This window comes from Triturus cristatus, chromosome 11 (assembly GCF_964204655.1).
Source record: "Triturus cristatus chromosome 11, aTriCri1.1, whole genome shotgun sequence".
NCBI lineage: Eukaryota > Metazoa > Chordata > Amphibia > Caudata > Salamandridae > Triturus > Triturus cristatus.
This window is the reverse complement of record NC_140594.1, coordinates 299451416-299739773: the sequence shown is the minus strand read 5'-3', so window position 1 is coordinate 299739773 and position 288358 is coordinate 299451416.

Here is a 288358-nt window from a genome sequence, read left to right as displayed (position 1 = left end):
GGTGACGGTGAACGGAGGTAGGTTGTCCATATTCAAACTATATAGAGGCACGAGGCAGGGATGCCCCCGTTCCCGGTGCTATTTGCACCGGTGCTGGAACCCCTGGCCGTGTGGATACGGGGAGATCCTCTCATCAGAGGTCTTAGATGGACGGGAGACTGGGAGGATAGAATCTCCCTCTATGCAGATGATATTCTCCTTTATTTGGCCAAACCCTACTCATCACTGCATAGAGTGCTACATATTTTCACCCTGTATCAAAAATACTCGGGTTACACTATAAACTGGGATAAGTCAGTCATATATATCCTGTGGGGCGCGACTCTGAGACTTCTCAGGGAATGTGTGGCCCGAGTGGTGACAGAGGGCTTCGACTACTTGGGAATTTATGTGACCAGAGAACAGGCAGTTTTCCATTTCCAGTTTTCCAGGAACCTGATCCCCTCGGTACGTCGCCTTCAGGAAGACGTGCGTCATTGGAGGTCACTGCCCCTGTTACTGTTAGGTAGGGCAGCCCTCTACAAAATGATGGCGCGCTCCCACGTTATATACGTTTACAAAATACCCCGTATGTAGTGCCCCCAGGGTATTTCAAACTGGTAGAGTCGTAACTGAGAACACTGGTGGCATGCCGCGGATCGCACTACATAAACTGACTAAGAGCTGGTACGATGGGGGAGTTGCGCTCCTGGCGCTGCAGGCCTATTACTGGGCAATACAACTTATAGTAGTTAATACGATCCAACCTATAACATGGACAGGTACAATATGAAGCAAGAGGGATATCTCAGAGCCCTTTATAGTGGAAAACAGGCTAAACCACCCTACCCCCCAACATGATCGACGACCAATATATGGCACACCGCATCAAGGGCGTTGGGCTGGAAAGACAAGATAACTTTAGCTACACAACTATGGGAATCTGGTGACTTGGGATTGCTGGGGAATCAACCGGGTTTTGATAAATGGGATACCATTGGCCTCTCCAAGGTGGGCGACCTTTGGACGAAGGGGACAATTAGACTCTTTGCTGACCTTCAAAAAGACTATGAGTTAGCTCCCACAGAGGTCTTCCGATACCTCCAGGTTAGGCACGCATTAACCCAGACTATTCCAAGGGGTGCAGAGCTTTCGGCCTCCTCCCCTTTGGAAGACAGGCTCCTAGATGACTATCTTAATAAAAAAGCAATTTCACTAACCTACCGGGAGATATTAAATAACTCCCCGGATATGCTGGCAAAATTGAGGTCCAAATGGGAGGAGGATGTGGGCAGACTGGACGACGAGGATTGGCTGGAGGCACTGGCGTCGCCCAAATAAGTGGCGATCCGGTCCTGATTTACACTGATTCAATTGAGACTACTCCATAGGGCATACTATACATGTGCTACATTAGTTAAAATAAATTGGCGCAACTCCACACTCTGTCCTAAACAATGCAATCAAGACGGTACCTTTCTACACTCATGCTGGGGCTGTCCTATAATAGGTGAATACTGGAATAAGATCGCCACACACATGCAATGACTGTGTGGCAAGGATCTCAAATATCACAGCAAAAGTGCCTATTGAACGTCTGGAGTAAAACAGACCTAACAATGGGGGAAAAACTATGGGCCACACTGGGCTTTATGATAGCTAAGCGCAACATAGCACGCAAATGGGGGGCAGAGACCAGTCTGATTTTCAAAGACTAGGCAAAAGACATGGATTGGTGTATGAGAGAGTGGTTTACAAGAGTAGGGGGTGCCCACACAAATGGACAAAGATCTGAGGGAAGCTCTGTCTGCCAGTACGATCTGCTGCCTCATCTGAAGATATTGAGGGGTGACCGAGCAGGAGCCGGGGTTAATTCTTGTGACGAGAAACAGGGACCTGTAGCCAAACTAGAAACTCGAATTTACTGGCATATCATATGGCGTGAGACTCTTGTACTACATTGTATGTATCATTGTATCATTACATTGGAAGATATATGTTGACTGTGCTGTTTGTAATCTTCTTATTGATGTATTGTTATATAATAAAAACAATTTAAAACAAAAAAGGTTCAAGGCAGTCTCCCTTGTCTATAGGTCACTTGTGAATAACCTACCAGATTCCTTAGAGGCCTTGCAGGAGTTGTAGGAGCAGGTCCATGGGGAGCTCTTTGATGAAGAATGGACAGATGTGTTCCTGGGACCTAGGAAGGTAGCGATCAGAGCGGGATTCTGCATCATTCAGCTGAATATCCTTCACAGAGTGTATTATGCCATGGTGCTAATGCAGAATATTGGTAGAGCTGGCTGTTGTTTGTCTCTGGGGAAGTGGCCAGAGAGGCACATTCCTGCATACCCTGTGGAAATGTCCTTTACTACAACCGTACTGGTGGGGGGGTGATGTGGGTTCTTGGAGAGGTTGTGGGACTTATCCTGCCCACGGGTAAGAAACTCTGGGGCAGATTTACAAGCCCCTTGCGCCACTTTTGCGTCACTTTTAACATGGGAAAAGTGACGCAAAAGTGGCGCAAGAGCTTGTAAATCGGCCCCTCTGTATTTTTGGAATATGGGAAGACCAGACAGGCTCCAGATACCAACGCCTATTTTATACCTTAGGCATGGTAGTAGCTCAACGAAATATCACACACATATGAGGGTTGCTAGTATTCCTGAAGGAGCAGTGGTGTAAGGATATGGGCTGGTGTATGAGGGCTGAGCGGCTCATCTATGAACAGAGAAGCTATCCACGTAAATATGAGAAGTATTGGTCCCATGCAAGAACTCTAGGGGGCTACTGTGAATGTTTCCTTGTGACCTGATGAGGCCACGCCGAAATCTTGCTATGGTTGCTACATTTAGAGCTTTCAGCTCTTCAACTGTATACTACGGATTGATCTTGAGTCGCTCTGAGATGTTGCCCACTTGCCAAATGGACTTCGTAATACGTCAGGTACTTGTTCGCTTTCTCAGTAAAAAGAACAAAAAAAGGTATGATAATAGTAGTGGCTTACTGGAGACTATCCAAAATCCTTGTGTCAGCAACAGGAGAAGTCAAACCCTTATATCCATGTCCAGAAAAGAGGCTTGCAAATGATTGCCCATTTGTTTGTAGTGGTCCTAAGTAGAGTTCTGAAGAAAAACAAGTTAATTCTGCTATCATCTGTTTTCGCAAATGGAGTCTCCATACAGAACACCCTTTTGCTTATTTAATGAGCCATTGGTAAGACACTAATCCATCAGGAGCGGCCGGTATGCTGGAGGAGCGGGATGGGGTGAGGCGGGTGGGACTGGGAGAAGGGGCACTGGGGGTCGCGGGGAGGAATAAAAAAACTAAAAAATAAACTTACCTGCAGCCATCCCCGTCGTGCTGTTCTGCCCCTCTTCACCTCGTCAGGAAGGTGCAGGCTCACAGAATGCCCTCCAACCAATCCTGAGGCAGCTTCAGGATTGGCCTGAGCACCCCCGATTTACGCTCCAGGACAGACTGTGAGTCTGTGCCTGCTCTGTCCAACCCTGCTGCCTTGCTGGGTTGGAGAAAGCTTTCGCTGCCCATGATGGTTTGGCAGATGGTGCACTACCACTCCCCTCAGTGTGTGTTACTACCAGGCCCCGCCCCCAAGACTCGGCAGAAAACAAAAAATAAAAGGAGTGTTGTTTTAATTTACCTTTCCTGCGGGTTTTTTTGGAGGGGGTTGCGGGGGTGGAGGGCGACGCTCCTCCGCTATAGCGGAGGAGCAGCCGCTGAATCCATGGTCCCCAATTTACATTTTCATGCAACATGTATTAATTATATTGTGGTTGCTTGTACTGAGCGTACCATCCACCTGAGAGACGCCAAAGCATGAGTGGACGGGCAGCACAGGACACTCTAGGGGAGTGCTTGAACTGCCGTGCGGCCTATGTGCGAAGCATTTTGGTGTTGAGCGTGAACAGGCGGGCAACTAGAGCCAAATTTCAGGGGGGGCTGAAAAAGATTTCGGGGGGCTAAGTCTTCCAGCCATAGGCAGAGTGGGCGAAGGGGCGAAAACGCAACAAAAGCCTCATTAACGAGTAAATCGTCTTTTAAAGAGCTGTGAAGTACTTGGGTCCGGCTGCAATTAGACGGACGCCAGCAGCGAGGCTGTCTCAGCCGGGCTGACACACATGACGGGGGGGCTGAAGTCCGGTGAGCCCAATGGGTGTTGCGCCCCTGTGCGCAAATGACCCAAGAGGGCCTAAGTGAGAAGCACTTTGGTGGTGTGCATGAAGGACCCAGGAGGGCCTAAGTTTGAAGCATGTTGGTGTTGTGCGTGAATGGACGCTTATTTTGGAGTTGGACACGGCCCCTACGCCTGGTGTCTGGCGTACGTCAAAGTAGGCCCCTTCTCCGCCGCATCCTGTCTCATTCCCTATCTACATCGTTTGTGTCAGCTTTGGAACCTAGCAGCGTCGCAGAGAGGGCTGGACTGGGTACCTAAGTCGGCCCTGGCTAAGTGCTCGGCCGGCCCTCCGGGGTGTTGGGGTTGCGGCTGAGCTGTTTGCCAGGGCCGGTTTCGGACGATTTTGTTACAGGGGCCGATATTGCAGCTATGCTGCAAAAACAACCCTGTAACAAAAATGGCCCCCAGGGGCCCAAAGCCGGCCCACAGGGGAAATGCCCGGTGCCGCTACAGCCGGTCCAGCCCTGGTCACAGATACGTAGCACACAGAGTCTCAAGGGGCGGTTTATTTTAACGTGCTTTTTGCTTTCTGTGTCTTAACAGAGGAGCCTCGGGCGGAGGGTATGAATACAGCCGTCGCTGTATGTATTCGCCGCCGTCTCTCCTCCTGCCGGGGCGGTGTAATTCTTAATAGGAGATGGCAGTTGTTAAACACTATCGATTCTCGCCAGCTCCACCGCGTCCTGCAGCCGCCAAAGATTCCCTTCTCCCTCTCACGAGCAAGCCGCTGAAAAGCAGGGCCGCCGCTAAGTCCCAGTGTGTGCACAAGGAGCGGAGAGCTAATATTTAAAATGCAAAATCACCCAGGAGTTGTTCATGGCTTGCAATAGAAAGATATGAACAGAATAAATTTCCTCCCCCCGGAGGATTAAGCGAGAAGCCCCGCCGCCTGCCCGGCATCTTAAGTCCCAGCTCGCGCGTGCGTCTCATGCTCTGCTGATTTATGAAAACCCAGCCGGCTGCCCCTGCATATTTTCTCTGCTCATCCAAGTGAGCCTTTATCCTCCTCCTACCATTAAAGACATTAACGCCTGGGTTACCTTGCATTCCCAATGAGTCCGCCGCCTGGCCGCCAACCTCGAGCCCTGTGCCTGGCAGGCCTGCTCTCCGATGATGCCAGTCTATCACCCTCTGGTCTGCCAGCAGGTGTGCCGTGCAAGGCGGGGAGGGGGGTGCATGCTTGGGATTTAAGGTGTGAACATCGACAGCACAACTGAGCACGTTTTACAAACGCCACACACACGTCTGGACCGATTTGGGCTTCAAAATTAGGGTGACTACGGAGAACGATGGCTGAGTTATTAGGTCAGCAAAATACCATTGGTTATTAAAGGGGAAGTTTCACTCAGCATCTTTTTTGGGGCCACTGAAAGTCCCGCAGTACAAAATACCAAAATCATTCATTTGACTTACATTTTCCACTTTCATTCTAAAGAATTATTTTCCAGGTTTAAGAGCTGAAAATTAACACTTAGGAATAATCATCTCTCGCCCTCCTTGCTGTTCTCTAACACATTTCAACTGGAAGAGAAGCGAGAGAGAGAATGCTCCCCATAGTCACTTTTATCTATCGATAAAGGGGCATATTTGCAAGCCCTCACCGCCACCAGAGCCACTGTTTTGAAGCACCATTTTCCATATTTAGAAGGTGGCGCTAAGGTACTTTGCATGGCTTAACGCCACCTAGTAAATAAGCCCCTTTCTGCCGCAGTCCTCTGCGGCAAAGGGGCGTGCAATGGATGTTGGTGTGGGCGTTCCACCGCAACACCCATTGCTTTTTGACGCTGCCCCAGATTTACAAGGGTGAGGCAGCACTAAAAATGAACGCTGTGGAATACCAGGTAACAGAATGGTGCAAGGAGGAGAAATTATTGCAAGGTACAAATCGCCATCATTGATTGTTTATGTGCAGGAAGGTGTCCCTTCCTGAACATAAACAGTCGTCCCAGAAGCGCAGGCACCCTTGCAAAATGGCAGCAGGGTACCAGGCAGCGCTAGGAGAAACACCGAGGTGCGCTGTGTTCTTGGCAATACGACGCATCCCTGAATTTTGAAAATGTCAGAGCGACTCGTTGCCATTTTCTTGTAAATATTCCACATTTTAAGCTTCATGTTTTAAGACCTCTCCCACAGTCAAATTAGCTTTTTAAAATATTATCAAGTGTTCTGTATTTGCCTTCATTGTTCATATATAAAGTGCTCTGCCTTCAGACCCCGCCACCCACTGGGTCTACCTGCCGGATGCTCTTAGTGCCAGGTGCAGTCACAACAGCTCTCAGGGTCTGCAGGAGGTGCGGTGTATCAAGCTAGGCTTTGTGTAGGACGTGACACTGGTCACTGGATTGGCAGTGCATCATGGCAAGTATAGGCAGGTAAGGTCTTTCTGGTAACCTTTCATTTTGATGAAGTACTTCTGGGTCATGGGGAGTAGGAACTGAGGTAGTTGTGCTTCCCTTAATTTGACCCTGCCCCCATGATCTTGATTGAGGGCCCGGTACTGTAAGCATTTGTGGCTGTCATCCTCAGTTTGACCTTCAGGAATAATGATGGATTCTGGTTTGTATCAGCCATCCTACTGCTTGTATGGTGAGTAATAATCTGGTGTGTTGTGTTATTATAAGACTTTGGATTTTTTTTCTTTAAATATCGGTTTGGGTATATGGAAAACATATAAAGTGGTGCACTTGAAGAAAAGTAACAATGTTCGACCTCCATGAACTTTGTTTAGCCTGGATTCTAGACCCAAAGAGTAGAGAGACCTCATGAGCCACTTGTATACCTTCGGTACCAGACCAGTATAGTCCTTGCTAGATAACATAAATGCATGATCTGTATTCAAAAGGGGTGCTATCTCACTCTATAGATTTTCACAAGAACCTGTGTCGACTATTACCTTCCCTGATATTTTAACCTATCTTTGGCACACAGCTATAGCATTAACTGAATTGGTGCGCCAAATATACATATTTTAATTAATAAATAGTTGGAAAAGTGTTTCTTCCTCAACTGCAAATCCTTTACTCACAATAGCATAAATCTTGTAATGATTTTAAAAAGTAAGCTTATGATCCTCAATAGAATTGCATCCTCCAGCCAGGCAGCGTACAATGGTGCAACTGTCGAGCGAAGCAAACATCAATGTCCTTGGACACAATCAACCAAAAACATATTACATGGCAACTATCCCTAACACGATCAAGTACATTTGAATGCTCTATTTCATCAATACAAAGCACTACTACTAGACAGTAAATTGCACACCCTCACCTAGGAGACCATGTACACTGAGACCAAGCCATCTTAACTTTGGTCAAGAAGAAGCCCGGGACACTACAGAAAGGGATCTCAGAACTCAAAAGCACCATGGTGCAATAAGAGAGGTGGAAATGGGCTGTAGTAATGCTACCATAACATAGCATAATATAACATGGGGATTACTGACATGCTACCAGGTTAATACCTCCTGGTCTCAGTCCTTATCAAATCCCTTAACTTCTAAGGAAGTACTGAACGCATGTGCACTTAACTCGATCATGAGACCAAAATTCATGAAATGCTAAATCAAACTCAGATAAATGTACAACATCTAATTAGATTGCCAAACAATGCCTCTAACTGGTAACAAAGGGCCAATTCTTCGGAACTAAGATTGCGAAAAAAGAAGGAAGAATAATTTCCTACCTCTGATATAATAAGAGGACTACTGTTTTAGATAGAAACGCAGGGTCAACGTGCGGCACCCGATCGTCAGAGCATCAGATGGCTGAAACACGCAGGTACGAGGCGCACGCCGTCAAAGAATCCAACTCACGAGTAACCTGACCAGTTAATCCCCACTAAAAAGAAAAACGTTATAATCAGAAATTTAGATGAGACTTTTAAGATGGATACAAAATAGACACTTTCATGATTTGAAATGTAAATAACAAGAGAAATGGTCAAGTATAAAAAGTACACCAAAAATGAAAAAGGTTTAATTGAGGGAAACAAAGGCACACAACTTGTTATCACTTCATAAGGTACTTAAGAGAAACTATGATTTTGAAGCAGGTTTTTGACTTTATTCAGCCCTTATCTGTAAGACATATGCACACTCTGTAAGAATGTCAGGTGTATCTGTCAGTATGAGAATTTAATGATTTAAAATCATGATTTAAATAGCACTTACTAATTTATGTTTTATTCGTATTAATTTAGAGAGCTATTCATCCCAATGTAGGGTGTTAGAGCACTTTACATCACACACATTATACAGAGAAATGAAATCATTTAGTTTGTAAATCAATGTACAGGAAATGTTACATAAGATAATGACGGTAACAAGATGTAGGAGTCCCACATTGTCCATACTGGTTGGCTCTATGTGTTAAGAGTGCATGGTCAGAAGAGACAGAATTTAAAACGTAACACAGTGGTTTGGATTGTTGTAATAAGACATTATTACTACCCCAAGGAGCTCTTTTTAACAAACTCAGAACAACAATCGAATGAGAAAAAAGCAACAAGGATCTAAACCCATGCCTTGCAGTTCGCATGGAGGTATTGATGCAAGTTCATAGTTCACTGTGCTATTTTAGAAGGAATTTATAAACTGCAAGTAAGAAAAGGATCTCTGTGACAAAAACAGTGAACCACTTACCTATCCACAAAAATACAAATCTTTGAGCTGCATGTTACACAGTGTACTTTTATAGCAGGCACAACCTCCTATGCTACTTTAGCAAAACTGTGACTGTACAAAACACAGATCTGTCCAGCTGCCTCAACCAACGAGCTATCTTTCAATTATTATTGTTCCATGAAAACTGCTGGGGACACAAATGTCTCTGCAACAGGTGCCTTAGCCCCATAAGATATTTTAAAATGCAACCTCTTTGTGACCAATTAAGTTAAAACAGAGTCAATTTACTGTAATGTTTGTTCTGGTTGCCAATTTATTTGCAGCAGAGTTAAAAAAATAAAAATTCTTAACTGAACTGTCAGACTCTGCTTTCATGACTCTGCTACTTGTGACTCCACCTACTTTCAGCTGGCACACCGTGGCCCACAATTTATGGGTTCTCTGAATAAATATTTTCAATTTCCAGCACTGGTTTTATATTATTACGACTGTAGCTGGTAATGGAAGGATTAAAAGAAACACAGCCCATCTGAAAACAGATCTGGGTGCCTCAGTCCCTATGGCTGGTTCTTCCTTATTTTCTCTGCAAGTTAAATTCCTCATTTTGGCTTGTATTTTCCTTTTTGCTTGTAAGGGAGCGCGGCCTGCTGCATGCCAGTCAAAATACTACATAACAAGGGAGTCAGTCCTGTCATGTTATTTCATATTGGAAAAACTGTTAATGCATTACACCTCCCTGTGTCAGTCTAGTGTCTTAACATTTTGTCAGGCTTGACTGAATTCCTAGAGGGATGTATGCAAAAAATAACATCTTTCAGAAAGTTTGTTGTGTTTGTGGGGTGGTTAGCATTGCTCAGGGCCCAGCATGGGTCAAACTACAAAGTCTAGCAGACTAAAGAAGGGGTATATCATCAAGGGGCGACGATAATATTATCGCCGCTTTAGAGCCCGTTTTCAGGGAAAAGCGGCGATAATATTATCGCATTATCATCAAGGGCACGCTAGCGCGTGATTCCTTGACGTATCACCTCTTTTTCACACGCCTCACCTCGCATCAATAATGAGATGCAAAGGAAGCGTGGCTGTGAAAACAACATGGGATAATATCGCGAAGGCAGCTACGTGATATTATCAAGGAGGGTTAGCGATATATAAAATCGCGTTAAGTATGCCTTAATGCAGGAATTTAACATCTGTTAAATTCCTGACTAAGGCATACCTAACATGGGGGGTGGATTGTGTGGCTAAGACCACAGGCCCTATCATCTAGGATATCGCCGTTTTCCACCATGGAAAACGGCGATATCCCAACTATCTCTGGAATTTTTATCGCCTCGGCGATGCGCGTTGTTGATAACGCGCTAACCGGGCGATAAATTCCAGAGATAGCCGGCGATAAACATGCAAGCGCTAAGCGCGCTTTGCGATATTTATCGCCGGCCCTTGATAATATGCCCCGAACATTTTACCAGAGTAGATGGAATCAAAACAGCCAAACCCTAATCAAAACCATCTGCAGGGTTGATAAGACTAAGAAGCCCTCACAATTCCACAAATCCCACATCTTTTCATAAACAAGCCCTCAACGAAATACCAGTGGCGGCCATACCGCTTCCTAGTAGAATCGTGTCTCTAAGCCTGTATGGTGAAAGTTATGTTACTTGATAGGCCTAGACATGCAAGCCTAATCTATAAAAATTCACAGTGCCAGAAGTAACCTTTCAATCAATATTGCTCTACAGAGAAGATTCAAGGAGATACAAAAAAGGACCATTTATGGCTCCATAACCATCTGACAGAGGATAATTTACCTCCCATAGCCCTGCTGGACCAGAAAGAAGCCTCAGATTCACTGTTGTGTCTTCCCTTTTAATCTCGACAGACAGACACTGGGAGTGAGAGGGAAGGGTAGAAATGCATGCAATGTGAGAAGAAACCAATGGTCTATCACAGGATGCACTGCCCAAGAACCATCCACCTGGAAACTCGACAGTAAGAATGGGAGTATAGTATTTGTTTCACTCTCAACAAAATCCACTCTGCACAACCTCAAGATCTCCGAATATTTGACGGGAACTAAATAGACATTCTGGGAAGAAGGGAACACCCATTTCATTCCGTCTGCTTCTACATTATTGACATTGTATATGCATTCACGGGCGTTGTTCTGTTACACAACCGATTTGTTAATCCATAATAAAGTGGGGCTTGCACCTTGTTCCTCTCCGCCATTTGGTTTAGGATTTCATGGTGGTGTTTTTGGTTCATACAAATATGACTTTGTTTCCAGAAAGAGAGTGAAGTTCAGAGAACTGTGAACAATTGCCACCAACTTCTTAAGGTTCATTGAGCGGCAATGCACATTGAGCTACTTTGGGTGGCACTGTGTCTTAGAGTGACTCATTAGCTCAGACCTCTGACCTCGATTGTGACAGGAGAAGTGTGGTGCAGCGGTCAGAGCAGCTGGCTCCGGAGCGCAGGGCTCATGGTTCAATCATAGCAGCTCAGCTCAGAATCATGTGACTGTGCAATAGCTCACTTAATCTCCCCGAGGGCCCCAGCGCCATGAAACCTTAAGGGGTGATATGTTTGCGCTTTACAAATTTGGATTATTTATTTGTAGTGATCAGGGTTGGTAGAGAGAGACACTCCTGTTGCAAGGCTTTTTTTGGAGAAGCCACCACTTGGTGGCCCTCCAGCTGCTCTTTGATGCAGGGGCTGTCTTCTCCAAATCAAATGCCATTGGGTCCACTGTTGAAACAGGTGAGGCCCAAGTTGGTCCAGATGTACACGTGCACAGATTGTCATGCAACCCCAGAAAACTTGTGGGAAGATAGAACACAAAAGGCCAGCATAACACATGAATGTGAGTGAGGGACAATCCCTTGCTGGAGCTCACATTTACAATGCCACTGAAGCCACTCCCCAAGAGAATCTTGCCACCTGAACAATAGCAGGTAAGTCATCTTGCAGTATGGGGATCTCAATACAAGAAGGGAGAGAACGCCCACCAGCACTCTGAAATGCCTTGTAGTGAAAATCAAATGTTCTGTTGGGATGAGGGCAGACAACTTTTCCGAGCGCGAGGAGAAAACCATACGACCACAAGGTCCGAAATGTGACTCTGTGAAGAAAGGAGAACATATGGGCCAGACATTCATTAGATGTTCAGGAGAAACCCCACAAAGTGTAGTATTGTGGCCAGAGGATCCAATACCCTATAAAACAATTAGGTATAGGTCTTGCGGCCCTAGAGAATGGCTTGACTGTCGTTGAAGGAAACGCAGTGTTTAAGTATGCATCCAGTTGGTCATTGGAGGAAAGAAAGTTCCTCTGCTGGACTGTTTCCTTCAAACTTTCTAGTAGAGATATTCACTCCCTTCAAATCTTGCAAGCCATTATCCTTCCTGCAAAATGCATTAAAGTAAAAACTTTGCCCAGACCCCTGACAGTGCAATTCAAATCAACATGCACAGCAGGAAAATCTGTGTGCTGCGCCTGCCTGCAGCATCCTCCTGGCTGGCAGGTGTCATAATGAAGTTCTTTGAAAATCACGGTGATTGTAATTAAGTTAATGTAATTACTATTAAGTGAGTTACAATGCGTGTCCCCTGACAGAGCCTGTGGCACAATAATTCCTTGTTTCTTGCATTCCTCAATGCTCAGAATGGGGAATTTTAGTTTTGAGGGTCATTCTAAGCATATTCCCTTTTTCCACCCCGAGGCAAGCAGAAATGGGGAAAACTGAACATATTTTTACATCTGCCTACCGTGGATGGAATAAAAAGGGTGTCATCCACAACTTACAGTTCTAGTAAGATATAAAAGTGAGATAGGCCCAGAGGCCACAGAGCTCTAAACTGCCAGGGCTTTAAATTACCTCAGGTACTCACAAATTGTTGGGAAATGACCATGGCAGTTTGAACTGAACTATTCCTATTGGAGCAGTGTCCAGACAGATATTCATTTGACTGTGTCTAAACTGAGTTGGCATGGTGGGCAAAAGAACAATGGGTTGCAATGCTACGTCAACCAATTGCCAGTGGTTAGACCTATTTTAAGCATTTCTCCCGTCGCTTTTTGTTTGTTTGATGTACGGCCCTAAGTGGCAAGGATATGCCCAGACATGGGTTTTGTGCGTACTGTGCCACAGGATTCAAGCTACACCCGATTGACGAGCCTCAAACAGGGCAAGGACCTGACCTGGCAGTTTTGACTGGGCTGTTCCTATTGGAGCAGGGTCAAGACTGATTTGCATTTTGGCAGGGCCACATTGAGGTGTCATGGTGGGCAAAAGAAAGAGGGATTGAAATGGTACCCAGAGTGATTGCCAGCGGTTAGACTTATTGCAAGCATTCCAGGATCTTCTCTAGTGTGACAGTAAGAGTGCAGGTGAACATGTCTGTACGTGAGTGTGAGCGCAGCTGTAAACTGAGTATGTTATAAAGTTCTTATTCATAGAAAGTTGATATGTCATGCTGTGTTATGTTATGAATATCTCGTAAAGTACTTCAATATCTGTAGACTTTTCAGCGCCTTCGATAGGAAGCATAAGACATGTATGTGTGTATGTGTGTAAAAAACAGTGGAGGTACTGTGAAAGTGGGTGGAACATTTATTGAGGCCACCTGGAACAGGTGTCAATTGCAGCCCATCACTATAAAAGTGTCTGAAATCTGAAGAGAAGTCCCTCCAACATGGGCACTGTTACAGTCCACAATGTTGCCTTTTCCTGGCCCTTAAAAGGTAGCAGGAATTCGATGAGAAGCAACAACTGCTAAATACCAGCAGGGACAGGGAACGGCAAAGGCAGTGACTAAATACTGCACAATAAACAATCCACAGTGCATGAGTGAAGTGCACACCTTCTTAGTACACACATAATTAAGATTGACAGCACCATGTCCATACTGGCCCTTATGGAATAGGACCTCGCACCAAATACAGAAATAACCACACTTAAGTTACTAGCAGTCCTACATTTTTGTGTTATTGGTGCTGCATACTGTCCTCCTGGTAGACGGTATTTTATAGCAAGCCTGCTGCGGCAGGTTATGATGGCAACAGGACATCATAACAGTTTTACTAAAGACATGCATACTGCCAATGCCTTAACACTCGGTTTGTATGCCATTGGTAACCTTACACATGCTGTTGGTGACATTGACTACAGTTATATCCATTTGTTACCACCCAAGGACATGGAGGAGGTTTACTGAAAGACAAATACTAGTCAATGTCCGGGTGATCAGCAATTCTGATCTAACATTCACCCATGTGTGTGCTAGATTCCCTGGAGCCACACACGACACAGCTGTACTGTACACCAGAAAGATCCTTCACATAATAACATTGGCCATGGGCAGAGGATGTGGCTACTCCAAACATATATTTGGTGTTTAATATGCACACATGTCCTAAACACATTACCTACACTTTAGGCCAAATGTGACAAATGCACATGGTATACCCAAACGCACATGGCAATGACACATGCCAACAATGTTTGAATATCAACCATACACCTATCACTGGAATTGTCAATGACTGAAAATGTCAACATACTTATGTGTTTGCTGTGTGTAGCACTGTCGCACACACGGCAATAACTAAGTCAATATGACTAACCTCCATATCCATTTTTGTGATGACCCCATCCAACCTCCGCCCCTGCCACCGCGACAGCAGAAAAGAAGCAACAGTGCGAACACATACGAACTAGGAACATAGGACGTGCCTTTTGTGTCTTGAAGTGTACATTCCACTGTTTGCACATCACATGGAGATCCTCTGTTGCATAACCCCTCCCTATTCCCTACCCATTCTCCTAGCTCTTGCCCAACCCGACTACCATACATATCTCGTCTAGAAATAATTTTTTCAAAATGGGTGATGTTACGGGCAATCGAGTAGTCCAGACAGGCATGTAGATATGCATATAGAATGTCGAACTAGCTGAGGGGAAGATTTCTGTCACCCTGAATGTGTTTAAGGTGAAGATGTTCCATTTCTTGTCAAGGTGCTAGACCATCTGTCCCACTGGTCCCTTTTTTCATTCCAGCTGTGTTGGGTTTTACTGGGAATGGACATATTCCTGAAGTCTTCTGGTGGCTAATGGTGAATTTGGACCCGGCATATGTGTCATAGCATGTCTCAAGGTCTGTCTTTGGTGCCTGTCCTCGGCCCAGCTGCCCAGGTGCAGGTGGCTCTCTTCTTTGTGATGTCTATCCAGGGGATCAGGGCATGGTGAACATGGGGCCCACATCTGGGCATACCCTTCCCACTTAGGACGACAAATGCAAAAAGAGCAATTGATGGACAGAATGCTTAAACAATATCAAGCATTCACCCCAGTATAGATATATGGGCCTAAATCCATCGTTTTCTTGCTCCCCATGCCATTCCAGTTTAGACCCAGTCATACACAAATCAGTCTTGACTCTGCTCCCCATGGGAACATTCCAGTGCGAACTGCCAGGTCAGGTCCTCCCTGGACTGGAAGCAAGCATGTTGGGACCGGTTTCAGGGTATCACCCTTCATCAGCCAGGCTAGCCTGACTCCTGTGTCATAGTGAGCATGGGACCCATGTGTGGGCATTCCTTTCCCACTCAGGGTGACAAATGCAAAAAGAACAATTGAAGGACAGAATGCTGAAACAATGTCAAACATTCACCCCCAGTACAGAGATCTGGACCTAAATCCATAGTTTTTTTCGCACACTATGCCATTCCAATTTAGACCGAGCCATATGCAAACCAGTCTTCACCCTGCTCCCCATGGGAACAGTCCAGCCCGGACTGCCAGTCCAGGTCCTCCCTGGACCGGAAAAAAGCATCCTGGGATCGGTTTCAGGGTATCACCCCTCATCAGCCAGACTAGCTTGACTCCAGTGGCATGGTGAACACAGGACCCACGTCTGTGCAGTCTGGGCATACCCTTCCCACTTAGGACGAGAAACGCAAAAAGTTCAATTGATGGATGGATTGCTGAAACAATATTAAACAATCGCACCCAGTACAGAGCTCTGTGCCTAAATCCATTGTTTTTTTGAACACCATGCCATTTCAATTTGGACCCAGCCATATGCAAACCAGTCTTAACCCTGCTCCCCATGAGAACCATCCAGTCCAAACTGCCAGGCCATGTCCTTCCTGGACCTGAAAAAGCATCCTTGGACCGATTTCAGGGTATCACCCCCTCATCAGCCAGGCTAGCTTGACTCCATTGGCATGGTAAACACAGGACCCACGTCCTGGCCATATGCAAATGAGGCTTGACCCTGCTCTCTGTGCCACTGGATTCAAGCTAGCCTGGTTGATGAGAGGTAATACCCGAAACCGGTACCAGGATGCCAGCGGCATAGCTAGCCACTTTGCCACCCGTGGCGGTCCCTGCCTTTGCCGTCTCGTGGCGGCCGCATGGATGAGTGGGGGGGAGTCTGCCACCCCCAAAACTTGTGCCGCCCAGGGAGGACTGCCCCCTCCTCCTTGCTATGCCACTGCAGGATGCTTGCTTCCAGTCCAGGGAGGACCCTGCTTGGGAGTTTGGGCTGGACTGGTCCCATAAGGAGCAGGGGTGTAGTGAGCAAAAGAACAATGGATTTAACCCAGATCTCTTGACTGGGGGTGAATGTTCGATTTATTCAGCATTCCGTTCATCATTTGTTGCCGCAGTAAATTAAAGGTTATCAAATTACTAACAATCAAATTCTGGTTTTAGATAATCCTTCAAAGACATTTTAGAAAAACTGAAAATGTAACTACCAGACAGAACATCTGTCTGTGGAAAGGGAGCTCAAGGGGATGACTGCTCACTTTTGATTTTGGATAAACCCTCAATTACCCAAAAACATGCCTTTTTAATGAGCAATACAATTTGAGTTGTAATTTTTCAGTAAACAAGGGTTATGTTTTCCAAACATCAGTTTATCTCTTGTGGAGAGAGACCTCCCTGCATGCCTATGTATCATTATCACACAAAAGAAATGCCTTTTATATGCCACGTAAATCAAACATCTTTATGTCAGAGGTCGGGCACTGTCATGCCATAGAATCCAATTTGACAACAGTTACCACCAGCATATGCAAGGGATGCCTACGGTATGCCAAGAATGACCACTGTTATGCCAAAACCAGTTTATATCAGAGGTGGGCACCAAGTGTATTGGTTGCCCGCAATATGTCAATAATTACCACTCTGGGGGCACCACCCCCTAAGCCAGTAGTGGTCCTAGTATGCTGGCATCTAACGCAAATGGCTGGAGTAACTGTGCCTGGTTGGTAGAGAGTGCATTTGTAGTACGGACTATAGAAAGAGGGTTTGTTGCTGCAGGGATCTGTTTGCTGTGCTTAAGCATGGAGTGAAACGGAAATATGAGAGAGACACGGGTGCATTTGCATGTGCCTACAATTATTTTGGCACATGCAGACATAGCAAAATCTTAACAGTTTAGAGTAGAAACATCAAAACAGAACTACAAATAATAAATGGCGGCAAAGGCGATGTCTTATTTCTCCATCAGCAAAAACTGGGCATGGGGGCGGGCCAACCTGAGAGCATTAGACGATATTCAGAAACTGAACACCTCTCCTACAGCACCCCGAGCTCACACCTTTCCTTCCGGGAGCTCTGCTTGAATTTGAATTCCAAGCAGCACATGAGACGAGAAGAATATTCAAATTGCTTCAGAAGGAATGTATTCTGGACATCTGCCTGCCATACCCAAGTTTCACTCATCCCACTGGAGTTTCAAGTAATTGTTGGCCAACTTCCTCTCAACAGCAAGCCTCAGAGAAGCTACAGGAAAACGCAGATTTAATTTGGATGTTTCAGATTTACCGTACACACAACAATGTTATCATGGACTCTCACTTTCATTGGTTTCCTGGGGCGAAACTTGTGTCCCATCAGGCAAACTCCGAGTGTATGTTCGTATCGTTTCATTAATCCTACAAAGGCAGACTTCCACCAAACAAGGATTTGTTTGTATCCCCGGGCTGGTCAAGGTGCAACCATGCAACCCAGTGAAAAAAGCAAATGGAAAAGGCCTCATCATTTCAATTTTGCCCTGGTTCAGAAAAGGGGAAATCTATTTGAATGATGTCTGCATGCCAAATTCGGTTGGAGAAAATCGTTGCTAGCAAAAACCAATGGCTGACAGTCACACCTGAGACCATATTATACATTTTACAATGGTTTTGGTGCTTGTGTAATACGGCTCTTATCACAAAATCTTGTGTGCACCAGGAGAAGAGTAATTGTGAAACCAAGTGCAATACATGGACTGCTTAGTAATTTTGTGTATGCAATTTGAAGATCCTAGCAAAGACTGTTCTTGCCACCCATATAATAAATAGAATCTGAACAAGCACTGGCAACGCATTGTCACCTATGCAAGAGCTATTGGCTTTGCCAATATGTTTTAGTCATGTACACAAACATGGCTGTTGTTCAGCATGACTAATAGTGTCATAAAGGAGAGTTGAGTGGCATGAAGTGGCGTGGATTGCCATAGAATGTTGTGGAGTGTTGTGGAAGGAGTAAAGTGTTGTAGAGTTGAAGGGTGTTCAGTGGAGTAGAGTGTTGTAGATTTGAATGACGTACAGTGGAGTAGAGTGTCGTAAAGAAGAGTGTCAGAGTGAGTAAAATATTGTACAGTGGAGTGGCATAGAGTGTTGTAGAGTGGAGTGGCGTAGAGCAGAGTGGAGTGGCATAGAGTGTGTCACGTTGAGTGGAGTAGAGTTTTGTAAAGTAGAGTGGCGTAGAGCAGAGTAGATTGTCATAGAGTGGAGTGTCAAGGAGTGAAGCAGTATAGTAGAGTGGACTAGCATGAAGTGGAATAGAGTGTTGCAGAGTGTCGTAGAGTGGAGTGGAGTATAATTAAGTCGAATGGAGTGGCATAGAGTGTCATAGAATGGAGTAGGGTAGAGTGGAGTGGAATAGTGTGTCATAGAACAGAGTGGAGTAAAAGGGAGTGGCGCAGAGGGAGTTGCGTAGACCGTCATTGTTAGAAATTGAGTTTTCTGACATATACCCTATCAAAGCAGGAGCCACAATCCGAGTCAAAGTAAATCAGATACTCAACCTAAATGAACCTGTGCTTACCCTCTGGTAGATTGGAACAGAGCAGTCAGGCTTAACAAGAGACAACGGGTAAAGTATTTGTGCAACACTTAAATTATATTAACACAATGAAAATACCACAAAAAGACTCCATATCATATTAGAAAAATATTTATCTGAGTAAAACAAGACCAAAATGACAAAAATCCAATAAGTGGTAGTTGCGATATGAATTTTTAAGGATTATATCCCAAAACATTGCTTAGAAGTCAATAGCGCTAAAAGATTACTTGAGGTTGCGCTAAACAGGGGAGAATCCAAAGTTCATTCCGACCGTGATGGAGGACAGGCTGGCCAACGGGCTTGCTGAAAAAGTGCCTTTGTATGGAGTAAGTGTCGACGTTGAAGATTCGATGCTTCGGTTCTGATTCATGTAGTCTGTTCAAAGTGTCGGAGTCGAGACTTGCAGCCGTGTCTCCAGATCGGCACTGAATCGTCATCAAACCACGCAGTCAAGGCCTGTGTCATCGTCAAAGCAGCACTCCATCAGAGTTGGAGGGCACTGCGTTGGTTCCGATCAGAACAAAGGGGGGTCATTCTGTCGATTTGTGCAGAAAACAGCTGCACAACCCACTTCTGAGGCTGAGAACTGGAGCGGCACCTCAGGCAAGGGTAGGACTCACATATGGCAGAGTCCAGCAGCACCAGCAGAGTTGCAAGAAGTCTTTGTGACCCTGAGACTTCAGAGAACAGGATTCAAGCCAACAAGCCCTTGGAGAAACTTGGGTTCAAGGATGTAGAGAACAGGTCCAGTGTTTTCCCTCCCAGGTAAGAAGCTTAAGGCCAACACACCAGAGCAGGTAGGAAAGTGACAGGGCCTCATACAGCACAGCAATCAACAGGCAGCAGGCCAACACAGTAATGCAGGTGGCAAAGTGACAGTCCCTCGTACAGCACAGCTGGTCTTCTTCGAGGCAGAATGTCTTTAGTTCCAGCAAAGTTCTGATTTGGTGGTGTCAGGGGTCCAGTACTTCTACCCAAATGTACCTTTAAAAAGGGGCGACTTCAAAGAGGCCTTTGAAAAACACAAAGTCCCTGCTTTTCCTGCCAGACTCACTACAGAGGGGTATGCAGCTGTTTTTGTGGGACGACAGGTAAAGCCCTATTCAGGTACAAGTTTCTCCCTCCCAGTCTACCTCAGGAAGGCCAGTCAGCCTGGTGACAGGCCAGCAAGATGCAAATATTACACCCCAGCTCCTTTTATGTGATTGTCTAGAGAGAATGCCCAAAGCACAGCTGCTACCCAACCCAGACATGTATTCAGAGACAGGCAGAAACACAGAATGGTTACAGTAAGAAAATGCCAGCTTTAAAAAATTGACATTTTCAGACTTACGATTTAAATCCGACTTCACCATAAGTTTTAATTTTAAATTTTGAGCCCATTGACACCAAACTAAAAATGTCCCCCTTTTCTCAATTAGAAATTACACTGAAAATATGTTTTATGGTAATCTCAATGCCTATGGGAAAGATAGGTCTTTCAGTAGTGAAAAACGAATTTAGCAGTTTTTCAATACCAGGACATGTAAAACTCAAAAGTACATGTCCTACCTTTTAAATACACTGCACCCTGCCCATATAGCTGTTGGTGCCAACCTTAGGGGTGACTGATTTGTAATAAAAGGGAATGTTTGGGTCTGGCAAGTAGGTTGACTTGTAAATTCACAAAACCTGATTAATTACAAACAATACTTTATTGCAGGATACCAGGACCAGTTAAGACATTATCTCTGCTCGTTGGATGTTATGAATGCCAGTCACCTCCCGGTCCGAGTGTTCAATTATTACTATTTGTCAATACACCACGTGTCATTTCATCTTGTAAACAGCAAGAAGAAAAAATGTGTGAAAGGTCAGAAAGTACTTCACGTAAGCATCACCAAGGGAGCTGCTGGTTGTACTCACCACTTTGCCCACGCTATTATCATTGGTAACTTTCATAATCATAAAGGAAGCAAAAGTGTCCAAATTTTAAGAGGTGAAGAAAAGACACGAAAGAAAAAAGCAGTGATGTGTATACACTATACAGATGCACTATAAGTGCTTGTGTCATCCTATACCCACTGGGCCCCATCGTGAAAAGAGAGAGATAGAATAGCTTCTCCAAGCTAAAATGAGGTGTACCTCACTTGCAAAAACGCATACTTTATTGTGTGCTGTAAGTACCCTCAGATTAAAAGAATGGCTTGTGTTTGACCATTTCAAATACGAAAGGCCGACATGTTTCGTTACCAATCTATTTGCGGAAACTTCATCAGGGCTCGGGGGACCAGTCTTCACCTCACTGGTACTTCAAGCTTAACCTGTGGTTATTGACAAAATAAAAGAAAGACAGTGCCAACCATAAATAACACATAAAAAGCAACAGCTTTCAGATGCGCCCGACATTCAGTATTTACCATCTCCTCAAAGTAGCATATTCTCTATGGTAAACACATAACATAAAGCATACAGAGTGTTTTGTATAAGGGTAGTAAATATTCAAAACCTTGTTTTGTATAAGAGTAGTAAACATTCAAGATCTTTGTTTACAAATAGTTATGTTTTGTTGAATTTTATAGTGCCCTTTGACTCATGAGGGTATCCTGGTGCAATGCAAGTCTGTGGGGCTTGCGTGGAGGGCTTTATTGTAAGTGCCAGATCTTCAGCTTCTTTTAGAATTTAACAAGTGACAATGAGGCTCTGGTGTGGTGTGGGAGATCTTTTCATGCTGAAGGTTCGGCCTCCGGATCTGCTTTTTCATATGCATGGCACATGTGCTTCTGAGAGTCCGGTTGAGCGGAGGTGCTTAGAGGGTTGGTGGAACTGCACACAGTCATTTAGGTAGGCCGAACCTGTATAGTGAAGTGCTTTGCATGTTTGGGTGAAGAGCTTGAACTGTGCATACAGATGTATCGGAATCTAATGTAGTTCTCTTAGGTGTGGTGTGCGTTTTGGACATCCTGAAGTCTTTTTATGAGATGTTTGATGATTCCTGCATAGAGGATGTTCTCCTAGTCCATTTTGCTGGTGATGAGGGCTTGGGAGCCAGTTTTCCTGGTGATGCTTGGTAGCCACTTGAATATCTTTTTCATTATCCTCAGAGTATGGAAGAAGGCTGCAGAGAGGGCTTTAGCCTGAGAGGCCATGTTAAGCTTGCTGTGGATAATGATCCTAAGGTTTCTTGCTTGTGTGCTTAGGGTGGGGTGCATAGTAGGTCCATAGGGCACCAGGTGAAGTCCCTCTGTGAAGCATTCATTTTAAATTTTACCACTTTGGTCTTGTCTGTTTTAAGTTTGAGGCAGTTGGACTTCATCCAGGTGGCCACTTAGGTCAGGCACAAGTTGAAGTTGTTCCTGGTGCTGAGTGTTCTGTCTGAGAGGAATAGAGTACATTGTCTGTAGGTTAGTATGTTGATTTTGTGTGCAGCTGTAATAGGAATCCATGTTGTCAAGGTGACACTTATGTCCGAATCCAAAGCATTATTGCAAGGTTGATGGGATCCAGTTGTGTGTTGAAGTTGGTGTAGTTTGATGTGCTTTTGTTAAAGAAGAAACCTGAGAGGTCATTTCACAAATCTTGGTTTGTGGAGATGTTAGCTGGTGGTTTCTACTAGTGTGAACAAGTCCTTGATGATAGCAAAAATGTATTTGCTGTTGTTGGAGCTTTTGTCGATGTGCTCCTGTAGAGCCTTCTCTTTGGTTTCCCAGATTTGCTGGTGGTAGCATCTCTGGGAGGATTTCGATGCTTCCTTGTTTGAATCACTTTCTATCTCTCTTCCAGGTGTTTGTAGTGATGTTTGAGCGTTCTTCTGTGTACCAGTTGGCCTGCATTCATGTTTTTTCTATTTTTATTCTTTTCTGAGGGTGTCGACGCAGGTGATCCTCCAGTTGTTAGAGTTGTTGATTTCTTTTGGTAGGTGGCCTGTGTGCTCTGGTTGGCTTTTTTGGCTGGTAGAAGCCCAATCCTCCTTCGATAGTAGTGTTGGTGGTTAGTCAGGGTGGTTCTTCTGTGGTGGGGAATGTTGATTCAGAAGCCGACTATGGCGTGGTCATTTCAGGTGAATGGAGTTGGTGCGTTGTTAGTGATACAGAGAAGAGGTGTGGCGCCACGGCCAGGGCGACTGACTCTGGAATCTGGGGATCACGGTTCGATCCCCGGCGCCGGTGGCAGATTAGCCAAGCACCATGTGACTCTGGGCAATAGCTTGCTTAATCTTCCCGACGGCCCCCAGCGCCTAGAGACCCTTACGGGTTATTGTTCGCGCTTTACAAATGTGGATTATTATTATTATTAACATAACGTAAAATCAGGGTCCAGAATGTGTACGGCAGTGTGGGTGAGGGCTGATATGTGTTGGGTGAGCCTGAGGTTTCCAAGGCTTTTAAGGAGTGCAGCTTAGTTGGGGTTAGTTAGGTCTTCAAGATGGAAGTTAAGGTCTCCTAGAAGGATGTAGATGCATCACTTGATCGCTTGTAGGGCGAAGAAGTCAGAGATGTTGCTGGTGAAGTTAGCTTGGGGGTCATGAGGGTCAATCGACCTGAGTTCAGCTTAGGCTGAAGTTGGATGTGATTTGTAGTTTGAAGGTGAGGTATTCCATGTTGTCAGTTACGGTTTCTGAGCTGGTGCTGCAGTTGATGGTGTCATTGAAAATGTCAGTGATTCCTACTCCAGATATGTATTGGTGAGCCTGTAGCTGGGGAAGAGGGATGGGAATTGCTGAGGCAAGGTCTGGTGTTAATACTGCAGTAGGACATGTTTCACTGAGAAACAGGAGAGCTCCGAGTAGGCGACACCCAGTATGTCCCAAATCTGAGGGCATGTTTGCTTAGTGAGTCGATATTGAGGAGTATGCATGATATTGAGGAGGGAAGAGAGGGTAGGTATTGTTTCGCGGGTGGGGTGTTGGCTTCTTTTTATGTGGTTGCAGTGGGTGATAGGGTGGTGGGTGTGGTGGTGCAGGTGAAGCAGCAGGAGGTTCAGGCTTCTTTTGTACTGTGGGGTTTGTTCCAGCAGCAACGCAGAGAGCAGCGGCTGGCATTGAGGGTGTGAAGGTGCACACAGAGCTAGCGGTGAGTCAAGGAAGGAGCAGGGTTTCTGATGCTGGCAGCGGTCCAGGCAGGGACAGGCAGAGACAGGCTTGCCTTTGGTGTGTCGGGGTGGGCCCACTGCATGTCCACGCTGCAGTGTCCATTGAGGGAGGGAGGAGTGCAGGGGATGTGGGCGGGGTTGAGAGAGGCGTGGGAGGAAGAAGAGAGAGGGGGAAAAGCATCAGGTGAGGAGTGGTGGGGAGTAAAGGAGGTGGCTGTAGAAAGAGCAGGAGCAATGATAACAGAGGCACAATGCAATGCAAAGGCAAAACAAGGGTATAATAAGAGAGGAAAAGTAAGAGAAAAATGGAAGGAATACAATGAAAAACACTTACCAGAGAGAAAGAGTAAGGCCAAAAACGAGGCCACTGTAAGAAAGGCTAAAAACAAGGTCACAGTAACAAAATAAAGGCTAAAAGAGCAAAGTAAGAGACAAAAGGCAGAGAAAGATGGGTGAAATGCAGTGAAAACAATGGCAAGGGTGAGAAAACCGGCAACATGGTAGAAAACGGGAGAAAGCAGCGGAGAACAAGAGAGAGGGAAAGGGAGAGAGAGAGAGAGATGGAGAAAGAGAGTAGCGCAGGGAGTAGAAAGGTGGGAAGTTCGAGGCACTTGAACTGGGTCCAAAAAGGTCTTGACTGGTCGGAGGACTGGTCACAGGTAAAGTACTAGGGGTCTAGAGACCCAAGCTGGATTAGAAACCCTTAACATTGATCTTAAAGAAGCATGAGTAATCACCCCAAAATATTTCCTGAATATGTTCTCAGCCAAGTTTTTGTACGATTTTTTACGAAGCCTTTGTGTTGGTTTGTTGGCGTGCTCAACATTAACTCACGCTTTCAAAAATTAATGATCAAAAAATCAAAGAAGCAATGACATTCAAGTATTTGAGTCCCAATAAAGGCTTTACTAATCCTTGTTTGCTCTGATTTAGATGACTGTCATAGAGCCTGTCCTGAACAGAAAGCACACGCTTTTGGAAGGGCACGTCTTAAAATAGTGCATTATCCATCCTAAGATGGCTCTCTATTGTAACATGAGATCGGCGTAGTGGTTCTGGCCTTGCGAGGTTTAATTTGAACCCTTCAGAAGCCTTTTCTGAAGTTGCATTCTCATGTTATTTTCCTGTGATTTAAGAAAACTATCAGATCATTATTTAGATACAGAGGCAATGCATTGTAAACCTTTTGAAACTAAGGGGGTCTACCTTTTCTTTGTAGCACTTTCAGTCTTCTTCCTGCACATGCATAGTTTCTGAAGAGTAAGAGTGTGGAGCAGTTGGTGCATGCTCCTTGGCATGTGGGCTTTTTGGGGGAATGGGTCTGAAATTATCAGCATGTTGGTATATGTGCTCTACATCCTAAATCACGAGGAAACCTTTTGGGGACAGGTGTTGCAGAACTTACTTATACTTTACATCCAGAATAATTAGGAAACCTCTGGGGACAGGTGTTGCAGAGCTTACTTTTACTCTACATCCTAAATCACAAAGAAACCTTCTGGCTACAGGTGCTGCACAACTTTCTTTTAATCTACATCCAAAATAATGAGGAAACATCTGGGGACAGGTGTTGTAGAACTTACTTTTACTCTACATCCTAAATCACAGGGAAACCTTCTGGGGACAGGTGCTGCAGAACTTACTTTTACTCTGCATCCAAAATAATGAGGAAACATCTGGGGACAGGTGTTGTAGAACTTAATTTTACTCTACATCCTAAATCACAGGGAAACCTTCTGGGTACAGGTGCTGCAGAACTTACTTTTACTCTATATCCAAAATCACGACGAAACCTTCTCGGTACAGGTGCTGCAGAACCTACTTATACTCTACATCCTAAATCACAAAGAAACCTTGTGGGTACAGGTGCTGCACAACTTTCTTTTAATCTACATCCCACATCACGGGGAAACCCTCTGGGGACAGGTGCTGCAGAACTTACTTTTACTCTGCATCCAAAATAATGAGGAAACATCTGGGGACAGGTGTTGTAGAACTTACTTTTACTCTATATCCAAAATCACGACGAAACCTTCTCGGTACAGGTGCTTCAAAACTTACTTTTACTCTACATCCAAAATAATGAGGAAACCTCTGGGGACAGGTGTTGTAGAACTTACTTTTACTCTACATCCTAAATCACAGGGAAACCTTCTGGGTACAGGTGCTGCAGACCTACTTACTTTTACTCTATATCCAAATTCACGATGAAACCTTCTCGGTACAGGTGCTGCAGAACTTACTTTTACTCTACATCCAAAATCACGCGGAAACCATCTGGGGACAGGTGCTGCAGAACTTACTTTTGCTCTACATCCAAAATAATGAGGAAACCTCTGGGGACAGGTGTTATAGAACTTACTTTTACTCTACATCCTAAATCACGAGGAAACCTTCTCGGTACAAGTGCTGCAGAACTTACTTTTACTCTACATCCTAAATCACGAGGAAACCTTCTCGGTACAAGTGCTGCAGAACTTACTTTTACTCTACATCCAAAATAATGAGGAAACCTCTGGGGTCAGATGTTGTAGAGCTTATTTTTACTCTACATCCTAAATCACGAGGAAACCTTCTCGGTACAAGTGCTGCAGAACTTAGTTTTACTGTACATCCAAAATAATTAGGAAACCTCTGGGGACAGGTGTTGCAGAGCTTACTTTTACTCTACATCCTAAATCACAAGGAAACCTTCTGGCTACAGGTGCTGCACAACTTTCTTTTAATCTACATCCAAAATAATGAGGAAACATCTGGGGACAGGTGTTGTAGAACTTACTTTTACTCTACATCCTAAATCACAGGGAAACCTTCTGGGGACAGGTGCTGCAGAACTTACTTTTACTCTGCATCCAAAATAATGAGGAAACATCTGGGGACAGGTGTTGTAGAACTTAATTTTACTCTACATCCTAAATCACAGGGAAACCTTCTGGGTACAGGTGCTGCAGAACTTACTTTTACTCTATATCCAAAATCACGACGAAACCTTCTCGGTACAGGTGCTGCAGAACCTACTTATACTCTACATCCTAAATCACAAAGAAACCTTGTGGGTACAGGTGCTGCACAACTTTCTTTTAATCTACATCCCACATCACGGGGAAACCCTCTGGGGACAGGTGCTGCAGAACTTACTTTTACTCTGCATCCAAAATAATGAGGAAACATCTGGGGACAGGTGTTGTAGAACTTACTTTTACTCTATATCCAAAATCACGACGAAACCTTCTCGGTACAGGTGCTTCAAAACTTACTTTTACTCTACATCCAAAATAATGAGGAAACCTCTGGGGACAGGTGTTGTAGAACTTACTTTTACTCTACATCCTAAATCACAGGGAAACCTTCTGGGTACAGGTGCTGCAGACCTACTTACTTTTACTCTATATCCAAATTCACGATGAAACCTTCTCGGTACAGGTGCTGCAGAACTTACTTTTACTCTACATCCAAAATAATGAGGAAACCTCTGGGGTCGGATGTTGTAGAACTTATTTTTACTCTACATCCTAAATCACGAGGGAACCTTCTCGGTACAAGTGCTGCAGAACTTACTTTTACTGTACATCCAAAATAATGAGGAAACTTCTGGGGACAGGTGTTATAGAACTTACTTTTACTCTACATCCTAAATCATGAGGAAACCTTCTGGATACAAGTGCTGCAGAACTTACTTTTACTCTACATCCAAAATAATGAGGAAAGCTATCTGATCATTCTTTAGATACAGAGGCAATACATTGTAAACCTTTTGAAACTAAGGGGTCTACCTTATTTTTGTGGCACTTCCAGTCTTCTTCCCGCACATGCATAGTTTTTGAAGAGTGTGGAGCAGTTGGTGCATGTTCCTTGGCATGTGGGCTTTCGGGGGAATGGGTCTGAAATTATCAACATGTTGGTATATGTGCTCTACTTCCTAAATCACAAGGAAACCTTCTGGGTACAGGTGCTGTAGAACTTACTTTCACTCTACATCCAAAATCACGACAAAACCTTCTGGGTACAGGTGTGGCGAAACTTACTTTTACTCTACATCCTAAATCACGAGGAAACCTTCTGGGGAAAGGTGTTGCAGAACTAACTTTTACTCTACATCCAAACTCACGAGGAAACCTTCTGGGTACAGGTGTTGCAGAACTTACTTTTACGCTACACCTAAATCACGAGGAAACCTTCTAGGTACAAATGTTGCAGAACTTACTTTTACTCTACATCCTAAATCAGGAGGATACCTTCTGGGGACAAGTGTTGCAGAACTTACTTTTAATCTACATCCAACATAATGACGAAACCTCTGGGGACAGGTGTTGTAGAACTTACTTTTACTCTACATCCTAAATCAGGAGGATACCTTCTGGGGACAAGTGTTGCAGAACTTACTTTTAATCTACATCCAACATAATGACGAAACCTTCTGGGGAAAGGTGTTGCAGAACTAACTTTTACTCTACATCCAAACTCACGAGGAAACCTTCTGGGTACAGGTGTTGCAGAACTTACTTTTACGCTACACCTAAATCACGAGGAAACCTTCTAGGTACAAATGTTGCAGAACTTACTTTTACTCTACATCCTAAATCAGGAGGATACCTTCTGGGGACAAGTGTTGCAGAACTTACTTTTAATCTACATCCAACATAATGACGAAACCTCTGGGGACAGGTGTTGTAGAACTTACTTTTACTCGACATCCAAAATCACGAGGAAGCCTTCTGGGTACAGGTGTTGCAGAACTTACTTTTACTATACATCCTAAATCACGAGGAAACCTTCTGGGTACATGTGCTGCAGAACTTACTTTTACTCTACATCTAAAATCATGAAGAAACCTTCTGGATACAGGTGTTGGAGAACTTACTTTTATTGGTCTTCCAATAAAGCCTGCTTCTAGCTGATTGCTTCTATCTATTTGACTGTCACACAGTTTCAGACTTCTCTAACTCTTTTAGATGACTTATACAGATCCTCATGTTTGTGGAATGGCTGTGGTAGTTGTGTCTATTTCATATGTCATTGTGTTGCTGTATCTCTTCACAGATCCGTGGTGGCTGTGATGGCTCTATCTCTTCCTTATGACTGGGTGAATGTTGGTAGACCAATGCCTACGGTCTCACTTTACATCTTACAACAGAGTTTGGGGCTGCATTTTCGATGATGAGTTTCTTGGCTTTTAATGGATATGTGTAACGTAAGGAAACTCGGTAAAGTTGAAAGGAAGTTCTTTATTTCAAGAAAAGGCGCACCACAGGTCCACAAGATAGTTATCCTTCCTCTCACTCCAACCGCTCCAGCTGCACTGCCCCAGAGCTCCAGAACGTGCAGACGAAGATATGGAATGAAAGAAAGGTTACACAAATAACGATGCACGTGAAGTCGCGTGCTAAAATAAAGTACAAGGAATAACAATAACAAAAGAACACAACACATCTTCCCCTTGAGGAAATGTAAATAAACAACGAAATTATTCAGTATGACAAATAAAATCATTCAACCACATAGGTTTGTTTCGTATTCTGGAATGTCTATCTAAACTCTTTAAGTTGACAGAATTACCTTCACTCCCACAAAACTCAGAAACTTCTACATTTTCCTGATTAGGAATTTTGTTAACATCATCACAAGGTTCAACATTTCCAGAACCTTTCCTGATCTCCATCGTGGAAGAATCAGGATAGTTACCAGTAACCAAGTTACTTGCGTCTTCATTCTCTGATTTATCTGTAGGATTAACATTTTCTTCATTCTCTGAGTTATCTGTGGAATTGACATTTTCAAGCTGATTATGAAACTTCTCCCCAGAATTCCTAGAGAGAGGACCGGGAAAACATTCTTCTGAAAGTGTAGAAGTGGAAACAGAAGGTCCGGTATATACACCCTGTTCCCCTCTTAGAATGGCAATTCTTTTCAAATTCCATATTTTACCATCATTGAGATGGACAGAATCTCATAACACTTCAATGACTTGAAAAGGGCCAGACAACTGGCTTTCTCCTTTCCTTACCTTCCAGGGAAGTTTCACTTTCACCCCAGTACCCACTTTCATATCTTTAACAACAGATCCTCTAACAGATCCTCTACTTTCATCTAAATCGTTCTTGTTTTTTAAATGTTTGTCAACAATTCTATTCCTTACCTCTTTCACAGAAAAACTAGAACAAATATTCTGAATTAGCCATTCAGGGTTACATTTCATCCTTCCATTAATACCATACATCACTTCCAAAGGAGTAACTCCCAAAGTATACTACTGTAATTCTGTAAATCCAAACGGATTTATAAAGTTGAAACTCCCAGTCTAAACCATTTTTGATAGCCATCTGAATACTACCTTTCAGCACTCTATTAAATCTCTCGATCATTCCATTACCACTAGGATTATAGAGTGAGGTAGTCTTGTGTCTGATACCTAATTTGTCAAAATAATTCTTGGCTAAATTGGATTTAAATTGCACACAATTGATGCTAATGATTTGTACGGGTAAGACTTCATTAATGAAAACGTTGTCCATAAATTTTAGTACTTCTGTGGAATTAATATTATCCACTACTTTAATGATGGGCCACCTTGAAAAACATTGATCATGGCCATAACATACTTGGAAGGTAATCCAATCAGTCCCATAATATCTATAGCTACTGTATGCCAAGGTTTTTTCGGAATTATGGGTTCGCACATGGTAGGTTTTAAAGTTTTCAGAGATTTGTCTGAATTGGCACAACTCATGCAATTTCTCACCAACCTCTCCACATCAACATCAATAACCGGCCACCAATACCACTTCTTGACTCTTTGTTTGGTTTTAACCACCCCGAAATGACCATCGTGACAGAGAGCCAAAACTTCATTTCTGAGAGAAAAAGGAGGAACAGCCCTATCACCTCTGAAAATAGTGTCATTGTTAATTGATAACTCTTCCTTAACTTCCCAAAAACTTCTCATCTGGTTTTTCAAACTAGATTTGTTAGGCCAACCTTGTCTAATCCAGGTCATGATTTGTTGCACCTCTTTATCATGAGAAATTTATTTTCTCCAAATTTCTTCAGACACTCTGGGAACACCTTGGTCATGAGCCAATGCTATACTCAAATCATCCCATTAACTGTCCTCACATTCTTGCAAATCAACAGACATACGAGAAAGAAAATCAGCGAATTCATTGCTTTTCCCAGGGACATACACCATGCTGTAAATGAAATCTCAGAGACGCATAGACATCCTTGCAAATGAAATATTAAAGAGTCCTTCAGTGGTTAACAATCTCACCAAGTTTTTATGATCAGTACGGACAGTGCAGTGTCTGCCCCAGACAAAAGTACGGAAATGCTCTAAACCCCATACACAAGCCAGGGTTTCTTTTTCTATTACTGAAAACTTTTTTTCTGTAGGGGATAAAGCACGTGATGCATAGGTAATAATATATTCTTTACCCTTATGGTCAATCTGAGATAAAACACTGCCCAAGCCTTTGTTACTTGCATCCACAGTGATGATATTTTCGAGGTCAGGATCATACCCTGAAAGTACAGGGGCTTCAGCAATGGCTTTTTTTTAACATCAATGAATTCATCTTTGCATTTATCACACCACACAAATTTGATCTTATTCTTTAACAGTTGTCTAATTTCGAACACTCTACTTGAAAACCCCTTCCCAAATTTGTTGTATAATTCTACAAGACCTAAAAATGATCTGAGCTCATCCTTATTGGAGGGATGAGGTGTATTAAGAATTGCTTCAACAAGTTTAGGTTTGGTAGCTACACCTTCACTGCACAAAACATGTCCTAAATAGGTTACTGATTTGACAGCAAATTTGCATTTAGAATGTTCTACTGTAAGACCATTCTCTTGTAAAACTTCTAAAACGTCTTATAAAGCTTGATCATATTCAGATTTGTTTTTTCCAAAGACCAAAATATCGTCCTGAAAACAACGTACCTTAGATTGTTTACCAAAAAGTTGATACATAACTCTTTGAAAAATTGCCGCAGCTGAAGCTAACCCAAAAGGTAAATGTTTATATTGGAAACAACCGATGGGTGTTCTGAAGGCGGTGATGTATTTACTTTCCTCTTTAACGCGAATCTGGTGGTACACAGCTGATATATCAATTGTAGAAAACCAGTTGGCACCTTTAACTAAAGTAAGCATTTCTGAAATCTTTGGTAACGGAAATTTATCAACAACAATGTTGTTGTTGACATGGCGCAAATCAATGCAGATCCTGATTTTGCCATTGCTGCGTCTCGCTATGACTACCGGAGAAATCCACTCCAAAGACTCTATTGGCTCAATTATATCAGCCTCAACTAACTTTCCTAATTCTTTCTCCACCTCTCCTCTGAGGAGTATAGGGATATTCCTTACCTTATGGGTTTTTGGAGAAAACGCTTTTTTCAAAATTATTTTGTGCTCAAAATGTTTTAACATTCTAATTTTCCCATTGAAAACCTCAGGAAATTTATTAAGCGTCTTTGTACCTGTATCATATCCCTCATCAATAACTAGAACAGGATCAGGGCTGTTTGGATTAAGAATAATGTGTAAGTCTCGTTGGTCCTTTCAGCCTAAAACAGAAGGACCTTTTTTGCAATGAAAAGCTTTCCAATTGATTCTCTGTTCTTAAATTTAAACACTAAGGTTCTAAAACCAAGGGAGCATGGCTTAGCCGGCTGCAAAATGGCCGCACCCTGAGTGGGTTCTGCCGGCCAAGCCCAAAATCCGCGGAATATCCTGCTGATACAATACCCAGAGTCGCTCAGAACCTGACCATCGTCGCTCACCTGACCCTGGGGCGCAGTTTGATCCAGCTCCCGCCGCCCTACGACATCCCTGAGCGGAGGTTTGCCCCCGTGTGTGCCCCAGGCCTGGGCCCCGCGGCCTGCGCACCTGGCACGGCTACCCCGGAGTGGATCGCTGGTGACCTTCCGGAGCTGAGCTCCCATCCTGCGCTTCACTTTGGCTGCCCCGTCGTCGGAGCCGGTAGGTGCTGTGGCTACGGGGGCACTTCGTGGCGGGGCTGGAAGCGCACAAATTGCACCACTCGGCCCGGCCTATTCACACACGGGTGCCACGTATCGGATTCCGGCACCCACTGCTCCGGCCTTCCTCCATCGGGCCGGGTGACGTGGACGGCGCGTTCCCCGCGACTCCTCTCTGCGGGCTGCCCCCCTCCCGCTGCGGCTTCCCAGCTCCCTGAATTGCCCTCCTTTGGCCGCCGAGCCATCCTTCCGGCGCATTGCTTGCTGCGGGGGACAGCTTGCCGGAGGCCCCGTGCTCGTCGGAAGTCCTGCCCTGAATCGCCCACCCTGCCACTCACCGCTGTTGCCTGTGTGTGCTGCCTGCCGCCTTCTACACCTGCTGGCTTCTCTCACCGGCCACCATCCACTGGCCACCTACTACACGCCCTGTGCTGACTGGAGCAGGATCGCCTCCGGGAGGGGCTGCAACGGCTGGTCGAGGACGTGCGTGCCATACTACGGGACCGTGCTCCTCACTGCCGGCACTGCCTACACTTCCCCGCCCCTCTGCAGTCCTGGCCCTGTATGGTGTGCCGTGTGCCCTCCCTGCATCCCAGGCATACGGAGTCTCTCTACCAACAGCACCCTGCTCTGCTCTTTCTACACCTAGGCTTTCACAGCCCTGGAAACTGCTGCTTCACTGCCCGGTTGAGTCATCTTCCCTCACCCTTCACAGCCGGTGCCTGACATGGGTAAGGCTGATCCTAAACAGCCCAGGCTGCAATTTGACCAGCGCCGCCTGACGTGCCAAGACGGTGTGGTCGCCGACGGTGGCGAATCGGCTGCCCCCATAGAGATGGTTGCCTCTCGGGAAGATGACCTTAAATCCATCATGCTGGAGGTTAGATCAATGGTCTCGGGCATTGCTACCCAGTTGGAACAGCTGTCCTCTCGCCTGGACGTGGTCAAATTCCGGGTGGACTCAAAGGTCGAATCAAGGGTCTTGGACATCGAAGACGCCTCCACTCAGGATCGTCAAAAACTTCTCCACATGGACAAAATCCTTGACCTGATACGCACTAAGAACGAGGATTTGGAGGCGCGCTACCGTAGGAGCAATCTCTGCATCACGGGGGTGCCGGAGTCCACAAACATCTCGCGGAGGGAGGACTTTGTTGACCAACTGGTGCGGGAACTGTTTGGTGATGTGCTATCCCCAGTCTTCATCGTAGAGAGAGCACATCGCTCCCTCGGCCCTCGCCCAGGCCCCAGATTGCCAGCTCGCCTGATCATCGCAAAAATCTTAAACTTCCGGGACCGCGACGCAGTCCTCCGTGCGGTCAGAGAGAAAGGTGAGATCCGACACCAGAGCAACATACTGTCTTTGTACCCCGACTATACCCTGGAGGTACAGGCTGCCTCCCGAGAGTTCCTACCTGTGAAGCGCATTCTCCAAAAACACGAGGTCTCATACTCTCTGGCATATCTGGCCAAGTTGCGTGTCAGGAAGGGCTCCAAGACTCTCATCTTCCCAGATCCTAAAGACGCCATTGTCTTCGCCAAGAAACTAGATCGCACTCATCGCTCCACCCCAGCCAGTACTCAGGACTCTGCGACCACCAATCTGAGTGACAATGACTGATTCCATCTTCTCCCGTGACCCTGATTGTTTGCTCTTCTCCCCGAGGAAGCCTTTACTACTGCCGAACTTAGACTAAATTGCTCTCCCTGGCTTCATGAAGGCTTGCCCCTGACTGTAATACTTTGTGTTCTGGCATGCCTGTTCCTTTTTTGGTTACTCTCTACTTTGGTATCTGCCTCTACTTTTGGCGTGGCCACCCTGCCATTTCGGCAGGGGTGGATGCCGAGCGTTGCCATACATCCGCGGGATGATTTCCACTTTGGCTAGAGACTGTCTCCTTCCAAGTTGTTGTCCCCTGGGGTGGTTATGGGTGGTTTCTCAACCTGTTTGGGGGGTTGGTGTGGGCGGCGGGAGGGGGGATTTGGGTGTTTACGTCCTCCTTTGGAGGCACTCTTGCTATTGTTTGTTCACATTCTGTTGTTTTTTAATGTGTCTAACGATATCGCACTTTAAAATGTTTGGGGGGTTGGTGTGGTCGGCGGGTGGGGGTCTATGCAGCGTGTTTGATATCACCATTAGGTAATTTGCTATCCTATCACTTGTCTTATTCTGCCGCTCCACATCTGCTATGCTACGTCATGCCTCGTTGCTTTACGCACGTTCCTACACTCTCGTTCCTGGGGACGGCCCCTAAAGACAACTCCCATTCCACGTTTGGGGCTAGTTGCTCCCCCTTGCAGCCCGGCTCTCTGTCCTGGCAGGCTTTCGGCTGTCCTCCTACACCTCCTATTCATCTTTTCCTCATTTGGTTTTCACCACCATATGCACCTGCACGTGGGCCCAGGCCACTCTCACTGCACTCCACACTGAGACAGTATGACAGGCACTAACGTTTGGACGTGGAATATCCGCGGCCTCAACGACTATCGCAAGGCTCGATTAGTACACGCACATCTCATTCGACACAAAGTGGACATCTGTCTGCTACAGGAAACCCATCTGCTCCCAGCATCTGCTGCCAGACTTTGCTCTCAACACTGGGGAGAATCACACTCCTCTTTCTACTCCAACTACTCCCGGGGGTATCTATCCTTATCCGCAGGGGACTCCCATGGCAAACTTCCCAGGTAATCACGGACCCCGCCGGGCATTTTGTTATCCTCCACGGCTCCCTCCAGGCCCAACCCCTGACGATTGCTGCATTATACGGTTCCAACACTGACGACCCAGACTTCTTCACTCAGGCATGGCACCACATCTCATCCCTTGGCCCTGCTGCTCTCCTCTAGGGGGGTACTTCAATGTTACACTGTCCGCGGTGTTGGATTGCTCCGGCCCCCATGCATCCCACCCCCGTGCCGCGGCGCTCCTCGGCTCCATTCTTACCGAGAATTCTCTTTATGATGCTTGGCGTCACGTGCGCCCGGCAGTCCGCGAGGGCACTTGTGTCACTGGCACCCACGGTTGTTGGTCCCGTCTGGATCTCTGGATCACCTCTCCAGATATTCTCTCCTGGCTCACTTCCGTCGACCACATGGCGCGCACCCTCTCAGACCACGTGCCAGTCCAGCTTAGCCTCAGGCTACCTCAATCCCCCCGGCGTGCATTTTCTTGGCAGCTCCTATCTAACGCACTACGAGACACTGTCTTCTGTGACGAGATCCAGACCGCGATCACTAACTATTTTGAGCTAAATTAGGGTTCTGTGGACTCTCCCTCCACACTTTGGGAAGGATTCAAAGTTGTCATCCGCGGTGAATGTATCTCTAAACAGTCCGGGGTCTTACACTCCATTTGTGGCGCTCTTAGTAAACTGGAAACAGAAATTAAATCCCTGGACTCTTGATCCTAGCCCCGACACACTCGCTCGCCTTCGCGAGAAACACACTGAATTCGCTGAGGAGGCCAATAGAGAGCTCTCCTTTCTGGGTAGGGAGGCCCGGGCACGCCGCTTCGGCGAGGGCGATCAGCCCGGTAAAACCTTGGCCAACCTCCTCTGTTTACCTCTTGCTGCATCTTATATAACGGCACTTCAGGATGGCGGCCCAGCTCGGACCACCTCCTCTGAAGAAATTAAGACGCGATTCACTGATTTTTACACGTAACTGTACACTTCGGGGTCCACCCCCGCGCGAGGTCAGTGATCAGTATTTTGACACCCTCGAGCTGCTATGGCTCGAGAACTATCACCGAGAATTCCTCACCGAGCCTTTTTCCAAAGAAGAAATACTCGCTGCTATAAATGGTATGCATGGTGACAAGGCCCCGGGTCTGGACGGCCTGCCCGCTTCTTTCTACAAGACTTTCTCCCCGCTACTTGTGCCGCATCTGGCCGCCATGTATAATTAATCTTTCAAGAGCGGTCAATTCCCACCTTCGCTCCGCGAGGCTATGCTGACTCTCCTTCTCAAACCGGACAAGCCCCCCGATTTACGTGATTCCTATCGGCCTCTGTCCCTAATTAATACGGACAATAAAATCTTTTCCAAACTGCTTGCTTCGCATCTCCTCCCTCTCATGCCACACATTGCCCGCCCAGATCAGTCCAGATTTGCGGCCCGTGCCATCTTGGTCTCCATGTATGCGGATGACGTCACTCTACATGTCCGCAAACCCCAGGAAAATCTTAGTCCTTTGGTGCATGAGATCATACGGTTCGGTGGCTATTCAGGTGTTCAGGTGAACTGGAACAAATCAGTCCTCTTCCCTCTCACTGACCCCCCCACGCCCTTTACCCCAGACTACCCTTTCATGTGGGCAACTGGCCCAACTTGCTATTTGGGTGTGTGGCTGAGCAGGGACGTTGACGAACTCTGGAGAGCTATCTTCGGTCGCACGGTGGACTGGCTCGAGTCGAAGATTCCCCTATGGAGCCGACTACCTTTGTCACTGGCCGGTCGAATAGCTATTGTCACGATGGTAGTCCTTCCGAAATTTTTATACATATTCCTGAATGTACCTCTTTCTCACACTGCCCACTTTTTCCGCAGGGTCCGCTCATTAATCATCTCTCTAATCTGGGCTGATAGACAGCCTAGGATCACTTATGACACTCTTACACTCCTGATGGCGTGTGGCGGCCTCAGCGCCCCTAACATCCAACTTGTATTTTTGGCTTCACCCCACTCCTTTCCAACCACACGTGGCGGTTGAGGCCGATCTCGCCGCCCCGTGGCCACTCACGACGGCCCTGTTCGCCCCGGCCAAACTCCCATGTACTGAGATAGACAGGGTTGAGACCTTACGCTGGGCCTGGGAGGGCCTCCGCCGCCTTTCCAATGCTCACATGCTCTCAGCAACTATGATGCCGATCGTTCAGCACCCGGCTTTCCCACTCTACAGCCCTCCGGTATGGTTAAACACGCCACTCGTTTAGGGTTGACCACAGTTACAGATCTCTACCCGGGGAACACTTTTTAGTCTCTCGCGGATGATTCTGGTCCATTGGACACTTTACTTTTCTATCAGCTACGCTCATCTGCAGGGAGTTACATCCCACGTTCCCCCAGCCTCCTCCCTTGATGAGCTGTATTTCCTGTACTCGTCTCCTTCACCTCGGAAGTTGGAGACCAAACTTTACGCCCTCACGCTGGCAGGCACATCCGTCTCCACTGATCGTGCTCGAGCGGCATGGTGTGAGGACCTTGGTATCGACATCCCCCAGGCTGATTGGCTTTATTGTTGCAAACAGACTAAGCTTTGTCCCCAAATTACCGCCTGCGCCTTATTCATTTTAAATATTTGCATAGGCTATACCGCACTCCCGTTCAGCTGCACAAGCTGGGACTCATCCCAAGTGATAGATGCATGCGCTGTTCTGCACCTGCGGCGGACTTCTCACACCTCGCCTGGCTATGGCCCAGGGTCTCCGCTTATTGGCGTGAGGTCTGCACTGCCATTTCAGAGATCACCTCCTCGTTGGTTCAGCCTACTCCCTCGCTCTGCCTCTTAGGCATTGTTAAATTCTGCCCAGACGTCTCACGCTGCCTGATTGCCATGCTGCTTGTCCTCGTGCGGCGTAGGGTTTCTATGTGATGGGGTTGCAAACCTGCACCCAAGTGGCTCTAGGATGCATCGCGTTGCCAAACCATATTGTCTGAATTCTGGGACCTCATGCCAGATAGATCTCGCCCACTCAATATTTGGGGCCCCCTAGTGTCATACCTCCTGACCCGCACTCCCCCCAGACCCGGCTGCCTCTCCCGATCTCCCCACCGGCTCTCCGCCCGCGGCGGCTGCCGGTGAAGGTCAGTACTCGGCCTTTCCCCCGCCCCTTCCTCTTTTCAGTTGGACCCGTCCTCTCTCCTACAGATTGTGAGCCTCCTGTCAATTGCCGTCACCATCCAGTCGAGCCTTAAGAAATACCTGCCATGCTGCTGCCCTCTGTTATTATGTGCTATTAATACACACTGTTACCCTCAATTGTGCCTGTATATATGGTGCTCTGATTCAATGCAAGAATGTAATCTGTCTATTCAATTTTGTCAATAAAGGTTTTTGAAAAAAAATATTTTTTTAAAGGTTCTAAAACCAATAAGATCAATTTATTTCACCAGAAAATCCTTCTGGAGTAACATCTGGTTCAAAAACATTACTGCCAATTTTATTTGACAAACTTAGAATTCCAAACATTTTTATCTACAATAGTGAACAGTGAACCAGAATCAGCATACATCTGCACATTCACGCCACCAATATTCATGGTGCACACAGGTTTCTTTTTCTCCTCAACTATTTTATCATTGAAGTTCAAAATGTAAGAGTTATGTTCAGATGTGTTGTTTATATCACAATGCATAATTTTCTTGACCATATCATCTTCGTCACTGGAACTGCCTTCTTCAACACATTTAACTTTGAAATATTTTCTTTTCCTGCAAACCTTAGAAAAATGTCCAACCATCTTACATATTGAACATCGTTGTTTGGGGGCAGGGCAGAATTTAAAAGAAGCTACATGTGCAGGACTATCACAACGAAAACACCGAAAACCTTTCTTTTTGACATCAATAATATTACCTTGAACTTTGTTCAAATCTTCAGTTTTAAATCCTTCTTTTTTATAATTCTCGTGACTTTTGTTTTTTACTTTGCAAATGACTTCGTCACTTAAAATTTTGCTTTCAGCTTTTAAAACTTTTGCGCTGCAACAAGAAAGTTTTGCTTTTCTTACAGTTGCTAATACATCATCTAAACAAGCATCCACAATAATCCACAGTATATCCTGAATAGCAGTATCACGAGAAAGCATGACAATTTGATCACGCATGAATTGCTCTTGCAAATCGTCAAACTTACAATCAACAGCTAATTTTCTGAGTGCCGCAACATAGTCATCAATATTCTCATTAGGTTCTTGTTTTCTCTGAAAAAAATTAAATCTGACAATACCAATAGACACTTTTGGAGAAACGTGATTGTCAAAGTCACGTAGAATATCTTGAAAAACATTAGAATATCCTGTTCTTACAGATTTTTTTATTTGTTCATAAATTTTTAATCCTTGTTGTCTAACAGAATGTAGGAAAAGCTTTCTTTTTCTTTCTGGTTTCATTTTCCCATCTTCATCGATGGTGTCAATGAAATTAAGAAATATGAATACCATTTGCTCCACTTCATACAAGGATTTGCACCTGCAGGCCAAAAAGAACGTGCAGACGAAGAGATGGAATGAAACAAAGGTTACACAAAGTAATGATGCACGTGAAGTCGCATGCTAAAATAAAGTATTTATTTTATTTAAGCAATTTGTAAAGCGCACAAATATCCATAGGTGTCTCGGCGCTATATGCTGAAAGGGTATGCAAAAGCTGGTGAGAAGCCTATTGCTTGAAGAGCCACATTTTTATTTGTTTTCTAAAAGATAGCAGCGTGGGACTAGCCTTAATCATCAAGGGAAGAGAATTCCACAGTTTGACTGTGGAAACTACGAAGCATCTGTCACCCCAATTGGCTTTCTTGGTTCTAGGGACAACAATAAGTTTAGCGCCTGCTGAGCGGACAGATCTCATGGGTGCGTAAACCAGAAAGGCTTTCTTCAAATATTCCGGTCCTGCATTATGAATTGCTTTGTAGGCAATACAGAGAGCTTTAAATTTCGTTCTGCTTCTTATGGGCAGCCAATGGAGTTGTCGCACCACCTTAGTAAAGGAATTAAACTTGGGGGTACCTGACAGTATCCTAGCAGCTGCGTTCTGAACCAACTGCAACTTACTCAGAACCCTTTCCTGACCAGAGCACCAATTAACTTTTTTCTGGTACTGGCCGGGACAAAAGGTAGCAATTTCTTTATCATCCTTAAAACATAGAAGGATGAAGAGACCACTGCGTTAGAATGATGTGCAAAAGATAATCTATCGTCAAAAATGCCACCCAAGTTCCTGGCTTTTTTGACGGGAATTGGGGGAGATCCCAGAGTGCCTGGCCACCAGGCTGTAGACCATCCTGGGGAGCAATTTCCAAAAACTATGACTTCTGTCTTAGCAGAGTTTAATTTAAGACAGTGATTTGACATCCAGGTACTGATGGCCAACATACTCCCATGAAAGCTGGCCGAAATCTCATCTCCGTTTTTATGCAAGGCGAGCACCAATTGAGTGTCATCTGTATATGACGTGAGACCCATCCCAAAAGATTTAATTACTCGTGCTAAGTCTGCGACGTAGGTATTAAACAAAGTCAGACTTAGCGACGATCCTTGCGGAACTCCGCATGGGAGTGAAAAAACAGTCAGTTGAAGTTGCCCAAACTAACTAGCTGAGTGCGATTGGATAGAAATGAGGACAAAAGGGCTTTAGCCTTATGCCCAATGCCTAAGGCTGAGACACAATTGATCTGTGTGGCATGATCAACGTACAAGGAATAACAATAACAAAAGAACACAACAATATGTGTCAACCTTCAAACTTAATAGTGGCCTTCTTGAAAATTTCTAGCTTTGTGGCTGCAATGAAGTTGGTTGCATATGACTTTTTTCAGGGTGTTTGGCCAAGTTTAATTCTCAGCTGACATGGCACTTTCCTCATCTCCTTGTGGTCTACCTCCAGGTGTACCGTTTGGCGCCGGACTCCTGGATTTTGCTCTAGACCCTCCTCATCTTCCTCCATTCCTTGTGTGTCACCTGTATTGCCAAATAAGATTTATTAACAACTACTGATTGGGTGATACAATGTGTCTTGGCACGTGTTTTGCCATTTGGGGGGGTTGCCAACTAGCTTGATAAAGGCAAAACTTGTTAAATAGTCAAAGCGAGCAAGGTGCCAGACAGCAGTCATGCATAGGAATGCAATTCTCTGTTTACTGAGAATGTTTTGCTAATAATTTGAAATTCAAGAAGCAATAATAATACACAAACCTTTCTTCTGATTAATTGAGTTTATGGTACATGCGAGTCTATAATCCCTAATTAAAAGCCAATCTCTAATTTCCTCTTTACAGACAGGTTGTGCTGTCTCTTGTCACCTATAAAAAATAAGTTATGCATCTGCTCAACTGTAATAACTTATTACAATTGAGTAATGACATCAAAATGTCTGCTGCCAAATCCAGCAGCCAAGGTGAAAGGCATGTGACAGAGCATAATTACAAATACAGTTTAAACAAGAAAAATTCCAACTGAATTTTCATTCTTTCGATATTTTTTCTAAGAAGAAAATGTTTTCAGGAAAAACGAGATATTTATGGCAAAACATGTATTTTTTCCAAGCCATAGGTCAGTACAGGATAGATTCTTTGCATGTTTGCAGACAATCTGAACATCATCAGTTTTAATCTGATTAACATAAAAGAGATTCTAATATTCGTTTGTAAAAATTACTAACTGCTTTTTGATGTGTTTCATTTCGCAGTACAGATTTCTCTTTTATTCTTCATGTTTGCAATGATCATGAAAGAGCAAGAAACCAAGGTTTTGAGTGGTGTAAGAGAGGGGTAATGCTGTGACAATGTATAATAAGGAATACAATACTTCTGCTGTACATTTAAAGTATATTGCAAGTCACCCTGGAGTTCCAAGAGCTTATAAAGGAACAAAGCTGTCAGCCTCTATACTCTATATGATCACAGAACTTCTTGGTGACTTGCAGTATCCTTATAATGTTTGACAGAGTATACTTTATCCCACATATTATGATTGTTGATGGCGGCTACCAATTTAGTCCATGTGGTCAGGGTTCAATATTTTTTGTCTTACACTAGTAAGGCAAAAACATTGAACCGTAAACTTCAACAGGGAACTTTGGGGCATGTTATCAAGCACGGTGTTAAAATTATCTCCGCTTTAGCGACAGAAAACTGACAAAGTTGACACCCGAACATGGGCTTCTATGGGAATTCTCTGCGGCATATTGTCAAGCCCATTATCGCCGCTTTAGCGGCAGTTTTCTGCCGCTAAAGCAGCGATAATTTTAACCCCGTTTCTTGATAATATGCCCCCAAGTTCTTTCGCTATGCAGGTGTGATAATCCATTCTCTGCGGTACCCTGAATCAATTTGCCAAACAAGATCTCTACTTAAAATTAGCCAACCATCTTCTACTCAGTAGCGGTCCGTGGAGGGAGTTCGGTGGGGCAGTGAGGCGGGACGGGGGAGGGGCAGGGTGGGGAAATGTAAACACCGTGGTCAGTACCCAAAGCCACAAGCTACTTCATCAGCCGAAAAGGTTATTTTCAAGAACCACTCCATCTTCCCTCCTTTAAATGAGGCCACTGTGTCATCACCCAGAAAAGAGTGTTCAACGACTCTGCGTTCCTTCCCTGATCATCCTAAGTCTGTTCTTTCCCTTGACGTGTGATATAATGTGTTTCACTGCAGGTCTTTTAATTGGGTCTGGGACATTTGCTAGTTTTAGGATGGTTCTCCTATAGTTTATTAACCTTGCCTGGGAGATTTTGATTTGTGATGCGGCCAGAGGAGCAGATTCTGTTTTGATTTCCAGCACTTTTTTCAGATTCATGGTGAACTACAAACCTGAGAAAATGTTTCCAAAGTATTTAACTGGGTTTCAAGAATGTGTGTGTTCCTCAGTGGAGGGGAAGCCCACATCTTGCAGGCCGTTCACCTCTGATGATGTGCTTTCGAGCCCATACACTTACTAATTACACCTGATGCGTGGCCGTATTTGTCACCTTTCCAATGATGCTTCTGCCCCAGTTGATACAGTTCTCTTTCCCGCTGCTTGGAACCATAAAAGGGGATGGATCGGTGATGTATCTCCCTGGGTTACGCAACGCGGTTTAGAGGTTTTTGTGAAATTTACGTTTCATCCAAAAAGTTAAGAAACTTCACATTAAAATAAAAACTGAAGCTAAAATAAAGTCTACGTTTTCTGAGAGAAAACTCTCAGTTCAAATTTGGTTTTGGCCAGCAATTCTTCACCAAGCAGCAACTACAGCGAGAATGTTCCCCTGCAATTTAACTTGGCAACATTCACGAAAGTTGTGAAGTTATACAAAAGGAACAAACTTTGCATAGTGAAATCTTTGCAATTTCGCATTCCCCTGATGTACTATCTTGTCTTGCCCTACAGGCCTACAGGCACCCGATGCCTGTGGGACACTGGAATTCCACCATTATCCAGACAGTTCACAAGTGTGAACCCTTTGTGACAATGGCGTAAGGTGAGGGGGCACCCATTCCCTGACTGCCTTTCTGCTCCTGAGTGTTTTATTTGTTTGCAGCTGGCCAGCCCCAGGGGGTTTCCTTTGAGGTGAATTGCATGGGGAGCTGAGGCGCCTCCATTACGCCCCTGCTCTGTGCAGACAATATGAGCTCAAAGCGTTCTTCAATTTATGAGTGCTTCAGTGGAACTCAAAGCATGTTTACCTTTGACCAAGCACTTTCCTACGTTCCTTATACATATGAGTGGCTTTAATGTATGTGTAGGAACTCCCCTCTTCTGCTATGGTGTTGACAGACAATATTGTCATTCTTGCCTTGTTGTGTCCAATATCACTGGTCTTCGGGAGAGTGGGAAATATTTTGTGTGCACCTTGTAACCTTCCAAGTAGCAGTAACATCGATTTTGCGCACTTGAGCCGTCGTGCAGATAGCATATAGACACACAACCAGACATGTTTCTTTGAAAACCAGAACCAATAAAATAAAAGGCAGCAGAAAGTTGGAGAAAGTTATGTTGCAGATTTATTTAGACCTGGTAATGGCTAAAATTAGAGGCAATCTTAAGGGAAGTGTTAGAAATGGGATTTCTGGTTGGCTAAGGTTTGCACCCAAGCCAGACAGAAACCACCACTCTAGTCAGGACAAGGGAGTTACACTCCTAAAATAACCCCTGCTCACCCCCTTGTTAGCTTGGCATGAGCATTCAGGCTTATCTTAGAGGCAGTGAGTAAAGCATTTGCACAAAACCAACAGTAATACAATGTAAGCACTACAAACAGACACCACACCAGTTTTAGAAAAATATCCAATATTTTTATATAAACAAGACCAAATACGATAAATATCCACAATACAGTACTTCAGAAATAGTTACTTCTCAAAATGTCTTTAAGTTGCAAAATACGTTGAAAAACAGTTTCAACGTACCGACTCGTACACAGTTCGTACGAGTCGGTAGCTCGGTCCGAGCCTACCGCGATGATGAAAACAACAGTCTCGCAGTTCCTGCTGACTGCGTCGGTACGGGCCAGCAACAGCGGGACAGATTCGTTCACAGTACCTTTTTTTGCGCGGCTCACACGGGTATGCGAGTCGGTCTTGGCATCCGTCGCGGTTGCGATGCAAAATGGAAGCGGTGCAAGGTGCAGTGTCCCTCGATGCGGTGCGAGCAGCGGCTCGATGACGATCGTGCAGACTGCATCGGTGAGACCAAGGCTTGCGGTGCAGGGCGAGTCGGTGCTCGATGCGGTGCTGGCAGGTTGCAGTGCAGGTGACAGAGCCGATCGTGGCGTCCGTCGCCGTTACTGTGCAAAGTGGCGGCGGTGCACAGTGCAGTGCATCTCGATGCGGTGTGAGCAGCGGCTCGGTGACGATCATCCAGACGGCGTCGGTGAGACCAAGGCGGGCGGTGCAGGGCAAGGCAGTGCTCGATGCGGTGCTGGCAAGTTGCGATGCGAGCGACAGAGCCGGTTGGCGGGAAGTGACACTGGCCGAGTCGGACAGCTGTGCGTGATGAGTCGGTCAAGGGTGTCGAGCCAGCAGCGATCGTGTCGGTGAGCCCAGGCCAGCGAAGTGAAGCGAGGAGATGCAGGTTGCAGTGTCTCTCGATGCGGTGCAGGCAGCGGCTCAGTGACGGAGTCGGTGAGACCAAGGCTTGCGGTGCAGGGCGAGTCAGTGCGGCCTGCGGTGCCTTCAGGACACAAGGCCAGTGACGGAGTCGGTGACCGAGTTGATCGCGGTGCCCTCTTCTCTGTGGCAACTGAAACAGTGGTTCCAGGAGTGGTACCCAGAGGTTGGTGAAGTCTTTGCAGTCCCTGAGACTTCTTAACAGGAGGCCAGCTCAGTTCAGGCCCTTGGAGATACTCAGCACAAGTAGAGAAAGTTCAGTCCAGTCCTTTCACTGCCCCAGGCAGAAGCAGCAGCTGTAGGCCAACCCAACAAAGCAACAACACAGCAAAGGGGCAGTACTCCTCCTGGCAGCTCTTCCAGCTCTTCGTCTTGGCAGGTTCCTTGATTCCAGCGAGATCTAAATTCTTGGGATCAGGGTCCCACTACTTATACCCCAAAATCCTTTGTCCTCTGAGGGCAGAGGGGCCTTTGCCTAGTCCAAACCAGTTCTGGTCAGTCCTGGAGCACTTTGCTTACATGACTCCTTCTTTCCTTTCAGAGTGCAGGGCAGAGACATCAGACGCCCCACAGGAGGTGGAGCCAGCACTGTGGAGGGCAGGCACAGTCCTATTCAGGTCCCAGGTGCAACTCTGCCCTCCCATCTAGATGCAGATCTCTCTATTTACCACTGGGCGGACTCACCCTGTCTCCTGGAATTCCCCAGCCCTGTCACTCAAACTCCAGACAGGGAATAGACAACCTAGCAGAGGCAGGCTTTGGATAGTTAGACAAGAAAATACCAATTTTCTAAAAGTGGTATTTTCAAAAACAGAATGTTAAAACCACCTTTACTAAAATATGTATTTTATCATTCTGAGTTCAGGCATACTAAATTCGAATTTCTACCATGTTCCCTGAGTCAGTTAGGATTATAAGATGTAATAATCAAACTGCTCATTCAGGCCTATGAGAACAGGTAGCCTTGCAATAGTGAAAAACGAAAATGGCTCTAATTCACTATTAGGACATGCCACACACACCAGGGCATGTCCTACCTTTCACATACAATGCACCCTGCCCACAGGGGTACCTTGGGCCTACATTAGGGGTGACTAAAATGTAGAAAAGGGAAGGTTTAGGGACTTGCAAGTGTGTGCACTTGCCAAGTCGACATGGCAGCCCCAGGCTGCACACAGGCTTTGCAATGGCAGGCCTTAGACACACTTTACAGGCTGTTTGCGTGGGTGGTACAATGCAGTGCTGCAGCCCACCAACAGCATTTGATTTATAGACCCTGGCACTCGCTGTGCACTTTACTAGGGACTGACACATAAATCAAATAGCCAATCATGGAAACACCAATCAAAACACAGTTTACACAGAGAGCATATGCACTTTAGCACTGATCAGCAGTGGTGAAGTGCCCAGAGTCCTAAAACCAACACACACAGGTCAGGAAAAAATAGGAGGAAAAAGCAAAAAGTTTAGGGATAACCCTGCAAAAAGGGCCATTTCCAACAGGAAGCTAGTGATAAAAAAAAGTTACCTTCACTGGTTGCCTGCCTCAGCTGAGAAAGAAAAAAACTGAAATAGCTTATTAAGGGTTACTCTGGCTCTGGAGATCCGGCTGCTCTGGTGTGCATCTGTCCTTGAGAATACAGAGACACCATCTCTTTTAACTGGGGCCACAGCCAAAATGTTTCAGAGGTATCATGACCATACCCTTGCATTTTGGCCTAGTGGGCTATTGCTGCTCGTGTCATTATCCAAGCATGGCACTTTCCCTACTCCTTGGTCCATAAAGCAAAGTCTTGAAATGCAGCCTCGAAAGGATCTGGGCTCTGTAGTCCTTGGCTGATGAAAACCTGATGCATGTATCAAAACACTTTCTGTAGCGACACTGCGTGCCCAGGACAAGTGATAGCTCGCCTAGTGACCCGAGTGATGTGTCCACTGCAAGAGGTGCCAAAGTTCCACCAGTAAGGGTGACGATGGCAAGCCAGCCTCAGACCACGCAACCTGGGAGCGCTGCCACCAAAAACGAGAGAGCTCATCAGCGGTGTAATCCTTGGCTCCTATAAAGATGAACTCTTCCCAGCTCTCTCAACAGAATCAGTACCAGGGGGCAATTAACAGTCTGCAAGTTGATTGCGTGTATACCACTGTCATAATGTCTAACCAAAAGAGTAACTACCTATTAGACATAAATGAAAAGCAGCATCCTGATGTGCCAATGAACAGGAAGCTAACAAGATAATGAGTCTTGGACCCATAAGGGTGCGACTCAGATAGTGCACACTGCAGGAGATGCTAAACTTCTTGAAATAAGCACAGGAGACCAAACAGCCGATTGGCATACATTTATGGAAGTAAAACTTCCCACCCATTTAAATAGGAGATAGAAACTACCTGGATGTACTGGTTATAGTCAAAAGTCAGAAGGCATATTCTATGTCTGCCTTAGCAGGAGGGTCCCTTACAGGCTCGCCGGACCATATCTATAGTCTCCTTTAAAACTGCGTCTGAGCAAGCCTCCTCGTCCAGCCGGTCACTGACAGAATTGCCCTTCGGGTAAAATATATAGTAGATTGGCCGACATTTTCCCACCTCCTTTTTTGCCGTGGCTGTAAATCAAACAGCCCAATGAAAGCTTCTCCTCAGCCACCTAAAGCAGCTCCCTGGCAGACGTAATGTTATTAGCATTCTTTGAGATAAGGGCTCCAGCATCAGGAATGGTGAATCCTTTGGTAAAACCTGAGTGAGTAGATCTGCTTCCTTCATGTTAGGGAAGTTATTTAGCTGCTGCTATGTCAGAACCACTGCAATCTAATGGGTGAGGGGCCTTTGGAAAAGGTGAACCCTCTGTGAGTGGGGCAGCCAATAGCATAAACACAGGGTTTATTGCTTTATTTCTCTTTCTCATCTTCATCCTATGTTGCTCTTTGTGATCTCAAAGCACCCTGCAGACACACCTTTCTTTGTGGTTTCAAGAAAGCGACTTCATGGTCTCTGTGTTTTTTGTGTGGAAGGTAAATCGGTTTTTCAGAGTTCGCATGTGAGGTGTTGGCCACGCGAACTCTATACAAAGATTTCTATATTCCACTGGGTAAGGTTGTCTTTTGAGTCAGAAGGTAGGAAAGTCAATCGTCCGTATGTTTAACAAAGTGTGAAAAAGACCCTCGCCCTTATGTATATATCTTTATTCTTTAATACTTCAGAGGTTAGAGATACATTTTGCTGTTCGCAAAATACTCCCTGCACCTGGTAACAAAGTTGCAAACATATTTGTGGATGTTGGTGTGGCTATTCAGTTCTGCCAATAGCAATGATATAAAAACTAGGATTTTTCGGTCAATCTAATTTACCTACTAATGTATTGTTTTTAATCAAATCTCAGGTCTGCCAACAGCAATGATATAAAAACAAGGATTTTTCGGTCAATCTAACTTACCTACTAATGTATTGTTTTTAATCAAATCTTTAAAGAGTAATTCGAAAAAAGATGTCCATCATAATTCAGACTCCCTGTTATCCGTTTTTACAGATTTTTACAGCTAAATACAGACAGAAAAACATTTTTTTTTTTAATGTAAATACAACAGAAATTAGGTTGCTTTTTGAGTGATTCTAAATACTCTTTGCCATGACTGCTAGGCCAATAGCTGTTGTGGGTGATAGGTAAGGGGGTTCAAAAAGAACAGAATTTTAGTATAGAGGATTAAACAGCAGTAGATATGCACAAGGTTGATACTGATATTTGCATATTTTTATTCAAGTGCATTGATTTATTTTCTATGAGTGTTCAGATCACTAAAACCTGGCAACTATTCAAACAGGAGTTCAGATTTATTGGTTAAATTAATGTGAAAATATACCAGTTTCAGTTTAATTTTTGCACAAAACCCCAAATAAGTATAGATAAATACAAACAAAATTAGCAACCAAAAAAATATGGATAAATACAGACAGAAATTTCAAAATAATAAATACCATAAAACCGGGAGCACTTATCATAATCACAAGATATGCAATTGTCCAACATAACATAGTAAGCCATCATTTACTACAGACACCACTTCAAGAAGAGTAAAAATGAAATAGGCTAACAAGAAAAAGAAAGCAAGAGAGAAAGCATTAAGAGCGTAGATTGTACTCATACACTCCCCTGACTAACATGGCGTACCACTTCACAAGGCAGAAAACAAAGCCAAAGATCTTAAGAATTAGAATGTCCCTGGCATCTTGCCCAGACTCCTCTGATCCCTGAAGGTCTCAGATAAGAGTATGTAAAGTATAATGCTTGTTTTTTATCATGGATTTTCATGAAACTTACAATATTGAATGCATGCACAACCCTCATGTTCACAAATCACCCGAGAGAGCAACAAGCGACTGCTTTGAGGAGAAAACGTCTCACACTCTGATTTCAGTTTTCCCACAAGATATTTTCTGATCAAACCAGTGGACTGCAGGAGGAAGATACATGAAATTTTGTGCCAACAAAATATTATGAAATTAATGTAAACTTTAAATAATCTAATTTTGCAAGGTTTTGCCAGTGGAACAAGAATTTCCTCCAGGCCTAGCCTCTGGTGAACCTGGGCTGCGTAAAATAAAAAGTAATACCCAAAAAGACCATTTTAAGTTATGGTGGGAAAGCAAAGGGATGCCTTTAGATTACAAGTGAGAATTACAATTCTTAGATTGAGTCATACATTTAAAAAAAAAAAAAGATTGTGCTAATAATCCACCACTTGCAAAAAAAGCACAGAATCATAAAGTCCACTGTTCTAGAAATGGAAATGAAAAACAAAAATAGTTGACCCTTTTACAATTTTCTTTTTCATCCCACAAGTTTAACAAAGTTCAAAAGAGTTTATCTGCAATTTTCTTCGCTGAGACCTTTCATAATTTTTCCAACAGTATGTTGGATATACTTATTTGGGGAAATGTTATGATGATGTGCATCAACTATTAAAAAAGAATCACCATCCATCATAAATCTGTTGATGCTTTTTGGCAGTAAGAATCGTAAAATGTCTTCATCAGGACCTACCATATATTACTGGAATAGGGACCAACCATTGAGGACAGTGTCACAATAATGCACACAAATCTCACCTAATGAAAGGAAATGCTGCTGTATGTCAGAGTGCAAACGGAGGTTCCAAACCCCTCCATACTGGGTTTGGAACTAATTATCTGACATGTATTCTGCCAGCAGTATGCCACTCAGTTTATTATCATTTTGTTGAGACTTCCTAGATTTAACTTGACCTCTAAGGTATGATACCAGCCATACCATTTTATATAGAGCTTCATGTTTCGTAAGTCACTTTAAACTCACAAAAAAGGGCCCGATTACTAAATTCAGCAGACCGCAATCGACTGACCATCAGTTGTGGTCCGCACGACATCTGCCCGTGCGGTCTGCCTGAAAAATTACGATGTGGCGGGCGGAGGCATCGGGTGGAGGGACAGTCTGCTGTGCTCCTTGAGTCCGTAGGAGCATCGGAAACACACATAATCCCATAATGACTGCGGAGCCAACCTCGGCTCCGCTGTCAGGATTATGATGTCACTTGCCGTCAGCCTTTCCATGTCGGCCTTTCCGACATGGAAAGGCTGTCGGAAAGTGGCTTTCGGGCTGCCTAGCAGGGCCCTCTTCCCCCCTGGCCCTCAGCTATGGGGCCTGAGGGGCAACATCACTGCACCGTGTGGCAGGCACAGCATGGTGCCTGCCACACGGTGCAGGTATGTTTTAAAACATCAATTTTTCAATGGCAGCTTGTGCTGCAGGCTTTTTTCCGCCCGCCACACAAGCTTCCATTAAAGAATGTATGTATCCAAATTGTTTGGTTGGAACCGCTGACCTATGGTCGGGCAGTTCCAATCCACAACATGTCCGCCCTACATAGTAATCAGGTCCTAAGTTCTAAAATGGACGTAAACAAGGTTTGCACTTATTTCATCACATGCTCTCATTAGGAGCAAATTCTGCTTGTTCCAGGTTATGTATACAGATTTGCCACTGACTTGTAGGTAACTATCCATGCAAGATATGAAAAATAGAGTAACAATGTTGGCAACATTTTTGCAATTACTAGTCAGGCAGAGGTTATAAATCAAATGGGCGTGCCATTGATGGAGCAAGGACTCGTATAAAAGAGACTTGCTCGGAAGCAATCTTCTCAAATAACTTGTAAAACCGTAATAATTGAATTCGTAAATTCTAATAATGCATAAGAAAATTTGTACACTTTAGCTTAGGGGAAGCTTGCCTATGTGTCGTACTAACAAGTAACCCAAGTGTGATTAAAATGGCTGCTAACGCAGGAATTTTCACTATGCATGCGTCAGCAACATCTACGTAGTAATGACGTACCTATGCTTTGGAGGGAAATCTTTGCAGCTGTGCAATCGCTTTCAAAATGGCTGCTTGAAACTCACATGTTAATACGCATGCTTATGCTGAAACTAAACCCTGCAAATTTACTAAAATGCTAATGCGAAAGATTTATGTAAGTAAATGAGGTTAGAGTAGAGATAGGTGGTATACAGTCAAATCATTTATTTTTGATTTTAATTATTCTTTTTCTTGACCTCTCTATTAGTTCGTATTTGGGCCTCCGAATGGAACTGAAGTTTGTGCACCATGTGACAATTTCAGATGCGCAGTTATAACAACCCAGGAGCCGCGATGCAAAGCCTTGACTGTCATCCAAAAGAAAAAAGCAACATACCCTGGGAACCAGCATGATGTCCTGTGAACGGAAAGGATTTTACACAAAATTGCATACATTGTATTGATTAACTTGAGAATATGGGTGGGAAATAAAGCATGGGAAAGTAAATTAAGGGGCGGGAACATAGAACAATGAACTTAAAGAAAAATATTAAACTTCGCAAGGTGTGATGATCATCTCCCCTTTCGCTGTCCAATCAGAATTAGGAGTTTCATAAATTCGAAACATTTAGGGGTGGTACGTGTCATTAGAAAGGTATAATAGAAGTAGTTTAGCTAGATTAGTTAACACAGAGAGATGGAGAATGATGAGAGACCGAGATACTGTCCGAGAATTGAGAAAATATTGAAGAAGATCCAATTCCAGACTTAGAACTTTTGAGCCAATTAATTAGAAGAACATCGCGGAAGAATCGAGGAGGCACATATTAAAAGAAGATTGCGGAAGAATCGAGGAGGAAGATAGTGTCAGAGACGGGTGCGACGCAGGCGTCATATCTAGAAGAGATCATCTATCCTGTCCTGAATCTTGTCCTGAGCTTTTGTCGCCTGACCTGTCACAGGGGACCCTTTCCAATTCCTTGGCCAAGGGGTTGGTTTACACACCATTCTAGGTAACTATAATTCTGTGTAGTTTGTCATTGTACTGCTCTCTCTTTTTCCTCCCTATTCAGGTTCTGTCTTCGTAATAACTTTGTTTAACGATTATTCTAATTGAATTACTTCCTCTTCCTCTCCTTGTCGAAGACGGTGTTCTAACTGTATTTTGGTACTTGGCTCACATGAATTTTCTAGATAAACATTTAAACTCTCCAGAGTCTGTGGTTATTTTATAAAGGTTTATTATATGTAATTTTTCATCTATTTAGTTAACTAAAAGGTCCATTGACCAGAGGAAAATACATTGGATCAAGAGGTTTGGTAAGAAATAATTAGGTAAATTCATCTTACAGGTATTAGCACAATAAATTGACCCCAGCTGTATCTACTAGCCTATATGAATGAGTGAGTGTTTATGGGCCCAAGTGAATATATGGTAGCTGAGTACCTGAGGTTGGTAACCCGCTGGATCACTATACACCCCAGTGAAAACTCTTTGTTTAGTTTCCCCTCCACCACCTAAGATAGCTCTCTGGCAGACTTAAGATATTAGCATTTTTTGAGATAAGGAGCCCATCATAAAGTATGGTGAATAGACCTGACTGGATGGCTGAAGTGAAGTTCATTGTATAACTTCTGGTAAAAGTATGAGTTAGAAACAACATCTTAATTAAACACTTTAAGATTTAGATGTCTCTTGTGCAAATACATATATCTTCGTATTTAGTTGCCTATAGTTGTTGCAACCAGAGGCATAAGAAAATAGGAATAGAATGTGATTCTGAGTGCATGAAATTCGGGTGGCCATCTGAGACATGGCAACGGGTAAGACTCCAGGTCCGGATGGTCTACCGGCAGAGTTTTATAAACAGTTCGCCACTAGTCTAGCGCCTCAGCTAGAAGTTCTTTACGCTGATTCACTTGATAGGAGTGAATTACCCGGTACAACACGGGATGCACTTGTGATGTCACTCCCGAAAACTAAGGAGGCAGCTGCCAAAGTTACAGATTTTAGGCCCCTTTCAATGTTAAAACTAGATTTCAAAATTCTTAGCAAAGTCTTGACAAATAGGCTCCTCCCCCATATGTCCACTCTGGTCCACTCGGACCAGAATGGATTTATTCCCTCCCACTGCACCTCCTATAATCTCCAGAAGCTCTACTCCGTGGTGTATCAGGAGGAGCCTTCTTGAGACCAGCGAGCAGCAGTATTGTCAATAGACCTGGAAAAAGCATATAACATGATTAATTGGGAATACCTTTTCGAAGTCATGTTGCGTATGGGCCTTGGGAGTAACTGGGTTAAATAGGTGCAGCTCCTTTATGCATCCCCATTTGCAAGGGTTAAAAGGGGCAAGACGATCTCTACTCAATACACAATCTTCCGCGGCACACGACAGGGGTGCCCTCTTTCTCCCATCCTGTTTGTTTTAGCAATAGAGCCACTCGCGGTAAAGCACAACTGGGGGGTGCTAGACTGTGCCTTGAGATAGGCACCCAGATAAACTCTATTTCACTTTACGCGGATGACTTGTTGATCTATCTGGAGGATGCAGTAACTGGTACCGCATCAGCAATGCAGATTTTAGATGGCTTTGGCCTTATAGAAGGCCTTTGGGTTAATACGGCAAAAGACGTGTTTGTTTCCTATTGCGGGACCGCTGCCCTGACCGGAGGCCTTGCAGCTGGACATACAGTGGGCCTCCCACTCTTTTAAATACTTGGGTATCCAGGTGTTCCACTCCCTGGAAGATCTGAGGGAGGGAAACTTGGGTAGAGCAGTGAGATCACTTAAATCCTGTGTTCAGTTCTGGCGTACATTGCACCTCCCCCTTATGGCAAGGATATCTCTATCTATAATGGTCATGTTACCTAGGGTTTTATATTATTTTGTCAACCTCCCAGTCTTAATGTCGCTGGGATGGTTTCGCCCATTAAATACGTTATTGAGAGAATTAGTATAGGACGGTGGACGCCCGAGAGTCTCTTTGAAGACACTGCAACGTCCCATGACAGAAGGTGGGCTAGGAGTGCCGAACTTTGAGTTCTATATGCTGGCTGCCAAGCTGCAGTGGATGGCGTAGTGGCTGGGAGAGGCGAATGAAGAGAGCACTTGTTTGTTGGAGCCAGATGGTCATCCCCGCTTGCTAAATTGTTGGTTCTGTCTACACACACCACATACCGCTCAGTGTTGCAGTGTACTGCACTACAGGCCTGGAAGAGATCCCTGGATAGAATTTAAAAAGCCCCGAGATACACCCCTATACTTCCCCTTGTGGATTTACCACATGGTACTCCCATGTCCTTATTCACTGAAGATCAGCTGGCGATATGGACACAGGAGACTGTTATTTGAAGAAAAACCTTCTGCCCTTTGAGGAACTAGTGGAGGGTAATGGTCTTCCTCCGGGACAGTTCTTATGCTATGAAGCCTTAGTACACACTTTTAGGCAATTGTGGGGATAGGGACGGGGAAAACCTGAGACACACCCAATCTTGCATGCGCTGGTGACCCTGGTTACGGCTGGGCATCAGGTGAAGTGGTTTTATGCCATCTTGCTTACTGTGTCCTTAAACCCTTTGGGAGACTTCCAAGAGAGATGGGAAAAGATACTAAGAGGTGTACTAACTGATGCGGAATGGAGTAAAATCCTGCAATTCCCAAAGATTTCCCGCAACATGTGCCTTAAATACATACAATTTAATATCATCCATATGACCTATATGACCCGTCACTGACTTAACATCACTTAAGGAGGTAGACACGCAACTGCCCGAGATGTGCCCACCCTGATGCCGATTTCATAAATATGCTTTGGGACTGTCAAATGCTACTCCCTTTTTGGGACACTATTATTCTCAAACTCAAGGATGTTTTGGAGAGGGAGTTGCCCTCTTCGGCCCTGGTATGTTTGCTGGGACTCTTTCCTCGTCCACTAAAAGACAAAGTTGGGAAGAGACTAATGGACTTAGCCCTGGGTCTTGCTAAGCGTAGAATAGCATTAGTTTGGAAATCTGCACAGGGACCTAAGGTCGAATATTGGCATCGGGATGTAATAAATTGGGCTGGTCCTGAGGGTAGGGCACTAAGTTGGAAAGAGGCTAAAGGAGTGCGATAACGCCCCATAGCGGATCTGTAGAAAGAAATGTTGATGTCCTGAGAGCAACCAGTACACACTAGTGAAGGGGAGTAGGAGGAGCGGGATACTCCAAATGAGGACGTTAAGCCGTGATGGTCTGTAACTATCCCTGCTTGGAGTGGGGTGTACATGTTACTTTCCTTGAACTAATTATTGAGGTGCCAAGCGATTAGGCCCCTATCGGGCTATGCTGGAAGGGGAAGCTATTTACCTTGCGCTTGTTATACGCCGGTGGGTTAATTCCCCCCTAAGCTCTGACACCCCAGATAAGAATAGTTGATCTTTTAACAATGGCCGCTCCACTGCACAGACTTCAGTTTGTTATAAAGTTCCTTTGGCTTTCCTTTTTATTTCTCCTCTTTAAAAACAAATGTAAACTTTTTATATTGTGATATTCTGTCATACCATAATGTGAAACTACTGACCACTAATGTGAAAGACTCAAACAAAATCCATATTTAGTAATAGAATGTACCACTGTACATTCAGATCCTGAAGATATTACCTATTTGATTATTGGATTGCAATACGGCGACAAATATGCAAACCACTGAGCAGAGTCCTCATGAAGGGATATATCATGTAAAACCGTGTTGACCCAGGGGAGGGCGCTGCACGCAGATTTATGTACTGTCTATGTGTTGAAATGTTGTATAAGAAATGCCAATAAAAAGAAGTTATTAAAAAAAAACAGAATATTATTCTAAGTTTATTAGGCACACTGCCCTGTAGGCCTATGTGTCCCACATGATGGCAGCTCCCATTAAACTGCCACAATGTGGTACATGGAAAGAACATTACATTTCTTTTAAAATCCCATATGAAAGTAGTAAAGCATTGTGCAGGGAATTCCACATAAATATTGTCTCAAAAATATTGTGTTCCTATAATATTGTGGTCAAAATAGTGTGACTGCAAAAATATTGTTGACCAAATTATCGCAGGTAAGTATATCTTTTTAACTACTTTAGTTAATACTATTTACTTTAATGTAATTTTTTATATGGTATTTTGTTGTATTATATTATGTTTTATATTATTATTTATCTTAGTTTCATATATGGTATTTATGTTACTGCAACATTTAATTTTTTTAACATAATTTTAAATTTATATTTTTCCTTTTTCAGTTCATTCAGGGATTTGGTGTGTAATGTTTGTATGTTTGTATTTTTATATTATTTAATGTTAAATGCTTAATTTGGTAATTATGACATATCTTTCAATTATTAATTGTTTGTTTTATATATTTTAAACCTTGTATTAAAAATGAATTTCATGTTGGTGTTGGGTTTATTGGGTATTGAGTGGGTAGTTTTTTTAAAGTATAGAATTATTATTGTTAATTGGTTTCTGTGTTATTTTATTAAATCCGAATTATTAATTTTCAATTGTTTAATTATTTTTTCAATATTTATGCATTTATATTAATCAATTTGTATATTAATTTTGAGAGTTATCAAATTGGCAATTAATCATTTGTATTTACCATTTAGATTTTACAATATTTCTTTATGCAGTTTTTTAACAGTATTGTATTAATGTTGAATTGGTTGTGGGTTATATTGTTGTTAGTTTTAATGTAAGTTGTATTTAACTAAACATTTATATGCGTTGCATTTTAAAGACTTTTTCATTTTATAAATAATTATTCTATGTTGCATAGATTTTTGTGGTTTGTGTTTTAAAAATGCTTTTGTTAATGTTGGAGGGCAGAGTCTTCATACACAAGTCAGGAGCCATTCAGGCAGGAAGTAAGCTCTTTATTTCATGCTAGGCCTTTGGCTACAGCAACGGCAGGTAGTTCCTGTCAGGTCTCTATCCTTCCTCCAACTGTCACTATCTCCTAGGTTCCACTCCTCTATTTACTTCACTGTACTTCACACCAACATTCTAATACATCATTCTAATACATCATTCACTTTCATAAATCCAGACATCAATTGAGACATATAGAGAAATGGGACATACAGGATATTATAGTGTTCTTTACTAGTTTATTTGTTAACATTTCTAGCAAATTATGACCTTTTCATAGATATTTGTTATTAAAAGTTCTAAGAAATTGGTAGGATCCCTCTTTTTGCTAATGGTTTAGATATTTTTAAATGGGTAGCTATCTTATTGGGTTGTAGTGAATATGACTCCACAAATATATGCATTGTTTGCAAAATTGGTGCTAGAATAGGGAATCTGGGGTGCCCCCACGTGTGCATTTTCTTCAGTGTTTGTTGAACTGGTGTTAGAATAGTAAATAAGACACCCATGACACCCCTCCCCCTCTCCACCCAGGCATGCATTTTTTCCCATTGTTTATTAGACTGTAGGTAGAATAATTGGGTTTAGAGAAGTCAATCAGACCACCTCCCAATATATGCACTTTCCCCAATACTTTTGAAACTGGAGTTAGCACAGTAAATTTCACCACATGTACTCATGTATTCACTTTCTCCAATGTTTGTTAGTCTGGATTTTAGAATGGTAAAAGAGACACCCCCTCAATGCATGCACTTTCCCCAATGTTTATTGGACAAGAGTTAGAATAGTAAATCTGACTCCCTTCCAATATATGTACTTTCCCCAACGTTTGTTAGACTAGAATTAGAACAGCAAATGTAACCCCCCCCCTCTAATGTATGTACTTTTCCAGATTGTTGTTGAGTTAAAATTAGAGTAGTGTATTTGCCTCCACTAGTATGCAAATTAATGGTTTGTAAGGCTGGAATTAGAATAGTAAATTTAACTCGCCCCCCAATGATGTTGTATTTTTGTCATTATTTATAGGATTTTAGTTACAGAAGTGAATTTGAAATATTCTTATTTTTTCGATGTTATGTTTTGAATGTTTTGGATTGAGTTAGGTTACTATTGTTTTATTCATTACATATTTTTTAAAACTATTTAGAAGGTATTTACTTTAAAGTTATAAATGTTTAAAATATTTACATTTCTTTTGTTTTTTGAGGTTTTTAATTGTTTTATATTTTTGTAATGTGTTTAATATTTGAAAAATAGTAGTTAAAAATATGTATATATAATGATTTTATAATATGCTTTGAGCTTTTTAAAAATATTATCATATGCGTTTATACACTGCTTTATTATTTAATATAAATGAACAATACATTTAATTTCATGATTATATTTATTTGTATAATAATTTCATTTTCATTTATAATTTGATGTTAAGAATATTTAATATTATTTAAGTTATTTTGAAGTTGCAAGTATTTGTATGATTTAAATTTTTATATATTTTGAAATTAAAGATAACGTTTTTATGTTATATAATTTTTTAAAAATATATATATATTTTTTTAAATGACTATACAATGTCAATATTTTTGGTCCATGATATTTCTGCAGTCTGTAGTCTTGTTCTTTACTTTAAATGCATGTAAAGTCGATGTTTCAGCTCTCATTGTTTTTCAGCACTATTTTCAAATTGCAGTATTTTATTGGTTGATAATCTGTCATACAAACTTTTACAGGACTGCAGCTGCAAGAATAGGAACAAATTCAAAGGGGCACTTTCAACAAAAATTATATCTTCAGGTGCAGATCAACATGCCTAACTAAAGGTAGTACCATTAGTTGGGAGAGTAATTCCTTTGGAACAGAAAGACACCAGTCCCGGGAATTAAAATAGAGGCCTCAGCTGGCAAAGAAAGTTCAAATTCAGAGTTACATAATTGACTTCATGTTCACTAAATGGAGCCTGTCCGGTGATTTGACTTCTGCTCAGCATGCACTGAGAAAACACAAGGAGAAGATGGACGGAGCGCAGAAACTTTTCAGACACTCACCCCCAGTCACAGAGCTGGGTTGAATCCATCATCATTCTTTAGCTCACTTTGCCACCTCAGTTCAGACCCAGCTATATGCAAATCAGTCTTGACCCTGTGCCTCATGGGAACAGGCCAGCCCGAACTACCAAGCCAGGTCTTCCCTGAACTGGAAACTAGCATCCTGGGACCAGTTTCTGGGTAACACCCTTCATCAGCCAGGCTAGCTTGAATCCAGTGGCAAAGTGAGCAAGGGAACCACGTCTGGGCATACCCTGCCAACTTAGGGCGAAAAAAGCAAACACAAGGAGATGATGGACGGAGGGCTAAAACCTTTCAGACAGTTACACCCAATCACAGATCTGTGTTGAATCCATCATCATTCTCTAGCTCACTTCGCCACCTCAGTTCAGACCCAGCTATATGCAAATCAGTCTTGACCGTGCGCCTCAGACTGCGCAGACTGCGGCCGTGGCTATCTGCATACTTTGCTCTCCTTGTACTTGGCCTGGACTTCTACTCGGTCTTCGCCTGAAACAAACCTCCTCCAAGTCACTCTGACCTGGATCTAGGTATTACTTTAACTATCTTTCGATCGCTGCCCTCCAGCACTCTACCCACTGGCACTGTTTTCACACGCGTTTCACCAGTGAATGCGTTTGCCACTTTTTAAATTATTCCTTGTTTCTCTTACTCAATCCCACGCCCATTTTGCTTTCAACACCGGTGCTTTACTGACACTGTGCTAGTTTTGCAGGTTTTTCACCACTCACCAAGCTCTCTACTGTATTGCGCGTTCTATCACTGCACATGTATGACTATGATTTTTAGCAAACATTGCTCGTTATTGCGTACTTCTTTTACTCTTGCTTAGCAATTTTATACGTTCTACTCACTTCTCCGGTATCATTGTACTCACGTGCGATCCTCTTACGTTGGTCTGACATACACTGCGCTCACCAGCACCCAAGAAGTTTTCAAATTGTTTTCTGCCCGAGCTAACTTTCATATGTCTCTTTTTCTTTTTTCATCCTTTATTCCCTCCCATGGTTTTATTTATTACAGGCAAAATGTATACAGTCATACTATTGTTAATGTCCTGATGATGATCCTATATCCTTTGTAAGGATCGAAACGCCGTTGACTTGTACGCCATTGTTAGATTTGGGGGTCTCTAGTTGGCAGAGGTAGGTACCTTTGTCAAATAGGGACCCTTGCGTCTAGTCAGGGTAAGGGGGTACACTCCTAAAATAACCCCTGCTCACCCCTTCGTAGCTTGGCACGAGCAGACAGGCTTATCTCAGAGGCAGTGTGTAAAGCATTTGTGAACACATACAGTAATCAAGTGACAACACTACAGATGGACACCTCACAAGTTTTATAAAAAAAATAAGTATTCTTTATATAGATTTAACACAAGACCACAAACGACAAAAATCCACAATACTGTACTTAAAATGGTAGAAATAGCTTAGTTCTCTTTAGATGTTAAAATGTGACACTTTGAGTTCAATGTACCTTTGGATGCGTAACGCTATACAGCGAAAGTGTTGCAGGTAAGGTGATGCGTCGGTTCCTTACACGCAGGAACGGTGATGCATCGGTTTCTTACGGCGCTTCCGTGGCGATGCGGCCCGCCACGCCGTGATGCGATGAAGATCCGGTGCAATGAAACAAAGATGGCGTCTTCTTCTTGATGCGACACGAAGCGTGCACACCCGACGGCGACTCAACGATTCTTCTGAGCCGCGACAGGCCCTGCAACACGTTTCTCCGGTGATGCGAGATAATTCGGCAATGCGATGGGACAGCTGCAGCAGTGACACCCTTCTTCAGTGATGCAACGACAGCGGCTGCGGCAGCAACACGCTTCTCCGGTGATGCGGGACGCTTCGGCGATGCGACAGCTGCAGCGGCGACACCCTTCTTCAGTGATGCGACGACAGTGGCTGCGGTGGCGACATGCTTCTCTGGTGATGCAGGACGCTTCGGCGATGCGATGTGACAGCTGCAGCGGCGACACCCTTATTCAGTGATGCAACAACAACGACTGCAGCTGCGACGCGCTTCTTCGGTGTTGCGAGACGCTTCTGCGATGCGATGTGACAGCTACAGCAGCGACACCCTTGTTCAGTGATGCGACAACAGCGGCTGCGGCGGTGACATGCTTCTTCTTCGTGAGTCACGCTTCCAGCTCCTTGCGACACGTAGTCCCTCAGAAAGCTGAAACAGCTTGACACTCCTCATCTGCATGTCATCTTAAACGCCCTGAACTCTTCCTTACTTGAGTCAACACTCCCCTCACACTGGAAACATGCTATGGTGACCCCTCTCCTAAAAAAGCCCACCGCGGACCCGGACACTCTCTCTAATTATCGACCAATGTCCCTTCTGCCAGCCTTCTCTAAAATTCTCGAGAGACACCCACCTCTCACAGCTCTCTGAATCAAATAACATCCTTCACCCCTCTCAATCCGGTTTCCGAACCGGTTTCTCCACTGAGACTACATTTCTGGGAGTCACTGAGAGGCTGCGACATAATATTGATGCTGGAGAGACAGTGGCGCTTATATTGTTGGACCTCAGCGCGGTGTTCAACACCGTCTCCCATCCCATATTAATTAATACACTGAGGTCCCTTGGCATCCATGGCTCTGCCCTAGATTGGATCATCTCCTTTCTGGACAACCGCACTTTTCAAATTTTTTCTGCCACAGCCAGCTTCAACACCCACTCATCACCCTATGGGGTACCCCAGGGCTCTATCCTTAGCCCGTTGCTCTTTAACTTATACATCAGGCCTTTAGCTGAAACAGCGGAACAAGCTGGTCTGACGCTCTTTACCTATGCCGACGACTCCCAGATAATTGTTTATCTTTCAAACACCGACCCCTGTACACCATCTCTCCTTCAACAGGGTCTTGGTGAAATTGCGAAATGGATGAATAACAACTACCTCGAGCTGAATAGTGAGAAAACTGAGGTCCTGATCCTGGGAAAGAGGAAAGATCTCTGGGGTCCACTACACTGGACAGCCGAGATGGGTGCTCTCCCGCAACCCTCCAGCCATGTTCGTAACTTGGGCGTAACCATTGACGACTCCCTGACCATGCACCATCAAGCAGTCAAGGTTACAGCAGTGTGTTTTACCATCCTAAACTGGCTCAGGAAGATCATCTGGATGCTGCCAATCCCCACCCAATAAACAGTGGTCCATGCCCTTATCACCTCACGGCTTGACTACGGAAACATCCTGTACTTGGGCTCCAACAAGGCAGTGATCCGTAGACTGCAGCTGGTACAGAACTCTGCAGCAAGACTTCTTTGTATAGTTCCCAGAGCTTCTCCCATCTCTGGGTACCTCAGTGACTTACATTGGCTCAGGGTGGAGAACCGTATCAAGTTCAAAGCCCTGAGCTACATGTTCAAAATCAAAACAGGCATGGCACCTCAGTACCTGTAATCCCTTGTACGCCCCTAGGTTCCGACTCGTCATTTGCGATCTGCAGCTATTGGCAACTTCACGGTACCCAGGTTTAAACTCGCCAGGATGGGGGGAAGATCTTTTTCCTATCTTGTACCGTCCCTCTGGAATGCTCTTCCCCTTGTTATCCGCAATGAAACTATCTACACCCGCTTCCGCAGAGCTCTTAAGACCTGGCTATTTAACCAATAACTCCATCTCACCGCAGCTTTGTTTCTGCACCTAGTCTGTCATGGCGCCGGGAAACCCTTTTTGCGTAGCTGTAGCGCCTTATAAATGCAAATAATAAAATAATAAAATAATAAAGCCCAACACAACTGTAGGCACTTCCAGAGAACTCTTGGGGAGCGGGTGGTTGAAGTCTGTTGTCCCTGAGACTTCAGCAGGAGGCAAGCTCTTTCTCAAGCCCTTGGAGATCCTTCACAAGTTGATGAAAGTACACACAAAGTTCCTCTCTCCTATCTTTGGCAGTTAGGCAACCACTGCAGGCCAATCACTCAAGCTTAGGGATAGCGTCTCCTCAGTCTCTCTGGTTCCTATCCTCAGCAAAGGTTTCTTCTTGTTTCCCAAAAGTGAGCTAAAGTTCTGGGATCTGGGTTCCCCTTTGTATACACAGTTTATCTTTGTTCTCTGAAGGCAGAGTGAGCCTTTGTCTAGTCCCAACCAGTTCTGGTCAGTCCTGGAGCACTTTGTTGAAAAGACTCCTTCTTTCCTTTCACTGTGCAGGGCAGAGACATCAGACTCACCACAGGAGGGGGAGCCAGCATTGTAGAGGGAAGGCACAGCCCTATTCAGGTCCCAGGTGCAACTCCTCCCACCCATCTACATGCAGATCTCTCTATTCAGCCCTGTGCTGACTCACCCTGTCTCCTGGAATCCCCCAGCCTCTGTCACTCAAACTCCAGACAAGGAATACACAACCTAGCAGAGGCAGGCTTGGATGGTTGGACAAGAAAATGCCTACTTTCTAAAAGTGGTATTTTCAAACACAGAATGTTAAAACCAACTTCACTAAAAGATGTATTTTATCATTCTGAGTCCAGGCATACTAAACTTGAGTTTCTACCTAGTTCCCTGAGTCAGTTAGGATTATAAGATGTAATAATCAAACTGCCCATTCTGGCCTATGGGGAACAGGTAGCCTTGCAATAGTGAAAAACAAAAATGGCTGTAATTCACTATTAGGACATGCCACACACACAAGGGCATGTCCTACCTTATACTTACAATGCACCCTGCCCTTGGGCCTACCATAGGGGTGTCTGATATGAATAAAAGGGAAGGTTTGGGGACTGGCAAGTGGGTGCACTTGCCCAGTCAGCATGGCAGTACCAGACTGCACCCAGGCTCTGCAATGGCAAGCCTTAGACACACTTTACAGGCTGCTTCTGTGGGTGGCCATTTGGATCACCAGCCCTGGGCACTCCTGGTGCACTGTACTAGGGTCTGACAAGTAAACCAAATCAGCCAATCATGGACTCACTAATCCATACATCAATTTACAATAGGGAGCACTTGCACTGTGGCACTGGATAGCAGTGGCACAGTGCTCAAAGCATCTAACACCAGCAAAAACACATTAGACAACAGCAAAAAATGGAAGGGAGACCTACGCCAAAGTGCCCGGTCTAACAGCCATATACACCTCTTTATTTAGTACTTATTATGTGTAATGGTGTCTCCACTATAATTTGTTTGTCCTACCAAAATGTGTCTCATACAAACAATTTACTCTGCCTGAGCCTTTTTGTTTCGTGTTGTACGTCCTTCCCACTAAGTTGGATACAGGCTTGTGTCCCACTTTATTTGTTTCTTGCTGAATTTTGTGTATATTTAAGCAAATAAATATTAAAAACACCTGTCCGGCTAGACAGCTGTAAAATATAGTACTGGTTGGGTCTATATTTATTGTTTGCTCTCATTAATCCTTGTCTAGGGACCACTGTCTTTAGAAATAATCACTCACTGTTGAAGGCACATCTTTCCGTACCAGCATTGGTTCTCCATTAACTCTGACGGCACAGTCAGCCTATCCAGCATCATTGTATCACTCCATACAGAAGGCACAGCCTTCCATGGGATTACTGTTATCTAGCTCACTGTTAATGGAATCTCTCTCCAGGCCAGAATTGTGGCTCGCTCACCATTCAATGGCACAGCATCATTATCTCACTCACCCTAGATGGCACAGCCTCAGACATTATTGTGTCCAATTACTGTAGGTGGCATAGCCTGCAGCTAGGATTGGTTGTAACTAACTAGCGATGGCACGGCTTGCAGCCATTATTATGTCACTCTAACTAGAGATGACACTGCTTCACTTTCCATAGCAGCATTGTGTCTCCCTTATCATTGATGGCTAAGCCAGCCAATCCAGCATCATTATCTCTTTCAATACAGAAGGCACAGCCTGCAACCTTTATTCTGTTTTACTCAGCATGGTGGCATAGCCTTTCACGCCAGTATTGTGTCTCAGTCACTGTTGATAGCACAGCTCTCAATGCCAGTATTGTGTCTCACTCAGAATTGATGGTACAGCCTCAGTCTTTATTGTGTCTCACTTACTATAGATAGCACAGGCGGCAGCCACCATAGTGTCTCACTCACTGTTGTGTAACAGAACCGCGCATGCCATTACCTTGCATGCTGGTTTAACACGGTCTTAACCACACACGTCTTAACCACACATATGCCTTTACCAAGCATGCCTTTACAGTGAAATATGCGTTGTTACAGCATGTATGGCAAAGCCATATGTGTGGTTAAAACATACCTACATACCCCGACCCCTGACCTCCTCCCTGAACCCTAAAATGCCCCCAGGGCAAAAATCGACTCCAACCCCAGCCCCTACCCACCCCTCACCCAGACCCCCTGCCCTGAGCCCTAAATGCCCTTGTGCAAAAATTTACCCCAGCCCTATCCCCTCCCCACTCTGATCCTAAAACGGCCCCTCAAGCCCAAAAAACGAACCTGATCCCTGGCCTCCGCCCTGAGCACTAAAACGGCTCCCTGGTTAAAAAACTACCCCTTCCTCCCCGCCCTGAGACCTAGAACTACCCCCCCACCCTTCTGAAAACCAACCCCCTTCCCCAGCACCAGAAAGTTCCCGACCCTGCCCTAAAAACTTTTATGCCCCTCCTAAGCCCTAAAAACTACCCCATACCCCCCTGAGCTCTATAAACTACCCCACCCAAGCCCTAAAACTATCCCGACCGCCTTGAGCCCTAAAATCTTCCCTGCCCTCCCTGAGCCCTAAAAACTTCTCCTGACCCACCAGCCCTGAAAACTACCCCTAACCCTTAAAAACTACCCCCATTCCCCCCAAAACCCAGCCCCAATCGAACTTACCTCAACGCGTCCTCTCCCAATCCTAACACTTCCTGGGTCTGCCCATTCCGGACATCTAGAACTACGCATATACCTTAACCACACAAATGCGTTTTACTGCATTTTACCCACTGTTGATTGCACAGACGACCATACCAGTACTGTGTCTCACTTGATATGGGTGCTACAGGCGGCCAATCCAGCATCATTAACTCACTATCCATGGCACAGTCTGTCTCGATTATTTTACGTGTAACTCATTATAGATGGTACCGCCTGCCATACTAGCATTGGGTAGCACATTTCAACGATGACACAGCCTGGCAGCACAGACCTACAGCTGACTGGGAGGCGCAGCTAACGCTAGAGGGAAGGAGGCTAACCCCCCTCCCACCACCCCCTGGTGGGAGGCAGACAAAGGGCACAGCAGCAACAGGACACGGGATTGGGACAAGGAAAGGCTGGTGAGTGGGACGTGAAGTTCGGATTTAAAATGCCCAATCAAGAAGGAGAAGCTGGTCACAACCACGGCCTAAAAGGCGACCGGGACCAGCAGTCAAAAGCTTTTTGGCCAGAGGAATTACGGCAGGGACTCTTGAGATAAGTGCCCGGAAAAGATCCTTCCCATGCCGTATGGAGGGATACTTGAGGGTGGACAAAAGGCTACGAAATGGTCAGCGCTGGGCGGACACGGCACAAGGCTTTCCATCACACCTCCGGGCGCTGCAAAAGTTTTTTTCTGCTTTTGTTCATGGTCGTGAGCCCAGTCTGTGACCTTGTTCCATTCTGCTGCATTAGATCCGCATACAGCACTATTTCTATGTCATTCCAACACGGCTGCCGTTTCCATCCACTCTGCCTATTCTTTGTCGCTCCAGACTTTCGCCTCACACGTGTGCGTCGTTTAGTCATTATATCGTGATCGACGACCAAATAAAAGGACCGGCTCTCCACACCTTCGAAACAGGTACGATTTCGGAGGAGTAGGGACACGGACCACGCATCGTGAATACCATGTAGTACACTTGGCCCTGGGAATAAAGGAGGAAAGAGAGAGTTTTCCATGTAACAGGCTAACCTCATATATTCTCTTTTGTACCCCAAACTTTGTTATCTGCAGACTTTGGAGATTATTTTCTGACCATATATTCTTCCCACCAATATCCGGGCCGAGCAGGACAGATCCAGGTTGATCACGGGAGTGTGCGAGCATGGAAATACCATAGCTCACTACCCCCCTCTCGGACCCATGACGTTAGTAGTACCAAGTACATGAACGTTATTAGCCCCGGAATAGTAGGATGGCTTTTCGGTAGAACTGTAAGTTTTACCATCTGATCTCCACAGGTTAGGGTGCGCCTTAGCGTGCGCATACCGCCGTGGAGGTCCTTGTGGTCCTGATGAAAGCTTAGCCAACTGGGCATGATAAGCAGAAACATGTCGACCTTATTGTAAATTGGTTGAGCTCTGGTTAACCTAACCAACCGGCTCTTGTCCAACTCACTTGTTTTTATTGGTCTTTGGTTTGCCATGATTAAATTGGTTGTTGGTTAAAATCATTTACCTTTTAATTTCACTTCCTTTCTCATTCAAAAACCAGCTCCGCTGTAATTCAGGCGTCGCAGCACACCAGAGAGGCACTCGGCCTCTCTGGTGGGAACCCGATGATGAAGCATGTCACCAACTAGGTTGGTGAGTGAGGGTTCTTTTAACAAATCCTTTTGGTTTTTGCCCGCGCTGTTGCTGCTCTCTCTTTTGCTCCTTTTCCCTTGTCACTCTTTTGTTGTTTAACTTAATTAACCAGGGAGAACAAGAGTGATTTTCCCTCACCCTCTCTTTGTTTTTGTCATATATTCTTCCCGTCATGACCGCGGGAACTTAATAGTCTACAAAACACTAGTGAGTAGTCTGTTGTTTCGGGACACGCCAGGGGCTTTAAAGGCTTTTTTTCTACATTGCAGTCCATGTCTTATTTTAGATATATTCTTTCTATCTGTAGATCTATATACTTTCTGGAAGTGTGGGCTTTTCGACCCTGGGCTGGCGTATTATAGCACCAGAAGTCTAAAAGCACTATCTACAAATCTTACATTCTTTTGATAAATAAGTACGTCTGCTCACATTATCGATCTTGCTTGGCTACTGGCGTAGCACTTGGGAAGGTTAATTTATACGAATTCCATCCATTCTCTTTCAGCATTGCCTGCCCTGCTGTGATTATTTTTTATTCTCGATACATTTATCGCACCACCTTTAGAACTGGGTTGAGGTCTGTTTCCCCTCTTCCGAACCCCAGGTGCACCATCTTCATGTATGTACCTCATTTTTTGCGATCTAAGAAGATCCATTTATAGATAGGAACCCCCACAGAGATGTAATGCCTTTACTATTATGTTTTCAGGATTTAGAACCACCAGAACATTAGTCATTACATAAAATTAACTGTGGAATGGTCCCTTCATGTGACGCCCCATTACCATCTCCAGAAACTTGGTTCTTCTTGAATCAGGAACTGCTTTGACAGTATGTGAACATTGGTTTCTCCTCTCTTCATCCTAGATTGATTCCTTGTTGATACACTTTGTTCTCTGGTTTCTTCTTTGGTATTATGTTTCTATATTGTGAGAAGTTGGCCTGGTATATGATGCTCACTAGTTAAAGTGATCACCTTGTACCATGCCAAGCAACCCTTATGGTGTGGTTGTAAGTCAACCTTTTCGGACTAGCTGCCCTAGTGGTAGCGTAGGCTAAGCAGTCTTTGAGGCTAAACTCGTGAAGCGTGTTAAGCCAGCTGTTTTACCAAATGCAACCCCCTTTTATACCAATGAAAGGACACCACACAGATATATATTCAAAATATATATGTATTTATTTCTCAAAGTAACCCCTAGTCTCTTTATGAGCACAGGAGCACAAATCGTCAAACAAGATTACAGTAGAATACACAGAAGTTGCACTTTATATGGATAGGCCCTGGTGGCCGCTCAAACCATATACTAAAATAGTGGTATAAGTACCACGAACAGAAAAGGGAAAAGGCCTAGGGCCTCTAGAATCGCTGGGCCTACAAGGAGCTAACTTCAGTTAGTGACCAGGAGGTCCACGGGTGGCGTGTGCAGAGCAAATAGTCACACGCGTGCTCCCATAGGTTTCAATGGGTGCGTAAAAAGTACAAAGTTACTGCAAAGAGGATCTTCCGGATGGACTAGGAACTCAAGATTTGGAACACAGGCACTAGAGATGTAATACTACACTTGGGCACAGGAGTGCCAGCTTTATCTCACCCACAGGAAGCGGGTGCATAGGCCTCGAAGTGCGTCGGGTTTCTTCTATCTGTTCCGTGGAGCCTGAAGACAAAGATGCTGCAGGCGGTCGGTCCGGGAGAGATGCAGTGGATCCAAGAGTGGATCGGAGATGTTGAAGACCTGTAAGCAGAGGGGACAGTGTTCACAGTCACTAGCCAGTGACCAGCGTGGCACCAGGTGGGTACCAGGCAATGTCGGGTGCAAACAGGAAGAAAGGTGTAGCTTGTCTCTGCAGCCACGTGGTCCCTGGAGGTTGACGACGTCCAGGAGTCGGTTCACGAGCTGTCCCACGCAGGCTCTCGCTGTCGGCGGTGTCGGCGACTTGATCGAAGCAAACAAGCCTTGGCAAAAGCAATTGTTGTAGGAGATGAAATAAGCTGATGGTTCTGACCAGCAAGGTCAGAAGGACTGCTCCTTTGGAGGGGGGCAAGGGCCAGTCTGGAGCAACCAGACCAGCGGTGTATTTTGTAAAGTTCGTCGCCAAGATGGCTACTAGCCAGCGGGCCAGCAACCGGTTAGGCGCGTCGAGTGGCAAAATGCAGAAGGGCCCCACGCAGATCGTGGAGATGCTGGAGGGCTCACCTTTGGTGCAGATGCTGCTCGAGGGTTGGGCTTCTCAGATCCCAAAGCACAACTTGGAGGGAGCCTCGGTTGTTGCACTTGTCAGCTTGTCGTGGTCGTTTCAAGATGGCTGGCTCCACGTGTCTCGGTGCCTCCACGGGTCTCCTCTTTTCAGGGACTGTGGATCGGGCGGTGAGAGGTCTGTAGGTCCAGGTCTTGTCAGTCTCTGGGCTCGGGCTCCGGCGGGAGGCGGCGGCAAAGCAGACGTTGATTCGCTGGATGGTGCTTGCGTTAGCAAGGTGGTCACTCCCTGACCACAGGGGAGATTTCCTTCAGTCTTCTGTGCAGCAGAATGTCGAAGTTCCCGTCTTCTTCTTAGTTTCAAGTTGATTCCAGGATGTCTGAAGTCTTAGGACACAGCTCCTACCTTTAAGCGGATTCTAGGGGCCGGACTACCTGCTAGGTCCCTCCCTATGGGTGGGACCAGGAAGGGGGGTGGTTACACCCCCAATCCTTTGTCCAGCTCGCCCCAGGCCCGGGACTGGTGTGCCCCAGGACCGGTTTGAACTGGCATATGCACCGAGGCTCCTTGTGAGCCACAGGCATGTCTGGTTTCTTTCAAGCCCTACCTGACCAATACAAAAAATCCTGTCTGGGGTGGTGCATGCACCTCCCCTGGCAGGAAACCCTTTGTCCACACCTCCCAAGCTGGAAGGACTCCCAGCAGCAGGAGGGCAGACTTGTGTCTGTGGTGGCAGCATCCATTTTGTGGAGCTGAGGCTATGTCTGATTTTACCCGGGTTTCAGGTACTGTACATGTCGTGTCCCTCTAGAAGGGTGGAATGCTAACCCCGTCGCCAGAATTGGCGAGGGGTTAGTATTCCAATTCGTATGACACCTTACTCGACATGTTTTGATAAAGCCAAACCAAAGATAGCATTTAACCGCGAGGTTCATAATGCACTTAAGAGTATATGGTATGACGATATCTGGAAACAGTAGAAGGAAGTTGTTCCGACCACTGCAGACAGGCTCAGCTCATGCCCGAGCACCATCTCACATGGAACCAAGCACTCTGCCTTCAGGATTGTTAAGGCCTGCCATAGGAGTGACTTATAGGTTACCAGGTGTCCCATTTAAGGTTAGGTATAGGTATACTACACCTAAGTAAGAGGTGGTTACACCAACTTACCCCAGCTGAGTGATCAGCCAGTTGTGTCAAATTGTTAGGCCAAGCCTGGGGTGGCATAATACATGCTTCAGCCCCTGGCAGGCCTTGGGTACACCAATGCCCTAGGTACCTAGTGTACACTGGTACAGGGGCTGACAGGGTGATCCAACCAATTGGGTATGTACCTAGGGTACATGGAGTCCATTTTAAAGAGAGAACAGCCAGGCTGAGATCCTGAATAGCAGGATCTCAGGCCAACTAAGTCGAAAAACCAGCTAGACACTAGGCAAAAATTTGGGGGTAACCATAGTCAGATATCCACCTTCCTACATATATATTTCACACTATTAGGTTTACTGACATCACTATTTTTCATATTCCAGGTGGTGGTCTTCTGTCTCTATACTGCACAATTCTCAGACATCGCTATCTGGGCTAGTGATCTTGCTCCATATTAATTAGCATCTTTTAATGTACATAAAGTATATGAATATTCATTGCTTGTTTGCCCCCACAGACTTGTGCTTCACATTGTTCAGAGCCCTGCTGCATTACAATAATTGGATATAGTGCTATAATCACAGATGGCCTTTCTGACCACGACCCATAATTGTGAATCCTGCGCCCTGATGAAGGATTTTAAAGTACATGGTACTTCCAAAACGTGCATTGGCGCACTTCTTTTGTCATTTTCTGTACTTATTTTGGGATGTTTTGTGTCTTCTTTACACATTGTATGTAACGTTGTGTATATGTTTAATGTAGTTGTGTATTTTATTGTATTGCTTTTCTCTTTTTTTCACATGATCTTTGTGTGTTTGTTACTTTGGCGACATGTACAGCTATTGAATGTTATTTTAGAATAGATTTAGGGCTCTTCTTCTATTTATATGCATTACTGTGGATTGCTTATTATGTGTACAATGTATAAATGTGTCTTTTAGAACAAACTTTGATAAAACAAACGAAAAACAAAAAGATATGTATGTGTTTAATAATAAATGATTGAAAATTAAAAGTGATGTGGGGCATATATTTGTTTGGATATACTACCTATCTTTATAAATATTAAGTGGGGGATACTGTTTACGTTGATTAATGGCCATGGGGCCAAAAGTGCCAACTATTCGGTAGCAAGTTGAAGCCTCCAAGCAGGGACCCGCTGTACCAAATAAGTGACAGACGTAGAGCAGTTACGACAGTTGGAGAGTGATTTATGACAACCTTGCCAAGACATCATGACAAGGATAATGATGCATGGTATGATTAGGCAAGTTATGGCTATTAATATGCAATAAATTTTAGGATGTACTTCCGGGTTAGCCAGGAACCGTGGAATGGCGTGGCCAGCATACTCGCTTCCTCTAATATCCGTACTCGGCATCTGATGATCACCTTATTCATCGATAGAGCTATATTTCCAAGAGTGCTCTACCTAATTAGATATCAGCACATGGTATCGGATGTTTTGCTTATATGTGGATTGAACTTTACTTACAAGAATATTAACCTAATCAGTCAGGGCTTAACGGTCCGTTTGAAGCTATGGTTTTTCTTTCCAATTGACATCTGTCACCAGGACAATAGATCAGAAGGATCTACTCACACGTCAGCAGCTGGTACGGAAGTACAACCAGCAGAGAGACATTCAGTCTAGCAAGTTTGCCAGAAGCCCTGAAGAAATCGTGGGGTACTTCCAGGGCTCGAGTCGGGGTACCACGCGGGTGGACGGCGTCCCCCCACTTATTTTACCGGGTTTTAGCGGGTGGACGCTGTCCACCCTGCCCAAAAGATGGAGCCGGTACCCGAGCCTGCGCGCGTGCTCAGCACTCACCAAACCTAACCTTCTATTGTCGAGAGAGGGCGAACAGAGCTCTTTAAGTTGTTTCACGTTGATGGAGCCGTTCAGTATGACAGACGGGCGCTCGTGGCCGTATATTAGAAAAGGTCAGTATGTGTTTATGCATTTCAGACGGAGACCGGCAAATTTACTGTGGGCAATAAATACGCACCGAACAAGCGCATGTTTAATTTCCCCGCTCCTTTGAGTGTCAATACGGTGACTAATTCCAACGTAAACATTCTCCTTTTCCCTTTGAACCTGCCCCATGCCTTCTAACCTTTGTTAATTAGTGGGGACTCCATCTCGTGACGTCACTTCCGGCTGTGAGGTCACTTCCGGTGACACCACCTAACTTGGAGCGTCCCCCCACTTCTTTTTTTAGGACTTGTGCCCTGGGTACTTCCCCAGACGAAACACTTGTTGGCTGGGCAACCGTTCAGGATTAAAGAAGATATTATAATCACGACCACTCTGTTCTGATGTTATTGAATTGATAAGTTTTCCTGATTTCTACTAACAACTGTACACCATATTGAAAGAAGTACTGAATTTTTGTAACGTGTGCATGGGCTTGCTACAATTATATATTTGACCTTTGATCTTTCTCTAGGAGGGTTTAGGGGTTCTCCCTCACCTGTTGCATCGTCTCACTCTGCATTTGACATACTATACGCATACTGTTTTGGCACCATTTCCTACCACATCTAAGTAACCCCCGTCTTTTGTGTCTGTTTCATTATAGGATATACACTGTATATATAGCCTGTTATGAAAATGCCTGATGTTGTGATCCAAGATAAGCCAGATATTAGCATGTTGATGACCAGTGCCATCATGACAAGGGTGTACCAACCTAAGATGTGAATAAACTGCGGACGTTCTAACACCTCAAAAAGGTCTTGGTGTACTCGGCCATCTCGAAAGCGGTTCCACAGAAATGCGGCAATAAACCAAACTTTAAAAATCCGCACCTTGGTTTTCAGGCGCTCTTTGGCTCCAAAAACAGGAATGTAGAAAACTGGAAAGGATTTGGAGATTAAACTACAATCCCGCCGATAAACTAATATATAAACACTCCCTGACCAACTATAAAACAGCCATCATCAGAGAAAAGTCATCCTTTTTTATACAGCAAATAGAAGCATCCAAGAACTCTGCCAGAGAACTCTGTCAGGTCATAAATAAACTAACTAAACTCCCAGAGACGAAAAGTAATAACATTAGTCAATCTTTTTGTGAGGAAATAGCTTCTCATTTTCGTAACAAAATAGAACAAATCTACAATCAATTCTCTGTCTCCTGTGACATCAATACTAGCGCTAGTTCCATGACTGTCCAAGCTGCAGCCAGTACAAGTCCTCCCTCCAACCTCAACCAATTCACATCTATTACCCCTGTAGATGTCCTTCACTTACTTAAATCCACAAAGTCAGGATCACCTTTTGACCCATGCCCCCCCCCTCCATATTAAAACACATTCCGGGTCCGATTGCTACACTTGTAGCTAGCATCTTCAATGGGATGTTTAGCACCAGTATCTTTCCTGATCTTTGGAAAAGTGCCTCTATTTTGCCACCCCTAAAGAAACCCAACCTAGATCCTGACAACCCAGCCAACTACCGCCCGATCTCTAGGCTACCATTTCCAGCCAAACTCGTGGAAAAACTGATAAAACATACAATGGGCACAGTTCATTCAGGGTAATCATCTGTTGGATCCCTCTCAGTTCGGCTTTAGGGCCAAACATAGTACCAAGATGGCATTAATAAAAAAAAACACAGATGAATTAAGAACTATCCTGGACAAAGGAGGCTCTGCGGCACTCATTCTCCGGGACTTGTCGGCAGCCTTCGATACGGTTCATCATGTCACTCTTGTCAACCGTCTTAAAAAATTGGGCATTGCTGATAAAGCCCTGGCCCTACTTCAATCATTTCTAAACAACAGAAGTCACCCAGTCATGATGGAGATATTTTCATCTAACTCCTTCTCACTTCCATGCGGGGTACCCCAGGGATCCTCTTTAAGCCCGCTGCTCTTCAATGTCTATGATTCAGAATTGGCCTCCTTGATTAGATCTTTTGGATTTTCCCCTACATCTTATGCAGACGATACCCAAATTGTGGTGTCGGCCTCTAACAATACAGATGTAACCATCTCTCAGTTTCACAACTGTATGAGAGCTGTTAGTGACTGGATAGGAAGGCATTGTCTCAAATTGAACTCAGACAAAAATGAGGTGATACGTTTTGGTAACAAACCTCAATTTTGGAGCCCAGCATGCTGGCCAAGAGAGTTGGGAACCCTCCCAACCCCAGTCCAAAAAGCAAAAAACTTAGGTACAACAATAGATGACAAACTGAACTTTAATAAACATATTAGCTCAGTTGTCTCCACCAGTTTTAACACTTTGAGAATCATCAGAAAGATTATTCCTCTAACCACCATAAAAACCGTTGTTTCCTTACTAATTCTAGCAAAGCTAGGTTACTGTAATGGCCTCTTTATTAAGCTTCAAAAACAACATATGAAGAAACTTCAAACCGTACAGAATGCGGCAGCCCGGCTGATTTTTTACCTGACCAAGTTCCACCCAGTTACAGCCTCCATCAAGGAACTCCACTGGCTCACGGTAAATAATCGCATTAAATTCAAGGCATTATGCCTTACCTATATTAAGTCTTGCACGATCTAGGTCATAGCTACCTTAAAAAATCCCTCTCATGGTACATACCAAACAGAGATCTATGCTCTGAAAATTCCCTGACGGTGTTGCGCCCCAGTTTTCAGAGACTTAAATGGGGAGGCAGTTGTTTTGCCTCTGAAGCACCGGTTCTATGGAACAGCCTACCTATGAACATGAAAGCTGCCCCCACACTATTGATTTTTAGGGGAAACTAACAAAAATCTCCCTTTTTAACCTCTAGTCGCCCAATACTTTAACCCTACTGCCATCCAAACCAGCGCCAAAACACCCATGGGTATTCGAGCGCTTTAGAAACATTTCAACATAACATAACATACATAATGGATGGGGAAGAAGGAACAGCGATAGGGCCCATGATTTGCTCAACAGCTGGGGGGGGGGGGGTTGTCTCGTTAGTCTTTGTAAATGTAAAGCCACCCAGTCCTCCGATGCACCCATGATGCCACTGCATGACACCCTTTCAGATGCTGCCCGGAGGGCATCCAGTCCCAGACCCCCTCCTCATCATATTTCAACAGCCACTGTACACCGCAGGGTGAAAATGGCCCCGATGAACCCTGAATGCAGCAATAACGGGCAGTGGGCGCCATTCGGAGAAAGCGAAACCAAAGCTATCCTGTGTGTGCGACCCGAGGCCGGGCCGCCTTTGTGCGCCTTCGGCGGCATAAAACTCCACAAAGAGTCCCTGCGGCTTTATTAAGAAGCCGAAGCGGGGTTTGTGCAGAGGGCTTGCTTGGACCACGGGAGAGAGAACATTGGTATTGTCAGCCGGCTAATGATTGGGAGACAATATCTCTGATTTCGAATAATCAGATATAGCTTTTCTCCTCCGCTGAGAGGCCTGAAGGACGTGCGAAAATAAAGTTGCTTTTCAGTCGCCATTATCAGCACAATTTTCCAAAAGACACTTTGAGGGGAGTCAGCTTTTATATTACACTGATATTATCTTGTTCTCTGGGGGAGGGAGGGAAAAAAAAGAATCTGCTAACAACTCAGCATATTTTTTTCCAGCTAGCTGTAAAATTGCCGGGAGGGCACCTGCCTGTCGAGCTCGTCGGCATCCATGCCTTGGAGGAGCGGCGGCGTTCACGTCTCGGCCGTGCAGCTCTTTTTAAGGCAGCCATTTTCTTAGGATGTCGCTGAAGACGGACCCTTCACTTGAAGGAATCCTGTTCAGCCAAGGCGCGGGTGACAGTGGGAAGAGCTGTGCACTGCAATGTCATCTTTCTCTGAGTGGGGTCTTTCAGGGCATACCCCCTGTGTGGGGCCCATCAGGGCACGCAGAGTTGGCATTGAGAACTCCAGTGCATGCCATCCTGCCAGTGGTGTGCAAGAAAACTTATTTCCCAATCTTTTATTAGCCATTTAAAACAGCAAAATTACTTTGGACAACATCCTATTCATTGACTGAAGTGTGCATTTTATGTGTCTGAATGTCACTCGCTGACATCAGCTGGTGGTAAATACACCAGTCGAATGAGATGCTGGCCCAATAAGATGGAAATACAGGAGGCGCATAAGAGACTGCAGAATACAATGTGCTAAGATGAGCATAGAGTTAACCTGATTACCAAATACGAGGCTAACATCTGGTGAATAAGATGCTCGCCGAACATGATGTGAACTCCTGCCGGTGTAAACATTATGCCCAAGAAATATTATTTTTAGCTATCAAATAGGATGCTGAATGGAACGCGTGAATAGGATGCTGGGATAGTGAGAGGATATTAACCTCAGCTGGCAAGCATGGTGATTGCCAAATAAGATTCGAACATCTGCAGTGACTAAGATGCTAGGCTCTTAGCATAGGACGCCCCCATGAGTCAACAGCACTAGGGGTCCATATGTAAAAGTAAATGTCGCGGCAAGGTTTCTGGTTAGCATTATTCAGTATATTAGTTATCACTATCTTGAAACACATGGATGTGTGATATATTATTTAAAATAATCCTCATGGTCTATTTTTGTCTAAGCAATAAAGAAGTGTGACCACCATCATGCTCCTACAAGTTAACTTGCGTTTTAATTTCTTTGACAGGAGCAAGTATGACATTGACGTGTCAGTACAGTTAATAGGGATCAACAGCACAATGCAAACGGGGTTGTTAAAATGTTTTGTTGATCAGGGATTTAAGTGATATGCCCAATAAGGCATCTGGGAACACAATCAGTTTATAATATACACAGACTCTCCAAAAGTGTGCTAAGCAGTTGATGACATAGTTTATCCACCCAAGTATTATGCTTGGCACTGGGTTCTTCTTCAGGACTGGTGCCTTAAATGCACGATCATTTTTTGGACAGTATAAATATAGAAGCATTGGCAAAGGCAAGTCTTCCTTGCATTGTGAGACCAAATAAAACATTAAAAAAGCTTGCAGCAGTGAGAAAAAACACACACAAAAAATAGCTTTCTATATGCAATGCATTAATGGGATAAATATTTAAACGTGTGATTCTCCAGAGTGCTTTTGAGATGTAAAATAGTCCCTTAAACAATGTAATGAAAGCACTTCATACAAGATGGTATTACACACCAAATGGCCAGTGCTGAATTTGAGCTGGTGGTTGCAGGTGGGGCCCATAGACACTTATTTTTGAGGGCTGGCATTTATTTTATCTCATCAGACTTTCACCGAGAGCAAGAGAGAGGTAAACACACAAGGGAGAAAGAAGGAGAAAGAGAAAGATAGAAAACAGTGATAAAGAGAGAAAGCAAGGATGGAAATGAACCTGAAAGAGTTCAAAGAGGCAGGGAGTGTCTGATGGTGGTTGAAAGAGGTATGAGGCGGCATCAAGACAATGCAGCCCTGGTAATAGGCAATAGGTACCTTGATAGCATCGGCCTTGGAGTACTGAGCACAATTTTAGGCACTGGCCCTTATTATTTCACAATGTAAGCACTGAAAATAGCTAATAGCCTGACGGAGAGAGTGATATTGCTCTGGGTGAAGCTAATACAAAAAGAACTATTGATGGACAGAATGCAGAACAATGTCATACATTCACCCAGTACAGAGATCTGGGCCTAAATCCATCGTTTTTTTGCTCACCATGCCATTCCAGTTTGGACCCAGCCATATGCAAATCAGTCTTTACCTATCAGTCTTTAAAAAACGATGGATTTAGTCCCAGATCTCTGTATTGGGGTGAATGTATGACATTGTTCTGCATTCTGTCCATCAATAGTTTTTTGCATTTGTCACCCCAAGTGGGACGGGTATGCTCAGACGTGAGTCTCCTGCTCTCCATGCCACTGGAATCAAGCTATCCTGGATGAAGAGCGGTGAAACTGGTCCTAGGATGCTTGTTTCAATCGTGTGTCTTTTGCTTTCTCGCCCTAAGTGCACCAGGTATGCGCAGACGTGGGTCCTGGGCTCACTGTGCCACTGGAATCAAGCTATCCTGGCTGAAGAGGGGTGAAACCCCGAATAAGGTCCTAGGATGCTTGTTTCCGGTCCAGGGAGGACCTGGTTTGGCAGTTCGGGCTGGACTGTTCCCATGAGGCACAGGGTCAAGACTGATTTGCATATGGTCTGGTCTAAACTGGGGTGGCATTGTGATCAAAAGAATGATGGATTTTACCCAGATCTCTTGACTGGGGGTGAATGTTTTGATTTGTTCTGCATTCCGTCCATCAATTGTGTGTCTTTGCCTTTCTCAATCTAAGTGCGCCAGGTATGCCTAGACGTGGGTCCTGGGCCCACTGTGCCACTGGAATCAAGCTATCCAGGCTGAAGAGGGGTGGAAATCGTGAAACCGGTCCTAGGATGCTTGTTTCTGGTCCAGGGAGGACCTGACTTGGCAGTTGGGGTTGGACTGGTCCCACGAGCCACAGGGTCAAGACTGATTTGCATATGGCCAGGTCTAAACTTGGGTGCATGGTGAGCAAAAGAATGATGGATTTTACCCAGATCTCTTGACTGGGGGTGAATGTTTTGATTTGTTCTGCATTCCGTCCATCAATTGTGTGTCTTTTGCTTTCTCACCCTAAGTGTGCCAGGTATGCCCAGACGTGGGTCCTGGCCTCACTGTGCCACTGGAATCAAGCTATCCTGGCTGAAGAGGGGTGAACCCCCGAACCCAGTTCTAGGATGCTTGTTTCAGGTCCAGGGAGGACCTGGCTTGGCAGTTCGGGCTGGACTGTTCCCATGAGGCACAGGGTCAAGACTGATTTGCATATGGCCAGGTCTAAACTGGGGTGGCATTGTGAGCAAAAGAATGATGGATTTTACCCAGATCGCTTGACTGAGGGTGAATGTTTTGATTTGTTCTGCATTCCGCCCATCAATTGTGTGTCTTTTGCTTCCTCACCCTAAGGGCTCCAGGTATGCCCAGACGTGGGTCCTGGGCTCACTGTGCCACTGGAATCAAGCTATCCTGGCTGAAGAGGGGTGAAACCCCGAAACCGGTCCTAGGATGCTTGTTTCCGGTCTATGGAGGACCTGGCTTGGCAGTTCGGGCTGGACTGTTCCCATGAGGCACAGGGTCAAGACTGATTAGCATATGGCCAGGTCTAAACTGGGGTGGCAGGGTGAGCAAAAGAATGATGGGCTTAACCCAGATCTCTTGACTGGGGGTGAATGTTTTGATTTGTTCTACATTCCGTCCATCAATTGTGTGTCTTTTGCTGTGCGATGAAAGTGCAGTCCACAGACCTTCTAGTGGACTGCTCCTTTCACTGCATAGCTCCGCCTAGTAGCTGCTGCTCCTGCCCCCGTTGCTGCTCCTGATCCTCTGTTCAGGAGTTCGTGTCCCCTGGTGGTCCAGTGGTAGAGCGTCACTGCTCTGCTGCTCGACTGCCCTTCTGTCTCTATTTTTCTCTGCTTTTCTCTGCCTCTTTTGCCTTCTTCTGTTTCTGCCTCTTTCTGCTTTTGTTTTTTTCTTGTTTTTGCTCTTTTTCTCTTATTTTCACTTTTTCACCGCACTTGCCCCTGCGTTTCCCCGCGGCCCCGCCTCCTCCAATGACCATTCTCACTACCCGCATTTCCCACCTCCCAGCTGTCCAGCGCCCCCTGCAGCACTATTTAAAGGCGGCCGCTGCGCGATGAAAGCAAAAGACACACAACTTAAGCCGGTCCTAGGATTCTTGTTTCCGGTCCAGGGAGGACCTGGCTTGGCAGTTCGAGCTGGACCGTTCCCATGAGGCACAGGGTCAAGACTGATTTGCATATGCCGAGATCTAAACTGAGGTGGCATGGTGAGCAAAAGAATTATGGATTTAACCCAGATCTCTTGACTGGGGGTGAATGTTTTGATTTGTTCTGCATTCCGTCCATCAATTGTGTGTATTTCAATAAATAAATGGTGCAGAAAAATAAGTGCAGGTCCACAAAAAAAAGTGCTGTGGCCCCCACCGGCAACCATCACCTGAACTTAAGCACTGAATAGGCCCATCCACCCTTCTCTCTGTTACCTCGAACATCCTTCTAAATGGGCCTCTCCCCTTTTAGGTTCATATCCCCAATATATTTCCAATAAAAGTTCAATCCATGATTTCTTAAATCTTCTCCTGTGCTTTTTTCAGTCAAGTGCATTGCAAAATTGACCAAGTCCTATCATCGAGCCGCATACCTTTCCTAGTGGTGTCCCTTCTCCATGGTCTATTTCTCCAAATTGCAACCAAGTCTGCCAATAAGTCATTCTTGTTGAGAGCACCAAAGTGCCCTCTGCCAGTCTAAAGAATCTCACAATCCAAGAACCCACATGCCATCCAAAATTGGGATCCACCTCCTGCACCAACCCCCAGAATCTTGACCAATGAGAACAAGACAGGGTGTCAAACACTGTGCAGTCCAACCCTTAAATGTGTCATGTTCTAAATATGATGCCCCCTCTAGATAGGGCAGGACCAATTCTCGCAAAAGACGCAGCACCCACCCATCATTTACCGATATTCTATTAATTGCCTTTGGTACTGTCTTATTTTTAATCATAAAAGCTGCTTTCGTGTTTTCAAGCATGTGTCCAGAGAGCCTCAATACCAATCATCACCACCATAAAGAAATCTAGAAATGCAATACTGTGCCACTTCTGTTTCCATGCCCTCGGCCACCTCTTTACACACCGACAATCCCTCTATTATAATCCAAAAACTCCAGATTCTGTAGAATTAGAAATTAGCCTGGTTTGGCAGATTGAATGGTGATTTGCTCACTCTATGTGTGCTGCAGAATGCAACACACATAGAAAGAGCAAAAAATCAAGGAGAAATAACACTTTTTTTGTCCTCGTTGTGCCACTCTAACGCCACCCTTTCAACGACGTTAGTTGTTGGTGCTGACTCAGATTTACGATTTCTTATAAATCTGGGGCTGTGTCAAAAGTCATTGGGTGTTGTGTGGGAAACTGCATCAAAGGGTACGATATTTACAAGGCAGTGTTATGCCACGCAAAGTGACTTAGCGCCACCTTGTAAATATGAGACAGGGCATTGCGCCACCAGAGCGTCATTAAAAGTGACGCTCTGGTGGCGCAATGCCCCTGTAACTAAGCCCCATAGTCCCCGTGGGGTTTCACAGGAATGAAGAGGAGTTAGGGGTAGAGTCCAGGGATAGGTCTTCAGATGTGGTCTATCTGTCCTCGATTTCTCCAGATGGCCCTTGCCCTTTGAGGTCAAGGCCAGACTCAAGTGTCGCTATAATGGTCAAAACTCATGCAGGTACAATTTGTACATCTTATCTCCTTGGTCAGATATGTCTCTCTGTTGGTATTCCTAATTTTTTCCCAGCATCACCCTCATGGCAGCTAATTACTAAAAGCATTTCAACCCTTTTTGACAATATAAGGGTAATTTATAATGTTGCCAACAAAACTCCAGGAATGAAGTGAGAATAGTAAATAACCGTCCTGGACATGTTGGGAAAGTTGCTCCTTCCCCAAATACGCTAGGACTGGAGTAAGAATATAAAATAAGCCTCCCGGACTATTTTAAGAAAAGTTGCACTTTCCTACAATATTCTAGTATTGGTATTAGCATAGTTAATTAGCCATTCCAGTCTGTGTTACTGTCCAACTTGCAACTTCAAGAGAAGAAGCTGGAGTATCTAATGCAGATAGATGCGTACCCTCACACATGATTACGTGTAAATCCACAGACTTGACAGGATAAACTCTTGGTTAAGGGGAAAGTTGTTAGAACGTGAATGCTCCCTGCATGATGTACAGTTGTGACCCCTATCCTGTGTGCCTAAACTGCACATAACTGTGATGTTGGTCTTTTTATTTCTTTGGTCATGCTACACACTAATCCTGTGTTCTTGCATTGACCTAGGCCTGTTCTTTGACAAGGACTGGTTCTGGACCTTGCACACCAAGCGCATCTTCATAGTGAGAACTAGCATCCATGTCACAGGTTTTATGCATGGAGCGGGTGGTGGCATCATGCCACGTGTAATGGGTTATAGTAACAGGCTTTTCACCTGTGAGACATGAATGCTGCTCACAGGTCTGAAGTTCAGCTGCTAGAAATGAACCTAGAATCCTGAGCACCGGCATCCAATGCGTGGTACATGTGCTTGTGTGCTAGGTTTGATAGTGTGCCACGCACAAGTGACACAGGCTTACAGGCTGAAATTTGAGAGCCCACAGCCTGGGCCAGAGCATGAGATGGAGGAGAGGCTGCTTTACCCAAACAGTACATGGGTACTGCTAGCATCTCCTTAATGTGAGGGGGAACACCAGACGCTATAATGCAGAAAGAGGAAACAGACCCTCTTTGAAACGCCAGGATCCTTCCTAATACCTGGGCTGTAAATGATTCTGTCTGCAGCTGCCATTAGGTAGATGGCAGGGGGTGTAGGGTGAGGCCTGCAGTATCTTTTAGGGAAAGAAGTCTTGAAAGGGCACAGATTCTGGTCTCTTTTACTGAACTGTGAGAAAGGGTCGGAAATAGCTGGGCGAAGCCTGTTGACACCTCTTTCTACTTCTGTAGTGGGCACTACACCTGTAGACTGCCCTGCTGGGCAGAGCATCATTGTAGACAAAAGCCAGGTCTGGAAGGTGGCCTGGTCAGGATAAATAAAAGGGGAACCTACCCACATTGGTTCCAATGAAGAAGGCCTGGAATACACAACTTCTGTCCACAAAATGTGCTATAAAGATGGTAGCCCAAGGCCCAACAGTGTTCATTATTGTGGTCTCTTCTGCTGAGGAGGGGGTATTCAGCAGAATACTCAGCAACTACTTAGAAACTAAGGGTTGGTATTGCACTGACAGCCAGCTCCCCAGAGGCGAGGGGACATCTCCTGCGGTCCAATCTAAAGGAGGAATTACTGGACTACCCTGGATGCCAAGACATCCTGCCAGTGGACAAGGGAAGGAGGCACCAACCCTTCAGGAGAAGCTGATCTTTGAAGGTACTGACGTAATTGACCCTTGCATAGGGTTCATCCAGCAGAAACTCATTACACATTGCTGATGATGAGGGGAGGTGAGATATCCATCACTTTTTCCTGTCCTAGCTACCAAGGTACCTGGAGCTGTGTGCTTGAGTGGTAGGTCTGACCAAAGCTGGGATAAGTGCCTGCTGGTGGCCCGTGTGCCCCACAAGCCGGCCTTGTAACCGCAGCACTGCTTAAGTGTGCCATTGGGTCAGGACAAGTCCTGAAGCTCAAGTGACTAGAGAGGTGCCCCTAGGGTATCTTGTTAAGAATCAAGGTCACCGCCTAAAGGCACTGTGTGCCGAAAATTGCGTCTGGCATCCGCAACACTGAAGAATCATTACTTGCGGGCGTGTCGCCATTGCCTCTCTACCACTGAGAGTTAAGTGCGGAACAGATTGTACTTGGCCTAGCTTGCAGAGTCATAGTAAGACAGACCCCGTGACAGGAGTTGAAAAAGGCCTCAACCACCACGGCTGTGGCCCCGTAGCTCCTGCCTGCCTTGTGGCCTCCTGAACAGGTTCTTAGAGAAGAGAGATGAGATTTGTTCTCATTGTCACTTATCTTGCATGAAGGCAAGAAAGCACCGGCGCAATAGAAGAAAACTTGCATGGGCCCCTAGGAGATTCCAGTGGAATGGGGTTGTAGTCACATCACCAGCTCTCCTCAGATGCACCATACAGTGCTGGTCAAATTGAGAATCCCCCCCCCCATTCATGCACTACTTGGGTCACAAGATAGTACATACAGAGCTGCCAAGTGATTCCATGCCATGTGTGACACCTTGAACCAGTCATGATTTTAGCCAACAGCCAATTGCATACTGAGATTTGTATGTCCCTATGTATAATGGGAAAAGTAAAACTACAAGTCCCAAAATGCAAAGAATTATTGGCTGAAATGACAGTGCTGGCTCCTAGTGTCACACTTGGACTGTATGCATAGACAGGCACAGAAAAAGGTTAGACTATTTAAGTTTGGGATAAATGGGGGTTGTAGCTGAGACAAAAATATCAGGTAAATTTCCAGTGGCAATCTATGTTGCACTGACAGGCCCAATTTGAACATAGGGTGGCAGCAACGATACTGTTTCTAGTTCAGGACTTTCGCAGTGCTTAATTTGTAAAAATAGAAACATGATGCTTGAGTGTGCCAACGTTTTCTCAGGAACACCTGAGCTACTAAATGTCAGATATCAGGACTGCCTCGTCTCGATTCCACCCTAGGACTCATTATTTCCCCACCCAACACTTCCTGTCTCTTTATCTCACAATTGCAGGTGTCTTTTTATCCCTCCTTTCTTCCTTTGTCATTGTTTTCCTACGTTTCTCTTCCTCCTTGTTTCTCCCGTTTCTGCATTTCACTCTCTGGGTCAAAGTAAGATGATGAAAATAAGTTACCGGACCCAAAAATTCGTACCGTCTCAACTACCTGCCCACAAATTAGGCACTACTTTCATGTGACAGCCTAAAGCATTCTGGGTGTTGTAGTGCAGATTTGCTTCAGTTGAACTAATTAGGCTAACACACCTGAAAGTAATGATTTGTAGGTTAGAAGCCCAGGGACGAAAACAATGTTAGTGATGACACTGGGGAAGGTGCACCCTTAGACAGGAGGGAATCTCTGTTTCACCTCTTTTATAGGCTTGACAGGTGGGGGATATACAGCAGGATATTTACCCCTATTGGTTTGATTCTTAGGTTGCAGCGCCTTGCTGCAGATCCCAAAACTGCACAATGCATCCGGAAGTTGAGATGTGTGTGTGGAGGGGGCTGGGCTCGGGTGGTATGATGGAGGTGGGCTGCGCGGAGGGGAGCAAAGGATGTGGGGAAGGGGGTCAGGGAGAGGTGTGGTAGGGGATGGCGAGGCACAGAATGACGGATGGGGAGGGAGCAGGGATCAGTGTTCAGACCCATGATAAAAAATTGCTGGCATAGCTTTAGTTGACTTCCTATAATTAATGGTGCGTCTGTGTAATAGGATTTTCCAGCCCCGGTAACGCCTTTTTCAGAAGATATTACCCACAGTGGAAGAGCAGTGGTTTGATTTATGGGAGTCCTTTCTATGGAAAGACTCTCCTGGGGTTGCCTGGCCAACAGCATTTATCAGAGGGAAGAAAGAGCTGTGACATGAAAGCGGGCTGTAAACCCACAGCAAAACAGCACCGTTGCAGGATAAAGGCCTGCACGGGAGATACCACTGCAGGAGCGAGGGGTGCGTGGGAGATACCACTGTAGGAGAGAGAGAGGCGCGTTGGAGATAACCCTGAGGGGAGAGGGGAGCATGTGAGGTTCCTGTGCAGTGAATGAGGAGGGCATGCAGCTATCACTGCAGGAGAGGGGACAGGGGAATCATCAGCGGGGAGAGCCGGATTATCGAGACAGTTTAGTACAAGACACGGAAGAAAAGAGAATGTAAATACCGATACAGGATAAGAGGGGGATTCAAAGTGATATATAAAATACAACGGCAGGAGGAGAGCAAAAGCATCTGAGCTCACACTGTTGAAGGGGGTGAGGGTGCATGACGTCACTGCAGGATAGAGGGGGCAATGATACGGATCACTGCAGGAGGGAGGAGCATGGATGTATCACTGCAGGAGAGAGGGGGCATGGTGGACATTACTCCAAGAGGAAAGGAGACATCCGAGATGTTAGTTTCACACCTGCCACTGCTGCGTGTGTGCACATACATTCATATAACCCTTTCTTTATCCCAAATTAAACACACGGGGTCATTTTGTGGAGCAGCTGCGAACAAGTCCCCCCGTGTACCTGATACGCCCCTATAATACGGTCCATGACTAAGATGGTGGATTTGGGGTAAAACCGGGTGGAATTTGGGGTAAAGCCGGGTGGAAAGTCTCAGATGATGCCTGTTGTCTTTACCTGAGCACATAAATAGCTGGCTCCCAAGGCTAGAATGTGCCACCAGTGCTTAATTTGTGTAAGGAAGAGTGCAGGTGCTCGAAGTGGACGATGAAAAATGAAATGGTAATGAATGACCATCTTATTTTTCATCTCTGGGACTTTGGGGGGCACTTAAGTGGGGCGACGCTCCTCCGCTCCAATAGAGGAGCTGCCCCTGGTCTCCTGGAGAATAAGGGAAATGCCAAGGCTGCCCGGGGGGCTGCGCAGCGGCCCCTCAATAGGGCGGCCGCCTTAGTGCCACAGGAAGGCACTGGAGTCGGCCTTCTAGTTTCCCTGGGCCAGGGTCCAGGGAAGACTTCCGGCCGACCCCTCTTCCGGGGAGGGGGGGGGGGGACAGGGGTACATATACTGTCCCCCTCCCAACGTGCAGCCTCTTGGTTCCTGCCGTCTCGCCTTGCCCGCCCCACCACGTACCCGGCGGACGGCCAATATAGAGGAGTTATAGGGCGATCCAGAGTCTGCAGATACCAAGGGGTACTTCATGCAGTAGCACAGCATGGTGCTAAGCCAGGATACCCAGGGATGTCTTAGCGTTGTCCCCTGGAAGAACTACGGCGCCCCGTTAGTCCTACGGGCGGTTGTGGGTCTGAGCAACCGGGGGCTGCCAGGAACGCTCCGCCCACCTCTTCCGGGGGGGGCGTGAGTAAGCGAGTGGACTGGTGGTCCACGGATGGGAGGGGTGGCCCCTCCCAAGATTTGGTGTGCACCAATTGGCGACAACCACGGTGTAATTTGGCTTATCAGATGGGCAGGCGGCATAGGGGTTGGGCTGCCCTGGGATCGCCCGTAAGATAACCCACCATGTTGGCATATTGGTTATGCTAATAAACCTGCAGCAAATTTCTCCACTAACAAGGTGTTGTGTGGTTTATTGATGTATTGTGCTGCATGATAAGTGACTACAGTTGCCGATATTGGCACTAAGGCCCTGTGATGTCTTGACTACAGACACTCTATATATCTGGAGGCCGGTGGGGTGTGTTACACACGTTACCTGCGTCTAACATGTTTTAAGAAAGAGAGAAGTCCTTTTACAGTGGCACTACTGTGATATTATGCTGTTTTAGTATGGGTGCTGAACCTTAATAGGGATTGACCCTTCTATCCAGGTCAGGAGGTCAGGACACCAGTTTCATATTGATCAATGCTGCATCCATACATGTTTCTAGCAATCTCCCACAGGCCATAAAGGATTATTTAGCAGCTATTCACCTTAGAATTTAACAATCTCTCAAGTCTTTGAGTTGTTGTGTTAGTCTATTTAATAATTTCCCAGTTGTTGGATGGATGGATAATGTTTTAGAATGGGGTGTGTTTTGGGCTTCTTCGTGGCCTAAGACCCGTGATTGGTTTTTTTCCCCCCAAAGTGCGTCAAACCATAGTCCAGGCCCTAATTTTGTCCAGGCTAGACTATGGTAACGTACTTTATCTGGGCGCTAATAGAACTAGCATTAAGCGTCTGCAGCGGGTCCAGAACGCCGCTGCGCGATTGTTGGTAGGGCTTCCTAGGTCAAGCTCAGTGACTGCCTTGCTTCCTAAATTGCACTGGCTCCCTGTGGAAAAACGCGTCCAGTTTAAGGCTCTTTGTGTGGCACATCAAATCCTATCGGGTCAGGCCCTTTTGGGCCTGGCCAATTTACTTATGCCTTATACCCCACGACGCCCCCTAAGATCGGCGGGCTGCGCCCTGGTCTGTGCCCTGGTCTGTGCCCCCCGTGTCCTCAAAGCTAGAGCAGGCGGCCGCTCCTTTCGGAACTTAGCCGCCAAACTCTGGAATTCTCTACCGGTTCCTATTAGAACTGTTCAGCAGCATTTGCCCTTCCGTAAAGCTATTAAAACCTGGCTGTTCTCGGGTCCTGCTAAATCTTTATAGTTTGAGCGACCTTTCTGTGTCTGCCTCCTGGTTGTTGGTCTCGGTCAGGGCCGCGCTGGGACGCCCCGTTGCTGGGGCAGCCATGCGCGCTAATCGGACTAATAATAATGCCTCCAGAATGTAAAATATATGTAGCATTTGCATACATTCCTTCTGTCGTAACTTAATGTATGGTGTAATGGTGTACTCAGCACTAGGTTGCAGTAATCCAACACGCCTTTTTCAAGACAGGTCTCATGGCCTTGCTGTATGTTTTCATTAGATTACAACGGAGCCGAAAGAAGTCAATGCAGAAATGTCGAATTTTTTCATAGTAATATCAAAAGTCCGGTCTTCCATACAAGGTCTGGATACCATTAACAGTAGGTGGAAAATGTTTGCAACTGCTGGTAATCAAATGAAAATGCCCTGAAACAAACTAAGACCTGCTTTTGGAATCCTGTAAATATAACCTACAGTAAAACACCTGTCAGCCATAAGGTGGTCTTCCCCCAACCCTTTTGCCTTACTCCTCCATTTTTTTGCTGGTCTTGTTTTTGTTGGTCTTCGGACTCTGTGTGCTTTACCACTGATAACCGGTGCTGAAGTGTGTATGCTCATTCCTTCTAACATGGTAACATTGGCTTGCACCCAATTTCCACATTTAATTTACTTATAAGTCCCTAGCAAAGTGGTACTTCATGTGCCCAGGGCCTGTAAATTAAATACTACTATTCGACATGCTCAAGTTTGTTTGAGGATTCAAGTTTATTTATTATTGCACTGTTAATTAAAACCATTGCAAAAGATTAAAACATTGAATGACATAATCAAAAATTCAATATCAGATAACACCTTACCACATTTTGCAATATCAGCTGCAACAGAACATCCTTATTACATATCAATCAAAGCTCAGACAAACAAACACATAACAAAAAACGACTGGGACAGATCTTCCAAGCTTGCATACTCCATACAGAACAATTCATGAGCCAAAATATGAGTTGAGAAAGTGTTTAAGGTCTCAAGATAAAATATAGCTGCCAATCGAGTAGGTAAAATACTTACAAAAAAAATAAAGTGCATGCTAAAACAGGTCTACAGTTCTTGGCTGCCCTCTACAACAATGGATTAATTGACCAAAATGTGCAAAACCGCTAGAAAATCGGAAAAAGGGATGTGCAAAAATGAAACATAAAATACAGCTTCCCATGCCAGCAAGTAAGATGAGTATAAGACTCTAGCCCATAGTCTTTGTTCAGAAAAGGGGAAAATGCAAGGTCTCAAGTACAATCAAGCAAAACGTGTAAAGCAAGTTTAATCACCTGAGAGATATCCAGGCGCTGTGCTGTGGATGCTCCATCGAACAGCCAGGTCTTGATTCCTTTCCTGAATTCCAGCATCGAGGCTGAGTTCTGGAGGTGAAGAGGAAGGTTGTTTGTTCCTGGCCATGAGGTAGGAGAAGAATTGCCTCTGCTGTGGCTCTGGCTTATGCGTGGGTAATGAGCTCGTTGGAGGGAGGCAGAGCGCGGTTCTCTGGAAGGTTGGTGGAAATTCAGGCAGTGGTTGGTGTATACCAGTACTTGATTGTGTAGGGCTTTGTAGGCATGGGTCAGCATCTTCAAGTGGTATCTCTTCTGGATGGAGAGTCAGTGGAGATTCCTGAGGGGAGGAGTGCTATGGGTCCGCTTGGGGAGGTCAAGTATGAGCGTGGCTGCGGAGTTCTGTATGGTCTGCAGTCTCTTCTTGAGTAGAGTGCGTTGCCGTAGTCTAGCCGGCTAGTGACTAGGGCTTGAGTGATGGTACATCTGATGTTGACTAGGAGCCATCTGAAGATTTTGCAGAGACTAAATGCCTCAAAATGTTGATTATATCACTTCCCGTATTTCGGAGATAAAATATAGCTGCCGATCGAGTAGGTAAATTGCTTGTAAAAACAAATAAAGTGCATGCTAAAACAGATCTTCAATACTTGACTGGCCTCTTCAACAATGAATTCATTGACAAAACGTGCACAACCATAAGGCAAATCAGGAAAAGAGATGTGCAAGAACTCAAGATAAAATACAGCTTCCCAAGCAAGCAATTAAGGTACCTATAAAGATCTAGCCTACCGGTCTTTGCAAGCACTCTTAATAATCAAGGATTTCCTTCTAGTCTAGAAACAAATTGGTTTAAAAATAGCTGCCGTGGTATGTGAATGGTAAATGCTCAAGCAGATAGTGCAATAGATCATCCATATGCATACAGACAGAGAAATAAACAATAATGATAAAAGATTAAATTAGCTGCAAACATAACAGGCCTATATCCACTTAAAATAATCCTCAATACTAGCAGGCCCAGTAAATAACACATAGCCTCTAAGTTAAGACTGATTGTTTCCGTACCAACCTACCACAGTGTTAAGCACAGGTTAATTTGGGGTTTGATGTGACTTTACTGTGGCAGGAATTGTGGTTGCTGCTTGAGTAGGGGTTCACCTCCCGCCCCAACCAGTAACCCAAGTTCCTACAAACAGTATTTCCTTTCCAACCATTTAATCACAAATAAAGGTCTCCATGCCTAACATGCAAAATCATAAGGAACATTTCTCTCATTTTAACATGATAAACCCCCCAGAACATCAGCAACAAACAATTGGTATACTAAAATACTGAGCCTTACATATTTGCTGCAGAAATTCAGTGAAGGTAAATATATATATACATAAGTGTAGGTTTACTATTTAACTTTATATATATATATATATATATATATATATATATATATATATATATGTATATATATACGTATATATATATTCATCCTTTTTCCCACACAGGGCTTCTTCGCGCACTCACGAGTCAGGAGGCGGTTATGCGGTGATGCAATTCAATTTTTATTCCATTTCATTTCAGCATGCCAGTTCTACAACTCTACGCGTTTCGGTCTCCACTGAGACCTTGTTCAAGAGACTGACAACAGCAACTACCATTTTTTTCAAAATATAGGCCACACATATTACTCATTGCGTCATTTCCTGCTACAGGCAGCTAAGCATCATGGTTTTTGTAGTTTTTTTTTTTTTTTTTGGTTATTTATACTTTAAAACATCGACTTATCAACACGTTGTAAAAGGTATATAAATTCGATCATACCATTATGGTCTCAAAGTATTAGACATGTCTTTAATTATGCCTAATATTGAATTATGTTCTGCGCATATATAATCAGTAACCGCGCTTTCATCCACCAACGCTTGGTTCATTAATGTTAGAAAGTTTACAAACGACAAATAAGGCCCTCCAGTGGGCAATTGAATCTATCTCTCATTTGTTATAACCTTTATACACTCTGGCCCCCTAGTGGGCCTTACTTCAAGCTGGGATTAAATACTCTCCTTGTATTTTTATACTACTGTTGCTCAATCTATGTCTAATGATATATGATTATTGTGATTTTACCAAAGTGATTATTCATTAAGAAGAAGAGAAATTTATGAACAATTCTTTGGACTATTCCTCATCTACAGTATTCCTTCTTTTTTCTTCTACCACTCAAATAATATTCCTAAAAACATCTACAAAAAAATATTTTTTGAAAAAATGTATATACATGAGACGCATTATAGTTTAAGCTCTGCTACAATTTCACATTATCAGCATTGGTTCAGAAGCAGGAAACACAACAGCATAAGTTGGGAAACATTATATACTCTATCAAGTCCTGCCCTATATGGGCGTGTGCAACCTTGCATCATGGTACTTGTGGTTCCACAACCTTACAGTCCCAAGTGGGTGCTCATTGCGTCCTCAATTTTCAAAATAACTACCCATGTCGGTTGGTGCCGCTAGGGAAACATTCAAAACTGCCCAAGTACCATGATGCAAGGTTGCACACGCCCATATAGGGCAGGACTTGATAGAGTATATAATGTTTCCCAACTTATGCTGTTGTGTTTCCTGCTTCTGCCAGTGATCAAGGAATGTGAATTCCGAAACGCGTTTGGCTTGTATGAGGTAGCCGAGATGGAACTTTTATCCTGCTGTGGTCTGCATTAAAGAGGTGATTATACTCTTCATGTTGGTGTCTTCAACGAGGGAACTCTTGCTGATGGATATATATATATATATATATATATATATATATATATATATATATATATATATATATATATATATATATTCCAAAGAAGCACAAGGCGTTCCCCTGTTACCGGAGCTCCTGGCCCTTCAGGGCGGCCTCACAGATGGGCACGGGGCAGCCCATTGAATTCTCTCTGCAAGACACACAAGGTGAGGCCCAATACAGATGGGAATGGTTTTAATCACAATTTTCAAGCGCCTGTTTCCATTAGTCCAACGTTTCGGCGTGTTGCCTTGTTCACGGACTGGATTACAAGCGCCCAGGTGCGCTTGAGCCTGCTTTTAAATTGGTGCAACACGTGACTGTTGTTTTAAAGACTACCAATCCCATAGTGCTTTGTGCGTGTTGTTGTTCTGCACGGTGAAAATCACGCAAGTAATTATCCATGGTGGTATAATCAGTCTCTTCGCACAAACACACTGTTATAGTGGAATTATTTTGCCAAACAGTCTGGTGAATATAACTTTACCGCTGCTCACATGTAATTATTTACAATTAGGAAAAAGTCATCCTCATACTGCACGATCTTGACAGCATGTAACTCTGCCAGAATCCCTTCCACGCACCGACCTTTTTTGCTCAGTGGCGATCCTGTTGTAGGCTGGGAGGTGCGAGTGGACCGAGCTCCTCATTAAACATTCCAAAGAAGCACAAGGCGTTCCCCTGTTACCGGAGCTCCTGGCCCTTCAGGGCGGCCTCACAGATGGGCACGGGGCAGCCCATTGAATTCTCTCTGCAAGACACACAAGGTGAGGCCCAATACAGATGGGAATGGTTTTAATCACAATTTTCAAGCGCCTGTTTCCATTAGTCCAACGTTTCGGCGTGTTGCCTTGTTCACGGACTGGATTACAAGCGCCCAGGTGCGCTTGAGCCTGCTTTTAAATTGGTGCAACACGTGACTGTTGTTTTAAAGACTACCAATCCCATAGTGCTTTGTGCGTGTTGTTGTTCTGCACGGTGAAAATCACGCAAGTACTTATCCATGGTGGTATAATCAGTCTCTTCGCACAAACACACTGTTATAGTGGAATTATTTTGCCAAACAGTCTGGTGAATATAACTTTACCGCTGCTCACATGTAATTATTTACAATTAGGAAAAAGTCATCCTCATACTGCACGATCTTGACAGCATGTAACTCTGCCAGAATCCCTTCCACGCACCGACCTTTTTTGCTCAGTGGCGATCCTGTTGTAGGCTGGGAGGTGCGAGTGGACCGAGCTCCTCATTAAACATTCCAAAGAAGCACAAGGCGTTCCCCTGTTACCGGAGCTCCTGGCCCTTCAGGGCGGCCTCACAGATGGGCACGGGGCAGCCCATTGAATTCTCTCTGCAAGACACACAAGGTGAGGCCCAATACAGATGGGAATGGTTTTAATCACAATTTTCAAGCGCCTGTTTCCATTAGTCCAACGTTTCGGCGTGTTGCCTTGTTCACGGACTGGATTACAAGCGCCCAGGTGCGCTTGAGCCTGCTTTTAAATTGGTGCAACACGTGACTGTTGTTTTAAAGACTACCAATCCCATAGTGCTTTGTGCGTGTTGTTGTTCTGCACGGTGAAAATCACGCAAGTACTTATCCATGGTGGTATAATCAGTCTCTTCGCACAAACACACTGTTATAGTGGAATTATTTTGCCAAACAGTCTGGTGAATATAACTTTACCGCTGCTCACATGTAATTATTTACAATTAGGAAAAAGTCATCCTCATACTGCACGATCTTGACAGCATGTAACTCTGCCAGAATCCCTTCCACGCACCGACCTTTTTTGCTCAGTGGCGATCCTGTTGTAGGCTGGGAGGTGCGAGTGGACCGAGCTCCTCATTAAACATTCCAAAGAAGCACAAGGCGTTCCCCTGTTACCGGAGCTCCTGGCCCTTCAGGGCGGCCTCACAGATGGGCACGGGGCAGCCCATTGAATTCTCTCTGCAAGACACACAAGGTGAGGCCCAATACAGATGGGAATGGTTTTAATCACAATTTTCAAGCGCCTGTTTCCATTAGTCCAACGTTTCGGCGTGTTGCCTTGTTCACGGACTGGATTACAAGCGCCCAGGTGCGCTTGAGCCTGCTTTTAAATTGGTGCAACACGTGACTGTTGTTTTAAAGACTACCAATCCCATAGTGCTTTGTGCGTGTTGTTGTTCTGCACGGTGAAAATCACGCAAGTACTTATCCATGGTGGTATAATCAGTCTCTTCGCACAAACACACTGTTATAGTGGAATTATTTTGCCAAACAGTCTGGTGAATATAACTTTACCGCTGCTCACATGTAATTATTTACAATTAGGAAAAAGTCATCCTCATACTGCACGATCTTGACAGCATGTAACTCTGCCAGAATCCCTTCCACGCACCGACCTTTTTTGCTCAGTGGCGATCCTGTTGTAGGCTGGGAGGTGCGAGTGGACCGAGCTCCTCATTAAACATTCCAAAGAAGCACAAGGCGTTCCCCTGTTACCGGAGCTCCTGGCCCTTCAGGGCGGCCTCACAGATGGGCACGGGGCAGCCCATTGAATTCTCTCTGCAAGACACACAAGGTGAGGCCCAATACAGATGGGAATGGTTTTAATCACAATTTTCAAGCGCCTGTTTCCATTAGTCCAACGTTTCGGCGTGTTGCCTTGTTCACGGACTGGATTACAAGCGCCCAGGTGCGCTTGAGCCTGCTTTTAAATTGGTGCAACACGTGACTGTTGTTTTAAAGACTACCAATCCCATAGTGCTTTGTGCGTGTTGTTGTTCTGCACGGTGAAAATCACGCAAGTACTTATCCATGGTGGTATAATCAGTCTCTTCGCACAAACACACTGTTATAGTGGAATTATTTTGCCAAACAGTCTGGTGAATATAACTTTACCGCTGCTCACATGTAATTATTTACAATTAGGAAAAAGTCATCCTCATACTGCACGATCTTGACAGCATGTAACTCTGCCAGAATCCCTTCCACGCACCGACCTTTTTTGCTCAGTGGCGATCCTGTTGTAGGCTGGGAGGTGCGAGTGGACCTAGCTCCTCATTAAACATTCCAAAGAAGCACAAGGCGTTCCCCTGTTACCGGAGCTCCTGGCCCTTCAGGGCGGCCTCACAGATGGGCACGGGGCAGCCCATTGAATTCTCTCTGCAAGACACACAAGGTGAGGCCCAATACAGATGGGAATGGTTTTAATCACAATTTTCAAGCGCCTGTTTCCATTAGTCCAACGTTTCGGCGTGTTGCCTTGTTCACGGACTGGATTACAAGCGCCCAGGTGCGCTTGAGCCTGCTTTTAAATTGGTGCAACACGTGACTGTTGTTTTAAAGACTACCAATCCCATAGTGCTTTGTGCGTGTTGTTGTTCTGCACGGTGAAAATCACGCAAGTACTTATCCATGGTGGTATAATCAGTCTCTTCGCACAAACACACTGTTATAGTGGAATTATTTTGCCAAACAGTCTGGTGAATATAACTTTACCGCTGCTCACATGTAATTATTTACAATTAGGAAAAAGTCATCCTCATACTGCACGATCTTGACAGCATGTAACTCTGCCAGAATCCCTTCCACGCACCGACCTTTTTTGCTCAGTGGCGATCCTGTTGTAGGCTGGGAGGTGCGAGTGGACCGAGCTCCTCATTAAACATTCCAAAGAAGCACAAGGCGTTCCCCTGTTACCGGAGCTCCTGGCCCTTCAGGGCGGCCTCACAGATGGGCACGGGGCAGCCCATTGAATTCTCTCTGCAAGACACACAAGGTGAGGCCCAATACAGATGGGAATGGTTTTAATCACAATTTTCAAGCGCCTGTTTCCATTAGTCCAACGTTTCGGCGTGTTGCCTTGTTCACGGACTGGATTACAAGCGCCCAGGTGCGCTTGAGCCTGCTTTTAAATTGGTGCAACACGTGACTGTTGTTTTAAAGACTACCAATCCCATAGTGCTTTGTGCGTGTTGTTGTTCTGCACGGTGAAAATCACGCAAGTACTTATCCATGGTGGTATAATCAGTCTCTTCGCACAAACACACTGTTATAGTGGAATTATTTTGCCAAACAGTCTGGTGAATATAACTTTACCGCTGCTCACATGTAATTATTTACAATTAGGAAAAAGTCATCCTCATACTGCACGATCTTGACAGCATGTAACTCTGCCAGAATCCCTTCCACGCACCGACCTTTTTTGCTCAGTGGCGATCCTGTTGTAGGCTGGGAGGTGCGAGTGGACCGAGCTCCTCATTAAACATTCCAAAGAAGCACAAGGCGTTCCCCTGTTACCGGAGCTCCTGGCCCTTCAGGGCGGCCTCACAGATGGGCACGGGGCAGCCCATTGAATTCTCTCTGCAAGACACACAAGGTGAGGCCCAATACAGATGGGAATGGTTTTAATCACAATTTTCAAGCGCCTGTTTCCATTAGTCCAACGTTTCGGCGTGTTGCCTTGTTCACGGACTGGATTACAAGCGCCCAGGTGCGCTTGAGCCTGCTTTTAAATTGGTGCAACACGTGACTGTTGTTTTAAAGACTACCAATCCCATAGTGCTTTGTGCGTGTTGTTGTTCTGCACGGTGAAAATCACGCAAGTACTTATCCATGGTGGTATAATCAGTCTCTTCGCACAAACACACTGTTATAGTGGAATTATTTTGCCAAACAGTCTGGTGAATATAACTTTACCGCTGCTCACATGTAATTATTTACAATTAGGAAAAAGTCATCCTCATACTGCACGATCTTGACAGCATGTAACTCTGCCAGAATCCCTTCCACGCACCGACCTTTTTTGCTCAGTGGCGATCCTGTTGTAGGCTGGGAGGTGCGAGTGGACCGAGCTCCTCATTAAACATTCCAAAGAAGCACAAGGCGTTCCCCTGTTACCGGAGCTCCTGGCCCTTCAGGGCGGCCTCACAGATGGGCACGGGGCAGCCCATTGAATTCTCTCTGCAAGACACACAAGGTGAGGCCCAATACAGATGGGAATGGTTTTAATCACAATTTTCAAGCGCCTGTTTCCATTAGTCCAACGTTTCGGCGTGTTGCCTTGTTCACGGACTGGATTACAAGCGCCCAGGTGCGCTTGAGCCTGCTTTTAAATTGGTGCAACACGTGACTGTTGTTTTAAAGACTACCAATCCCATAGTGCTTTGTGCGTGTTGTTGTTCTGCACGGTGAAAATCACGCAAGTACTTATCCATGGTGGTATAATCAGTCTCTTCGCACAAACACACTGTTATAGTGGAATTATTTTGCCAAACAGTCTGGTGAATATAACTTTACCGCTGCTCACATGTAATTATTTACAATTAGGAAAAAGTCATCCTCATACTGCACGATCTTGACAGCATGTAACTCTGCCAGAATCCCTTCCACGCACCGACCTTTTTTGCTCAGTGGCGATCCTGTTGTAGGCTGGGAGGTGCGAGTGGACCGAGCTCCTCATTAAACATTCCAAAGAAGCACAAGGCGTTCCCCTGTTACCGGAGCTCCTGGCCCTTCAGGGCGGCCTCACAGATGGGCACGGGGCAGCCCATTGAATTCTCTCTGCAAGACACACAAGGTGAGGCCCAATACAGATGGGAATGGTTTTAATCACAATTTTCAAGCGCCTGTTTCCATTAGTCCAACGTTTCGGCGTGTTGCCTTGTTCACGGACTGGATTACAAGCGCCCAGGTGCGCTTGAGCCTGCTTTTAAATTGGTGCAACACGTGACTGTTGTTTTAAAGACTACCAATCCCATAGTGCTTTGTGCGTGTTGTTGTTCTGCACAGTGAAAATCACGCAAGTACTTATCCATGGTGGTATAATCAGTCTCTTCGCACAAACACACTGTTATAGTGGAATTATTTTGCCAAACAGTCTGGTGAATATAACTTTACCGCTGCTCACATGTAATTATTTACAATTAGGAAAAAGTCATCCTCATACTGCACGATCTTGACAGCATGTAACTCTGCCAGAATCCCTTCCACGCACCGACCTTTTTTGCTCAGTGGCGATCCTGTTGTAGGCTGGGAGGTGCGAGTGGACCGAGCTCCTCATTAAACATTCCAAAGAAGCACAAGGCGTTCCCCTGTTACCGGAGCTCCTGGCCCTTCAGGGCGGCCTCACAGATGGGCACGGGGCAGCCCATTGAATTCTCTCTGCAAGACACACAAGGTGAGGCCCAATACAGATGGGAATGGTTTTAATCACAATTTTCAAGCGCCTGTTTCCATTAGTCCAACGTTTCGGCGTGTTGCCTTGTTCACGGACTGGATTACAAGCGCCCAGGTGCGCTTGAGCCTGCTTTTAAATTGGTGCAACACGTGACTGTTGTTTTAAAGACTACCAATCCCATAGTGCTTTGTGCGTGTTGTTGTTCTGCACGGTGAAAATCACGCAAGTACTTATCCATGGTGGTATAATCAGTCTCTTCGCACAAACACACTGTTATAGTGGAATTATTTTGCCAAACAGTCTGGTGAATATAACTTTACCGCTGCTCACATGTAATTATTTACAATTAGGAAAAAGTCATCCTCATACTGCACGATCTTGACAGCATGTAACTCTGCCAGAATCCCTTCCACGCACCGACCTTTTTTGCTCAGTGGCGATCCTGTTGTAGGCTGGGAGGTGCGAGTGGACCGAGCTCCTCATTAAACATTCCAAAGAAGCACAAGGCGTTCCCCTGTTACCGGAGCTCCTGGCCCTTCAGGGCGGCCTCACAGATGGGCACGGGGCAGCCCATTGAATTCTCTCTGCAAGACACACAAGGTGAGGCCCAATACAGATGGGAATGGTTTTAATCACAATTTTCAAGCGCCTGTTTCCATTAGTCCAACGTTTCGGCGTGTTGCCTTGTTCACGGACTGGATTACAAGCGCCCAGGTGCGCTTGAGCCTGCTTTTAAATTGGTGCAACACGTGACTGTTGTTTTAAAGACTACCAATCCCATAGTGCTTTGTGCGTGTTGTTGTTCTGCACGGTGAAAATCACGCAAGTACTTATCCATGGTGGTATAATCAGTCTCTTCGCACAAACACACTGTTATAGTGGAATTATTTTGCCAAACAGTCTGGTGAATATAACTTTACCGCTGCTCACATGTAATTATTTACAATTAGGAAAAAGTCATCCTCATACTGCACGATCTTGACAGCATGTAACTCTGCCAGAATCCCTTCCACGCACCGACCTTTTTTGCTCAGTGGCGATCCTGTTGTAGGCTGGGAGGTGCGAGTGGACCGAGCTCCTCATTAAACATTCCAAAGAAGCACAAGGCGTTCCCCTGTTACCGGAGCTCCTGGCCCTTCAGGGCGGCCTCACAGATGGGCACGGGGCAGCCCATTGAATTCTCTCTGCAAGACACACAAGGTGAGGCCCAATACAGATGGGAATGGTTTTAATCACAATTTTCAAGCGCCTGTTTCCATTAGTCCAACGTTTCGGCGTGTTGCCTTGTTCACGGACTGGATTACAAGCGCCCAGGTGCGCTTGAGCCTGCTTTTAAATTGGTGCAACACGTGACTGTTGTTTTAAAGACTACCAATCCCATAGTGCTTTGTGCGTGTTGTTGTTCTGCACGGTGAAAATCACGCAAGTACTTATCCATGGTGGTATAATCAGTCTCTTCGCACAAACACACTGTTATAGTGGAATTATTTTGCCAAACAGTCTGGTGAATATAACTTTACCGCTGCTCACATGTAATTATTTACAATTAGGAAAAAGTCATCCTCATACTGCACGATCTTGACAGCATGTAACTCTGCCAGAATCCCTTCCACGCACCGACCTTTTTTGCTCAGTGGCGATCCTGTTGTAGGCTGGGAGGTGCGAGTGGACTGAGCTCCTCATTAAACATTCCAAAGAAGCACAAGGCGTTCCCCTGTTACCGGAGCTCCTGGCCCTTCAGGGCGGCCTCACAGATGGGCACGGGGCAGCCCATTGAATTCTCTCTGCAAGACACACAAGGTGAGGCCCAATACAGATGGGAATGGTTTTAATCACAATTTTCAAGCGCCTGTTTCCATTAGTCCAACGTTTCGGCGTGTTGCCTTGTTCACGGACTGGATTACAAGCGCCCAGGTGCGCTTGAGCCTGCTTTTAAATTGGTGCAACACGTGACTGTTGTTTTAAAGACTACCAATCCCATAGTGCTTTGTGCGTGTTGTTGTTCTGCACGGTGAAAATCACGCAAGTACTTATCCATGGTGGTATAATCAGTCTCTTCGCACAAACACACTGTTATAGTGGAATTATTTTGCCAAACAGTCTGGTGAATATAACTTTACCGCTGCTCACATGTAATTATTTGCAATTAGGAAAAAGTCATCCTCATACTGCACGATCTTGACAGCATGTAACTCTGCCAGAATCCCTTCCACGCACCGACCTTTTTTGCTCAGTGGCGATCCTGTTGTAGGCTGGGAGGTGCGAGTGGACCGAGCTCCTCATTAAACATTCCAAAGAAGCACAAGGCGTTCCCCTGTTACCGGAGCTCCTGGCCCTTCAGGGCGGCCTCACAGATGGGCACGGGGCAGCCCATTGAATTCTCTCTGCAAGACACACAAGGTGAGGCCCAATACAGATGGGAATGGTTTTAATCACAATTTTCAAGCGCCTGTTTCCAATATATATATATATTCACTGAAAAAACCATAGGTTTCACACACGTTATAGTTAGGAATTAGCATTTAAAAAACCTTGCAAATTCACTGAAAAAACCATAGGTTTCACACATGTTATAGTTAGCTGTACATTTCACTCGTAAAAAACCAATGAAATTCCCCCGTTATAGTTAGTGCAGGCAACTATAACTCACGCGACCGCAATCCTCTGCTGATGCTAATACTGTATTTAGACACTTATTTGCCCATGTCTTCTTCCATTAAATTTTAGCTATACATATATTACAAATATTTTTTTTTCATAAAGACACATATGTCATCAGCAGAAGATTGCGGTCGCGTGAGTTATAGTTGCCTGCACTAACTATAACGGGGGAATTTCATTGGTTTTTTACGAGTGAAATGTACAGCTAACTATAACATGTGTGAAACCTATGGTTTTTTCAGTGAATTTGCAAGGTTTTTTAAATGCTAATTCCTAACTATAACGTGTGTGAAACCTATGGTTTTTTCAGTGAATTTGTACGGTTTTTTAAATGCTAAGTTACTTTACGCCATTCGTGGCGTGCGCGCCCAGTTAACGCAGTTCGCACCGTGCGCGCATGGTGAGCACGCGGTGCGCTTCGCGCACCGCGCGCCCACTTTACGCAGTTAGTGCCGTGCACGCACGGTGGTCACGCGGTGCGCTGTGCGCACCGCGTGCCCACGTTATGCGGGATGGGCCATGTACGCACGATGCGCTTCGCGCACCGTGCGCACATGGGGGACATATTATGCGCATCTTTGTGAAATTTATTCTTTGTTTATTTCTTACCTGTAATAAGCCATGCACAAATGGTGCCCTTCGGACACCATTTGCACTCGGGGTGGGGAGGGTGTGGATAATTTTTTTTAAAAAAAAATTTTAACGTACGCGTACGGTAAGCGTAATTGCCGATTTTCCGAAAAAAAAATTTATTTTTATTTGGGCTTGGGGGTTGTTTGGGGACCCCTATATCAATGCTGGGTGGTTAGGATCTCAAGAAACTGCCTCTTTAGACATTTTTTGGCATCGTTTTTGCTGCCCAACTCAGAGAGCGAGAGAGAAAATGGCGGCCGCCGCTTCCTGGTTTCGACCGATTCGAATGTTTACTAAGATCTAACAGCCAATCAAAATCGCGCTCGCGCACGCCACCGTACGCGTACGGTAAGCGCACCGTAAGCGCACCGTAAGCTGGCTCAGATATATATATTGATTTAAAGGCTATTTCCTCTGAATCTACTGAACAGATTTACACCAAACCTACAAAAGGCACTTCCTTGACCTGAGGACTACCTCTCTGCCAAATTTCAAGTAATTCTGTTCAGCCGTTCGGGCTGTAGCTGTGTCTAAAGGTCCTATGGAAAAATGCATGGGACCCCCCTTTTATCTCAGCCCCCGCTTGACGAATCCCCCCGAGACTTTTAGGGTAGGAGCGGAGCGTAGCGCCCCACCTATTTTGAAAAATTCGCGAGGATTCGTTGACCGGCGCCAAAGTTATTCAAAATAGAATGCTGCGGATTTCCTATGGAAACGTGGTCCTAACTATAACTACCTAGTAGGTAATATATATATATATATTCAGTGAAAAAACCATAGGTTTCACACACGTTATAGTTAGGAATTAGCATTTAAAAAACCTTAGAAATTCAGTGAAAAAACCATAGGTTTCACACATGTTATAGTTAGCTGGACATTTTACTCGTAAAAAACCAATGAAATTTCCCCGTTATAGTTAGTTCAGCTAACTATAACTCGCGCGCCCGCAATGCACTGCTGATGACGTCACATATTACATCACTCATGACATGGTCAGTGACATCACTCATGACATCACTGATGACATCTCAAATGACATCACTGATGACATCACTGATGACATCATCCAGTGATTGTGTGTTTTTGTGAAAATTATATATTTTTTTTATTTATGTATAACTCAAGGTTGATGGAAGAATAAATGGGTATATAAGTGTCTAAATGGATGATTTGTTTTTGAAAAATTGATTGTGTAACTGACTGATTAAGTGTATCTTAGTGAATACATGGCTTTGTGAGTAATGTTTAAATGTGTATATATCTGTATCAGTCTCTCACTTTGTGTATAAGTGGCTGCATGGGTTGGTGAGTAGCTACATGGGTGCCTATTTAGGTTATTAGTTGTTTTTTTGAGTATCAGTCTGAGTGTCTGCATGGTTCGGTGGGGGGTATTACGTAGTGCATCGGTGCATGAATGAGTGACTCACTGTTTGTATGTGTTGAACACAGCATGTGTGCAGGACTGTATGGGTGGATGAGTGTGTGTATGGGTGTGTTAGTGAGTGAATGACTGTCTCAATAGTGTCTTTATGAGTAACTACATATGTTTTAAACTAGTATATGTGACTATTGGTGTATATATGTGAGTATATGTGAGAGTGAGAGATTGAAAGAGTTCCTGTATGAATAAGTATGTGTTTCTATAAGTGATTGTTTAAAAGACTAAGTATGTGTAAGTTTCCGTAGAAGTAAGTATGGTGGTGTGTGTATAACTATATATGCAAGTAAATGTATGTTTGATTCTTTATTAGCATGAGTGACTATGTGTGTGAGTAACTCTATGGATGTGTGGCATTGTGTAACAGGATGTATAGGTGTATGAGTACATATGATGAGTGAGTATATGTATGAGTGACTGTATTGGTCTATTGGTGAATGAGTGGATGTGTATGTGGATCTTAGAATTCCTGAAGAGGTTGTTGTAACTGGTATTGGTATGTCCATTGTTTTGAAAATTTTAGTCTCTATTTTTGAATGTGTGTATCAAAGGTTATATTAGGGTGAGAGGAGGTCTGCCACTCTATCACAAGGATGATGTCATCAGTGATGTCATCAGTGATGTCATTTGAGATGTCATCAGTGATGTCATGAGTGATGTCACTGACCATGTCATGAGTGATGTAATATGTGACGTCATCAGCAGTGCATTGCGGGCGCGCGAGTTATAGTTAGCTGAACTAACTATAACGGGGAAATTTCATTGGTTTTTTACGAGTAAAATGTCCAGCTAACTATAACATGTGTGAAACCTATGGTTTTTTCACTGAATTTCTAAGGTTTTTTAAATGCTAATTCCTAACTATAACGTGTGTGAAACCTATGGTTTTTTCACTGAATTTCTAAGGTTTTTTAAATGCTAATTCCTAACTATAACGTGTGTGAAACCTATGGTTTTTTCAGTGAATTTCTAAGGTTTTTTAAATGCTAATTCCTAACTATAACGTGTGTGAAACCCATGGTTTTTTCAGTGAATTTGCAAGGTTTTTTAAATGCTAATTCCTAACTATAACGTGTTTGAAACCCATGGTTTTTTCAGTGAATTTGCAAGGTTTTTTAAATGCTTTTTTTTTTTTTATTCTTCATTTTTTTCAAACATATTTTTAATTTAATTTATTTATCTTTTATAAAGACTATGCTTTTTTTAAAAAATTTATTAATATTTTTTTTATATATAATTTTTAAAATAAACAAGTAAAATGTAATTCTATTTTTTTTTTTTTTTTTTTTTTTTATTACGCGTACCGTAAGCTTACGGTAAGCGTACGGTTTACGCAACGTCCGTAATCTATCCACGCTGGTTGCGTAGAGTAACGCACTTTGCGTAGCCGCGCGTGGGACGCGTGCGCGCTTACGCAACACGCGCACGTTACGCGGTAGTGCCGGGGAGTGACTGTTATGCGCATGTGCGGAAGCGTGTGTCTTTTTTACGCGCACGCGTACTTTTTGCCGTAAGCGCACCGTAAGCGTACCGTAAGCGTACGGTAGGTCATGTGATCATGAAACACAACTTTTGATTGGTTGAAACTACTTTCAGTTCTAGAACTCTCCTACACCACACCCATTCCCCTCATTTCTGCTTGTGATCCCTTAGGAGAAGGAGCTGGTTTGTCTTTGGGATACGATGGCAGAACAGCAGAGCCCTTCTGAGAGTGAGGCTAGCACCAGCAGCACTGTCTTGAGGCAGAGAGCGAGGAAAGTAAAGCCTTCTTATGTTTGGGATTATTTTACTTTTCCAGAAGGCCAGCAAAAGGTGAATGCACCCTTAGTTACTTGCATTCTGTGTAAGCGTGTACTTTCTAGAGGTAATCCTGACAGGAAGTATTCCTTTGGGAATCACACCATGATGAGGCACCTCAAAGAAGTACACAGAAGGACACATGGTCATCTTTTTGGAGGTAACTCTTCAGAAAGACGAGCCAGTACATCCACAGCAGCTCAGCCTGGACCATCATCTGCAGGGCTGACTCCTTCTTCTGCAGGTCAGGTGAGCCCTTCATCTGTGGGGGGAGAATCTCCTTTTGCTGGCCCTCTGGAAATTAATCCTCGGTTTGCGAGGGTTGAAGTACGGTGCGCCACTTGTCACGATCTAATTACTTATAGGGAGACTAGTGTTTCCCTGGTGAACAGTAAAATAGATCAGCACACTTGTCGTACTGTCTAATATTCCCAATCTTTCTTTCCTCTGTCCCTGCATGAACACAACGGTTCTTTTAAGAGCCAACCTTATCTTTCATCTTTTTTTTACATGTTTTTAAAAACTTTTTTTATTTTTTTTTTTTACCGTACGCGTACGGTACGCGTAATTTTTTTTTTTTTTTTTAAAAAAACACTAAAAATAATTTATCACATTACAAGGTCTTTGAGAGACTACAATTATTACTATTGACTTACCATACTCACTCAAAGAAAAATTTATTCATTTGTTTTTTTAAAAAATAGTTTTTAAAATGGTTGTAGTTTACGAAAATTTTCTATATCGATCTGGAAAAAAAGAAAAAAGTATTAATATTTTTATAACAATTTATAATACAGTACACATATTTACATTTTTTACCCAAAAATAATTTTTGCCTTATTTTTGCTGTTTTCAGAATATATTGCATTTCACTATAAATTGTGAAAGCAATTGCATTCATCATTTTACAGCGGGCAAAAAAAATTAACAATCTCAAAGATTGTATTAAAAAAGCCCAGAATCTCTTCTCATTTAAACTTATCATTACAGAAATGCATATTATTCTAAAAAAATGTCATCTAAAAACAATACTTTTTTCTTTAAAATACCGTCTGATATTTTTGTTTCAGAAGTACATTCACAATAATATATCTCAAATAACTCCAAAATACATCTGATTTTATTTCCTTTAGGCCAAATAGTATTTTTTATTCTTTCCCTGGAATAAATTTCCAAGGGAAAACCATTAAAATTCTAAAGTTTAATCTGTCCAGATCTCACCGATTCTCTGTAACATTTTGGTTCACGAAAATTTTTTGAATAATTTATTTAGTCCACAATAGAATTGCTTACTTTTCCACATGGCCAAATAGTAATTTTTTAAATCATTTTTGAAAAAATTTCCAATGGCAGTCCAATAACATTCCAAAATTTAAAATGTGCAGAAGTTACCGATAATCTCTAAATTATTGGTTTTTCAAAATTGCATTAAAAATTTAAAAAGTCCACATTACAGTTGGTTATCTTTCCTTTAGGCCAAATGATAATTTTAAAAATATTTTTTCTACAAAATTGCAATGGTAATCCAGTAAAATGGTAAAATTATTTTGTCCAGATCTTGCCAAGTCTCTCTAAAATTTAGGTTTCAGGAAGATTAGATAGGAATTTGCTAAATCAAAAGGCAAACGTTGTTTGAAAATCAATTGGGAATCATTACACAGTGTCCATCCTTTTTCACATTTTAGATAAACTGTGTAATGTCCAGAAGTAACAGTAGGTCCATCATGGAAAATTATTGCAACAGTTACAAAAGTTTTTCCTGAAATTGATAATTGCTGTCCTGTAAACTTCTTTATTAAAGTATCCAATTTTGATCCATCAGCTCTACATCGTTGCATCATTAAAATTACATACTGTCCGTATTCCCTTAAAATTAATGTTGATAACATGTCAGAATTACACTCACCACATTTCATGCTATGATTAGCATCTTTAACTAAGTTTGCAAAAGTGACTGTTTTACTCTCTGGCAATGTCAAATAAATAAACCTTTCATTATCAACAATAGAACCACTTATATTATAACAATTATCACAACTATGTTCCCATTTATAAGAGAGACCAAAAAAAATGTCAATGGGAACTCCTTCTTCTTCCACTACCTGAAGAAAATACATCAAAAATTCGTGAGCATCTTGCTGTTCATTTTGAGAAAACTGTGTTCGTCCTGAACATACATCTAAAAGTTTTCTAATATCAGTAGCACTTTCTATTTGAGTTTTATCTTTACTCAGCTTTTGAAAAAGGAGACTGAGCTCTGAACAGAATCTTTTTCCCTGATTTATTATTATCTGCTCTTGCAAACTTTCCAGATAAAAAGCAACATTCAGCACTACATTTGCGTAGCAGTTGACACCAGAGCTATTTTCAAAATGACATCCTACAACCTGTTCTTCATTTTCCTTATTCTTTCTGCTTGCAATTACATCACTCCTCTTTTTTTTCCTCCTCTCTACATCTTCATTACAGATATTCTCATTTCTCCTTTTACGAGAAACTACACGTTTCTCCAACACAGGATACTGACCTAAATGAGGAGCATAGCTTCTTCTTAATCTATTATACTCCTTTACACAGTTTGTATCAGCACTAACTTTTGAGTCATCGAAGTCTATCATGAATAAACCTGATAATGTTTTGACTCGTGACAAAGCAACATATGCCATACCTTCTTTGAACACAGTTGAACCAATGTTCACAAATGCACAATCTACAGTCAATCCTTGAGACTTGTGAATAGTTACAGCATATGCTAGCGAAAACGGAAACTGCTTCCTACGTACATATAAGTCTTTCACAAGCATGAAACGAACTGAACAACGACAAATGTCTTTAACTTCCTCTATCTGATCAAATTTTATTTTTAACCATTCAATTCCATCTTTTTTCTGATAATTAATAAAACCCACAACTCTTCCCATCGCTCCATTTACTAAGCCTTTTTCAACATCCAAATTTCTCCTTAAAAACACTCTACAGTTCATGCAAACATATAGATTTTTTTCTAATCCTGCTGTTTTGGAGATGTTCTTCTCTAGTGAGTCCAATTTATTTTTCAGTTTGCCTGTTACTGTGACAGTAATTCTTCCATCCTCAATTTTGTCCACTGCTTCCAATTTCCTGATCTCTTCCTTTTCCAATTTCAAAAGCTCCTCATTAAATATTGAGCATTCACGTAGAGTTGGCATTAAGCAGATGACACTTTTGTTTTCTGCAATATTCTTGTATATTTTCTCTGCAACTATTTCTTCCTTTGGAAATAAGTTATGTAACAGCCGACTCTGTAATGCTTTTTTCCCAACTTCCGTGAGTAGTCCAATCCTGATATCTTTCAGAATACTTCCATATTCTTCATCGTTTGCTTGCCTCATATTAGTTGTAAGTTCCTTGTACTCAAAGAAGGACCAAATATTTGTATTTCCAATGCTTCCCAATGACTTCTTCGTGTCTTCATGTGTCACAGTATTAAACACTGGTTGTCCTTTAACCGGAGTAAGTTGCAAAAGATCCCCAAAAACTATGACGTGTTTTCCACCAAATAACACGTCATAGTCTGTCTTCAAAATTTGCTGCATTCTTAAATGCACAAAGGCAAGCATTAAGTTTGATACCATGCTCACCTCATCAATAATGAGAACTTGCATCTTCTTCAATACTCTTGAAACTTCCAAGCATGCTTCTCCAGTTAGCTTGTTGAATTGTATTTTGTTCTCATGCTCCACTGGTAACATTAGCAAACGATGTAAGGTGATTCCTTTTATGTTATATGCTGCTAACCCAGTTGGAGCAGTAACCACACAAGACAAAGTAGAATCTGTTTTTTGCTTTAGGTAGCTTCTGATGACTTTAATTAGGAAACTTTTTCCAGTGCCAGCTTGTCCGCTTACATACATCCTGATTGGATGAAATGATGTGCATGAGCACTCTTTTTTTTCATGTAGAAATCCGTGATCAATTTTGTTTTTGATCTCTTCATAAATTTGTTGCTGCTCTTGATTCAGTTGTCTTTCCAAATTTTCTAAGTCTATAAATTCTTCTTGAGCTTGATTCATAGCCGTTTCCACTTCATTCATGGCTATTGATGCTTCATTTTCAACGATTGGTTGTCCTAGGGGATCTTGACTGTATGTTCCTGAACTTTGGCTGTCCTGAGAACTGTCTCTAGCTATTTCTGCTGCAATTGTAGTTTCCTGTTCAATTTCTTCATTTAACATTTGCAGATAAGTTGAGAATGTACTGCATTGTATGCTGTCTTTGCAAGCATTAAAAGAATCTTCATAGCTCTGGAATTCTCCCAGTAGTTCATCCTCTGAACGCCATGGTTTAAACAACTGTAAAAGAGCCAAGTAGTAAAATTCTTTCTTGTCGGTAGTGTCGCAACTCAGCTTCCGGTGATTTATCAAACTTCCTTTGGTTTGCTTCACCAAACATCCTTCTTCACCAACGACTTTATATTTTCCATTATTGATGTCTTCTGCAGCTTTCCGTGAATAAATGTAGTTCTGCAGCACTTCATAGAGACACATGTTCTCCAGATGATGACTTCTCTTGGGATAATATGTGTCCAACATGTTTGTTTTCAATATATCTGTACTTTCAGGTTCGAACTGTGCCAAATATTCAATTTCTCCAACAGATTTCAGTACCCGATTTCTCATTGCTGCAAGGCCTAAACTTGCCCAAATTATTCTTCTTGACTTCGAGTAGAGACTTGCAGAAGATAATCTATCTGAACATTCGTAGGATCCAATTTCTCGATGCGATAACATCTTCAAACTGAAACTGTACAGCTTCTTACTGACAGTCTTCTCGTGAGAAATCTCTTCCCACATTTCCTTCAATTCTGTTTTTTCTGATTTCGTAATGTAAGACGTTACATATCGAGCAACAGCAATGGAATTGTCAGCAACATACTGTATATCCATGTTAGCGTTCCACATGGATAAAATGACTGGGTTGTAGTCATTTATATTTTTTGATTCTTCTTTTCTTTTAAGGTTGTAGGTATTCTTAGGTGATTTTCTTGTGATAGTATGTCTCACAGCTGACATAAAACTGTTGACTCTTCCATTTGTAAGAACAGGTCTAGGAAATCCAAATCGACATTTAGTGTAGTATTTTTCTTTGCTCTTGTATTTCCGTCGACAGTATTTTCCACACCGATGACTTTGGAAACGTAGAACTTGCTCCTTTAACTTGTACTCTTCTGTGCTTTTAGGTATAGCACATGTTGCATATTCTTCAATGTAAGATAACACTGCTTCATCAGTATCTGTTCCAAACTTTGGGGCATCCTTGATCCACAGCAGCATATGAATATGAGGAGCACCTCTTGCCTGGTACTCTTTTCTCCAAAAGAAATCCACTACTTCTCCAAGGGGTGGATTTTTTTTATTGCAGATGAAGGACATCATAGCCTCAAATCTATGATTGAAATATCTGCAAACATTAACCGGATCCAATGAGCACAGTTCTCCTGCTGTCTTGTATTCGATGTTTTCAATGTTTGAATTGGCCTCTCGTAGAAAATCCAGTAAATCATCCCAAGCGTACTCGGCGCAGCTTAGGGTAAGGAACCATGTTGGTGTTCCTAAATTGCGTAACATGCATTTTAGTTCACCATGGCGTCGGTACCAATATTCATTTGTCCCACGCTGACAAGCCATCAGATTGATCAGTTGTGTTTCCAAATGATCATCTCGGTGCTGCACTTTCTCCATAAAATCCTTAGCAGACACATTTTGTAAATGTACTCCACTTTTTAAAATGTGATTTACTGCATAAGACAGTGCAGACAAGTCGCTTTCAAATAAAAGATGGAACAAATAAGGGATACTTTGTCGAAATCTGGGATCTTCAGCATATAGTCTTGTAGTCCGATACTCAGAAGCTGGAATCTGTTCCGGACGTTCATCGTATCGTCCTCCTTTTCCTTTAGGAAACAGCTGGGGAAAACATCGAGCTTCCAAGCTCTCCTCCCATACACTCACGGGATTTCCTTTTGCTTTCTTCATCTGAAAGAGATCAATATTGTCTCCCATAACTTCTTTCGAATGGAGAGGATGTATGCTAAAATGTTCATAAATTTCTTCTTCCTTTGACTTGTCCACTTTTTCAATTTGTCCACTTGGTGTTTCTGTATCTCCTTGTAAATCTTCTTCTTCTTCTTCTTCTACTATATAAATTGATTCATACCATTTGTTATTTTTTTTCAAATACAAATTTGCTCTTTGTACTTTCCGCACATCTACCAGCTCCTGCCAAATCTTCTTATTCTTTGTAGGTACACCATTAACCAGAATAATTAATGGTTCAGTTTCCAAAGTATCCGCATCAATAGTTTCCATATTTTTTTTCAAATCCAAGGGCAAATACACCACTCTACCTTTTAAACCTCTCAGTAAATCTGAAGGAGGTAATTTACCAGTTTTGGGCTCCATACGTACTATGGTCTGGAACGGATGAACACATTGAATGAGTATAGACTCATATGTATTTAATTCAGAAAGTTCAGCAGGAATAGCATCCAATTCTAAATTATTATGTACAGCTCTGGTCGTCATTCTATTTTCCTCTAACTTGTTGTAGCAGTATTTACAAATACGCTGATCTTCACCCAATTCAAAACAATTTTCAAGAAATATATATGTTGCAAAATCCATCCACTTATAATTATCTTCATTTTCACTCTTTCTGTAGAGATCAACATTCCTAGTTTGTTTTCTATAATGAGTTCTGCGGCAACAAATACAAGTAACATTTGGTCTTTCATTAGAGACTATTGCAAATTTTGTTATGTGATCATTAAATGTCTTACTTACACAAGGTTCTACATTCTCTTCCACTTCTGCCTCATTTACTGTGTCCTTCTCTGCACTGTTTTGTTCAGGACCAAAGTAACAAAACTGAATTTCATCAACAACCTTCTCTACATCTGATACCGTTCCTCGGAACAGAGCCCTATTCAATTCATTTAACTTTATTGCTGGACTTTTGGCAAAATACAACCGTCTCACAAACTTTCTCATTTCAGTATGATGAACAGCCAGCATCCTAAAATGATGGAAAACACTATTGCACACTTTTCTAGATAGACAAGCAAGAGAATGACCCTGCAAACCAGTATTCTCTCTCACTCTGCATGGATCCAGACTTTGAAGCACCTTAATCTTTTGTTTTACACTTTTTTTACTATATTCTCTTAGAAACTCTCGAAATCTGTCAATAGATTCCTGACGCACAGTGCAAATACTACTACAATTCCAAGTGTACACTGGGGCTTTAGGACGTCTCCCCATTGCCTCATCTGCCATCACTTGTACCTCATCTCTTGGAACCATTATCTCCTTCTCCATTATGCAACCATTTTTTACTTCGTATGAACGACCTCTGGTGTCAACTGCATGCAGCAAACTATTACTTTGAAAATAGCTCTCTTCATTAAAAAAAGGTTCACTACTTGAGCTATGCATCCACTTTCCTAAAAACACTTTACAAAAATTTGTTCTGTTCACTACTCTTTTGCTTTTGCTTTGTGATTTCAGTACATTAACCATTTTATCTAATGTACGCATCCTATTCAAAATTAATATGAATAGTTTCCTTTTTAATTCTAATGCTTTTGCTGCAATGGCTTCAATTTCTTTTTTTCTCTTGTAAAATTTAGCCTTTTGCTTATATTTCTTTATATCCTTTATCAAATTGGACATAACTCTTCTCTGAAACATTTTTCTACGTATCTCTTTAAATGCTGTTTTTCTGTTTATGTTAAACTTTTCAATTGCAGAAGGTATATTTGCATTAACTAAATCCTCAATTTTTTGCTGTTCTGTAGGTTTTTTTACATTTTTCCGACAACAGACATTTTGTACATTTTTCTTTGTTTTGAATAATTTGTTTATAAATTGTTTTTTTTGCTTACCAGAAGATTTTTTCTTTTTCCCTACATCAGCATCTTCTACTAACTTTGGTCCTCCAGTTGTCTTCAAATATAGTTTTTTTTTTAGCGTTTTTTGAACTCGAGATTTTGTAGGCATCTTAAATTTTGTTCACTGTTCTTCAGCAATACCTGCAAAAAAACTAAAAAAAAAATCCTTTATTGTATTTAAATATATTACTACATTTCTTTTCACAATAGTCACAAAACGAAATTTCTTTGCCAATTTGAATGCACACAAACTCCTCATTTTTTTTGGGCAAGTGAAAATCTGTATAACAAACTGTCACATTATGAAACCAAGCTGTTTTTTTTTCAGACCACCACCGTGTGTATTCTCTGTGACTGCCTACACTCCAGCAGGGGCAACCAGCCTTAGTGATGCTGAATGTATTTGCATTACAGACTTAAACCTGAAAACCCCACTCGCTTCTAATTACTGTGCATGACTATACATGGCAAGCACATGGGTGTGTGCTAAACCTCTGCTTCTTCCCCCAAAAATTCGCTCCTCTTTTCCATCTACTGCAACTGTGAAATCACCAGAGCAAGACGCAATACATTTCTGCCTATAATTCTTCTATGCACACAGAGTCATGTTTTCACATTAGTGCCAAAACGAAATTTCTTTGCCAATTTGAAAGCACACTTACTGCTCTTTTTTTTTCGGGCCAAGTGAAAATCTCTTTTTACACTTTGAAATCACTTTTACAGACTGACACATTCTGAAACCTTTTTTTTTAAATTTATTTAAATGCACATGTCCAAGCTGTTTTTTTTTCAGACCACCACCGTGTGTATTCTCTGTGACTGCCTACACTCCAGCAGGGGCAACCAGCCTTAGTGATGCTGAATGTATTTGCATTACAGACTTAAACCTGAAAACCCCACTCGCTTCTAATTACTGTGCATGACTATACATGGCAAGCACATGGGTGTGTGCTAAACCTCTGCTTCTTCCCCCAAAAATTCGCTCCTCTTTTCCATCTACTGCAACTGTGAAATCACCAGAGCAAGACGCAATACATTTCTGCCTATAATTCTTCTATGCACACAGAGTCATGTTTTCACATTAGTGCCAAAACGAAATTTCTTTGCCAATTTGAAAGCACACTTACTGCTCTTTTTTTTTCGGGGGCAAGTGTATATCTCTTTTTTCAATTTGAAATCACTTTTACAGACTGACACATTCTGAAACCTTTTTTTTAAATTTATTTAAATGCACATGTCCAAGCAGTTTTTTTTTCAGACCACCACCGTGTGTATTCTCTGTGACTGCCTACACTCCAGCAGGGGCAAACAGCCTTAGTGATGCTGAATGTATTTGCATTACAGACTTAAACCTGAAAACCCCACTCGCTTCTAATTACTGTGCATGACTATACATGGCAAGCACATGGGTGTGTGCTAAACCTCTGCTTCTTCCCCCAAAAATTCGCTCCTCTTTTCCATCTACTGCAACTGTGAAATCACCAGAGCAAGACGCAATACATTTCTGCCTATAATTCTTCTATGCACACAGAGTCATGTTTTCACATTAGTGCCAAAACGAAATTTCTTTGCCAATTTGAAAGCACACTTACTGCTCTTTTTTTTTTCGGGCCAAGTGAAAATCTCTTTTTACACTTTGAAATCACTTTTACAGACTGACACATTCTGAAACCTTTTTTTTTAAATTTATTTAAATGCACATGTCCAAGCTGTTTTTTTTTCAGACCACCACCGTGTGTATTCTCTGTGACTGCCTACACTCCAGCAGGGGCAACCAGCCTTAGTGATGCTGAATGTATTTGCATTACAGACTTAAACCTGAAAACCCCACTCGCTTCTAATTACTGTGCATGACTATACATGGCAAGCACATGGGTGTGTGCTAAACCTCTGCTTCTTCCCCCAAAAATTCGCTCCTCTTTTCCATCTACTGCAACTGTGAAATCACCAGAGCAAGACGCAATACATTTCTGCCTATAATTCTTCTATGCACACAGAGTCATGTTTTCACATTAGTGCCAAAACGAAATTTCTTTGCCAATTTGAAAGCACACTTACTGCTCTTTTTTTTTCGGGCCAAGTGAAAATCTCTTTTTACACTTTGAAATCACTTTTACAGACTGACACATTCTGAAACCTTTTTTTTTAAATTTATTTAAATGCACATGTCCAAGCTGTTTTTTTTTCAGACCACCACCGTGTGTATTCTCTGTGACTGCCTACACTCCAGCAGGGGCAACCAGCCTTAGTGATGCTGAATGTATTTGCATTACAGACTTAAACCTGAAAACCCCACTCGCTTCTAATTACTGTGCATGACTATACATGGCAAGCACATGGGTGTGTGCTAAACCTCTGCTTCTTCCCCCAAAAATTCGCTCCTCTTTTCCATCTACTGCAACTGTGAAATCACCAGAGCAAGACGCAATACATTTCTGCCTATAATTCTTCTATGCACACAGAGTCATGTTTTCACATTAGTGCCAAAACGAAATTTCTTTGCCAATTTGAAAGCACACTTACTGCTCTTTTTTTTTCGGGGGCAAGTGTATATCTCTTTTTTCAATTTGAAATCACTTTTACAGACTGACACATTCTGAAACCTTTTTTTTAAATTTATTTAAATGCACATGTCCAAGCAGTTTTTTTTTCAGACCACCACCGTGTGTATTCTCTGTGACTGCCTACACTCCAGCAGGGGCAAACAGCCTTAGTGATGCTGAATGTATTTGCATTACAGACTTAAACCTGAAAACCCCACTCGCTTCTAATTACTGTGCATGACTATACATGGCAAGCACATGGGTGTGTGCTAAACCTCTGCTTCTTCCCCCCAAAATTCGCACCTCTTTTCCATCTACTGCAACTGTGAAATCACCAGAGCAAGACGCAATACATTTCTGCCTATAATTCCTCTATGCACACAGAGTCATGTTTTCACATTAGTGCCAAAACGAAATTTCTTTGCCAATTTGAAAGCACACTTACTGCTCTTTTTTTTTCGGGCCAAGTGAAAATCTCTTTTTACACTTTGAAATCACTTTTACAGACTGACACATTCTGAAACCTTTTTTTTTAAATTTATTTAAATGCACATGTCCAAGCTGTTTTTTTTTCAGACCACCACCGTGTGTATTCTCTGTGACTGCCTACACTCCAGCAGGGGCAACCAGCCTTAGTGATGCTGAATGTATTTGCATTACAGACTTAAACCTGAAAACCCCACTCGCTTCTAATTACTGTGCATGACTATACATGGCAAGCACATGGGTGTGTGCTAAACCTCTGCTTCTTCCCCCAAAAATTCGCTCCTCTTTTCCATCTACTGCAACTGTGAAATCACCAGAGCAAGACGCAATACATTTCTGCCTATAATTCTTCTATGCACACAGAGTCATGTTTTCACATTAGTGCCAAAACGAAATTTCTTTGCCAATTTGAAAGCACACTTACTGCTCTTTTTTTTTCGGGCCAAGTGAAAATCTCTTTTTACACTTTGAAATCACTTTTACAGACTGACACATTCTGAAACCTTTTTTTTTAAATTTATTTAAATGCACATGTCCAAGCTGTTTTTTTTTCAGACCACCACCGTGTGTATTCTCTGTGACTGCCTACACTCCAGCAGGGGCAACCAGCCTTAGTGATGCTGAATGTATTTGCATTACAGACTTAAACCTGAAAACCCCACTCGCTTCTAATTACTGTGCATGACTATACATGGCAAGCACATGGGTGTGTGCTAAACCTCTGCTTCTTCCCCCAAAAATTCGCTCCTCTTTTCCATCTACTGCAACTGTGAAATCACCAGAGCAAGACGCAATACATTTCTGCCTATAATTCTTCTATGCACACAGAGTCATGTTTTCACATTAGTGCCAAAACGAAATTTCTTTGCCAATTTGAAAGCACACTTACTGCTCTTTTTTTTTCGGGCCAAGTGAAAATCTCTTTTTACACTTTGAAATCACTTTTACAGACTGACACATTCTGAAACCTTTTTTTTAAATTTATTTAAATGCACATGTCCAAGCTGTTTTTTTTTCAGACCACCACCGTGTGTATTCTCTGTGACTGCCTACACTCCAGCAGGGGCAACCAGCCTTAGTGATGCTGAATGTATTTGCATTACAGACTTAAACCTGAAAACCCCACTCGCTTCTAATTACTGTGCATGACTATACATGGCAAGCACATGGGTGTGTGCTAAACCTCTGCTTCTTCCCCCAAAAATTCGCTCCTCTTTTCCATCTACTGCAACTGTGAAATCACCAGAGCAAGACGCAATACATTTCTGCCTATAATTCTTCTATGCACACAGAGTCATGTTTTCACATTAGTGCCAAAACGAAATTTCTTAGCCAATTTGAAAGCACACTTACTGCTCTTTTTTTTTCGGGCCAAGTGAAAATCTCTTTTTACACTTTGAAATCACTTTTACAGACTGACACATTCTGAAACCTTTTTTTTAAATTTATTTAAATGCACATGTCCAAGCTGTTTTTTTTTCAGACCACCACCGTGTGTATTCTCTGTGACTGCCTACACTCCAGCAGGGGCAACCAGCCTTAGTGATGCTGAATGTATTTGCATTACAGACTTAAACCTGAAAACCCCACTCGCTTCTAATTACTGTGCATGACTATACATGGCAAGCACATGGGTGTGTGCTAAACCTCTGCTTCTTCCCCCAAAAATTCGCTCCTCTTTTCCATCTACTGCAACTGTGAAATCACCAGAGCAAGACGCAATACATTTCTGCCTATAATTCTTCTATGCACACAGAGTCATGTTTTCACATTAGTGCCAAAACGAAATTTCTTTGCCAATTTGAAAGCACACTTACTGCTCTTTTTTTTTCGGGGGCAAGTGTATATCTCTTTTTTCAATTTGAAATCACTTTTACAGACTGACACATTATGTAACTACAACAAAAACAATTCCCATTTCTATTATTCATTTCTTAAGTTACCACATACATCCCCTCTCAAACTGTAAACTCACCTTTTAATTTAGTTAGTTGTGAAAGAAATGTGGCACTCAAACAGCAGATTATCAGAGCCAGGATCTCTGTTGTGTTCACCTCTCTCCTCTCAGCAGAACCAGATAATGGCAAACTTTCCCTCTATTTTTCCACACATATACATGTAAGTTTCAAATCTCAGTGCTTCCCCCTTTTTTTCAAATGTAATGACACATTTCTATTGGTTGAAAACGAACCCTTTTCCAAAAGTACCCTTCCCCCAACTTGACTTCTGCCTAGTACCCTTCCCCCAACTTGACTTCTGCCTGCTACCATAGCAACAGCTCATGGAACACTGCTGTGTGCAGTTAGGTCAGAAGTTCGACACACAATGTTTCAATTCCACAGAGCAAGAGTGCTTGACTTTTCAAACCTAACAGCAAATCCATAGTACTGTTCTTTGGTTACACATTTTTTTGTACCAATACAAAACATGCTTCTATTAATTTTCACATACAGCCTAGTTTTTATTCTAGAATGGTATGAAACAGCCAATCAGTTCTTTTTGTTTTGAAAAAAATATGTATGCCTCCATTTCCAAACTGTCTTTCTTTTCATATTGCCATTCTACTGAAAGACACCTCCTGAGTGCATCCAGTTCTCCTTTGAAGATGTTCACAGTGTGGATTGTAGGGCACAGCTATGTCTTCTGGAGTGAAAAGTTTGCAGAGAAAACAGATATGGTGAGAGACCTTGCTTTGCCAAATGTAGACATTAAATGGATTGGTCAGAGAGGGTTAAAGTGGCACCAATTGATGCCATTGGTGAAATCCTTCATGCAAAACCAACACCCTGACCTCATAATAGTGCACTGTGGTGGAAATGACCTAGGCACTTTGACTGGGGTAGGTCTGGAAATGCTTATGAAGGACACCTTTGCACAACTGTTTTCACTTTTCCCTAAAACTGCCTTTGTGTTTTCCAACATATGCCAAAGGCAAAAATGGAACTGGTCCAATCATTTCTGTCCGCAGATTGACAAAGCAAGAAAGCACGTCAACAAATCTGTTTCTGCTTTCCTCCGTGACTATGGTATGGGTGCCATTTACCACAACAACTTGCGTTACAACATGCAAGACATTTATAGAGGAGATGGTGTGCACTTCAATGATGAAGGGAACAGAGTCTTCCTCTTGAACCTTAGACTCTGCATCGGTACTTACTTGTAGGTACCACTAAAAAAATGACTCCATAAACACAACAGCTCTTTTTAGAGCTCCCTAATTTCTAAACTCTTAAATCTGATTTTCATTTATTTTTTTTTTTTTTTTTTTTACCGTACGCTTACCGTAAGCGTACCCCGTGATTTTTTTTAAAATCAATTAATGTTTTTTTTGTACTTTTCTGTCCTTCTTTGACCCCCTTACAAATGTTAGGGGGTCTGTAACTCTCCTCATTGCCCCCTTTTCTTCTTTTCACTCTTTTTTTTTTCAGAGTGAAACAGAAAATGGCGGCCGCCGCTTCCTGGTTTCGGCCGATTCGAATGTTTACTAAGATCTAAGAGCCAATCAGAATCGCGCTCGCGCACGCCACCGTACGCTTACCGTAAGCGTACGGTAAGCGTACCGTAAGCGGGCTCAGATATATATATTGATTTAAAGGCTATTTTCTCAGAATCTACTGAACAGATTTACACCAAACCTACAAAAGGCACTTCCTTGACCTAGGGACTACCTCTCTGCCAAATTTTGAGTAATTCTGTTCAGCCGTTCGGGCTGTAGCTCGTTCTAAAGGTCCTATGGAAAAATGCATGGGAAAAACGCGTTTTGGGACCCCCCTTTTATCTCAGCCCCCGCTTGACGGATCCCCCCGAGACTTTCAGGGTAGGAGCGGAGCGTAGCGCCCCACCTATTTTGAGAAATTCGCGAGGATTCGTCGACCGGCGCCAAAGTTATTCAAAATAGAATCTTGAGCTTTTCCTATGGAAACGTGGTCCTAACTATAACTACCTACTGGCGACCGCCAGTAGGTAATATATATATATGTATGTATGTATATTACCTACTGGCGGTCGCCCATGCATTTTTCCATAGGACCTTTAGACAGGGCTACAGCCCGAACGGCTGAACAGAATTACTAGAAATTTGGCAGAGAGGTAGTCCTCAGGTCAAGGAAGTGCCTTTTGTAGTTTTGGTGTAAATCTGTTCAGTAGATTCTGAGAAAATAGCCTTTAAATCAATATATATATCTGAGCCAGCTTACGGTGCGCTTACGGTACGCTTACCGTACGCGTACGGTGGCGTGCGCGAGCGCGATTCTGATTGGCTCTTAGATCTTAGTAAACATTCGAATCGGTCGAAACCAGGAAGCGGCGGCCGCCATTTCGTGTGTTTCACTCAGAAAAAAAAGAGTGATAACAAGAAAAGGGGGCAAGGAGGAGAGTTACAGACCCCCTAACATTTGTAAGGGGGTCAAAGAAGGACAGAAAAGTACAAAGAAAACATTTATTGATTTTAAAAAAAATCGCGGGGTACGCATACGGTAAGCGTACGGTAAAAAATAAAAATAAAAAAAGAAATGAAATGCAGATTTAAGTGTTTAGATATTAGGGGGCTCTAAAAAGAGCCGTTGTGTTTATGAAGTGATTTTTTAGTGGTACCTACAAGTAAGTACCGATGCAGAGTCTAAGGTTCAAGAGGAAGACTCTGTTCCCTTCATCATTGAAGTGCACACCATCTCCTCTATAAATGTCTTGCATGTCGTAACGCAAGTTGTTGTGGTAAATGGAACCCATACCATAGTCACGGAGGAAAGCAGAAACAGATTTGTTGACGTGCTTTCTTGCTTTGTCAATCTGCGGACAGAAATGATTGGACCAGTTCCATTTTTGCCTTTGGCATATGTTAGAAAACACAAAGGCAGTTTTAGGGAAAAGTGAAAACAGTTGTGCAAAGGTGTCCTTCATTAGCATTTCCAGACCTACCCCAGTCAAAGTGCCTAGGTCATTGCCACCACAGTGCACTATTATGAGGTCAGGGTGTTGGATGTGCATGAAGGATTTCACCAATGGCATCAATTGGTGCCACTTTAACCCTCTCTGACCAATCCATTTAATGTCTACATTTGGCAAAGCTAGGTCTCTCACCATATCTGTTTTCTCTGCATACTTTTCACTCCAGAAGACATAGCTGTGCCCTACAATCCACACTGTGAACATCTTCAAAGGAGAACTGGATGCACTCAGGAGGTGTCTTTCAGTAGAATGGCAATATGAAAAGAAAGACAGTTTGGAAATGGAGGCATACATATTTTTTTTTTAAAAAAAAGAACTGATTGGCTGTTTCATACCATTCTAGAATAAAAACTAGGCTGTATGTGTAAATTAATAGAAGCATGTTTTGTATTGGTACAGAAAAATGTGTTACCAAAGAACAGTACTATGGATTTGCTCTTAGGTTAGAAAAGTCAAGCACTCTTGCTCTGTGGAATTGAAACATTGTTTGGCGAACTTCTGACCTAACTCCACACAGCAGTGTTCCATGAGCTGTTGCTATGGTAGCAGGCAGAAGTCAAGTTGGGGGAAGGGTACTAGGCAGAAGTCAAGTTGGGGGAAGGGTACTTTTGGAAAAGGGTTGGTTTTCAACCAATAGAAATGTGTGATTACATTTGAAAAAAAGGGGCAAGCACTGAGATTTGAAACTAACATGTATATGTGTGGAAAAAGAGAGGGAAAGTTTGCCATTATCTGGTTCTGCTGAGAGGAGAGAGGTGTAAAGAACAGAGATCCTGGCTCTGATAATCTGCTGTTTGAGTGCCACATTTCTTTCACAACTAACTAATTTTAAAGGTGAGTTTAGAGTTTGAGAGGGGATGTATATGGTAAATTAAGAAATGAATAATAGAAATGGGATTCCTTTTGTTGAAGTTGTGTTTATTATTTTCTGTTTTGGGAGAAATTTAAATGTGAGGAACATGTAAAATAATATGGACTATGTTTTCACAATAAATTAAGGTGTACTGGTATAAAAAAGAATAGTTTAAGGGTTTGAGGTTGGACTCAGTAATGCAAATACATTCAGCATCACTAAGGCTGGTTGCCCTTGCTGGAGTGTAGGCAGTCACCCAGGTTACAAATGGTGCTGGTCTGAAAAAGCAGTTTGGACATGTGCTTTTTTAAGAATCTGAAAAGTGGATTCATAATGTGTCAGTCTGTAAAAGTGTTTATCACTTGCCAAAAAAAAGAGTAGTAAGTGTGCTTTCAAATTGGCAAAGAAATTTCGTTTTGTGACTAATGTGAAAACATGACTGTGTGTAAATAGGAATTACAGGCAGAGATTTATTGCGTATTGCTCTGGTGATTTCACAGTTGCATTAGATGGAAAGGGGGAGCCATTTTTTGGTGCAGAAGCAGACTCTTAGCACACACCCAGCTGTTTACCATGTGGAATCATGCACAGTATTCACAAGCGAGTGGGGTTTGAGGTTTCAGTCAGTAATGCAAATACATTCAGCATCACTAAGGCTGGTTGCCCTTGCTGGAGTGTAGGCAGTCACCCAGGTTACAAATGGTGCTGGTCTGAAAAAGCAGTTTGGACATGTGCTTTTTTAAGAATCTGAAAAGTGGATTCATAATGTGTCAGTCTGTAAAAGTGATTATCACTTGCCAAAAAAAAGAGTAGTAAGTGTGCTTTCAAATTGGCAAAGAAATTTCGTTTTGTGACTAATGTGAAAACATGACTCTGTGTGCAAATAGGAATTGCAGGCAGAGATTTATTGCGTATTGCTCTGGTGATTTCACAGTTGCATTAGATGGAAAGGGGGAGCCATTTTTTGGTGCAGAAGCAGACTCTTAGCACACACCCAGCTGCTTACCATGTGGAATCATGCACAGTATTCAGAAGCGAGTGGGGTTTGAGGTTTCAGTCAGTAATTCAAATACATTCAGCATCACTGAGGCTGGTTGCCCTTGCTGGAGTGTAGGCAGTCACCCAGGTTACAAATGGTGCTGGTCTGAAAAAGCAGTTTGGACATGTGCTTTTTTAAGAATCTGAAAAGTGGATTCATAATGTGTCAGTCTGTAAAAGTGATTATCACTTGCCAAAAAAAAGAGTAGTAAGTGTGCTTTCAAATTGGCAAAGAAATTTCGTTTTGTGACTAATGTGAAAACATGACTCTGTGTGCAAATAGGAATTACAGGCAGAGATTTATTGCGTATTGCTCTGGTGATTTCACAGTTGCATTAGATGGAAAGGGGGAGCCATTTTTTGGTGCAGAAGCAGACTCTTAGCACACACCCAGCTGCTTACCATGTGGAATCATGCACAGTATTCAGAAGCGAGTGGGGTTTGAGGTTTCAGTCAGTAATTCAAATACATTCAGCATCACTAAGGCTGGTTGCCCTTGCTGGAGTGTAGGCAGTCACCCAGGTTACAAATGGTGCTGGTCTGAAAAAGCAGTTTGGACATGTGCTTTTTTAAGAATCTGAAAAGTGGTTTCATAATGTGTCAGTCTGTAAAAGTGATTATCACTTGCCAAAAAAAAGAGTAGTAAGTGTGCTTTCAAATTGGCAAAGAAATTTCGTTTTGTGACTAATGTGAAAACATGACTCTGTGTGCAAATAGGAATTACAGGCAGAGATTTATTGCGTATTGCTCTGGTGATTTCACAGTTGCATTAGATGGAAAGGGGGAGCCATTTTTTGGTGCAGAAGCAGACTCTTAGCACACACCCAGCTGCTTACCCTGTGGAATCATGCACAGTATTCACAAGCGAGTGGGGTTTGAGGTTTCAGTCAGTAATGCAAATACATACAGCATCACTAAGGCTGGTTGCCCTTGCTGGAGTGTAGGCAGTCACCCAGGTTACACATGGTGCTGGTCTGAAAAAGCAGTTTTCTGCCTAATTTCAAAGCATGACTTTGTGTGCACACAGGAATTATTTTTAGAAATTTAATTTGTGAAGGTGTTATTGTGATTTTCATTTATAGGAAAGGGGTTTATAGTATTTTAAGATTTCTAAAGAACATAAAAAATGTAGTAATATATTTAAATAAAATAAAGGAATTTTTTTTTAGTTTTTTTCAGGTATTGCTGAAGAGCAGTGAACAAAATTTAAGATGCCTACAAAATCCAGAGTAAAGAAAGACCACAAAAAAACCTATATTTGAAGACAACTGGAGGACCTAAGTTAGTTGGAGATGCTCATGTTGGGAAAAAGAAAAAATCTTCTGGTAAGCAAACAAAAGATTTTTTAAAGAACATATTCAAAAAAAGGAAAAATGTACAAAATATCTGTACTGGAAAAAATGTTTTCAATAGAAAAGGAGAGGAAAAAATTGAGCATTTAGTTAATGCAAATATACCTTCTGCAACTAAAAAGATAGACTTAAACAGAAAAACAGCGTTTAAAGAGATACGTAGAAAAATGTTTCAGAGAAGAGTTATGTCCAATTTGATAAAGGATGTGAAGAAATATAAGCAAAAGGCTAAGTTTTATAAGAGAAAAAAAGAAATTGAAGCCATTGCAGCAAAGGCATTAGAATTAAAAAGGAAACTATTCATTTTAATTTTGAATAGGATGCGTACATTAGATAAAATGGTTAATGTACTGAAATCACAAAGCAAAAGGAAAAGAGTAGTGAACAGAACAAACTTTTGTAAAGTGTTTTTAGGAAAATGGATGCATAGTTCAAGTAGTGAACCTTTTTTTAATGAAGAGAGCTATTTTCAAAGTAATAGTTTGCTGCATGCAGTTGACACCAGAGGTTGTGCTTACGAAGTGAAAAATGGTTGCATAATGGAGAAGGAGATAATGGTTCCAAGAGATGAGGTACAAGTGATGGCGGATGAGGCTATGGGGAGACGTCCTAAAGCCCCAGTGTACACTTGGAATTGTAGTAGTATTTGCACTGTGCGTCAGGAATCTATTGATAAATTTCGTGAGTTTCTAAGAGAATATAGTAAAAAAAGTGTAAAACAGAAGATTAAGGTGCTTCAAAGTCTGGATCCATGCAGAGTGAGAGAGAATACTGGTTTGCAGGGTCATTCTCTGGCTTGTCTATCTAGAAAAGTGTGTAATAGTGTTTTCCATCATTTTAGGATGCTGGCTGTTCATCATACTGAAATGAGAAAGTTTGTGAGACGGTTGTATTTTGCTAAAAGTCCAGCAATAAAGTTAGATGAATTGAATAGGGCTCTGTTCCGTGGAACGGTATCAGATGTAGAGAAGGTTGTTGATGAAATTCAGTTTTGTTACTTTGGTCCTGAACAAAACAGTGCAGAAAAGGACACAGTAAATGAGGAAGAAGTGGAAGAGAATGTAGAACCCTCTGTAAGTAAGACATTTAATGATCACATAACAAAATTTGCAATAATCTCTAATGAAAGACCAAATATTACTTGTATTTGTTGCCGCAGAACTCATTATAGAAAACAAACTAGGAATGTTGATCTCTACAGAAAAAGTGAAAATGAAGATAATTATAAGTGGAAGGATTTTGCCACATATATATTTCTTGAAAATTGTTTTGAATTGGGTGAAGATCAGCGTATTTGTAAATACTGTTACAACAAGTTAGAGGAAAATAGAATGCCGACCAGAGCTGTACATAATAATTTAGAATTGGATGCTATTCCTGCTGAACTTTCTGAATTAAATACATATGAGTCTATACTCATTCAATGTGTTCATCCGTTCCAGACCATAGTACGTATGGAGCCCAAAACTGGTAAACTACCTCCTTCAGATTTACTGAGAGGTTTAAAAGGTAGAGTGGTGTATTTGCCCTTGGATTTGAAAAAGAATATGGAAACTATTGATGCGGATACCTTGGAAACTGAACCATTAATTATTCTGGTTAATGGTGTACCTACAAAGAATAAGAAGATTTGGCAGGAGCTGGTAGATGTACGGAAAGTACAAAGAGCAAATTTGTATTTGAAAAGGAATAACAAATGGTATGAATCAATTTATATAGAAGAAGAAGAAGAAGAAGATTTACAAGAAGACACAGAAACACCAACTGGACAAATTGAAAAAGTGGACAAGTCAAAGGAAGAAGAAATTTATGAACATTTTAGCATACATCCTCTTCATTCAAAAGAAGCTATGGGAGACAATATTGATCTATTTCAGATGAAGAAAGCAAAAGGAACTCCCGTGAGTGTATGGGAGGAGAGCTTGGAAGCTCGATGTTTTCCCCAGCTGTTTCCTAAAGGAAAAGGAGGACGATACGATGAACGTCCGGAACAGATTCCAGCTTCTGAGTATCGGACTACAAGACTATATGCTGAAGATCCCAGATTTCGACAAAGTATTCCTTATTTGTTCCATCTTTTATTTGAAAGCGACTTGTCTGCATTGTCTTATGCAGTAAATCACATTTTAAAAAGTGGAGTACATTTACAAAATGTGTCTGCTAAGGATTTTATGGAGAAAGTGCAGCACCGAGATGATCATTTGGAAACACAACTGATCAATCTGATGGCTTGTCAGCGTGGGACAAATGAATATTGGTACCGTCGCCATGGTGAATTAAAATGCATGTTACGGAATTTAGGAACACCAACATGGTTCGTTACCCTAAGCTGTGCGGAGTACGCTTGGGATGATTTACTGGATTTTCTACGAGAGGCAAATTCAAACATTAAAAACATCGAATACAAGACAGCAGGAGAACTGTGCTCATTGGATCCGGTTAATGTTTGCAGATATTTCAATCATAGATTTGAGGCTATGATGTCGTTCATCTGCAATAAAAAAAATCCACCTCTAGGAGAAGTAGTGGATTTCTTTTGGAGAAAAGAGTACCAGGCAAGAGGTGCTCCTCATATTCATATGCTGTTGTGGATCAAGGATGCCCCAAAGTTTGGAACAGATGCTGATGAAGCAGTGTTATCTTACATTGAAGAATATGCAACATGTGCTATACCAAAAAGCACAGAAGAGAAAAAGTTAAAGGAGCAAGTTTTACGTTTCCAAAGTCATCGGTGTGGAAAATACAGTCGACGGAAATACAAGAGCAAAGATAAATACTACACTAAATGTCGATTTGGATTTCCTAGACCTGTTCTTTCAAATGGAAGAGTAAACAGTTTTATGTCATCTGTGAGACATACTATCACAAGAAAATCACCTAAGAATACCTACAACCTTAAAGAAAAGAAGAATCAAAAAATATAAATGACTACAACCCAGTCATTTTATCCATGTGGAACGCTAACATGGATATACAGTATGTAGCTGACAATTCCATTGCTGTTGCTCGATATGTAACGTCTTACATTACGAAATCAGAAAAAACAGAATTGAAGGAAATGTGGGAAGAGATTTCTCACGAGAAAACTGTCAGTAAGAAGCTGTACAGTTTCAGTTTGAAGATGTTATCGCATCGAGAAATTGGATCCTACGAATGTTCAGATAGGTTATCTTCTGCAAGTCTCTACTCGAAATCAAGAAGAATAATTTGGGCAAGTTTAGGCCTTGCAGCAATGAGAAATCGGGTACTGAAATCTGTTGGAGAAATTGAATATTTGGCCGAAAATGACCCAGAAAGTACAGATATTTTGAAATCAAACATGTTGGACACATATTATCCCAAGAGAAGTCATCATCTGGAGAACATGTGTCTCTATGAAGTGCTGCAGAACTACATTTATTCACGGAAAGCCACAGAAGACATCAACAATGGAAAATATAAAGTCATTGGTGAGGAAGGATGTTTGGTGAAGCAAACAAAAGGAAGTTTGATAAATCACAGGAAGCTGAGTTGCGACACTACTGACAAAAAGGAATTTTACTACTTGGCTCTTTTACAGCTGTTTAAACCATGGCGTACAGAGGATGAACTACTGGGAGAATTTCAAAGCTATGAAGATTCTTTTAATGCTTGCAAAGACAGCATACAATGCAGTACATTCTCAACTTATCTGCAAATGTTAAATGAAGAAATTGAACAGGAAACTACAATTGCAGCAGAAATAGCTAGAGACAGTTCTCAGGACAGCCAAAGTTCAGGAACACTCAGTCAAGATCCCCTAGGACAACCAATCGTTGAAAATGAAGCATCAATAGCCATGAATGAAGTGGAAACGGCTATGAATCAAGCTCAAGAAGAATTTATAGACTTACAAAATTTGGAAAGACAACTGAACGAAGAGCAGCAACAAATTTATGAAGAGATCAGAAACAAAATTGATCACGGATTTCTACATGAAAAAAAAGAGTGCTCATGCACATCATTTCATCCAATCAGGATGTATGTAAGCGGACAAGCTGGAACTGGAAAAAGTTTCCTTATAAAAGTCATCAGAAGCTACCTACAGCAAAAAACGGATTCTACTTTGTCTTGTGTGGTTACTGCTCCAACTGGGTTAGCAGCATATAACATAAAAGGAATCACTTTACATCGTTTGCCAATGTTACCAGTGGAGCATGAGAACAAAATACAATACAACAAGCTAACTGGAGAAGCATGCTTGGAAGTTTCAAGAGTATTAAGGAAGATGCAAGTTCTCATTATTGATGAGGTGAGCATGGTATCAAACTTAATGCTTGCCTTTGTGCATTTAAGAATGCAGCAAATTCTGAAGACAGACTATGACGTGTTATTTGGAGGAAAACACGTCATAGTTTTTGGAGATCTTTTGCAACTTACTCCAGTTAAAGGACAACCAGTGTTTAATACTGTGACACATGAAGACACGAAGAAGTCATTGGGAAGCATCGGTAATACAAATATTTGGTCCTTCTTTGAGTACAAGGAACTTACTACTAATATGAGGCAAGCAAACGATGAAGAATATGGAAGTATTCTGAAAGATATCAGGATTGGACTACTCACAGAAGCTGGCAAAAAAGCATTACAGAGTCGGCTGCTACATAATTTATTTCCAAAGGAAGAAATAGTTGCAGAGAAGATATACAAGAACATTGCAGAAAAGAAAAGTGTCATCTGCTTAATGCCAACTCTACGTGAATGCTCAATATTCAATGAGGAGCTTTTGAAATTGGAAAAGGAAGATATCAGGAAATTGGAAGCAGTGGACAAAATTGAGGATGGAAGAATTACTGTCACATTAACAGGCACACTGAAAAATAAATTGGATTCACTAGAGAAGAACATTTCCAAAACAGCTGGATTAGAAAAAAATCTATATGTTTGCATGAACTGTAGAGTATTTTTAAGGAGAAATTTGGATGTTGAAAAAGGTTTAGTTAATGGAGCTATGGGAAGAGTTGTGGGTTTTATTAATTATCAGAAAAAAGATGGAATTGAATGTTTAAAAATAAAATTTGATCAGATAGAAGAAGTTAAAGACATTTGTCGTTGTTCAGTTCGTTTCATGCTTGTGAAAGATTTATATGTACGTAGGAAGCAGTTTCCGTTTTCTCTAGCATATGCTGTAACTATTCACAAGTCTCAAGGATTGACTGTAGATTGTGCATTTGTGAACATTGGTTCAACTGTGTTCAAAGAAGGTATGGCATATGTTGCTTTGTCACGAGTGAAAACATTATCAGGTTTATTCATGATAGACTTTGATGATTCAAAAGTTAGTGCTGATACAAATTGTGTAAAGGAGTATAATAGATTAAGAAGAAGCTATGCTCCTCATTTAGGTCAGTATCCTGTGTTGGAGAAACGTGTAGTTTCTCGTAAAAGGAGAAATGAGAATATCTGTAATGAAGATGTAGAGAGGAGGAAAAAAAAGAGGAGTGATGTAATTGCAAGCAAAAAGAATAAGGAAAATGAAGAACAGGTTGTAGGATGTCATTTTGAAAATAGCTCTGGTGTCAACTGCTACGCAAATGTAGTGCTGAATGTTGCATTTTATCTGGAAAGTTTGCAAGAGCAGATAATAGTAAATCAGGGAAAAAGATTCTGTTCTGTGCTGAGTCTCCTTTTTGAAAAGCTGAGTAATGATAAAACTCAAATAGAAAGTGCTACTGAAATTAGAAAACTTTTAGATGTATGTTCAGGACGAACACAGTTTTCTCAAAATGTACAGCAAGACGCACAGGAATTCTTGATGTATTTTCTTCAGGTACTGGAAGAAGAAGGGGTTCCCATTGAAAATTTATTTGGTCTCTCTTATAAATGGGAACATAGTTGTGAAAACTGTTATAATATATGTGGCTCTAATGTTGATAATGAAAGGTTTATTTATTTAACATTGCCAGAGAGTAAAACAGTCACTTTTGCTAAATTAGTTAAAGATGCTAATCATAGCATGCAATGCTGTGAGTGTAAATCTGACATGTTTTCAACGTTAATTTTAAAGGAATACGGACAGTATGTAATTTTAATGATGCAACGATGTAGAGCTGATGGTTCAAAATTGGATACTTTAATAAAGAAGTTTACAGGACAGCAATTATCAATTTCAGGAAAAACTTTTGTAACAGTTGCAATAATTTTCCATGATGGACCTACTGTAACTTCTGGTCATTACACAGTTTATCTTAAATGTGAAAAAGGTTGGACACTGTGTAATGATTCCCAATTGATTTTTAAGCAACGTTTGCCTTTTGATTTAGCAAATTCCTATCTAATCTTCCTGAAACCTAAATTTTAGAGAGATTTGGCAACATCTGGACAAAACAATTTTACCATTTTATTGGATTACCATTGGAATTTACAAATAAAAAGATTTTACAAATTATCATTTGGCCTAATGGAAAGGTAACCAATTGTAATGTGGAATTTTTCCATTTTTTAATGAAACTTTGGAAAACCAAAAATTTAGAAAAAATCGGTAACATCTGCACAATTTAAATTTTGGAATGTTATTGGATTGCCATTGGAAATTTTTTCAAAAAAGATTTTTAAAATTACTATTTGGCCATGCGGAAAGGTAAACAATTCTATTGTGGACTTATTTAATTATTAGTAAATCTTTCGGAAACCAAAATGTTACAGAGAATCGGTGAGATCTGTACAATTTTAACTTTAGTTTTTTATTGGATTACCATTGGAAATTTAATCAAAATAGAATTTTAAAATTACTATTTGGCCTAAAGGAAATGGAACCAGATGTATTGTGGAGTTATTTGAGATATATTATTGTGATTATACTTCTGAAACAAAAATATCAGACGGTATTTTAAAGAAATAAGTATTGATATTAGATGATATTTTTTAAGAATATTATGCATTTCTATAAAGTTATGTTTATGCAAAAAGAGATTGTGGGCTTTTTTAAAACAATCTTTGAGATTGTAAATTTTTTTTTGCCCGCTGTTAAATGATGAATGCAATTGCTTTCACAATTTATAGTGAAATGCAATATATTCTGAAAACAGCAAAAATAAGGCAAAAATATTTTTTGAAAAATATGTAAATATGTGTACTGTATTATAAAATGTTTTATTAAATATTAATACTTTTTTCTTTTTTTTCAGATTGAGATAGAAAATTTTCGAAAACTAGAACCATTTTTAAAGCAATTTAAAAAAAATGTAAATGAATAAATATTTTTTTGAGTGGGTATGGTAAGTCAATAATATCATGGTCCCTTTTTTCCACTTCTCTACAATCACATTTTCAGTTTTTCATTGTAGTCTCTCAAGGACCTTGTAATGTGATAATTGATTTTTAGTGTTTTTAAAAAAAAAAAAAAAAATTACGCGTACCGTACGCGTACGGTAAAAAAAAAATTAAAAAAAGTTTTTAAAAACATATATAAAAAATAGATGAAAGGTAAGGTTGGCTCTTAAAAGAGCTGTTGTGTTCATGCAGGGACAGAGGAAAGAAAGAATGGGAATATTAGACGGTACGACAAGTGTGCTGATCTATTTTATTGTTCACTAGGGAAATACTGGTCTCCCTATAACAAATTAGATCATGACAAGTGGCGCACCGTATTTCAACCCTCAGAAACCGAGGGTTAGTTTCCAGAGGACCAGAAAAAGGAGATGCTCCCCCCACAGATGAAGGGCTCACCTGACCTGCAGAAGAAGGACTCGGCACTGCAGATGATGGTCCAGGCTGAGCTGCTGTGGATGTGCTTGGTTGATTTACTGAAGGGTTACCTTCAGTAAGTCGAGCATGTGTCCTTCTGTGTACATCCTTAAGGTGTCTCATCATGGTGTGATTCCCGAAGGAATACTTCCTGTTGGGATTCCCTCTTGAAAGTACACGGCCACACAGCTTACAAGTCACTAAGGGTGCATTTACCTTTTGCTGGCCTTCTGGAAAAGAAAAATACTCCTATATGTAAGAGGTCTTTTGTTTCCTCGCTCTCTGCCTCAAGGTAGTGCTGCTAGCCTCACTCTCAGAAGGGCTCTGCTGTTCTGCCATCGTATCACAAAGACAACCCAGCTCCTTCTCCTAAGGGATCACAAGCAGAAATGAGGGGAATGGGTGTGGTGTAGGAGAGTTCTAGAACTGAAAGTAGTTTCAACCAATCAAAAGTTTTGTTTCATGATCACATGACCTACCGTACGCTTACGGTACGCTAACGGTGCGCTTACGGCAAAAGTACGCATGCGCGTAAAAAAGACACGCGCTCGCGCGCATGCGCAAAACAGGCACGCCCCTTCACTTCCGCGTAACGTGCGCGTGCAGCGTACGCGTTACGCGCTATGCGCGCGTGACGTGCGTCTACGCAAATTGCGTAAATGAACGCAAACAGCGTAGAAATCTAACGTAATTACAGCAAGACGTGCGCTTACCGTACGCGCACGGTAAAAAAAAAAAAAAAAAAAAAATGTATTGCTAATAAATTTTACCTGTTTATTTTAAAAAAATTGTAAAATAAAAACATATTGTAGAATTTTTAAAATTTAACCATAGTCTTTAAAAAAGGATAGACAATTAAAATAAAAAGAAGAAAAAAAAAAAAATTAGCATTTAAAAAACCTTGCAAATTCACTAAAAAAAACATGGGTTTCACTCACGTTATAGTTAGGAATTAGCATTTAAAAAACCTTGCAAATTCACTGAAAAAACCATGGGTTTCACACACGTTATAGTTAGGAATTAGCATTTAAAAAACCTTGCAAATTCAGTGAAAAAACCATAGGTTTCACACATGTTATAGTTAGCTGGACATTTCACTCGTAAAAAACCAATGAAATTCCCCCGTTATAGTTAGTTCAGCTAACTATAACTCGCGCGCCCGCAATGCACTACTGATGACGTCACATATTACATCACATGGTCAGTGACATCACTCATGACATCACTGATGACATCTCAAATGACATCACTGATGACATTATCCTTGTGACAGAGTGGTAGACCTCCTCTCACCCTAATATAACCTTTGATACAAACATTCAAAAATAGAGACTGACAATTTTCAAAAAAATGGACATACCAATAACAGTTACAACAACCTATTCAGTAATTCTAAGATCCACATACACATCCACTCATCCACCAACAATCCTATACAGTCACTCATACATGTACTCACACATCATATGTACTCATACACCTAAACATCCTGTAACACAATGCCACTCATCCATAGAGTTACTCACACACATAGTCACTCATGCTAATAAAGAATCAAACATCCATTTACTTGCATATACAGTTATACACACACCACCACACTTACTTTTACAGAAACTTACACATACTTAGTCTTTTAAACAATCACTTATAGAAACACATACTTATTCATACAGAAAGTCTACCAATCTCTCACTCTCACATATACTCACTTATAAACACCAATAGTCACATATACTAGTTTAAAACATATGTAGTTACTTATGAAGACACTATTGAGACAGTCATTCACTCACTAACACACCCATGCACACACTCATCCACCCATACAGTCCTGCACACATGCTGTCTTCAACACATACAAACAGTGAGTCACTCATTCATGCATCTATGCACTACGTAATACCCCCCACCGCACCATGAAGACACTCAGACACTCATACTGATACTCAAAAAACCAACTAATAACCTATATAGACACTCATGTAGCTACTCACCAACCCATGCAGCCACTTATATACAAAGTGAGAGACTGATACAGGTATTTACACATTTAAACATTACTCACTTAGCCATGTATTCAAAAAGATACACTTAATCAGTCAGTAATACAATCAATTTTTCAAAAACAAATCATCAATTTAGACACTTATATACTCATTTATTCTTCCATCGACCTTGAGATATACATATATTAAACATATTTAATTTTCAGAAAAACACACATTCACTGGATGATGTCATCAGTGATGTCATTTGAGATGTCATCAGTGATGTCATGAGTGATGTCACTGACCATGTCATGAGTGATGTAATATGTGACGTCATCAGTAGTGCATTGCGGGTGCGCGAGTTATAGTTAGCTGAACTAACTATAACGGGGGAATTTCATTGGTTTTTTACGAGTGAAATGTCCAGCTAACTATAACATGTGTGAAACCTATGGTTTTTTCACTGAATATATATATGTATATGAACAATATATCTCCGGCCTCAATGTAAACAACTTGAACCTCAAGTTTACTAGTGATATAAGCCCAAGGGAAGTAAACGGTTTGGATTTAAGCGTTTTTGTGAATGAAGGTGTCATTCAAACGGCTTTACATCGTAAAAGCACAGCAGGGAATTCAGTTCTACATGGACGTAGTAGTCACCCAATGCCTCTCATAAAGAGTATTCCCTATGGGGAGCTACTCCGGATCAAAAGAAACAGCTCCCAAAAGATAGACTATGAAAAAGCTGCTAGTGACAGTATTAACCGATTTAAATCAAGAGGTTATTCACAAAAAACATTGCAATTGGCAAAAGAGAAGGTTGAAATTAAAGAAAGACAAATCTTATTAAATGAAACAAATATAAAGAAACCAGGAGAAGACACATGGAATTTTAGACTGATTACCAGTTACTCATCAGCAGCAAATAAACTAAGAATAATTTTAAATAGGAACTGGAAAATCCTAAAATCTGATAATGTGGTGGGGAGAGAACTTATGGATCATCCACAAATAACATTCAGGAAGGCACGGTCTATTAAAGATCGCCTAGTACAAAGTCATCTCCCTAAACAGATAGCTGGTGGCAGCCTACAGAACCTTCATGGCTCATTTCCATGTGGAAAATGTAAAGCTTGCAGCTCCAGTAAAAGAGTTCTCATGTATCAAACCCCTGGGTATCAACACATGAAGAAGATTTCTAAATTCATGACGTGTACCACGACATATGTGGTATACTGTTTGGAATGCCCATGTGGCTATCGCTACGTGGGCAGTACTGTCAATGCAGTAAAAATGCGGGTACTTGAACATCAAAGGGAAATTGCTAACAAGGATGAGAATTATCCAGTTGCCCGTCATTTTGCCATTCATCATAATAGTAATAGATCACTGTTGTAATTTCCCCCTCTTGGAATGTTCCATGCACCCCTTCCCCTGGCACGCATATGGTACAGGCGATAGAACCCTGACATGAAGTCTACCTTAGAATGTTGATGAGGCTGACTTCGAGGCGATGTACAGTTTGACAACCAAGCTGAGGATGCAGTACCTTTGTTAAGGAATAAAGAAGTTAAATCTACTAACCAGCGTCACTCATTACTTCATTTTGGCGACGAGTGAAGAGGGATGCCGTGACAGGGACGGCACTGCATTCTCCCCTGCTGAAATTTAACTTGGTGTCGGAGTAGAAGTGGACCGGTCATCGTCGATAAGGCATCGGTGGAGGCAGTATTATAACTACGTTATTGGCGGTGAGGCGCTATATTTTGGGGGCCGGATCACCGTTAAATGTGTTGCCTTAGGATGCGGATTTGTGACTGTGACTGACGGAGGGTCCAACTTCTAAGTAACTAGTATTAAAACTAAAGCAAGAGTAATGAACATATGATTAAGTAGATGTTCAGTTTGGCGCTTGCACTGAGGTTGTGCGTATAAGCTTAGAAGCGTCGCCCCGTAAGAGAGAACATTTGGGGGCATTTGCGAACCTGCAGCTCGGAGTGCATGACTTCGTATTCCATATTGAGGCACAGCGGATCAATGTTTAAGAGGAGACGGAATTGAGCTGATAGCCTACTCTGCGCGGACTGTCAGTGGAGCTTTGCAAGCGGCGTGTGGCTGTTTGAAATTTCGATGTAAGGACAGTTGTAGGGAAGTTGACGCTGCGATATCCTCTGAATATGAAGCCGTTCTACACATGCAGACAGTAACGGAGGAGTTTCTTTGCGGCGCACGGGGGGGCAAGAACTATCGATGCAGGGACGGTTGTGAGGAAATTTAAAAAAAAAGGTTTAGGAAGTTAACCTGTCTCGACGCGGCGTTTAGTCATTCATCAGCAGTCGGCGGCGTGTGGATGGGAGTGTCTTCGCTGGAGGAATTTCCTGTCAGCGGTTCAGCCAGCGCCTCCCCCTCAACACCGGCAAATCGGAGGAAAGCAAAGGAATGTCATAGAAACAGGACTAAACAAGTTTAGGAATTTCAGTGACTTTAAAGGATTCCTTATGGTGGTTGTGGGGGGTTAATCATTCTTTGATATGCCAAGGAAAGTTTGAGGGGGATAACTAGTGGTACAAATCTTAGGACCCCTGAAATTTTCTTCAGTTCGTTTGCCAGCAATCCTTTTCCTAGGGTGACATGTGTTTATTTATTAATTAATTTTCAAACATAAATTCATGTGATCTGTGCATTGAAGGGTAGCGAATAGTGGCACTTTGGTGAGTGAAGTTTTTAGCCTGTAATAACATGGCAGGTGCAGGAATGAGTCAGCCACCCCCATTTTTGAATGAATTAGGGGAGCCAGACATTCCTTGGAGGAGATGGGTTGGAATATTCAAGTCATATTTGATTGCCATAAGAGGTGGAAATTTTTCGAACATAAGAAAGCAGCACATTTTGTTACATAACCTAGGAATACAAGGAAGAAAGGTGTACGAGGATGTAACAGGGAGATTGGTGGAAGATGACCCCCTTGAGGAGGATGAAGGAATGGATGTGTATGAATATACGTTGAGGAAATTGGAAGCGCACTTCAAAGTTAAGATAAATGTGGTGTTAGAGAGACACAAATTTTTCAAAAGAAGTCAAAAGAAGGATGAAAAGGTCTCCTCCTATGTTGCGGTGTTGCGAGGCATGTCAGCCACGTGTGAGTTTGGTGCACTCACAGATTCCCTTATAAGGGACCAATTGGTGAGATGCACGAATGATGTGAAAGTACAAGAGGAACTACTCACGAGAAACCCTGATCTAGAGGAGGCCATTAGTATAGCTAAAGGCCTAGAACACACGGCACAGTTATTAGAGAAATGAAAATAGGGGAAGCAGTTAAGGAGAAGTCAGAGGTAAAGGAAGGGGCAAACACTGAGGCAGTGTGTATGGTGGATCATAAACAAAAGGAGGTGGCTAGTAAGAAAACGGGGAATTGGCAATGCTTCAGATGTGGTAGCCATAATCATTTAGCGAATAATTGGAAATGTCCAGCCAGGAATATTGTGTGTAGGAAATGCAATAAAAAGGGGCATTTTTCTAAAGTATGTAATGTGTTTACCCCTAGAGTACATATGGTTGATCTAAATGAAGCAGGGGAAGAAACAGAAAAACATTTTATTTTTCAAATTGAGGAGGAGAGCACAGAAAATAAGACTGTGTACCCCACTTGTGAGATAAGGCTGGATGATGAATGTTTTCGAGTATACGCAGATTCATGTTCTCCCTTTACTCTGGTTGAGAAGAAAACATTTGATGAGAAATTTTCAAAGCATGGTATAACATTGGAAAAAGCAGACATATCTCCTGCTGGGTATAACAGAGTTCCTATACCATTAGAAGGCATGGTGAGGATGCGTATTTCATTCAAGGATAGACACACTGTGGGGAAGGTGTATATTACTAGAGAGGGTTCGAGTTTGTTGGGCTGGAAACATCAGAAGGAGCTGGGCATTAACCTTGATCCCAATAACGATGAACAAGTTTTGCTTATTGAACCCACAGGGGATTGTGCCACACTCATAAAGAGCTACCCTGAAGTTTTTAATGAAGAGTTGGGGTGCTAAAGAACTACATGCACAAAATTGTATTGAAGGAAGGGGCATTACCAGTGGTTCACAGGACACGATCTGTGCCCTTATTAATGAGAGAACCATTAAGGTTAGAGTTGGAAAAATTAGTGAGACAAGGGGTTATACAGGAGATTGAGAGTTCAGCGTGGTTGGCACCTATTGTCATCACGACCAAGGATGGTGGAAAGAGCATTAGGCTCTGTGTGGATTTGAGAGCTCTTAATGGTAATATAGTAGTGGACAGACACCCACTGCCCAGAATACATGAAATGCTGAGCACATTGCAGGGGGCGAAAGTATTTAGTGTCTTGGATCTTTCATCCGCATATTACCAAGTTAAGCTCCACCCTGAATCTCAACCATTAACGGCGTTTACCACTCCATTTGTCAATTTTAAATTTTTGAGAATGCCATTTGGTTTGGCTTCAGCAGCTTCAGCTTTCCAAAGAGCCATGCAGCATGTGCTCAAAGACTGCCCAATGTCAATTTGCTTCCAAGACGACATACTTATTTATGGAACAAATGAAGTGGAGCATAAGGTGAATGCAGAGAGAGTCTTGGAAAGGTTGAAAGAGGTGGGATTCACCACGAAGGAAAGCAAATGCAAGGTGGGTATCACGTCTGTGGAATACTTGGGACACATAATTTCGGAGGAAGGTATCAAACCCAAATATAGCCTGGTGGAAGCTGTGAGGAAGGCTCCCACACCTAAGTGCAAAGAGGAGGTGCTTTCATTTCTGGGCCTAGCAGAGTATATGGCAAAGTTCATTAGGAATTTTGCAATGATGGCTCAACCCTTGAGAGAAATGCTAAAAAAAAACTGTGAGTTTACTTGGGGTAAAGAACAGGAAGAGGCGATGGAAAATATAAAAGAAGCGATTGCTACTGCCCCTTACATAGGCAATTTTGATGTGGAAAAGGATACCATCATTTCCACGGATGCTAGTTGTAAAGGGATAGGGGCAATGTTATCGCAGAGAACAGAAGAGGGTACCAAAGTGGTGGCTTTTGCTTCAAGAACACTGTCAGCAGCAGAGTCAAACTATTCTACCATCGAGAAAGAGGCAATCAAACACTTCAATTTCTATGTGTGGGGTATGCCTTTCGAAGTGTACACTGACCACAAACCTTTAGTAGGGTTGTTTGGCAACAAAGACTTGGAAAATTTGACACCTAGGATTGCTAAATGGATCCTAGGCTTACAAGGTTTCAACTTTCGAGTGGGTTTTGTTCCTGGTCAACAAAACAAAGTGGCTGATTTTCTATCTAGAGCACCTCTTGGGAAGCATTTTGAAATAGATACTGACAAGAAGAGCGTGTTGGAAGTTAAAATACCAGCAGTAACGAAAGAATTATGGGACTTGCATTCAGACCAGGATAACAATATAGGTGAGGTGAAGAGGTACGTGACCAAAGGGTGGCCAAACAAGTGCAAAGATCTTGCAGAGAACATTCAACCTTTTTGGAATGTACGTAATGAATTGTCTATTGAGGGGAGATTACTACTAAAGTCAGGGAAAATTGTACCTCCGGAAGGTTTAAGATAAAAAATTATCGATCTTACCCATGAGGGACATATGGGCAGGAGTATGTGTAAGGCACGCATGAGAGCGGTTTACTGGTTCCCTGGAATGGACCAGTTAATGGAAGAAAAGGTGAAGGAATGTTATTCTTGTTGTATCAGTGACAAAACTAGAAGCATACGACAAAAATGGAGTATGGACAGAGTGGCGTTGGATGGGGTGGTTGGATCCCATAGAGAGGACTACATGGCTCAGGGACAGGAAACTGGGTCGGAGAAGGCACTTACGAGGAGAGTGTGCCGGCAAAAGTACGCCCCGATCTGGCATAAGGATTTTAGTATGGGTGGCCCTTGTTAGTTTGGAGCTCCTACCCCGTGGTGTCAGCTTTGCATGGGATTTTCAGGGAGACTTTATTGTTTTATTCTTCTCCTCTATTTGTTGGGGTCCTCACCCCGTTGCTCTTTTAGGGGAGGAAGATGTGTTGTAATTTCCCCCTCTTGGAATGTTCCATGCACCCCTTCCCCTGACACGCATATGGTACAGGCGATAGAACCCTGTCATGAAGTCTACCTTAGAATGTTGATGAGGCTGACTTCGAGGCGATGTACAGTTTGACAACCAAGCTGAGGATGCAGTACCTTTGTTAAGGAATAAAGAAGTTAAATCTACTAACCAGCGTCACTCATTACTTCATTCACTATTAAATTTTTCTGTCTAGACTGTATTCCCAAGGATGTAAGAGGGGGAGACAGAGAGAAAAGGTTACGACGTCTGGAGTCAAGATATATTATTGAACTCCAGACTAACTACCCGAATGGGCTTAATGCTGGAGAAGAACTAATAACCCATCTTTGAGATAAATCTATCAATTAATACAGCATTCTCTAAAATCTTGGCACAAAAAGTGAAAATAAAAAATAATGACACCAAAACAACCGAAGCCCATTCAGGGCAGTATAACGAATTACAACAACGTTATTTACGTATGAATTATCAATTTAAATATAATATACAGCATTACAATGTGCGATTCTATATTTAAAATCATATTATACGACAATAATTTATTGTGTACTTAATGATTGCTAATAATAATGAATTTGAAATATGTTGGTTTGCACATTCAAATATGGCGTCCATGAATTTTGGTGTCGTCCTTCATTTGTTTTGATGTATTATGTCTTTATTTACTTCCGCTTCAGAGACGGTAGCCGACACTGACGAAGGCTACGGCTGAAACGCGTCTGATTTGTTACAGTTTTTGCACCGAATAAATCCCCTATTGGATTATTACCAACGAGAGTGCTGGTCCTTTTTGTGCGTGAAAGCAACAGTAGAGCGTGAATATATATATATATATATATATATATATATATATATATATATATATATATGTGTGCCTGTGTCTTTCTGCATGTGTGTGTGGCTGTGCGCGTGCCTGTGTGTGTCTGTGCTTGTGTTTATGTGTCTGTGCCTGTGTGTGTCTGTGCCTGTCTGTATGTGTGTGTGTGTGTCTGTGCCTGTGCGTGTGTGTCTATGCATGTGTCTGTCTGTATGTGTGTGTGCCTGTGTGTGTGATTGTGCCTCTCTGTATGTGTGTGTGTGTCTGTGTGTGTGTGTGTGTGTGTGCCTGTGTGTGTGTGTATGTGTATGTGTCTGTCTGTTTGTATGTGTGTGCGTGCCTGTGTGTGTGCCTGTGCGTGTGTCTGCCTGTACGTGTGCTGCCCCTGTTGACAGTATTCCGAGCCACCTTTCGTTTCACGTGAGAGCTGATCCGTCATGGAAGTCTCTGGGCATGTTTTCTTTGGACTTACTCCCATCCTGTGCTTATGCCACAAAATCCAAAACAATGTGACCGTGGGAGTGGTTGTATTACAAGCACATACCTCAATTTAGGGCCTTGGCATTAAAACAACCACAATACTGTTCTTATGGATTCGAGGCTCGCAGTCGCAGCTTGAGGTAGGCACACACATTTTTTTCAAATTGTAAGGAAGAGGCTGTTTTTAAAGCGACATGAAGAAGGTGTTGCATACGGTTATACATTTCCCCACAGAGAGCAGTGAGTCCTGTTTACCTCACGGTCAACAATGCTTAGAGTTGAAAGATATTCCTCTTAGTTCCTATTAGTTACATTTTCAACCTTTTTGTGCTATGGCTGGACGGTAGTGTTGGCAATGTTTTCCAACTTGCAATCGGGTGGTATAGCTGTGCAGCTGCTGAAAACCTCAATTATTTTCAATGGTTAGTGAAATTTTGAAGACACCTCAAATTGAAATCGAATTAAGATATTAGGCCGGCAGGAAGTGGGATAAGGGAGGAGGTAGGGCACGTCGCGCGCACTAAGGCAGAGAGAGGCACGCAGGCTGGCAAATGGTGTGCACTTTCGCGGCCGCTTTGATGTTCTCAGTGGCCGCGCGGCTCACTGAGAACATCAAAGCGGCCGCAAAAGTGATCATGCAGGCTGATAAATGGTGCGCGCGCCCGGCGCACATGCACTGTAGCTGGAGGCCTGAAAAGCCACTAGTTTGCACTTCCAAAACCCGGCTTACTAAAACTCTCGCCAGAGCAGCGCTAAAGCGCTGGCTCAGGCGAGACCTAAAAAGGGGATATCATGAAGCAGCATTCCAGTCATTGTGCTCGTTTGTAAAGATAAACAAGCATTGGCCGCGCGGCCGTGAAAGTAATGCCGCGCGGCCATGAAAGAGAAAGTGAGCCACACGGGGTAACATGGAAGCAGGGGGGGGGGGGGGGCGGTGAGTGCTGAAGCAACACAGGGAAGGGTGAGGGGGTGGATGTGAGAAGCAACATGGGGGAGCAAAAAAGAACCAGCACGCTCCTCGCGCTGAAAGTAAAAAAAAAACAAGCAAAAACCAGTGGCTGCGCACGCAGGCTGGCAAATGGTGTGCACTTTCGCGGCCGCTTTGATGTTCTCAGTGGCCGCGCGGCTCACTGAGAACATCAAAGCGGCCGCAAAAGTGATCACGCAGGGTGACAAATGGTGCACGTGCCCGGCGCACATGCACTGTAGCTGGAGGCCTGAAAAGCCACTAGTTTGCACTTCCAAAACCCGCCTACTAAAACTCTCGCCAGACAGCGCTAAAGCGCTGGCTCAGGCGAGACCTAAAAACTATTCCTGCAGGCTGCGGGGCCATTTATGACATTTTCAAATAAAATCTGGAACTACTTGTGAAATTTCAGTCTGCCAATGTGTTATAAGAAGAAATGGGAACAGATTCTAGGGTGCAACCGCATGCAGAGAGGATGGGGTTGTGTGCTAATTATAATTATTGCTCTACCCTTCAAAGTGTAGTCTAATATTTGCTCCTATCAAACCCTCCTTGTCTGCTCTCTCTCTCATATTCCGCCAGGGTGGGCTTGTCATATACAGAAATCATATTTTCTTACAGAAGGTTAAACCTGATCAACCAGAAAACATCCCTAAAGGTGGTTAATAATATGTGGGTATGTGGGATAGGAAAAGGGGGTAAAGAGAGCTATATCGGGGCAATGCCTCTTTTTGTTACAGGCCGCATACTTGCAGAAACTGATGACACACCAAACAGTCCAAAGTATTTCCCTTTGCCAACCACACTGTTGGCTAGAGGCAGGGCTTTAAGTGGAATGAAAAAGGTGGGTGGTCTCTAAAAGGGGCGTAGCCAAAGAAACATAACTATGAATCCTTTCCCAGAGGGATGGACCATAAAATGAATGGCTTGGCTTAAAACATGTGAACCAGAATCCTGTGTTTCACAAAGAGTTCCACCCGACTAGTATTTTGATGCCTTTCTGAGCTTGCTTTTCATGCATCCAGGCACATCATACAATAACGGAAATGCATCTAAAACAATCTAGAAGTGTTGCCTTTGCCAGTGCTTGTTGGCAGTGTCAAATAAATGAGTAAACAAAATATTTTGGGGAAGTATTAGAACTGAAAAGGAATCAGTTCTGAAAATATGACACTGAATAAACATCCCCTTCATTTAACCACTCCATACATACACTCACTGCACCCAACTCACCTATGCATACTGCACTTTCCTTGTTGTGAATGAGTGTGTGTATGCATGTGATTTGTGAATGGTGAGTGAGAGTATGTGTGGGCTTGTTAGAGTGTGAGTGTGCGCTTGTGTGCCCACCCCACTATTGTTAATAATTATGAGCGGCTACTGCTTTCCCCCATGGGAATCTCTGAGTTTGTCGCTCACTTCAGCTGAGTTTTAGGGTGATACATCAAGCAGGGGCCAAGAAAAAGGGGGGGTCCCAAAATGCGTTTTCCCCATGATAATTTCCATAGGGAATTTTAAACAAGGGTACAGCCTGAACTGCTGAACAGAATTGCACCACATTTGGTGGAAAGGTAGCTGTTGGTCCAGAAAGTGACCTTTTTATTAAATGGTGTAAATCCATTCAGTAGTTTCGAAGTTATTTAAATACATTTTCAGTTGTATATATAAGGACGCAGTGGATCCGCGACCCTGTCCAATCTCGTGCTGAGATCTGATTGGCTGCCAACACTTCAAACCAGGAAGTGTTGGCAGCCATCTTGTGGCTTGCTTGAACCGAGTCACAGGAAAAAACATTTTCTAAAAAAAGAAAAGGGGGCAGGGTAGAGAAACACCCTGACCCCTAGGCCTCTTGGGGGTCCCACAAGGACCCCGCAAGTCCAAAAAAGCATTTAAAAAACAAAACAAATTAGGTGGGAGTCGTGCTGGATCGGCGACTCCTTCCAAAACATTCTTTAAAAATGAAGCGTGGGCTCCCGTGCTTTGTTTCAAATCGGCACCCCAGGTGGGCCAGGTCCCAGGGGCATGTCTACAATATGTATTAGGGGGATGCATGGGACCCACCTCCTGGATGCCTTAAAGCCCCGGGACCACCACCTCCCCGGGCCATATTGATTCGTTTATGTGGGAATTGCCCTTGACAAGCCCCCGTGCCCTGGGGACTGCTACCTCCCCAGGGCAAATGTTATATTGATGTGGAGAGTGCTCACGCACCCCGCAGCCCTAGGGACTGCCACCTCCCTGGGGCTAAATAGGACAAATGCGGGGCCATGCAGCACCCCCGCAGCCGTGGGGACTGCCACCACCCCGGGACTAAATGAAAAAATAATACGGGGGCACCGGCGCCCCGCCGCAGCCTCGGGGACAGCCACCTTCCCAGGGCAAATGATTATAATTAAAGTGGAGGGCCGTTCGGCTGGCCACAGCTCCAGGGACCACCACCTCCCCGGGGTTAAATTAAACAAAGAAGGGGGTCACACGGCCCCCCTCCTGGAGCCATACATGGCCCTGGGGACTGCCAAACCCCATGGCCAGCTCCTGCTACCTCTTGAGGTGCCCACCCTTGGGAGGTAGCTGTTGGCTTTGGCTTGGCGGGAGCTTTACCGCTCTAACCAAGCCATAGCAAACTCTGCTCTGCTTCTATCAAGCAAGAGCATTAAAAATGCTCTTGCTTACTAGAAGCGAAGCAGTATTGCTTTTGGACAGAGGTAACTGCATGTTCAGCAGCTCCCTCTGTCCAAGGGAGCTGCATGTTCCACAGCTCCCTCTGTCCCAAAGCAATACTGGCTCCCGCAGGAGGCAAGGAGTCAGCAGGGACGTTGGGGCCTTCATGCTGCCCGCGGTCCACAACTTATTGGTGCCAGGCCCTGGGGGATGGGGATGGGGACCCTGAGGCTAAATCGGCACTGAGAAAGGGGGCCACACAGCCCCCCTTCCCTTATAATTTAAAACAAAAAAGCTTATATGCCCCTTTTCTGCACCACACTGCAATCACGCCTCCTGGTGTGCTGCTGGTTGGCGGATGAAGTCCCCTTGGCTGCTGAGGGCCCTTGGGGGTGAACAATCCTCCTGTTATCTCCAGTAAGTCCCACACAGTGGGATTGCTGAGAGGTGTTCGGAGGCCAACCCCTTTCTCCACCACTCTGCAAACGCGCCTCTTGGCACACTGCCGGTGGGGGGATGTAGTCCCCTTGGCTGCTGAGGGTCCTTGGGGTCCAACAAGACCGCCTATTCCCTTCAGTAATTCCCACACAGTGGGATTGCTGAGAGGTGTTTGGAGGCCACGCCCCCTTTCACCACCACTCTGCAATAGAGCCTCGTGGTGCGCTGCTGGTGGGGGATGAAGTCCCCTTGGCTGCTTAGGGTCCTTGGGGGCGAACAACCCTTCCTGTTACCTCCAGAAAGTCCCACACTTTGGGATGGCTGAGAGGTGTTCGGAGGCCACTCCCCTTTTCTCCACCACTCTGCAAACGAGTCTTTTGGTGCACTGCTGGTTGGGGGATGTAGTCCCCTTGGATGCTGAGGTTCCTTGGGGGACAAAAAGCCTTCCTGTTACCTGCAGTAAGTCCCACAGAGCGCGACTGCTAAGAGGACTTTGGAGGCCACGCCCCCTTTTTCCACCCCTCAGCAAACACGTCTCCTGGTGCACTGCTGGTTGGGGGATGAAGTCCTCTTGGATGCTGATGGTTCTTGAGGGCCCAGAAGCACACCTGTTGCCTCCAGTAAGTCTGACACAGCAGGATTCCTGAGAGTTGGTAGGAGGCCTCGCACCCTTTGTCCACCACTCTGCAAATGTAACTACTCATTAAAAAAACATCAAAATTCACTTAATAAACCAAAGGTTACAGGGTTGTTATAGTTAGAAAATAGATTTTGAAAAACCTTAGAAATTCACTTAAAAAAACAAAGGTTACAGGGTCATTACAGTTAGCAAATAGAATTTAAAAAACATTAGAAGTTCACGGAAAAAAACAAAGGTTACAGAGACGTTATAGTTAGACTCAGATTTCACACGTACAAAACCAGTGATATTGGGCAGTTATAGTTACCCGAGCTAACTATAACTTACACCCCCGCGATGCACTGCTTATGACCTTACATATTACATCACTCATGACATGGTCAGTGACATCACTGATGACATCACTGATGACATCTCAAATGATTTCACTGATGACATCATCCACAGAACCACTCACACCCCATACAACCTCTCATACGCCCACTCACACACCCGCACAACCACTGACATACCCATTCCCGGCCCTTTACCAGTAATCACACATCCACTCACTCCTCTATAGAGCCACTCACACACCCACTCACTCACTTGTATAGCCACTCACACAAACATTCACTCCTCCATACAGCTCCTCATACAGCCAGTTACTCACCAATACAGCCAGTCACATAACCACACACTCACCCATTGAGCAGCTCACAGACACACTTATTTACTTACAAAGTCACTCACACACCCACTTACTTACCCAATCAGCCTCTCAACACAGCCACTCACTCACCCATACAAGCTCTCACACACTCACTCACACAACTACTTACATACCAATCACACTTCCATACAAGCACTCACACATCCTGTACTCACCCATACCCCCATTCACGCAGCCACTCACTCTCCAATACAACCACTCAAACATAAACTCACTTAATGAAACACCTACTCAACCAGCCACTCAACTCACCCATACAGTCACTACACACCCACTAACCCACTCATAGTGCCATTCACACTGCCACTCACCCACCCATACAGCCACTGACACACCCACTCACTCACCAATGCACCACTCACACAGCATCTCACTCACCCACACAGCTACTCACACACCCACTTATACACCCATACAGCCACTCACACACCCATACACACAAGGACACATTCAGTTACATAGCCACTCACATGATGTATATTAAAAGTAGTATCACTCATTAGTAGAACACCTAGTATACTACATTAACTTTTGTAGTACCTTAGTATATATGTTTAACAATCATAAACTCTTTAAAAAATGCTTACACTCACTGGATGGTGTCATCAGTGATGTCATTTGAGATGCCATCAGTGATGTTCTCATTGTAGTCACTGACCATGTCATAAGTAATGTAATATGTGAGATCATAAGCAGTGCATTGCGGGGGCGTAAGTTATAGTTAGCTCAGGTAACTATAACTGCCGAATTTCCCTGGTTTTGAATGAGTGATTTGTATGAGTGATATTATATATATAATATCACTCATACAAATCACTCATTGTTTTTTTCCGTGAACTTCTAATGTTTTTTAAATTCTATTTGCTAACTGTAATGACCCTGTAACCTTTGTTTTTTTAAGTGAATTTCTAAGGTTTTTCAAAATCTATTTTCTAACTATAACAACCCTGTAACCTTTGGTTTATTAAGTGAATTTTGATGTTTTTTTAATGAGTAGTTACATTTGCAGAGTGGTGGACAAAGGGTGCGAGGCCTCCTACCAGCTCTCAGCAATCCTGCTGTGTCAGACTTACTGGAGGCAACAGGTGTGCTTCTGGGCCCTCAAGAACCTCAGCATCCAAGGGGACTACATCCCCCAACCAGCAGTGCACCAAAAGACTCGTTTGCTGAGTGGTGGAGAAAAGGGGAGTGGCCTCCGAACACCTATCAGCCATCCCAATGTGTGGGACTTTCTGGAGGTAACAGGAAGGGTTGTTCGCCCCCAAGGACCCTTAGCAGCCAAGGGGACTTCATCCCCCCACCAGCAGCGCACCACAAGGCTCTATTGCAGAGTGGTGGTGAAAGGGGGCGTGGCCTCCAAACACCTCTCAGCAATCCCACTGTGTGGGAATTACTGAAGGGAATAGGCGGTCTTGTTGGACCCCAAGGACCCTCAGCAGCCAAGGGGACTACATCCCCCCACCGGCAGTGTGCCAAGAGGCACGTTTGCAGAGTGGTGGAGGAAGGGGTTGGCCTCCGAACACCTCTCAGCAATCCCACTGTGTGGGACTTACTGGAGATAACAGGAGGATTGTTCACCCCCAAGTTTTAAATTATAAGGGAAGGGGGGCTGTGTGGCCCCCTGTCTCAGTGCCGATTTGGCCTCAGGGTCCCCATCCCCATCCCCCAGGGCCTGGCACCAATAAGTTGTGGACCGCGGGCAGCATGAAGGCCCCAACGTCCCTGCTGACTCCTTGCCTCCTGCGGGAGCCAGTATTGCTTTGGGACAGAGGGAGCTGTGGAACATGCAGCTCCCTTTGACAGAGGGAGCTGCTGAACATGCAGTTACCTCTGTCCAAAAGCAATACTGCTTCGCTTCTAGTAAGCAAGAGCATTTTTAATGCTCTTGCTTGATAGAAGCAGAGCAGAGTTTGCTATGGCTTGGTTAGAGCGGTAAAGCTCCCGCCAAGCCATAGCCAACAGCTACCTCCCAAGGGTGGGCACCTCAAGAGGTAGCAGGAGCTGGCCATGGGGTTTGGCAATCCCCAGGGCCATGTATGGCTCCAGGAGGGGGGCCGTGCGACCCCCTTCATTGTTTAATTTAACCCCGGGGAGGTGGTGGTCCCTGGAGTTGTGGGCAGCCGAACGGCCCTCCACTTTAATTATAATCATTTGCCCTGGGAAGGTGGCTGTCCCCGAGGCTGCGGCGGGGCGCCGGTGCCCCCGTATTAATATTTCATTTAGTCCCGGGGTGGTGGCAGTCCCCACGGCTGCGGGGGTGCTGCATGGCCCCGCATTTGTCCTATTTAGCCCTAGGGAGGTGGCAGTCCCTAGGGCACGGGGACTTGTCAAGGGCAATTCCCACATAAACGAATCAATATGGCCCGGGGAGGTGGCGGTCCCGGGACTTTAAGGCATCCAGGAGGTGGGCCCCATGCATCCCCCTAATACATATTGTAGACATGCCCCTGGGACCTGGCCCACCTGGGGTGCCGATTTGAAACAAAGCACGGGAGCCCACGCTTCGTTTTTAAAGAATGTTTTGGAAGGAGTCGCGGATCCAGCACGACTCCCACCTAATTTGCTTTGTTTTTTAAATGCTTTTTTGGACTTGCGGGGTCCTTGTGGGACCCCCAAGAGGCCTAGGGGTCAGGGTGTTTCTCTACCCTGCCCCCTTTTCTTTTTTTAGAAAATGTTTTTTCCTGTGACTCGGTTCAAGCAAGCCACAAGATGGCTGCCAACACTTCCTGGTTTGAAGTGTTGGCAGCCAATCAGATCTCAGCACGAGATTGGACGGGGTCGCGGATCCACTGCGTCCTTATTTATACAACTGAAAATGTATTTAAATAACTTCGAAACTACTGAATGGATTTACACCATTTAATAAAAAGGTCACTTTCTGGACCAACAGCTATCTTTCCACCAAATGTGGTGCAATTCTGTTCAGCAGTTCAGGCTGTAGCCTTGTTTAAAATTCCCTATGGAAATTATCATGGGGAAAACGCATTTTGGGACCCCCCCTTTTTCTTGGCCCCTGCTTGATGTATCACCCTAAAACTCAGCTGAAGTGAGCGTCAAACTCAGAGATTCCCATGGGGGAAAGCAGTAGCCGCTCATAATTATTAACAATAGTGGGGTGGGCACACAAGCGCACACTCACACTCTAACAAGCCCACACATACTCTCACTCACCATTCACAAATCACATGCATACACACACTCATTCACAACAAGGAAAGTGCAGTATGCATAGGTGAGTTGGGTGCAGTGAGTGTATGTATGGAGTGGTGAAATGAAGGGGATGTTTAATTCAGTGTCATATTTTCAGAACTGATTCCTTTTCAGTTCTAATACTTCCCCAAAATATTTTGTTTACTCATTTATTTGACACCGCCAACAAGCACTGGCAAAGGCAACACTTCTAGATTGTTTTAGATGCATTTCCGTTATTGTATGATGTGCCTGGATGCATTAAAAGCAAGCTCAGAGAGGCATCAAAATACTAGTCGGGTGGAACTCTTTGTGAAACACAGGATTCTGGTTCACATGTTTTAAGCCAAGCCATTCATTTTATGGTCCATCCCTCTGGGAAAGGATTCATAGTTATGTTTCTTTGGCTACACCCCTTTTAGAGACCACCCACCTTTTTCATTCCACTTAAAGCCCTGCCTCTAGCCAACAGTGTGGTTGACAAAGGGAAATCCTTTGGACTGTTTGGTGTGTTATCAGTTTCTGCAAGTATGCGGCCTGTAACAAAAAGAGGCATTGCCCCGATATAGCTCTCTTTACCCCCTTTTCCTATCCCACATACCCACATATTATTAACCACCTTTAGGGATGTTTTCTGGTTGATCAGGTTTAACCTTCTGTAAGAAAATATGATTTCTGTATATGACAAGCCCACCCTGGCGGAATATGAGATAGAGAGCAGATAAGGAGGGTTTGATAGGAGCAAATATTAGACTACACATTGAAGGGTAGAGCAATAATTATAATTAGCACACAACCCCATCCTCTCTGCATGCGGTTGCACCCTAGAATCTGTTCCCATTTCTTCTTATAACACATTGGCAGACTGAAATTTCACAAGTAGTTCCAGATTTTATTTGAAAATGTCATAAATGGCCCCGCAGCCTGCAGGAATAGTTTTTAGGTCTTGCCTGAGCCGGCGCTTTAGCGCTGCACTGGCGAGAGTTTTAGTAAGCGGGTTTTGGAAGTGCAAACTAGTGGCTTTTCAGGCCTCCAGCTACAGTGCATGTGCGCCGGGCGCGTGCACCATTTGTCACCCTGCGTGATCACTTTTGCGGCCGCTTTGATGTTCTCAGTGAGCCGCGCGGCCGCTGAGAACATCAAAGCGTCCGCGAAAGTGCACACCATTTGCCAGCCTGCGTGCGCAGCCACTGGTTTTTGCTTGTTTTTTTTTAACTTTCAGCGCGAGGAGCGTGCTGGTTCTTTTTTGCTCCCCCATGTTGCTTCTCACATCCACCCCTCACCCTTCCCTGTGTTGCTTCAGCACTCACCGCCCCCCCCTGCTTCCATGTTACCCCATGTGGCTCACTTTCTCTTTCATGGCCGCGCGGCATTACTTTCACGGCCGCGCGGCCAATGCTTGTTTATCTTTACAAACGAGCACAATGACTGGAATGCTGCTTCATGATATCCGCTTTTTAGGTCTCGCCTGAGCCAGCGCTTTAGCGCTGCTCTGGCAAGAGTTTTAGTAAGCCGGGTTTTGGAAGTGCAAACTAGTGGCTTTTCAGGCCTCCAGCTACAGTGCATGTGCGCCGGGCGCGCGCACCATTTATCAGCCTGCATGATCACTTTTGCGGCCGCTTTGATGTTCTCAGTGAGCCGCGCGGCCACTGAGAACATCAAAGCGGCCGCGAAAGTGCACACCATTTGCCAGCCTGCGTGCCTCTCTCTGCCTTAGTGCGCGCAACGTGCCCTACCTCCTCCCTTATCCCACTTCCTGCCGGCCTAATATCTTAATTCGATTTCAATTTGAGGCGTCTTCAAAATTTCACTAACCATTGAAAATAATTGAGGTTTTCAGCAGCTGCACAGCTATACCACCCGATTGCAAGTTGGAAAACATTGCCAACACTACCATCCAGGCATAGCACAAAAAGTTTGAAAATGTAACTAATAGGAACTAAGAGGAATATCTTTCATCTCTAAGCATTGTTGACCGTGAGGTAAACAGGACTCACTGCTCTCTGTGGGGAAATGTATAACCGCATGCAACACCTTCTTCATGTCGCTTTAAAAACAGCCTCTTCCTTACAATTTGAAAAAAATGTGTGTGCCTACCTCAAGCTGCGACTGCCAGCCTCGAATCCATAGGAACAGTATTGTGGTTGTTTTAATGCCAAGGCCCTTAATTGAGGTATTTGCTTGTAATACAACCACTCCCACGGTCACATTGTTTTGGATTTTGTGGCATAAGCACAGGATGGGAGTAAGTCCAAAGAAAACATGCCCAGAGACTTCCATGACGGATCAGCTCTCACGTGAAACGAAAGGTGGCTCGGAATACTGTCAACAGGGGCAGCACACGTACAGGCAGACACACGCACAGGCACACACACAGGCACGCACACACATACAAACAGACAGACACATACACATACACACACACACAGGCACACAGGCACACACACACACACACACACAGACACACACACACATACAGAGAGGCACAATCACACACACAGGCACACACACATACAGACAGACACATGCATAGACACACACGCACAGGCACAGACACACACACACACATACAGACAGGCACAGACACACACAGGCACAGACACATAAACACAAGCACAGACACACACAGGCACGCGCACAGCCACACACACATGCAGAAAGACACAGGCACAGACAGACAGACACACAGACGCACACGCAGGCACAGACGCACACACATACACACAGACGCACACACGTACAGACACAGGCACAGACACGCACAGGCACACACATGCACACACGTACAGGCAGACACACACAGGCACAGAAACACACAGGCAAACACACGCAGGCACAGACACACACACAAACACGCACCCACGTATTTGAGAATTGGCTTTGGCTACACCCATCTACTTTTGCATGTAGCTGACATTCCCTGCCCATGACTGTCCCTGCAATAGTATCTACTCCAGCAAGCGTCCACTGATCCATGGGTGTGCATTTTTCCATACTGGATTGATTGCCTTTGTCTGTGATTCTGCTCGGACCTGTATCTGCCCTTGCCTGTGAGTGTTTCTGTATGGTGTTGGGCCTATCTCTGCTTCTGACTTCAGATGCATTTCTGTCCCTGCATGTGATTATGTCTGTTGTTCATGGTGCCTGTAAATGCACATACTATTGCTTGTGCTCTGCGGATCACTTGTGGTTTTCTGTATGGGAATGTGAATATATATATATAGATGCCTTCCTGGCTTTGTGTTTGATTTTGGATATGTTGCATGTTGGTTTGCTTTTCAAGTTCAAGTTCAAGTTCAATAAACTTTATTCGGGTAGCTTAATACCCATAAAAGCACAACATATTAACGAAAAATATAAATAGCAGAAATGGAAAATTAACAATACACAATAATCAAGCATTTATGATAATATAGCTATAACAATTAATAAATTTGATGACATATTAAAAGGAACTTCATTGGTAAAAAATAAATAATTTTCTGTAAATAAAACAATATGCCAAGTAACGATAGTACAAAGATAGTCAGTCAGGTGGGGGCTCAAGGGTCAGGCATGGTCTTACGTGCTCTAATGGCAATTCTTAGGAAAGTGCTTGTGCGAAGGATCAGCTCTTCGTCAGCCAGGGAAACTAAACACGTATAAGCATTATCCAGGCTGATTGGCCTTCTCTTTTTAAAAAATGTATTTTAAAACCACTTTATATATTAAATATAACACTTACAAAAAAATAAAAAGTGTAAAATTGATTGGCCACTCACCCCATCACAAGGACATGGTACATGGTCGAGATTGTGGTGATAGCCAAGAGGGAAGCAAAGTGCAAATCTAACAGTCCCGGCTCTAAGGCGGAATAATAAGCTCCTTTCACAGTGACTCATGTGTAGGGAGAGATATATAGGTAGGGAATGATAGTCCTGTTCAATGGACATATATCTGAGAACAGAAGATTTCTTAGATTCCAGGCCAGTCCTTTCTTCATTATATAAAGAGTAAAGCGCATCTCTAAGCTCCTTTTTTGGCACAGTGTCAGCTATGTTTGGTTTTAGGAAAATAGTTCCTTTGTTGACGCTGCACAGGCTTTGGTATACTCCACTGAGCCAGGGGATTTCCATCCCTTTGTCACACAAGAGACAATCATTAATGATCTCTCTGGTGAGGGAGGCAGCCTGGTTCTTCCATATCGATAGCCAAAAAAGGGCAGGACAGGAACGTATAAAATCCGATATATAATTAAGATTAAGTTCTCTGTGGCAGATGTATTGTGGGGTAGAGATTGGGATACCCAATAGTTTCCTACAAAACCTATTTTCTACCTGCTGAATGCCGGGACAGTTTGCAGTACCCCAAATCTCAGCCCCGTAAGTCGCAACAGGGACACACTGTAGTTTTAAAAAAATGTAAATGGCTGATATAGCGCCAGTGGTCTTTGGGCGGGGAAGACTAAGAATTGAATTGGTGGCCTTTGAGAACTTGCTCCTGGAGTGAGCGAGATGCTCAGTCCAGGAGCCGTTCGCAGCAAAGACCAAACTAAGATATGGAAATGTACAAGTACTTGTCAATTTCTGACTACCCACTGCAATAGAACTTAACTGTCGCTTCCCAGGACCACAGGACAGTAAAAATGATTTGTTAAAATTAACACATAAATCCAGGCTATCCATGTACTCAACAAAAGTCTGCACTAGTCTACGCAGAGAATTCGGAGTGCGGGCTATGAGAACCGCATCATCTGCGTATAATAATACAGGAAGAGTTTTACCATTAATCATGGGGACGTCATGGGTCGAGGTTTTGAGCAAGTTGTTCAGCCCATTAATATAAATGATGAAGAGGAGGGGGGCCAAGACACATCCCTGTCTGACCCCCCTTCCTACTTTAATCATCCCTGAAACCTCGCCACTCATGCCAATCCGCACCTGCGCCTGGAGGTCTTTATGGAGATGAGCAAAGAAATGTACCAGAGGGTCATCCAAACCATATGCCAAAAGGATTGCCCAGAGCTTAGACCTGTTAACGAAGTCGAACGCTGAGGACAAGTCCATAAAGGCCATGTAAACCGGGGATTTCCGTGCTATGGTGTATTTCCCAATAACCAAGTTGAGATTGAGACATTGCTCATTGGTGCCCACCTTGCTACGGAAACCTAGCTGACAGTGCTCTAAGATGTTATTTTCCTCTGCCCAGGTTGAGATTTTATTGTACAGAACTCTTTCTAATATTTTTAAAGTATTGTCGATTAATGACATCGGCCTATAATTACTAGGATGAGACCGATCTCCTTTTTTAAAAATTGGGACTATAATGCTCTTAGCCCATGTGTCCGGTAACGTGGCATGTGTTAGACTATTAAAAACATTTAAAAGTAGTGGGGCCAAAAAGTTTGGTTTCCATTTTATTATATCAATTGGTAGCCCATCAGGGCCAGGTGCTTTGTTCCCAATGCTCTGTTGGATGGCCTCTTCTATATCAGAGATAGTAAGCTCAATAGTAGTAAAAGGGCCATAATCATGTTGATCAAGCTCTGATTGCGGGGTAGTGATGTAGCGCTTAAAAGGTTGAAAATTGTAGGGGTGCGTTATATTCACTGTTAGTCGGCACCCGCATATAATCAAATGTGTACTCAGGTATTTTGTGTGCGAAATGTATTAAGAGATGTATAAGCTGCATCGATTTAATTTAGAAGTGTTAGCAATGTATCATGATATCATGAATGTGTTTAGAGAAATGCATAGAGTTTAGTTTATATGAACGCAATGTGAAGTTAAATGTGTAGCCTAGAATACGTGCATGTAGACTGTTTAAACATACATGAAAGGGAAGACGTAAATGTCAATAGCCTGATTTAGGCATGCTTGTGTAACCGAAGTAGTGGCCAGAATTCACATATATCGTTGAGGCGAAAGGCCTGTTATTTTCTTATGTTAGCCGAGGGCAATAGGCCAAAAGGATTTATTCCAGTAGAGGTTTTAGGCTGTAGTAAATTGCAAAGTTAAAAGATGTGAAGTATGTCTGCATTGCATGATCTCACTCCAGGTGCAAGGACAGTTGCTCGTTAGTAGAGAAGTTCTTTGTTCACGAATTGACTTATGTAGTTAAAGCCAGACATGGGAGTGCATTGGAATGTGCCAATCGTAACTCCTAGTGCGGACGGTGTCTGGGACTCAAGGCCAAGCTGATGGACGATTGAACTGGACAGCGCTCGATGGAAAATTACTGAAAGACGACCCGGCTGAAGAGGAGGTGCAAGAGGGCGTGTTCTGGGATTTGGGGTTCTGTATTAGGGAAAGCGCCCCGAGGGTGGAGGCAGAACAGAGCAGCCCAGAGCAGAGAAGAGCTAGGCGAGGAGCTAGAGGGGGCAATTTTAGATCAAGCTCTCTAAGTGAAGTCTTCTTAGGAAGTTTCACTCTGACACCTTTTCTCGATTTGAGGGTCTCAAGGGATTGCTAAGTAGGGATGTCATCCAGTACAGAGTAGGGACAGAGATGGTATGGTCCAGTGTCCCTAATATCGACATTGGCTTGGTAGTTTTCTACCTCATGCTTTTAGAAATTGTGCTTTTATTTATTTTTAGTCGTATGCGGATTCTTCGTAGAGTAGCATTTGTGTTAGTGCCTATGTACTTGTTGTGCCTCGTATTGAGGAGTTTGTATCTTCAAATTTTTATGCTGATAATAAAAGCCAGAGAGCCAAGAGATTAAGTCTCGAGTCCTTGATTATGACAAATTGCGGACAGCATTTTCCGATAATTGTGTTTATTCCCTCCACGCTATTGGGCAAGTAAAAAGGTCCATCCGACCAGAGTGGGTTCTAATAGATAATTGACGGATACTAAAATGGGCCGGAGCAGTTGGTAGCAGAGACGGATGGTTTCTTCCGATAGCGAGGGACGATTAGATTAGATAAGGATAAGTGATCCTTGAGGCCCATAGACGATAAGTGATGGTGAATCATCAGATGGTGAGCGGGAGACGACAGCGGCAGATGAGCATCAACGGCGAGTAGCAGTGCGGCAGGAAGCAGCAGTTCCAGGAGTGAGTATGAACAAAATGAGATGTTGTAGATTGCGGTGTTAATTTGTTGTGTGATGTCTTGCGGAGTTGATGTGTATGTTGAGTGATTGTGAGATCAGGCTGTGAGCGCGCGCAGCCCGGGAGTTGTGGTGTAGAAGACACCTGAGATAGATTTTGTTGACCACCCAAAGGAGATCGTGAGGTACCATCGATCACCTGGACCGAGATAGGGGGAGCGAACGTGTGTGTGTATGGCAACTTAACGCTGGTCGTGGGTTGTTGTGTGTGGATCGGAGTGTTAGTAACCTATCAGGGGCGATCTGTCTGGCCGGACGGGGGCAGACGGTCGCCTATCGAGGTCAACAAGGTCGAGAGACTGTGGACGAACAGTCAGAGGCTGTGGACGGACAGCCAGAGAAGTAACTTAATCGGTTATTTCAGTGTATGAATGGGACGAGAGTAGGCGTGAAACGTGTCTGGAGAAGGGAACTGCTGCGAACGAAGGAAGGTGACATCAGAGAGTGTCACGCTGTGATAGGCCGGTTGGTGTGAGTCGCGCTGTTATTGGAGGATTTAAGAGCAAGAAGGAAACAGAGCGCGAGATCAAACTTGCTCGTCATGAAGTGTCTTAAGGTTTTACGAGAATTGTGTAGAGGCGACAAGCATGTGGTCACTCGGAAGGGAGAAGAAGCCCCTCCCGAGGATACCCCAGCACATTACATGGCAAAGAATGTGGGATTACATACCATAGTTTGGATCGAGAATTGGCATAAGATTACACAAGGCGAAGGGGAACTAGCTTTCCCGAGGTATGGCTCCTTTAGGTTAGCGGTGCTGTATCAGTTGAAGTCTGTGATGGCGTCCTTAAGACCCTTGCCAAGGCCAACACAGTTCGAAGCATTACATGCGTGGATTCGAGCAGCGCATGATAAAGAAAAGGGAAGGAGTCAGGAAAGGATGAGAAAATCGATCAGGGCATTCCAGGATGCCAAGTGGGATGCAGCGGAGAAAAGATGGAGGGTGCAGGCGATTGAGGAAGAGAAACTGTATCCCTTATTGATAGACTCGACGGGGATAAGGCATGTGAAGGCACAGGACGAAGAAAGTGACTCCGATGACGGAGTATTGGAAAGATTGTTGGAGGAGAGGCCACCTCCTTACAATCCAGAAGAAGCGGATGTATGACGTTACAACGCACACTTTTACAACGCACACTTTTACAACGCATTTTTTACAACGCATAATCCATTACAACGCATGACATTACAACGCATGACACTACAACGCATTTTAAAAAAATACCTTTACAACGCATTACCATTACAACGCATACTACCTTTACAACGCATACCATTACAACGCATAATATTAAATTGCATTTAAGGTAAGTATTAGATAGTATAGGGGTTAAAATTACTTTTCTAACTCCAGGGGGTGCAACAGTAGGGTAAGTGTTGGATAGTATAGGGGTAAAAGTTACTATTCTAACTCCAGGGGGTGCAACAGTAGGGTAAGTGTTGGATAGTATAGGGGTAAAAATTACTATTCTAACTCCAGAGGGTGCAACAGTAGGGTAAGTTTTGGATAGTATAGGGGTAAAAATTACTATTCTAACTCCAGGGGGTGCAACAGTAGAGTAAGTGTTGGATAGTATAGGGGTAAAAATTACTATTCTAACTCCAGGGGGTGCAACAGTAGGGTAAGTGTTGGATAGTATAGGGGTAAAAATTACTATTCTAACTCCAGGGGGTGCAACAGTAGGGTAAGTGTTGGATAGTATAGGGGTAAAAATTACTATTCTAACTCCAGGGGGTGCAACAGTAGGGTAAGTGTTGGATAGTATAGGGGTAAAAATTACTATTCTAACTCCAGGGGGTGCAACAGTAGGGTAAGTGTTGGATAGTATAGGGGTAAAAATTACTATTCTAACTCCAGGGGGTGCAACAGTAGGGTAAGTGTTGGATAGTATAGGGGTAAAAATTACTATTCTAACTCAAGGGGGTGCAACAGTAGGGTAAGTGTTGGATAGTATAGGGGTAAAAATTACTATTCTAACTCCAGGGGGTGCAACAGTAGGGTAAGTGTTGGATAGTATAGGGTAAAAATTACTATTCTAACTCCAGGGGGTGCAACAGTAGGGTAAGTGTTGGATAGTATAGGGGTAAAAATTACTATTCTAACTCCAGGGGGTGCAACAGTAGGGTAAGTGTTGGATAGTGTAGTGTAATATTATGCGTTGTAATGGTATGCGTTGTAATGGTAGTATGCGTTGTAATGGAATGCGTTGTAAAGGTAGTTTTTAAAAATGCGTTGTAGTGTCATGCGTTGTAATATCATGCGTTGTAAAGGATTATGCGTTGTAAAAAATGCGTTGTAAAGGTAGTGCGTTGTAAAAGTTGCGTTGTAAAGGTTGTTCCCCAGAAGAAGCAGACGACAGGTGGGGCGAGAGAGGGGAAACTAGAAGGGTAACCATTCAACCCGAGACTCGAGTAGAAGGGTTGGTCTCGTTTGGAACAGAGAGTCCACAGAGTCAGTCTGAGGCTAGTGGGAGGATTGAGAGAGAGATGAGGTTACCAGATGCATTGAGGGTACCGGTCACCATTGGACCGATTGTGTCGATTTATAGTCCGGAATCGGAGGAAAGGGAGAGGTCCGAACAGGTAGCTGAAAGAATGAGGAGGGTGCAACGGCCCGACCTCCAAGCCCTGTACAATGGAGTACACCATTGGTAGCGGTGTCAGATACATCTAGGGGCGAAGAGGAACAGAGACCAGTGAGGCCGAGAAATCTGATGGAGTCGAGATCAGATTTAAGGTCGTGGGTACCATCAGAGAGGCATCAGAACCCGAATATGGTCCAATCGGAGAGGGATCGGGCTAATTTTATGAGTCGTTCTGCTCTTATGGATGCACCAGAAGAGAGTAGAGAGAAGGAACCGGAATGTGAATATGATGAGAGACGTGGAGCAAGTTGTCAGGTGTTGAAAGGAGCCTTGAGAGCAGGGATGATAGACATAGTAAGGCTCAAGGCGGAGGTAGATGAAATAATATATGGAAGTCTACCTCTTGAGAGAATAGTAACATACAACCCGGATGAGCTGTTCTTTGTAGCGAAAGATGTGACTCGTAAAGCACGAATTGCACATGAGAAATTAAGGGGATTGGCGAAAGAATATGATGTGGATCTATCCAAGACTAGGGCGTTGCAAGGAAGTCATAGGATGCATTATACCGAGCGGGAGCTGGAGGAGAAAAGGGTTGTTGGATTAAGGTCACATGCCAGAGAACTGATCCTAGCCATGCGAGTATGGCTGATGCTTGATAAATGGGAGGAGAGATGGTCTAAGAAAAAGACCTCTAAGGGAGCGGAAGGAGGAACTCCGGGTGAAGGGTTGCTATTGGCAAAAACCTTCCCTTTGAGGGAAGTGGCGAATGGAGGATATGTGCATGTACCATGGAGCAGGGGTGATTTGGCATCATTTACGAATGATTTTCCCAGGCGCAGGGAGAAGCCTTCAGAGTGGTACAAGCAAGTTGAGCGCTTTGTTAAAATTTCGAAGGTATTATGGATCGATCTGAATACCTTATTTGATATTGTGGTTCGGGGAGATTTGTGGAACGCATGTAAGGTTGCCGTTGATTGGCCGGACTATGAGCCTGATAGGAACTCGGTTACGAATGGTCCGTCGCCAGTGGTGATGAGGCTGTATGATAAAGTAATTACTTGGTTGAAGTCGAAGGTTTCACCCCAAGACATTGATTGGGTGAAAATAGACAGGACAGTGCAGGAACCAAAGGAGACAGTACATGAGTTTTATGAGAGACTCTTGAAGGCTTTTAAGCAGTACAGTGGCCTAGACGAGCTGGAGACGAAAGATATGGGACAGTTTGTTTCTAAGTTTGTGCTGGGTTTGAAGCCAGAGGTTAGTCTCATGATACAGCAGCATTTGATCTGTTGGCAGAATAAGCCTGTGGATGAAATCTTGCGGTACGCCAGGTACTGCACGGATGAGATTGAGTCGAAGCATAAGAAGATGAAAGATAATTTGTTGCTTATACAGATGCAAGCCGCTCAGGGACCACCGAATGGGGGTCCAGTGGTAAGGAGACAGGGAAATTATCAGGTAGGAAATCAGAACGTGCAGGGTCAGGGAAGGCCTAGGCCCATAGACCCTAGGACAGGCATGGATGTAGCGACACTGAAAAAGACGGCTGCTTGTCACCAGTGTCACCAGGTGGGACACTGGAGACACGAGTGTCCCTTGAACCCCTGGAACCAGCAACAGATCGAGGGAGGAATAGCTCAGGTCCCTGGGACGGAACAGGTACAGACGGTGACTACACCGAGAATGATGCAAGGGGGGACAGGCATCCCGCAGGTGCAGGTTCCCCAGCCACCCAGGATACAGAATATACAGCAGGGAGCTCGGACTTATTTGCAGATGCCCATGTTTGAAATAAGTGAGGAAAAGGATACAGATTTGCTGGCCAGGTTGAGTTTAAGCCAAGATGATGACTGCATACTTAGGGCCATCTTAGAGGTAGATCAGAGAGGACCCTTTGTGGAAGCAGAGCTTGACGGACACCCTACTACCTTTTTGATCGATACGGGGGCTACCAGGTCGACTATAAGATCAGCAGTAGTTCCGGGTGTAGCCCTTTCTGGGGAAAGTATACAGGTTGTTGGGGTGGCGAATAAGATGCTAGTTAGCCCTTTGACAGAACCGATTCCAGTCAGGATAGGAAATTTTAGGGATCGGCACCAGTTCGTGGTGTGCGATTCTAGTCCTGTTTGTTTATTGGGGAGAGACTTGTTGTGCAAGCTCAATTGCACCATTTACTGTACCCCGAAAGGAGTAGAGGTACAGACAAGGGATGATGACGCGACCTTTAAGGTTGCAAATCAGCGGGTGTGCGTGGAAATGTACCCAGCTTTGACCGTGGAGGAGCTTCTACTTGATTTGAGGGACTCAGTGTCCATCAATGTGTGGGACCTAAGTGGAGAGGAGATTGGCTTAGTCAGGGGGGTGGATCCAGTGAAGATACAGGTCAAGCCAAACGCGGAATTCCCGAGAACCCCTCAGTATAAATTATCCCCTGAAACGATTGCAGGGATTAAACCTGTGATCGAGTCCATGATTAAGCAGGGAATACTGATGGAAATCATGGGTAGTCCATGCAATTCGCCCATTATGGGACTGCAGAAACCAAGTGGGAAGTTCAGGATAGTGCAAGATTTGCGAAAAATAAACGATATAGTCGTTCCATGTTGTCCAGTGGTACCGAATCCATCTGTGATCCTGTTTCAGATCCCATGTGAAGCTGAATGGTTCACAGTGATCGACTTGTGTCAAGCATTTTTTTCAATTCCCCTACATGAAGAGAGCAGATTTCTTTTTGCATTTAGACTAGAGAATCGTGTATTAATGTGGTGTCGTATCCCACAGGGGTATACAGAGAGCCCATCGATTTTTAATCAACTTTTGAAGAAAAACCTCGAAAGTCTTGTGTTGCCACAAAACTCTGTTTTAGTGCAATACATTCATGATCTGCTTGTTGCGTCGGAAACAGAAGACGCTTGCAGAACTGATACAATTGCGTTGTTGAATTTCCTGGGGGAAAACGGTCACAAGGTGTCCCCAAACAAGCTGCAATACTGTTTACCTGAGGTACAGTATTTGGGGCACAGAATTGAGAAGGGTAAAAGAAAGGTGTCTCCAAATCGCATTGATGCGATTCTGAGAATGCCAGTTCCCTCGACGCAGAGGGAAGTTAGAATGATTTTGGGAATGGTGGGATATTGCCGCCAGTGGATCCCAAACTTTTCCTTTGAAGCGAAGCCTTTACAGCGGCTGACGCGAAAGGACGTAAGTGATCCGATACCATGGGACGACGACTGTTTGAAATCATTTCTGAGGCTGAGAGAAGCCTTATGTAACGCTCCTGCGTTGGGAATGCCGGATTATAACAAGGCATTTGCATTGTTCTGCTGCGAAAGAGAAAGTTGCGCATTAGCAGTGTTAACTCAGAATCATGGAGGCGTCCGTAGACCAGTTGCCTATTTCTCAGCTACCCTAGATCCGGTAGCTTCTGCGTTGCCCGGATGTCTCAGATCCGTTGCTGCAACAGGTGTCAGCATCGAGAGATGCGAGAGCATTGTGATGGGTCATCCTCTTACTGTACATGTGCCACATTCTGTTGAACTGTTGATGACTAGGACTAAAACACAGCATCTCACGAATAATAGGCTGACTCGTTATGAGCAAGTTATCCTTGCAGCCGATAATGTGATATTGAAGAGGTGTGCTGTTTTAAATCCTGCTACATTGTTACCTGTCCCAAATGTAGATGATAATGAAGATTTTGAGGACCATGATTGTCTCGATGTGACTGAACTATGCACCAAACCGAGACCAGACATTGTCGATGAACCGCTCCCAGTTTCGGATGAGTTTTTCTTTGTGGACGGTACATGTTTAAGAGACAGTGTCGGTCAATTGAGAGCAGCGTTTGCTGTATGCACCATCACGGGGGTGGTTGAAGCCGCTTGTCCAGAAGGAGTACACTCCGTGCAGGTGGCTGAGCTCATTGCTTTGACTCATGCCTGTGTGGCAGCTGATAAGATCCGTGTAACGATTTACACAGACAGCCAATATGGGTTTGGTGTGGTTCATGACTTCGGACAGCTGTGGTCCCAGAGAGGGTTTATGACGTCTTCAGGGTCACCCATTAGAAATGGTGACTATGTGCGAAAATTGCTTGAAGCATTGCAAGGTCCTGATGAAATTGCTGTTGTTAAATGTGCTGCGCACATGAAGGGAAATGATTTTGTTTCATTGGGTAACAATTATGCTGACGAAGTAGCCCGGTTTTGTGCAGAGCAGGGATGTAATTACACGGAGAATCACATTGAGGAAACTGAGGAGAAAATGGTGTATGATCAGATGTTAGCAACGGCGGATTCATGGGAGGAACTGAAGCAGCTTCAAGAAGGGGTCTCGGATCAGGAGCGAGACAGTTGGATACGAGCTGGATGTGAGAAAGGAGATGTGGATATATGGGTTTCGAATGATGGACGAGCGGTGTTGCCGGAATGTTTGTTGAATCCCATGGCGAGGTTGATACATGGTGCTGTACATCTTGGTAGAGACGCAATGATGAGAGTGTTTCGTCAGACTTGGTACAACCCGAAGTTTCGGGCAGTGGCCGAAACCGTGTGCCAGAGGTGTGTCACTTGTCAACAGATGAATGTAGGAAAGAGGACAGCTGTGACATTGAGTCACATAGGGAGGTCAGGTGGACCTTTCAATAGGATGCAGCTGGATTTCGTTGAAATGCCGAAGTGTAATGGGTTGAGGTACATATTAGTGATAGTATGTGTCTTTTCCAGGTGGGTGGAGGCATACCCTACACGCAGATGTGACACACTCACGGTAGCAAAACTATTATTGAGAGAACTCATTCCGAGGTACGGTTTCCCGACCTCTTTTGAATCAGATAGAGGAACTCATTTCCACAGTGAGGTCATGAAGTTGCTTTGTGCCGCCCTAAATATAGATCAGAGGTTACATTGTAGCTATAGACCAGAAGCTTCAGGGATAGTGGAGCAGGTGAATGGAACTCTGAAGGCTCGGATGGCGAAAGTGTGTTCGTCGACGTCCCTGAAATAGCCTGACGCATTACCTTTGGTCCTCATGAGCCTCCGAAGTGTGCCTGATAGAAGGACTGGATTGTCACCCCATGAGATCCTCATGGGGAGGGCGATGCGGTTGCCTGCAATACCTGCCACTGCTCTGATAAACATCACTGATGATATGATCCTGGACTATTGTAAAGGCCTTTCTGACGCGGTCCGTTCTGTGTCTCAGCAGGTGCAGACAGCCACGGTTCCAGCTGCGAGTAACCTGTGCCACGACTTATGCCCAGGAGATTGGGTCCTGGTCCGCAAGCATGTGAGGAAGAGTTGCCTGGATGCTAGGTGGCGAGGACCGTTTCAAGTGATCCTCATCACGAACACAGCAGTAAAGTGTGGAGGTTTACCGAACTGGGTGCATGCTTCCCATCTATTACTACGAAGACCTAGGTTTACGAAGGTATATTGGCCATAAAAATTGGTTCAAAACCCTATAGGTATTTTGTACTCCCCTTGATTTGAAATTTTTGGGTAGTCACCAACAAGTTTGCCACCTTCACTTTTTAAATTAATAAAAGATTTTACTTCAAGCAGTCTCCCCAATGATCTTCACGGTGTCAAAACTCATGTATAGTACACCAGAAGTTTCTCAATTCAATTGCTTCATGAGAGAAACGTGAAAAGTAAATGTGAAAAAATGTGAAAGAGACGTGATGGCACCTCACGTGCGCAACCCAAATCGAGCCTGCTGGCTGGTACTCGTCAGCTCTGCCCACTCTTATCATCATCGGTAGCCATCACGCTCAAAAGTAATAAACAAATAAACCAAGTGTCCACAAAATAAACCCAACGGAAAATTCGTAGGTAAGTGGTGCGACTGAATAGTGAAGAATAAAAAGTGAAAAAGGTACACCCTCTATAGGTTCAAACTTTATTCCTCCTTAGGAGTGCACCTAATTCAATGCTTAAAAAGGTTGCTAAATATGCATACCATTCCTATATGCCAACATGTTTCATCGCCAGGAGTCTTTGTGGCGATTTCGTCAGGGCAACTACAGTCGTTTGGCACACGTCAGGGACACTTCTTAGAGTCACATTCGGGGACCTTGTGGAGCCATGGCCTCGCGTACCAGCTCATTCAATGAGGTCACCCTAAGGCTCCTTGTGTGAGTCCTCGTGGTTTGTGCAGCATTCAACCGTAATGCCAATCACCCAAAGCCTCACGGAGCTCCTTCTCTCCGACCGGCGGAGAGAAGGAGCTCCGTGAGGCTTTGGGTGATTGGCATTACGGTTGAATGCTGCACAAACCACGAGGACTCACACAAGGAGCCTTAGGGTGACCTCATTGAATGAGCTGGTACGCGAGGCCATGGCTCCACAAGGTCCCCCAATGTGACTCTAAGAAGTGTCCCTGACGTGTGCCAAGCGACTGTAGTTGCCCTGACGAAATCGCCACAAAGACTCCTGGTGATGAAACATGTTGGCATATAGGAATGGTATGCATATTTAGCAACCTTTTTAAGCATTGAATTAGGTGCACTCCTAAGGAGGAATAAAGTTTGAACCTATAGAGGGTGTACCTTTTTCACTTTTTATTCTTCACTATTCAGTCGCACCACTTACCTACGAATTTTCCGTTGGGTTTATTTTGTGGACACTTGGTTTATTTGTTTATTACTTTTGAGCGTGATGGCTACCGATGATGATAAGAGTGGGCAGAGCTGACGAGTACCAGCCAGCAGGCTCGATTGGGGTTGCGCACGTGAGGTGCCATCACGTCTCTTTCACATTTTTTCACATTTGCTTTTCACGTTTCTCTCATGAAGCAATTGAATTGAGAAACTTCTGGTGTACTATACATGAGTTTTGACACCGTGAAGATCATTGGGGAGACTGCTTGAAGTAAAATCTTTTATTAATTTAAAAAGTGAAGGTGGCAAACTTGTTGGTGACTACCCAAAAATTTCAAATCAAGGGGAGTACAAAATACCTATAGGCTTTTTGAACCAATTTTTATGGCCAATATACCTTCGTAAACCTAGGTCTTCGTAGTAATAGATTGTTTGAGTGGAGGGCGACCTAGGTTTTTTTCCCTCTGTAGCTCCTTACTGTGTACATGCATGCTTCCCATACCCGTAGAGTTCCAGCACCCTTGGAAGATACAGCCCCTCTCCAGAACGAAAACCCAGCTGAGGTGGCAGAGCCATCTGAGAGGGTAAGTCAAGCTGTGAGGGTTGCTGAAGCAGCTGGTGGTGCACTGAATCAAGCTGAAGGAGAATATGAGAGAAGCACCGAACCAGAAACAGGAGAAGAAATAAGAGGTGCAGTGGGCAGTACAGAATCGAGTTCTGCCGAGGAAGAGGAGGCCAGTGCACAGGGTATCGAGGGGAAAACCGGAGGTGCCACAGAAGCAGAAAGGGTTTGGCCCGCAAGACAGAGATGGGTAAACCTCAGGTTGGCGCCGAGCACAGATCTTGCACCAGTTTCGGAGGAGCCGGAAGCAGAATCGAGTGACGAGGAGCATCCTCAAGGTACCTTGAGAAGGTCAAAGAGAACTAGAGTGCCAAGTCAGAAGTACGCCTCACCGGAGTGGGCATATCCAGTGACTGATGCCAGGCTTACCGAGCACGGGAAGATTGAGGTCAATGACATTGGTCAGCAGTGCTCCATTTCCGAGAGTAGAAGTGTTGCTGAGAATTCCGGGATTGGAGATCGATGGAATCCTGACCATCAACATCCCGAATCCACCATTTCTAAGCCTCATTCGTGGTATGATCTTGGACACTTTGGATTTCCCGACGTTCACAGTTGTGCCAGCTCCACAAGAACTGACCATTCTTAAGCTCGAGATATTGCAGGGGGTCCTAGAACTGTTGGGACCAGCAGTTATTCTGGACTGATTCAAGAGTGTTGTAAAGCAGAGAAAAAGAAGATAACCTAGGCCCGAGTGGAAGAAGAATAAAATTAGGGACCTTCCGTTGTAGAACGAAGAAAAGTTAGGGAGGTCTGCCCAAGTTTGCAAAAGAGACATTAATGAGAAAGAGACTTACCATTCCAGAGACTGTATTGAACATTGAGTATATTCCGAAGATGGCAGATCCTGCAACCACACATCGTAGGGCTAGATTGATAATAGGCACATTGGTAGGAGTTGTGATAGCCACTATATTTGCAGTAGTGATAAGTTCGTACATGGTGGCCCACAGACTGGAGGGGGAGGTTCAGGGAGCACCTACACCCATTACCCCAGGACAAAGAGGTGTCAGTATCAGAGATCAGAGAACATCAAAGTTAAGGGAGGATCGTAGACTCCATATGGATTTGTCGAAGGGTGATTTTAAACTCAATGCTTATGCAAAGCTGTTGTACGAGTATGTTGACGCGATGGATGTGAAGGATTGCTATGTGTGTATGCAGTTGCCTGCTTCAGTAGATGAAGGTATCAAGTATCATCATCTCCCATTGACATATGGGATTTCCTGTAGTTTATTGCTCAGTTTATTTTACGACAGGAGGCAGTTTGAGTATTTCTTTTCAAATTTTGATACGGTACTTCCTGAAGTTCCAGCAATCAAGCATTTGAATAAGTACGACTATTATAAGAAAGAGGACAGACTCCTGAAGTATTTTAGACCTACTGTGAATTTGGTTACTGCGCATGCTCATAGTCATAACCTGACATGTGCATTGTCTGAGACAGAGAAGAATTCATTGATCAGGTAGAGGACAGATATAGAAAGTTGACCCAGACACGAGACACCGGAGATAGTCCAGTAGATTGGACAGAGGAGGAGAAATCTCACAAGTCCAAGGGAAGCTATGGACCAATTGCATTAGATGAAGTGCAGAAAGGGAATTTGTGTATTGGACGTCCTCAATCAGCTACTGAGAAGGTTGCAGTAGGACATAGCACCTGTTCTCAGACCTTCACTATGGAGGCTTCTGTTAAGGACTTTATGCAAGGTCCAGTAGAAGTGATTCCGACAGTGTATTATGTATGTGGGAAGAATGCTTATGTTAGATTGCCTGCAAATTGGTATGGCATATGTTATTTGGCCATCATATTCCCGAAGATTTATCACACAGAGGACTTGGAGATGTTAGAGACGAGACAACATTCTAGGAGACGTAGGACTGTAAAGGCAGGTGCAGTGATTGGTGATTTATATGGAGCAATGATACCTAGTATGGGTGTGGTGTTGAATGACGTGAAGATCAGAAGGTTGGCGACTGTAGTTGATGAGCTGTCTATGAATACGGCGAGGTCTTTGTTGTTGGTGACGGGAGAGATGTTGTCGATACGGAATATGGTTATGCAGAATCGCCTTGCGTTAGACGTATTATTAGCTAAGGAGGGCGGGGTCTGTAAATTATTGAAGGTTCAAGAATGCTGCACATATATTCCAGACAATACGAAGGAGATGGGGAAGTACATAGACAACATCACAACTATTCACAAGGAAATTATGGATTTGACAGAGGAGAATGTGTGGGAAAAGATTGGACAATGGTTTGGAAGAGTGGGAACCTGGTTTGCGAATTTGGGAAGGGGATTTCTTGGATCGGTGTTGAAGCCAATTATCATTGCTGTAGTTTGTGTGATTTGTTTGTCGGGATGCGTGAAAGCTTGGAAGTGGTATCAAGGAGGCAAAGTTGAAAGAGCTCTTAGAGCAAATGAGAAAAGGATGGCGAAATTTCAGGATCAACAATATGAGAGTCTTAAGAGAATGGAGGGAGTTCGAAATGGCAGAGCCATGACCAGTACGGTTTAAATCAGTTCTAAAGAAGGGAGATTGTAATGGTGTGATGACAGATGTCATCAAAGGGGGGAACTGATATAGCGCTTAAAAGGTTGAAAATTGTAGGGGTGCGTTATATTCACTGTTAGTCGGCACCCGCATATAATCAAATGTGTACTCAGGTATTTTGTGTGCGAAATGTATTAAGAGATGTATAAGCTGCATCGATTTAATTTAGAAGTGTTAGCAATGTATCATGATATCATGAATGTGTTTAGAGAAATGCATAGAGTTTAGTTTATATGAACGCAATGTGAAGTTAAATGTGTAGCCTAGAATACGTGCATGTAGACTGTTTAAACATACATGAAAGGGAAGACGTAAATGTCAATAGCCTGATTTAGGCATGCTTGTGTAACCGAAGTAGTGGCCAGAATTCACATATATCGTTGAGGCGAAAGGCCTGTTATTTTCTTATGTTAGCCGAGGGCAATAGGCCAAAAGGATTTATTCCAGTAGAGGTTTTAGGCTGTAGTAAATTGCAAAGTTAAAAGATGTGAAGTATGTCTGCATTGCATGATCTCACTCCAGGTGCAAGGACAGTTGCTCGTTAGTAGAGAAGTTCTTTGTTCACGAATTGACTTATGTAGTTAAAGCCAGACATGGGAGTGCATTGGAATGTGCCAATCGTAACTCCTAGTGCGGACGGTGTCTGGGACTCAAGGCCAAGCTGATGGACGATGGAACTGGACAGCGCTCGATGGAAAATTACTGAAAGACGACCCGGCTGAAGAGGAGGTGCAAGAGGGCGTGTTCTGGGATTTGGGGTTCTGTATTAGGGAAAGCGCCCCGAGGGTGGAGGCAGAACAGAGCAGCCCAGAGCAGAGAAGAGCTAGGCGAGGAGCTAGAGGGGGCAATTTTAGCTCTCTAAGTGAAGTCTTCTTAGGAAGTTTCACTCTGACACCTTTTCTCGATTTGAGGGTCTCAAGGGATTGCTAAGTAGGGATGTCATCCAGTACAGAGTAGGGACAGAGATGGTATGGTCCAGTGTCCCTAATATCGACATTGGCTTGGTAGTTTTCTACCTCATGCTTTTAGAAATTGTGCTTTTAGTTATTTTTATTCGTATGCGGATTCTTCGTAGAGTAGCATTTGTATTAGTGCCTATGTACTTGTTGTGCCTCGTATTGAGGAGTTTGTATCTTCAAATTGTTATGCTGATAATAAAAGCCAGAGAGCCAAGAGATTAAGTCTCGAGTCCTTGATTATGACAAATTGCGGACAGCATTTTCCGATAATTGTGTTTATTCCCTCCACGCTATTGGGCAAGTAAAAAGGTCCATCCGACCAGAGTGGGTTCTAGTAGATAATTGACGGATACTAAAATGGGCCGGAGCAGTAGCATAAATGTTTGAAAGATGATTTTCCCAGGTCTCGCTTGATATGTTATAACTAATAGGAGATGGTAGCCGACCCATCGATCGAAGCTCCCTAACTGCAGACCAAAAAATGTTGCCCTTTTTTGAACTTGCAGCCTGGGATAGAGTTTCCCAGCGTTCGTTTAGGAGGATTCCCTTCCTTTTCCGAATTGCAATATTATATTCCCTCCTTGCCGATTGTACGTCTGCAGCACACCTTGGGTTAAATGACAGTGCCCTACGAAGATTTCTTTTTTTTTTTTTTTTTTTTTTTTTGAAACCGTTTATTACAAATCTCAAGAATATACAAATATGGGCCCACAACCTTCCGGCCGGCCGCTAGGAATGGCAGAAACATATGACATACGTTCATAGAACACTTGGCGTTACAGAGGAGCATAAGCAGGAGTTATCAACATCATGGGCCACAGCCGTAATACCCCACAATACGGTTTCATTTTATACAAACAACAAGAAAACAACACCCACAAGGCTACCCACAGTCGAAAGTAGCAGCACGTGCTCCCCAGGTGGGGAACCCCAACTATCCAGAGGAGTCCAAAGAGGGGAAGGGGAACAGAGCGAGGACTGGGGGAACCCTGTGCCCGGGGCTGGGGGAAGGAGTCTACTAAGGGGACGGGGCTGGTGAGGCAGCAGGCAGCAACGGTGGCGCGCAAATACTCCCACGGTAGGCGTTCCAGGGGCCCCACACTTTCACCCATGTCCCAGGCTTACCCCTCGCCACATACACCACCTTTTCTCGAAACATGCACCAGTCCATGTGTTCTATCGAGGCCGACACCGCCGGGGGGTTCTGGGATCCCCACAGTTGCGCAATATCACGCTTAGCAATCATATATCCCAGAGTCACCCACCACGTTTGCGGAGCTGAATAGTCAGTTGGTTCCCACACATTCAACAGGCATCTCCTCGCTTCAGGCAGCAGCGCAACACGCGTAACCACTCGCAGGACCTCGTGCACACCGCGCCAGAATCGCTCCACCTTCGGGCATTCCCATAAAATATGCAGGAAGGTCGCCAAGGCACCACAACCACGCTTACACAATCCATCCTCCGTGTAGCCCATACGCTGAAGCCTTGGCCCCGTCATGTAGACCCGGTGGAGTATCTTAAGCTGGACGAAGCGAAGGCGAGCCGGTATAGCCACCTCCTTCGGAGAGGCCACCGCGGAGATCCAGTCCTCATCGTCCAACTCCAGACCGTCGGCAACCCAAGCCTCGCGGAGGCCAATCAGCAAGCCCGAGCGATCATTAATCAGTTTTTTATAAATAAGGGAGATCGTACTGTCTGGGACGTGGCCATCTAGCACTCTATCCTCCAGGGGGGAAGACTCCGGGATGGAGGCGACGTCTGGGAAGACGGAGCCCAGTGCATGACGGACCTGCAGGTACCGAAAGTATTCACTGCCCTGCAACTGAAACTCCGTCTGCAGCATCTCGAATGTTTTAAGTCCTCCCCTCGACCAGAGATCCCCCACTCTACTGATGCCTATCATGTCCCATTTCTCGAAGCCCTTCGAGGTCCAGAGAGAGCCCAACTTCTCAGACGCATACAGCGGTGACGCCCGGGTCAAACGGTCCTTCCACCCCATAGCTGCATTAGCCGCATGCCATACTCTGACCATGACACGCGTAGGTCCCGTCAAGCGAGCGTCGGGCGCGCCAGAGTAGAGCGCTCGATTGTAGTCGCCACCGGGCAGTAGCATCTTGTCCATCTCGAATGCCGGGTTCAAGGCGGGCCCGTAGAGGCCATGGTTAATTGCAGCTAGCTGGGAGGCCCAGTAATACCGTTTAATATCCGGGAGGGCAATCCCCCCGTCATACCATGAGAGCGTCAACTTCGCCAGGGCAATGCGCGGCCTCCCGTCCCAGAACAGGCGGCGCTGTAGACTCTCCACCTCACGGAAGTAGCGCGCCGGGACTGGGTCCATAGTGTTCTGGAGAGCGTATAAGAAACGTGGCAACGACATCATCTTAAACAACGCCGCCCGGCCGAGCGGCGATAGCGGCAGGCGCCGCCAACGCACGACGTCCTCCTTCAAGCGCTGGAGGGGGGGAAGCAAGTTCCGCTCGTAGCGGGCCTCTGGGTCCAGAGTAATGTAGACACCCAGGTATCGAAACCCCTGAGAGGCAATCTGAATCGGACAACCCCGCGGGAGGACAGGAGCCTCCCCAGAGAGCACATACACACATGATTTAGCCCAGTTGATGACAAGGCCTGAGTTCCGGCCGAATGAACGTAAAACATCTACCAGGACTATGAGCGACTTACGTGGGGAGGCTAGGTACAAAAGGATGTCATCAGCGTATAGGGACACACGGTCCTCATACTCGGGGGTCCAACGGAGACCACGGATGGAGGGATGCCACCGCAGCCACTCCGCCAGGGGCTCCAAGGCCAGCGCAAACAGGAGCGGCGACAAGGGGCAGCCCTGTCGCGTGCCCCGGCCCAGCTCGAATGGGGCCGAAACTCTTCCATTCACCACCACCTGCGCCAATGGGCCCGAATACAACAATTTGACCCAACTGATGAAGCCCGGGCCAAATCCAAACTTCGCCAGCATCGCCCAAATGTATGGCCACTCAAGCGTGTCAAACGCCATAGTGGCGTCTAAGGACGCCAAAATGGCCGGCTCCCGCATGAATGGGACACGTGCGAGCACCCCGTGCAAACGCCGCAGATTAAGGGCCGTGTTGCGATGGGGGATAAAGCCGGACTGGTCTTGGTGGACCAGAGCGCCCACCACGCCGACCAGCCGATTGGCCAGGACCTTGGCGAGAATTTTGGGCTCCGCATTCAAGAGCGAGATAGGCCGATAGGATGTAACCCGGTCCCGAGGTCTCCCCTCCTTGTGGATCACCACGATAGTAGCCAGACGCTGGTCCGGCGGGAGGGAGCCCAGCGAGTGGGCCGCCAGGAACATCGCGCGGAGGTGGGGTGCCAGTACATCTGGTCGCAACTTATACAGCTCGATAGGGATGCCATTCGGGCCCATGGCCTTGCCAGAGGCAACCGAACGTATGGCGAGGGCAATTTCGTCGGATGTGGGAGCGGCATCCAGCGACACCCTGTCCTCCTCCGAGAGGGAGGGCAGCGCGATATCCCTAAGCAGGGAATAGGAGTCCTCCTCCGAGCAAGGAGAGACCGGAGAATACACCTCGCGGAAATAATCAGCGAAACAGGAGACAATTTCTTCTGGCTCGGTTACACTCACACCATCCGTCGTCTCAATCAGCGGGACCACACGATTCACTCTCTCCTTTTTATCCAACCACGCTATCAGTTTGCCCGCCTTATCACCCACATCATACAGTCGCCCCTGTTGCTCCCTACTGAGGCCCCTGGCCGCCTCCGTAACGATGGCCCTGTAGGCCGCCGGCTTAAGTTGTAGGACATGTAGTGCAGCATCCGTCACTCCGCCCTCCAAATCACCCTCCAATTCAGCAATTTCGGCCTCCACCCGGGTAACCTCCTCCCGCTCGCGCCTCCGGGCATGGGAAATAAAGGACAGGGCCTCCCCTCTGAGAACCGTCTTGAAGGCTTCCCACAGGGAGATAGCCGAAGGGACGGACCCCACATTCTCATCAAAGTATCGCTGCAAGGATTTAATCACATCAGCGCGAATGGTGGGGTCGCGCAGGTACCAGGCATTGATTGGAACTACCCTGCCCTCACCCCTCGGAAAGACATCAAAACAGAACAGGAGCGGGGAGTGATCTGAGATACCCCGCGCCAAATGGCGCACCTCCCCCACCCTCCCAGCATAGGCCGCCGGGACAAGGACATGATCAAGCCGTGAGAGGCTACCATGGGCCCCCGAGTGGAAAGTGTACTGCTGCTGCGTGGGATGTTTTAAGCGCCAGCAGTCCACCAATCCCAATGTATCCAAGAGGCCGGATAGCCACGCCTGTGCCCGGGGGAGGTCCCTAGGGGGGTGACGATCCAGAGTCCCAGAAACCACCGCATTGAAGTCCCCCCCAACCACTAGGAGTCCCCCCGGAAGGCCCAGGAGGAGGCGCCCCAGGTCTGCAAAAGTAGTCGCCTGTAGCCCCGGTGGGACGTATACTGATACAAAGACCACTACTTTGCCTTCCATTCTCCCCACTAAAACAGCATAGCGTCCCCTATCATCATGGCGCACCTCATCAATTTCCAACGGGAGCGAGTTCTTCACCATAATGCCCACACCCCGTGAGCCCGACGTGAAGCCCGAGTGGGCCACCAAACGATAGCCACGCCGATTCATGGCACAAAAAGAGTTTCCAATAAGGTGTGTCTCCTGCAGGAAGACTACATCGGGTGAGATTCGTTTCAAATACTGCAGGACCACACCTCGTTTGATCCTATCCCCCAGTCCATTAACGTTCCAAGACAACAAAGTCAAATCCCTACCCCCCATCACACACAAGAGCCATCAGTCGTCCCCCGGAGAGCACCTTAAAAACAACACAAAAAAGGGTTTGCCTTGTGGTAAAAACGAACAACACCCCACCCCAACTCCCCCACCCCAACAGAACTCCCCCCTCCCTGCACCCCTGCATGAGCCCAAACAGCCCCCCCAAAGTGCAGTGTGCCTGTCGCCCCATAGATGGTGAAACTAACTAGACCCCCAGAGGAGGAGGGAGAACCCCCAAGAGACCCCCCACGACCTCCACAGGAGGGAAACTTACTCGAACAGACGAACAGTCAAAAGTGACATCAATTTTGTCCAGAGCGAGGCATAATATTAGTCCCTCAGTCCTGATCCGGCGGGCCCTCTCCCCCAACCGCTCCCCCCCCACCCCCCCGATCCCGATCCCCAGGCAAGGTATCTAGCCAGTCCCCGGCTGCCTCAGGACGATCAAAAAAGTGTGTGCGGCCATCCAACTCCACCCGCAGCTTAGCCGGGAAAAGCATAGCATACTTGAGATTTAGGTCCCGTAGACGACGTTTGACTCCGAGAAAGCTTAGTCTCTGCTTTTGGACCGCCGGGGTGAAGTCAGGATAAAAATGTATATCCATATTGTCGAGTCTGACCGGTCCCTGTAGTCTGGAGGATTGCAGGATAGCGTCTCTGTCCCGAAAGTTGAAAATCGGGCGATGAGAGGCCTCGGAGGGGCTCCGGCCTTAGGCCTTCCCCCGGGAACCCTGTGGGCCCGCTCCACCGCGAAGAATTTACTCAGCCCCCGGGGCTGGAGATGGGTGAGAATCAAGTCCTCCACGAATAGATCCGCCGCCGCCTCCCCACGTCCCTCAGGCACCCCGAGAATACGGATATTGTTCCTCCGGGCCCGACCCTCAGAATCCTCCAGGCGACGATCCATCAGCGCGCTCGCCTGGCCGAGCCGGCGCACCTCCTTTTGGAGGGCTGCCACATCCGTCGTAAGGCCCGATGTGGTGTGGGCCAAAGAATCAACCCGGTCATTAGTCTTGGATAGATCGGCCCTTACCAGGCCAACATCCACGAGGACCGAGTCAATTTTCTGCGCCAGTGTATCAAAACGCTGGTCCACCGAGGCCTTCATCTCAGCGATAGCGCCCATTACATCCCGCAGGGTCAGATCCGCGGGTAGAGCCGGAGCATCAGTCGGGCCCTCAGGGGACCTACGCGGCACCTCGGGAGATCCCTTCTGGAGGGTATAGCGGTCCATGCTATTAGACTGGTGGGCTGCGCCACGTCGGGTCGATTTCACCTTTGCCCGATCTCCATCTTGCTTTGTGGACATGGTTCCAGTCCCACGGCCGTGCCAGGCACGTCGTAAAGGGCGGGCCAGCCGGTTCACGGGATCCGGGGGGGGGTCACCACAGGGCCGCGGGGCAGGTCACAGCCGGCGGGCCGGCAGGGCACCCCAACGAGGCCACACCACCTCACAGTGCCCCGCGACCCAACCTCGCCGAGACAGCAAGGAGGGTGCAAAAGCGAAAGTGAAAGTGCGGGGTACGCGAGCCGCCGCGCCCAGCCCGCCGCTGTTGTTCACTTTGCCTCCGGATCACCCCACAGCTCCAATCCGGGGTCCGGCGTGGAGAAGGCCGCAAATCTCAATCGGTGCTACCGCCGGAGTCCGAGGTCCAATTTGGAAGCGGAAAGCGGGTGCCACCTCAGCTCGGGCTCACCAACACAGTCCCCTCATCTAGGACAGGATATTGTCAGGATATATGTAGGAGGTCGCGGAGGTCCTCGGGAGCCTCGCACCTACGCGGCCATCTTGGTTGCGCGCTAGGCTCCTCCCCCCTACGAAGATTTCTATTGGCCCGTGCACACTCATGATCGAACCATTTAGGGTTATTTACTGCTAATGAGGCAGGTTTCGACAGGAGTGTTTTGATAGCTGGGCACAGTTTTGAAAAGTCTTGGACTACCTCAGTGTGTGCAATGTATGGTGACAAGCAGGAATTAATGAGATGCATATTACCTCTAACTAACGTTTTAAAAAGTTCACCGCTGTCAACGCCCTTCCAAACTAATCTCAAATTGTCAGTCGAGGGTACAAGATTTTTTGCTCCACATTCAAGGGAGAACACAGGCCGAGGTGCAAAGCTCAACATTATTTTAATGGGGTTATGGTCCCCATAATCCGTTTCAATTACTTCAGCAGCCATTAGTTGATCTTCAAGGCAGGGAGAAATAAAAATAAAATCAATGATTGACGAGCAGCCCCTTCCCCTAAATGTTGGCAGTTTTTTATTAGTGGTATAAGAGCTGTTCACCAAATCCATAACATTAGTCAAGTTGTTTGATTTTAGAAGCAAGTTCAATTCTACTCCCCTACGGGACGAGGGCCCAGGATTACTTGTACCCTTGGCATGCGCCACACCATTAATTGTAGCATTAAAATCTCCTCCCAAGAGAATCCCGATAGATCCTTCCCTGTTTTTTTCACTGTCTAGGTTAGAAATAAAATCAAAAATCCCAATGAAGTTCCTGTTGGGAACCGAATAAAAGTCATTATTATAAAAATTTACCAAATATAAACAAACCTTCCTTTTAAAAAAGATGACTTGATAGTTTCTACTATTAGTTGAGAGAACCTTGAAACTGCCACCAGCGGCCACATTGATCCCAATGAATAGTCCCCCAGATGGTCTTCCCAATTTGGGGATGGGGGCTACTATACTAAAACAATGAAACTCTTCAATATGAATATCTTCGGTGGCCCAAGTCTCCTGGAACATGACTACGTCTTGTTCCTTTACTAGACGCAACCAGTCTTGTTCTCCAAGCCTGGATTGAAGCCCAGCCACGTTCCAACTTAGAATGCTTAAATTAGCTCCCATGTTCGCCATTGTTGGGACCAATTTATCATTAGAGGATGGGGGTACAGTGTCTGAATAATCCCCCACATGGGCCTGCGGATTAGTCAACAACAATTGTTGTCAGTCCTGAGCGTCCAAGTTGGAAAGTGCATGAAACCTATTTGCTGCCAAGGGTATTACATGGGCATCCCTAAACGAAGAAACTGGTGGTTTGTAAAAATAACCTAAGGGGAGTGCACAAATATCGGTATATTGTGAAAAGGATTACTCTTGAGTTCTAAGTAAGTGACGGACCGTGTGTGGTCTACAAGAATTAAGGACAATGCAATCACCGCTGATGTTCTTATCCGAGAGGCCAACCCACCCTACTCACCTTGCCATAATGATTTCATTCATTGAGGAGAGGTGGAAACCTTTATGTTTGCGTAACCAATCTACAGATTTATTGCGGAGGTCTGACCAAGATTCCCTCTGTCCCTCGGCGAGGTTAGGAACACCAGCCAATACTAACACATAAGGACTGGAGGCTGGTGGCAGGCTCAGCACGTCTGTATTGGGACTTAGGTGTGTGTCTCTGAGGTGGTCCGTGACCACATTATTTTGGTCAGCCTCAATAGTTCCCTGCTGAGGCAAATTACAATTCACACTGCCTAGTGTCGCATTGAAATCATTGGGGTTACGCATGTGGAGTATGCCCAGGCTTCCCCTCTGTGTAGGGATTGAATTTGACACAGGTAAGTTATTTTGATTACAACGGGAAACACTAGGATTGGTGACGAAGGATGTAACTTGGGGAGCGAGAGCGACATCCGTCGGTTGCATAGCAGGCCCATATTTATTGGCCGCTGATGGTATATTGTTCCCTCGTCCTGCTTAGTCATAAACTTTATTCAACCTCCCACCTGTTAAGTTATCCACAATACGGTCCAACTGATTAAATTTCCCCCACAACAATTCAAAATTTTTATCAATCGCATCCTTGAGGGAAACCAACATAGACTCTAGAGCTTCCATGGCGAACCCTGTTTGTGTGGCTCCCCCTGCGGCACCTGTGTTAACCTTATTACACATGGGTTCAAAAAGGCTGTCTGTCTGGGTTGCTACTGAGTTTGTAATAGTGGCCACCACAATGTTTGGGTTCCCAGCTGGTTGGCATCCTTTGACGTTTTTAGAGTTAGACTTGGCAGAAGCAGCATGCTTTTTCTTAATAGATTGACCGCTTAATTTAGTGTTCCTTTGTGCCTTAGCGGCATTACCCCTAGTATTAATACAGGGTGTATCTAAAACGGGCACATTAGGGGAATCTTCAAATAGTAAGGATAGGTTAGAGGAAACAGGGACAGGTCTTGCTGTAGATATATTTGGTGATGTGTTTGGTGTTTTTGGACAAGTTGTATTGACATTAGCAGAGCCACCCAGCGACAAACGAGATTGTAGCGTGGCAGGGTCCAGAGACAACCTTCTTTCAGTCAGGTGGATTTCATGAGATAAAAGTGACTCAGCCCTTACAATAAATGCGTCCAGGGTCCCGGCTACACCTTTCAATTTGCTAATTTTACAACACAGGATGTAATTGCCCAATTACATGATTGTGTGGCCACCTATCGACGGCAAATGCAATAAACAATAAGCGGCTTCACAGTACTTTAGCACCAAATGTCCGTGGGTGGAGGGACAGGTCAAAAATAGCAGCCTCTGCTGAGGCCAAATAACAAGGCCCAGCCCGGCCTCCTTCAGCCTCGGACGGCCGCAGACGGCCCGCCCTTTTGTCCGGGCTTCGCACGGCACCCACCCGCGCGCGTCCCGCGTTGCGGGAGCCGTGCTTCTCTTTCTGCGCCTCTGGGCGCGAAGACCAGCAGGGCAGTATGGGAGGCATAGTCCTCTCCCTCCGTATGCGGTGACGGGCAGCTGCAGCGGCAGTGGTTGCGGTTTCCGCTAAGCGGGAGCCGCGCTTCTCTTTATGCGCCTCGGGGCGTGAAGACCAGCAGGGCAGTATGGGAGGCGTAGTCCTCTCCCTCCGTATGCGGTGACAGGCAGCTGCAGAGGCAGTGGTGGCGGTTCCCGCAAAGCGGGGCCGCGCTTCTCTTTATGCGCCTCCGGGCGCGAAGACCAGCAGGGCAGTATGGGAGGCGTAGTCCTCTCCCTCCGTATGCGGTGACAGGCACTTGCAGCGGCAGTGGTGGCGGTTCTCGCAAAGCGGGAGCCGCGCTTCTCTTTATGCGCCTCCGGGAGCGAAGACCAGCAGGGCAGTATGGGAGGCGTAGTCCTCTCCCTCCGTATGCGGTGACAGGCAGCTGCAGCGGCAGTGGTTTGCTTTTCCCTGCTTCTGTGTTTGCGCTTGTGTGTGTCTTTTAAAAAAAAAAAATAGTAATTGTTTCTGCATGTGCCTACACAGCTTTGCCCTAAGACCAGTGGTCGAAGTGGGAAAAAAAAAGTAGGGGAACTGTGGGCGGAGAATCAGAGGGCGGGAATAACCTGAGGATTGGATCAGTGGGCGGAGTTAGAGGTGTGGCCAGGATTGACAAAACATCCCAATCTTTAGTATTTGTTTGGCATTTCACTGACCGGTTACAGTTTATTATGTTATGTAATTCAACCACTAGATACACATGATTATTTAACGATTAATATGAGTTATTGACATTAAAATAAATTCACAAAGTGGGATATGTTTCTAATCACAGAATATCCCAAATATGCTTAAAAGTGGAAGCACAAGCCATTTGTTTCCGAGCCATGGATTTTCTGACGTCAGCAATATACACATAGGCAATCAATTTTACGTGTATAAATCACTGTATAGGAACTGTTACATAAGACAAAGGACTACAAGGTGTAGGAGTCACATTACAACCATATTAGTAGGCAGTATAGTTTAATAGTGATTGATCTGGAGAAACACAAACTCAGAATTTAGAACTTAATACCATGATTGGAGGTTCACTTTAATAATCATTATTGATTTCTATCCAAATGAACACATTTTGCAACATTACGATATTCAAAGGCTTAGGGAAAAAAAACATAAAGCTCTGGTTTATACCTTGCAGTTTGTATGCAGCTCTAAGATGAAAGTTATTAGCTCACTGTTCTTTGTTAGGATTTTAACTTATAAACTGCAAGTAGCAAAAGGATCTTACTGACAAAGCAGTAACCCACTGACCTATTTACAATATGTGCACTTTGCGATGGGCATGGTACATGTTCTTAGCAGCAGGCACATTAACCCTCAGCGCTATCTTTCCATGAGTAAAAACGTCCACTAGACAAATCTCCGGTCTCGCTCTAGGAAGACGTTTATTCACCGGAGTTATCATGACATTTTTATTATTGCCAAAAATTGCTGTAGGCCAGGAAGGAGGCAGCAAGTGCTTTTAAAACCATAATATACAACGCCCCCACTCAAAGTCAGCACCCGTTGCGGTCACACCGGTCGCACCGCCCTAGAGCTAGCTCTTCTTAGGGGTCCTGTGACCTCAGTGACAGAGTCACTGTTGCTCTAGGGTCTGCTACTTCATAGGCCTGCCCGCAAGACTGGAGGTGAACTTCAGTATGGATTGTGGTGGGCAAGCTTTCAAGGTGAACCCACACTTGCCACTGCTAGGGTCCACCTGCTACGGCTAAGACACCAGGGCTTCTCTGGTTTTGCGGGCCTTCTAAGGTCTAGCATGGGAATATGCTCCCTCAGGAGAGTGGTCTGGGGGACTGTTCATGAAGGCTGAACCTGGTTCCCTAGGTCTAAATTCGGCAGCTCTGCCCCCAGTGCTACATCCGCTCCCTCACTGATCACCATACTGCCCCACTGAGAGAAATTCACACTGCCTTCAATTACAATCCAATTTGACCTGCTATAAACAACTAGATGCCACTCAATTCAAATTACACACTTGGCAAGAGCAATATGCTCCTTAAAGGAACAAGCATTGGCATAGCCAATAGGTCTCGCTTTTTGAACCTTATAAGTATTTAGTTATGCAGCACAATATCATTGGTGCAACAACATCAACTGTTGCATGGCTAAACACATATAAGGTCCCAAAGGCGAGACCTATTGGCTATGCCAATGCTTCTTTGCCTTACTGTACCGTACTGTTGCTAAGTGTGTTTTTCTGTGGTTTACTCCTGAGCAGCCTATTGAAAGCAGGAGTGCTGCGCCCAGCCTCCCTACGCACATGTGCCTTGTTAGGTCTTAGATTACCTTCAGTCACTTTTACATCTCACTTCGGAGATGTGGTGCGTGGGGTCTGCAGGCAGTGCGTGGACGGTTGCGAAGGTTTGCTGTTTTGTTTTTTCGGTATACATTCCACACGCACACTACTCCAGGGATGGTTTTGCATTCATCACAGTGCCATGTCCACACTCTCCTTCGCCTTCCAGGTTATTTCAGTGGTTTTCTTTTGGCAGAAGAGGGTGTTGGGATGTGAACTGGGCTGGGCTGGTGCTTGGAATGGTGGGGTCTGTATATTATAGGTTTCTTTGTAGAATTCAGTTGGAGGTTCTGTGTGGCAGTTGCTGCTGGGGAGTTGGAGTTGACAGGCAAATAAAGGCTTGCTCTTACAGTGTCCTGAACTTCCTTTCAGTGGTGACGAATGGCTGTCAACTTAGGCGTCTACATTTTCTTGGCCTTTCTGTCCCACTGTGCAAGGGGTCCAGCACCCCATCGGGGGGCTTTTGGCCGGCTGTGCTACCGGCAGTGTTGGGCATCTGGGAGTCTTTTGACCTATGTGCCGCGTCCCCAGCAATCGCGCTGCCTCCAGGTGGGTGAGCGTAGCATCACCAGTGCTCCGACGCGCCGACAGCTCCACCGGCCGGCAACTGTGCTGTCTTTAGGTGGGTGAGCGCAGTGTGACCAGCGCTCCAACGTGACAATTGTTCCACTGGTCTCAAGACACGCGCATACGTGTGTGTGCTCAGTGGCCATTTCTTGACCTCAAATTGTCCCGACGAGCGCATTCAGTCGCTGGCGCACGCATCTCTAAGGCCATTTTCGAAGTTTAGGAACCGTCCCAAAGCATGTTCTACTCACTGTAGAAACACACGCACTTCTTGTGCAACGTGGCAGCCATCTTGGAACAGTGTTAGTCATCATCAGTATGATCCCCGGGGGACATTTTCAATTGGGAAGGCCTGCACTAATACGGTGTCAGGCACTCCTGTGAATTTTGTGTTTTTGGACAAAGTTAAAGAGTTAGCTTGCATTAACTGTCAATGGCAGGCACACCCGTATTCAAGCACAGTATGAAGCTTCCACCTAGTAATGCATGTTGTTTGGACAATTTGGTATTTGCCAATATCACTAGCAACAGGTACACAACGTCTGTGATAGAGTTGCAATTATTGTTGACCCCTATTTATCCTATAGGCGGTGTGGCAGCAACCCACCCATGTAACATCACCTCATGGAGAGAGTATTAGGTCCACAACCATTTCTCCAAGTACTAGACACTACTCTGTTAAATTGGCAACAGTGGAAAGAAGGCAGTGAAGCTTATTTAGAAGCCATTTATGGAGAAACATTCACTTCTACAAAGAAAAAAGCACTTCTGATATACAATTTGGGTTCTGAAGGTAGAAGCATATTGAACAAGCATTGGCATAGCCAATAGGTCTCGCCTTTGAGACCTTATAAGTGTTTAGCCATGCAACAGTTGATGTTGGTGCACCAAGGATATAGTACTGCATAACTAAATACTTATAAGGTCCCAAAGGCGAGACCTATTGGCTATGCCAATGCTTGTTGGGTATTCCTTCCAGGGAAAAAGAGAATCTCTATTTTGTTTGTATTGAGTTTCAGGGACTTTTCCCTCATCTAATCAAATACCAATAACATACAATCACGAAAAATAGTGACTCGCTTCTCGGCTGATCATCCCAAGAACCAGAATCTGAGTATTGTTGACATGACTTGTCTATCCTAAGCTTGTCTAGTGAATTAGTTCTGCCAAAAGATGTACATAAAGATTGAAAAGAATGTGGCTAAGGGAAGAACTGCGAAGAACCCCATGTAAAACTACTGTGAAATTTGGTTGATAAGGTGCACTGAAGACCGTCTAGGAACGAATGAACAAGTAAGACTGAACTTAATGTAGGGAAGGGCCTTTGATGCTAGTCTCCTGTACACACTCGATAAGTATAGCCTCTGATTCTGTATCGAATATGAAGAACAGTTCAAGCAAGACCAGGAAAGATATGTCCTGCTCAGCAAGCATTCATGGGTCATCAAGCAGTGATACCAAAGCAGACCCCATACTGTCACCAGACCTAAAATTAGATTGGGCTGCACCCAAAATATGATTAGATAACAAAAAGATAGCAGCTTATTAATGGTTCTCCCTAAGACCTTGATGGGGAAAGGGTCACAAGGGCAATGGGGTGAATATTACTCAGATTGGTAGGATCAACTTTCTTGACTAGCCGAAGGACTAAAGCTTCTTTCCAAGTTTGAGGAACTGAAAAAATAGCAAGAGATTTGTCACATATGGTTTGAAGTGCTTTAGCAACCAGAGGGGCGTCTAATCTTAAAATGCGAGGTGACAGGATTGAAGGGGAGCCACCAAGAGGTCTCCTTCAATTAATTCAATAAAAAGCAGTTCAATGCCTTTCAAAGTTACGTATTAACCAATTCCACAAAGGACGCATCTTGGGAGACCAGGTAGAGTTCATCTGAGGCCTGAGATGGGGAATTACAAATAGTTGTCATTTTATTTACCAAAAATTCTGAACGTTTGTTAAAACACTCTTGTGAAGGAAAAGTGTCAAGGTCAAACAGTCAGGTGAACATAGTGATTGAACAACACGAAAATCTGTTTTGTAGCATTACAAGCTACTCTTAACTCATCACCAAACATCAATAACTGCATCTTCTTATTTTCTTCGTTTTGTTCCAAATTTGGCTATTCCTCTCTAAAAGGACTGTGTCAGCTCTATCCTCTTTGCTATATACCCTTCTCCCCCATTATAACCTGCTTCCTCTTTCTTATAACACCCTTCCATTGGTTTAGTAACCTCCTTTTCTTTACAATTTTCTGAATATTTTCTTAAAGTACTTAAAGCTTCATAACAATTAAGCAGGGGCCAAATTCAAGCAAAATATGTAATAGAACTTTGACCAGTGGATGGAAGGGTGGAGAAAGCCGAAAGGAGGAGTGAACGTGTGTGGTTGGATGTTTAAGGGGGGCTTGGTGACTGTAATCACACTAAAGAGGGAGGGACAAGGAGCAAATGTGGGAAAGGTCCTGTACCGACGCTCCAAAAGGTTCAACACAAACACAGTTTGGTATCAGTTCCTAAGAGAACAGAAAGAATAGCAGTCCAAATGTGATCTGCTACATAGGAGAGAGAAGTCTCAAAGATAAGGTTCTAGAGTGTTCGTGAGTTGAAGTCCATGTACTCCTAGGTGGGTGCTGGAAGTGCCCTCACACACCCTTGTGGGTGCAAAGCATCATCATAGGGCAAAGCTCCTCGTGGGGGTGGCGCTGCAGTCCTTCATGGGCCCTCAAAGAGGGCACTCTGTCGGAGATCTTTTTAGGAGTAGCCGCAGTTGTGCGTGCGGGTGTGTGGGGATGATGTGGGAGGTGGTGAGGCTAAAAAGACCCTTTGGTACCCCAATAGTTTTATTCGTGAGTCCTCGAGGTCTAGTAAAAATAAAACGGGGAATGATGCGTAAATAGCGCTTCAATGAGTAGGGGAAAAAGGTTTTCTTGTAATCCCGCTGCTCTCAACCCGTGTGTGAATATTTAAGGTGAGAGAGAAGGTGAATCGTGGGTGGTCGACATGTTTCGCGCTGCCCGTGGTCCCTAATGGATCCTTTAGCGCTTCGTCAGGACCTTCATAAAAAGAGAGAAGGACAAAGAGGGACTCAGGGAGGGAAAAACCCTATAATCCCTAATGATAACTTTAATAATGAGGCACGTCTTATTCGTGTCCCAAACGTAGAACCTAGTAGAGACAAGAGAGGAGAAAAGAGGTAGTTTAATTTAACAGTAGTATCCACAGGGCTGCAGATCTAGTTACCTAGGTCGAGGTAACAGTGACAAAGAGGGGGCCCGCTGGAGTCATGCTAAAGAATAATCAAATGACCAAATGGTCATGGAAGGGGAATTAAGGGGGAGCGCCGCCTTATGAATGCAGGTGGACGTTGTGCAAATAACAGGGTTGCTCAGTTATACAGTGCCCCAGCGTACAGTGACCATGCAAAAGGTTGTGGTGATGTGGTAGCATCACCTCATGGTAAAATATCAGAAGGACGCGGCAGTGGTCGCGGTAGCCAGGGTCAGGGTCAGGTATGACTGAATGGCCCTGGGGCTGCTAAGCGTGATGGATAAACAAGGTGAACAGGCGTCTGGTCGCACACTGGAAAGAGGTGACAGTAATTGGAAAAAATGCTACAGGCAGTATCCTCAGCTGGGGAGGTAAACAGAATAGGGGGGGGTTGTGATGGGTGGTCTCAAGGGTTAAAAAACCATGCCGTTATAAGTACATCAGCAGATGTACGTGATAATAGAGACCCCCTAGTGAATGGAGGCATAGGAAAAAGTAAGTAAGTGCTCGGAAACTCTCCTACCCTCACTGGTATGGAGACGGGCTGCACCGGAAGAGACCGTCTGGAGAGGGAGCCCTATTCATCATTTGAATATTTATGAGCTTTGATTTACTTAGCGACTACACACCACCTATTGGCAGTCACTATTAAGGAATTTGAGTCACCCCAATCTCAGACGGTGGCCAACTACCTTGTTGTTAGATACCTCAGCGGACTCCTTTTTTTTTCGATCCCATTCCAAGATGGCCACCACTAGACGTGAGCGGCGTCCGTCCCCTCTCCCGGTATTCTGCCACGCCTCTCCTCTCCTCTTCCGGGACGATTACCCGCCAAGAAACACTGTTTAAATACTGCTCTCCCCCGAGTCTTAGCTACCGGCGACCCTGGAGGAAGACTAGGTTTCCAGATCGGAACACCCGGGGTACACGTAAGTTTTCGTATCCCGCTGCTGCTAATCACGGTAATATTACGCTAATCTACCTTTGTTTACAGCCTGGACATTGAAGCTACTTATTCCTTTTCTTTTTTCTCGTTCTTTCCGCTGTTTGCAAATAATTTTCCACAACAGCTAGGGCTCCCTCTCCAGACGGTCTCTTCCGGTGCAGCCCGTCTCCATACCAGTGAGGGTAGGAGAGTTTCCGAGCACATACTTTTTCCTATGCCTCCATTCACTAGGGGGTCTCTATTATCACGTACGTCTGCTGATGTCCTTATAACCCCCCCCTATTCTGTTTACCTCCCCAGCTGAGGATACTGCCTGTAGCATTTTTTCCAATTACTGTCACCTCTTTCCAGTGTGCGACCAGACGCCTGTTCACCTTGTTTATCCATCACGCTTAGCAGCCCCGGGGCCATTCAGTCATACCTGACCCTGACCCTGGCTACCGTGACCACTGCTGCGTCCTTCTGATATTTTACCATGAGGTGATGCTACCACATCACCACAACCTTTTGCATGATCACTGTATACTGGGGCACTGTATAACTGAGCAACCCTGTTATTTGCACAACGTCCACCTCGCATTCATAAGGTGGCGCCCCCCCTTAATTCACCTTCCATGACCATTTGGTCATGTGATCATTCTTTAGCATGACTCCAGCGGGCCCCCTCTTTGTCACTGTTACCTCGACCTAGGTAACTAGATCTGCAGCCCTGTGGATACTACTGTTAAATTAAACTACCTCTTTTCTCTCTCCCCCCGCCTTTTTCTCCTCTCTTGTCTCTACTAGGTTCTACGTTTGGGACACGAATAAGACGTGCCTCATTATTAAAGTTATCATTAGGGATTATAGGGTTTTTCCCTCCCTGAGTCCCTCTTTGTCCTTCTCTCTTTTTATGAAGGTCCTGACGAAGCGCTATAGGATCCATTAGGGACCACGGGCAGCGCGAAACATGTCGACCACCCACGATTCACCTTCTCTCTCACCTTAAATATTCACACACGGGTTGAGAGCAGCGGGATTACAAGAAAACCTTTTTCCCCTACTCATTCAAGCGTTATTTACGCATCATTCCCCGTTTTATTTTTACCAAACCCGAGGACTCACGAAGAAAACTATTGGGGTACCAAAGGGTCTTTTTAGCCTCACCACCTCCCACATCATCCCCACACACCCGCACGCACAACTGCGGCTACTCCTAAAAAGATCTCCGACAGAGTGCCCTCTTTGAGGGCCCGTGGGGGACTGCAGCGCCACCCCCACGAGGAGCTTTGTCCTATGATGATGCTTTGCACCCGCAAGGGTGTGTGTGGGCACTTCCAGCACCCACCTAGGAGTACCTGGACTTCAACTCACGAACACTCTAGAACCTTATCTTTGAGACTTCTCTCTCCTATGTAGCAGATCACATTTGGACTGCTATTCTTTCTGTTCTCTTAGGAACTGATACCAAACTGTGTTTGGGTTTGGTGACTGGCCATTAAGTGGATTGGCAGCTGCAGGAAAGGGGTAGAAAAGTGGGGCCCAATAGGTAGTTCTTCATTTTGCTACTGATCAAACATACTATAGTTTATTTGGTTGCCAACTCATAGTTATAGTAATACATTGTCTGCAATATAACACTTAATGACATCACATATGCTGTTTCTAAGGGAAATAAACAACAGGTGATTTTTTTTTGTATCCGCCTTCAGTAGTACTCAATTTATGAATCTCAGACTAATGCATTGCTAAGCTGACTCTGTCAGGATTCACACTTCAGACCGGGTGTTATACCAGATTGTGAACAGCAACTGTTTAACTTGCTAAGAGCTCCTGGAGACTTAGCAGAAGCAAAACTATTTTATTATAAGAAAGTTTCTTTGATATTTTATATAACAGAAATAGGTCAATAAAAAGAAATGAATGCTACCTGCAAAAAAGAAAGCAATGTTACTATGAATATTGTAAGAAGTAATAAAACTGTTGGACAGAAAACATAAAAAATAGTGAACATAGTTCCTGTTAGTTCCTGTTTATTTCACCTTTGAACTTGGGAATACTTCCCGACTTTCAGGTCCTTCGTCCCTGTGGTTTGCATATGAGTGATTGTTTATCCCCATAGGTGCACCTCTAGGTGTAATAGAGATTTGAAAAGGATTTAATGATCCTCGGTTTGCATTTTGAAGTTGCTGTCTGTTTTCTAAGATTGCGCCTACAGATTGTAATGCCTGGGACACCAGGTGGAAGGATTTGGGCATCGTAGGTTATAACATTTGTATGGGTTTAAATTCAGCGTGAACTGGTTGATTTCCCCATTTTCTCAATGTCCTTTTCCTTTAGCTTGTGCTTCGGCTACAAAGCCCCCATTACCTGGGCATTTTACATGGGATACATCTTCAGTGGGAGTTCTTTGGATAATCTCTTAGGCTTCTCTGGTGTTGTTTCTACAGTCCTTGTTAGTGTCACTCTTCTCTAGCCGATGGCTCTGCGTTGCTTTGAAAATGCTTTGGGAGGTGAGTAGGACTGGTTGGAGGGCTTGAAGAGAAAGATCTCCCTGGGAGACAGCGCTTCAGGGGTGGCTTCTCTGGGAGGCTGTGATCAATTTACAAGAGCCCGCCAGATCCCTTCCAAAGTTCTGGCGAGCCTTCCAACGCAGAAGAGTTGGCTCCTAGCACTCAACAATGCATCCCAGGCCCCAGGTGAAGGACATTTATGTACCCTGCATTTTCTTGTGCTGGAGACTGAAGCTTCTGTCTCTGCTCCTACCAGGAGATGACCCAAAGTGAGGGGTCTGACACTTATGTTATGTTAATGTTTATTTGTACTGCACACAACCACCAAAGTTTATTGGCGCAAAACAATTGATATTGCCAAAGTCAGTAAAAGGATATTCTGAAGAAACAACATGGATCAGTTTAGATGTTATATGTTGAATAAGTAAGATTAGAGAGCTTTTCTAAATTTGAGCAAGGAGGGAAGAATACGCAGATTAGGAAGAAAAGTGTTCCAAATTATTTTAGCTGCTGCAATGGAAAAGAATATGTGACAGTACACACTGTGGGAATTTGGCAGTTGTGTTGTTGGAAGAGGAGCCTGACTGTTCTGTGACTGGGGAATTGTTTGGTCAAAGAATTCAGGTTTTATTGAGTAACTGACTTCATGAACCTTTGAAAACAATCATCATCTGGACAGGATGCCAATGTAATTTCCCCAGAGTAGAAAAAATGGAATAACATTTCTTAGCCCACAACAAACCTAGCTGCTGCGTTTTGACCAAGTGGATCACAGCGATCTGCTATTTGGAGGCTGCGAGTAAAATAGCACCCTTATAATCTAGCTGGGATTGGATTAGAGAGTTAACAACTAGTATCTTTAATTTAGAATCTAGAACTGGCATTATTATCTGCAGCGTGTTTAAATAAAAAAAAACAGATTTTGGCTGTGTGAGAAACATCTGATTCGAGGCCAAGTTTGGAATCTTTATAGTTACCAAGGTTTCACAACTAGCTGGCCGCTATTTTGAGAGGGGTCAGTCATAAGTCAATGTATAATACCAAACTGCCTTTGTTGGTGAAATTAAGTGGACTTTTGTTTTGTTCTGACTAAATTTCATATAGTTCAAAGGCATCCACCATTGGTTGGCAGAAAGACTGTTGGCCAAAAATGACATTGATGATCCCAAGCAGGAGAGATCCCAAAGATCATGTGCATTTCATTTCCGTACATGTAAAATTCTTAGCTAATGGAGTAGTTTTGTTAGTGGGCTCAAATAATCACTTAGGAGTAAAGGGATAAAATGAACCCCCATTCTGCAGCACCCATAGAAAGAGGAAAACTCCTCTTGTGATTGTTATTGTGCAAGAAGGTGTCCCTTCCTACACAAAAAATAATCACCCCTACAATGTAGACACCCATGCACCATGGCGCAAGGGTGCCTGCATTAACGCATGGCAGCCCATTGTACGCCAGCGCAGGGGAAAATGACAGGAGTGCACTGATACGGCCATTCCCGCCCTTTTGTTTTGACGCAAGGCAGCGCAACAGGAAGGCTTGCTGCACTGCCATGCGTCAAAATATTGTAAATGATGCCCTCAATATTTTTCCTAATAAGTTTGATTTTCTCCAAGACGTAGTCCAATAGACTGTCACAGAGTTCTGGAGTGGGACTATGGTAGTTCAGAGAGTTTTGAGGAATTCAGATTTGTGTGAACAAGCTACCCAGAGAGGGAAGTAGCTACTGTCTCAAAAAAATCTAAATTCTTTACCTGCAAAGCTTTTAAATTTTTGTTGTTATGTCAATTTCTACATGCAGCCTCTTTGTGTTCTACTCATAGATAACAGCATCAAGACAGAATTCTGATTATTTGCCAAGAACAATAAAAAGAAAACAGTATAAACCTGAATCAATGACATGCACCTTGATGGTTTTGATGACGCAGGATTCTTATCTACCTTACCATCACCAAGAATCCTCTCCGGTCGCCAGGATCTTTTTATCTGCTGGACAGTGTAGAGGGGAGGATATCAAATTTTAACACATAATCAATAAGTTGAATTTAATCTCTAAAAGGACCACTGACTCCAAATCTCAAATTTTAGAAATTTATTACAACCAAGAATAACTGCACATACAAGTACCTCAGTAAAAGGTGAAGAAAATAAATGGGCACTAATACAAAGGAGATTCTACCCAGGAGTCTTATCCGACTCAGAATAAGAAGAAGAATCAATTCCAATAACATCAGAAAAGCGATAATTACTCCAGTCTCTATATTAGAAGTCATTAGCCTAAAATAAAATCAGTTAGTCTATCCCTACTCTATCTCTAAGGTGACATCCCTACATAGCATTTTCCCTCCCAGGCAAGAGAGTAAAAGGTGTCAGAAGTGAAGACTTCATTAGAAGTGCACTCACTTAGTCAGAGCTAGCTCTAAGATGCTCCTTCTAGCTTCCCATCTAAGCCTCAACTGCTCAACCATGAGGCACTGTCCCTAATACAAAATCCCCAAAACATAGAACACGCCCTCCGGCACATCTCTTCAGCCAGGTCTTCTTCCAGTACTTTTCCAGTGAAACTTGTAACCTATCCAACGACGGTTAGCTTGAACGTGGGTCCCAGGCACCTTCTCTGCCGAAAGTATCATCCCGACATTCCGGTATACTCCCATATTGGCTTCTCATACCATCCTAACTCCTAAAACAAAGGGTTAGTCTCTCTAACGAGCTAAGTGTCCTTGCACCTGAAACAGAAACATGAGAACGAAAAACATTCCACTTCTCTGAAATTTTCTAACGTCCTGAAACCCCAAAGCCTTACCAAGGGAAATCATTTTCGGCCTACAATATTTAGCTAACATAAGAAATGAACAGGCCTTTCTCTTTAAAGGTATATGCGATCAGGCCTTTACACAGTTTAAACCCACACTTCTAAAATCACATTATAAGGATTGATTTCATTACACTTTATATATGAATAAGAAAACAACCTGTGCAGACTTTAATATGGTGCACGTTTAAACCAAATAAATCATATTACATGAAAACTAATTATTATGAGTTGACTAAAATACATTTGCAGTGAACTACGACATTGCTCTTTATGAAAGGCATGGTTGCATTTCTGATCATACTATTATAAGCAGATCTGAGTGATACATTTCTAAGCCACACATTACTATAAGTCATTTAACATATATGGGTGCAGACTAAGAGTGATTATTATGCACCCCTACAAACTTTCAGAATAACGTGGCGCTCTATCAGTTCCCCCCTTTGATGACTAGAGTCATCACACCATTTCACAATTCCCTTGGATAAAGAACCGACCTAAACAGTACTTGTCGCCATCCTACCCCCTTGGAGTCTCCATCTATTCTTAAGGTTCTGATATTGACTGTCCTGCAGTCTGGCCATTCTCATTTCACTCGCTCTGAGAGCTCTCTTGACTCTGTTTCCTCTGTACCACTTATAAGCTCTGATGACGTCCTACAAGCAAACCACACAAACCACAATAATGATGAGGGGCTTTAGCACAAAGCCAAGGAACCCTTTCCCCAAATTGGCAAACCAACTTCCCACGCGACCAAATCCTTTACCGATCTTTTCCCACACACCCTCTTCGGTCAAATACTCTATCTCATGATGGATCGTGGTAATGTTGTCTAAATATTTCTCCAGATCCTTGCTGCTATCCGGAATATACGTACAACATTCCTGAACTTTCAATAATCTACAGACTGCCTTCTTTTGCTAATAATACGTCTAAAGCAAGGCGGTTCTGCAAAACCATTGTCCTTATCTATAACATCTCTCCATCCACAAGTAACAATGTATTCATCGACAACTCATCAACCACAGTCGCCAATCTTCTGATCTTCACATCGTTCAGAACCACACTCAAACTCGGTATCATTGCTCCAAAGATATCTCCAATCACAGCTCCTGCACTCGCAGCTCTCTTTGCTCTCAAATGCCGTTCATCCTCCAAAAGCTCCAAATCCTCTGCATGGTAAATCTTCAGAAAGATAATTCCCAAATAGCATGTACCATACCAATTCACAGGCAACCTGACATAGGCATTCTTTCCACACACATAATAAACGGTTGGACTCACTTGCACTGAGCCTTGCAGAAAGTTCTTAGCAGAATCTTCCATGGTGAAGACATGATGACACGTACTCTGTCCTACCGGAACCTTTTCATAGTAGGTCTGATAATGTCTCACACACAGCTTCCCTCTCTGCTCCTTGTCCAATGCTATGGGACCATAACTCCCTTTGAATCTGTGTAATCTTTCTTCATCAGTTCAATCCACTGGACTGTCTCCTGTATCTCGTGTTTGTGTTAGTTTTCTATATCTATCTTCTACCTGATCTACAAATTTCTTCTCTACATCTGACAATGAACAGGTCAAGTTATGCCGATGAGCATAAGCCGTATCCAGTTCCAAAGACGGTATAAAATACTTCCGGAGTCTGTCTTCTGACTTATAATAATCATACTTATTCAAATGCTTGTAAGCTGGAACCTCAGGAAGCACTGCATCATAATTGGAAAAGAAAAACTCAAACTGACCTCTGTCATAGAAGATACTAAGCAAGAGACTACAAGAAATCCCATACGTCAGTGGAAGATGGTGATATCTAATACCCTCGTCCACTGAGGCAGGTAACTGCATGCACACGTAACAGTCTTTCGCACCCATCGCATCCACGTACTTATATAGCAGCCTCGCATAGGCATTAAGCTTAAAATCACCTCTAGACAAATCTATGTGAAATCTACGACTCTCTTCGATTAGTAAAGCTCTTTCAGCTCCTATAGTGACCCCTTTTTGGCTAGAAGTGGTAGGTGTAGGTGTTCCCTGCACCTCCGCTTCCTGCTCATTTGAAACGATATATGGGGCTACAACTATTACGATGAGAGAAACTATCACTAACCCTACAAGTGTACCTACTACTAATCTGGATCTATGATGAGTATTTCCAGCATCCATGATCTCGCAAAGTTCTCAAAGTTCTTGGTTTCAGCAGCAAACAATTAAGAGTCTCTTTTCTCCTCTGGCTGTCGCTTGCTTACCAGTTCAAACGATACTTCAAGAGCTGGAAATCCCCTTGCAATTTCAGTTCCTTATTTACACTGTGAACAAACTACTTCCCTAGCCCTCTTTCGTTGTCTTGACGGAAAGTCCCTAAATTTTTTCTTCTTCCACTCGGGTCTAGGTTATCTTCTTTTTAGACATTTATTTACAACAAAGTTCACCTTCAGTCCAAAATAAGATCAGCTCCCAGAATCTCTAAAACATGCTGCAAAAGTTCAAGACGAAGCCACACTTATTCCTGATGCGGTGGCACATACCCAAATGTTGGAAAAACCAGCCTCTCCAGGATTAGTTCACAAATTCTGCTTAGACGTGGAGGATTCGGAATAGTGAGTATTCTTTCGATCTCCACTCCCGGGACCAACAGCAACACATCCACTTTCAGGTTCGGGAATTCGCTGACCAACGCCAAGGACTTCAGCCTCCCCGAGCTCACCACTCCTGGCATCAGTCACAGCGTATATCCACTCCGGTGAGGCGTATCTTTGACACGGCACTCTTGTTCTCCTGGATCTTCACAGACCACCTCGAGCTTGCTCTTCATCACTCTGTTCAGATTCAGACGTTTCAGAGATTGGGGCAAGATCTCTTTCAGGTGCCAACCTCAGGTTCAGCCGCCTCTGGCTCACGGGCTAAACCTCTTCTGCTCTCGTGGCACTTCTGCTCTCCCTCTGGGTACCCTTTGCACTACTTCCTCCTTCGGCTGAATTTGACTCTACTCCACCCACAGCAATGCTTTCTCCGTCCGAGTCAAATTCGGGGCTCTGATTGACACTACCCCGTTCAGCTCGATCCAGTGCACAACCAACTGTGTCAGCAACCCTCACAGCTTGACTTGCCCTCTCAGATGGCCCTGCTACCTCAGCTGGATTTTCATTTATGAGAGGGGTTTTTTCTTCCAAGTGTGCTGGAACTCTGCGGGTATGGGAGGCATGTACCCAGTTCGGCAACCCTCCACACTTCACTGCCGTGTTCGTGACCAGTATTACCTGGTACGGGCCACGCCAACGAACATCCAGGCAACTCTTCCTCACGTGTTTGCGAACCAGCACCCAATCTCCCGGGCACAGGTCGTGGCACAGGTCACTTGCCGCTGGAGCAGTTGCTTCTTGTACCTGCTGAGACACAGAACGGACTACGTCAACCAGTCCCTTACAGTAGTCGAGAATTAAGCCATCAGTGACGCTAATTAGAGCAGTAGCAGGTATCGCTGGTAATCGCATTGCCCTCCCCATCAGGATCTCGTGAGGTGATAACCCCGTTCTCCTATCTGGAACACTCCTTAGGCTCATGAGAACCAAGGGCAGTGCATCAGGCCATTTCATAGATGTCGATGTGCACACTTTTGCCATCCGTGCTTTCAAAGTTCCATTAACCTGCTCCACAATCCTAGAAGCCTCTGGTCGGTAGCTGCAATGTAACCTCTGATCCACATTCAAGGCAGCACAGACCAATTTAATGATCTCACTGTGGAAGTGTGTCCCTCAGTCCGACTCCAAAGAGGTCGGAAAACCGAACCTCGGGATGAGCTCCCTCAACAACAGTTTAGCTACAGTGAGTGTGTCACACCTACGTGTTGGGTAAGCCTCCACCCACCTTGAAAACACACACACCACAACTAAAATGTACCTCAGCCCATTACACTTTGGCATCTCAATGAAATCCAACTGCATTCTATTGAAAGGCCCTCCTGACCTCCCAATGTGACTCAAAGTTACGGCAGTCTTCTTTCCTGCATTCATCTGTTGACACGTGACACACCTCTGACATACAGCTTCAGCAACCGCACGAAACTTTGGATTGTACCACGTCTGTCTAAACACTCGCACCATTGCATCCCTGCCAAGATGTACTGCACAATGTATCAATCTTGCCATTGGGCTCAACAGACTTTCCGGCAACACAGCTCGACCATCACTCGAGACCCACACATCCACTTCTCCTTTCTCACATCCTGATCTTATCCAGCCATCTCGTTCTTGGTAGGTAACCTCATCCTGCAATCGTTTTAGTTCCTCCCAAGTGTCTGCCATGGCTAACATCATGCTGAGCTCGGTTCTTTCTTGGCTTTCTACAGTGTAACCTCCGGTGAAAATACATCCTCGTTCTGCACAGAAACGGGCAACCTCATCTGCATAGTTATTACCCAATGAACAAAATCAATCCCTCTACTATGAGTAGAACATTTGGCAACCACAATTTCCTTGGGACACTCTAATGCTTCCAATAATTGTCTCACATATTCCCCATTTCTGATGGGCGAACCTGAAGATGTCATGAAACCTCTCTGTGACCATAGCTGCCCGAAGTCATGAACCACATCAAACACGTACTGACTGTCAGTGTAGATTGTTATCCGAATCTGATCAGCAGCCAAACAGACACGGGTCAAAGCAATGATTTCAGCTACTTGTGCGGAGTGTACTCCCTCTAAACAAGCAGCTTCAACAACTCCAGTGATGGTACATACAGCAAACGCTGCTCTTAATCAACCAACATTGTCCCTCAAACATGAACCGTCCACAAAGAAAGTTTTATCAGGATCAGGGAGCGGTTCATCAACAATGTCTGGTCTCGGTTTGGTGCATAGTTCAGTCACATCGAGACAATCATGGTCCTCACAATCTTCACCATCTGCATTTGGAATGGGCATCAATATTTCCGGATTCAAAACAGAACACCTCTTCAAAGTCACATTTTCTGCGGCAAGTATAACTTTATCATAGCGTGTAAATCGGTTATTTGTGAGGTGCTGTGTCTTAGTCCTTGTCATCAACAGTTCAACAGAATGTGGTACATAAACTGTAAGTGGGTGTCCCATGACAATACTCTCACACCTTTTAATACTGTCACCTGTTGCAGCAACAGATTTGAGACATCCGGTCAACGCAGAAGCTACTGGATCTAAAGGAGCTGAATAGTAGGCAACTTGTCTACGGACACCTCCATGATTCTGAGTCAAAACTGACAATGCGCAACCTTCTCTCTCACAACAGAACAACGAGAATGCCTTGTTGTAATCAGGCATTCTCAAAGCTGGAGCGTGACTCATAGCCTCTCTCAGCCTTAAAAACGGCATTAAGCAGTCGTTGTCCCATGATACCGGATCACTCACATACTTGTGTGTCAGCCTCTGTAAAGGCTTTACTTCAAAGGAGAAGTTGGGAATCCATTGGCGGCAGTAGCCAACCATCCCTAAGAACATTCTGACTTCCCTCTGTGTGGTAGGCGCAGGCATGTTCATAATTGCCTCAATGCGATCTGGTGACACCTTTCTCTTGCCCTTCTCAATTCTGTGACAAAAATACTGCAGTTCACTCAGGCATTACTGCAATTTGTTTGGGGACACTTTGTGTCCATTCTCTGCCAAATGATTCAGTAAAGCAATGGTATCAATCCTGCAAACTCTCAAGATTCTTCTTCAAGATCTGATTAAAGATCAAAGGACTCTCGGTGTACCCCTGGGGGATACGACACCACGTTAACACACGGTTTTCCAGCCAGAAAGCAAAAAGAAGTTGGCTCTCCTCATGGAGTGGGATCGAGAAGAATGCTTGGCACAGATCAATCATCGTAAACCATTCAGCTTCACACGGAATCTAAAACAGAATCACAGATTGATTCGGTACCACCGGACAGCATGGAACAACTATCGTGTTGACCTTTCGCAGGTCCTGCACGATCCTGAATTTCCCACTCGGTTTCTGTAGTCCCATGGTAGGTGAATTACATGGGCTACCCATGATCTCCTTCAGAATTCCCTGCTTGATCAAAGACTCAATTACAGGTTTGATCCCTGCAATAGTCTCGGGTGACAAATTGTACTGGGGCGTCCTAGGGAATTCTACATTCTGTTTGACCTGAATCTTCACTGGCTCTACACCTTTGATCAACCCAATCTCTTCTCCGGTGAAGTCCCACATCTCGTGTGACACAGAATCCCTCAAGTCAAGTGGAAGTTCCTCCACTGTCAGCGCTGGGTACATTTCTATGCACAAGTGTTGATTTGCAACTCTAAAGGTCGCATCATCATCCTTTGTCTGTACTTCAACTCCCTTCGGTGTGCAATAGATGGTGCAATTTAATTTGCACAAAAGATCTCTTCCTAACAGGCAAACTGGACTCGAGTCACACAGCACGAACTGGTGTCGATCTTGGAAAGTTCCTATTCTCACAGGAATTGGCTCTGTCAATGGACTGGTCATTTTCTTGTATGCTACTCCAAAAACTTGGATCGATTGTCCCGAGAAGGGTAATTTAGGGACTACTGCGGATCTGACAGTAGACCGGGTAGCACAAGTATCATCCAAAAAGGTGGTAGGGTGACCATCAACGTCTGCTTCTACAAATGGTCCCCTCTGGTCTACCTCCAAGACGGCTCCAAGGGTGCAGTCCTCCTCCTCTCTCAGGCACCGTCATGCCAACAGGTCTTTGCTGAACTCCTCATACCCTTCGAACAAAGGCATCTGTTGATAAGTCCGAGCTCCCTGCTGAACATATTGAACTCTAGGTGGCTGGGGAACTTGTACCTGCGGACTGAACGTCCCCCCTTTCATCGACCTTGGTCTAGTCACTGTAGGGACTGCTTCAGGTACAGGTACCTGAACTATCTCTACTTCTTGCTGCACTTGGTTGATTGGATTCAAGGGACACTCGCGTTTCTAATGGCCAATCTGGTGACAAAGATGACACGCAGTGGTCTTCTTCAATGTCGCCACATCCAGTCCTGTCTTGGGATCTACTGACTTTGGTCTTCCCTGACCTTAGACATTCTGGTTTCCTCCTTGGTTATTTCCCTGTCTTCTTCCTAACGTCCCTCCGCTAGGCTGACCTTGAGCCGTTTGTATCTGAACAAGCATCAATTTGTCTTTCAACTTCCTGTGCTTAGAATCTATCTCATCACTGCAGTATCTAGCAAACCACAAGATCTCATCCACCGGCTTGTTCTGCCAGCAAATCACAGACTAACTTCTGGTCTCAACCCCAACACAACCTTCGAAACAAACTGTCCCATGTCTTTTGTATCTAAGACATCTAATCAGCTGTACTGTTTGAAGGCCTGCAACAGGCGTTCATAGTACTCGTGCACCGTCTCTTTTGGTTCTTGGACTCTCCGATCTATCTTAACCCAATCAATATCCTGAGGCGAAATTTTTTACTTTAACCACGTGATCACCTGTTCAAACCTTTTCATAACTAAAGGTCACGGGCCATTCGTGATAGGATTCCTTTCTGGCTCTGAAGTCGGCCATTCATCAGCAATTTTACATGCGGACCATAAGTCCCCTGAAACCACGATGTCAAACAACGTATTCAAATCAATCCACAACACTTTTGAGATCTTGACAAAGTGATCAACCTGTTTTTACCATTCTACAGGATTCTCCCTCAGCCAAGGGAAATCGTTTGTAAATGCAGCCAAATCACCCCTACTCCAAGGCACATGCACGTACCCTCCATTCTGTACCTCCTGTAAGGGGAAATTCCCTATGCCTACCATCCCAGCACCTGGAGGTGGCATCTCTCCTGCTATCTTTTTGGACCTCTTTTTCTTGGACCATCTTTCCTCCCATTTATCAAGCATGATCCATGCACGCATCGCTATAATCAAATCTCTGATATGGGTTCTCAGCCCCATAACCCTTTTCTCTTCCAGTTCTTGATCACCATACTGCAACCTATGGTTTCCCTGTAATAACTTTGTTTTGGACAAATTCACCTCATACTTCTTGGCCAACTCTGTCAGTTTCTCATGTGCAGTTCTTGCCTTGCGAGTCACATCCTTCGCTACAAAAAGTAACTCATCTTGTTCATACAAAGGCATCTGTTGATAAGTCCGAGCTCCCTGCTGAACATATTGAACTCTAGGTGGCTGGGAAACTTGTACCTGCGGACTGAACGTCCCCCCTTTCATCGACCTTGGTCTAGTCACTATAGGGTCTGCTTCAGGTACAGGTACCTGAACTATGTCTACTTCTTGCTGCACTTGGTTGATTGGATTCAAGGGACACTCGCGTTCTAATGACCAATCTGGTGACAAAGATGACACGCAGTGGTCTTCTTCAACGTCGTCACATCCAGTCCTGTCTTGGGATCTACTGACTTTGGTCTTCCCTGACCTTAGACATTCTGGTTTCCTCCTTGGTTATTTCCCTGTCTTCTTCCTAACGTCCCTCCGCTAGGCTGACCTTGAGCCGTTTGCATCTGAAAAAGCATCAATTTGTCTTTCAACTTCCTGTGCTTAGAATCTATCTCATCACTGCAGTATCTAGCAAACCACAAGATCTCATCCACCGGCTTGTTCTGCCAGCAAATCACAGACTAACTTCTGGTCTCAACCCCAACACAACCTTCGAAACAAACTGTCCCATGTCTTTTGTATCTAAGACATCTAATCAGCTGTACTGTTTGAAGGCCTGCAACAGGCGTTCATAGTACTCGTGCACCGTCTCTTTTGGTTCTTGGACTCTCCGATCTATCTTAACCCAATCAATATCCTGAGGCGAATTTTTTTACTTTAACCACGTGATCACCTGTTCAAACCTTTTCATAACTAAAGGTCACGGGCCATTCGTGATAGGATTCCTTTCTGGCTCTGAAGTCGGCCATTCATCAGCAATTTTACATGCGGACCATAAATCCCCTGAAACCACGATGTCAAACAACGTATTCAAATCAATCCACAACACTTTTGAGATCTTGACAAAGTGATCAACCTGTTTTTACCATTCTACAGGATTCTCCCTCAGCCGAGGGAAATCGTTTGTAAATGCAGCCAAATCACCCCTACTCCAAGGCACATGCACGTACCCTCCATTCTGTACCTCCTGTAAGGGGAAATTCCCTATGCCTACCATCCCAGCACCTGGAGGTGGCATCTCTCCTGCTATCTTTTTGGACCTCTTTTTCTTGGACCATCTTTCCTCCCATTTATCAAGCATGATCCATGCACGCATCGCTATAATCAAATCTCTGATATGGGTTCTCAGCCCCATAACCCTTTTCTCTTCCAGTTCTTTATCACCATACTGCAACCTATGGTTTCCCTGTAATGACTTTGTTTTGGACAAATTCACCTCATACTTCTTGGCCAACTCTGTCAGTTTCTCATGTGCAGTTCTTGCCTTGCGAGTCACATCCTTCGCTACAAAAAGTAACTCATCTTGTTCATACATGTATATCCTTTCAAGAGGCAAATTTCCATTTATTATTTCGTCTACTTCTGCTTTCAATCTCACTACATCTAACATCCTCCCTTTTAGGGCGCCTTTCAATATTTCTCGACAAGCTGCACCATTCCGTTCGTCGTATTCGCAGCTCTAATCTCGAGATCTACTCTCTTCTGTCATGTTCCTAGGGACTGGTCGGTTTCCTGAATTACCTTGCTCCTCACTCTCTACAGTTCTCTCACACTGATTCCTCGCAGGCGGTACCCACATTCTCAAATCTGATCTCGACTCGGCCAAAGACCTTGGTCTTATCGGTCATAGTATCTACCTGTCCCCTAGAGGAGTCTGCGGTGGCTGGTAATGGCGTACTCCATTCTATAGGTTTCGGAGTTTGCTCCAACCTGATCGCTGTCCCGTTTCCCTCAACCGCACTCCTTGATCCAGCAGCGGACTGTGCTAGACTACTAACTCTCTCTTGGTCTGGGTCGTACACCAAAACAATCGGTCCAATGGTAACCGGTACTTTTAAAGCATAAAGTAACCTCACACCTCTCATCTTCTGTACTCGCTACAGACTGAATCCTCATGTCCTCCGTTCCTGTTGAGAATTTCCCTACTACTCTCACCTCTGACTGAGTCTGTACTCCACTAGTCCCTTCTGCTGGAGCCGACTGTCCTTCATAGGAATCTGGATTGAACGGAGGCAGTCTTTCGGACAACAACCTCTCTACCAAGCTGTCATCCGTATCACTATCCTCCTCATCTACGCTCTGTTTTCTCTTTTAGCGGGTACAGTCTATCCCCCTCAATTATTTCCACTCTCCACCTCTTCTCTAGCGCATCCCACCTCGCATCCTGGAATGCGCTGATTGACTTCTTCACTCTTTCTTGACTTCTGTCTCTTTTCCTGTCATACGCTGCTCTGATCCATGCATGTAATGCCTCAAACTGAGTTGGTCTAGGCAGAGTCGCAACGAAGACATCACAGATTTCAACGGATACAACACATCCAACCTGAAGGTACCATATCATGGGAAAGTCAGTTCTCCCTCACCATGAGTCATTTTGTGCCAATTTTCAAGGCAAATTATGGTATGCAATCCCACATTCTTTGCCATTTAATGCGCTGGAGTATCCTCGGGAGGGGCTTCTTCTCCCCCTCGAGTAACCACATGTTCGTCACCTCTACATAATTATCGGAAAACCTTAAAACATTTCATGATGAACACATTTTTGATCGCGCACAATGTATTCGTTCACTTCCTGATGTCAATCCACCAATAGCAGCGCGACTCACATCAACCGACCTATCGCAGCGCGACACCTTCTGACGTGACACTTCCTCCGCTCGCAGCAGTTCCCCTCCTTCACAATTCGCGTCTCACCCTTGCATTCGTCCCATTCACACTCGGAAGTAATTATCTGTTCACAAAAGGACCGGACAATTACTTCTCTGACTGCCTCCAACAGTCTCTCGAAATTGTTGACATCAAACCTGGCAACTGTCTGTCCGCGAAACGACCGGACAGTCTCCTCAACGGATAGGCTTCAAACGCTCAATGTTCCACATACAACAGCCCACGACCAGCATTGTTTACTCACACACTCACGCATTCGCTCCCCCTATCTCGGTCTGGGTAATCGATGACGTCTTGCAATTCCCTTTCAATGGTCAACAAAGCCTACCTTGGGTGTCTTCTACACCACAACTTAATCCCCGGGCTGCACACGCTCACAGCCTGATCTCACAATCACTGAACTCTCATACCAACTACGCAAGACCTCACAAAATCAAATCAACACCACAATCTACAAAACACATCACCCTATTCCTACTCACTCCTCCACGAACTGCTGCTTTACGCCGCACCGCTACTTTCCATCGATCCCCATCAACTGTCGTTATCTGCCGCTCACCATCCGGTGGGTCGCCATCCGGTGGGTCACCATCCCTCGAATTCTATGGGCCTCTAGAATCTCTTATCTTGATCTAGATCTCCCCTCACTATCAGAGATAACCATCCTACTCTGCTACCAACTGATGACGCCGGATTCTTATCTACCTTACCATCACCAAGAATCCTCTCCGTTCGCCAGGATCTTTTTATCTGCTGGACAGTGTAGAGGGGAGGAAATCAAATTTTAACTCATAATCAATAAATTGGATTTAATCTCTAAAAGGACCACTGACTCCAAATCTCAAATTTGAGGAATTTATTACAACCAAGAATAACTCCACATACAAGCACCTCCGTATGAGGTGAAGAAAATAAATGGGCACTAATGCAAAGGAGATTCTACGCAGGAGTCTCATCCGACTCAGATTAAGAAGAATAGTCGATTCCAATTCCAATAACATCAGAAAAGCGATAATTACTCCAGTCTCTATATTAGAAGCCAAGAGCCTAAAAGAAAATCAGTTAGTCTATCCCTACTCTATCTCTAAGGTGACATCCCTACATAGCATTTTCCCTTCCAGTCAAGAGATTAAAAGGTGTCAGAAGTGAAGACTTCCTTAGAAGTGCACTCACTTAGTAAGAGCTCGCTCTAAGATGCTCCTTCTAGCTTCCCATCTAAGCCTCAACTGCTCAACCCTCGTGGCACTGTCCCTAATACAAAGACCCAAAAACATAGAACACGCCCTCCGGCACACCTCTTCAGCCAGGTCATCTTCCAGTGCTTTTCCAGTGAAACTTGTATCCCATCCAATGACGGTTAGCTTGACCTTGGGTCCCAGGCACCTTCTCTGCTGAAAGTATCATCCCTACATTCCGGTATACTCCCATATTGGCTTCTCGTACCATCCTAACTCCTAACGAGCTAAGTGCCCTTGCACCTGCAACAGAAACATAAGAACGAAAAACTTTCCACTTCTCTGAGATTTTCTAACGTCCTGAAACCCCAAAACCTTACCAAGGGAAATTATTTTCGGCCTACAATATTTAGCTAACATAAGAAATGAACAGGCCTTTCTCTTTAAACGTATATGCGATCAGGCCTTTACACAGTTTAAACCCACACTTCTAAAATCACATTATAAGCATTGATTTCATTACACTTTATATATGAATAAGCAAACTACCTGTGCAGACTTTAATATGGTGCATGTTTAAACCTAATACATCATATTACATCAAAACTAATTATTATGAGTTGACTAAAATACATTGGCAGTGAACTACGACATTGCTCTTCTTGAAAGGCATGGTTACATTCTAATTATACTATTATAAGCAGATGTGAGTGATACATTTCTAAGCCACTAATTACTATAAGTCGTACAACATATATGGGTGCAGACTAACAGTAATTATGATGCACCCCTCCCTACAAACTTTCAGAATAACGTGGCGCTCTATCAGTTTCAAACTTTAACTTTCATCAAATGCCAAAAGCCACTGGTATTCACCCTGAATGCCAACCTCACCCTAAAGGTACACACATTGCCAAAACACAAAGACAGTCTAGTACCAGCTCTATCTTCTAAAGGAAATAAAACATTTTTTATTCAAGAAAATGACTTCAGAACTGCAGTTGAAAGCCTCGTACTCTCGCAGTTGGATGGGGGTAGGACCCTACTCCCTGGTCCCTTAGACTGTGGTTAGGCACTCCTTTAGGGCATTCTACTTGTCACAGCATGTGTCATCCAGGGCTTGAAGAAACATTATCACATCACCCTATAGATAGAACTCCATTATCTCCCCTTGCTGCTCCACAACATCTTCAAAAGCAGCTGCATCATTTACAAGGCCATCACAACCAGCACACTGCTTATCTTTCAGACACGCTCTCCATCTCTGGAGGTTCTCGTCACCATGAAACTGCATTTTTAAGAAGTGTAAGACAGAAACTAACAAGGCAAAAGGCCTTTTACATCTATGTGTCCAGGATCAGGAACAACATCCCTGTACCCTTCTGGACTGCCCCAACACTGTCCCGATTTAGGAAATATTTGAAGGCATACCTCTTTAAAGAACACTACTTCATAGTGCATGAATCATCCATAAACCAACTACCTTTAATATCACTCATTGACTTTATGCTTGCCATTGACCTTGTACAGCACTTTGCTGCCTTTTGACTAGGTTTATGCTGTAGAAATACTACACACATACATACATGTGGAGGGAGTTTGGCTCTATCATGGACCCTATCTTAAAGTGTTTTTAAACCGCTCTCTTAATTTCATCGAAAGATGAATAATGGGTAATTTACTCCTTTGCAGAAGCACATCTCTGCAAAGATATATTTTTCCAGCAGTGGACAAGGACACGGTCTGAGGGGGTTAGGAAGGAACAGTACTCTTTCTGACTTCCCCACTTCATAAGGAGTAAAAAAGCATGCATAATTGCCTTTACTCACTGCTGTTAGCCAACAATTGAATTGCTGAGACGTGGGCCAAATATATCTGAGGTGGGTGAAGAGGATGTGGTATAGCAATACAAGGCTTTGGGCAATTGAAAATCCTTGTAACATGGTGTTTTTTCCCTCTTGCTTAGACATTGCCAGGAGAATGCCTCCCATTGCCCACAGAGTTATTAGGTGATCTGAGATTCCAGGAGTTCGGGCGAAAATTGATAGTACATTTAGTAGATGTTTTGAGATCTTCCAACCTGGAATTATGAAGTGAGTAAAGATAGAGAGCTACTCTCTTTCAGGGATTTGACACCTGAGACCTCATGGTATGATTCACCTGAAATGGAAAATGAGGAGGCACTTTAGGAAAATAAATTGATAGTCCTGTAATGACTGCTTTAGCTAAGCTTGTATTGTTCACCCAGCATTCAGAAATGGACTGGCTACATGGCAACCCAAACGCCTTTCAGAACTAGCAGCCTCATGCATCAACCCAAAATCCAGTCGGTAAAATACCGATTCGGTAATAGCTCCCGGTATTAAGTAAAAAATACCCAATCCCAATGCATCAACCCAAAAGCAGAAATCGCTATTTAAGGAATCCTTAAAGAGCGATTCTTTAAATAGGGATTCCTTAAATACCGATTCCTTAAATAGCGATTGCATTTAAGGAATCCCAAAGTGAGATTCCTTAAATGCAATGCATCAAAGTTAAAAAATTAGCGATTTCGCTAATAGGGGGAGCAAATTACCATGAAGATGAACTGCATGGTAATTTGCAAAAACTTTGAAAAATGCACTTTTGTGCATTTTTCAAAGTTTCATGTTGCGCACACACATGCCCTTAGAGCATGTGTGTGTGCAACATATGTGCACATATCATTTTCAGGGGTGCAACAGGGTGTCCTTTTGACACCCTGGCACCCTTGAAAGTGCTCCCGCTATTAGCGATTCGGTAATACCGAATCGCTAATACAGACTGGCTTTACATTCATTCCTATGGGCCTCCAAGCCCATAGGAATGAATGGGTAGGTATTCCTTAATACCGATTCGGTATTACCGATTCGGTAATAAGGAATATTAAGGAATCGCTATTTGAATAGCGATTCCTACATGCATAGCCTTTTGCTATTCCTTATTAGCGATTCCTTATTTTTCGCTAATAAGGAATCGCAAATGGCATTGTTGATGCATAGGCCCCAATATCGGTAAAAAACATATATTTATTAACTCTCCACAATGGGTAAAATCAAGAGCTGTTCTGAAACCACATAAACACTGACTTACAAGGAACCCGGAGGAAAGAAACACAGTTTTTGCAGTTGTGGAAAAACCTAGTTAATTCTCCGGCAAATAACTATGCAGCTTTTGGGTTAGTTATGTAGCATTCCTTTAACAAATCTTACTTTAAACTCCATCTAAATACAGGGAATAAGTGATGGTAGTAGTTTTGGACCCCTGGCATGCAGGCACCGGATATGAGCAATTTTTAGACTGAGATTGCAACAATTGTGCACTGGAACCACTAGTATACACCCCCCAAAATAATCAGGTTGAATTAGTACGGAGGCATAGACATGCTTTCATAATTCAGAAATTGTATAGAATTCTCTGCTGAAGATGCACTTGGGGGCCGTGGCCAACAGGCGCAAGATGGCGGATGCTGGTTTCTAGTGTTCCACGAGATCCTTCTAAAATCCTTCAACACCTGTCAAGCAGTTTGTGACCAAGACGGGGTCCTACATTCTCTCCCACCAGGTAATGGGGTTGGACTGTCCCTCGGGGGATTCTTGACTTTACACCTATACACACACTAGGTACACATAGAGTAGGGTTTGCATAGTAGTAGTACGCTGATTACTGCCTTGTATCCTATGCCTGCATATATACACTGTTTTACCACAATGGTAGAACTGTACCTACTATTTACGCTTTTGGTGATTGTAATCACTTTCATCTGCTTCTGTCTACAGATCATCGCTGCACATATATTCTATACAAGAATAACTGTAGTATGCACTATTAGCATTAAGTTTATCTCTTTAAATGCATGCGTGCATATTTCAATGTACTGTAGTTATTTGAATGTGTTGACCCTTCTTTATTAGATTCTAGAGTTGTAATGGAATGTATTAGGCTGTGCAGTTAGTCAGTTCTCTCTGACAGCTGTTCCTGACAGACGTGCTTTATATTTGGATTAAATTTATTCTTGGATTAAAACTGATAGCTTCACGAGGATTACTACATTAATTTGGCGACGAGGATGGGATCTTTATTCATCTTCATTTGGATTTAAAATTTAACTTCCTGGTGGACTTAATACTATGAGTGTCAGCAAGCCTTCCTAACCATAAAAAAAGCCATTTGTAATGCTCCAAATCTTCAAGGGTTTAATCCTTGTGCTCATACACTAGTAACTACTGATGCTAGCTCCAAAGGCCTTGGAAGGCCAGGAAGTGATTATTGCGTTTGCGTCCAGATCTTTGACCCCGACAGAAGAAAAGTATTCTGTAATAGAAAGGGAAACTTTAGCTGGAGTTTGGCGGTTGGAGCATTTTAGGAAATTTATTTGGGGAAATTCTTTTTGCGTCAGAACTGACCATAAACCCCTTACTAAATTACTCACTACAGAGGGACTCAACAAGGCTTCTGCCCGCATTGCAAGATTGTCCATGCGTTTGCAAGATTTTCTATTTGAAATTCATTATGTACCTGGAGCAAAAAATGTTATAGCAGATTTTCTCAGCAGGTTTTCTTTACCCATTATAGAATCCGATCGTAATTCATGGAATGATTTTTCAGTTGCAAATGTTATATCAAATGACAAATTCATGAATAGTATTTCTCAGGATCAATGGCTAGAAGCTGATTCCTTAGATAATATTTTATCTGATGTTAAATCCAAAGTTATTAATGGTTGGAGCAATTTGTGTAAAAAAAATCTTAATGATGAATTAAGAAATTTTGGGAAGATCAGAGATGAGCTTTCAATTTCTGATTATTTACTTCTTAGAGGGAACAAAGTTGTTACTCCTTTATCTTTAAGAGACCAAATTGTACACTAGTCTCATGAAAGTCATCCAGGTATTTCTCGCACTAAATCTAGAGTCAGAGACCAATATTGGTGGCCTGCAATTGACAATAACATCGAGAGAATTGTTAGGTCTTGCATTTATTGTGAGTTATCTGATAAATCAAAAAAAACCTTTAATCCACCTTTAGGCATTGTTGCTTCACCCAATCTTCTGTGGGAAGATTTCACTTTAGACATCATGGGTCCCATCAACTGGTTTGACAATACCATAAAGTACATCATAGTGCTTATTGATTTATTTTCTAAATGGTTTGAATTGAATGTGGTTGACAAAGTCGACACTTAGAATGTAATCATTTTTTTAGAGTGCATGTTTTTTACAAGAAGGCTGTCCATCTTCCATATGAACTGATAACGGTGTACAGTTTAAATCTAATGAAATGGTAACCTTTCTTACGTCCAATGGTATTAAACATAAATTAACACCACTTTACCATCCTTCCAGGAATGGCACTATAGAAAGGTTAAATAGAGTGATAAAAAATATTCTACAATTGTGTGTGAAATCAAAACTTTCTTGGGATAGTGAACTTAAAAAAAAGATGTGGTGCTATAGGGTAACACCACACCCTTCATTAGGAAAAAGTAAATTTTCCTTGATGAGATGTAGAATTCCTTTATCTAAGACTAATCCAGGTTGGATGAAAAGAAATAAAATGGCTTTCTACAATTTTGATGAAATTAGATCTAATCTTGCTACTTCACAGATCAAGAACAAAGTGTACTATGATACTAAACATGGTTCTAAACCTTCAAAATTAAAAGTTGGTCAGTGGGTTTGTATTAAGAGTGCCAAGAAAGTTCCGAAGGGTCACAGCAAATTTAGTACTCCAAAGAGGATTGCAAAAATTCATCATAATTCTGTGGCATTGGATAATGGAGAAAAATGGCACATGAGTCGTTTAGCTTTAGCACATTCAAAAGATATGCGTTTATCCGATTACCTAGATATTTTTCCTAATTCTGAATGTCGCAGTCATTTTTGGTGTTATGAGAATATTGAAGGGGAAAATGTGCTTCATGATTCATCTCCCAGCGTTACAAACCATGATAATGATAATGTCAACTCAGAATTATGTAACACTGAGATTGCTTCTTCTGATGTGAAATCTTCCTTTGGTAGATGTGTCAAGAGACCTGTAAAGTACAATGAATTAATTTTTTTATTAGTTTATTTATTTATTTATTTTTCTCTTTCCGTAAAGGGGAAGATGTGTAGTATGCACTAAGTTTATCTCTTTAAATGCATGCGTGCATCTTTCAATGTACTGTAGTTATTTGAATGTGTTGACCAGTAGCGGTCCATGGGGGGAGTTCCGTGGGGCGGTGAGGCGGGGCAGGGGAGGGGCAGGGTGGGGAAATGTAAACACCGGAATATGGATGAACGGAGGTAAGTACACATTTAAATAAATAAAACGAATTTCGTTGCGCGCGATGTAGCGCGCGCAAAGAAATTCGTGTTCCTGCCTGCAGAGTCACCTGTGATTGTTTGGCTTATTTTAACCCTATTTTTGTTGGCTGTAGAAGTCTTTCTTCTTTATCCCGGCTAAACAATGGTAAACTGCTAATACTCTCCTTATTAAACATGGTAAAATAGGTATACACTGGATTGGTACATTTAATTTACCCTAAATTCCTAAATCCGTAGTACTACATGTACCCAGGGCCTGTAAATGCAAACTAAAAGCTTCTAGTGGGCTTCAGCACTCACTGGGCCATCCACTAATGTAGCACTGCAAGGCAAGTCTCTGGCCCTTCCACTGCAGTCTGTGTGTGCAGTTTTAAACTGCCATTTCGACCTGGCAATACAAACATTTTGCCAGGTCTAAACCTTCTTTTTAAATACTAATAAGTCACCCTAAAGTAAGCCTTAAATGCCCATAGGGCATGGTGCATGGTATTTTAAAAGTAGGGCATGTGCATTTAATGTTTTACATGTCCTGGCAGTAAAAAAAATATAATCAAAAGTTGTTTTTCACTTTGGGAAGGGTGGCTCTCCCATAGGGAAACACTGGTTTAGGCAATTAAATTAAATAAGTGCTAAATCCAGTTTGGTAATATCTAGAAAATAGTTCAATGACTCATATTAATAGTAATTTCAATTCCAACATAATGATCAAGTCAGATTTTATATCTCTATTTTGGAAATTACACTTTTGGAAAATTGTCATTTTCCTGCCTAAAACCAAAAGACTTTCCTGCAAGTGTCCAGCTGTCACCTGACCCCTGGTGCTTACCATATTGTGAGATGTGTTTTGCTTCCAGACAGTGGATAAAGGGCTCTTGGTGTGGGGAGGGGGACTCCTCCCTTGACAGCGTGGCCTGGGGGCTGTGCTTAGAACCTTACTGAGCTTCAAAGGATGCCAACCTTGTCCCTGGCAGATCAAGCTCACAATAGGCCTCCTTCCCCTTTGTCTCTCTAGTCAGGCTGGCATCAACCCAGCTAGGGTAGAGCAACTGACAAGAACTGGTTTAGGGAGTAGACAAAGGCTTCCCCTCCACTCATAGTGTGGCAGTGGGTAATAAGTGTAACCAACAGACCTCTCCTAAGACAACTCCTGCTCGTGTGAGGAATCAGAAGAAGGACTTCCCTGCTGTCTGAAGAACCTGAAGGGGGACTGGAGCTGCTTGACCTGAGCCCAGGACCCCAGAAGTGTCTCCAAGGGTCAGTTGGCTGACCTCCTGTTTGAGCTGCAGGGACACAACAAGTTTCCAGAGGCTTCTTTCCCTGCAACTGCCCAGCTGACCAGTTCCGACTGAACCTGCCCTGAGCGCTGCTGCTGGCGTCTGTTGGAGTGAGTTCTAACCCTCATGTCGTGTCTCCCCAGGTCTTAACCCTTGACCGGTGTTAGAGTGTGCTCATCCTGTCCCCAAACAGCAAGAAGTAGGTCACAGAAACCTTTTGGCTGGAGAACCAATGGAGACCAAGATCCCAGTTGAAGCCACAGCCACAAAATTTTAATTACCGGTCAGCCTCAGCTTGGTGGGTTACCGAGCTGAAGGAGATCTGACCTCCAGAAAAGGTTTGGAATCTGGACCAATCCTGAGCAGCATCCAGTCGACCTCAAACACCCAACGATGTTAAAATCAAAGATATTAACAATCAAGAATGTAAAAAATATGTAGCATAAAAAGAACTAAAGAAATGATGTTGCGGAAAGCCAAGGATTATAATGTGCCCACTATACTCAGTGTCAGTTTATTACAAACGCTCCCTTATAAAATATCATCATGAAACTTTTTATCAGAAAGGATCTTTCTTTGAGATACCATTTACGTGCAGCATATCTAACTATGAGGCATTAGAAAGGGAGAGCTCTCTGGCCGACAGTCATTGCATTCACCAGATTGTACACACTACCTGTATTTTACTATGTTCTCCCACATCACAGAATTTTAGTTTTCATCGTATCATGCTGCAATCTAATTTAGAAAAAGAGAGTTCAATTGGTCTGAAGCACCAACTGTTACCATACCAATATTGTGCCTAGAAGTTCTCCGTGCAAATCCCCCACGCTGTCGGTTAGGTTACTCAATCAAATATGGCACTACCTAATGCTTTGATAGTCTGGCATCCAGGATGTGAAATACATCTCTTACCCTCTATGGACATAGTCTCCAAATAACAAAACTGGTCCCGAGGATGAAATGGCAGACATTTCTCCTGAATGCAAACCAAATTTCCCATGATTGTGCTGAAGTGTTAGGAAGTCTGGAAATGGTGGTAGCCATTTTGAAGTTATTGAGTTCAAGTGTCTTCATGCTTTAAAGTGTCCTTGCTGGGCAATCAAGATTCTTTGATATGACCTTGCTACTAGGTCTTATGAAAACCCCTTCTGAATATGTTGGTTTCCTTTGGCCTAGCAGATCTAGGTAGAATCTGTGCCTTTTAAAGACTGTGTAGTTTCTGCTTAATTTGCCAGCTTTGTTTGCTCTTCCAATTCCTTTGTCATTCAGGGGGCTTGTTTAGCAACAGGCAGTATCCCTGACTTTAAGAAAATGCATGGCTGCTGCTCATGTAACAAATTCCAATTTGTGCCCTTTTGGCATCCTATTACTAACTTAGTGCCATCTTTGCCTGGTGCATGTTGACATATGGATTACTGGGCTTTCTCTGATTACCCCCTATTTTTGGTGTACACATACTGAGCATCCCTCTGCTCTTATGGCCAGGCTGATGTTGTGCAGCTGTCTATGGGGCTTATTATGAGTTTGGCTGTGTGGGAGCGGGACGGCCTGCTCCCGGACCACCAAACCCATATAGGAACCAAATGCCAGATCAGGAGTTTTCTCTTGGTCTGGTGGGCGGTTCTTTGGTGTTCGCAGGGCTGTGCCTATGAAAAAGGCACTGCAATGGGAATGTCAAAAGCAGTACCTGCATGACATTGACTGCTGCAGTCCATGCAGTGCAAGCACTAGGGTGTATACACACAGGGGGGCACATGTTGTACCCCCCTGTGTGCATCCACATGGCGTGAGGCACCAGGGGGCCCTGTAGGACCCCCTTTGTTTCCTCTCCGCCATGGTTTTCATGGCGGGCTCATCACCATGAAAACGAGTGTACGGCTTGCATATGCACAGAGGCACTGCCTTTGCATGGGCGTTTGCATGACCTCATACTTGAGATCTAGCATGTCCACAGGTCTGACTGCCTGAATGTGTATGTGTTTGATGTACACCCTACTTGGCAAGGGTATGCCCAGACATGGGTTCTGTGCTCACTGTGCCTCTGGAACCAAACTATACCTGACTGGTGCGCCTTAATTAGGGCAAAACAAGACTTTGGTTGCTTGTGTTCCAGTTCACGGAGGACTTGGGTTGTCAGTTTGGGCTGAACTGTCCGAATGGAACTGGTCAAGACCAAAGAACAATGGGTTGGGAAGCTACCCGAGCAATTGCCAGAGGTTAAACAAATTGCAAGAATTCCTCCCATCACCTTTTGTGAGTTTGCTGACTGCCCAAATGACCATCTGTATAATCACTATACGATCGTCTGTGTGATCACCTGCATGACCCATTACTCAACCACTTCAGTACAGATTCCCTGACAGTGACAACCTATATAACAAATATCATGGAAGTTTAGCATGGAAGACTGCTAACAAACTGCATGACAACTTTGTGATAAACAGCAGGAGAAATTATAACTCGTATTGTGACACTGTAAGCATCCTATGGAGTGGCCTTCTACTTTTAAGTAAATCACTATATACATTTGCTTACAATACTGCAGAGGTGAGGAGGAAGGGACCGCTGCAAAGGAGGTGGCACAATGGAGAAAAACACCATGTATCTGAATATAATTTACAGTTGTATAGGGTAGCATTTCTCTGCCTGAATGACTGCAAAGCTATAGGAGTAACAATGATATGTGTCTGCCTTCAGACAAAGCGTGCAGCCCTGGGAGAAGTGGCTCCCTGTAGGCTAGGATTTACTGATCAAAAGAAAGGTTCCATACAGAAAGCGGCAAATTCTAGGGCAAGGAAAATGTCAATTACACTGTTAATATATGTAATTTACTTCTGTTAAAGAATTAAATCTACTGACTCTTGTATTAGAATGTTTGCCCGTTGTATGATAACCACAGACCATGTAGACCCAGTGCAGTCAGCCCTTTACAAACTTGTTCTCAATATTTTTTATTTAGTGAGGTTTATTTTCCCCTAAAATATCTCCATGTTGACATGGATAAAGTATACCTGCTGCGAAGCATGGATATTATTGTATGAATTTTGTGAACAAACCCTTCATTTTAGATTCAAAAATGTGTTTTTACTTAAGCATAAGAAGCACTGAAATGTAGGTTATACTGAAAAGAAAGAAAGGTTACAAGAGATGGGAAATGGAAAGCACCAAGGTAAGGTCTGGATACTAGAGATCTGAAAGATGTCACTTCTACATGCGAAGTTGTGCAAACATTTCGATTGAGTTCTTATTGAAATTGTGAAATGTCCTGGAATCTTTCACTTACAGCCAACAGCGCAGTTCCCTTCACATACTTGGGTGGGTACATCATTTTTTTTCTATTTGCAGTGTTGATCACCCATCAAGACGTTTAAATATGTTCAAACCTGATAGTGGTGCAGCTACTGACAATGTTTGTGGACTCTAAAATGTAGTACATTGCACCCATTTAGGGGGTACTTCTATGGGTACAGAATTACTACTTTTGTTTTGGGTAAAATAGTCACTTTATATATTTAAGATTCACATCCAAAAAATGAGCAAGTTAAAACCTCTTAATAAAATGTGATACACAAGAATACTCAACACAGACATGGCAGATCCGACGCAGGACCCCCAGACCCAGCTACCAAACCAAGAATACATTTTAGATGTGTCACAGCCCAAACACCACCATTGAAGCTATGCCCGTGCATGTCCCAGATGGGTAGTTCTCCCTGGAAACTCATGACTATAGTTACATACAACATTATGGCCTGAAGTCCCTGCCCTGGGATTACTTATTTTAAATATAATTACGCTGCAGGCACTCTTTAACTCTGCTACAAGAAGCTTTGATGGTAGAGCTATCAAATCAGTTCATGAGGGTAGGGCTCAATATTTCTAGTCCACATCTTTCGCACATTATTTTATTAAGTGACTGACGGCTTCATGTACTAAACTTGAATTGCAAATAGGAGGAGGGCCACCAGGCAACTTAATAGGGCAAGCTGAGCCATGGGTCAGGCTTGCCTGTAAGAGTTCAAGCACAAGCAAAGCCATCAAAACCTTTGCCATGCATATTGTGTATCAAACATATTGTAGAAATATTATACAATCTCTTGAAAATTCAAAAAAGTGTATTTCTTTAACATGTGTAAGTGCTTCCCGCTCGGACGATATTTCTGCATATCATCAAAACATAAACCATGGAGGCTTTCTACGGTAGGGAACTTGAGGCTAGGGGGTCTCAAGGGTGAGCTGGCCTCCAGCCACAAACTGTTACTCACCAAAAAGCCACTGAGTTAAAAAACACAATAAAGATATTCAATCAGCACATTATGCACCATGCTCATGTTACGTCAGCCTAGTATTGGACATACACAAAAATTGGACGAAGTGTCCTCACACACCACCAGGTGTCATGCTTCATCATAGAACTCACCCCGCTCTCCTAAATCTCAATTTGATGAATAGCGGTTCTTCACCCTTGAGTCAGGGAGGCACCTTTATCTAACTATGGATCTGTGATAATAAAGTAAAAACCAATGTGGTACACTAATTTGATTTTTATATTGGATGGGGTACCACTTGGTATTAAAAAAATAGTAGGGAAAAGGGGAACTAGTACCACATCACAACTCAAACCATCACCATGTTTCTGCCTGTTGGTTCTAGATTTCCACATATTATTGTTTGAACGCTACATAGTTTTATCAGTAAAACTGCATGTGAGTGGGAACGTTTTGTGGCCATTTCAATGGAAAATGTCTGTAAATTACAGTGTGCTACCACATCACACTGTAGTAATATATATATATACATATTTATTAAGATAAAGAGTTTTTAAATATGAGCTGACAACAAATCCTGCACCCATTCTGATGACGATGATATTAGTTACCAAAGAGGTAAGTCAGGGGTTACGGTTACCCTATATGTGGGCTAGATTTTTATTATATATGGAGCAAACTTTTAGACTATTGAATCAAACTGGCAAATTTGCGATTTTGTAGAGCAGACATGCTGAGCTCACATATTTGAAGGTGCTCTTCTGTGTGTTAATGAAGAAAAAGGTGACTTAATGAAATAAAATATTTGCCTAAGATCAGACAGTTTGAGGCCAGTTTACATGTCAAGCGCATTCCAGTTATGTCAGGTAGATTATTCAATTCACTAGACTTGCAGGTCTTGTAACAATTTTCTTATTTTTCAAGGCACACTCAGAATATTTCCCAGAAGTCAGACTGAACCCAGAAAGTTTTGAGCAGTACCTCTGCATGCTGGTAGGTGGCGTTGCTTGGTTCCTTATCCGCATTGTCGGCATCATCTGCAGCAGAAGTGACGTATGCAGTACCTATATAGGTGCCACACCAGCGTGCTGACAATAGTTATTTTCTTGCTGCGCCTTCAGCGCAGATCTGGAGAGAGCTACCTCTGTTCATTTTTGGGACAATTTATTTCAACGTTTTGTCAACCTTTTAATGAGACCCTCTCTCCCAGTGTGTAGGGATATCACCCCAAAAATCTGAAAAACCTGTTGTTGGAAGGTGGGTTATTGGCAGGGGCAAATGTCAGTCTGCCACTGGCAATAAGGCCACTAACACATAATAGGACCCAGCATAGGTCTTAGAAAATTATTCCCATGCTCAACCCTTGGTAACGTGGCTGCGAGCAGACAGGCTTAACTTCAAAGACAGGTATGTAAAGCATTCAAAAACACTATTTCAGTAAATAATTAAGACACAACACAAAATAAAAATCCAACACCAATTTATAAAAATAGGTAATATTTGTATCTTTTAAATGACACCAAAACGAAAAAAATCCACTGTAGGGAACCAGAGTTATGAATTTTTAAAGATTAGTCACTTTCTAGTGCTTAGAAACCAACAGTGCCCCTTTTAGTCATTTCGTTTTCTCTGACAGGGACACACCTTTAGAAACGGTTCTGAAGAATGTCTCACCACTGTGTAGCCTTCTCCAGCAGGCTAGGTCCAGTTAGAACTCCTTCCTGAAGTTCTGCTTGTGGGTTCCAAAGTATCCAACACACAGTCCAAGGTTCTGGAATCTCCAAGAGGGTCCTTGAAAGTGTGAAACTTCAATTCCGCAATCCACTTGAACAAAACCCTTTCAAATCCACTGGTACTCCAGGCTGGGGATTCTTTGTGGGATGTCCAGGTGAGCTCAGTTAACCTGTAGCTTGCAGGGAGTCTACTTCTTAGTCCTTTTTGTAGCAAGGTAATCCACAGGGCTGCAGTTTTCAGATGGCGCAGTTTTCAGAGGTCAGGCCTTAGAAGTCTTTGCACAGCAGAACTTCGCAGCAAGGCACGTCTTGCTTCAAGTAAGTTTCAAGCAGCAGATCTGGAGGGCTCTGCCCCTCTCAGATACTTATTCAAAATTCTCTGGGTCAAGCCACAGGTCACTTCTGACCAATGAAAGCAGGGTTACTCCTCATAGTTATGACCACATCCGGTAGAGTGTGGCATTATGTTGTCCCAGAGTGCATCTTTCTTCCAAATCCATAATGGCTGATTTTCCAGCAAGGAGGTAAGAGCTGGCTAAACACACCCCCTGGGATGGCTTATTTCCATGGACTCTCCCCCTACCATCTGCACATACCTTCCTTAAGCCTAGCCCTGACTCCTGGTCAAGAGTGTCAGATTGAACCTGAAACCCAGGCCTCCCCTCTGACTTTGAAGAGCATAGTTTACGACTTCAACTCCTGGCCTGGCATACCTATAGACCAGCACACTGCCCTCCCAGCAGAGTGGCCCTTTATCACCACTTCAAAGAAGCCTGGCTAATCCACTTAACTCTGACCAATCAGGGCAGACCACTGGAAGGCTGAATTTGGATTTACAAACAAGAAAGTCTTATAACTTCTTGTATGTACACTTTAGGAGAAATTCAACAATATAATATTGTTGGATTTACTACTACCATTCTGGGAAGTCTTTGAATGGTCCGGCTAGTCCTCTCCTATCACTATTTATTAATCTTTAGCTTCCTACCATGTTAACCTATGGGCCATGGGGTTTGCAATGGGGAAAATGACTTAGGTCAGTTTTCTAGCACCAGGGCTTATAAAAACATATTTTATAAGTATTTCCCTAATCTCTACAGGACCCCCACCCCCTGTGCAACTAAGGGAGACTTTAGGGGTTCTGAATCTGCAGAAATATTGCAGATCGTCCTTAACTAGGTTTTCTAGCATCAAAGTCGAATTTGAGCAGCTCTTTACTTTTTAAAAGCAGTCCTGGCAACCAGGGCTGGTTTTAAACTGACCCCAGGCTTCAGCAGAGCACACATGCAAGTGCAGAAAACCTGCTGGCCTCTAAACTGCCATGCCCCAGGATACTGGGGACCTCTAGGTAGTTTCAATCCCCTGCCATATTATATAAATCTAATGTGTTCCTTTCAGCTTGGCACTAGCCCTGGGCCTGGTTAGTCAGAGCCCAGGGTCAGTCAGAGTCAGTTACCACCAGTTCCAGTCAGCAACAAGTTGGGGGGTGCCCAGGGCACAGGATGACTTTGTAACACCTGTGGTGTTTAAACCTTGTGGTTTCTGTCACAGCCAGATTGTCTCTGGTGCTTAGAGCCGGGCCATGCCTCCAAGACATCTGAGGGCTGCTGCACCATGCTGCGGGAGTACTTTTTGAAGCACATGGTTGCCTGATGCCGGTTAACTGTGGGCTGCTATAGGTCCAAGGTTGTGCGGACAGTCCCGGGCCCATTCGCAGAGCTATTCCAGGTGCTCATCATTGCGCTCAAAGTTATTGGGTGAGACCTACAAGAAATCAAAGAAGTTGAAGCAATCTTTGACTTTGCTGCTCCAATCCAAGGCATGGGACAAGGTGCAGGAATGATTTCACCAGGTGCGTGAAAAGACGAATTATCAGTCTAACGCACTATATGTGTTCAAAAATAGGTCGACATGTTTCAGTCCTTTGCAAACGCCCCGGGGGGTCGGTGGGGGCTTTCTTCAGGACCTCAGAAAAAATTATAGTGGCGCCAATGGTAGAGCGAGCACAAGTCGTCTTTTCACGCACCTCACTGTTTTTATCTATCTTGGTTCCGGACTCATTAAAAAATGTTTTGTCTAGGAAACACGAAACCCCCCTTTTTTAATCCACTTTTCTTTCAACTTCATTAGAGCACTTGAAAACACCTCTCTTTGATCACTACTGCAATAACCAGTGGTTATCCTCCGGATGGAGGTAAGCATATGAAAAAGAAGCCCTATAATGATGCTGTCACGTTTTTAATTTTTTAACTTGGCGGAGAACCAAAATATACCGCCTTTGACCTACATATGTGAATGAGAGTTTTATTTAACACATTGCAAATCCTGGTTACTCAGGTCAAGTGATCCATTCTCCGTTGAAATTGAATATTACTGCAGGGAAGCTGAATGGATCGCTGCCCCTTCTCTCCCTCCATTTGATTTATTATAAAACCATAACAAAACATTTACTAAAACAGAATGCTGCAATTAAAATAAATTATTATTATTTTTTCCCCTTTTTTTTGTTTTCCTAAAAATCATAAAAGCCTTTCGTTTCTACTATAATTATATGTGAAGAATGACATTGCTTCAAAAAAATGAAGACATTTTTAACGTGCATAGTTTACAGTTTGGTAAGTCTGGAGCATTAATTAATCCCTGAAAAGTGTTCCTCCCAATGTTCTGATATTATTCTGCGTTGTGTTCGGGAGTACGGTCTGCTTCTGAGTTGGCCGTCTTATTTGCTTTTTGTGAGCAGGGCACAGGGTTACTTTTTAATGCTTGTAAATGAGCTGAGAGGAACTTTGTTTGTTGGCAATTCAATGGAGTGTCAGTTGGGTCCAAGAACGCCATAATTGCCGATCTGCATGTTCTTATTCCTCTAGTGTTCATGTTTTTTTTTAGGAAAGTGACCCGTGCTTGAGATAAATTCGGACAAATACAGGCAAGGTGGACAAAGTCCTCTTTACTTCTACCACATAGTCTACAGTCTTTAGGCCCGTCGTGGACCCAAATTGGCTGGTCCATGGTGGATGGGAATTTACCCAGAAGCAGGGCCATTAATTTTTGTTTTCTGTGGGCCGAGAACGTAATAGTTAAGTATGGTGCTGGGGTAAGTGATTTGTAATTGGATATGTTATGTTATGTTATTTTCATTTATACAGCGCACAGCTACTCGGAAGTGTCCCGGCGCTATAGACAACTGGGGAACCCGTCCTGGCTATCCCTGTGAGATGGTCCCTTTCTGGGTATCTCCAAGGTGAAACCAGGCATCCCCGGCGTCTGTGGGGGGCCGTTGTAGAGATGAGGCAAGCTTAATGCCCAGAGTTGCCGAGTGTGTTCCTGGTTAGAGTAGGTACCGAGGTGAGAATTATCGAGTCCATTTTGACCCTGGTCCACGACCCTGCCGCGTCGGGAATTGAACCCTGGTCCCTGGCCGATTCTCTGCTTACGGATCTGCCACCTCTAACCAGTGAGCCACACCTCTCCACCATCCAGGCATGTTTTCTCGTGCTAAAGGTGGTTTTGTCTGCTAGCAACGAGTGGAGCTTTGCTGACTCGTATGCATCATGGCATTGCCATCCCACACATCGGGCACCAGTTCTCCTGCACCCTATTATGGGATGCGTGGAAATTCATCAGCTGCTTCCCAAATGCAGCCCATACTCTCAATCTCCATACGAATATTGAGAAGAAAAAAAAAAGGATGTGGTCTTTCCTATTAGGGGAATTACGGTATTCTGGACAAGCCCTCCGGCACTGGGGCCATGTCCGGTGTGGAGCTCCATCTCACCCTGGCCCCCCTTAGAACCTGTGAGACCTCGGGAAGTAAACGGACCCTACCAAAGCACCCGCACTGCTCAGTGGGTGTGAGTTTCAGTGAAGGACTCCCCCGTCATTGAGGGCTGCTACCGACTGCGGGCACCCTCACTCGGCCTCTCCCATAGTGCAGGGAGTGTGTTCAAACCATGTTTGGGAGCTCCTCAAGTCTGTAGAGAGGTGCCGGTCTCTGGGGCACACAGGAGATTCCTAACAGCGAAGGATCCCTGGAGTAGATGCCTGCTTGTGCCCTAGAGAGACTACTGAGTGCATGCCAAGATGGAAGCACTCCAGTAAGTCCCTGCTGGTGCCCTGGGGGCACTGTAGAGGGAAACACTCAATTGGTAGGCAAAAAATAATTCAGCTAGTTTCAAAAGCACCGCAATATCAGTAGGTGCTTTGGCTCGGTCTTGGGAATCCGTAATGGAAGGTCGACACCCAACAGAGGTGGACGGTGCCTTGGTGCAGTGATAGACGCTAATGATGCCAGCAGCCTAGGCAGAAATATGTGATGTGGGCTGCCAGAGTGTCAGCAACCACAGGGTTACTTTGCTGGCTCAGAGGTAGCGTTAAGGCATAGAACGCTCGGACCCCCTCTCGAGCAAGGAGCACCAATCTGTAGGGGTCAACATTGTGCTTCACAGCACCAAACAGGGAGGCATCACCATGCGCCAAGTTTTCCCCTCACACAGGGCACACTGGAACTTTCAAAGGAGTTCCTTCAGAGCCCCTCACAGAACCGGGGGAGGAGAGGGAGGCCTGCCAGCCCCTGGAGAACACTGGGGGCACAGGACATGGCCCAGGCAGGCCAAATCCTGGTAGCAAAGTGACAGTCTCTAAAGCAGGTCAGCCCAACAAAGCAAATTGTCCAAATGGCAGTTCACCCTGGTAGCACAATAGTCCCAGGCAATGTGCAGCATGTAGAGCCAGCAGCGTCTGGTTACAAGTCCCATGCAGTGTCTAAAAATATGGGATCACAGCCCCTGTACTTATACTCCAAAAGTCTTTGTTCTGAGGGCACTTCAAACACTTTTTAGAAGTGCGCAACACCCCTGCCCTGGCTCCAGACATGCTACAGGGGGTGGAGACAGCATTGTGAAAGTCAGGCACAGCCCTATTCAGGTACAGGTGCACTCCTCCCACAACTCTAAATACAGACTAGGCCTATTCAGGTGCAAGGAAAGTTCATCCCGCCACTCTAAATGCTGCCAAGGTCTATTCAGTCCAGCGGTGAGTCACCCAGGAAAGACAGTACACACCTCAATCCCACTTGTGACTGTCTAGAGGGAATGCACATAACCTTCTCTTTTCAGTCTAAACCAGACATTGAATACACATCCAGGCAGGGCAAAGAGTCATAAGCACACAGAAATGCCCACTTCTAAAAGCGGCATTTCTAAAATAGTAATAACAAATCCGCCTTTACCAATAAGCAGGATTTATTACTACTATTCCAAACATACCAAACATGGTCACACTACCACTTTCATATCAGAAATTACCACTGAAGCACATATCGGGGAATTCCCAATGCAAACATATGAGAGGGCAGCCTCACAGCAGTGAGAAACCAAATAGGCGGTTTGTCACTACCAGGACATGCCACAGAACAAAGACACATGTTGTACCTTTTACCTACACAGCACCCTGCCCATAGGGCTACCTAAGGCCTACCTTGGGGGTGACTGATATGTAGTAAAAGGGGAGTTTTAGATGTGGCAAACACTTTAAATGCCATATCACTGCGGCAGTAAACTGCGCGCGCAGGCCCTGCTGAGGTCTGAGACAGGTTTGAAAGGCTACTTCGATGGATTGCTCAAGCAGCACTGCAGGCCACTAGTAGCAACTAATGTACAGGCCCTGGGTATATGGGACCACTGTCCAAGGGACTTACTGGTAAATTAAATATGCCAAACAGGTGTAGACCGGTCTTACCAAGTTTACAAGAGAGAGCACATGCACTTTAGCACTGATCAGTAGTTGTAAAGTGCCCAGAGTCATAAAACCCACAAAAACAGGTCAGAAAAAATACAGGAAGAAGGCAAAAAGTTTGGGGATAACCTTGCAAAAAGGGCTAGTTCCAACACATTTTGTTTCATCTGAGCCATTCTGGACATAGTGTAGTTTAAGGCTTAATCTCTGGAGCAGCGATTCCACGATATTCAGGCTATGATTCCGATGCTTCAGCCTCTATCCTGGATTTCTGTGATACTGACTCTGAAGCTCCTGGGCTCCATGGCCTCTCGCATACTGCTGGTAACATATGCCTGATGGGATTTGCGGGCTGTGCAGTAGGAACTGAAGTCCCAGTGGGCGCACCATTGGGGGTATCACTCCGACCTGGTAGGGATATCAAAATGAACTGCAAAAGATTTGCAGTGGTGGCTGACGACCCAAGAGTGGCTGACTCCTCTCCCTCCTCCACCTAAAGCTGACTGTAGTGACAGATGTGTCACTCCTGGGTTGGGCCGTCAACCTGGGAAAGGTGGAGATCAAAGGACTCTGGTGTTCAGTTGAGTTTTTGTTCCACATCAACCTGTTGGATCTGAGAACGATTTGTATGGCATTGAAAGCCTTTCCTCTTTTTATAAAGGTATGGCTGGTTCTGGTGTTTATGGAGAATACCACTGCCATGTGATATTGAAAAACCAGGGTGGAATGGGATCGTGGACCCTGTGTCTATAACATCTGGAAATATTCCTGGTGGTTCAACATCTGGCTAGTTCTCTTAACACCAGAGCAGACAAACTCAGCCATTGATGACTAGTTGATCATGAATGACATCTCCAAATGGTTATTCACTGACTGGGGAGAACCTTGGTTAGATCTATTTGCCACCTCAGAGAACGGGTAATATCGTACATCTCTGCTCAGAGACACTTTTCATCCTGTGTGGAGCTCAGGCCTCATGTACACCTTTCTGCTGTAACAACTCCTGCCCAGAGTTCTCATGAACCTCAGGACGAACCGAGCCCAAGTTATTCTTGTGGCTCTGAATTAGGCACAGAGGGTATGGTAACCCTGAGCATGAGCATCGGTCCTCTGTTCAGGCTGCCCCGTCGGGAGCATCTACTAAAGCAGCAACAGGACAGGTTCCTGTACCTGAACCTGCACACACTCTGACTTCATGCATGGAGAGTGAGTTGCAGCAGTTGACAGTTTTTCACCTCCTTAAAGAAGTCTGTGAAGTCATTTTGGTGGCCAGGTGTCCCTGAACCAAGAGAGTGGACACCTGCTGTTGGGACACATTTTTGGTTTGGTGTTCTTCCTAAAATGGGGATCCCCTTTCTAAACCTTTGCCTGAGGTTTTCTTGTTTGTTCTCTTGTTAGCCCGACAAGGCCTTGCTTTGGTAACAGGCAAAGGTTGTCCAGCCAGAACAGTGGACTTGTGGTTGCCAGATCAGCCCTTCGTCTTAAAGTCACCTGTTGTGACTTGTTTTCTAAAAGGACTACAACATATGTTTCCTCCAAAACCCTTCACCATGCCATGAATGGGGCTTGAATCAAGCATTTACCTTCCTGATCTGCTCACCCTATGAGCCTTTGCACTATTGCCCTCAATGCCTTCTGGTCATCAAAAAACAGCTTTTCTAGTGGCCATTACTTTGGTCAGGAGGGTTAGTGAACCGCAGACACATTCTGTGCACCCTCCATACACAACTTTTTCCCAGATAAACTAGGTTTGAGAATACGTTCCTTTTTCCTACCGAAGTAGTAGTGACACCTTTCCATGTAGGTCAGACCATCACACTGCCTACCTTCTTTGCTCTACCTCACCCCTCCAAAAAGGAGGAGAGACTCCTCTGCCTTGACCCAAGAAGTGTGTGATTGTTCTACAATGTTCGTACCAAAAGTGAATGATCAACTCTTCATTGGGTTCATCGGGGTGGAGAAAGGAAAGGCCATGCAGAAACAGACCATCTCAAGATGGATTGTGCTCTGTATTAAAATCTGCTACGCACAGGCTAAGAAGCAACCCCCGGGAGCTCGCGTGCTAATTCCACTTGAGCCAAGGCTGCAACCACTGTGTTCGCTCTTGGAGTTCCCATCTTGTACAACTGTCTGGTGGCAACGTGGGCAGCTCTGCACACGTTTACCAAGCACTACTGCCTCAACAGTCATGTCTGCCTTGATGGGCACCATGCCTGTTCAGTCCTCCAGGACACTCTGGTCTAAGTCTGTTTTTTCAGACCCATCTCAAGACAGATTTTGCTTGGGTTTCCATTCGAAGATGAGGAAACTGTGGCTACATGTCTCTGTCAGATAAACAAGTTACTCGTCTTTGCAAATGCCTTATATGGTAGAGACTCAATTTAGCTGCAGATTCCTTACCGACCCTCCCCACTCTGCGAACGGTTTTCTTTTCATAGTGTAACACATGCAGGTCCCTAGTGTATGCAGACTGGTCCATCAGAATTCTGTTTTGGTTCTGTGCTTCTGGTGCAGACATGTCATGAAAAGAAACTGATGGCAGCGCATGAGGTCGTGCCTATATAGGCACTGCGCACGTTACTTCCAGCATGGACGCTGCTGACGCAGAGTCGATCAACGCCACCTACTGTTGTGTAGAGGTACTGCTCGAAAACTTCTAGTCTTAGCCCTGAAGAATATTCTAGGTTGAGGAATCTGCGGCTACATAGAGGGCCAGATGCATCAAGCTATTTTGCGATCGCAAATAGAGCGAATCGCAAAAAATGAGCGTTTGCGATCGCAAAATAGCAACAAGCAGTGCATCAATCCAAATCGCAGAATATCCCAAGTATTCGCTAAATTTAGCGATTACCAAATTTGCGATTACCAAAATCTGCGATTCCCTATTTGCGAATAGCAATTGCAAAGTCGAAAAGCAATGCATGATAATTCGTAAATTGCGAAAAAATAAGGATTCACAATTTTTCATTCGCAAAATACCACCAAATCAAACTAGGTGGTAACCAGGTGAAAACACTCAAAACAGGTGGGCAATTTCAGGAAAGTATTTAAACAGGCCAAGAAGGCCTCAGAATGTTTCACAATGGCAGCGCTCTATGTCATGGCGAGGAGGATGAGGCTTAGACCAGCAGCACAGAGGAGAAGGAGGATACAGGAGCGCATTTTCAGAGTGCGCGTTACTCTGTTGGGACACACAGAGAAGGAAATCTATGAGAAGTATAGATTGAATGCAGCAATGATCTAATTGCAGAATTAGACCCATTACTGCAGCGTCAATCTCGCAGGACACATGCCATCCCCACCCATTTGCAGGTCCTGTGTTCCCTGCACCTCCTAGTGTCTGGTAGCTTCCAGGGGGTAATAGCTACAGCTGGCGGAGTGTCACAAAGTTCACTTTCACGTTTCTTCAACGCGTTCCTGGACGCTATGTTGCTGCAGATGCACAACACATCAGATTCCCAACTACCCCACAGGAACTGTTTGAAATTAAAATGGACTTTTATCAGATAGCCAACATCCCCCATGTAATAGGTTGCATAGATGGGACACATGTAGCCATATGTCCACCCTCAGTGAATAAGTATATCTTCAGGAATAGGAAGTCATATAATTCACTGAACATAAAAGAGATATGCAATTCGAAGTACATAATCACGGACATAGTGGCAAGATACCCAGGTAGTACGCATGATTCCTATATCTTTAGGCACAGCGGCATACATACACGTCTACTTGGGGGTGAATTTGGAGAAGGATTCCTGCTTGGTAAACACATTCCACTGTCTCATGCATATCTACATTTTATGGTAAAAGATCACAGTGACTAATATATATGCTGTTTCTCCACAGGTGAAAGCGCATATGCTGTGAATCCTTTTATCTTGACACCGTACGTGCATCCAAGCACACCTAGTGAACACTGGTTCAATGTAGCACACAGGACAACGCGAAATGTGGTAGAGAGGACCTTTAGGCTGCTGAAACGTCGCTTTCGCTGCATACATAAAACTGGTGGTGCCTTGCAATACAGGCCAGACATGTGCCATGTTGCATAATATAGCAACTGCCAGAGGCGTACCACTTGAAACATCGGATAGTGACCCCGATGAGGAAGAGGATAACATACACCCACAACATGCAGGAAGTGCAGCGAGTGCATCTAAAGGGAGAACGTGACGTGCAGAAATCACGCAGAATTATTTTTGATGTGAGTAATAATCCCACACAATACTGTTACTTTGCCAACTAGATTTATTTAAAACAACGTAAACTGTTGAGTTACTGCACACTTGCATAGCCTGAATATAATGATGTCTAAACATAATGGTATGTCATGGTACTTCACTTCAGCCCATATAAATGTAGTTACTGGTTGCTTCACCAGTAACAATTGCTGTGGACATGGCCACACTATTTCTGCGTCCTCTCACTCCCATTGTCCGTTCAGGGGGGTCAGACACATCCCTTTGTGAGCTCTCTGATCCTGCCGTATTCCGTGTGCTGCACCTCCTGGAGTCTAGCACTGGTGCCAAGCTGCTACTGTGGCTGGAGGCATCCTCACTCCCCCCACCCCCATTACACTACTGACAGCAACAGCATTGGTCTGCCTCTGCTCCACAACATTTGTGACTTGGACCAGTCCCCTGGCAACATCTCCGCAGCAATGGCTCATTTGCAACTGCATGGCTATTGCACATCGGGATAGTTGTGCTGTAACAGTACTAAGACGATTGGTGGCCCTAGTGTACCCATCCAAGCGTCCAAGTAATTGGGTGTGTCTTTTGCGATGGGACACCTGATCCTCCTTTAGAACCTTGCATCGGTCCCTGAATGTTACAGTCATCTTCCAAATTGTTCTCTGCTTTCCCTGCCACCTTCCTGTACAGCAGTAGTTAGATGCTTGATGCTGTCACTCATGTCCCCCATTTTGCATGCAAGAGTGGAAAGGTTTCTCTGCATTAACGGCATATGTTTCACCTGCAGGCACTATACCCTTAACATGGCACTCTCTACACCATCATGCAATGTGGAACTCTCGCCTGTGCCAGATCTCACCAGTTCAGCTGCCCTGCTTCTCCAAAATCGCATGTTCCAACATTGCAGCTGTTCACGTGGTCTGGATGCGGGTGTATCCACTGGTTGTGCTAATGTGGGCTCAGGTTGTCCCTCATCCTCTGTTTCCAATGCTGCCAATGGGCCACAGTGGTCCTGCGATTTTTTGGAGCTGGTGGTGTGTGTGCTGGTGAGACTGCTATGTCCTCTTCTAACTGAGACTCACTCTCTGGTGGTGCATGTCCATCATTGTCCTCAGACTCTTGGCCACGTGCATCTGTGATGTGGAACAGTGCATGATTAGTTGGCATTTAGGAAATGTTTCTGTTTTTGTACAAAGTTATGTTCAATAAAGTTATTTTGAATTACAGTGTGTGTCTAGACTGACTTCCGTAGTACAATGGATTTTTAAGTTTAGAAAGCTTTATTAAATATCATAGGCCAGGTAAAACATCATTACAGAGAGAATCAAAGGCAATGTAAGAGAACAATAGAATAAAATTGAAATCATACAATATTAACAACTGCCAATAAAGAAATAGGGAATATACTTATGGGAAAAGCATTTTTAAAAGGTTTTGATTAATGGGCAGGGAGGGTAGAGGAGAGAAGAGAAGAGAAAGAAGGGGAAGGAAGGGGGAAAGCTAAACATTGTACAGGGTAAACATCATGTAATTACCGTAAGCTAATAAATGCATATATAAAATAGATAAAGCTGTATGTTGAACATGAACAAAAAGAGAAATAAACACAAGCTATTCAAAGGGCAATTTGAGAGAGAAAGTTAGTTAACGGCAACCATAACAAGTCTTTTTTGATCAAAAGAGGTACAGTGGTGGCAAAAGCGCGATCCAGCCGAGGGTGGCATAATAGGTTCCACCATGCATTGTATGAGATCTTTGAAGTATCTTTCCAGTTGGTCGTAATTATCTGTAGAGAAATGGCGATATACAAATCTATAAATTTACGTACATTACGGAACATTCCATATAGGAGCCACCCCACCAAGGAAGATATGAACAATCTCAAAAGTGTGGTCAGTAGCTAATATTTCATTTAATTTAGACCAAATACGGGACCAAAGGGATTTAACCAACGGGCAGTGAAAAAACATATGAAAAAAGTCACTATTGGCATAAGGGCAAGACCAACATTTTTTAGAGTCAATTAATTTGAAACTATATAAATCAGAAGGGGTAAAAAAAAGTTTATTGTAAAAAAAGTACAAAGTCTGTGTGGTGCTAGCAGAACGTGAAGCAGTGTGCAACTTTGACCACAAGGAATTCCAAACCTGAAGGGGAAACTCTTGGGCTAGATCCGTTTCCCAGGAAAGTTCAAGTTTAAACTTGGTTCTTTCAACAGGAGAACGGGAAAGTAATTTGTAGATAGCAGCAGCTTTAAGAGGAATAGAGAAATCTGGCAAAGGGAAAGTGGTTGAGTCAGTAGTAGAGAGGGAAGCACTGTGAGAGATAAAGAGATCTAAAGAGCTTTTAAGCAAGGGATACTGAGAGGAGTGTGCATTGGAAAGATGAAAGGAGGCACGAATGTCAGAGAAGTCGCGCAGGGTATTATTGCTAAGCAAGGAATCGTAAGTAATAATGCCTTTATCAATCCACTCTTTCCAAAAAAGTGCTCTGTGATTAATCTTTACGGATTTGTTATACCAAATAGGGATTGAGGAATGAAACTCCAACTGCGAGAGAGAAGAGCGAAAGACAAAAAGGGCAAGTGCTTTAGAGTGCTTGAAAGTAGGAGTGAGAAAATGTTGCGGAGGATGAGTTAACCGGGTAGCCGTAACAAATGAGAAGGGTGAACGCTGCGCAAGTTCTATAGCGCTCCAGGCTGTTAGAGGAGGGTCAGACCAATCAGATAGAAAAGGCCAGATTTGTTTCAAAGTAAAGGCCGAGTGAAATCGAGTGAGGTTGGGGAAGTTAACTCCACCCAAATCTTTGGGTTGTTGGAGACGTGAGAGAGAAATCCTCGCCTTGCGTTTATTCCATAAAAATGCTGTAAAAATACGGTTTTAAAAAAATAAAGTGGAAGGGAGATTGGAAGCATTGAAAGGTAAAAATTGACAATAGGAAGAAGCATCATTTTAATAGTGGCTAGCCTCCCCCACCAGGATAAGAAAAGGGGGGACCAGCTTTCTATAAGGGAAGAGAGCTTTTTAACTATATCCTTCTGATTAAGCTTAACAGTTTCTCTAATGGTGTTAGCATAAAGAATTCCTAAGCATTTAATATTACCAGAGTTCCACTCAAAGCCAGATCCCTGGAACATATGAGGAAGGCAGAATTTGTTAAGTGGTAGAACCTCAGATTTATCTATATTGAGTTTATATCCAGAAACCAAAGAATATTCTTGTAACAAGGAAAAGAGTGAAGGTAAAGAAGTGGACGGGTTAGAAATATAAAGCAAAATATCATCTGCATAGGCCGTAAACTTAATATCAATGTTTTGAAATATAAAACCAGTATACGATGATGAACGTCAAATTTTTTCCAAAAAGGGTTCTAACGCAAGAATAAAAAGAAGAGGAGAGAGAGAGGACAACCTTGTCTGGTGCCTCTATGCAGAGAAAAATAAGGGGATTGAGACCCATTAACCCAGATAGAAGTAGAGGGAGCAGAATATAACAATTGAACATAGTGAATGATGGAAGGACTAAAGCCATGCCACCTCAACGCACCAAACATAAAATCCCAGCAGACTCTGTTGAACGCTTTCTCAGCATCTAATGTAATGGCAGCGATTGGGGAATCCATCTTTGAGGCCAAGTGAATAATGTTAAGGAAAGTTCTCTAATTGTCAGTAATGGATCTACCTTTAACAAACCCAGATTGATAAATGTTGGTGAGGTCAGGGATAATTTTATTAATACGAGAGGCCAAAACTTTAGCATAAATTTTACAATCAGTGTTAATTAAAGAAATAGGTCGATAATTTTTGCAAAGGGAGGGGTCCTTATCTTTTTTATGGATTAAGCATAACATAGCCTGTGTGAAAGAACCTTGGGACTCTCCTTGAGCAACAAAGGAGTTAATCAAAGAAAATAAATGTGGTAACAGGGTATCCTTAAAGTGGAGATAGAAACGAACTGTAAAACCATCGGGGCCCGGAGTTTTATCTTTGGGAAGAAGAGTAATAGCATTAAGTAGTTCTTTTTCTGAGAGAGGAATGTCCAGGGAGGAGAGATCCACAAAACTATCCGAGGACCTAGGGAGAGACTGAAAGAAGGAGTCAATTTGAGTGGGCAAGGGAACGGATTCGGGCGTATAAAGTGAGGAATAATATTGAACAAAACAATCGAGAATTTTATAGTCAGTATACTGAGGATTCCCATGCGAGTCAGTAATAGTTATTATTTTAGATTTTTGTTTTTTAATTTTAAGGTAAGTAGCGAGAGACTTGCCAGCCTTATTGCGTCCCCCGTACATTTTGGAATGAAAATTGATAAGATTATTACACGCAGAGTCCCAAGAGTGTTTGTTGTATTGCATTTTAGCTTTGATGAGGGAAGAGAGTGAATCTGAGGAATTATTGGTAAAGTAAAGATGCTCTAGGTCTTTGATTTGCTTAAGAATTTGGGCTGACTTTGATAAAGCTGTTTTCCTTTTCCGTGAAACAAAAGCAATAATATAACCTCTAGCAGCAGCCTTGAAGGCATCCCAAATAGAGTGAAATTGAGAAGTAGAATGGAGATTATTTATAAAAAAATCCTTTGCAAAGGATGTAAATTGCTCAACAAACTGTGAATCTAGGAGGAGCGAATTATTGAAGCGCCAACGCCTGGAGATGGGAGTAGGTGAGGGAAAGTCCATATCAGTAATAACAGGAGCATGGTCAGATATAAGAATAGAGCCTATTTCTGAGTTGGTCATAAATTGGAGTGAATGCTGTGTGAGAAAATATAATCTATACGGGAATGTGAAGAATGCACTGGAGAAAAAAAGGAAAATTCTAAAGTGTCGGGATGAGAAAGTCTCCATGAGTCTATAAGACCTCTAGAGGAGATAGCCTTAAAAAAGGACTTTTGCATCTTATTGGGAACATATCTGGTGTGTGATTTACGATCTAAAAAGGGGTCCATGAGTTGGTTACAGTCACCACCCACAATCAAATTATCACTTGCATGAGAGGAAAGAAGCTTAGAAAAATCCCTCCAAAAGGATAAATCTACACCGTTAGGACCATAAACATTGCAGAAGGAAAATTGTGTATTATTAACAGTAACATCTAAAAATAGCCACCTACCACAAGCATCATGGAGCTCATTATGCAACTGAACAGATAATGACTTATGAAACAAAATAAGAACACCGTTTTTACTATTTACTGCTGGAGAACAGAACGCCTCTCCAACCCATTGTCTACGCAGTGAAGACAAATCTTGAGAGTTAAGGTGGGTTTCTTGTAACAGTGCAACATGACATTTCAACCTTGCTCAATGAGATAAGACACGTTGTTTTTTGACAGGGTTGCGAACACCTTTAACATTCCAGGAAATAACACGAAGACCGTTCATTTCTGGAGATAAAGTAAAGATAAGCAGAGAGGAGTATGGAATTTAAGACAGAGTAGAGAATGAAAAGCAAACTGAAAATAGAAGTTGAAAGAATGTGACACTGAATAAATGGCAAGAAACAGAGAGATTAAAGCAGGTGACCACCACAGATAAGGTAATAAAGATATAAAAAACAAAACAAAGAAGTACCATAATCGGAAGTAGAAAAAATAAAATGTGGAGTGAATCAGATAGAGAAGATGTTGCCAAAAAAATAGAGATGATAGGGATAAAAAGGAGTGAGGAAAGGAATGACAAGCAGCAAAAAGGGGGAAGAAGCGAAGAGGAAAAAGGGAAAAATAGAGAGGAGGGTACAGGGGTGCAGAAACCCCCAGAAGGCATCCAGAGGAGGGTGGCGAAAAGCCAATAGACTTTAGACACAGAAAACAGTTGAACAAAAAACAATACTGTGAGAGGGGGGCGACGAAGAACAAGACAGCCGCACTAAGAGGAGACACCTAAGAGAACAGACTACCACAAAGATAGAAAAATGAAAAACGAAAGACTATAAATTACAAAACTAGGACTTATGTCAATCAAATAGAACAAGTGAAGGAACTTACCAAACATCTAGGGAAAGAAACAGCAACAGAAAGGGATAAACACTGTGTACAGCAGGATGGAACAAAGGGTGACCTTGACAATAACACCACATGGGGAAATCCTGCAAAACAAAAGGAAAATCAAGGAGTGAGCAAAAGAAGCACAAGAACTATACGACATATACCAGAATAAATTCAGAACAAGACACAGTAGTCATATACTTAAAAAAAAGAAATACAACTAGGATTTGCTCAATTCCATGAGTTCTCCCTTGTGAGTATGAATAAAATTCCGCAAATCAGCAGGATCTTCAAAACTAAAAGTTCTCTCCTTATAGGTCACTTTGAAAAAACAAGGGTGAATTAAACCGTCGTGCGTTCATAGATCTCAATGCAGGTCTGAGGTCCAAAAATTCCTTTCGACGGGAAGCCGTAGGTTTGGAAACGTCCTGAGCAAAAAAGACCTTGTGCCCATACCAAATCATTTGCTTATGTTGCTTAGCAGCCTGGAGAATCAACATAAGATCCGAGTAGAGGAGGAAATATGCTATAATTCCTCGAGGTTTGGACGCAGAAGATGTACTCCTAGGCCCCAGACGATGAGCACGTTGTATGTTAAAGTCTGAAGATTTCGGGAGGCCAACAATTTGAAGAACTTGAGACTTCAAGAATTCGATCATATCCGACCCCTCCGAACCTTCCGGAATACCATAAATGCGCAGGTTGTTGCGCCTATTGCGATTTTCCAAATCTTCCGCAACCTTCTTGAGCTGGCCAACCTCTTTGGTGAGAGTGTCAACTTTAGCAACAACATCCTGTGCATCACTGATCCTCTGCTCCACATCAGAAAGTCTTGTATCCAAACTAGACCATTTATCATCTAACTTCTGAAATGTAGCAACAGTGTCTGTCATAAAAGGACGGATAAGGCGCAACTCTTCCATGATGTCCTCAAGAGTAAGAGGCAGCGGAGACTTATTTGGGGAAGGCGGGTCTTTTTTGGTACGCTTGACAGAAGAACTATTTGAGTCCTTCCTTCCCCCAGAGGAACCTCCATGAGATTTAGTTGAATGTGCGACCTCCATATTGATGGTGTCACAGCTAGTTATGACACGGAATAACAAATGGAGGAATGCAGGCAGGACAGCAGTGATGTTGATGAGTCAGTAGTAAGAGGAAGTGTGGCGCAAAAAAAAAGGAGCCAAGGATGACAGTTCCAAGATACAGCACAGCGAAGGATACTGGGACGCTGGAAACACAACTGAAGAGAAGAGCGAAGAGAGTGGCGGAAAAAAAAGGAACCAGCAGCACCAGCAGCCAAAATTGCCCAATAATATGGGGGGGTGTCGTAATATTGAAGTAAGCTGGGGACGTCGCTTGAAGTATGCACACCTGACTCCCCCTACTTTAGTTGCTGGAAGATTCGGTCTTAGGAAACCACAAAGGCATTAAAAGAGACCAACCGCTAACAATAACTGGTGTAGAAAGATGGCATAATGTGAACAAACGCAGCCTCCACTGTAGTGCCGCTGAAGTAAAACAGGGAGCTGACCAAAGGACTCTGTGGCAGCAAAAAGGAAGAAGAAAAACGCTGCATAAAAAACAAAATGGCGGCCGCCATCTGAGGGGAGCAGAAAATGCGCAAATAAAATATCAAAAAGACCGCATTTCGGTCAGAAAACTTGCCAAGTCAGTCTCTGCGAGTTCACACATCCGAATCCATCCTGGAAAAGAAGCTCCGTTGCGATAACGAGCCTCCTTCATGCTCGAATCGGCTTTGTTCTAGCGGAGCTCCTCACCCGGCGGCCATCTTGAATCGCCGCGCCGCGCGCTCCCAGTACAATGGATTTTAACTTATCTTGTTTGCTAGACACCAGACTTCCCTTGTGGTTTGGCTGACGACAATTCCCATAATGCATTAGTGTGTCATAAGTAAAACATGGACTGGAATACTATTTCCTGCACAAGCCAGATCTGATTTGTACTGTTTGTTAGCTAACACTGAAATGTGGAAATGAAGTTGCATGCATCTTACCTTGGGAGGTACTGGGTGGTTCAGAGGAATCTATTGCTGTAACTCCAACTACTGCCTCTGGCTGCAGTGTAGACCCCACAAGGTCCTTCATGGCTGTGGGGGTTGTTTGGATTGATGGGCCACCTCCAGTTTTTTTGCTTCTGCAAGCCTCTCCACAATCCTTTCTGTGGCATGACTAGGCAGGTCGTACCACCTTTTGTGCAAATCTCCAATGCTGCGGTGAGCAACTCTCACTGCATTAATTTTGCTTTACATTGCCAGCCACAATTTTCTTTTTCTGATTCAGAGACTTGCAGTGACAGTTTCCCAAACAAATTGTCATGGCTCCTCACCACTTCTTCGATTAGTAACTCCAATTCCTTTTCACTGAACTTCTTCTGCCTTTTTCTCTCCTTCAGGGGTGTTTCCTTAGCCATGCTGCTGTCTGCACCAGTGTAAAAAGCACAAACTCTTCTTAATTGCAGTTCTCCAGTAGTCTGCCTCCTCCTCCTCCTCTTCCTCACTCTCAGCACGCATGGATGTGGCCACTTCCTGAGTCTAACATCATCATGGTGAATTGTATTCTGGGAATCACTATTTGGGACTCGCAAATAGCGAATTCGCAGATTTTGCGAGTCGGTATTTCTATATCGCAAATTGCGATTGCGATTTTTACCAAATCACTACATTTTTGTGAATTTTTTAATGCATTGCATTTTGCGACTCTCAATTTGCGATTCGGTAAAAATTGCAAAATGCAAGTCGCTATAGGAAAGTTTGATGCATATGCCCTACCATATAAGGCATTAGAAGGCAAGTAACTTGTACTTTAAGTCTACTGGATCTGGTGGTGAAATCATAGCAAATCCCTGAGGCAAGATTGAATCTGTCCAATAAAAGCTATAATGGTATTGCAATCTGGACAACATGCAAGCATTTCATGCATTTAGGAAAAATTATGGCAGCCAAGGTAATTGAGTTACCAGGAAAAGTGTTCTTTGGAATGGGCTTCCTATTAAAAAATAAACATTGGCAAAGCCACTAGGTCTCGCCTATGGGTGAGCTGTTGTCTTTGGCAATCTGGTGGGGCGGGCAAGGGGGCGAGTTGAGGTGGATAACGGGACGGTTAAAAAAAGCAATATGAAGTGGCTATCTCTGGTGCTTCATAGTGTTTTTTTTCCTTTTGTCATTTGGGAGCAGGAGAGAATAAACAGGGACGGCTCCTGGTGGGAGTGGGAGCAGACACAGGAACAGGAGAGAAGGTTGGAGGAGGAGAAGAAACATGGACAGGAGGGCGGGTGGAAGGGTGACAAGAAACAGGATGGTTAGAGAAGAAACTGGTGCAGGCGAGGAAAGAATAAACCAGAATAGCGTAGGGAGGAGATAAAAAGAGGTGCTTTGACCCTGGGAGCATTGACACTGTCATAGCGCTTTTATTATTAGAAGGAATAGTATATGAGTCACAGCACGAGTAGAGGATGGCCAGCGGAAGGCCACTAATCAAACTTAATTCAACTGTGATTAGTCCATGCAACACAGAAAGAAAAGGAAGTGATGCATGACAAGCGCTGCCTAACTAGAAGGCAGCAAAGAAGAGTCACAATTATGCCAGTGAATGGTAAGCAATGGGCACATATTTATTTTGCTCACTTTAAGCAATTTTAGGTAGGTTTTTGCACTGCACTCCTTTCATGACTAGTAACAATTCATTTCTTCCCTGGTTACAATAATGCACAAAGATTAGATTTTACATAGCAATGCACCCATATTCTCTTCATGTTTTCTTTGAAAATGTGTTCAATTGATTAGTAACAGTATGGGCCCGTTGATGTTTGTGAAATGACATACCATGGAGATAGGGGAGAGAATGTAAAATATTTTCTGTTTTAATTTTTCTGTATGTGTTTAAATGTAAAATTAGAATTTTAAAACATCCTGGGAAGCAAAATTACAGATGCACGAAACAGCGTATAATAGGGATTTTATGGCAGAACTGAGGAGCTAGTGTCCCTAAGAAAGGTTTGACATTCGTCGGCAAACAGAGGGATAGTGCTGGAGCACTGGGCTGATCTTACCATTTATCCTGCAATGACCCTTTTTAGTTGTCTCAGAGGTAAAGGGGAGTTAACATACATCAAACCAATTCAATTTACAGTGTCACCCATTCGGCCACACATTAAGGACCAGGAATCAGTAAAGAAGGTTATGTAGGTTTCATTACAAATGAACAGCCTAACTGATGCATATAAATCTCAAGAACATATTGTAAAGATACAAAATCACCACAGGAAATCTGAAACATCAAATAAATTGAATTCTGATTAGCATAAGACATCCAAGAAATTCAGATACAGCAAAACAGAGGATAAGAAAATAGAATTTGATGATCAGTGTTCAGGTTTCGATCCTCCTGTCTATAAATCTAAAGTCACGTAAACTAGTACTAAACTAAAGTTGGAAAACTGGGGAAACCTAGTTAAATGCGGGAAAGCAGGAAGGTGTCAGCATAGTGGAGACTTCAGTAAAAGTTCTCCAAATCAAGACAATGCATGGCATAAAGCTACACTATTGAAATATGAGTACCCCAAAAAGTGTGAGCCCTTACTAATCCACAGAACCTTCGAGTACTTGACATGACCAACTCTAGTAACTTTCCACCTTTGAACAGTAAAATTGTCATCATTACTTGATCTTCCTGCCCCGCAGTTCGAACATCAGGATGACCTTGAGTGTCTTTTAGCCCCAGATACAACATGAATAGGTTTCCTCCCTTATTGTTCATTAGCGCCTCTCATTCTTGCAAAAGTGCTCCTCTCAGGCCTTACTATCGCTAATAAACAATGTGCCTTTCACTAGCTATAAGATTACTTGAACACACCTAAAAAAGAAAGAGCATTGCACCCCAAGCAAACATTTAATATTGAAGGTTAAACATTTGAGACTAAATGCTTAAGGCTTCTAGTCAAGCTAACTTAATAAAACATTCCAATTTACGCTTCAAATACGTGATTATATATGCATGTACAATTACAGAATAATGCAAGACGTTAGTAAATGAATACATGATTACATGAGAAGTGCACTTTAGGTAAATGCAGTATAATTCAGAATATTCAAATGCAGGTATGAATGAGAACTACAATCCTTAACGTTATAGTGAAAACATTAGAGCACACACTCATGTGAATGTCTAATTTCTACATGAATACCCTTCATTCAAGTCTAGTGCATCACTTTACGTTTAGAAGGTTAAGACACACAGTAGATATATTCTGCTAATGCTTGTTCATATTAGGCTTCTGTGTATAGGGATGGAGCTTAAATTGCACATTTCCAGTAGATTCAACAAGCGACTGGTTCATCAAGGGAGGATACAGAGTTTGTGTGAGAGTTCATGTTCAGCATAAGTGGTGACAAGCGAGCAATGCTCATTGGGCTTAAAGAGCTTCAGAATCATTCCCGTTAGCAGCCGTGTCTGGGCTGGTGCTACCAGCTTGGCTTGGCCAGGTCATTGGTTTGGCCAGGTCAATCATTGTAAAGTGGTATTATGCATCCAAAGAAGTGCTGGATTTAGAAAACATTTACTCAGGGAATCCCATATATTGGGTTTCAAGGTGTGGTAGAGAAAAAGGGGTGGATTCACAAGGGCCAGAGCTTGAAAAGCAGTCTGATAGTCAATGTATACTTTATTTAACCCCTCAAGTGGGTATAAAGGAACCTCTACTGCTTTGCACTTGAGCAGAATGCTTCAAGCTCTGTGCTACACCCCCTTGTGGCACTGTTTCCCTGGGGGATCAAATGCCTCAGTAAGAACTTGTGAAGAAAAATGGTCTGGAAGCATGGATTTGTTTATTTACAGTATTTCCAGACTGTCTTCAATTGCAAGCTGCAGGTGAAGTGAATGACAGAGTCAAAGACATGATAAAAGGCATAGATATATTCTATCACTATTTTGATCTATTTTTTCAACTGCAGGTAATTGCAGATAAAATAATGCATACCTTAAATGAAAATTAATTTCTCAAGTTAATACTATATAATTGGTTAATAGAATCACTGCAGATGTCTGTGTGAAGCAAAAGAGTTATAGATTTAAATTCTAGTGAGCGCATTGGGAGAAAAGGGGCTTGTGTCTATATAGAGCTACAATGGTCCCAGCCTTTAACAGAAAGCACTGTGAATGTGAATATGTAAATCATTATTTTAAAACTGCATTCCACCCAGTGTAAGATATGCTGCTGCAGAATGGTTTATTCAGAGCCACTGACATTATGCAGCAAAGTAGAGCCAAATTATGCAACAGAGTTGACAAAAGTATGCAAGAAGAAAAGGCAAATTATTTGGAATAATGTTAAATATTTTTTGATAGTATTACTTCATTATTTTGTATTTTTTTCACACATGGTTATGCTCTTTGGGCAAAGATTTTACCTCATTAGTACCAATTTAAAACCAAATACAGAAAAAAGCAAATGAAAGGTATCCAGCTAACCTTAGTGAAGGGCCTTCCATGGCACATTTCACCACATTTTAGTACTTTTTGAGCTAGAAACAATTTGTTTTGAAAATCTGCAGCTTATGCACCAGATAATGGATTATGTGGCAAATGTGGCAGATCCAAAATTATGCGAAAAAAGTCACAAAATCACATAATTTCAGTGACTCTGGGTTTAGTGTTGAAGATTAAACAAGTGCTATCAAAGCATATATTTAGTAATAGGTAATTAGAAATGAAATGAAAGTACATTTTATAAAGCGCTCGATTGCCCATGGGCGTCTTGGCGCCAGTCCAGCAACAGAAGAATAAAAGAGAAGAAGATAGCAGCCTAGATAAGGGTCTACAAATTAAACAGCCAGGTTTTAAGATTCTTTCTGAAAAAGGACAACGAGGGACATATTTTAAGTGGAGTGGCAATGCATTCCAATGTTTGGTTGTCCCGTAAATAAAGCTTCGACCACCTCAATAGGCTCTTTTGACTTTGAGGACGATCAGATTGAAAGCTAGTGAAGAACACAATGGCCTAGGAGGAACATACCTAATGAATTTCATTTTAAAATAGTATGGTCCTAGTTCATGCAAAGCCTTGAAAGCAATACACAAAGCCTTGAAATCGATATGCTTGTGTACTGGCAGCCAGTGAAGATGGACCAATGGCTTTGAGGCAGACAGGTGCTTAGGTATTCCGATCAGCAGCCGGGAAGCAGCATTCTGCAGGATCTGCAACTTGTTCAGTAAATGTTTCTGAAGATTAATATACAAGGCATTGCCATCATCAACTTTAGAGAAGACGAGAGTAGTTACAACTAATTTCATCAGTTCCTTTGGAATAAAAGAAAAGATCTTTCTCAAACTTTTTAAAGTAAGAAAAGCAGAGGACGCAACTGCATTCATCTGCTTGTCAAATGACAGGTGGCTGTCAAAGACAACTCCCAATTCACTTTTGTTGTTGGTAGAGGGTCACCACCTAGCTGCCACCAAGTTGGAGACCAAAAGGAAACTTTATTGCCTAACAACAAAACCTCAGTTTTTTCAGAATTTAATTTTAGGCAATTATTTTGCATCCAAAGATTAACATGTTGCATACAGCTAAGAAAACTAGCGGCTGATTCCTGCTGATTTCCAGATATGGAAACAACTAAAGGAGTAACATATAAGTTAAAGAGGGTAGGGCTTAAGGAGGATTCCTGTGGCACCCTGCAAGGAGAAGAGAACGAGCTAGAAAGAAAGCCGTCCATTGATACAAATTGTTTTCTCATTGAAAGAAAGGATGTCAGCAATCCCAAGGTAGTGCCACTTATGCCAAAGGACTTGACCCTTTCAATCAAAACCTTGTGACTATGTCAAAAGCGTCTGCAAGATCCAGTTATATCAGTGCTGCAGGGTTTTCGTTGTCCAGAATTGGTTTCATTTCCCCCAAGGCAGTAATCAGAGTAGACTCACAGAAACCAAATAAGAATGGTCCATTAGTTTATTGGATTCCAAGAAGTAGGCCAAATCCTTGTTAATAGCCTTTTTAAGATCTCCGATGGTAAAGTAAGACACAAGATGGGCCGATAATTACTCGCAACCAATGGATTAAGGTGCGATTTTTTTAAAAGCGGTAAAACTGAAGCCACTTACCATTTTGTTGGAAAGTATCCTTGTTGAAACATTTCATTAAAAATCATAGCAAGATAGCTAGTTACGGCGGCGGAGATCAACCGGCGGGTCACCCGTGGACAAGGGTCTAATGAAGAGCCAGAAAGGTTGGTGAGGATTAAATCCTTGACTTGGTCACTCGTCAAAGGGGAAAAGGAAGAAATGGACGGTGAGCTGGAAGAGGATGGCAACATTGTGGGTATCTGAGAAGAGACATTACCAGAAGCTGGAACATTTGCCATTAGCGATGATGCTCGGGGAGGGCCCATGGAACTGGAGAATGTGTTGTAAATATCCAACACCTTCTCCTGAAAAGCAATTGTGATATTATCGCAAAGGTTCTGACTGCTTTCTCTTTTATCCTAATTGCTAAAATTGGCACGTTTTTCGATCGTGGCAAAAAGTTATTTCTTAGAGTCCTTAGCTGGGATTATTTTTGGTGAAAAGTACGCAGATTTCTCTGCAATAATTTGGGTTTATATTCTGAGATTTGTAGTTTATAGAAAGTTTTTCTGTAGGATCGAAGTTGAGTCTCCAACGACACTCTTGCCATCTGCAGAGCTCAAACAATATGGCTATGGGACTAACATGGAACGTTACTGCGGCATGATCCGACCAGGTAAGCGGCAATGTTTCAGATTAGACAAGAGTGGTTGTAGGAAAGTGCCCTTTTTTGTATGGTTACCCCCCACTTTTTGCCTGAGATCTGATGCAACCTGACTTGATGTACCCTGGGTCTCTGCCAACCAGGTTCCCAGGGCTTATATTCTTTCCCAAACCTGTACCTTTGTACCCACAATTGGCACATGTCTGGCCACAGCTAAGCCCCTTGTAAAAGGTACCATAGGTACCAAGGGCACTGTGACCAGGGAAGGTATCTAAGGGCTGAAGCACCTATTGTGCTAACCTTAGAGGCCATGCACCTTACCACTCACATACTGCCATTGCAGGCTGCGTGTTTTAGGGCAGATAAAGGTGAAGAGTCGACATGGCACACTTCCCTGTGTGCCATGCCTGCAACCTACTGCCTTGAGTGGCCTGCTCGTCAGCAGACCCTAACCGAAGGCCCCATTGGCCAACATTGGGCCCCTGCACTCTGCTCCAGGCCGCCCCACTGCAGCTGGCGGTGTACTCAAGTGCCCATCTAGACCTTAGGGAACCTCGGTCCTAACCCCCAAAGCTCACAACTCATAAATCATGTACTTACCTGTGAAACCGCTAACACTGTTTCTTCCATAGGAACCCATCTAATTACATTTTGGGCTTAAACATGTTCGAAGTGTTGAACTGATTTTTGTATGGAGAAAAGAGAACTAAACTGCAAAGTATAAAAAAGTCTTACCTTGTATTGTGAGAGCCTAAGGTGTGGTTTCTAGGCATAACACCCCCAGTACTCAAAGTAATCCTGAAGTAACTAAAACGTATTCTGAATATAATTACTGTGTAACTCCACCTGCATTTTAAAGTGAGACAAACCTGTAACAACTGCAAATCCATCCTCAATTGCATTTCTGTATTAAGGTTTAGAATTAAAAGTATATTTTACCTACCTGTAGCATGTCCTGCTTGGTTCTAGAAATAAAATACAAGTATACCTTTTTTTATTCTTACCCAATTGGTCTGGATTCAGTCTCTGAGTGTGTGTATCAGTCTTGATTGACTGCTCGCCCACACTAAGGTAAAGAGAGCTATTAGTACTTACCTAATTTAGCCTCTGCTATACCACTGGGGACTCCCTGGACTCTGTGCACTCTTTACCTTACTTTGGTATAGTCTATACAGAGCCAGCTTCCAACAGTGGTATTGTCAGAAAAGATGCCATAAAGCATGTGACCAGCAGAGTGAGAAGAGGCTGTAACCAACTGATGTAATCCAAGGCTATTCATAAAGTAAATCAAGCTAGCTGAGTCTCTATCCTTCCAATTTTCCAAATAGAAATTAAAATCCCCAAGGACAGTGAAATCAGCAGAATTGACCTTATTCTCAAGCAGACTATCGAGAAAGGCACTTCTTGGGCCTGGTTGGTCGATAAATTAACAACCCACTGAAAGGGATATGGTCTAAATTTGCTCCTTTATCAAATTTGGTCACATAGGAGAGGCTGCGTCACCAGTTGGTTGTTATGGAATCATCTCTTGCTTTTAGTTTTCATCAATTAACCAGTTTTTCAAGAGAAAATTAAGTGATAGTGAATACTTCCTCGCAAATGCTCCTCTCACAATTATATGAGCATAACTTGCTTGAAGTGGGTAGCTGGTACTCTGTGATATGCCAGACAGGGGAGCAGAAAGAGCAGGATACGTTGTTAAAACCAAAAAATGAAACTGTATATGCCCTTAAAATTAAAGAGTGGCAGATATTAAGTGAAGTGGGGTCAAGTGCAATAAGAGCAGCCAACTATAAAATGATGGCCTTTCTCTCATGATGGCTTACTTATTATACACCCCAAAGGCTACATGAGATGTTCCTACTCCTGTCAGCACAGTGTTTTAGATGTTCAAGATTTGGAGACAAAGACTTGGACTCATTTTTTTAATTTACTGCCGACATATACACCGTTTTTGTGCAGATCTAGTTAAAGCTAATAATTCATCTATTTCAGCAGAAATTGAGCCTTCTCTAAGACTGGTGATATTTGGGTCCTCATCTGAGGTGTTTTATTAACAAAGATATCAACAATAGTTTGTCTCCATTGCAATAGAGGTAGCCAGATCACTAATACTCCAGAACTGGAAATCTGATAAAAGACCAGTATTTCAGCATTGGCATGCAAAGATGGCTGGGACCTATGTATGGGAAGAGGCATATGCTAAAAGGATAGGGGCCATCAGTAGATTTAAAGCAATATGGTCAGGCTTCTCTTCAGCAATGATAGCTAATGGTTGAGAGGGCCGGGTAGGCAAAAAAATGATTCCTATTCTATCTGTCTCTCAGAAATGCTAATGATGCTATATGAAAGGACAGCTTTTAAAGAGAAGATTCATGCAATAACTTAAGGTGGTCCTTTTGCAGTTTTGATCCACAATTAGCAAAAACTCACATGGCTCTCTCTCAACGCACTTTTATGGGGGGGAAGATGGTTTCATTATCTCCTATTTTATTGGCTGTTTTATGATCGAAGAAGCTGCTTTGCAGGATTTTTAACTCTCATTGTATCGAATTAATATTTATCTATTTCTCTCGGTATTATAGTATTGCACCTTTTGCAGAATATGATAACTCGGTCGATTTCTCAGGAAATTTTGCTGGAAGAAATGCTGATTGTTATTGGTATTGCACTTTATGAATCTGTAGTTCTGTGTTAAAAAAGACACTGGATACAGTAATAAAGCAAAATCCTTTATTGCAGAGGAGCACAGGAAGGCACCTCCAGCTCCATCGGTGTCCTTCCAACAGCTGCTCCCTAACACTCGCAACTTGAATATCAATATTCCAGGAATGCTTGCTGATCAGGCATTCCTCGTAACTTAGCAACACACAACACATCCCCCTCCTTGAATTGGAAATAAAATAAAACACAAAAGAAAGAAAAACAACTAAGGAAAAGAAAAAAAACAAAGAACTACAATGAAATATAATTTGATAATACAGTACAACAATGTACATAGCAGAATAGTACTAGTACGTTTCATGAGTTGCTCCCGACAAAATCTCTCAACCAACCCGGAGCCTTCCTTTCTCTTACAATTTTTTGAGCAACATCCTGATTATCAGAAGGAGTATCACCAACAACTTCAGTAGCATAAAGTGCATCCTCAGTGACAGGAGCAATAGGTGCAGATTGACTCGCACTAGAAACAGGTTGACTTGATTCATCATCATACATCCAGTCAAAATAACTACTGGTAACACCACTATTATTCCCGCTACCAGGCTTGGCCACTTTCCTCCAATTCCAAACCTTCCCATCTTTGAGACTTACAGAATTTTGCAAAACTTCCACAACCTCCTCAGGCAAAAAAAAACCAAGTGTCACCTTTACAAAAAAAATCCTGGTTTCTTAATGCGTACCCAATCACCAACAGCAATCTGTGGAATTTTAACACCATGCTTATCATCAAAATACTTTTTGCTTCTGTCATGTGCCTTATTAATTCTACTCCAAACTTCCTCTTTTGACCACAGTTCCACACCAGAAATGAAATAACCACTCAGGGTTAAATTTGGACCTAGGTTTTCGTCCTCGCATTATAAGAAAGGGAGATAGCCCAGTGGCATCTGAATCAGTGACACGATAGGCCCAGACCATTTTACGAATCTGAGTGGTCCAGTCTTCACCAGCATTGATAGCCAATAGTGCCCTTTAATACATGGTTAAAACGGTTCACCATGCAGTTTCCACTAGGATTATATAAGGAGGTACTTCTATGTTTGATACCCAGTTTTTCAAAGTAAGATTTTGCCTTTTTGGAAAGGAACTGAACACCATTGTCACTTAGCAAACACGCAGGAATGCCCTCAGATACAAAAATATCATCCAGATATTTCAGCACAACATAAGTATCAGTACTTTCCACCACCTTCACCACAAGCAAACAAGAAAACAAATGCATGAGAAACATAACATACTTGTGTGAACCCTGGAGACGATCCACAACCGGACCCATTATGTCAATAGCCAGAACCTCCCAAGGATCCTTAGGAAGAGGTTTCTCACACATAGGAGGACGTAAGGTTTGTAAGGATTTATCAGCACAAGAACAAGCATTGCACTCTCTCACAATCATTTCCGCAACCTTGTCTAAGCTAGACCATCAAAATAATCTTTTAAAAGTGACTTGGTCCTACATATGCCGGAATGACCTTCATGACACAATTCCACGATAGGCATACGCAAACTTTCAGGTGGAACAATCTTCTCACCACGTAACAAAAATCCATTGGTAAAGGAAAGTTCAGATCTTACTTCCCAAAAAGGTCTGGTCGCTTCACTTTGTGCATCCTTGCGGGGCTAAACATTTATACTACAGCGCCTGCCTCGGCCTGGTCGCCCCCACGCTCCTGGTGTCTCCTGCCTACCAGCTGACCCACCTGCTATCCTCACCAGCGCCGCTCGCTTCCTGCAAGCGCCCCAGCCGCCGTAGAGCCGCCCGACGCCCGCACTCGATTTCCCGCCGCTGCCTCCCTGCGGCCCCGCCCCCCCGCCAGCCGATTGGTTCCCACGCTCCCGCCACCCAGCAGACCCTCCCTTCCGGCTCCCTTCTTAAGGGGACCCTGCCTCCACTTGAGTAGCGACTACAGCGCCTGCCTCGGCCTGGTCGCCCCCACGCTCCTGGTGTCTCCTGCCTACCAGCTGACCCACCTGCTATCCTCACCAGCGCTGCTGGCTTCCTGCAAGCGCCCCAGCCGCCGTAGAGCCGCCCGACGCCCGCACTCGATTTCCCGCCACTGCCTCCCTGCGGCCCCGCCCCCCCGCCAGCCGATTGGTTCCCACGCTCCCGCCACCCAGCAGACCCTCCCTCCCGGTTCCCTTCTTAAGGGGACCCTGCCTCCACTTGAGTAGCGACTACAGCGCCTGCCTCGGCCTGGTCGCCCCCACTTTCCTGGTGTCTCCTGCCTACCAGCTGACCCACCTGCTATCCTCACCAGCGCCGCTCGCTTCCTGCAAGCGCCCCAGCCGCCGTAGAGCTGCCCGACGCCCGCACTCGATTTCCCGCCGCTGCCTCCCTGCGGCCCCGCCCCCCCCACCAGCCGATTAGTTCCCACGCTCCCGCCACCCAGCAGACCCTCCCTCCCGGCTCCCTTCTTATGACACCCCCAGAGCGAACGCGCAGCGGACGCGCGCAGCGGGAGCACCGAATGAGCGCCGAAGGTGCGCCAAAGGTAAGCCCGTCTGCGCCCGTCCGCGCCTGGACCGCGCCCAGCGCCAGGACCCCTGGCCCCCGCAGATCCCAACCCACCTGCCGGATGTACGACACCGCCACCCTCAACGCACTCAACGCCGGCCGAATCCCGGGATGCCACCGAGCCACCCCGAGACGCACCCACGGACCCTTCTGCTGCCACTCCTGCAAATTCACCTGCTTCCAGACCTGCACCGCTCCAGCACCGACCAAGACGAGCAACAGCAGCAGCCACCTGAAATGCATCCTGCTCAACACCCGCTCCATCCACAGACACGCCATCGAGCTCTGGAACCTGCTCGACACAACCTCACCAGACGTCGCCTTCCTCACAGAAACCTGGATGAACGCATCTTCAGCGCCCGACATCGCCATAGCCATCCCAGACGGCTACAAGATCATCCGAAGGGACCGCATCAACCAGACCGGAGGAGGTATCGCCATCATCCACAGGAACACCATCCGCATCACGACCTACACCGATGACACCCTCGCACCCGCCGAGCACCTGCACTTCCAGGTCCACATCAACCCCAAGACCACCCTCAGAGGCACCCTCGTCTACAGACCCCCGGGACCACGTACACAATTCAGCGAAGACATCGCCGACTTCATCAGCCCGCACGCCCTCCCCTCCGCTGACTACATCCTCCTCGGGGACCTCAACTTCCACCTGGAGAACAACAACCACCGCAACACCACCACCCTGCTGGACAACCTCGCAAACCTGGGACTCAAGCAGCTGGTCACCACCCCCACCCACTACGCCGAACACACACTCGACCCCGTCTTCTCATCCAGCAAGGACATCGCCTTCAGCCACGCCACCGGACTCCACTGGACGGACCACAGCTGCGTCCACTTCAGCTTCAGAAGTACCACGATCCACCACCACCAGCAACAGGTTGCACGCAGAAGCTGGAACAAGATCACAGCCGACCAGCTCGCAATCTCCCTGAGCATGAACCCTCCCACCAGCGCAACGAACCCAAGTCAGGCGGCCACCAACCTCGCGAAGTGGATCAGCAACTGCGCAGATGACCTCGCCCCTCTGAAGACCCCGCCTAGCAGACCCGCGAGCAAGAAAGCCCCATGGTTCACCGACGAACTCAAGAGCTCCAAGAAGAACTGCCGAGCCCTCGAGAGAACATGGCGCAGAGACCCGACACCAGACAACAAAACCACCCTCAAGCTCGCCACCCGAAAACACCACCAACTCATCCACGCCACCAAGAAAACCGCATTCAAGGAACGACTGGACAACAACGCACACAACAGCAAGGAACTCTTCACCATCGTCAAAGAGCTCTCCAACCCCAACGCCGGAAACAACGACATCACCCCTTCGCAAGACCTCTGCAACTCCCTCGCCTCCTACTTCCACAACAAGATCGCTGACATACACAACAACTTCAGCACACAACCGATGCACGCCACGACCGAACCACCGCCCCCCACCACCACCCTCCGCGCCTGGACCCCGATCAGCACCGAAGACACCGCCCACACGATGAACTCCATCCACTCCGTATCTCCTACCGACCCCTGCCCTCACCACGTCTTCAACAAGGCCGACGCTGTCATCGCACCCCACCTGCGGGACATCATCAACTCCTCCTTCGACACCGCCACCTTCCCGGAGAGCTGGAAGCACGCCGAACTCACAGCTCTACTAAAGAAGCCATCAGCCGACCCCACGACCTCAAGAACTACCGCCCCATCTCGTTGCTCCCGTTTCCTGCAAAAGTCATCGAGAAGACCGTCAACAAGCAGCTGGCCGCCTTCCTCGAGACGAACTGTTCCCTCGACCTCTCGCAGTCTGGCTTCCGGGCCAACCACAGCACCGAGACCGCCCTGATCGCAGCCACCGATGACATCCGAGCACTGCTTGACAACGGAGAAACAGCAGCCCTCATCCTCCTAGACCTCTCCGCGGCCTTCGACACTGTCTGCCACCTTACACTAGTGCAGCGTCTCAGCAACGTCGGAATCCAGGAAAAAGCATTGAATTTGGATCACCTCCTTCCTCGCAGGAAGGACACAGAGAGTCCGCCTCCCCCCGTTCAGATCTGAAGCCACCGAAGTCATCTGCGGCGTTCCTCAAGGCTCTTCGCTCAGTCCAACCCTCTTCAACGTCTACATGAGCCCTCTCGCAGACATCGCACGCCAGCAAAACCTCAACATCATCTCCTACGCCGACGACACCCAGCTGATTCTCTCCCTCACCAACGACCCCGCCACCGCCAGAGCCAACCTTCACGAAGGGATGAAAGAGGTAGCCGAATGGATGAAGAACAGCCGCCTGAAACTGAACTCGGACAAGACGGAAGTCCTCATCCTGGGATCCTCACCCTCCGCCTGGGACGACTCCTGGTGGCCCCCCACCCTAGGCAGCGCACCCAAACCAACAGACCACGCACGCAACCTGGGCTTCATCCTGGACTCCTCCCTCTCCATGACCAGACAAGTCAACGCCGTCTCCTCGTCGTGCTTCAACATCCTGCGCATGCTACGTAAGATCTTCCAGTGGATCCCCACCGAGACCAGGAAGACGGTCACCCAGGCCCTCGTCACCAGCCGTCTAGACTACGGCAACTCCCTCTACGCCGGAACCACCGCCAAACTCCAGAAGAGACTCCAGCGGATCCAGAATGCCTCAGCACGACTCATCCTGGACATCCCCCGTCGCGGCCACATCTCCGGACACCTGAGAGACCTGCACTGGCTCCCGGTCAACAAGAGAATCACCTTCCGACTCCTCACCCACGCACACAAAGCCCTACACAACCAAGGCCCAGGATACCTCAACAGCCGCCTCAACTTCTACGCTCCCAAACGCCAGCTTCGATCGACCGGCCACGCCCTTGCCACTGTCCCCCGCATCCGAAGTGCCACCACAAGGGGACGGTCCTTCTCCTACCTCGCCGCCAAGACATGGAACTCCCTCCCGACCCACCTCCGCCTGACCCAGAACCACCTCGCCTTCAGGAAGCAGCTCAAGACCTGGCTGTTCGAGCAGTAGCGGACCCCCCTCCCCCAGCGCCTTGAGACCCTCTGGGTGAGTAGTGCGCTATATAAATGCTTGATTGATTGATTGATTGATTGATAATATAAGTAATTATTTCTTGCAAAACCACATCTTTTTTTAATTCTTGTTCCCACTCATCTTTTTTTTTTTACAGTAGAATGTCCTTGATCATGAACAAATGCAACCTGGAAGTCATTCCATTTATCATCCTCACACTTTTCAAGCATGACTGGAATTCTGGATAGGTAGTCAGCCATAGCTTTACGTTTACCTGGAGTATGAACAATTTGATAAGTGAAGCTTTGCGTTCACATGGATATTCTAGCTAATCTAGAGAAAATGTTATTTGAGCCTTCCGCAGTTAAAAGTTTGATTAAAGGCTTGTGATCGCAGTTCAGGAAGCATACTTTTCCCCAAATGAATGATTTAAAATGGTAAAGAGCCCAAGCGCAAGCTAGTGCTTCCTTTTCGATATTAGGATACTTCTCTTCACACGGAGACAAGGACCTGGAAGCATACGCCATAATGTGTTCTTTCCCTCTAGAGTCAATTTGAGATAGCACAGCACCAAGTTCCTTATTACTGGCATCCGTAGTGATCACGCTATCAGCTAAAGAGTCAAAACTGTATAGGGCAGTAGCTTTAGCAATGGATAATTTGATACACTTACAGTCGTTCTCACACTCAGGAGACCAAACAAATTTACAATTTTTTTTGAGTAATTTGCAAATGTTATAACTTTGTCTGCAAAGTTAGGTACATATTTAGCACAAAACTCAGCCATCCCTAAAAAGGATCTAACATCATCCTTGCTGAGTGGTGTGGAAGCATTCTCAATTTCAGATACCAGTGAAGGTTTAGGTCTCACTCCATTCTCATCAATCACATGACCCAAATAAGTAACACTATTTTGAGCAACATTGAATTTCGAATGTTCAGCAGTAAGACCCTTTTCTTGCAAGATCATCAATACAGTAAGTAGCCTGGATTCATGTTCCTTTCTCTCTGCACCGAATATTAAGATGTTGTCCTGAAAAGTTATGCCTTCCACTTCATTAAACAATTGGTACATGAGGCATTGGAAAACAGCTGCTGCTGACGCTAAGCCAAAAGGCATCCGCTTGAATTGGTAGCAGCCAAACGGTGTTATGAAGGAAGTGTATTTTCTTGATTCAGGTGATAAACAAATTTGGTGGTAAGCAGATGAAAGGTCAATGGTGGAAAACCACTTTGCACCCTTCAAACATGTGACCATTTCATTGATTTTCGGTTAGGGAAACCTGTCCGCAATGATGTTATTGTTTAAGTGGTGTAGGTCCACAAGGAGCCTAATTTGACCATTGCTCCGTCTAGCAATAACCACTGGACTAATCCAATCCGAAGCTTCTATGGTATCAATTACTTCCGAATTGACTAATTTGTTAAACTCACTTTCAACTTCACCTCAAATGGACACTCCTACACCTATGGACTTTGGGAATGGCATTATCCTTGAGGCGAATTAAATGCTCGAACCCCAAAAGATTCCCCAACTTATCATTAAACACACTAGGGAACTGCTCTTGCATCCTTTTCACCAAGAAGCTAATTTCATCAACAATGATTACCTGCTCTTTACTATTAGGATTCAGTATAATATGTAATTCCTTTTGGTCTAACCATTCTAGAACCGGAGGACCAGTTTTTGCCACAAAGTTTTTTTCAATTTGGTCTGTTCTTGAACTCGATTGTTAACCATCTATAACCAAGTAAATACATTTTTGCCCCACTGTATCCCTCAGGATGAATATCAGGCTCAATCAAATGTTTACCAACTTTCGTTATGAATAAAGAATTCCACAAATCCTCATTAATGATTGTAAAAGGGGAGCCTGAATCTGCATATATTTTGAGTTTAATACCACCAATACTCGTCTAGCATTCAGGCTTATTCTTGCAAAGTGTATCAGTAATGTTAAGCACCAGATTGCCTCTAACATTCATAAGAAGATTATTAACAGAAGAGTCTTCCTCATATCTATTCTGTAGATTAAAATCCTCATCTGTATCATTCACAAATTTTACTTTCGAGGTCCTATGTTTGCAAACTTTTGAAAAAATGACCAATGATGCCACAATCGCTACATTTTTGTTTAGTCGCTGGGCAGAGTTTGCTATGAGCCAGGTGATCTAAACTATCACATCCATAACACTTTGTGTGTTCCTTAGGTCTGCCTGTTGTTTGACCAAATCTGGGAGAAATGGTCTGTCAAACCTAGCAAAATTAAACTTGTCAAATCTTTAGTTAGAATTAAAATTGACTTTGCCCGCAATAGAGTCTTGTGCATCATCTCTGAGAACAGCAGCACACCTACCCAACATCTCTGCCTAGCGAACCAAGGCAAGGATTTCTTCCAGAGGTGCATCACCATTGAGCCAAAGTCTATCTCGAATAGATGGATTGCAAGTTTGCATAACTACTTGATCTCTTATAAAATCATCATGCAGTGTGCTAAATTTACAATCCAAAGGTAATTTTTTTACGTTCTCCAACATAACCACCAATAGTTTCAGCTTTACCTTGTTTCCTTTGAAAGAACTTAAACCTTGTAATACCTATGCAAACGTTAGGTGCAAAATAATTATCAAAGTGAGGTAATGCTAAGTCAAAAACATTAATATCACCAGAAACAACTGCCTTAGTCATTTGATTGTACACTTTTGTTTTTCAAACGTGTTTTTATTGACATCATAACAAAAATTGCATTACAGTACAGTGCGTGCAATAAGAAGAGCAGCACATGTTAATGCAGCAACTCCTGGTGAGGGCTGTTTGGTATTGCAAAGAAGGTTCATCTCCAAAAACAAACTGAAGAGAAAGTAAAACCCACCCTCAAACCCATCCACAAACAAGCATTTTCAATGCAATGGTCTCGGCAATATTATAGGTAGAGCTATTGGTATCGCTCATTATTTTTTTAATCATTTTTGTATCCCTAAATAAATGGCATTGTCATTTCTATTGGCATTAGCTTTTTTTTTTGCATATGTGCTACCTATTGCATTAGCAGTTAGAGAGTGAGGTAGTGAGATAGAGAGAGAGAGTGAGGTATTGAAATAGAGAGTGAGGTAGTGAGAGAGTGAGGTAGATAGAGAGTGAGGTAGTGAGATAGAGAGCCCTAATGAACACTTCTCACCGGGTGGCGAGCTCTGGCACCAGTATGCCAACTCTTAAACACCGCGATGTAAGCACTTTGCGCCCTAAGGTGAACACCTCCCCACTCTGCAAGCACGACGGAGCAAGCAATGATGCTGTAGGGAGACAACCAACAACAGGCAAGCAACAATATGGAAGGGGGTAATGGGGTACTAGCAACAACAACATGGGTAAAAGATTAAAACAATACCTTAATCGCAGAGCAAGCAGTGGAAGAACATACATCAAATATAGCAATTCATAATTGGTCCATGTTCAATGGAAGGGAGTAATAAATATAGAGACAGTGAAACTGGCACACTCTGACCAGTTAGGAGCCAGCAAATAAGACTGACAATGAAGCCAACGAATGGTACGCAATGGGTGGGTCATAGAGGCCAACACAAAATGTTTAGCAAGTGACAGTGCATGCACAAATGCAATTTACAATTAGTATCCATCATATCCTGCAGTTTAGTCAACTGTAATTTGAATTGGACAATGAATATATAGCTATCAATTATCGGCATGTTACGAGGATAACTTGAAATCAGTCTCGTTTTCCCAGCCGACAGGGGTAAGTATATTGTAAACCTGTGCATATTACGTGAAAAGAAAAACTACAAGTCCCAGCATGCACTCTGCTGCTAGATGAAAACCCAGAACAGCTATGAGGAATAGAATGATAAATCCCGTTTCCCTACATTCACTGTCTTCCCAGCCTGTTTACACAAATCTAAAACAGGGGCGCACACGTGTACATAATATATTCTTAGTTGCCATTAATGTTTACTGTTATGCATTGTGCCTGTAGAAGAGATGACGAAACTGTGGTAATCTGCGATAAACCACACAAAAAAACGTGACGATCTGCGGAGACCACAGTACATAAGTGAAGATCTGCCGAGGCACAGTAAGCCACACTGTTGCAAGTGGGAGCCTCTCTACATTGCTGCAAGTTTGTAACCTTGCGATGTTGAAAGGCACAACGCGTGCTTTTAGAGAAAAGAACCAGTTGCATAGAAGGAGTAACTTAAGAAGCGTTACATATATGACATTTCAATTCAGTGCACATACCTTTTCCTGCGCTTGGCCATTACATTTATACGTGAGTTAACATTACAACTCTCTCTCCTCTTCCTATTTGGCAGCATGTGACTGTGGCCCATGTGACTGGCAGGGCTGCAGGCAGGGCAGAGACGCCTCTGTGGGCAGAGAGAGGGCAGCAGGCATCTTCAAAGACGCTAATTGCTGTGTACGGAGGGAGGCGTGACGCGGCCGCTTTGATCTCACGGTTCCAAGGGGGCGGGGCTGCCGGACTCTTGGCTCAGTGGTGCTTTGATCAACATCTAAGTGGAACAGTTCCTCATTGTATAAATTCTAAACAAATACGTTTCTTTTTAAAAAGGAGTAAGGGAGTTTGTAAGCACCCAATTTCCATTTGTAAGCATCTAACGTTTGGTAGTTAGGGGAATCGCACGTCTTTTTTTCCCTTTTACAAGTAGTACTATTTGTTACTTAAGTTCAGAGAGTACTTATGTTCTGCACATTGCGTCCACCTGTTTTCTGAGGTTGATGGGTGTGTTGGGACTTTACTCGAAGTTCGAGTACTGTGATTTACTTCGAAGTTCGATTTGTGACATTGTAGTAATCAGGTCCACTCTGGTGTGATGATTTAAGTAGGTTTATTAGAAGATGGTACAAGATCACAGGTAGATAAGAACAGGACCAGATGAGGATCAGTACAGGTCCAGAGGGAGACCAGTACAAGACCCCACCAGGAGCAGCCAGCAGGCAGCTCAGCCCAGTCAACTGTGACTTCTCTGCCAGATCCCCAACATTCTAACAGCATCATCACCTTAACATTCCACTTGTGGTAGAATGGCATTGTATTAACATTAGCAGGATATAACATATCCCCCTTTCTCCTACGGAAAACAAAAAAACTAGAAACAGAAAAGAAAAACCTGAGAAAGTGAAAGCAAAGTGATAATACAAAAACAAGGAGAACAACGATCATGAGAAAAGCAGTGTGAGAACAACCATAGAGAAAAGCCACCGAGAGAAATTAAGAAACAGAGAAGAATCAAACAGAAGAATCAAAAAATTAAGAAACAGAGAAGAATCAAACAGAAGAATCAAACATAGAAACCATCCTCCCTTCTTACACAACAGCGAAGAAAAAAAAAAACAACAACGTAAGAGAAAAGGATAAAAGAAAACACAACAGACTGCCCCAAAACATACCCACTGGCCAGAACAGGAATGAAATGGAGGCTGAAAATGGAAAACGAAAAGAACACAAGGCAACAGATAGCGACAAACGCAGTGGAAGATAACACGACAGAAAAACAAAAGAAAGTCCAGAATCCACAAGAGACACGAGAAGAAGAACTCAGAAGGAAACAGAAAAGAAAAAAGAAACAAGAAAAATGAGGAAAAAATATAAGGATAATTCCTCATCTAAACACCACTATCTTAAAGCAATGACAAAATTGTAATGCAAAAATAACAGTGCAAAAACAGCAATAAAATATAATATCAACAGAACATACTTAGCAATGAAAATATGAAAAGCATTGAAATAAGGTATAAACTTAAGCTAAGTATGTGAACTAAACTGCATGGGTGAGAACCCACGACTGATCTCTTGGGAAAGAGATGACTTGTGCACCAAACTGGGAACGCTTCCCATACACATATAAGTGTAAAAACAAACTTTGTGTGGAAAAGCCACACAGTGCACTGAAGTAATGCAGCACGTATGAGTAGGTACTCATGACATATTCCAATCAATGAAAGGAATGTTTGGGTCAGAACCCACACTTATGCAATAGGACTGTAACCTTTGCATGGATCCTCTGTGAGAGGGAAACAGAATAGTGCACCTGTGCACCTGTATAAACGTACAACAAACAGATGGGACTAAGGCCCATAATGTACACCCTGTGTAGGGTAAACTAGACTGTGAACTTTAAGCAAATGGGCTACACCCTTGCATAGCTCCCAGGAGGGAGAATCGAGTTGTGCACACAAAAAAAATACACCCTATGTAGAGTAAGAAGACAAGCGAACTAAACACATGAGAATTATGTGTACAGAGAGCAAATGGGACTTAAACCCATTGCTGGCAAATGGGACTAAAACCCATTGCGATCCCAGTGTTGGGAGACACATGGCATGCTAAAGACAGTAAACAAAGGACTAATTAGGACGTGTACCCTGACGGTATGTACCTACGGGGTGAATACCTAGAGTCCATGAACAATATAGACACAAGCAATCAAGCGAAGCAATAGCGTTTGAAACACAACGTAATGCCATGTAGCTGTGACACACGCCGGTGAGCGACTACTCACCCGAGTAGCAATCGTCTGCGTTGGCTCCAATGAACAAATGCATGAAAAAAACATATGATTGCCAACAATCTCTCAGTCCAACGAGTGTTCTAACTTGAAATTCAAAGATGCTGCAATGGAGCTAGATGGCCACTAGATGGCATAATTGATTACAATTGAATTTTCCACAGGTTTTTGAGCCATAATCACTACTTAAGCGTGAAGATATATGTCCAGTGGAAAACGCAGACCGCACAGTTAAATAGACAGAGCATGTGACACAAACAACACTTCAGGCAGGGAAGCGGAGAGATCCGAAGCCGTTAATGATGCCACTTCACCTCACTGAATTCTCAACGTTGAGAATAGGTTCCGAAATGCGTGGTTGGCCATAAACTAACCGTGGTTGGCAAATCGACATACAAATGAAATTCACATACCTCCAGTTGTGCCAGACAAAATGGAGGCACGCAGCGCGACGGCGCGCCGGGTGGCTCCAGGCTCGTCGATCCATGCTGGAATGCATAAGAAAGAACTCAGCTGAACAAAGAGGAAACGTCACGAAAAACGGAGGCAGCAGAAATGACGGTGAGAGCGCGTGCAAGCTGTTAGTGCGCTCGAGCTGTATTTAAAAAAAAAAATGGAAGAAGCATTTCAACTGTCATGGCACAAATGCACATAAGATAAAATAAGACAGGAAGACTCACGATAGGCACGTAAGATCCCATGACAAATTCCTTCAGCTGTGAGCGTGTCAGACTGCACACGCTGTCAGTGCTCATGTTGTATAAACAGGAATCATGTAGAAATACGCTTCATGCACCTCCAAAGTAGTGCGCAGGACGGTACACACTTCTAGGGAACTGTATGTTGGGGAGAACAGCCCCACAATAGCAGGATAAGCAGACTTCCTCCAGGACAGGCAGTTTCAAATAAGTGGCAGAACTTCTTTGAACAGTTGAATAACGTAGATCATGCTTTACCAAAAACAAACAGTACTCTTGTCTGTTGAAACACTTGCTTGTCGTTACGCTTGAGCTGCATTTAAACCAGGAGCTGGCACTGAACATCATTGTTCCTTGAATGTTCCTTGTATGTTGAGATGCCTCACTGAAAGCACAGCACAGAAGATAGACGTAGGCAGGCTTACCCTCACTGAAGGCTCAGCATTTCCCCCAGACGTTAGTAGGCTTACCCTCAGTTAAATGTACAGCACAGACCACGTAGAATTAGTGGGGAGTAGGCAAGCCAAGTGAATGAGCAGCTCCAGAAGCAGCACTTCCCCAGATGCATAGGTACAACTGGCAGACTGTTGTGGGCGACCGATGGGAGGTCACTGGTGGGGTCAGGATGCCAGTTGATGACTTGAGTTGAGTTGCTGGATACTGTTGTATTTTTGAAGTTGCTTGAGGTGACAGAAGTTGCTTGAAATCCTTGAAGAGGTGACAGTAGTAGGTTCTTTAAAGATCGTCGCCAAAAAATTGTAGTAATCAGGTCCACTCTGGTGTGATGATTTAAGTAGGTTTATTAGAAGATGGTACAAGATCACAGGTAGATAAGAACAGGACCAGATGAGGATCAGTACAGGTCCAGAGGGAGACCAGTACAAGACCCCACCAGGAGCAGCCAGCAGGCAGCTCAGCCCAGTCAACTGTGACTTCTCTGCCAGATCCCCAACATTCTAACAGCATCATCACCTTAACATTCCACTTGTGGTAGAATGGCATTGTATTAACATTAGCAGGATATAACAGACATCACTGTGGACTTTTCCGTAGGTACGAGGGGAAGGTATAGCCGTGATCTCGGACTTTAAATATCAGGGTTCCAATCTCACCACTATGATCCTAGACAAATCGTAGTTTTTTTTTACTTTGTCTCAAATTGTACGCACGTCACATCACATCACTATAATTCGAGTGAAAGCTGAAGCTTTATGACCTCGATGCTACACCCAAGGCCACGCACAAACAAGCACACCACTGCCTTTCTCCGAGGCGAAGCAGAAATGCCTCGGAGAAACGCAGTGGCGTTTTCAGATTCGGGGGCGTGTTTCTTTTTCTCTCCTCTTGCCATTGGCTGGAGGAGAGAAAAACACGCCTGAGAAAGGGCGTGGCTAAAAAGGGGAAAGAACAGCACGGAACACGCCCCCGAATCTGAAAAAGACGGAGCCTATTTGGAGGGACGGCTCTCTCCTCCAATGGCTGGCCTCCGTTTAGGAAGCCAGCCAATGGAGGAGAGCCAAAAAGAGAGGCGGGCTAAAGAGCCACTCTCAGAAACATAAGATCTCCGGACTTCCGGTTCTGCCTTCGGCAGATCGGATGGTCCCTCGACCTAAAAAGGATGGTGGCGGCGATCTAGTGTCAAGATGACATAGGATCTAGTCAGGTGTGAATGACTTTAGAATTGGAAGAGATGCATACTTCTGATGGAAGGGGGGCAAACAGCCTGTGGTAAACCCTGGGTGAGATAGGTAACTAAGGGGCCCCATTTATATTTAAAATGTTTGTAATCGTCTCAGAAGATGTCAGACATCCTCTCGAGACTTAATAGCCTCCAGAGCCGAGAGTGCCACAATGAAACAGCCGGTGCCTCCTTCCTCTTCCAGGCAGTTGCTATCGCAAGTTTCGCCGCCCCAATACATGTCCACATAATGGCCTTGTCTGCCTTGGTTTGATGCTTTAGAGAAAGGTCTCTGAGGCCTGACAATGTCTCTACTATATTAGTCGGGATGGGGTAGCCCAGTATGTCTTTAATGTGAGCAAGGATTTCCTCCGAGAATGGTCGGATAGTAGGGCAGTCCCACCAAATATGGCGGAAGTCCCCCAATAGTCCACATCCCCTCCAGCACAGGTCTGATGTCTTTGGAAATATGCGCTTAAGCTTAGAGGGGTACAGGTACCAGTCCATCATCGTCTTAATGTGTGCCTCTCGTAATTGGTTACATTTTGATATATCTGACCACAATCCCTCCCATTCTCTGTCAGAAATTGTGCGTTGGAGGGTTTCCTCCCAGATTTATATGTAGCGAGGTCGCGGAGAGTGCATGGAGGTGAACAGATATTTATAAAGGAAGGAGATCACTCCTTTCATGGTGCTGGCAGACTGAACATATGAAAAAGAAGAGAACCCTCAAATCATAGAATGGCTAAAAGCAATCAACGCTCTCAACGGCAATCTCACTCTGGCTAACTCTGTAAAATCATTAGGAATCGCCCTAGACCCAAAACTTGACATGGCCAAACACATTAAGAACTCCGCAAAGAGTGCCTTCCTCAATCTGAAGCTACTTAACAAAATAAAACCCTTCATCCCGCCCAAGGACCTCAAACAAGCCACTCAATCACTGGTGCTATCCAGACTTGACTATGGGACTGCAGTCCTCACTGGTACAGCAAAATCCCACCTAGCTCCCCTCAAAACTACTCTTAACGCAGCAGCCAGAATGGTCACCGGAGTTAAGAAATATAATCACATCTCACCCGCACTCAGAGAACTAAAATGGTTCCCAGTCGAATTGCGTGCCAGCTTCAGAACTGCCTGCCTCACGCACAAAGCCCTGTACACAGGGAAACCTGACTATCTGGCCGCCAAACTCAAGAGGGCCGGTCAGACAAGGAACCTCAGAAGCTCCAATACCCTACTACTCATCCCTACGAAAACACGCGAGCAAAAAACTGCCGCACGGTCCTTCGCCGGAAACGTGGCCAAAATCAGGAACTCCATCCCAGCTGATATCAGGACTATCCCGTCCTTAGTAAAATTAAAAGAACACCTAAAAGACCTCTTCCTCAACCGTTCCCTCCTGAACGATAGCCGCCGCTGAAGCGCACAAGCCTGCACTCTGCAGCACCCTGACACTGTATCATTAAAACCTACCTCCTCCCCGCTCCCCGACCCTTACCTTGTTCCTTCCTCCCTGAAAGAGGTTCAACCCAAGAGCACTCAACGAGGTTATCTCAGGACTTCTTTACCTTACTGTTGCACAGCACAATGGGACTTCTGAATCAATATGTATACTACTGCTCTATTGTGTGACTCTTGCATTAAAACTGCTGTAAAGCGCTCCGATACCCTCGGGTCCGGCCAGCGCTATATAAAACCCTTAAATAAATAAATAAAATGTTCTGAACCGGAATAAGACTCAGGTGGTAAATAACAACCAGATACAATATGAGGACAAGCGAGTTGTGGACCAGGCAGTGTCTCTAGGGGTTAAGGTTACTCCTAAAATAGATCAGGTAGTAGAACTTAGGACCCGATTAGGATGGCGGGCGGACTTTCGTCCGCCCACCACCCTATTGTAGACGGGACCGTCCGACAGGCTGTCGGCGGTCCTGCACTAGGCATTACGATGTAACTGCCACCATGGCGGTCGCAATGCCTATTTTTTGCAGTGCGGCGGGTGCTGCAGCCCCTGGACTACCTTTAAGAGACCTGCCACAAGCAAGGGTATTTGTTAACATGCCACCATTTAATGTACTGCGTTCTGCATAAATTGCACACAAATGCTGACCACCTTCCAGAATTCGGGTGACAAAGTATTTGAACCACTTGCACAAGGGGCTTTTTCTGTAGCTCTGTTGCATCCGTCAGTGGCAGTATCCCATTACGTGTGCTGTAAGAAGGTAAGTACACCAAGGTGCCGATCACGATCCGGTAAAAACCGGGTACGAACCGTCGGACGGAGCATAATCTCCGTCCGACGCGTACCCGGTCGTCAATTCATACAAACAAGGAATTACGATTCGCACGGGTACACCATCACCGTACGATTCGTAAAAAAGCCCGACCGAACAAAAAAACCCTACCAATGCCATCCGGGAAAGCGCCGACCTGATGTCGGGACGCTCGCAGCCAGCCATTCACGACCCAGGAATTACGATTCGCACCGACGTCATCCCGCACGGTGAATATTTTCCGGCACCCAAAAACTGCCGGGAAATCAGGACGACGCGAACAAGGACCACCAGTACGCGACGGACAGTCAGGACGACGCGAACAAGGAGGACCAGTACGCGACGGACACACAGGACGACGCGACCAAGGAGGACCCGTACGCGACAGGACGACGCGATCAAGGAGGACCCGTACGCGACAGGACGACGCGATCAAGGAGTACCAGTACGCGACGGACAGACATGGACCCGAACCTACGAGTCATCCCTGCCCTCATAGCAGTCCACCTCCTCTACAGGTTACGACGCAGACGCCGCAGAAGGTCAGAATAACTAAGGGAGGTGGGAAAGTGGGGTGGGGTGGGGGTGGCAGGACCAGGGCAGGCCACAAAACAACCACATAAGTCACACACCACACATGGCCTGGACATACCTGACTCCCATGCCCTGGTCACCACGAGGGGGTGGGGGCGTGTCCTGATAAGCCAGCGACCGCCACAACGGAAGTCCGTCACCACGCGAACCGGCAACACAACCAGACAGGTACGTCCCGTACCCACGCCTGAAGAGCGTGGGTACGAGTCGTACCACGCCCACACACACGTCACCCCAACAATGGCGGGACGGATCGCACCCACGTGGCAAAGGCCTGGGTACGGGCCGCACAAGCATCACATAGCGTGGGGACGTATATGTACGGACCCTACCCCCACCCCGTATGCAAGGAGCGTACCCCCCACCCCAACAGTGAAAGTACGACCCGTACCCCCACCCGCGTATGCATGGAGCGTACCCCCACCCCAACAGTGTAAGTACGACCCGTACCCTCACCCGCGTATGCAAGGAGCGTACCCCCCACCCCAACAGTGTAAGTACGACCCGTACCCCCACCCGCGTATGCATGGAGCGTACCCCCCACCCCAACAGTGTAAGTACGACCCGTACCCCCACCCGCGTATGCATGGAGCGTACCCCCCATGCCAACAGTGTAAGTACGACCCGTACCCCCACCCGCGTATGCATGGAGCGTACCCCCCATGCCAACAGTGTAAGTACGACTCAAACCCTCACCCGCGGTCGTACGGACCGTACCCCCACCCCCACAAGTGTAAGTACGACTCCTACCCCCACCCGCGGACTCACGGACCGTACCCCCACCCCAACAGTGTAAGTACGACCCGTACCCTCACCCGCGTATGCAAGGAGCGTACCCCCCACCCCAACAGTGTAAGTACGACCCGTACCCTCACCCGCGTATGCAAGGAGCGTACCCCACACCCCAACAGTGTAAGTACGACCCGTACCCTCACCCGCGTATGCATGGAGCGTACCCCCACCACACCAGTGTAAGTAGACTCGTACCCTCACCTCGAATGCATTGAGCGTACCCCCACCGTGTATGTTCCAAGCGTACATATCCTGAAATCGGAGGTGTGTGTGCAGAGTCCACCCAGCAGTGCCCTGAGACAGGAGGGGTGGGTGTGGAGTCCTCCCAGCAGTGCCCTGAGACAGGAGGGGTGGGTGTGGAGTCCTCCCAGCAGTGCCCTGAGCCAGGAGGGGTGTGTGCAGAGTCCACCCAGCAGTGCCCTGAGACAGGAGGGGTGGGTGTGGAGTCCTCCCAGCAGTGCCCAGAGACAGGAGGGGTGGGTGTGGAGTCCTCCCAGCAGTGCCCTGAGACAGGAGGGGTGGGTGCCTATCACTCCCAGCAGTGCCCTGAGACAGGAGGGGTGGGTGCCTATCACTCCCAGCAGTGCCCTGAGACAGGAGGGGTGTGTGCAGAGTCCTCCCAGCAGTGCCCAGAGACAGGAGGGGTGGGTGCCTATCACTCCCAGCAGTGCCCTGAGCCAGGAGGGGTGGGTGTGGAGTCCTCCCAGCAGTGCCCTGAGACAGGAGGGGTGGGTGTGGAGTCCTCCCAGCAGTGCCCTGAGACAGGAGGGGTGGGTGTGGAGTCCTCCCAGCAGTGCCCTGAGACAGGAGGGGTGGGTGCCTATCACTCCCAGCAGTGCCCTGAGACAGGAGGGGTGTAACACATGTGTGTGAGGCCAGAATTATCCACATGCATACTGCCTACAAGGGAACATGTCCCCATGAACTCATGTCAACAGACTCCACACACAAGTACAGTGATCACCAAGGATGCCACGATTGTTGCAGGTGGAGACATGGCCCTGCATGCATGGGCAAAGTAGAAGGGCTCCGTCACACACACAGCTCATGTAGACACAGCTCTGCGCTAAACATTGGGAACACCCTGCAGGGAAGAAAGCTGGGTACACAGAGGAAGGAATACACCCTGGGACAAGTGCACCATGCAGTAACTGCTTACATGAACAAAGAAAGTTAGCCAACACCTTGTGATGGCACACAGATCCCAGGGTCCCACCAATGAGCAGCACACTACTACATATCCCACACACCCAAACCCTTAAACACCACCCAAAACCATGTAGCAGCCCCACCAACACCAATACCAGCATAGCAGTAGTGTGATAATGAAAACAAAATTATGCTTTATTCAGCATGAGCACAATGTCCGTGGATCGCAGGCAGTTCAATATTCACAAAGCCCATAGGGCAGTCAATGATTCTCAGCTGGATGGGGGACACAGTGGGATGCGTGTCCCCTACCTTGCCTGCACAGTCAAATGGCATCGTCTTCCACACTGGTGAGGGCATAAGGGGGGGGAAGCAACAGGCACCGCAGGGACATCAGGGCAAAGGGGCGGCGTTGTGGGTGCAGGGATGGAGGACTCCCCCACAGGGGGTGGGTCAGTGCCAAAGGCGGAGGCCAGGATGGCACTACACACCATTGCAAGGTCCTCCAGGGAGTCCCCTGCACCCGAAGGGACCTCAGGCCCCAAGGAGTGGGGGGGGTCGGAGGGATGGGTCGCAGCGCCACCGGGGGAGGGTGGAGACAGGGGGGGAGACTCAACCACCCTGACCGAGGACTTCCTTGACCGCTTGCGTGGTGGTGTAACTGTGGGGCTCAGGGACAGAGCGGCCATGAAATGGTCCTTGGGGGAGATGTGGCCAGGAGAGCTGAGGGGAGGGGATTTGGAGGGAGTGGACTGGGTGGAATGCGGACTCCCACTATGGCTGCGTGTCACACGTTTGCCCCCCGACCCAGTGGGTGTGCCTACCTCACCCTGTGTGTGCGTGTCAGGAGGAGTGCGGTGGACCTTCCTTGCTGGTGTGGTGCCCGTGTCTGTTGATGTGGGTGCATGCCGACGTCTGGGTGTACGTGGGACAGGCATGGGAGTGGGAAGTGTGGATGGGGCAGGGGTAGGTGGGGGGAGGTCGCGCTGCAGGAGACCCACTGCTGCAGTCAGTGTGGAGTCTATGGACCTCAGCAAGTTGCGTTGGTCAGCCTGCGATGAATGAATGCCCTCCAAGAATGCCTCGATGTTGGTGAGGGTTTTGCCGTGGGCATGGAGGACATTAAGGATCGCAGCCTGACCAACCTGCAGTTGCCGCTGGATGTCCACAGACTCTGCATTGGCGGCAGCAGTGGACACAGGGGCAGGGGGTGCGGTGCCTGGCAGGAAGGAGACATGCTGTGACCGGGCACGCTGGGAAGGGACACGAGCAAGTGGGAGGCGGCTGATGGGAACTGAGGGGGCGGTGCGAGGTGTTGTTCCGCTGTCAGCTGCTGGTGCAGCCACCGCCCACTCGGAGACATCCTCCTCGGACCTGTCAGCTTCGTATTCTGACGTGCCAGTCGACAGGTCCTCGGCCGCACTATCCTCCACCTCTGTCCCACTCGATGTGCCAGCCCCGATGTCACGGCTGGCACTGGTGCTCGGTCCCTCCGCCTTGCCTGTGTCCATGTCTCCCTCTGTGTCCCCCGACGATGCTGTGGGCAGGGTGGAGAGACAGAAATTAATCAGACAGCTGTACACATCAGTCACATGAGTCCAATCTACATAGGTAACATTGCATAGCCTGAAAAGGAATATCCCTGACATCTACTAAACAAGGTACCGATGTAGGGCATGAAACACACAGTTGGTTGAGCCACCATGCCACTGCAACACCATGGAGAGCATGAGACAATAGCTCAAGACAGGAAACGTAGTCTGACATAGCACCCAGGCCCTGGGGACAATCCAGCACTGCATCTGCACCACACAGCGTCGGTGAAAATACCGATGACCAGGGACCATATCCACGAACTTGAGACACATGCTGCATAGGTAATGCTGGAAACATGCCCAACATGACTCGGTCACTGCACCTTGCGTGTGTGTCCAGACAAACATCACACACTGCCCAGACCCAGCAAGTAGAAATCAGGATTTTACATATAGGCATTGCCCGCCCCAACCAACCCCTACACGAGGCAAATTGTTGAGACACAGGTGGCACCAACATCTCATAGTCTGGGTGATAAACACAGGGGCAGGCAAAATGCAAGATTGGACGCCAAACAGCCAAGGTGCACCTGTACAAATAATGAGGTACCAGTGCCCATCCTCAGATGAGTATAACAAGACACACAGGCACTGCCAACTGTGAGTATGAAGAAGGACAATCAGGTCAGGCTGCACAGTGGACACCTGTACAAAATAGCACGTCTATATACATGGTGCCAGGGGACAATGGCACAGAGCACAACCTACGCTGTAGACACTGAGAGTGTCCACGTTTATGATGACACACACCACTGAGGAAAAGGTGCTCCAGGGGACAGTAGTGGGCACGCAACCGCATGCTACTGAATGGTAATGACTGCAACACACGCCACCATCCCTGCACAATGCGTATTGCACACTCATGCACATCATGTCACAGGCCACTACATAGGACATGCGCGCTGTAAGGCATGACACATGAGAGACCAACTCCCATGTCTGGAGTCAGCATCAGTGCCAACTGACATGGAACCCACATGCAGTGCACTTGACAGGGCACAGCCAAGGTCCAAAAAGCTGTTACACACCACCCCCACACATGATGCTACAGGCATTGTTCTCGTGGACAAAGCACCAGCCTACATTACCTTGTGAAGGAGTGACCACACACAGACCAGGGAACACATTGCAAGGAGGGGAAGGGTGGCAGGGGCGCAGCGCTATACTGGGGCAAACAGGATCTGCACAGCACCTTTAAACCCTGCCAGTGAATTAATGCTACCGTGCCCTTACAAATGCCGGTGACACACAACAAACGCACATGTACCTACCCCCTTCCGGCTGCTGCATCGCCTGTAAGCGCCTCTCCAGGTCTGGAAAGACCACCGGCAGCACACGCCTGTGGAGGTGGCTCAGACGGCGGCGGCCGCGGTTCTTGTGGCTCTCAGGTGAGTCCCCCAGCAGGAGCCGTGCAATCCTCCGCGTCCAGCACCGGATATCCTGCCAGCGTTTCCTCACCTGGGGCAGGCTCCGCCTCCGACCATCCACACCCCTCACGGCACTGACGGCGGTCAGCCAGATCTGCTCCTTGGCAGTGGCGCCTACCTGTGAGGAAGAACAAGTGACACCACATCAATACACCAGCCACATGTCACAGAGAGACATATGAGAACAAATTAGCTGTTTACAACAAGGCATGTCATGCAGCCAACGCATTGCACCTTTGTCATAGGGACATCATCCCCTGGTGAGGGAAAAAGCTGTACGTGCCATAGTGGGTACACAGGTGGAATGATGGCAATGTCACAATCAGTGATCAAGGCTCACACTGTGCATCACACCCACCCCTCCTGTCTCAGGGCACTGCTGGGAGTGATAGGCACCCACCCCTCCTGTCTCAGGGCACTGCTGGGAGGACTCCACACCCACCCCTCCTGTCTCAGGGCACTGCTGGGAGGACTCCACACCCACCCCTCCTGTCTCAGGGCACTGCTGGGAGGACTCCACACCCACCCCTCCTGTCTCAGGGCACTGCTGGGAGGACTCCACACCCACCCCTCCTGTCTCAGGGCACTGCTGGGAGACATCAGGCTTCCCCCCCTGGGACCCCCCCTACAGTACATGGCATGTGTGTCACACCAGGACACAATGCCAGAAGTCACAGTCACAACATAGGGACAGTCTGTGCCAGTGGCCTATGCACTCACCTGATACCCTGGTCGCCCATACAGCATGGAGTACTGTGGGAGGATCACATCCAGCAGAGCCATGTTCTCCTCCAGGGTGAATGGCTGTGTCCTCTCCACAGCCCTTGACATGGTTCCAGGGAATCAGTAGCAGCAGCTGGGTCGACGAATGCAAAGATGTGCAGGCAAGTACTCCCTCATGGGACCTGGCTGCCTTATATCTGCCTTTCTGCCCTGTCTCATGCACAGGAGTACAGAGTGATTGGTCACTCACATTTGCATCCTATGTTTCCACCAATCCCTTCAAACCTAGAAGTCTGTGGGTTCTCTATCGGTTTCATTCTCCTGCATGATGTCAGACCCACAAACACATTGCAACAATGTAGAAGAATTCCAACTGACTTCTGCTGTGCACCTTCCAGAACAATTTCGGATTTTGAACTTGGTCTCCATGACAACCAGCATGCATGTAGGCCTCAATACTTGTCCCCTATGTAATTTGGAGCATCACACACAGGTACGGTGCGTTTCGGGGCCCTAGGGCACCCCAAATGCGTTGCAACGGCCCGTACACGCATGCCTACGATCACTATCAGTATGGGTGTCCTCGCGTATGCGTATTCGTAGTGGTACGGCCCGTACACACGCATCTACGCTCACTATCACTATGGGTCTGCACGCGTATGCGTACTCGTAGTGGTACGGCCCGTACACACGCATGTCCGCTCACTATCACTACGAGTACGCATACGCGTGCAGACCCATAGTGATAGTGAGCGTAGATGCGTGTGTACGGTCCGTACCACTACGAGTACGCATACGCGTGCAGACCCATAGTGATAGTGAGCGTAGATGCGTGTGTACGGTCCGTACCACTACGAGTACGCATACGCGTGCAGACCCATAGTGACAGTGAGCGTAGATGCGTGTGTACGGTCCGTACCACTACGAGTACGCATACGCGTGCAGACCCATAGTGATAGTGAACGTAGATGCGTGTGTACGGTCCGTACCACTACGAGTACGCATACGCATGCAGACCCATAGTGATAGTGAGCGTAAATGCGTGTGTACGGTCCGTACCACTACGAGTACGCATACGCGTGCAGACCCATAGTGACAGTGAGCGTAGATGCGTGTGTACGGCCCGTACCACTACGAGTACGCATACGCGAGGACACACATTGTGACAGGGCCGTACACACGCATCTACGCTCACTATCACTATGGGTCTGCACGCGTATGCGTACTCGTAGTGGTACGGACCGTACAAATGCCTGTACGCTCGCCATCACGATGGGTACACATACGGCAGCACTCCCACAGTGATTTGGGAACGTACACAGGCCCTCTTAGCAGCAGTACGGCGGTTTTTACACATCACAGTGGTGATAGGCGACACACAGGTAGGAATAGGGCGGACATACTTGTCCATGGATGGACATACTTGTCCATGGATGGACATACTTGTCCAGGAATGGACATCAAGGCATCGTCTGTGCATTACTACATGTGTGGGGCACAGGTGTGACAGGCTGTGATGTGGAACATGACTCCTGAGTGGAGAAGGCACCAGATGTATGATGAGATGTGTATAGGTGTACTGTGTGACGGTGCAATGTGTGCCAGCCATGCCCTTGACTCCTTTGACATGTGTGCATGTTGGACTGCACACTTGGGGTAAGCGTCACTGGCATGGCACGGACACCAACACACGGAAGTGTCCCATGATGCCCGGTACAGGGGTTATGACACCTGACTTGTCACTACCCACAGTGCACAATGTGACTATGTCATTTATGTGTGGGGGATTTACATCAGGTTGATGTTGTAGCACCCTCATAAGCTGCAGCCGTAGCAGCAACCAACATGTGTCTGTGTGTAGATTGTCATTGCACACTGTTCCGCACACCATGCCACATGTGGTATCGGATGTGAGGTGCACATGTATGCATGGGACACGGAGTAGCGTGACAAGGCCATGTCTGCATCCTCACAAGGAATGTGTGGTGAGTCATGACATGTGCACCTTCATGGCAAGGTGTGTGGGCTGTCCTAGTGTAATGTCATGTGACCTGTGGCTCCAGTGTTCCGCGACCAGTCTCTGCAATCGGCATCCTACTTCTGCTGATGTGTGGGTGTATGTCACTCCTGTCTTGCGTCTGGCTGTTCACTTGCACTGGGACACAGCTATTCCCATGGCGTGGCATGGGGGGGTTCTCAATCTCCGTGTGTAGCTGGGTCTTGGAAGGAGTGCCACCTTGCATCCATACATGTGCTGGCCATGTAGCACATACCTGACTCCCTATGTAGCATGTGTGTATTGCCAGATTAACATGTGCTCAGTAGACATGAGTTGTTGTCGTGGTGCACTCACTCTTCCTTGTCACTTCCAAATTACTGCAGAGCGCCGCCTCTTGCCCGAATAATTCCAGACTTGGCTGCCATGCAGGAGAATGACAGCATCCGGCTCTACCGCTTCACCCAACCGTTGATTCTGGAGTTGACGGCGAGACTGGCACCACACCTGCAACCGCTGCACAGGTATCCTACGGCACTGACACCCCAGCTGAAGGTAATGGCTGCCCTACATTTTCTTGCCACGGGTACCTTTCAAAATACCATAGCTCATGTTGGTGGCATGTCCCAGAGCATGTTCAGCGGTGTGCTGCATGATTTCTTGGAGGCCATGTTGATTCACCTGGATGACTTCATCAAGTTCCCAACCCCTGAACAGATGACTGAGGTCAAGCGTGGATTCTATGCCCTGGGAGGGATGCCCCATGTCATAGGGTCCATAGATGGGACACATGTAGCTTTGGTACCACCACACGCACGGGAGGTGGCGTACCGCAATCGGAAGCACTACCACTCCATCAATGCCCTTGTGGTGTGTCTCTCCAACATGGTGATTTCACATGTCTGTGCTCGTTTTCCAGGATCAGCACACGATGCCTACATCATGAGGCGTAGCGGGATGCCTGATATGATGATGCAGCTGCGCAACGAACGGGCATGTGTTGTAGGTGGGTACAGTCTGTCTGTCTTCTATTCTGTATCGCCTACCAGCACGACCGCTTCACCACTTCTAACGATGACCATGTGCTTCCCATGTAGGGGACGCTGGCTATCCCAACATGCCATGGCTGATCACACCTCTCCGCAACCCAATCACGCTGGCACAGCTCCGCTACAACACCGCCCATGGCCGGACAAGGCGAGTGATAGAGAGGACGTTTGGCATGCTGAAGAGCCGATTCCGGTGCCTACACAAGACCGGCGGTGCACTCCCTTATGCCCTGGCAAAGGTCTGCAAGATCTTCATGGTCTGCTGCATGCTGCACAACATGGCAGTTGAAAGAGCTGTGCCACTCATCCTGAATCAACGTGATGAGGACCATCCACCCGTGGAGGACGAAGGGCTTGGCAATGGGGCTAGTGATGTGGAGGATGTGGAGCCGCAAGAGGACATCCGGACTCAGCTCATACGCGACTTCTTTGCTTAGTGGTGAGTACCAGTGTCTGAGTGTGCACGCATTGGTCCCCGTGTGGCATGCGTTGTTATGTGTGTCTCCACCTGCATGTATGGCACGTGACTCAGAGGTGTGTGTGGGTGTGTCACTGGAGTGATGGTGCCAGTGATGGTAGTATTTCCCCAGTCATTATAATGACCTAGCATGTTGTCATCCATACATGTGTCGAGTAAATGCACATGCAAGTGGCTGTGCATTTTTGTGGCTGACTTCTTGTGTGTCTCTCTTCCCCAGGTACCTGCACATGCCGTCTGCTGGTTGCATTGTTGTGGCACTGCTATTCATCATGGACATGACATCGTGGGCTGACTCAGCGTTACAGGCACGGACACGTTTGGAAGTCTCCATGGGGTAAGGGATGCATCTGGGGTGTATTGGGTGTGGCAGTTGTTCACGATGTATGCACACTGCCCCTGTCGATGTGTTGTTCCTCTGCAGCCATGTCGCATCCCCATGGGACACGACATGCAGCTGTGTACACCTGAATAGATGGTCTGCCTGGTTGACAGGCATCAGTGATGGGATAGGGGATTGTGATGATGGCATCAATGTGTGTGACACTGCCCTTGGCCACATACGGTTAGCATTGGCTGGACATGGTGTGGGACTTCGACATCAGCGGATCTATGGTGTATGGCAGGCTCTCCGTGTGCAGCTGTGGGTATTTAGCTGTTACCCGACGCTTGTGTGCCACTTCCATGGCAAACACGCATGTGTGCTGCAGAAGGGGGGTGCCAGTGTTGGACCCACATGTTACTCCACATGATGTGTTCATGTGTACTTCGAGTGGCCTCTGCAATCCCGAATACATGTCTAATAAAGGTGTCCCTATGCCTCCAAGGTGCCTCTTCTCAGTCAATGCTGGTGTGTTGCCACGGTGCATCCTGCATGTCTGGCATGGTGTTCCCTGATTGTTGCTATGTGTCAATGTGTCGAGTTGCAAGATGCAAGCTGTGTGTGTGGGCTGAGACTGTGTATTGGGCATGATGTCCATGACTGTGTTGGTATTGTGACATGTGCCATCCCCATGCATCCAACGTTGGCCAGGCCCCCATTCTCGGCATCCACCGGACTCCGGGTTGCATGACATAGTTCTGCCACCTGTGTACACATGCCTGGGTGCCCCCCAGGACACTGGACTGGATCCCTGACCACTGCGCATGACAGTTGCTGTACTCAATGTGTGTGTCAGCACGGTTGTTCGGCAACCCCCTCAGCTGGTTGGGCCCATCACGGGTGTGTATGGTGCTCCATGTCTGTCTTGCCTAATACACTGTGACCCATGTGTCCTGTGCCAGACTCAGGCCCCAGGGTGTGGATGGTTGAAGACAAAAGATGACTCAGGCATGTTTTGACTTTACAAGACACATGTTAGTTAATAATGCTACCAGCAGGCATCTACTCATCATAGTGTGATTTATTAGTGGGGGGGGGGGGGGCAAAGTAAGGGTCTTTCCGGGATGTTTGAATCCAAAGTTCAGTAGGGGAGTTGGGGTCCTTGCCATTGGAAATCCTCAGAGTCCATGCCACAGTCTTTGTCAACATTGGTCAGCCAGTGACCAGCAGGGCCATGTGGCAGAGAATGTCTCTTGATGCTGTGATGCTGTTGCTCCAGTGGGCCAGGTGCCAGGCCAGGTGTCCTGGGAGATGGTGATGTAGCAGCCACCCTCACGGTCCTTTCCGTGGACGACTCGGCCTCCTGCGGGGAACCTCACCAGCAGGCCGTGACGACGTCTGGGATGCTCCGTCGGATGTTTCCTCCTCCTCCTCCTGATCCCTCCCTGTGGGTGGTGATGTTCTCCGCCTTCTGGCACAGGGAGGGTCGGCCATGGTGTCGGCCATCCGACGGAGTGTAGCGTGAATCCCCTGGAATGCCGTCACTTGCTCAGCCTGTCTGTCCTCCATCCTCCGTTGGTGTACCAGTAGACAGGCAATTAGCTCCGCATGTTGCTGGGCCTGCTGGGCCTTGATCCCCTCGAGGACGGACACAACCTGGGCCATGCCCGTGGTGTCCTGCCGGTATGAGTCCAGGATGTTACGGACATGGGAAAATACCGGATCCCCAGCCAACTGGTCAGGCTCGCGCCTCCGCCGTCCTCCACTCCCACCACCCCTGCCCACTTGCACCTGGCCTGCACTTGTGGGCACATGGGGTCTCCGGGACCCCTGAGGGGTGGCATTGGCATTGTCGCCTGCCTCCTCCTGGGTGCCCGGGACACCGTGTCCCTCCTGGCGAGCCTGGCTGCATTGTGGTGTTGGGGCAGGGATCCTGGGTGTCTCCTGGGATGTGGCAGGAGTGGGGGTGGTGGTTGGCACAGTTGTACCTGACGCAGGTGCTGCAGGTGGTTGGACACCAGAGGGGCCAGGTTGGTCGGGGTCGTCCGCAGAGTGGTGAGAGTGGTCGCTGCCGGTGGGATCGGGCTCCTGCAGATCCAGGTCCTGTGAGTGTTCCCCCCCAGTGTTGGGGGGTGCACCACGACGTTGACCTGTGTGTGAGAGAGACAATGTTAATTTTTGTCCATGCAACATCCATGTTTCATCATTTTCACAGTTGGCACATTTCCTCTTGGAATTAGGATTGGTCTTGCATTCCACTCACAGTGCACTTGTGCATGGGTGTGTCCCTTGGGCACCACTTTGGCCCCTTTAACTATGTGTGGCACAGTCTTACTTGCTGCGTCAAGTGTGACTGCAGTCAGCAGTGGAGTGGGCAGGTGTGGCGAGCCATGCACTGTACATGTGCACATGGAGTGGATCCACACACTTATATGATCCAGGTAGCTGTCCTTGTGCTCGTGAACAGGTTGTGACATGGCCATGTGTTTTGCCATGGTGAAGAGGGGGGCTTCTGGCACTGGCCACCCTTGTCTACATGCACGCAGTCTACCTGCTGACGAGCAGACATTCACACACGCAACACGGCTGATTGGCTCTCCCTGTGTCTCGCTCCCTCTGTGTCCCCCTCTCCCTCCCTCTCTGTCCCCCTCTCCCTCCATCTCTGTCCCCCTCTCCCTCCCTCTCTGTCCCCCTCTCCCTCCCTCTCAGTCCCCCTCTCCCTCCCTCCGTGTGTCAGCCTCCTCCCTCTGTCCGTCTCCCTCCCTCTCTGTCCCCCTCTCCCTCCATCTCTGTCCCCCTCTCCCTCCCTCCGTGTGTCAGCCTCCTCCCTCTGTCCGTCTCCCTCCATCTCTGTCCCCCTCTCCCTCCCTCTCAGTCCCCCTCTCCCTCCCTCCGTGTGTCAGCCTCCTCCCTCTGTCCGTCTCCCTCCCTCTCTGTCCCCCTCTCCCTCCCTCCGTGTGTCACCCTCTGTCACCTCTGCCCAGCTTCCTGGGCACACACTGTTAGCAGATCTTTGAGTGGCCCTTGGATTGTTGATGTGAGTTTGTTTCTGATCTCCAGGCACCCATTGGGTGTAGTGTCTGTGTCTGTGTGCTGCTGCTGTGGTGGTGTGTGCTGCCACTCGTTCACAATGTTGGCTGTTCATTAGCTGCTGTCATGTGCAAAACAGTGCCTTCACCCCCATGTGTGGATGCAAGGCGTCCGCCATTTGCTGGCAAGTCATTCCTGTGTTGGGACACACTGTTTGTCTGGCTGTGACCTAGGCCATATGGGTAGAGTGAATTGTTGTCTGCTTCTGAGTTGCACTATGTGCTTTTTTGGGCCCAGCCTGCCGCCATCCGGGTTACCGTGTCATGTGTTGTTGTCTTCTGTGGCCTGTGACTTGCCATTGTCCAGCTGGGTGCATGGGGCATGGTGGCAGCAGTGGCATGTGCGTGCTCATGGAGTGTGGTTGAGTCATGCGATGGCTTGTGGTGGTTGCGTGCCTGTTGGTGATTTTGGTTGTGGATGCCGTTCCCCCCTTGTGAGGTGTGTTGTTTGTGTACTCACCCGGGTCTCGGAGTCCTTCTAATCCTTCGACTGCCTCCACCGGCAGTATGGCCATCACCCTCTCCTCCTAGGGATGGTAGTGTACGGGTCTGCGGGAGGGCCCTCCTCCGGTGGCGTTGGCCTGGTCGTGTTCATCCTGCCTCTTGGCTCGGACCCTCCTCCGCAGATCATACCACCTGTTCTGGCATTCCTGCTTGGTCCGTCTGGTGTCCGCAACAGCATTCACAGCATCGACGATGGTCTGCCACATGGCAGTTTTTGCTGCCAGGCTGGTGCTTCTGACCAATGTTCCAAAGATCTGTGGCTCGACTCTGAGGATTTGATCAACAAGGACCTCCAATTCTCGGTTACTGAACTTTGGATTCTTGGTGGTGGGCATGGTGAGGGGTGTGGGTGGGGATGGTGGGGGGGGTGTGTGGATGTTGGGGGGTGTGTGGATGGTTGTGTGTGTGTGTGTGTGAATGTGATGAGGGGGTGTTTGTGAGGGTGGTTGTGTGAAGGTGTGCAAGTGTAAGATGTGGTGTAGCTTGTAGTGTGGTTCTGTGGTGTCTGGCAGCAGTGAGCCTGTTGCAAAGGCTCATGGTTTGTGTGTGTGGGCCCTTTTTATTGGTCCATTGGTGGGTGTGGCTGTGTTTGAATCTTGGGTGGGTTGGTTATAAGGAGTGGTGGTGTATTTGGCCTCTGTTTGTTTTTGGCAGTTGCAGGTCAGTGAATGTGTTGTTTTAGTGGTTGTTGGACATGTTTAGTGGCTTTGTGCCATTCGAATGGTGTATTCTTGTGTTGTTTTGTTTTGTCCTGGTTGTGTACGTGCGTTTTGAGCGTGTGTACGGTGTGTACATGGGCCATTTGGTTGTACGGTGCTGTCCTTGTGTGTGGGTTGGTACGACTCGTACATGCGGTGGTGATGTTGGGGCCTGGGGTGCGCTCCGTACTTAGGAGGTTGTGTTGGGGGTAGGACCGGAACGTACTGGGGTGGGGGTAGGACTGGAACGTACTGGGGTGTACATAGACGGTGGTACGACACGTACTGGGGTGGGGGTAGGACTGGAACGTACTGGGGTGTACATTGACGGTGGTACGACACGTACTGGGGTGGGGGTAGGACTGGAACGTACTGGGGTGTACATTGACGATGGTACGACACGTACTGGGGTGGGGGTAGGACTGGAACGTACTGGGGTGTACATTGACGATGGTACGACACGTACTGGGGTGGGGGTAGGACTGGAACGTACTGGGGTGTACATAGACGGTGGTACGACACGTACTGGGGTGGGGGTAGGACTGGAACGTACTGGGGTGTACATTGACGGTGGTACGACACGTACTGGGGTGGGGGTAGGACTGGAACGTACTGGGGTGTACATTGACGGTGGTACGACACGTACTGGGGTGGGGGTAGGACTGGAACGTACTGGGGTGTACATTGACGATGGTACGACACGTACTGGGGTAGGGGTGGGGCTCGAACGTACTGGGGTGTACATAGACGGTGGTACGACACGTACTGGTGTGGGGGTATGACTGGAACGTACTGGGGTGTAGGTACACGGGGGTATGACACGTACTGGGGTGGGGGTAGGACCGGAACGTACTGGGGTGTAGGTACACGGGGGGTATGACACGTACTGGGGTGGGGCTCGAACGTACTGGGGTGTACATAGACGGTGGTACGACACGTACTGGGGTGGGGGTACGACTGGAACGTACTGGGGTGTAGGTACACGGGGGGTATGACACGTACTGGGGTGGGGGTGGGGCTCGAACGTACTGGGGTGTACATAGACGGTGGTACGACACGTACTGGGGTGTGTAACGCCCTGAACGTCTCAGGATCGTTTAACAGACACGATAATGAGAACGCAACCACTTGTGAAGGTTTAGTTATTTTAATGAAGGCAAAAATAATACAAGGAATAAACAAAGGTTATAGTCACTGGAATCCTCCAGGCTAAGTACGTTACCAGCCCACAGCACGGATGGTCCTAACCGTCCTCTGCATATACGCCGATCCCGGCGTATGCCAACAGAGGGCAGAAATGAAATGGCCGACAATGCCAATCGGTAGGCTGTGAGGGGCACGAAGAGTGTTGGGGAGAATCGAGGAGTCAGGGAAACACCCAGCCGGGGTCTCTACCTGAAGGGAGCAGCCGCTCAACCTCTTCCTCAGACTGCACCGGGATGCGGAGTCACCTCCTGGTGATGCGTCACCGATACCCCAATCACAAGCAAAGAAGACAGAACCGAGAGCAGCCGCTCGATCGATCCCGTGGACTTCCGAGTCTGTAACGCGGCAAACACCTCCTGGTGTGCGTTACAGCTGGCAGTCCCTGTATCTCTGGTCGGGCTGGGAGTTACGACTCCAACCAGCAAAAGCGCCACTGCGCTTTGACTCAGCCGAGTCAAAAAGCGAAGCTCAATGGTTATCCGGTAGAGCTTCCGGGTCCTTCACAGGTGACGATGGGGCAAGACACGGCCCAGGGAGTAACGACTCGACCTACCTCCGTTCTTGCCTTACTGGAGCACCACTCCGGAACACTGCTCTTCACTAAGCAGGTACGTTGGTGTAAACACAATATCCGACAGCGTTGTACCTCCCGGTTCCTCCCTTTATAGGGCGTGTTTTCCTTGGGTTATGTAACAGCTCTCCTGTTTACATAAGGGCGTGGTTTCCTTGAGTTATGTAACAGCTCTCCTGTTTACATAAGGGCGTGTTTTCCTTGAGTTATGTAACAGCTCTCCTGTTTACATAAGGGCGTGTTTTCCTTGAGTTCTGTAACAGCTCTCCTGTTTACATAAGGGCGTGTTTTCCTTGAGTTATGTAACAGCTCTCCTGTTTACATAACCTCTCAACCGCTAAGCATCCTGGGAGATGTAGTCCGTTTTCGCTGGTTACCGTTTTCCTCCCCTCGCATGACAGGAATTCTTGACAGGGTGGGGGTACGACTGGAACGTACTGGGGTGTAGGTACACGGGGGGTATGACACGTACTGGGGTGGGGGTGGGGCTCGAACATACTGGGGTGTACATAGACGGTGGTACGACACGTACTGGGGTGGGGGTACGACTGGAACGTACTGGGGTGTAGGTACATGGGGGTATGACACGTACTGGGGTGGGGGTACGACTGGAACGTACTGGGGTGTAGGTACACGGGGGGTATGACACGTACTGGGGTGGGGGTACGACTGGAACGTACTGGGGTGTAGGTACACGGGGGTATGACACGTACTGGGGTGGGGGTGGGGCTCGAACGTACTGGGGTGTAGGTACACGGGGGTATGACACGTACTGGGGTGGGGGTACGACTGGAACGTACTGGGGTGTAGGTACACGGGGGGTATGACACGTACTGGGGTGGGGGTACGACTGGAACGTACTGGGGTGTAGGTACACGGGGGTATGACACGTACTGGGGTGGGGGTGGGGCTCGAACGTACTGGGGTGTACATAGACGGTGGTACGACACGTACTGGGGTGGGGGTACGACTGGAACGTACTAGGGTGTAGGTACACGGTGGGACGACACGTACTGGGGTGGGGGTACGACTGGAACGTACTGGGGTGTACATAGACGGTGGGACGACACGTACTGGGGTGGGGGTAGGACTGGAACGTACTGGGGTGTACATTGACGGTGGTACGACACGTACTGGGGTGGGGGTAGGACTGGAACGTACTGGGTGTACATTGACGATGGTACGACACGTACTGGGGTGGGGGTAGGACTGGAACGTACTGGGGTGTACATAGACGGTGGTACGACACGTACTGGGGTGGGGGTAGGACTGGAACGTACTGGGGTGTACATTGACGGTGGTACGACACGTACTGGGGTGGGGGTACGACTGGAACGTACTGGGGTGTACATAGACGGTGGTACGACACGTACTGGGGTGGGGGTACACGGGGGTACGACACGTACTGGGGTGGGGGTACGACTGGAACGTACTGGGGTGTACATAGACGGTGGGACGACACGTACTGGGGTGTTGGTACACGGGGGTATGACACGTACAGGTGTGGGGGTAGGACTCGGACGTACTGGGGTGTACCTAGACGGGTGGGGGTGTACATACACGGGGGTACGTGTCGGACGTACGGGGGCTGGGGGGAGTGTTGGGCGCGTATGCGGGCACATGTCTCCATGGTTGCTGTAGGAGTTCGGTGCGGACGGTGTTTTTTCCATACGGTTGTGAGTTCGGACGCACGGGATGGATCGTGATTCCTCGGTCGGACTTGACTTTTCACGTTTGTACGGTAAATCGTCCAAGGACGTATCGGACACATTTTCCGACCCGAGGACGTGTGGGGAAATATTCCCAATGCGGTTCGTATGGACTTTTGACCATGCGAATCGTGATTGCCAGTTCGTACGGCACTTGTACAATTCGTAGGGTAAAAAGACCGGATACGAGTCGCACGGGGGAATTTTTTACCGGATCGTGATCGGCACCCAAGTGTTTTGTTTCATATGTTGTCTGATACACAATGCACAGACCTCAACCAAAAAAGATATAAATGTTTCCCACCACTGTCATAAAATTAGTCAAACTCTTGCCCGTTGTTTTAAACCCTTAATTCAGTGAGAAGTTATGGAGTCCTAATGGCCTTCTGCATGACCTGATACACTTGATTTATACTAGATGGAACTGAGTATTTGTTTTAACTCCTGTTCGAGCAACACAAGGTGATGAATGACTATGAATGACTGAATGACTGAACTTATAAAGTGCACTGCTGCTCAAGAATGTCCGGTCGCTGACAAGGCAAATCAGGTCGAGGGAAATACTATTTGCTAAATAAGTGAGTTTTAACGGTGAGCAGTCTATATGTCGACTTTTTAATATCGAGGGACATAAATATCGAGTCAAAAATATCGAATGTACAAAATATCGAAATAGATAATATCGATGTGAAAAATATCGTTTTTTTTTTTACTTATATGTCGATGTAAGTAATATCGTTAGTAATAATATCGACATGTGAAAATATCGTCATTGTGTGTTTAGTAAATATTTTGAAGTTGTTTGTATAAATAGTTAAAATGTATATAATATGAGAAATATTTATATTGTTTTAGGGGTGGGATGTTGGGTTATAGGGGATAAGGGTGGGGAGTGTTTTAAAAAAGTTAATTTATTTTTTTAATATATTGTAAAATTTAATTAGTAAATTTTATTTAAAATGTGAAATGTATATTTAATTTTAGGAGCGGGATGTTGGTTTATAGGGGATAAGGGTGGGAAGTGTTTTAAAAATGTTTATATATTGTTTAATTAAAAAAAAAAATTAATTTAGAAATTGTAAATTAAATGTAGAATTTTAAAAATAATTTTAGGAGCGGGATGTTGGTTTATAGGGGATAAGGGTGGGAAGTGTTTTAAAAATGTTTATATATTTGTTAATTTTTAAAAATAAATTGTTAGAAATTGTAAATTAAATTTAGAATTAAAAAAAAAAAATTAGGAGCGGGATGTTGGTTTATAGGGGATAAGGGTGGGAAGTGTTTTAAAAATGTTTATATATTGTTTAATTAAAAAAAAATAATTATTTAGAAATTGTAAATTAAATGTAGAATTTTACAAATAATTTTAGGAGCGGGATGTTGGTTTATAGGGGATAAGGGTGGGAAGTGTTTTAAAAATGTTTATATATTGTTTAATTAAAAATAAAAATTAATTTAGAAATTGTAAATTAAATGTAGAATTTTACAAATAATTTTAGGAGCGGGATGTTGGTTTATAGGGGATAAGGGTGGGAAGTGTTTTAAAAATGTTTATATATTTGTTAATTTTAAAAAAAAAATATTTTGAAATTGTAAATTAAATTTAGAATTTTACAAAATAATTTAGGAGCGGGATGTTGGTGTATAGGGGATAAGGGTGGGAAGTGTTTTAAAAATGTTTATATATTGTTTAAAATTTTTAAAAATTTATTTAGAAATTGTAAATTAAATTTAGAATTTTAGAAAAATTTTTAGGAGCGGGATGTTGGTTTATAGGGGATAAGGGTGGGAAGTGTTTTAAAAATGTTTATATATTGTTTAATTTAAAAAAAAAATTATTTTAGAAATTGTAAATTAAATGTAGAATTTTACAAATATTTTAGGAGCGGGATGTTGGTTTATAGGGGATAAGGGTGGGAAGTGTTTTAAAAATGTTTATATATTTATTAATTTTTAAAAAAAATTATTTTGAAATTGTAAATTAAATTTAGAATTTTACAAAAAATTTAGGAGCGGGATGTTGGTTTATAGGGGATAAGGGTGGGAAGTGTTTGAAAAATGTTTATATATTGTTTAAAATTTTTAAAAATGTATTTAGAAATTGTAAATTAAATTTAGAATTTTAGAAAAAAAATTAGGAGCGGGATGTTGGTTTATAGGGGATAAGGGTGGGAAGTGTTTTAAAAAAGTTTATATATTTGTTAATTTTTTATTAAAAATATTTATAAATTGTAAATTAAATTTCGAATTTTACAAATATATTTCGGAGCGGGATGTTGGTTGATAGGGGATAAGGGTGGGAAGTGTTTTAAAAATGTTTATATATTTGTTAATTTAAAAAAAAATTTTTTTAGAAATTGTAAAATAAATTAAGAATTTTACTAATAATTTTAGGAGTGGGATGTTGGTTAATAGGGGATAAGGGTGGGAAGTGTTTTAAAAATGTTTATATATTTGTTAATTTTTTATAAAAATAATTTAGAAATTGTAACTTTAATTTAGAATTTTACAAATAATTTTAGGAGCGGAATGTTGGGTTATAGGGGATAAGGGTGGGAAGTTAATTTAAAATGTTTATATATTTTTTAATTTAAAAAAAATAATATTTAGAAAATTTAAATATATTTTAGAATTTAACAAATCCCATAATTAAATATAGATTTCAGTCAGAATAGTAAATTAATTAAGTTCACTGTTCAGCACTTATCTTAATTAAATATAGACTGGAGTGGGAATAGTAAATTAATTAAGTTCATTGTCCAGCACTTACTGTAATTTACTATAGTTTGGAGTGAGAATAGTAAATTAATTTAGTTCAGTGTCCAGCACTTATCTTAATTAAATATAGATTGGAGTGGGAATAGTAAATAAATTAAGTTCACTGTCCAGCACCTACTCTAATGTAATATAGGTTGGAGTGAGAATAGTAAATTAATTAAGTTCAGTGTCCAGCACTTATCTTAATTAAATATAGACTGAAGTGGGAATAGTAAATTAATTCAGTTCAGTGTCCAGCACATACTCTAATTAAATATAGGTTGGAGTGAAAATAGTAAATTTATTAAGTTCAGTGTCCAGCACTTATCTTAATTTAATATAGACTGGAGTGGGAATAGTAAATTATTTTAGTTCAGTGTCCAGCACCTACCCTAATTTAATATAGGTTGGAGTGAGAATAGTAAATTAATTAAGTTCAGTGTCCAGCACTTATCTTAATTAACTATAGACTGGAGTGGGAATAGTAAATTAATTAAGTTCATTGTCCAGCACCTACTGTAATTTAATATAGTTTGGAGCGAGAATAGTAAATTAATTAAGTTCAGTGTCCAGCACTTATCTTAATTTAATATAGATTGGAGTGGGAATAGTAAATTAATTCAGTTCAGTGTCCAGCACATACTATAATTAAATATAGGTTGGAGTGAGAATAGGAAATTAATTAAGTTCAGTGTCCAGCACTTATCTTAATTTAATATAGACTGGAGTGGGAATAGTAAATTATTTTAGTTCAGTGTCCAGCACCTACCCTAATTTAATATAGGTTGGAGTGAGAATAGTAAATTAATTAAGTTCAGTGTCCAGCACTTATCTTAATTAAGTATAGACTGGAGTGGGAATAGTAAATTAATTAAGTTCATTGTCCAGCACCTACTGTAATTTAATATAGTTTGGAGCGAGAATAGTAAATTAATTAAGTTCAGTGTCCAGCACTTAACTTAATTTAATATAGATTGGAGTGGGAATAGTAAATTAATTCAGTTCAGTGTCCAGCACATACTATAATTAAATATAGGTTGGAGTGAGAATAGGAAATTAATTAAGTTCAGTGTCCAGCACTTATCTTAATTAAATATAGACTGGAGTGGGAATAGTAAATTAATTAAGTTCATTGTCCAGCACCTACTGTAATTTTATATAGTTTGGAGCGAGAATAGTAAATTAATTAAGTTCAGTGTCCAGCACTTATCTTAATTAAATATAGATTGGAGTGGGAATAGTAAATTAATTCAGTTCAGTGTCCAGCACATACTATAATTAAATATAGGTTGGAGTGAGAATAGGAAATTAATTAAGTTCAGTGTCCAGCACTTATTTTAATTTTATATAGACTGGAGTGGGAATAGTAAATTAATTTAGTTCAGTGTCCAGCACCTACCCTAATTTAATATAGGTTGGAGTGAGAATAGTAAATTAATTAAGTTCAGTGTCCAGCACTTATCTTAATTAAATATAGAGTGGAGTGGGAATAGTAAATTAATTAAGTTCATTGTCTAGCACCTACTGTAATTTAATATAGTTTGGAGTGAGAATAGTAAATTAATTAAGTTCAGTGTCCAGCACTTATCTTAATTAAATATAGATTGGAGTGGGAATAGTAAATTAATTCAGTTCAGTGTCCAGCACATACTCTAATTAAATATAGTTTGGAGTGAGAATAGTAAATTAATTAAGTTCAGTGTCCAGCACTTATTTTAATTTAATATAGACTGGAGTGGGAATAGTAAATTAATTTAGTTCAGTGTCCAGCACCTACCCTAATTCAATATAGGTTGGAGTGAGAATAGTAAATTAATTAAGTTCAGTGTCCAGCACTTATCTTAATTAAATATAGAGTGGATTGGGAATAGTAAATTAATTAAGTTCATTGTCCAGCACCTACTGTAATTTAATATAGTTTGGAGTGAGAATAGTAAATTAATTAAGTTCAGTGTCCAGCACTTATCTTAATTAAATATAGATTGGAGTGGGAATAGTAAATTAATTCAGTTCAGTGTCCAGCACATACTCTAATTAAATATAGGTTGGAGTGAGAATAGTAAATTAATTAAGTTCAGTGTCCAGCACTTATTTTAATTTAATATAGACTGGAGTGGGAATAGTAAATTAATTTAGTTCAGTGTCCAGCACCTACCCTAATTTAATATAGGTTGGAGTGAGAATAGTAAATTAATTAAGTTCAGTATGTAGTGGGAGTAGTATGTTAATTAATTTTGGTAAATAGCAAATATTAGAAATAAATATAGAGTTGAATAGGAACAGTTAAATTAATTGGATTTAATTTACAAAAAATCTGTAGATTTTAGTTTTGGTTGGGATAAAAGATAGAAGTTATATCAGAATGCAAATTCCAATTTTTTTTTAAAAAATTGTAGAAAGGAAAATAAGATTTATTTTATAGTTGTTGGAATGTATATTCATTAGAGAGAAAATGTTGTTTATTATTACGCATATTCTAATAATTAAATCATTGAAATAAACATGTAATAAAATAATTAATATTTAACATTCGTATTATAGTTATAATTTTTTTATAATGGATAGATATTTGTTTAATGTATATTTTGGACATGAATATATGAACACACAAAATAATTTTTTAAAAAAATCAGATTTTTATAGCTGTATAATATTTATAAATTTATATTGTGTACTCTCAAAATTTTTAGACTTTATTTGAATTTATAAGAAATTGTATGTTTTGAAATATATGACTAATATATTTTAATTATGAATATTTATATTATATATTTAATATTGAAATTGTTTACATTTTAGAATATGTAGTTTTTTAAAAAAAAATTGGTATGTTGTAGATACAATATATTAATTATATCATGTTCATCTATTTATTTTGGTAATATATACTGTTTTATTGATATATTAATAAAAATATTTTAATTATTATATTTATTTTTATACGTTAAATAATTTTCACATAGATAAAAAAAATAGGTATTCTTTTTGAGTATTTTATTCTAATGTTTTACTAATTTTTAAAGTAATGTGTAATGTTAAATAAATAGTTAGGGCATTTATTGGTATTTTTTTAGTTGTTATGTTTGTTTGGGTCTTTTATTTTGTAACCGCTCGCTGTTGTTTTGGGTTATTTTGGTCGAATCCAGGTCGCGGTCGGGAGCTGTTTCGCGTTTGAGAAGGTAAGAGTTATTTTCTTTATTATTAAATAGTTTTAAGTGTTTTGTGGAAGTAGTAATGTTGTAATAAGTGTGTATTGATTGTTGTTTTAGAAGTTAGGGTGTTAGTAATAGTTTGTATACGGTTTTATAATTTACGTTGTGTTCCGTGTTTGTGGCTTTGTTAGTGTTTTGTTATTTCGGTGTGTTAAAGTTTTATAGTGTTTGAATAACGTTTGTAGTGATGTTTTTAGGTGCGTTATGTGTGCTTGTGGGTGGGTGGGAATGTTTGTTTCTCTTTTGTAGGTTTTACGGAGAAGATATTTTCGTCGGTTTCAAACACCTTATTTTTTTTAAAGGAAGTGTGTGTTAGTTGTGTTTACTAATGTTTATTTTACACTTCCTTTATTGTTCGGGTTTCCAGGAGCGGTTATTTACCTTTTTAATATTTTTCGGGATTTTTATGGTTAATGGATAGTCGTTTTTTTGCGTAGACGTTGTTTTCGATAAACAGTTGTATTTTTACATTTTATTGGGATTTTTTTTTGGATACCTATGGATTTTTAACTACCTGGATTTATTTGGAAGGAATGTTATTATCCCATTGGAGCAACTACACAGGTAAGTTCATTTAAATATTTTTATTGTTGGTGGCCAAACCTTATATATTTATTATTGTTGTTGTGTACTTGGTTTGTTTAATTATGTTGTCTAAATATATGTCCATATAATTGATTTATATATTTTAGACCACATAATTAAATATGTGATATAATAAAGTGGTTTATTTATGTTGTGATAGTTGTTTTAGTAGAATTGTTGGTTAATATTTAGGAAAGGGTTTAGAAGAGAGTTTGAGCTATTATATTTAAGTACTCAAGTCCTCTTGTGGATGGGTATAGCTGTACCTGTTGTTGTAGGTAATTATACATTTGAGTAGTTTGTCTAGACTGTTTTGGTTTTAATTGTAGGACAGATTGTTGCATTCTTAATTCTTGGAAACTTTGTTCCTTTTGTATGGCAATTAGTAGTTTTTGTAGTGTTGGAGTTGTTCTCCCAGTAGAAGTTAGGAATGCATTATGCCAGCCCTCGACGGCGTTGTTAGTTTTGGCTTGTTGGTTGAGTGTACTTACATATACATTCCACCAAGGTATTTGGAACTTGGGCTGACGTCTATGGCCTGATCTGTGTAGTCTCCCCACCCAGGTATCCTCAAAATAATCTAAGAGGGGAGATAACTTTACTTCATTT